We start from the raw sequence: 286895 nt of genomic DNA, 5'->3' as shown, positions 1-286895 counted from the left end.
CAGAGCAGAGAGTCACTGCTGCTGGATCATCAGAGCCTTGCAGTAATGTGATATAAGCATAACCGCCAACATCCTCGAAGACAGGTTACCCCCTTTATACAGCTTCCTACCAGCAGTCCCAGAGACCCCAGAGACCATTCATTCTCTGTGTAGATGTAGGAAATATGTCGTATCCGGGAGTCGATCTCGAAGATCTCTTTTATTCCCCCTGTGCTCTCATATTGCCGTTTTCATATATTTGTTCCATACCTCTGTTATAACCCACTTTACCCTTTGTCATTTTTAACATGTCAAGTGTGACCTTTTTAATGTTTTTTTCAATGTTTTTTATTCTGTTTTCGTCACATATGTGTTAGAAATTATTTGTTTTTTCTTCATATATATATATATATATTTTTTTTTCTTCTTCTTTCATTGCAAAAGAAGAGAATGCAAAATAGACCTTTACCTCCTTTGCTTTAACCCAATGTTTGAAACAAAAAGTAATATGAGTGGAATTGAAATAAATGTCCATCTGGTCTTGTCAGATAGTATAATTTTATATTCAGGACCTGAATGTAGATTTTAAGCATTTCCTTTTGAGCAGAACTACTGTTTCTCATCATCATTAGAGTTAAACTAACCTGCCTCATGAACCCAGCTCACGTTTCCCATTAGTGACAGAACAATCCAACGCTTGGTGTGTTCTGCTTCACAGCGACAGGAGGATCCGACATCGATGGAGTGACCACGCAGCGAATGCTAGGCCACCACAAGTCACTGATCGCTGTAGCTTTCTGATTAAGACCAAAACCTTGAAATGTTTATGGGATTATATTAGATTCATGTTGGTTCAGCATTGCTGTTGGTAATTTGGGAATGGTGTTGTATCCTGTTAGATTGGAGGTCAACTAAACTCTGAATGCAGAATGAACCAAAAAGCCCTGAAGTGTGATCAGTTGGTATCCTAGCAGATCAGCAGATCAGGTTTTTTTTTTTTTCCTCATGAACCAGTAACATGCATCCTAAGTTTTCAGCTTTCACAAGAGTTATGTCTTATATTCCAGATTTTGTTCCAATGATATGAATTCTCGATTTAGGGAAGAAAAAAAAACTGAAAAAAAGTTTCAGCAAATTGCTAAATATAAACAGAGTGAGCCAAAACTACTAACTGAAAAACTAAAGTTTTTCTTACTCCTCCACCAGGCTGACAGAAGCATGTGCGCTCTGTCCTTTGTTCTGTGTGGTTTTCACATCAGCTGCGTGTTGATATGATGTTTGATTCTGCTCCTGAAAACTTCTGAAGCCCCAAAACATGAGTGCCGACTGCCAAAATGTTGATGGTTGATATAAGCTACCAAACTCTCAGTACGCCGTGTACACGCTGTTTAACTAACAGACAGAGTAGCTCATTAGCTGAGCGCCGTTCGGAGGCAGATGACAGGCTTTGGGACAGATCGGACCTCGACCATGTGTGCTCGATGTTACTGAAGTGTCTGGTTGTGTCATTTTCAAAATTTCTCTGCACTTGTTACCAGGACAACCTGCTCCATCAGCGTGCCCTTTAAGTAAATAGTGGGGAGGATGTGTGAAAGTAGGAGAGGATCTCGTCTATCACATCTCCAGGGAACCCTCCGAGAGGGAGGGAGCAGATGTTGAGGAGGAGCCCTTCTATTCTCGGCCTCTTTCTGGAGGTGTGTTTGGTCATTAGCAAATGTTCCATGTGAGTGGAGAAACAGCGCAGGATCAACATTTTCATATGGCAGCTCTGCTCTAGAAAACGCCGGGCCGGAGCTTTCTGCCAAGGCTGTGGGACTTCTGAGTGTCTGTTTTCGCCTGTGATCAAACACGCATGACAGCTCGCCCTCGAAGCCGAGACAATATGTGAGTAAGGAGTGCTGCCAGGGGCGTGTGACGGCTGCGTCCAGAGGAAACACTTGCTGAGGGTGATGCTGTTTTCATACAGCTACAAAAGATGTGTGCTTACTCAATGAATACTTAATGCAGGTGAGAAAAACAACCAGGTTGTTGCTTTGTTTTATCCTTTTTTTTTTTTCCTCTCAATGTCATAACAGTCCCTCAACACCATCTATGACCCATGTTTCCTCTCCTGGCATGCATAATATGACAGAGACGTGCTAAGAAATTCCCCCGTCTAAGACAATTCATCTTCAGCCGTACATCTGTTCACATCTTGCCTTGAAAGGAGTGGAATAAACAATTGACACTTAATTGCTCAAAGGGAAACATCACAAAAGGCTCATTTTGCCGCAACCATTCTGCATTTGCATCTTATTACTCAAACATGCACGCACATCATCACAACACATTGCCGGTTTTGATTAACACAAATGTTGTTCAGACCCTTTTTGCAAATATTTTCAGAGGCGAGGCAGTGCAGCAGCTGTATTTCTGACAAAGCTGTAAACAAGGTACAGCGGCTTTAAATCTCACATAATGGAGACAGACAGGAATAACAACCTTCCCCCCCCCTCCCCCCCGAGGCATTTTTCCCTGAAGCAACTTTCCCTGAGGTGAACAGATTTGCCAGCGAGCGCTCGAATGTGGACGTAGTGACCGGCAGCGAGACCGCAGTTTACGGAGAGACGGATATGCAGAGCGGAGGGTTCCGCAGCGAAATGGGAAAAATGCTGCGAGCACACAGTCAGTGTACCAGAACATTGTTTCATTTAGCTGAAAAACACCTTGGGTAATATACACAGCTTCCTTTTGGCTGCATGCACTCGAAGATCAATTTTTAATAAAAACTAGTGGGAGCGGGTATTTTTCACACGTCAGACGCACATCTAAAGAAAGCAGCAAAATCGGACTGTGCTTCCTGTTGCAATCATTTAAAAACATAACTGCATAGGCTTGCTTCAAATTTGACATCCTGGAAAAATAAGACAAATAGATTAAATACAAACACCTTTCTTGGCATAAACGTGCATCCCCTGTAATTTAATGCAGACTGCAATTATGTATGACTAATGGTGGATAGGAAGCCTCAGTATTCACTGTTGATATTTTGTAACAGCCTTGATTTAAAATGCTCATTGAAACAATATTGTGATTAAAAAAAAACCCCCATTAGCATAAAGGTAATAATGCAAAAGCTTGCTTATATGCATGGAGTGCTGAACGTCCTGTTTTGTGTTATGCAAGGCTTTATGTTCCTTTTTTTTTTTTTTTTTTCAATTATTTTTAACCACAGTCCTATCACAGCGCTGCTTCTAAGTACAGGATGGAAAAACGCAGGTCTACAATTATGCTCTATTCCCCGCAGAGGCTAAGTTTTGTGTCTGTCCATCGTCTCTTTGACCATGAAAAAAAAAAGTATTAATTAAAAGCACCTTTCAGGCTTAAGTGGGTGGATATAAGGTCCAAGAGTTTTAATACAGCTTTTAAAGGCAATTGGACTGCAAATACACCACAGAAAATGTAAAATAAAAAAAAGGAATGGTTGCCATGGCGAAACAAAATGATAAAACATTATCCGCCTGTGGACAATGAAACGCATTCAAGGGCTCTTTAATTGAAGTGATGTTTGTGTTTTGTTGCAGTACACTTGTGAATCCTTCTGCGAAATCACATGAAAAGATCCTCCTTAATTGGAGATGGCAGAGAGACCGGAGAATGTATTCAGAGATGTTCTATCGTGTTCCATATTCCTCTTTTAATGATGGCCTGACAAGGACATTCATTTGTCATAGTGAAAGTGCTTAATCATGCAGTCTGAGGCAAACCGGACTGCACCGTTTCTTGAACCTTCCAGTATGTTGCTCTTCATTTTGTTACTGGTAAACCAGCATGTCTGGGGTCCGTATTAACACGAGACGGAATCTATCGATCCTTCCATCTTCCCAAATAACCAGATGAGAGGTTTCCTTTGTGGAAGGCGGCTCTTCAGCTTCACTCTCCATATGTTCTTAAACACTTCAAAACAAATATTGATTTGCTGCATGACTTTGATTGCGCTGGTGCTGAAAATGCTGTAGTGGGATTAAAGGTTTGCAGTATAATAGTAAATCTAAAATTTCCATAAGATGAAAAACAAAACAATACAGAATGTTGATAGTTTTGTATTAAGGCTATGATTGGATCGTGTGTTGAATGTGACAAACATGATGAAAAGTAGTACTTATGTAACGTGCATGAGAGTTTTAGGACAACAAACACTCCACATCCAGCGATGTTTTCCTCTATTTTTACCGAAAAGTGCTTTCTGAAAGGACTCTGTGTACCAAAGTGTATTTTGTTCAGGGACATGGTACAATTTCATCTTTTGTATTGTCATTCTGTGCTTGGAGAGCATGATCTCAACATACCTATGTTTGTTAAAACAAATGAAAAAAGTGTGATGACTGGGTTTCAACATTGTATTAACACTGTTAAAAAAGGGGATTATGCAGATTTCAGCATGAAGGTGTGAATAATTACAATCTGCATTCATTGTAGAGGCAAAAAAAAAAATAAGATCAAAAGAATATCAGCGTTAAGCGTCCGGTCAACATGAAGTCTTTTACTCCTTAATATTTATTAAAGTCCTCCCCATCGATCAGTGTGCTCTTCTCAAGCGATCCTGATGCAGATGATTTAGGATAACATCCTGTTCGAGAAGGCAGAGCAACTATCCAAAGTGCAGACTCAGATATAAAGTGATATTTAATGATGAAAGATCTCAGAAAGCAGAAATCTTCCAAAGGGCTGTGTACACAGCGAGAAAGATACAAACTCCTCAACAGGAGTCAAACCTGAACATAACAGCACTAAACTGTGAGAGTTTAATATGAGTAGCACAGAAGCAAAACAGACAAACCTGGACAAGAACAGACGCGAGACTTGGGGGACTTTCACCTCTGCAGAGTTTGGGTCGACTGAATATGGCACCGCAGGAGAGGTGTGAGCACAGAATTGGCACTCTGAACATCCTCGGTTGGTCTTGGGATGGCTCCAGTCACAGGTGTGATTGTAGTGTGAAAGCTACCTTGCCATTTTTACCATACTCGAAGGTTGACTCGAATTGGCTTCTATACTCGGCCTGTTGGAGGAACACGTCGCATAGGATCACACTGTCGAGGGACACCATGCAGCCTCTCTTTTTCTTGATAAATTCATAAACTATATAGATTATCAAAATCATAGCAAAGTCATAATTACAGGTATGGTGTAGTGAACGGCTGAAAAAGGTTTAGAGTTGGTGGTTCATTATGTAATTGGTCTGCAGCAGCCATGCCTGTTCTAGTTATGGTTGTTTACGTAACACTGGCCTCAGTCGTGTCAATTAATGCCTTGATTTAGTATATTTAGGGTCGTGGGAAAAATCACACTGCACAGGTTCAAGTGTAGCTTCCTTATTTCTCCTCCTCTCCTGCACTACATATCGAAATTCTCCAAGTACAAGTCTAGAGGCCAACTCAAAGCCAGTGGCACAGGTGTGCATCAAATGAGGCATTTACCAAGGTGATGTCCTGTCACCCTGCTGTTCTGGCCTGAACCCCCTCAGCCAGATCATTACCAAGAGCAGCTTTGGATACCGGTTCAAGAGTGGAACAACTGTCAGCCACCTCCTCTACATGGATGACATCAAACTGTATGCCAAGAATGAGCGTGGCATCGACTCCCTGATCCACCTCACCAGGATATACAGCAATGACATTGGGATGTCATTCGGACTGGATAAGTGTGGAAGAATGGTATCTAGAAGAGGGAAGGTGATCACAACTGAAGGAGTTGAATTACCTGAAGGGAATATAACAGATGTGCAGGACAGCAACAAGTACCTGGGGATCCCACAGGTAAATGGTAACCATGAGGAGGCAGCTCGAATGTCAGCCACAGCCAAATACCTGCAGAGAGTAAGACAGGTCCTGAAGAGCCAGAGACAGTACAGACCATCACAGCAGGGTGTAAGATGCTGGCAGGCAAGGCATACATGGAACGACAAAACCAGGTAGCGGGCATCGTGTACAGGGACATATGTACTGAGTATGGACTGGAGGTCCCAGGGTCAAGATGGGAGACACCTCCAAAGGTGGTCGAGAACAGTAGAGCCAAGATCCATGAGTCGACTTCCAGATCCAGACTGACAAGCAGGTGATGGCCAATCAACCTGACATAGTGGTGGTGGATGAACAGCAGAAGACAGCTGTGGTGATGGATGGTCCTTGGATGACGTCCAAATCCTGAACGTCATTAAGACGTCAAAAAAAGGTCCAATAATGGCGTCTGAATCTTGGATCCATTCTGTACGTTCTGCGGACGTCTAGATGTGGTCTTTGACTGACCGACCCAATAATGACCTGATCTGCACGTCTCCCTGACGTCAGATGTTTGGTGGATATTTACAACACTCAGAGGAGTCGTATGAGTGGCATTGATAATTTAGTCACAAACATTTAGAAATTGAACCAAAACCTCCCATCCACTGCCCACCTAAACTGATCAAACATCAACTCATAATGTCTTTTAAACACTGTCTATTTTCTAAGATGCAATCTCCCTTTAATTATGTGATTAATGTCTCAAATTAATGTCTCAAAAAATATATATCTAAAATACTTTCTATAAGAGTAGTAATTCACTCCATTTTAATGATGTCAAACTGTTTCTCACAGAGGAAAGGCTCAATGCGGACACGTCACATTCACTTCCAGAGTGTTTACGAGACAAAAAGTGCCATGAAATCTCATCATGAGGTTCGTATTTGTGATATGGGATGCGTCTTTGAAAAGTGCACTAATCGGATCAACGACTGGCCACACAAAGTCCAATTTAAATTTATGGGTGGTTGGAAACACAGCGGGAATCTGTTGTTTTCACAATGCACTCTGACTTTAATCTTTCACAGCGCCGTAAAAACAATGCAAGTTATCACGCAAGTCAGGGTTGGCCAGACAGCGACTCAAGTTTCAGCTCCTCAAAATGGAACAATTTGTTTTTGTCTGTTTTGAATTTGTCCATTTCTGACGGATGCCAGTAGTAATTTGTGCCGGCATGGCATGCGGCTGATGGCATAATCCGGCTGTAAAACGACATGACATGCCGATAATAGGAGGAGTTCCTTACAATAATTCAAGAAAATTCAACATCATCAAGGAAGTCATGGATTCCTCAAGGCTACTACAGGCAGTTCCTCACCTTCAGGCAACAAAGTGCATTGTGAGTCCTTTATTTGTCCCCTCAGGTGTTTGGCTTAGGCCAGCACTTGTCACTCAACTTGATGGGCTGTTGAGACGACATTCAGCCCGAGGCCCCAGTAACATAAAGCCACCACAGGCACTGAAGCCACAGACAGAGAAAGTTCATCTGAAGAAAAAAACAAAAAACAAAAAACAAAGAAATAAGACAACTTTGAGCCAATACGCCCACGTGATGGACAAGCAGAACAAATCTGCCCAGCTGAAAGCATCCTGAAATCTCTTAAAAAGTTAGGCGAAAATGATCATATTTACAATTACAAGCACATTAGGAATTTATTTCAGCTATTGTGAGAAGTTCAAAAAAATCTGAATCACCACTGCTTGTTGACAGTAAAGCCATTACACAGTAGGTACTGTGGATGTAGAATATGTGACAGTCAGACTGATTTATTCGCTGTGAGTCAAGTTCAGTTTCTATTTTCACAGTAAAAAGTTCTCAAAATGAAATAATAAATTCTTTCAGAGTGAACTCCCACTTCTTTATGTAAAACAATGTGTAAATGTGGGATTTATTGTTTTTTGCTCAAAGATTAACCTTCATTTAATTCAATATATCTTCTGCTAAGGAAACTACAGGATGTTCCAGTACATGCAGAGTTTTATCTTATTTTATTATTAGACAGTTTTGTTCTTTTCCTTGCTCACTGCCTGCTACAGTGTGGTCACAGCTCTTGCTCTTGTAGTTCCCGTCACCAGATAACCTGCAAAGGCCCCCCGATCTATTTCCATGCGCATGCAAACAAGGGACGTCTTCAGCTGGGTTACCCTGAGCAGCGTTCCCTCTAACCTCTCCGGGTTCGTCGGCGGCAGACAGCGCTCACATTTATGCATTTGGGTGAAACAAATCAGGTTTTCAGTCCAGATCTGGTTTGATGAGCTGATTTGAATCCGTCACCTGTGAGCACACTGTGGACGCTGCCTGTTTTGAAGTGTAGTTCCGATTATTATGTGCGATTGCTGACTCCAGACTGCCCGTAGGTGTGACTGTGAGCGGTGGTCTGTCTCTCTGTATCTGTCCTGCGACATTGCACTGGAGGTCTGTTCAAAGTGTACCCTGCACCGGTCCGCCGGTCAGCTGGTCTCAGCTCCAGCTCCAGAAGATGGATTCATGTTGAAATGAAAAACCTTCCTCTAATTCATATTAATAAGAGATGACTGTTCAGAATTGGCTGCTTCCTTTTAGCAAACTGTTGCACCGCAGCCAGGATTCCAACCTGGTTCCCCGAACTCAAAACTTCACCTGATATTCCACCAGGGGGGAAACGTATGTACTGCAACAGCTTCATTAAATACGCTCCTTCACTAGTTTGTGATGCATTTCATTTATTTTTGATCAACTTTTTTTATTTGCTTTTTTAATGAGCTAATATTACATTGAAATGTTTGTGTGTGTTTGTCAGTTGTTCATTGTCTTTGTTATGTTGCAAATTGTATATTAATTCATAAAAAAAAAATAATGTTGCAAAAAATGTTTTTTCATATTTAACTCTAAAATATTTAACCATTTAATATGTATTACTCTTTCATATTGTAATATATCTGTGCAGTATTGAGCTGCTGTTAACTGAATTTTCCCCATGTGAGATGAAAAATCTCATCTTAACTTCAATTCTACAACTTAAAATTTCACTAACAACTGATGTCAAATCACAGGAATCTGTTGTAAAAAGATCACAATTGCCACTGAGAAAGCTAAAGTTATATTATACAATCATTCAGTATATTTACTCATTTGATTGCGAGGTGTTATTTTAATTATCCAACACAATTAAATGAAATCTGGTACTGAATATACAAAGCATAACATTGAGGATGAAGACAAATGCATGGGTTGGATTTTTTTTTTCTTCAGTGAGTCACAATCTGACCAAAAACAGTCAGATGAGAAATCCTTCCATTTATTTTCCCTTCCAAATCAGAAAGAATAAAAGGATACTTTCAATACTGCAAAGCTGAGAGGCACATCCATGCTGTCAGAGTGAGATGCACGGCTCCAGACTGACTCTGTGCTTACAGAATAATTTATAGAAAGCAAGTTATTTCTCACTGCTGCACACATGCAGTCGGTTGAAAACAGCCACTCATTTGTGTTTGACAAAGCTGCAGTCAATACTGTCGATAGGCAAGTAGCTGGATCTGCCGCGGCGAGGTGGGTTATGGTCTGCTCTGCAACTTCTCTCCTCCTAATTGAATGGAACAGAATACAGTGCAATACAATACATGTACTTTATTAATTGCATGAGGAAATTCTTGAACTAATTCATCGAGTTTCAGTGTGAATTGCAGTCACTGCGTTTCTTTGTGTTACACACATATTAATGTGAGGAATCAGAGCACGGAGAAAATCTGCAAGCTGTGCAATACACTGATGGTCTGCTAAGTGGGTACAACTACAGTACAGGACTTACAGTCACTAAAACATGTGTTTGGTTGCTGAATAAAGTTAATAGAGTGAATTAAAAGGTAATTTTGACTCTCATGAAAACCCAGACATTTGGTCCGGTCATTATTGCTTAAGTCTGGGGTAATTGGTCATAATGCAGCAGGTGCAGAGAGAATGTCGGCGCTGATCTGTGCCTCTCGGTGTCACATCTCATGACTTATCTCCAGACCAGGGGTGTCAAACCCGTTTTAGGTCACAGGCCTCAAACAGCCCAGTTTGCACTCAAATGGTCTCCCCTTCTGTTAGCGGCCAACGAGTCCAGCTGTATTTTACAAATAACTATACATTTAGAAGGACATAGTTTTTACAAATGCTAAACAAAACATTTTTAATTTCTTTTAAGGTTATATTTATGAAGACATTTAAGAGATATTTAATGACGCGTTACTGTGTCAAACACACTGAAATGTCCAAATACAGTACATGCCCCCCCTTATCAATTGCCTATGAATTTTGTTGCATCGGAAACCAGATGACGTGAATTTTTGGTAGATTTCATGAATTTTCTGCACCTGGACCACAGCGCTTCTTTGCACTCTGGAGCGAGATTTCTGCAGCCTTCAACATGCAGGTTTTCCAGATTCATCCTCTCACAATGACCTTTACGCTCAGGAGGGTGTCTTCAGGTTTTGGATCTCAGTGTTGTGCTAGGTATGATACTCTCAGAAAGTTCTTATCTAATAGATTAGAAAAAGCAGTTGTTCTTTTGGAATAATGTAAGTTAATGTATTTGTTAATATTTGAACTTTTCAGGCCTACTGCATATTTAACAGTCCCTGCTTTAAACTTTACAAGCACTGAAGGACACTTTCTTTTCCTTGACTTTAAACTCTTTAGCCAAATTCAGAAGATACACAAACAAGCTAAACAGTCACAAACTTGCGGCAACACTTTGTATATATTTGTATATGATGAATAACTTCACTCTTGATGTATTGACTCTCTGCATCAGGTCATATTGACTCAGCAGCGCTCCTGTCTTTTGGCGTCTGTCCATGTGCAGCAGCTTTACCTGCAGCCGTCTAAACTCTGTTCCTTCAAATATGCACTGTGTGTGTAGTGTGCAGTGTGCAGTGTGTAGTTTGTGCAGCTGCAGTCATCTGTCAGTCTGCACCGCTGAGTCCTCTCAGCTATGACCTGGGTGGTTTCACCTAAAATCAATACTGCAGTTGTCACATGTATCTCAGCAGTGATTGATGAAACTTATAGCTCCTTACATCATCTTCTTCACAAAACTGTCCAGGCAACCAGTTCTTCATATATGCTTGATTTTTCTCATAATATATATAGAGATGTTCTTAACACATCTTCGATCCAGTTATCCCAACAGCAGGGTGTGTGAAGTTATAGGAATGTGTTACTTTGGCAATTTCAATGGACTTCAGCGTTTCAGACAAGCTCGTTCTACCTCCGAACAGAGGTTGGAAAACACAGGAGAGATTTCTGCAGAGCTCCGGGGCATAGTTGTAGCTGGCTGCGGGGTTATTATCTGTCACTGAGCTCTGTTGTAAACAAGGCTTGGGAAGTCTGCTCTGTTCTTCAGAAGCTCCAGCTTTTATACTCTGACAAACTTAGTTTTAGCCCAAGCTGAGCGAAGACAAAGTGGCATCATGTGAGCAAGAAAAGGTTTTTTTTTTTTTCTCCCTTTTTCTATAAAAGCTCTGTGTCATCGGCTCAGATTCCCACCTGCATCCTCCTATAGCCGATTCAATTACAGTGCCTAAAACAGGAACACAGAATGCACAGTGTGAACTTGATTCATGAAGTGAAGAGAACCCACACAGTAATTTTCTCTACTTTCAGGGGGCTTTTGATGGCAGTCTATATAAATAACTGCCTTTCTCAGGTGCATTCTGACAGTATATCTCATGATTTACATTTACGTTATATTCCTCTATCTGTTTGGGCCGGGGTGAGATTTCAGGGAATCAGGGACCGGAGAGACTTACATTAATTTCATTTTTTAAACAAGTTAAAAAAAAAAAAAAATGAAATATGCTATAATGAATAATCCTTTAGAAAAGCAGGTAAAACCTCTGCAGGCCTTTATATATCACAACCTTCACAGTTCCCTTGTTTATCGGGTTAGTCATCCACAGTCATGTCAGGTGTATCATAGAGAGGTAAGCCAAGTCAGGTCCCCCGGGCCCCCAGGACAAGTCCCATGTTGCTTTTGGGATCATTTCCCTGTGATGTTTGCATGTTCTCCCTGGTGTGTTCCAGAGCACTCCCACAGTCTGAGGTGTGAGTGTGTGTGCTGGTCTGTCTCTGTGTGTGCCCTGGTGACTTGTCCAGGATGTACGCTCACTTCATCTACGGTCAGCTGCGGTTGAGTCCTGGTCTCTCCAACCATCACGTGGATTCAGAGGTGTAGAAGATGAATGTAAGAATAAATTGTAACAGAACATTGCATCTTTATTGTGAAAATTGTGAAAGCTCAACATCAAACTGAGAATACTTACAGATGACAGTATCAAATAATAGTTATTAGATGAAATCGATCATCTTCACACAGGGAGCTGAAATATTGGGTTCAATCCTCCTATTCCTGGCCAAATCAGGGTAGCATTTTCAATCTTTCCCCACCACTGCTGCTTTGACACTGCTCGGTTCTGATCGTTCCTCATCCTCAGCTGAGCATATGCACATTTAGGTGAAAGTGCAGGTGTTGAGGAATCTATGATTGCAGAGTGAAAACACGGCACCCGCCCGGTTCAGCCTGGGAGCCCTTCAGCTCCACTCAACCAGGATGCTTCATCAGCTCAACTGTCATCTGGCACGATCCCGTGTACGAAAACCGTCAAAGTCATTAATGTCATGTGGAGGTTCTGATGTCAAGCGTGAGACATTAAGGTCACATGATAGTCGTATGTGGCTTGGCACAAAAATATGAATTAAAGAGTGCATTAGAGTGAAAATGCCGTGGAAGAATTGCCGCAGTGACAGTTTAATAGCTTTGGCGTTGTAACCGACTCGAAACATAAATGATTTTCTGTTTCCAATCTCTTCGCTAAAATTGTTTCTTCAATCATAAAGACGCATAACTTAAAACAAAGATTAATATGTAGCTGCTAAAAATCAAAATCAAATACCTTAACAGCTCAGTGCTGGAGTAGTAATTGTTAAATATTTGGTATTTATGGGTGTAGGTTTTAGGGCGTCAGATCACACACAGATTATACAAATGTATAAATATCAAAAACTGCTGCCATATTGCACAAAGTCAAGAATTCATTGGATAACAAAGTATTGTTCATTTAATTTGAAGCACTGATTGTTTCATATCTTATCTACTGTGTAAAAGTTTGGTGAAATGTCTCTAAATCAAACATCCAGTGAGTGTTCATTTTATAGAAAAAAATCTAAGTATAGGAAACTTGTTCTGAATTGTTTAATTTTGTCTTTTCTTTTGTCAATGAATGAAATGAACAAATGCAAATTAAAATAGATAGATAGATAGATAGATAGATAGATAGATAGATTTGTTTGTGTGCATTCACAATGAGCCTTTTAGAGCAAACCCTTATTTGCATCATCAGATGCACAAACAGCTCTGCGAGCACATACAAGCGCATGTATAAATGCATGCATGCACCCCGCAACGTCCCATCTCGCAACATCAAAAAGCCACTGATTGGCTTTCCATTCAGATGCCCTTTTATAATTGCAGCAAAATGCTGTAATGTGAGTCCACTAGAAATTCAGTCACAAGCACATGCGTAGCTGATGCACACATACAGACACATGGCATGTGCATGCTCAATGAGATGGATAGAGAAATATTTTTCACATCTATTGCTGTTACTTTTAAGCTGTTAAACTGGGAAGTCTTTAATAAACAAATGTCAGTTTTTCAAATGAAAAATAATGAAGAGGTCAGGAGATCTTAATGGACAAAGTTGGGATGACATAAATATAAAAATAAGCATTAATGTAAAAGTTCTAATAAAGTCAGTCTGCTGCACGACATTTGACTCAAAACCTCATCGGTCTAAAGGTACAATCAGCTGTGAACTTTGCCTTTAAAATCAGTATCAGTTAATCATGCATGCAGTGCAGCTTCTCTTCAGTAATTGTGGTGATTTTTTTTATAATGCACCAACAGCAAAGGAAGCTGTGCAATAGCCTTTTTACAGGGGCATGCAGTTTAATACAACGGAGTCATCAAGCAGACAGATGTGAAATGACAGTTGCAGAAGGTCCTGGCCAGATGTGTTGGATCTGACAACGTGACCGTGAAGAGCAGGCCCGGCGCACAACCCTTGAACCTCACATGATTGATGTTTTCCATCAACAAGCTGCAGGTGACGCTCTGTCGATCCGGGATGTGCCTCCTACCGGCGCACACAAGCAGCTTGTATGACGGAAATAATTGTTAAAAGATGGAAAAGAAAGGTGTTGACAGAGGATGTGTTGAAAGGTGCTGCAAAATGGGACGCGTATAAATAAAAATGACTTCACTTCTATTTACAGCAATACATTCAGCGTCTACCTTTTCTCTTTCTATGCACGGCTTCCCGGATTCCTTTGAAATTCACTGTGGCCTACTTCAAAGACACACAGACCCGTAGCTAAAATCCAGTACTTGATTCAGAACCATACAAAAACTTCAGTAGAGTTTGCTCAATCACCCATTCATCCACTCGCTGACTCCGTGAGGCTCTTATGGGCATATGTGGAGCGTTCCCACCCAGCGGCTAATCTCGAACTCCCTGTGCTAGATTTCTTGCTTGAATGCACTGTAATGACATTTAATATCATTTTGTGAGTGGCCTACTCATATTCCTCATAATTCCTCCCACTCACAAATGTGCATTACATTATGCTGTATATGGAAGAAACATTGTGAAGATTACAGAGTAAATTGTAAATTGACGTGAATCTTTCAGAAATTGCCCGTCATGGTTTTTTCTGTACAGTGTTCTGCTGCTCGGCTGGTTATCATTAATTTTCATGTGGCGTGTGCTTTAAATATGAATTCCCCCACAAAGTGTTTAATCAACAGTGCATGTGATTCTGGAGGCCCGGAAGGTGTTAAATGAATCATGGATTGCAGCTGGTCCTCTCGTACAAGGGCCTGCAAGGTCATTTCTGGCTGAAAGGGCAGAGGGCTAATAAACTACTCTCCCAAATTACTTTCTCTAACAGTAAGAGTAATGCCCACATACTATCAATGGAAACCATTTCTATAGCCCAGGGATCTGATATTTAATTCCCCTTTTAATTAAGATCTACTGTGATTCTGTTCAAACTTCACATACAGACAGTGAAAAAGGTCCTTTGATTCTGAAAACCAAAAGAAAACCCTGCACTCGATGCAGTGGAAATGATGCAATTTCCCGTCACATTATATGTAATCTCTTCTGCTTAGAGTGCGTATGATCAACAAATAATTCATAATTTCTTTGGTTCTTGCAATACAGCTACATCTATGTCTCTTAAATCACTGTTTCCCAGCCCTGGTCCTCAGGCAGCCCTATCCAACGTGTTTTAGATGTTTTCCTCTTACAACACACCTGATTCAAAGTATCTGCTCGTCGTCAAGCTGTGCAGAATGTGTTGGAAGAGCGAAACATCTGAAACATGTTGGAAGTGGAGAAGCCTGAGGACCAGGGCTGCGAAACACTGTCTTAAATATAGATACAAAACTAAGATCGTATATTTCCAGGACTTCTGAGGTAAATACGTGATGCTCGGTGTAGAAAGTTGAGCTCATAAAAATGGTATTTGCAAAAGTTGCCTCCTTTATTTCATTTAGTAGAATGCATCTTGTCAGCAAAGCAGATGTAACGCTGTGAATCATTCCGATGCTTCGACTGGCGCATTCTCACAAAGACTATACTAAAAGTCTCCTGGGTGGCAACTTCAGAGGAATGCAACAATGAGGGAAAAAAAACAAAACAAAACAAATCATCTGAATCACTGAATTCAGGTGTGCTTGGCAGAATGCGTTTTTGTTATATAGCTAAGGTAAAATAATCTGTGTCTGAAGTGAGCAGAAAGCGCGCTCCCCGCACTCTGAAAGCCCTTTCGATGTGGTACGCGGCATCCCGCAGATTGTTTAAGACCTCTGCCCAGGCCTCCGGGAATTGTCCCTGTGCTCCTGACAGCCAGTTCGTACTTCAAAACATTGCATTTTTATCCCTTCAGACTGTTCTTTGCTGCTATAAAAGGAACAAATGTTATACAGAATAACTGTTTCTGTAATTTTGACATCATCATATGAGCACTGATAAATATTTCTGATCTACTCTCCTTTTTTTTCTGCCTTTGTGGATCTAAATCTGTAATGTCACGGTGGGCTGAACAACCAACTGACCTGTCTGTGGTGACAACAAGCCACTTTTAGATTATGTCCCCGCTGGCGATAAAAATAATTCAAGAGAGGCAGGGATCCATAGGCCAGCAGAGGAAAGTCTCCTTTCCCGAACAGAAAATCGCACCATGATCATCTCATTGGACTCATGTTTCAAGCTCGCAGTGTTCTGGCCTTAAAGTTATAGTCTCAGTCGTAATCACTTGGAAGAAATGCCCAAATGTACAGCTGGCCGAACACTCTCCATCACCGGATTAACGTGAGAGCATCGGACTGAATGTTTTATATAGAGAAGCTAATAAGACCGAATCACCCTGTTTTTGTGCAGGTATGAGAGGAAAAACAACTGATAGGAGGTCATGATTGCACTGAATGGAAATATAGTGCAATATACCGAAAACAACATTGCAGTGAGATGTGAGATGAACTGCAGTTTTTAGCATGTGGGTTTAGAGTTTAGTGTTAAAGCCACGGTACAAAAACTTGATCACGAAGCAGAATAAATCTCCGTGCACCTTTAAAGCTGGCCTGGTTTGCTCTCACAGCTATCAATAGGATGAGCCCAAATTTCCATATCAGACTCTACTGTATTAATTAACATCAGCAGAAGTGCACACTTCACGGTGACACAGACAGCATCTCTGCCTCTGTTACTGCGAGCCTCCAACCCCACTTTCTTTTATTATTTTTCTCCGCACACTTGACACTCCAGGGGAGATAAGGGTAAACAAGCCTTTTAGGGTTCAGCTTCTAAATTAAACATCTCACTATTGATGGAACATTTTGCGGCAACCCTTTTTGGGGGGGAATCTCACTGAAGCTTTCGACTGTGTACAAGGAACACAGCAAAACTGCCTGGGTCTGTAGCTTTGGTATATAAAGCCTGAAAAACAAATTTGATACTAATAAATTTCTTTCAGGGAAAATGAAAAAAAAAAAAAGAAAAAGAATGAGATAGAAGTTGCAATTGATTGTGTCTTTTCAAAGGTGAATCTCCCTGTGCTGGGTACCCATCATCTCGAAAGGCATGTTTGTTGGGTGACTCAAAATAGCCCATCGGTTCGAGCGTTTGTGTGTTGATGGTGGTTTCTCTCTGTTAAATGTCTGCTGGGATCAGAGCCAGCTTCCACCAACTCTATCTTGGACAAGGTGGATAAAAAAAATAAAAAAAAAAAGTTGAATAAATGGGGAGATAAAAGTCTCCTGCATCACTGTGAAAGTTCCAATCTCACACAGGCAAACAACTCAAAATCATGACTTTTTAAGGCACAGTCATAGTTAACTGTAAGTCACTGAGGAAAGCAGATGCTTGCTCATCCCGGCCAAACAAGCACCCTTTGGTGGAGATAAATTTTCCCAACTTGTTACAGTCTGTACTGTTGGAAAGATGGTTGGCTGCTCATTTCTCCGTCTCTCCACCATCTGTTGGTTCTGCAGACACATCTACCAGGTTATCACTCTCTTTGGGCCCCGAGTGTTTGTGCTGTTTCAGTGACTCCAGGGTTTGACGGGACAGCTTGTTTGGTTTGTTTGGTTTTTTTTTTTTCCTTTGGTTTGCAGGGTGTGAAGCTATACCCAGTTCCGATGAGTAAGGAGATGCATGTTATGTGGCATTCATAGCAAGCTGTGGCTTGTTTGCAGAGATTAGTGTCAACACACGCAACCTCGGTAAAACACACACATTTCCGAGCAGCAGATGAAGTGAGCCTACTCAGTGTGTGAGCACCCAAATGGCACCTTGCATTGAAAACACGCCTGGTTCTGCCAGTAAGTGGTGTCAAATGCTTCATAAACTGGGAAAAGTTAACGTTTCCCAAAAGGCACATCAGCGCGGCTTCACAGGCCGACAGAAAAGTCTTTTCCCGGGATCTTAACATTCTGAAGACAGACACAGCGGATTTTGAAGCAAGGGGAAAACTCTCATCTCACATCCATCCGGCACCAGAGGTGTTATTAGGTGGAATGAAGAGTAAGCTGAAACAAAGTTGTCGGTCACAGAGCATCCACGCTCCCTATTGTCAAGTGTCTTTATGTACATTCAGGTCAGATGTTCAGATTAAACACACTCCCACACAAATCCCGAAGCTCAGCCGACACCTTGCTGTGTGTGCTGCCGCATCTTTTAAGGATCAGACTGAAACATTCCCTGCGCTCCTCAGATGAAAAGAAGCACATGTTCCATAATCAACTCATCAGCAGGAATTTCACAAACATTGCAATAGAATAAAAGAAGCTGGAGGCAGCGTGCTGTTTCAAAATTCACGTCTCCCCTCCTTCCAGCTCGTCTCCATAGGGAGTGGAAGTGTGACAACACACTGTTTGCTGTTTCTCCCCACCTTAATGCCCACACAAGCTTCCTGTGGCACTCTTGGGAGATTCATCGGGCTGTTTTAAATCTGCCAGACTTTATTTTACTTTAATTGTCCTGTCCCTAAAGCACTGGGAACGTACCCTTTCTTCTCCCAGATGCACTCTCAGTTGGTTTTATACTTTCCCCTCATTGTGTAGGCCGCTGTGGCTCCCACTGCAGAGGATGATTAAAGAAAACACTCTTTGGTACAGTTTAAAACTGCTTCTGACACAGCAACTTTCAGACAGAGGAGTCAAAAGTCAGCAGTTTATGGCATTAAAGCTTATTGATGTGGCATATTATGGATTGAAAAATGTGTGTACTATAATATATGATATATATCAACCCCTGGTGGGTTCAGATCAAAAAGTTACATTAGCAGTTACATCAACATAAAATAATTAGCTACTTGTAAAAGTATATAAAGTGAATAGATCACAATGACCAAATGTAGGGGGGAGGGGTTATGAAATGAAGAAAAAGCCCAGTTTTCTTTGTTTTCAGTGTGGGAGCCGCAGTAATACCTTGGCTGTAACATTGTACACGTCAGTGGGCATTGTGGTTTTAGTTGGGTCTGGCAGGGTCCTCGTGATTCACATTATTCTGTGGACTTAAGGGGAATCACAAGTTCTTTTACAGGCTAAGCAGTGTTGTGTCTTGTGCTGTGTGCGAGAGGCAAAAAAAGGTGTACATCTGTAGAGAGGGAACAGTTAATGGGTGAAATGCTATCGTAGCCATCTCGTGTTGTTATAGCAACCTGTGGCTGCAGAGCTCACTCGTTGAATTCCGGTGCAACTCGGCCGTGAGTGGCCGACGCCGTCAGACGTGTGTGTTAACGTGCATAAGCAGAAGCTTTTAAGATATGTTAATATATGGGCTGTTATGGACGTATTAGTACGCATTATTCCATGGACCTGAGGGGAATAGCTTGTGCGTTCGTGGCTAAGGAGTCTGTTATTTCATATCTGGATATGAACTTTTGGTTATAAAGGGGTGATAATTTGTTATTTAATTGAATTTTTTTTATCCATATTAAACAGCTTGGGCAAAGTGTGCTCTTTTTTAGCAAGAAAAACATTTTTATTCTGCTATGCATGATATTTTGGCCTGTTCCATTAATTTAGTCTTTAATATAGGTTGATACTTTCAATTTCACATGCACCTTCATCAGTCTTTTAGGACACCTATTCTGGACAAAGGCAAATGGACTGATCACCGACAGCTGCTATAAAAGTGAGCCTAATGTTTGTTAGTGCTTTAAGCGCAGACTAAGGTCAGCTAAAGCTGAAGTTAACAGCTACTCCAGGGTTGAGACACAGAGCCGCAGCAGCTCTCCAGTTGTCTTCATCTGGGCAAATGTAAGAAATAACAAGCTCATAGAAACTTCAGTGATCATAACTGCATTATCGATTCCATAATAGTAGTTATTAGTGTGCCAGAAGTTGTGGTGCTGCTTCATAATATTCCCAGCACTGGTCCTGAGTGCATGATGGGTGCCTGTAAAATGCCACTTGTCTCCTTCAGCCTCCAGACTCAGCACACAAGTTAAAGCTTAGCCATCTGTTTCCACCCATGACCTTTCTTTTTAATTGCCTAAATTAGAGGGGAATGAGAAAGACTGGCTGGATGCTCGCCCCTGTCCAATTCTAATATTGAGGAAACAAATGTTATTTACAGTGACAAATAGTGCAGGGGAGCAATGTCTGTGTCAGCTGCTTTCCACCTGGCCATGTTGAACACCTGCCCAGAGTCAGCTCGGTTCACTGCGGATGGCTGAGGTGAGTTTTCTATCCGCAGCAACCATTTCCCGAAGGCAGCATGAGGAGGCCTGCATGATTCACTGACTGCTTTATTATAACAATATTTCCTGCTTACTGATAGTAACTTGCCGCGATATTGAACATGACGAAGCTGCCAAGTCGAAGGGGAAAAACTGAGTTAGTGTTGATGAATCAATGCTGATAGATTAATCAAAGGCATAATCATGAATGCGCATGCTTACAGAGCATGATTTGATCTTGTTAAAGTGTTGCCCGATATCCAATTTGTTGTATGAATGTTGTATTTCTCGCAGAATAATGCATAGATGGTCTGAAAGCGATATGTTAGAGTCTACTTTTATTCATGGTGTGCGCTCTGTGAGCAGCTAATCAGGTGGATTTGTTTTCGATGTGAGATTATTCTCCAGCACTCCATGTGACTTTTGTGCTTGAAAAAGTATTAAAGATAATGCCCTCATAGAGGCAATTCCTTGTGTATCTCTTAGTGTAATTAGCGCGCTTGTCAGGGTGTTAACACACAAACAGACAGGAAGCTATTAATACGTATATACTATTCATCTGATTACGTTGCCACTGTACACAGGAGATTAGAGCACTGTGATCACTCTTTTTAACCAGAAATGTATTTTTCAATGGGTCTCAGCAAAGCTAAGCCTTTTTTTATAAAATGCAGCAATCAGATATCCTGAGAAAGGTTATTATTAGCTTTTTCTTAATGCAACATGTTGCAAATTTAACATTAAAAATGTGACTTACTCATTGTTCTCTTTGTATTCATTTAGTGTCTGATCGGATTCATCCAATCTGTCTGTGAAAAACAACGTGGTGGTAAAAAGGTTTACAGATATTGAAGCCAAGTTGGTTTGCAGGTGGAAACAATTATTAATAGTAACCGTCTTCATGCTCAAGGTCTTGAAGCCATATTTGGTTCAAATTGTGATGTATTTTTAACACGTTTGAAGAAAGAGGGATCCGGGGAAATGCCAGAAGCCATTGTTCCTCAGATAACCAGACAAGCACAAAGCTGAGACCGACTCTGTAACAAAGCAGAACATCTCCTGTGTGTCTTCCTGTTGTTCTCTGTTCAGTGGAAACAAGCTGAGGGAGACTTATGACAGGCTGCCATGGCGATCCATAAAAAATTAAGGCTTGTAAAGTAACACTGGCACCTTCGAGTAAGCTTTGCTAAAAAAAATAAAAAAATAAAAAATAAAACACTGCAGAGACAAGTTGGGGGGTAGAAAGAGCCGGAGCGGAAATTCCAACCTCATTATTTATAGTGGACAAAATGTATCGGCCTCGCTGGAGGTCAGACTATTGTTGTGGCTGTGGTCGGGGACTTAGTTAGCGGATGTGTGTGGCCAGTGGGCAGAGGTTTCAGGGTCATGCACGGACATGCCTCAAGGAAGGTGTGTAATGAAGCTTTAGACACAGCTGGTGCTTGCCAGGGCAGGCCTCAAGTTAGGACTGCGAATGAAAGGTCAGTTTCAGACCAAAATTGTTCCAGACTAAATGAGCGCTTTGTGGCATTGGGGAGGAGGCGCATGCAGGCACTAATGGTGACTACACTGTAGGTTAACCTTGGCTTGGGGTGGCTCACGGGATGAACTAAAGACTAAGATGACAAATGACTTTGAAAGAGTGCTTCTGACCACCAAGGCCCTTTGTCAGTGTATCCCTGCGTGGCACCAGTGAGAGATGCAGGGGAATGCACGGCAAAGCAGATCTCATCAAGTAATGTATAGCAGCAATACAATGAACGATGAAGGGTAGCCCAGGGGTAATCGATAATTTGAGCCACCAATCTGTTCCAGGTGCTTTATGATGTGACTGAGGTAATTATCACCAGATCGATAAAAGAGTTTGTTGTACAGACGAACGGGGGAGGGAGGGGTAATTGGTTTCTGCTGCTGAACTGATTTTATGTATGTATTTTCCCTTCCCGGGGAAAGGGGTCAAAATTTACTCTCTCCACAAGTAGGAAAAGTCTGTTCGTCCCGTGCCGTCCCGCTCCCTCTAGGTCCCGGCCCAATATTCCGGGACGTCAGTGAGTTTATTTGCATTTGGATGCATCATTAAACGGTCACAAAGGGAGCTTCGGTGAGTCTCGGGGCGAAGAAGTACGCAAAGAGGCTGGAAGTAAAAAGGGAGCGAGAAAGAAAGGCACTAAGGAGAAAGGGTGACCAAATTCAGGGAAGAGTTCATTCTTGAGGGTAACAAACATGAGCCTGACTCTTTTGACTTGCAAGAAAACTGCACAAAAAAACTTATAATCAAAGCACTTTAACCAACCTTTGGCTCTTTTGATTTTTTAAACAACTGAACAGAGACAAGCTAAAGAAAAGGACCTATTTCTAGACCCGTTTTTGTTGAATGTCCTAAAGGTGAAAAACAACATGTGGCCATCCAGCTTGCAGGCCCCCCTGAGCTGTTTATCCCCACACCATTCTTCTCTTTGTGAGCCGGCCGGTATTAGTGTGCAGCCTGATGCTTGCAATCCAGGTAACAACATGAATTTGTAGCCGTGTTGAAAAAAAGACGAAACTCCCCATGGGGCCAACGCAGCAGGCTCTACAGAAAGCACTTCTGACAGAAAGTCATCTGGATGATACCGCTAATGATGAGGATGCATATGCAAACGAAGCTAAAGCTCACACACTTCCAGGTCTGGCTTCACCACCTCTGACTCCAGAAGAAGAAGTAGAAGAAGAGGGGAAAAAAAATACACCTTTCTATTTAGCTGCTAAATGTTTCAATATGTTTACCAGCAAGCAATTACATGGCCGCACAGGTAGGGTGCAGCGAATCATATTTTGAAACAGTTCCCCGCTGTGGTTGGAAATTAAGTCATCGAGAGCAACTAGAGTGAGTCAAAGCAATAAAAGTGCAGAACATGAATCAAAATAGTGAGCGAGAAGACAGAAAAACATACGCTCGAGCTAAAAGGGGTGTTAGAAATCCTGGATTCCAAGGGTAGAAGATTTTGTCCAACTAATTCTGTACATGTCCGAGATTGTTTTTTTTTTTTTCATCATGCTTTCACCATGGACTTATTGAGGGGTTTTTCGTGCGTAATTCAAGTGCTGCTTCAACTTTGTTGTGCATTAACCGACAGACGAATTGTAAGTCAATTCGTATGCATTAAAACTTTCATTCATAAAGAACGCAACACTTTTCCAAAATACTTTTTTCAGCAGAAAAAGCAATTTACCCTTTCATTTGAAAAGCTATGGATTAATGGATATGTGTTTTTTTCCCCCGAAGTTGGCACACAGCGTTTTAGTTTGAACACCGACTGGATAGTCTAATTTCTGATTTCCTGCCCATCTGGGCTTTTTTTTGTTCAGTTTGATGGGATTTCTAACAAAAACAGACTAGCGAGCGCACTTGACAACAGATGTGCCCGTGGGACACCTTTGACGTGTGCTGTGGTTCGTCAGAGCATTGTGAGGAGTGTCTGTGATAATTCCAGTCGCTCCATCAGAGGGTTTAGTCACTTCAAGCAGCCTCTTCCACAAAACACATTGTTGTATAATCCACTGTTGAGTTTTTAGGGAAAAAAAAAAGAACTTTGAGCTTGAACATTTATCATTTCAGTTGACAGCTCGGTGAAAAGCATTCAGAAGAAGTGCTTGGGATCGTTGCTATAAGCTATGAATGATATAACTAAACAAATTAAACTGGCAATTTATCTTCAAATTTGAAAGTAATTCAAATTATGAAGCCCAAAAGAAAATCACTGAGACTTTTCAGTCTTCACCAGTCGTTGTGAAAACTGTAAGAGTGCCCTCATATAGTCAAATCAATTAAAATCAGAAGAGAGGCTCCGGATTAGGTGCCATCGATTTGAACTTCCTTTCGGGGCGCAACGAGCGAACAAAGTCTTCTGTAAACCTATGACTTCAAGGATCTGCTGTTCTCAGCTAGTGGTGTGTTGATATGCGAAGATCTAAAGAGCTTTTTAAGACCTTCATCAAAAGGTTGTGGATGTCTATGACTCTGACGAGGGATTTGAAATAATCTTCAAATGAAATAATAAATCTTCTAATCTGAGTCACATCTTCTACAAGGGGAGTAGCTTCCGAATGAGTCAAAGAGCAGCGCATTTGATGTGAAGACATGTTTCTAAGAACTTCAAATCCATCAGAGTTAATTCTGTAAATGTTATGATGTCAAGATACATGTGTAAACAATCAGCAGAAAGCCGACACAAATAAACTTAGCAGATGATTTTATCTTAAGTGATCTTAATCACATAACTCATTAAAGTGTAACACGTTGTCTCCAGAATTTAAAATAATGGAATGGAAGCTGGGTTTGAGCTCGACATCCAGCCAACTGAAGGAAAGTATGTCAGGAAAAAGCCTGTCCTGATTCAAAAATAATACATCCATCTATATTCTGTACTGCTTATCCCATTCAGGGTCGCAGGGCGGTGGAACCAATCACAGCTTACAGTGGGCGAGGGCCGGGCACACCCTGGACAGGTCGCCAGTCCATCACAGGGCAAATACACACAGGAGGAAAAAAAAAAAAAAACACACACTCACACAACTTTTGGAAGAACACCCTCCACACAAAACCAGCTGTGAAGCATGGCCATGGAAATGTGCTGGATGAGGGTCGATTTGCCGACCGACAGACCAGCTTGCAGTCATTGATCCGACTATAAATTCTGCATCATGTGAAAAAGGATTTGAAGACAATGCTTGAACATCTGTTTGAATGTTAAACTCCAAGTGGACTTTTCAGAGATAATGATTCATGTAACGCCTGAAGATCCACAGAAAAACAAAAGTTATAGAATGAAGGAATAAAGGCCCCCATATGACTCTTTTTGAAATGTTGGGGAAGAATCAGAAATTGATGGTAAATGCAAGAAAAGACTTAAAAATATGACAAATGAACAAATATTATGTGAAAAAGCAGTCAAATAGTTATGTGAAGCTGCTACTATAAGCAATGGATGGACAATAAAATTGTTATTTCTTTCACATTTTAAATATGTCAACTGTTTCAGTGGAATGTAATTTTGTTTTTAATGAATCAATTATTAAAAAAAAACAATGTTTTTTCTTTTTGCTGTTAAAAGGAACAATAAGATATTTAAAGCTGCAAACTGCAAGCATGTGAGTTGAAAGCAATGCCCTGGCACAGAACTTGCTACTGTCAAATAGGTGAAACTACATCTGCAGGTAAGGAGGAAAGCCGGCGAGGAGCCATGATGAGCTAAAATAGGTGTGACTTCGAGGTGAGGAATGTTGGTAATAGAGGTCTCCGCAGGTTGACTGGTGACCTGGAGTGGGTGAAAATGTCTCAGGTTTTCATGTCAAACTACCTCTAAAAGTGGGTCTCCATCTGGTAAAAGTCTATTGAAAATGCTATGCATTCCTATCTGGGACTGGCCCTTGTGTGCTTTCAGGAGAGAGGACTGCTACTCCAGTTCCAGGGCCAGAGTGTCCTGCATGCTTTACTGACTTTTCTGTTACTTACACAGGAACTGAGTCAACCTGAATCTGCAAAAGTAAACTAGGATGTATTTTCAGACGTCCCATGATCTTCAAAGGGACCAAACAAGACATGGTGGACGTAAAGAAGAACCGATATTATTTTAGCCTGTCATAACTGAAATGCACAATGGAAGAATTCTTGCCACCGTTTTCAGCTGTTGGTAAATTCTTTACTGGTAAAAAAAATCCCACAAGAATAACCCAGCATGAACTGTGTTGCATTTGATCTTTGGTGCATGGCATACATCCCAACAGGAGCTTTGTTTGCATAATTTGGTCCAGTTTTAAAAATACTCACACCATGTGAACCAGAAAAGTGCATGCAGGGAAGCTACTTCCTGGAACCAGAGCTGGACAGCAAACACTAATTTTCCTGACACCCCTCTCATTTCAAATGTACCTTTTGCTGTATTCTGTTTGTTTATTCCCCGGCGCTGTTATCAAACCTAACCTCATCTCCGACTTGACTTTTTGACCTGTGCTTTGAAAGCCTTGTATATTGTGAGGTTTGCCGTTCTCCAGTGTTGGCACACATATTGTGTTTCAGCTTATTAAACGCAGGCAGACTTGCAGAGTGTCCTCACTGTGTTCCCTCCGAGTCGCTTCACACACATTCTGCCTCATTCAGCACTCGGGAGACTCCGGTATTACAGCCTTGGTGGCACAAGGCAGCTGATGTAGAACAGACAACCTTTATATCCAGACATCAAAGGGTACAGTGAGTGGTAAAGGGAAAACTTTTGGAAAGTCCTAGACTTAATTCTTGCCCCCAAGCTTTTTCTCATGTTTTACATGAACTCAAATAATCCTTCCAGTCGAGTGCACCGGTTACTTAAAGAGTGGAGCCTCCCTCGTTTGCCATAATTGTAGATTTATTTGTCGGTGCTTCTGTGCTTTATGACCTTTGCATAAAACTGTTTACCACTGCAGTATCTTTTAGCTACATCTGTTTATATGGACACGGTTGTATGCAAGGTGATGGACGCTGTAATTCAACACTGTGACACAAATTTGCAGCAGTCACAATAAAGGTGTGGCGTGACACTTTAAAGTGATGCTACTGCAGTTTGACAAGCAAATACTGAAATGTCCTTCTCTTTCTGTGCTTCCTACAATGTAAATTATTATATAATGGAATTATATAATTTCTTACTAATCAGCTCATTTTCATTTTATTAGCCATATTTACCTTCACGGTGTCAAACACAGTCACAAAAAAACCTATAATTTGTTTGTTGTTTCTGAATTCGTATTGGTTTGCTCTGCTTCATGAGCATTTGCACTCCTTGTAATTCGTTGTAAATGTGATTGATGCTTGCAAAAACACTCCAAGACTGTGCTGCAATCAATTACGTTTGATTTATTGTCTTTGCCGTTTTCACGACGCATTGTGTAGCCATCGCAACAACAAAAACTTTCTGTGCAGCCGCGCTCTCGGAGCCGTAATCATTCTTTCTCCAGCCCCTTTTGTATGTTGTAGAATCAACGCTTGCAAGCTGTGCTCGTCATATTTCATTGCTCTAATTCACAATGAAGGTCATGCTTATGAATTGACTGAGGAAAGACCCGTTTTTGTCCAAACTTAATTAAAATCTTTCTGGACGAGCCTTTTTTTTTCCTTCTTTTTTTCTTCCTCCTTGATTCAATAATCAACAGAAGTAAATCATCTACAGTCTATTGCATCACGCCAGCAGGCTGGAACAAATGCAGAGAAAAAAAATAAATAGACCTTCTCTGGCACGCCTGGAGTTGCTGGCAGGAGCTGCGAGGTTACTCCGCGAAGCAGTCGGCGGCACCTTTATACCACACGGCTACAATTGCCACAGCACAAGTCTATTCGCCGCGCCGTGCTATGATTTATGGAGTGCTCATCAGCTGCTTTATCACCGATAGATGTTATTTGATCCTGCCACGGAGATGTGTTTGTGGTGCCGGACCGGCTTCACTAATTACGAATGGTGATTTAATGTAACGGCGTGACCATTCCCTTCCCTGTGCAGTCCCCGTCCCGGCACTGTTTGTCCTTGTAAATTAGGTGTGCACCGCTGATTAATAGTTAACAGCCACTGGTCCAGGAGAAGCATCATCAGCAAAGCATTTAATTAAATGCTTGTCTCATTTACTCACCAAACTAATGTAGCTTCAAGACAAGACAGCTTTATTCAAACACCAAATGTCACACCTTGAGATTCTACGCTGGTTTTAAGCTCAAGCATCGTACTAAAAACCTTCATGGATTCAAATCTTAAATAGAATTCGAAAAATACAACACAACTCTCATTCACTGTAGGAAAAACTCATAAACCACATACACATGGATGACAAACCCATCGCACAATTTTTGCTGGATATTTTTAGCACCTGTATATTTCCTGAATCAAAGAAAAAAAAAAAATCCCTCAAATTAATTGCTTCTATCAGCCGCTTCAATTCCTGAGCTCCACTGCGAAAGACAAAGTGCCAAGCCAAACGTGGTGCCCTGTGCCATCAATCATTGCTCTGTATTAACTACCCCACCTCCCATCGCAAAGAAAACAATTAAAGTTAAACTTGTTGATTTGTTATGGTAGGCCATAAATCACGCGGGTATGTGAAGCCCACCGTCTCCTGGGGCCCCTTTTCATGTTCCCCGATCAGTGAGTCGAGGCTAGAAAGCGCCGCTTTGAACTAGTCTGATGGTGTAAGCCTTATTTATTTATTTCCTTGTTTGTTTTGAATAAATGATAGTTGCCTCAGTCACCTTAAAATATGCTGAGTTAAAGCTCCTTACGTGATCCCATAAGCGCGGCACATGTACATATAGATAACCTACTTACATTATTTGGAAAGAAAAGAAGAAACGGTTTTCGGAGCGAGCCAGATACCGAAGTCGAGGAGATTACGGCGTCTGAGCGGCGTTTTGTTTCTTGTGACTTGAGCACAGCGACAGCAGGAAAGTGTTGTCTGTTTGTCGCCGCCGGATGTCATTTCGAAACGCACAGTGACACTTTGTTTTGAAGAGTTGAGTCTGCCGCAACTAATGAGCTGTTCTCGTTCATAATGTCACTGCTCCTCAGGGCTGGCTATTGTTATCGATACCGGGAGTATCCGGGACTCAGCTGTTACCTTTCGTCTTCACTCAGTTGTTTGGTTGTAGGTTCAATCCTGCATCTCCCTCTGTCCCAATGGCAAAGTGACCTTGAGCAAGACACTGAATCCCAAAGGGAAAGCACTTTGGATGTTGCTGAAGCAGTACAACAGACTTAGCTTTTCAAGCCAAATCCATTCAGAACGTTTCCAAACGCATCAAAGAGGTGTTTCCTCACCTGGCACCCCGTGACTTCTATTTGTGGATTTCATCATAAGATAATTTCCCACATGTTTCATCAACACATCCAAGCCTTTCATGTAACATTTCATTTTGTGCTTGTGTGGGCTCAGCACCCGAGTCAGTGGCGGAGGGAATGTCATTTCCTGCTGATCATTCTCATGTAAACAGAGCCTCGTGCACTGGCAAAGATCTTATTGGAAAACTCCTTTTTACCTGTGATTGTGTCATTCTTAGTTCATCATTAACAAAAATGGATGTAAAATAAAAATGTGAGGAGTCAAATCAGCGTGTGTTATACAGGATCGTATCTCTTGCACAGTGGTGCTTCCCCTTTAGATGTGAAAAGAAAACCGTTCTCATTTAAAGTTCGAGTAAATCAAAGCTACCAGATGTAATCCAGCAGGAGTAAAATTTGTACATTTAATGCCACACGACATTAAAAGATCTTGCTGTTGACTGTTGGAATTCAAAACTCATGCAAAGCATTATCCCATTCCTCGAAGTCAAAGGCTTTTTTTTCCTGAAGTGGGAGTCAGGTGGGTAGTTGCTTATATTTAGGGCTGCATCTGTCTTACTGGTACACTACTGATTTGCGCTACAATCTCTGTTTGATATTGTGTTTAATACATTTGCATCACATTCAGCACTCAGGATTTGTGTTCTGTTCAAGTAAATACTAATGAAATTACACTGTTTCCTATTTTAGAATGATTTCTTGAAAATATGAGGTGACTGACCCCCACCACCACCTCCGTTGTCTCCTTATTCTCCTTTTTCTTTCCTTTTCTTTTATTTTTTTTTTTTCATACATCACCCTGTGATACTACGCAACTTTTTCATCACTCTTGGCCACTTTTCAGTACGCTATCCTGGCTGCGTTGCTGCCTTCATCTGCCAGGATAAAAGAAGTGGGAAATGTGATAATGTCTGGACTTCAAATGTCTGACTTGGAGTGAGTCACCAATCCCAAGGCTTTGTTTTGAATGTGTTTACTCCTTGGCCACTACTACTCATTGCATTATGAGATGCAGGCTACTGCCTCTTATTATATGCATTATTGAAACAGAAAATCAGAGGGATGCCTTTGCATGCAGGATAACTGGCAGACTCCCATCTGAAATCCACTGACATTTGAGAATCTCTCAGATACCGCTGAAATTCTCTGTGTTTGACGTTGGAGCAGAGAGACGTGGAAGAAGAGCCATTTTGATAATGAGATACAGCACAAAGGTTTTCCACGGCTGCTCAGCTCCGACTTGCACAGGAGACCTTGTTATTGTCCGGGCCAGGCCACGGGTCAGACCGTCTCAGACAGCCTGAATTTTTTATGGAAGGTAATTTGTCTGAATAATACCGGCTGCACCGCTCATGAGCGCTAACATGTGTTTCATTATCTTAAAATGCATCAAAGCCCTCCGACGGACGTCTACCTTGTTAAACTGCACAACAAATTGAGTTGAGAAGGAAACTTACAAAGGTTTCCAGTCTCTGTGCGAATTACCATACTTTTAAAATCAAGCCAAAAGGCTACTGGGTTAGCTCTCGTGTCAAAGACAGTTTATGGAGTCTCTTATGGAATTCCTTTTATCTGATAATTGAATAAAAGCATTATTGCTCACAACCATTTTTGTTTGCAAAGCTAATCTGCTGGTTAGTGCTCCGTGGCTGGAAAAGCAAATTAAGTTGTTGACACTGGATATTCATTACAACCAGCCATTTAAAAAACGTCACTTGTGTGGATTATAATTGTTTTGCTGCTGTCTATTAATCGGAAGCTCCCCATTTGAAATAAATTAGATTCTGTGTAACAAATCTCTTTGTGGTGGGAGAAAACAAGATAGGAAAGTCATATCCATTAAACAGTCATTCATTCGGCTGTTCCACCTAATTGAGAAAGCAGCACTGTTTTCTGTTTGCACAACTTTACAGTTGGGGCAATAAATGCAGAACGAGTGCTGTTATTACCAGAGGAGCCCATTGTTCAATAATAAATGCTGTGACTGGGCAGATTGTATAGGAAAGTTCACCGAAAGAGCCAGAAGCTGCGAAGATGACCAACGGTCCCGGGTCACGACTCCGAAATCACCTGGGAGCTGGAAAATCTACGTATCGGAAATCCTTATGGACATGTCAGCTCATTCATGAGAATATCTTTTAAATCAGGAGCATTTTCTGCCAGTTCAGCCTGAAGCTTTTACGTTGAGGTGTTTGCCGGTACACAGCCAACTATCACGGTGTGAACACACACACTGAATCGCCGGTTGCCAGCGAAGTCACTTTGGCTGGACCCGGCTTTGATTTCTGGCATGTTTTCAAAGCTCCGTCTCGGTCTGGCTGGCTGGCTGGGGCAGTTTTAGCTAATGAGGTAACCACGAGAAGTGCTAAAGCCTACCTGCTGGTTTCAGAGCGCAGATCTCAAACTAAAAGGCAGGACGGCTAAGAGGCTCCCTGAAAGGCATTTCTTTCAATTAGGCTTTGAAGAAGTCCCGACTCTGGTCCACTCAGCCGCTCAGTTCATCTCGCTGAGTGCAATGTGAGCTAATATCATGAATAAGCACAGGTTTGTTCTTTTGAAGATGACAAAACAAGCGTGACTCGGCTTTTGTTTTAGCACCTACTCAGTGTTCTGCATGATTAGCAGCTATTAGCATCGGCGTGCCAGCGTCGCTTCACATCGAGCAGTCGTACATCAACTGGAGTGCTTTGTTGTCTTCAGATTGTACAGACAAGCAACTTCAGAAACTTTATAGTGCTCCACGACCAATTTACTTGAGAAAATTTGTTGATTTGGAGCCATAAAAGTTTAGATTTGTGGTGAAACATCGGCACAATCTTTATGTACTTTTGCCTCATTGATCCGCTGTGCTGCGGGGGTCTGCAGAGAATGTGTGGACGATCTGGAGCTGCTCAGCACTTCACAATAATAAGGACTGACTGTGAGAATCTGTGCGAGCACTTCTGTTGGTTCTGGGAGTCTGTTTGAGCCGGGCGCTTTCAAACAATGTTACCCAGAAGGCTTTTTTGTCTCTGTGCAAGCTACAAATGACACCATACTATAGCTGTTTCAATTTTAGTAAAGGAGGGAGAGAGAGAGAGAGCAAGAGAGAGAGAGAGAAAGAAAGAGAGAGAGAGAGGGGATGGGGAGCCTGGTCACCATTTTATATGGGAGCAGAGAATACAGCCTCTTTGCACAGAGACGAGGTCAACTGAAAGAGGGTCATTTCACAGCGAGGGCAGGGAGCGCACGAAACAGGCGTGATGAACTTGAAGCCTTCGGTTTTACTTTCATGATTGTAGGAATGTTACACAAAAATGTGGGACTGATTTGCTCTGTAGAGGAGAAATATATCTGCTCCCTACCCTCTTTCTTTATGTCTGTGATGTATTTTTCCCCATTTTCATTGCTATTCCACCAGATTCATCACCGTTGGGAGGATGGCACGCTGCCATCGCTCCTCAAACATGGCCGACAGATCATTCTAAATCACCTCCCGCTTTGAGGACCGCTGGCTGCTGGATTGTTTTAATCATAGATAATTGATTTTACTTTAACGAAACATATGAGGGGAGAGATCCTCTCTCTAATAGATGAAGCTGGTAATGTTAAATGACAAGACGACCGGTTAAATGATGTGATACGGTTTATCTGAACATTCAGATGCATTTTCATCCGTGGAATTTGTAGTTCTGATGTAGTTCCCTTTATTTTTTAAAGAAGGAGCAAAAAAATGAAAGAGTAAATCACAATCAGTTTAATGTTATTTAATAAAGAATCAATTATGACGATAAATGCAGTTCAAAGCACTTGAGAGAAAAGCTGACACGGTGACAACAACACAAAAAAGTCAAATAAATACAAGGTAAACATTTCTGAAATCACACTAAGAATGTTGATTAAAAATAAAATATTTTTTCAAAAAAGTGAACAATGAGAACAAACATTTCAGATTTCATTAAATTATAAATATCAAAAACACACAAAGCTAATAGATTGTTAAGAGGAGTAATTAAAACATGAATAAATATAACTAATGAGCTATTCATTGACCACAGTCTGGACTAAATATTACCTGAGGGAAGGACATCTGTAAATAAAGACCATTACGTTCCATTTACACGTGATAAAGCATTTTAAAAAGCTTTATATTGACAAGATTCAAATTCGTGATTCACTAAAAACTCTCTCTTGGATGAATATTTCCTTGGATTTTGGTGAAAAGATTTTCTAATAGTTAATTCATGAAGTGTTGAAGTTATATGCACCAGAACCTCAACTCAAAGTTTGGGACAACTATTTAACCGCAAAGAACGCAGAAGTTAGCAAATATGGACGCTCTTAGATTAATGCCATGCTGAAGCTTTCTCGTGTACATAAAGTGTGTCAGCATGTTAAAAATCAAAGAAGGTCTGAAACTCTTGAAAGCTGAATGTCTCAAATTTCATTCTTATTATCCTGCATTTTCTGTGTTCTTATGAAAGAAACGCTTCAAAATCCCCAAGGGGGTTATTTAACAAATGGCCACCTAGGAGAAAGGGTCCGCTACGCTTTCATATTTCCCGAACTGTCATTCATTTAATGGGGGTTTCTGCTGACCTCATCCACCTCTGTAATTTGTACTCCGACTTAAATTGCATATAATTGCAGCAAATGCTACCGCCGAGAAAAAGCTGCATTTTGGTAAATGCAATGTTTGCTCCCTGGCTTTTTGTTGTACTGTAACCTCCTACACATGGAGCCGGACTTGGCATAGGCAGCTCGGAGCAGAAGGGCTCTGCTACAAGTGTACAGAAGAGATCTCATCGCACCTCTCAGCCGTCCTGTCTGCGTGTTTTTCCAGTTTGTGCTGCATTGAGAATACATATGAATGCACTGCAAGAGTCTGAGATCGCCAATTACTTCCTGAAACAGAACAATGATTCCACGTTATTTCAAGAATTGCTCACCTGTTTTAAGTGCACAATGGAGCAAATAGTGTTTTCAGAAGCAGATGTGAGGCTGATTGATTCCGGCTGATTGAATATGCTCTCATCCAAGGTTATGTAAACATATGTTTGCTTCTAAAGAAACATCCTGGCAATGCGCTTTAAATCGAAAACTGTACTTGAAACTGAAAGCTGCAGTGAATCGAAATTATGTCTCATGAAGAAAAGTTGTATAAATGAAAGTGCTCTGTGACTCAACACGCGCAGAAGTCTCTCTGATCCGGCGTCTGGATGTGGAGGCTGTTTTAAATGCACTTTGTGATCGACTCATTTGAGCAGAAGCTCTCATGCTCATCGCGGCTCACAATGAAGCGCAGTGATAACCTGTCTCAATGATGTCTCACTGCTTTTGTCTAAGCTGCTCGCCATGTGGGTACAGGCCTGTGTATTGGCAAGCAATCCATGCTTTGACTAAATAATCCCCCGCTCCGTAGCGGACATTATCCACCTCTGATGCTTTCACCAGTTGAGCCGTATTCTGGGACTGGTCCGTGTTAACCACCGTGCAGGATTGTTCCCTCTTAATTTTCTGGGTCTGCTTTCTTTGAAAAATTGAGCATTTCATGTGGTCAATATTTTTTTTATATAAATTAGCCAATTAAAAATGAAAGTTCCTTCGTCTGTTCTATTTATTTATTTATTTATTTTTTGTTAATTTGTAAATAGATTTATGATGGATCGAGTGACCACATCCAAATTTGTTGAATCTCATTAATTATAATTACAGGCCCACGGTGACTTTGCCTAAATTATTGGAGGAGTACAGTCTACAAATTACTTATGCCGTCTTGTTCTTAATTGCATGAACTATTGTATACATTATAAATTATCCTCATTACTAGAGCCCAAACTGCTGATATCACAGATCTGTCTCTGATGAAACTCTGAGTGAAATTAAATCAAAAGGGGTATTTGTATAATCATCCAGCCCCTCTGCAGTCTCACTAGTGAAATATAACAACTTCTTCAAGGGTTTGTATCATCAATTGTTGAAGAAATAATCACGAACTTGTACCACAAGGAAAATTTTAACCTACTTGTGTTGCCCAACATCCAAGTAAATGAGATAACGAAGCAAAATATTAATGGAGCATATTCAAATCTGCTACAAAGTAAAATGTGATACAAAAGACTTAATTTCAGCTGGTCTTATGTGAGATTTTAGTCGGAGCTGACTGATTGTTCATGAACACAAAACTACTTCTGTAGCAGAAATCATTTGACAAATCATTTTTTACCCGTAGATTAGTTTTCAAAGAAAAAAAAAAGAAGACTTCTGTTTGCAACCTTGAGGTTTTACCAGGATTCAAGTGGCTACAGAAATGATGAACAAGGCGTCACCAATACGGGCTATCACTCTTTTTAGCAGCTGTTTGTTTATTTCAGCCCATTGAGATATAAAATTTAACACAATGTTGCAATAATATCTGCTTTTCCCATCAAGATTTTGAAACTTAACCGGCACGAACGCGTCTATTAGTCGTGATATTTTCAACATGCCACTCAAGTTGAAGCAGCATGTTCCAGCGGGTTTGTGCGTCCGTGTGGTTAGCTAGCTCTCTGGAGAGCCGCTGAGAGCTAGTTAACCACAGCGAATATGCTAAAGTGATAATTTTTCATTTATGGAGGGCAGTGTAAGAGCTGTGTTCATTTATTTAATGTGTGCAGGCCCCTATGAGTGGTTAGAATACATTTACCTGCAACTCCATCTCATTAGGCAGACAGGCACCACTTAGGGTACATTTGCACAGTAAGCCTGGCGCTCAAATCAGCGCATGTACCCAATTTTTTCATTTGGCTGTCACGGGATGCCAATGCATGGAAGTAAACGCGGAGCTCATGTTTCATGTTGCTGTTGCTGTGCAGTGGAATTAGCGAGCAGAAAATGACATATATTGAGAGAAACGGTGTTAGTGTAGTTTATTGTGAAGCCTTGCCAGTTACTTTCTGTGTGATGTGTGGATGCAGAGATGGAGCCAGCAGTGGAGGGATTATGACAGGCTTGGCTTCAGAGAAACAGATTTTATTCACAATTTCAGGATCTACTCCACCAGCCCATGAGGGACAAAAGACAAAATAAAAACACACCAAAAAGTCTGTCTGTGTCTACTTTTATCAGCAGTTGGAGTGATGTGAAACTGAAGTATATATGCTGTAATAAACCTCAAGAATGCCATCAGATCGTGCATGTTGGTGCGTTCATGCTGCTGGGAAACTCAGAAAGTTTCTTAAAAACCAGTTCCAAGTTGGGAACACTCACATGACAGCAAAGAATGGCCACCAAATACGCCTCCACAGTATCTGCGGGGAAATGAGAAACACTGCTGTCATCACCCATACAAGCCAACACATGGGAGGAATGCCGCTTGGAAGGTCGACATTATTAATACACTCCTCAGTTTCTCTTTAGTGGAAGCCATGCTAACGCTGCCTGGTTATGTTTACTTAACAATATGGCCAGGTTATTTGAGAGTGCATCATTAAGAAGGACTGTATTTTATGTTGATCCGAAAACAGCCAAATGTTTCGTGATTTCAGCTTTGCTGCAGGTCTGCAAACATTCCCCTCACTTCCCGGTTACTCATGAATACACCGTTATTTTTAGTGATCATGACAGATCTTCTCAGTACAACAGTGGCATATTTAAGAGATTTATCTGGTGACCATCAAGAAAGACGTTTCTCTGTTCTTGGATGCCTTGAAGCCTTAAGCCATGAAATTGATATAATATAACTCGGTCATCAAGAAATGTCTGCTTCATGCAACCTCTGTCCTTGGTCTGCCCCCTCAGTGGTAATTTTTTTTCCCTTCAAGGTCATGGCAATCAGCCATCAAGTATCCATCAGTCATACCCTGACACAGTGATGCATATGAGGGCTAATCAGTAATTACCATCTCTTGACGCGGCTTTCTTTTTTATCATAATCTGTGAGAGAGGAGAAATCAATAATGTTTCAATAAAAGAAATTGGGCGCTATAGGTATAGCTGACTGTACAGTTCCTCAAAGGAAAGTCACATTTAACTGTGAAATGGCTTTTTGTACCCACAGGCAGTGGGATTGGATATGATTTGCCCAATCTGTCCCAGTGTTTTTGCAGATGTTGACTCCATTACAACTCCTGGCATGAATGAATAGACTTGGCACTGTGACATTTTTAGAGAAATATCTGTCCACTTGAAAATACACTTTTCCGAACACAGCTTCAAACAAGATTAGATGTCTGAGCAGTTGTTTGTGAATTTTCAAATTGTACAAAAAAAAGAAATATTCCTGGGCTTTTCTCGTCCCCTCCAGTGGGAGGAGTGGATTCATTCACATACAACAGCAAATTTCATGGGTTTGACCATTTAGCACAAGCATATTGTGATAGGCTGATGTTTTCCAGGGATTCGTGACATTGAGTGTCCAGGAAATCTTCGACTGATGAGCGTACGTCGAAGCAATCATTGTTTGCTGTGAATAAAAAATACAAATGTCCTGTGTCGTCTGACTCCCATTATCATTTTTCCATGTAACGGCAACCTGATAATGCTTTTCTATAAATAGCCCCACTAATTACACTCTGATGCGATATGGAAGTGCAGCAAATGAAAATTGGATGCAACAGAAAGAAGGTCAGTATACTCATGTGTCATTACTAATGTCTATACATTTTATTTCATATGAATGGAGGAGGAAGAGGGGAGGATGCAGAAGGACGCCTCGGTATCGATTGGAAGCCCTGAACAAAAAAGTGGCAGACAGACAACAGTGCGTGAGGAATGGGGGGGAAGTGGGAGTAAAGGAGAGAAAATCGGTGTCTGCCAAAAGTGAAAGAGCAGAGCAAGAGGAGGGAGAACTTATGCGTTCGCATGCCTGAGAGAGAGAGAGAGAGAGAGAGAGAGAGAGAGAGAGAGCGCAAAGGAGAGTGGCAGTGATGAGAGAGCACATTAGTACAAGAAAGCGAGGAAGAGAGAGGAAGACTGAGGAGTGATAGAGTCACAGAACAAAAGGAAGACAGAAAATGAGGAGGGAGAGCTGCGAAAAAGTGAGAATGGAGGAAAAGGGAGCGTTACGTGACGGGGAAAGTGCTGGAGTGCCCCCCACAGGCTTGCTGACATACCACCAACGGAGCCCACGCTGATCCATGTATCATTGTAATGCACCGCCTGTGTCAATTGAAACATTACACAATGATCACCTGAATGGTTGCAGTCATTTCCTAATAAGATAAGTGCAGTGAATGAAATGAATGCAATTTATTTTTCTGACAGATTTGTTTTCACATTATATAAACTATTTAAAGTTCTTCACCTTCACAGGGAAACTGGGCTAATGCAGGCTACAGCTGACGGCATGCTGCCGCAAAACAGCAAAACAGTTTTCTGGCAGACACCCGGGCTCACCTTGCTGCTGAATTCACGTGGAAAAAGGAAACTCCGCACCCCCAAGGTCAATCAGCACATCACATTGTGCTTGTGTTACCATGAGAACAAGAGGCCTTGCAGTCTCATTTATATTCACAGTCACACAGATGTACATTTGCAATAGCAATTAAATGCCATTTTGGCTTTGCAGGCAAAAAAAAAAAAAAAAAAAAAAAACCCCAGCAGTAACATGATTCCAAAACCATTGCATTTCATCTGCATCAAATTGACAAATTGAGATTTCATTTTAAGTCTGATTTTCATAGATTTTTCATGCAACCTTCTGAAAAAAAAAAAAAAGCACATTCGAGCTGTTGTGATAATATGCAAGTTTTATTATTGCTGTTCATTTCCACCGAAAAGTGTCGTCAAACTCAAATTGAAAGTGGGTGTTGAAATGCCAAGAGCACATTTTAAATAATTTTATGAGTGAACACGAGTTGAATCAAGCTAAAAGCAAAGGAGGCTCTCTTTTGAGTATGCAGGCAGTAAGTGCCCACCATCTCTGTCCCTTGTCTGTGAAGTTCTCACAGCACAGTGGGGAGTGTTGGGAAAAAAAAAAAAAGTGGATTGTAGGGTCTGAACTTGAGGGTTCAGTCAGAGGCAGCAACAGAAACACACGCCTTAGTAGTTGGTGCAATCATGAGACCCTCTGCTAAAAAAGGATTAAAGAAAAGCTATGTATTTGTATGTGTGTGTGTGTGTGTGTGTGTATGTGTGTGTGTAAAACGCAGTGGGCTGTGGTTTGAAGGGTCAGGTGTTTCATGACTAAACATGCTGAGGCTCTCTATAAATAGTGCCGAGCAAATGCTCATAATGGCCTTGGAGAGCAGGGGGAGCGTGACTGACATTTAGCATGTCCATATATAACAGAAAACTCCCAGACCTGCCCGTAAGTTGGCCTGTAGGTAGTGAGGCACAGTATTTATTGATCTGCAATTGCCTCATGAAAGCATTTCTCAGCAAATAACAAGCACGGTTTAAATGGCCGTGCATATATTCATTTTTTTTTTTTTTTTCCTGGTGACCCCACTCGCCCGGGAGAGGAGGAAAAGGAAGGCTTTTGACGAGACAATCAGCCAGAAATTAGTCATGCATATTTAGGACATCTCGAGCGTTGATCTCATGCCGAGTTGGTGGTGACAGTGTCACAAGACCCCGTTTACCGAAAGACAATTTAGACTAAATGAGATCATTATTTCTGGAATTCATTCATTCATTCAGACAGCAACATGAACAATGGTAAACAACAGGGAACACTCAAGACGCATCCCTCCTCTGTGTTATATATCTGCAGTGCTCAGCTTACTTTTTTCTAAAAATGTTGGCAGTACTTGTCTCAACTGCCTTGTTGCCAGTTCCTCTGGTGACCTCCCGACCTACAGAGGGTATCTGACAAATCAGGCCTAATCACCAATTTCCTGCTTGTGATCGTAGGTTTGCTGACCTTACAGCCGCATAATGAACGAGGGCATCAATCAGAACCAGACCGCCGCTCATAAGTGGCTTGAGCAATGTGTCATCGTAGCAGGAGAAATGTGCTCATTACCATGAGAATCCAAGCCTCCATTTTAAAGTAAGGATGCAGTAATAGCATGAGTAACTGACGCCTCACATTTGCGTGGATTACTTAAGTAATGTAATTATTTCCGAAAGAAATAACCAGCCTCTAACTAATGATAACAGCTGCATGACCAGCAGCAGTCTCCAGGCTTGTTGTTCCAGTGAGAAAAAGGTATTTTGCTACCAGAAAGCGTTCATATATTTTTAATTTTCCCTTCCAATCTGATTGATTTGAATAATACTTGTACTGCTATGCATAAATGTGTGCAATGCTATTGAAAGAAAGTTGGGTTGCCCCAAATTTGTTTCTGCTATGATTGTGGTTTTCAGACAGTCTCCTTCAGAAGTATTGGAGCAGCAAGGCCAATTTATTTGTTTTCACTGCACACTGAAACATTCGGGACTGATATGAATATAGCGAGAGAGTCAAGAATTCCAGCTTCTATTTTCTGGTATTTACTTCTTGATGTGAGTTTAAAGGAAACCGCCCTGCTTCTTATAGCCCACCCAATGTTAATGGAGGCAAAAATCCTGGAACATGTGAGTGACGGATGTTTGTTGTTTCCCCGCTCTGTCCCGTTCGGCTTATTATTCATACAATAAATAGATCTGGATGTCTTGTTTTCGTTTTTGTCTTGGGTTTCATATGTGAGGACTGTGTTTGCCAAAAAGGATAAGCCAACATAAAGACGAGAGAGCTGTCTGTTTGTGAAAAGGAATCAGCCATTTTGAAGCCGACTGGAGAGAGAAAATTAATCAGAGGCATTGCAGAAACATTGAGCGTAGCCAAATCGACAATTTCCTGGAGAAAAAAAAGAAAGAAAGAAAGAAACTGCTTTAGAGAGACACGTGTTGGAAAGGCCAGCCAAGCAAAACAACAGCTGATCCCAGAAACATTAAGAAAAAAAGCAGCATTCACTAATATTATTCAAAAACTCAAAAGTTCACATCTCAAGGTTTTTTATTTCATAGTTTCAGGGAAAGCAGAAACTTATAGTCCATATCCGACAGTGCAAATTACACAGGAATAAGAATAGACTGACTGTCTTTTATGAACTGATGAAAACTAAATCAGCCAAAACGATGAAAAGGCCAAAGTTTGGAGGAAGCGGGGATTTCTTCGTGATCAAGGACTGGCAAGCCGATCTGTGAAAGAAGGTGGAGGAAGCCTCATGGCGTAGGCCTGCATGGCTGCTGCTGTGAAAGGCCCACAGACTGATCGTGATGATGTAACCCACAGCAGAATCAGGAAGGAGTTCAGAGAAACATTTTGTTTGCCAGTTCACACAGGAATGCATCCAAAGTAATGGAGAGGAGCGTCATCGCACAGCGAGACAATGATCCAGAACACACTGCCAGCTCGACAAAGGACTTCATCAGGAGGGCAAAGTGGAAGGCCGTCAACCGGGTCGGGTCAATCATCGGATCTTAACGTAACCGAGTAGCACATCCTGAAAGGAAAAAGAGAATCCTCTCAGAGATTAATAAAAATCCCAAGAGGCTGAAGGAGTCAAGCAAATGAAGATGTCAACAAGACGGCCATATTGCTGAGTTAAAGGCTTGACTTGATGCGTATCGGTCTGCAGCTCGATGTTTAGTTTCATGCATAAAACCAATCTTGATCCACTTTTTTTTTTCAGGGATGAGGTCACTGTTATATTTTCTGCTCTCAAAATCCTTTTTTCATTATGATGAAGAAAAGGCAGTTCAGGAAATACAAACGACATGACAGGGTCACTGTTAAATTTGATGTCTTAGAATTTTCAATATTTTATAAACATCTTACTTTGTCTCACGCTGAGCACACTCAAAACAAATGAAACGACATTTTTGCAGCAGGACAAGCAAAAAGCTGTGTGCTCAGCATTGTCCCCTACAGCGAGACAGAGGTACTGACTGCCTCACGTCCCGATTTTTACAATCAGTATATCCGATAAGCAGGAAATTCATTGTCACAGTAATGTGTTTCCTGCTGATCTGATGTATTACTCTTACAATGGACGGTTGTGATTCCTCATGAAATTGTTTACAGGCATTATAAAAGTGATGAAAAAGTAGTATGACATTGCATAATCTGAGGTGAGGCCCAGTGCTACCTGCCTCGAAGAGTGACATTCATTGTGATGTGATCCTGAAACACCAGTTCCAGCTATATATCGTCTGAGGAAAAGACAATCTTATGTCCTTGTTTCAGATTTACAGTACTTGCGGATCACCCCAACATAAATTAAACTCTGACCAAAGCTTTGCAGACAGAGGAAAGGCCTCAACCCATTTTACTACATAAACCCTCTTTCTGTGACCACTTCATCAGTATTTGTTCCTCCCTGATATCAAGTGTAAGTAGGTTTCTCTTCAGCTGCCTGCTTTTTACAGGGGTCGCCACAGTAACACAGTGTAACTCGCAGCAGAGAATTGGTTTGGTTTCTCACCGCATGCCCTTCCTGTCACAGCCGTGATTTCAACCAGGGTTCCCCGCGCTCAAGGTCAGGACTGAACGTGAAGCGCCAGCAGGTAATTTGTTTTAATTTACTTGAAGACTTTCCCGATGCGTTTTATTCACCTCCAAGCAGGGTGGTCTGATGCAACATGTGCGATGTTCTGTGTTGTTTGTCACCAGGAAATGAAAATCTCTTTTCATCTACCCGGCTTTGATCGTTTGATCGGACACCTGCCAGCATACAGTAGAAACAAATGAACTGACCTGCCCCCTTTCAATGCATTTAGAGGAGACTGTCGTTTAAAATGCATCTGCAGGTTTTGCAAATATTTCAAGGAGAAATATAAGTTCCTGAGCCTTTTTTTTTCCCCAACAACTTCAAACATGCTGCCAAAAAACATGTGCAAATAGTGCAATTTTCACACTGATACTTGTCAGTGAGGATCAAGCGTCACGCACTGGGTCAACAATGTTGTTTTTTTTTTTTTTTTTTATGGCGCTCACATTTTGTTAGCCAAACATGATTGATAAGTGCGTAAACATCATTATATGTAAAGCTTCAATACATTAAAAGGTCCAATCAATCATCAGTAATAAAAAGCAGGGAGATAAATCAAGTTTGGAAGTAGATGCTGCGTCCAACCAAACGATTCACTCTGCAGAAATAGCGCATCCATGCACGGTGCGTTCTTTGCCCCGGCAAGGACTCGGCAACAATAGCCCACCTGTACTCTGCAGCTCCAGCTCAATGTAATCAAATGCTGTGTGCTTAGAAAATGCAGACATGTTAAAATCTGAAAGGATGACATTAAGGATGAGAGATGAACAGGATGACAGAGGGTTGTGTGAGACAATAAAATCAAGGCCATCCAAGAACCAAGATGGATTGATGAGTCCATTGAGTGGAGATGGCAGGCAGCCAGCTAGCTCAGAGGTCAGTGCAGAAGGATATCTCTTGGAAGAAATGATGCATTTAAGAGGGCCAAGGCTGCCAGGGTGGGCTCACTGGCGGATAGAGGGAGAAGCAGATATGAAGTGAGCGATGGATGGGGAGGCGGGGAGAGGAGGCTGGTATGTAGATGAAGTGGAGACGTGAGAAATATTTGAAATGAGAAAGTGAATGATGGAAAGTGAAAGAGAGATCGATTAAAGAGGATACATGTGAGCGGACAATTGGAAGGAGAATGTGAAAGAGGGAGTGGAGGAGAGTGTCGGGGGAGGGCGAGAGGTGGAAGATGAAAGCCAACAGGTGGAGAAAATATCGTGTGAGGAGCAAAGCTAATTCGAATTGAAGCCCCAAGCATTAATGATCAATTTGTCACATTATCCATGGCAAAGAATGAAAACAATAGGAAGTCACCCAGTTCATGAGCAGAGAGCGCCGGGGAGACACCTCCTCTCTACAGAGAGACGACGTTTAGCATCGCAGGGGGAGCCAGAAACATTACACCCAGGGAGACTGGTTTTATTAATCAAACTGACTATTCCATGAATCAGGCTCTCACACAAACAAGGAAAAATAATGGCTTTGAGTCTTAGCCACCAAAAATGAAAAATATCACCCATCTGCCCATTGTGATTTGCTGCGACGGATCCGGCTAAGTGTCTGCTAACACTCTGGCTGGCTAATTGAGTTAGGTTTATAACGGGGTGGACCACAATGGAATTTATGCAACCCATCTGCCACATAAATAAACAATGCCAATGGAGATGAAGTGAGCCAGTCAGAAGTTAACAGTCTGACTTTTCTAAAGGTCTGAGCTCTGTTCTCTGTTTGGCATGCCGTCTCAAGACCCTGCCTTCATTCCCTCCACTCTCAGTTGCGTTCAGATTTCCCCCCTGACATCCCCCCTTAGCCTGAGGGCTTCGGAAATCCTTAGTGGAATGAGAGCAGCACTAGGCCTAGAGGTTGTCTGCCTTCATCATCCCTCTCCTCACATTTTTGACATGGAGATAAATGCTGCACAAGTTATTAGTCGACTCCGGCTGATTGATATCCTCAATGGAGTCTCCGCAACACAACGCTTTGGTTTCTGTCACAATTCAAGGTTACAAGACTAATAAACACTGAAACTTTGAGAGGAAATAAGGTAAAAGGTTTACATGGATGCGTGATGATTATGGTTTATCATGCATGTTAAAGTGAAACGCGTGATCTTGAAGGGCAGGAGAGACAATGCCCATTTGATGGCGAACAAGAGATCAGGATGTTGCGTGAATGAGTTCACTGGAAGGGTTTCAACAAAACTTCAAATCAGAGGTAGACATAAAGAGCTTAACTCGACTTTTAACTTGCCATGATAATGTTTGATGTGTCAGCTCATTGCATTTCTCTCTATTTAGAAATGCAGTCAAAGAATGAAATAAATCCCCTTAAGATGTCCCCAAGGGAAGTTCTTCAGATTTTTTTTTTCTCCTCCATCTGTCAAAATCATACTCTCACTCCAACACACAGCCTGCGGAGTGTATAAAACGAGAAGGTTGTCGTAAATGTATATTAAGCTTTTTAGAAGCACAGTTGACAACTACCAAGGGCTAAATCGCTCACTTGAAGCAGAACCTGTTCTCGAGCAGGACGTAATATCCTCATAATCCAGGTCATGTATAGAAAGCTTTCTAACCCACAAGAGCATCATGAATACATGCATGTGCACAGTGCATGCACATATTGGAAAAAAGATGAAAGGAGTTTCCTCTCAGGCACATACAGTAACTATACAGACTAAACTGTCATGGACACTTTAGGATTCATGAACACAGAGGAGCCCGTTTTCCATTCATTGCAAAGGATTATGGGAAATGGAAAACAATCCTATAAAAATGAGCAGGAAATATTATTCATCATTTTTAAGCAAAGATACCCAAACACTCTGATTCTTCTTCCCTCGTTGCTATTAAATGAACAGTTACTAAACACTTTGTTAACTCAGCATAGCAGAGCGATGTAATGGTTCGTGGTCATGCCTCACAGCGACACGGTTCCTGGTTTGAACCTTTTGGCTGAAATGTGGAAAAAAGCATGATTCCTGTCACAATCCTGAAACATGCATGTCAGTTTAATGAGGACTTTGAACTGTCCGTGATGGCGAGTTAGCCCTGTGATGGACTGCAAGGGACTGGCGCCCTGCCCAGGATGCACCTGCGCTTTTGCCAGATGCCGATGCTGATCTGTCTTAGCATTTTAGGACACTTCTGGAGACATAAACTTTGTCTTTGGGACGCTTTACTGACAGTCACTAAAGACACCTCAAAACAGCTTAAATATTGAAGCAATGTAAATCAGTAAAGATCAAAATACTCGAAAAAAATACTTAATTTTCAAAGAACAGCTAAATTGTGCAATTTCAAATATATACACAGACAACAAAGGTTATAGACTCATGACCAATGAACAATCAGCCCTATTCTAAGGTTCATGGAATTTCAGTGATATTTTTAGCTGTGAAGAACCTGCACCCTCCAGTAATATTTACTAGAAAGCGCTTTTGTTTTTTGGTGCTGACCATTTGTTTCTCTGCCGTGCTCAGATGTTTGCTGAAAGTCAGCAATGTCATTTCCTATGACTTGCCAGGCAGGCGTCATGAGGAACTTCAGGCAGGTCGTGTTCAGGTTGTGGCTTCAACCTCTCCCCACTGGACACTCTTTCAAGTATCCAGGAAGCAGTGGGAAGCCCCCCTTCACTGCCACTGCAACCATGTGGGAAGATAGTGGGCTTTTTGATTTCTGTTTCTTTGACCACTGTGGACTCTTCAGCCAGTTTTTTTAATGTTTTCTTTTGTTTTTTCCATGACAGCTAAGTCCCATCCCGGTTCAGCTGAAAGATCCGTTTCCATCATCTTGTGATACATTTGAGCAGAGGGCTTTAACCTATACCTTGCTCAAAAAAGTGTCAAATTCCAACTCAGCCCACATTCTTCTCATTGTCCCGTGGAGGTGTGATTCCCTCAAGGCAGCTTGGCCTGCTGCCCCATCCAGCGGCTTGCGCCTGCTTCTCCCTGTTGCACATCCATCCCTTGATGAACTCTGCCAAAAAGTGTCAGCCTTTATTGATAAGCTGGAGCTGTTCTCTTTCCGAGTTCCTGTGATAGAGACAAGGTTCATTGTTTAGTATATTGAGGCATTATAAATATGTAGTCGTTTGTCAGGCCTGTCAGGTCGTACAGTACCTGTGAGCCTGTCGACGTGCAGCCGGGTATCGCGCCGGAGTGTGTAATACACACGCCGGTTCATTAGAGGATGGTGTGCCTCTGTCATGTTTCTGTCGTGTTTTTGAAGGTGCAAAACCAGCGGGGACTCGAGGAGTGACAGCGTCTGCATGGGAGGTGGCTGAATGGATCAGACACTTTCCATTGAGTCGGCCATCGTTCAATCCCACATGGGACCTCGGCTCAATATTAAAGCTCACATACAGTATTAAAGAGCACCGTGACATGAAAATGTATATTTCTTTTTGATTGAAACATCCTTTTTTTTTAAAAAAAAAAATGCAATCTTGTATTTCAGATGCCTGAACTTAAACAAATAGACAGTCTTGTAAAACACCAACCATGTGTTTATTGTTGTCACAATAACATAGTTTTCACACTTAGGCGAAGCAAAACAGGACACTGACAGTACATCACAGCTTGTGAAAACCCGCTACGCTCCTGCGGCACTTCTCACAGTTTGGCATCGGCACACTCATCTTCAGCTGGATGTGGCAAGGGCACGTTTTGTTTGATGCCATCGTTCTTTTGCTTCTTTTTTTTTTTTTTTACAAATCTGTGACAAAGGGTCCATTGTGATTCAAGACGTGGTCGAAGGCACAAACATTGTGTTATTCTCTGGAGGACGCGCACAAATATTGCCTCGGGTCTTCATAGGTTGGAGTAGCGTTCTCAAGCCCATGCTCAGCTCACATGTCACACTCACAAGCACATATGCAATGCCGTACTCATAAAAAAAAAATAATCCACTACACATGAAATAATGTTTTCAATACCTCCATTCATTATTCAATAAGAGAGCCAATCAAAAGTATCACATAAACTCACTCCAACACATAAAAGAAACATTTGTAATCAAGTGAAAAGTCACAGTAATTTTCAAGTCACAAGGTTAACAGAAAGAGAACCACAACCTGTGTGTTTATAATGAAAATGACCTTTCAGTTATAACATGTTTTTAATTTAATCTAAACTCTTAAATTCAAACTTGTAATGTAATTATATTAATTGAACAACATGATTACTTTTGACACAGTGGGGTGAAACTCTTTCTCAGCAGTAATTAGATACTAGTATAATATTGAACTTATTTGTGTTTTCTAATTTCACAATAAGGTTAACAACCAGTGCCTAATAAATTCCTCATAACAAGATTAATTTTCCCACATACATGCTGGCAGTTAGCAGCTCATTACTTGGAATTACCTCACCTGAAATAACAGTTTATCAGACTGGGGCTATCGGCTGTGACATTTATTTTGCAGCTAACTGTGTTTACTTCATTGGCGTTGATGACAGATTGTAGCCGGGGGCGCACCCGGTGTGAAAGAGGCCCACTGGTGACACCAGTCCGCTGTCGTAGCGCTCTCTTGGGATCTGTCCTTATTGGTAGACGCGCATTACATGTTCCCCTATGAACTACTGGCCTCCTCAGATCTTCTTGCGGTATTCCAAAACTACTCTTCTCTTATCTCCCTGCTTTGCCGGGATAATATTTGATTTTGATGCACTGCCTGCTCCTACCCTCTGTAAAAGTTCCCAGCCTGAGTGTCTGTAATAGTACACCCTGAGTGTGTTTCCACTCATAAAGCTCTTAGCATGTCTTAAAAAGCTGTCGCTTTTGATGTGGATGTCCTTTTCTCTCTTGTGTTTTTTGAAGAGCAGAGGAGACCGACTTCATTGCGCATACATTACACATAAGACAGACACCCTGGCTCCGGACTCAAGCAATCAGCTGTTTGCTTGGTTTCTAAATCCAGCTCAGGGCGAGCACTGTCGAAACAGTCTTTGTCCCTTTGGATCATGCATACCATTACCACAGTCTTCAATGCTGGGAGGGCTGATTGCCTGGCAACACTCACATTTGCTCTCGCAGGAGGAAAAACTGCATCTTAGAATTATTTAAATGACATTCATTGAGAGATGCCATTGATGATGACTGTTTCAGTGCATCGACTTTATTAGATACCAGCACATGAATGGGTCCTCATTCCCTTCATTTAATCACTTTAAGCTGGACTGTCAGGGTTTTCCAGGGTATTACTAACCTTTTCACAGTCTCTGCTATACTGGATGAAACCGCTCGCTGAATAACCCCACTATTCAGAGAGGGGGAAAAAAAGATTGCAACATTATTTGGCCTTCTACTCACTCCCCTGGAGTTGGCGAAGAGCGGAATTAAATTCTGGGAGTTTGCATAGGGAACGATAAAAGCATGCATGGCGTTGACACAGGAGCCACATGAATGTCTTAAGGATGTGTTCTTCCTTACGAAACACAATTTAACTCACACCTTGTGTTTGCCCTTCAGCATAACCACATGCCAAATAACTTCAAAGAATTTAATTACAAAACGAAATATTTTAGGAAAGACGGGATAATTTGAAAAGATGAATGCATTAAAGTAGCCCTTTCAGATAAATAAAACCACGAAGCAGCTTGCTGCCCATTTCCCACCATTTATTTGGTGTTGAAATGCACTTGTCAGGTTTCAAGGATTGTGAGGTGAGTTTGTGCAGTCAGGGACGTGCTGTACTCAGGCTGGTATAAGTGATGTGTTTCACTCGGGGATCAACTATCTTATCATTTTAACACTTTAAAGTACCATCGGTCTTCTCAGACCTCAGTTCATCAGCTCAATACCATTATCCGTGGAGCTAAATCGCAACAGTGCCAATTTTATTTATTCAATCATCAGTGAATAATCTTCTTTTACATGTAGTATTCTGTTACACATTTTCCCATCCCAGTACAACCACTGTTGAATTACTCATGCATCACGGAAAAGCTCTAACTAATGTGTTAATTTATGATATGTGCTTTCTGTGCTAAACACTCACGTTTCCTGCCGCAGAATCTGTTTATTGTCGGATCTCAAAATAAATATCTCCTTTGAAATGCAAATCATGGTATGCACAGAAGATTAAAAAGGGGGAAAAATGTGTTTCTAGCTACTTTCCTTCATCTGAGAGGCATGTGGTGTGTATTCTGAGCTTAAACACGAGTTTGTGAAGATGCTGTCAGATCATTTGCTATGATGTCAGGCTGCCTGCTCCTGGGATATGCCATTTGAAACAGTATTGCATGTGTTTTTTTTTTCTTTTAAGCATCCTCTGACCCCTTCTTCATGGAAAAAAAAACAGCATTTGCATCATTATTGCAAGCATGCATGATGAATAAATTATGTGTGGTGATTCAGTAAATGAATGCAAAATAAGTTTGTGTTTATGAAAAATGAGTCCACTGTCCAGAGTGAGGGATCGCTGCGTCGATTGCCTCGGATTATTGGGCCTTTTGATTTTCCAGTTGAGCTTTCAGCTGGTAACTCTTTGCACAATGACACTTAAGAAGCAATTCATCTTTGGCGCAAGCAGTTTCTGATGCTTTTTTGAGAAGACGTCCGCCAAGTGTTAATCAGATCAGTTCCTGATCAATCGCCGGAGGAGCGTAATAAAACTTGTGTGTATGTGGCGAAGAGGTTCAGCCACCAGCTAACACACTTTGTATCTCCCTGCAGATTGATCTCTGTGGCGTTCCGAGCCAGAATCAACTAAATATGTAAAAGGCGGGCTATCTGCACAAGCACAGGAAATTATGAATGGATATTTAATGAACTGGTTGGAATTCAATATATCACTGGAGCATGTGCGCATATGTGGGATGAAGAATTGGATATAGAGGGCAAATCTTGCTGGTCAGAGATAAATGTGATCAGAGTCTTAAATTAGACTGCGGAGTCTATATTGTAAGTTCCTGCGAGGGTATTTTACGCAGAAGCAAAAGAATTTACATCTAATGTTTGATCAAGGGTTACCACAAAGGGAGAAATTAATGTGGTGGAACTATGTGATTGTGTGCAGATACAGAGATAGGACTGTCCAAGTGTTGTGGGACACCGGATCCGTTCCACGCATACGCTTCGAGGTTTTTATGAGTCTCAAAGCGTAAAAGAAATGACTGATTTAAACCCCAGGTTTGCATGAATTTCACATATAGGCTAAATTTAGATATCCCCACTCCTACCCAGAGGCAAAAGAGTTGAGATTCTCTTGAAAATGTCAGCGGAGAGGACTCGGAGGACTGCTAACAACAGTGACAGCTCACAATGAATGGGTGGCTGACACTGTGCACAGAATTCCAGCAGCTCACACTGCCATGGCATAAAACGAAATAAAGATTGAAAAAAAAGACCCAGAAAAAAAAACATAAACAATGATTCATCACCATAAATCTCCATGCTACTTGGTGCTCCAATTTTTGCCTTTCAGTGATGTGACATATTTGTGCCACAGGGTTTCGGTCTGTTTGTACGCAGGATTAATTTGCTTCTGTTTTTAAACAATATTTACTTGTCTCAGATCACAATTATAACTTTGTTTCTTTGTATTTGTACAACTGCAATTTAAGATGTAATCCTGGCTGGATGACAGGAGGTTAAAACTAAAAACGTGTTAAAAAAAAAAAAGATTAAACACTCCGAAGGTTAAAAAAGAAAGATGAATGGCTCCATTTCGTGTATACATAATGTACATTCCACTTTGAGCAGAACATGAAACACAGCAGTCCGGCTCTAAGTAACGGTAGACCTGATTGCCTGATCAGACAACTTTATGAAAATCAATGCTTTAACTCCCCAAAGATGCGGCTCTTTGTTATGAGCACGACAGTACACGGGCTGCGTTCCGTCACTGGCAAAGGTCCGATAGAAGACTGAAATATCAAAGACGGAGCAGGGCGTTTTGTGAATTCCTCCTCCACACTCAAGTGCTTTCCCTTGTTGCTGAATAGAAATGCTTTTGATCTAAAACTTGACGCCGCTGTGTTCTCAGTTGACAATGAATATTACATGGAAACAGCCTTGAGATGCAATTCGGCTTCCTGTCCTCTACAATGATGTAGCGTTTGTCAACAAGAGTGGAGACCACGAGGAGGACTGGGGGAAAAAAAGAAAAGAAAAAGGAGTTTGAGTCTCTGCAGTATTTCACAAGATTAGTACTGCAAATAGCTTAACTATCCTCTGTGACAGCTGCTGTCACCTAATTGAATTCTGTAATTCATCATTCATTCTTGTTTACCGCCAGCACAACAGGTGACAGGCTGATGAGACATCTCCCAAGAATTAAATGATGAATGAAACCTACTGTTAATATCAGTGTGCGCAGTGAGCTCCCCCGCCTCGCTGACGGCGGGATGTCTGCACATTCAGTTACATCAAAGTCAAACTGGAAGTAACAGGTGAAATCGCAGCGATCTTTTGAACTAGGTGAATACTTTATCAGTCGTGAGGCACTCTTTTCTCTTCCCACACCGCAGCTAAAAGGAGAAAGAGGGAAAGAGACAATCACGAAATGGAATTTCAAGATTCTCAGGGGTCCCCGAGCCCATGTCGTGTATTGCACAGGATAAATTTTAGTTTGCCACAGTGAGCAGTTGTTCTCGCATATTGCACTAAGGGGAGATTATGACAATTCATTTCCGACAGGCTTTGACATGGCTCCTCGGTAAGTGTATCACTGAAAAATGTATGCGCCTGGACCCCAGCCAAATTCAGCTCCACTTCCTAAAAGGGAGTCAAAACATCATTTCATTATGGTGCTGTAGTTAAGGATTACCTCTGAGTTATAGTTAACTATTAAACATCATTTCATAATGGGGGGGTGGAGGGTGGGGGAAGCACGATAGAGAAAACTACATAACAGTCGGGCGGCTTCATTTCTCTTTCTGCCGTCTGCTCCAGTAGTTGCTGCACTACTGATATAAACTGGTGGAAACAATGAATGAAGTGACACTTGTGCGATGCTGTAATGGTTTTTATTGGCGCTTATTCAAATGCCTGTGACAGATGACTTCACTGTGCTGTTATTAGATTTAGAAGAAATAACGCTGTGCTGCCAACACGTTGAAATGTTCATGTTGTCATGACAAGAGCTTCTGAAAAATAACCTATGCTTCTTCGAATGCACATTTGACTGTAATCCTTATGGTAATAAAAGCATGGTGTGGGCGTATCCACATTAGCCATGGCAAGACGTGCAGCGTACAAAAGGGATTCAATTTCCACCTTAAATGTGAAAATTATTGTCATTTTCAATGTGCTTCCTGTTTATTGGGAATAATGATTTACTAATAATGGCACTGCTAATTCTGAGACATTTTTGAGTTGCTGTACTTTAAATATTGTGGTTAACCGTTAACACGGGCCTGCTTTGACTGTTGTGATTTTATACACAATGTCAACTGAATCCCTGGTGCTGTTGAAAAGTAATACTTTGACATGTACTGATTAGATTATTAGATGACTACTTGAGCATTTTTTTTTCACTCACAATAGATGTACTTGATTGCAGTGTAACAGTACTTGAGCACTTTCTCCATCCCTGCTTTTATTTTCCTCTGAAGCCCTAAAGGTACAGTTATAACATCTTGAACACATCTGCAGATGCAGTGGCACCTGATTACTTTCATCAGCTCTTCATTAGTTATGCCTTAATCACAGATCATAGCAACTGATGCACCTGGGAGAGAAATGGTCTTAATATGGCTGCTGGCAGAGATGAGCTCTCCAGCTGTTTGCTGCCCTCCAAAGCTGTCAGCCCTCATTTGAGCCAATTGCCCTGTGGAACTCAATAATCAAACCTGTAATAACCTCACACAACCTGAAATGCACTTGTGAGCAGGGCCAGCCATAGCACATCCCATTTCTCCCTCTGATTCGCTTCGTGTCTTGCTTCGGCTTGATAAAAAAAAAAAAAAATGTTGCACATCCCTGCATAGAACAACACTGCTGTTCCTCTGCTAAATGTGGACACCTGAGAGAACAGAACAAGTCAAGGTTGAGCTGGGGATGAGGCGGATTCCCACTCCAGGCAGCGACTGTGTTATGTTAATTACGTTGAATATGCATTTGAAGAAAAAAGAGAAACGTGTGCGGCTGTGCGCTGTGAGTTAACTATGTGAACATAAATGCTTTGCAGCCACCAGCAGCACTCATACAAGACAGCATTTTGACGTTCGCCTGTTTTACACATTTGCAATGGCTGGAGGAGCATACAGTATACAAGCCTCTCTTTGGTGTCATGCAACTTCGACTGCATTGGAATCAGCCCCCGACCTGGACACACAGGCTGCTGGGGGTCCGAGCCATGGCATGGCCTTGCAGAATGACTCATTTCCATCCTGATTCAACCATCATGTGCACATATTCTAATGTGCACTGTATTTCTGCATTTTGTGCTTCATTTTATTTTAATACATTTATTCAATCAATAGAGCAGATTAGTTTGAATTAGATGGTGTTAGAGTAATCTGTGCATCCGCCACCCTTGAACTTTCTCGCTTTGGCGTACAATGAACACATTATGTTACACTAAATTTAACATGAACTTCAATCTTCAGCACTTGCATTATTTATTGAATTGCAACTGCAATAAGACTCCGGTAGCTTCCTAAAATGCTTATTTGTATGCCCCGACTGAGAATGTAACTTTTTGTAAGTCATGCATTTAAAAGATTTGATTAACTTTAGAATTGTTTCCAGTTTAATTTCACCATCAGCCTCCAAACAGATGCTTGTGTGTGTGTGTGTGTGTGTGTGTGTGTGTGTGTGTGTGTGTGTGTGTGTGTGTGTGTGTGTGTGTGTGTGTGTGTGTGTGTGTGTGTGTTCGTTCATTTGAGAAATAAATTTGGCTGATTTCTCTTCCTAATTTGTGTGTTGTGACTTGAATAGGAATTTATTACTCCACTGAAATCAGTGTAGAAGTTAAATGCTGTGCAGGGAGCGTTTCTGTAATTAAGTGCAACAGTGCTATAGGGGGGACGCGACTTGGAGCATCTCAAAGATCTCATTATTATGCTTGACCTCTATATTATTCGATGTGACTGTAGTCAATATGAGTTGAAGACATTTTGTGCTGGAACTCTTGTAACTTGATTACATGAAACATTATTTTGCAGCGCATGCAATAGAAACAGCCGTCACCACCATCAGGCAGGTAGCGTAACATACAACACTAAGCAAAAAGCACAGAAATAATCAATCACTGGACACCGCCTGCAAGTCTCAAGATGTGACTTTAAAGAAGTCACTGATTCAGCAGCCTGATCTCTGCAGGCAGGTTGTTGAGGAGTGCTCTGGCAGCAAAAGCTTGGGGTCACGCATCAGAAACTAAGAGTACACACAGGCTCCGAAGGGGTCAGCAGTTCTGAAATATATGGCAGGATGTGTTAGAAATGATCAGGAAATTTCACAATGAACTCTAAAACTCATTTTGAACCCATAATAGGAACACAGAAATAGATTTTTTTGTGTCATTGTTGGTCGAGAGAAGAATCATTTATTCCAAAGGAAGTCACAGTATTCCAGTTTGGAGAGAAATACATTATGTTAACCTGATGTGGTCCTTCTGTCCTGGAGTGGGCTTCACCTGATGGGGGGGCACCACAAAGCTTTTTCCCAGCTTGATGGGGGAGGGTTCCTGTTTTTTTATGATTCTACTACATAAAAATATCATTTTTTTAATCACATATTTTTGACAGAAACACTCATTATCAATGAGCTTCAGTGCAAAACCAAAAATGCTCAATGGCGAATTCTTCTGGCTCTTTATTCCACATGATAACTCCCACCTGTCATTTCTGGCAGTTCTCCAATTAACTGTGTTGGATGGTACTGAGAAGCTCACGTTACAGACGTGATACAGTAGTGAATCTGATGGATCTGATTGGATGGTGGTAGTGCGTCCCAGGGGAGACTTCTTCCTTTGAATTTCTTCACATATCTTGCTATGCGAGCCATTTTCAATGAAATATCTATCCATCTATCTATCTGTCTGTCTTAAACAGCCTAAGAGCAGAAGGACCAGAAGAGAAGGTTAATATGCTTCAAGTTCTGTGAAGGTTCAGTCTCATCATCCAACATTTTTAAAACCCCTTGATTTAGAGGAAAGGTTTGCCTTGTCCCTTAGCTTTCCTAATAAAAACAGCTAAAAGCTTAAACTTTTCTGGACAGCTTCCCTTCCCTGCTTTGCCTAACAAGGTAGGTATTCCATTTCACCTGGGAGCTTTCAGATACATTTTAGTCTTCGTGGTGTGATGAGGAGCCAGAACTACCAGGGGAAGGTAACTCAGTGGAGAGTCTGTCAGTGTGCTGAGGATCAAAGCCATTTGCAAAGAGCACACACACATCAAACACCGCCATGCAATGTGTTACCTAGCAACCCGGACCAGGTGTTGCAGAGAGTAGGAAATATTAAAGTCCACATTCTTCCTGTTTTCTGAAAATACAATTTTAAAGGAAATCGATAAAGCCGTGAATGTGTACTGCATGCAAGAGGACTGGAGAGTTTGTTTTTTTTTCCCCCACCCGCACTGTGGCAGACAACAGGGCGAAGGAGAAGATAAGAGTGTAATATCAAAACCTGCTGCGGGAGGGGAGAAAATATGAAGCAGTGACGCATATCCTCTGATGGATCACACTAATAACGTCCATATCCTGTCCACATAAGGAAATGTACACCATCAAATTGTTAGACACACACACACACACACACGAGCACACACATGCAATCACACCACCCAAAAAAAAAAAAAAAAAGAGTGTGACAGTGAAGCCAGAAAGGCCCAATTCCAGTGAGTGGCCATGTCAGAATGGAGTTAGGCAATTATGTGTGATGCTGCAGCAGAGCTCTGAAAGGAAGCGGTGCTTTGAGCGCCGAGGTGACGCTCCCAGGTCCTCGTGGCTCTTTATCATGATTACAACACAGCTGTCATATTATGAAAAAATTAAGTGTCGCTGTGATCGTACGTTTTCTTACCGGGCTGGATGCCTGCTGTTCCTGGCAACGACTGTGTCAAACCGCCGCCAGTGTGTGAGGTTCCCACAGTTCCCACAGCACAAGTCAACCATAATGAAATGAAGATGCCCTTTGATGTGTGCAGGTGAGGGCGAAACATCAATTTAAGTTTCTAATTATGACAGTGCCTCAGTTTTCCCCATTAGCTTTATTTACCTATATATGGCGTCGGTCATTGCGGGGAGCTAATGTGGGAGACATCCGGCACGGTATGTGTGTGTTGCCCCCACAGGAACACTTGAGAGAGTGCGGAGAATGATGTGGCACCACAGCCGTCCCAGCTTGTCTGCCTTAGCCAGCAGAAACAGGTGTAAGCTGTGAAAGTGCTTGATGAATGTTCTCTTTAGTGCCGGTGACTGACTGCCCTTATTCAAACAGCAGACAGCTCCTCTGGCTAAGTACTCTGGGCGCAGATACTGTACATGGCTCACACAGGCATATAGCACAACCAGGGAGATCCGCGCACGCACACACACACACAGGTACGTGAACATGCACGCAAAAAGACAAAGACATACATAGCGTGCTTCCTGATCACGCAGTGTGAAGTTTACTCCAGGCTGATAACAACACACTTAGCGAGAACATGACGACTGATTGATTTGATTTTGTTTGCTGATGATAAGAGATATGAGCACCCCACCTGTAGCCTCCCCCCTGGGTGGTGTGTATGCGTGTGCATGTGTGTGAGATGCATCCATCCTGATAATTATTACACCGCAAGGATGAATAGGCTGCGCTAAGACACAGCCGCGCACATGACAACTTAATCAAGCCACGCAAGGACAAAAATAGGATTAAAGAGGGGAAGAGAAAAGTGAGAGACGCCTCTCTATTCATGATCTATGAATAGAGCTTGAAACAAAGGGACAGCAGTGGAGAGCCGGCCTGCACGATGAGGACAGACTGTTTCCCTCCGGGCTGAAGTGATGAGTGACAGAAGCGCAGGGTCGCGATCTAACTTCCTCCTGACAAAGGAAATGAAGAGTTGCATTTAAACAAAGAGCTCACTGTGCAAACATAGCTTTCATCCTATTGAGTCTGACTACAAGACGCATGAAAGGAATTAAATCACACCAACAGTTGCATGCATACACACACACACACACACACACACACGCACGCACGCTGGAGGCAACAAGATGGCACAGCTTCACTTTAGAGTGCACGTCCTTTATTATTTTTGCGTTATTGCTTTTTTCTTTTCTTGACTGGCCTCTGACTCCATCTGCTCTGAACTCTTATTGTGCTTCCTTTTGATCTCCGGTATGCTCCACGCAATTATTTCTCATTTCAAAGCCGAAAGCAAACAGACTCTACAGTTACAGTAGGAGCGCTTTCCAAATGGAGAGCTTATCTACAGCCATTGATTACCTCCAGGCTACCTGCAGAGATATTGACAAAATGATCAACATGATGCGAATGGGAGATGATGAGAGGTTCTTAATAGTTGTCATTGGCGTCCGGGTCTGGGGAGTTGTGCGTCTGATGGCCTCTTGTAACCTTTCAGTTGACATCCTGCCACATGTCCCAAAGAAACCAATTACTCCCTTGTCTGAAGCTTTTCCTCAGCTCAATATGCCAACTTCAATCCAAGCATGCTTTGGTCAAGGGATGCAGATATTCAATATTTAACTATTTAGTTCTGTTCTTTTTTGGCCCCTTTCAACAGTTTGTGGCTCATATATAAACTATTCATTGTGCTGAAAATGATCAAGTCCTTTCAAGTACTACATAAAAATAAGGTTTGTCCAGTGCAATCATGTGAGAATAATGTGCTTTTATATTCACAGTATTGCAGCATCGACAAGCTAACACAGGAACACAGCCAGTTCACTTGGCCCAGCAGGACAGCAGTCCACCTAGAGTATCATCCTGTGTACCTTGAATATGTTCTCACGCTATGTGCATCCATGCAGCATATTGAATAATGGGTTAGCGAGAGGGCAGCGGCACAACAGAGCTGCATTAATCTCCGTTACATCAAATGTTTTCTTGATATCATGGAGCAACTGCTCTGTAGGGTGAAATGAAAACTACAATGGCCGTCGAATTTGCGGCAAATGAAGAGTTGGATATCACAGAGAGAAAACTGTACACACACCAAGTTTTGTTGCCTTCAAAAGCTTCTCGAGGGCTGCGGCACTAAAGCCTTTGAGAAAAAGGATCTTCTTGATCTGCCTTCGCACAGCTGAGCTTTTCACAGGGGAAATCTCTGTGTGCATATTTAGTTTTAGGAAGATGTAGAACCTATTAGCAGCAAGCCGTCTGGCAGGACGCTCTCAGTGGGTGTGGGGGGTGATTACGATTGAGTCCAATTCTAAATTTAAAAGAGTTCATTTTAAAAGGAGGCGGTCCAACAGATGTGGCTGAACCGTGCACGTCACTACAGGCTGGAATCACCGGGTCAAAGCTGAGAAAATTTGGGTCGATGCAACAGCAGTGTGAAGGTTTTGAGAATTGAGCATCACGTCAGTCTGGTTTTCATACATATTGAGCCCTCATCCATCAGCGTAAACATTTCTTTTTTTTAACTCAGGGTCAGGGGTCACTGATTGGGGAAGGATTCATTAGGCCAGACACCACAGAATAAGTCACAGGAGTTTGCTTTATGAGACGCACTGGGGAGAGGGGAGGTGCAGCAAGCAGCCAAGAAAGTCATGCTGTCAAGAGAAAAATCCAAAGAGTTCAAAAATCTAAAGCACGGAGAAAAAGCCTGGAGCACAAGGAACTCAGAAATCACAGGAACACAACCAACAGAGGGAAACCAGCAAACAAGAGACACACATGAAAAAGCTCAATATATACCAAAGTCAACAGGTGAAGACAATCACACACTCACGCACAGGTGAAAGAAATCGGGGCAGAGAAAATAGCAATCAGACATGAGGAGGGGAAGCCAAGGAGTCTGAAACAAAAGACTGACTCAGAATCTCAAAATAACACGAGAGACTAAATGTGAACCGTGGCACTCAGCTTTTCTTGATGTCTGACGATAGAATGATGAACTGGAAGGAGATTCATATGGTCAAGAGTTCTTAAATGTCTTGCAAAACATGCAAATTCATAACTCAAGTCTTTAGAATTTTAACTAGCAATGTTGTGTAATTGGTGAAAGCAGACTCCAGACAAAATTCATGTAACATTTGTGCAGCAGAAAGTTTCAGCTCAGTGTCATTCAACTTGTGACTATTTTCATTTAAGACTAATTTAAAACAATAAATAAAGCTGCCAAAATCTCACATTGACCACGATGCACACTATACAGGAAACTGTACGGAGAACTGACAACGCTAGTTGGTTGATTTTCAGACTCATGTAGGAGTGAAAATAAATCCTAGACTATCCTCCAGTAAAAATATACTCTGTTTGAATCTGCATGGTGCGATAAAACCCGTGTTCAGTCCTTAGACCTCTTGTGTCTATTGTAAACTTGACAGGAACAGAGAAAGAAGTAATGGAGAGTGAAAAGAGTTGAGTTGAGGCCAGAGGTGATCAGATTAATTACAGTTATGATATTTACGCTTAAATTATAATTTCACCTTTTAGCCCAAACCACGAAAACTGAGTTTATGTTTTCCGGTAGTAACGACAAGTTGACATGCACACAGCGGCTGTCTTCATGATATCATTACATTTGTTGAGTCCTGTAATTACTCACTCATTTATACCTCTCACCTCTGCAGTATCTGGAAGAAATATTCAAATAAAATAAACCATAATTAAAGGCTATTAAACAAGTCTCTGACTGACATTCATAAACTTAATTCACATCTCTCTGCCTCCTTTCTCCGGAACACATCATCTACTAGTAAATAACTCAGAGGAATACATTTCTAATGTACTTCACAGTGAAAAATACTATGAAATAATTTACATTTGTAACATTCCGTTATAATTATGCAAGTACTGAACTGTGTGTTTAGGGTTTTATGCATTAAAAATCTTTTTCATGGCGCTTGGGCTGAGAAACCAGCACAGTAACCCCAAAGTACTAGTTTCACATGTGAGCAGATGTATGCTTCATCAAACTTTAATCACTCCCAAGCGGTGTCCTCCTCTAATCGAACACACTCCAGCATCTCGCTGAGGAAGTGGATGAAGCAGAAATGTGATGTTTGACCCCATTGCAGAGAAATATCATTATATATTGCAGGCAATTTAAATGATGCGACATGATCACGACTGTCCCCCATGACTCCTTTGTCATAAGCTACAACAAACTGTGTTTTTCCATGATAAGCTCTTACCTGCAACAGAAACATTGCAATTTAATGCACAAACGCACAAGGGAAATCAAAGTGACTGTATTTTTTTGCTCCAAGAGTTTGTGTGACTCACTGTAAAGGTAAGAAAATGGCCAAATCATAGTTAACGGATAAATGACAAAGAAAGTTATAAAGTTAACTTTCCTTTGCGATACTTTATACTTAGCTTTTTTCCCCTTTTTTTTAAAAGGGTAAAATCAAATTATGTTTTTTGTGTTTTTTTTTTCCCCCTGATAGTTTTATAATTTGAAGCACTGGACATTGTTTATCATTTCCTCTTGTCATGTATTTCCCCTAACAAAATTACATTAGGCACCCATCCATCTTTTATACCACTCTATCTAATTCAGGGTCGAAGAGCGGCTGGAACCGATCCGAGCCCACAAAAAAATAAATCCTGGACAGGTCAGCGGTCCATCACACGGCAAACAGGGGGCCGTCACACACACTCGCGTTCACATCTGTGGGTAATTGAAACTCACCAATTAGCCTCAAATGCATTTTTTTGCTGGGAGTGCAAGACCAAAAGAGATATAACACAAATTCACAAGGCGAGGCAAACACAGTTCGTGTAATTATATGCTCAATGGACGCTGCAAGAGAATAACATCCTGGTAGGGAGAAAAAGTCTGTGAGAAATAGCCGAAATAAGTTGTGAAAACCTGAATAGCTCAACCACATGGATGACTATTTGCAGTCTGGAGTGGGGAGGTGAACTCCACCTGCTGCTGGAGGACCGGGCTGCTTCTGAGTGCTGTCCGGTGACAGAGGGCAGCAACACCCACTGCTTCTGAGGAGAGCTAGAACGAGATGTGCTTTCAGGACAAAGCCACTGGAACCAATAACACCAGGAAAAGCCGCTTGGTTAGTCACTAGTCAGTTCTTTGAAAAAGAGTCCCTAGAATAGCCACACTCAGTAAAAATAGCCACAGAGCACCTGATTTACTAAAACCCCCGTGTGAAGATAAACTGAATGCATCTGGATTGTGCTAAGTATAATACCATGAGTGAAGAGGAGCATTCAAATGCCGTTTGACATGCATTAAGTGTCACTTCTACTTCTCTTTTCTTAAGGAGTCCGTAGCACTGATGGGTTTGGATGACTTTTATTACACCAAAGATAAACCACCGTCGAACTAAAAGACAACATAAATTACAATGAGTAAATAAACAAGATACACACAGAATATGACAGAAATCTTAATAACTTGATGATGGAAACATAATAACAACATACCTCGCTGATTGACCATAAACTTAAAAGTAGAAATGAAGTCTCTCACAAAAAAAAATATACTTTTATCAAATGAGCCGGCCTTGTGCACGATGCTCGGCGTATGGGCGTGCATCTTCAAAAAACACACCGACGGAACACAGCCTGGAAACAAAGGTTCCTACCAGACCTGATTTTCAAAATAAATCAAACAGATAGCAAACAAAAATTATGGCAGTAAAACTCCCACCAAATCACAAACATATTGTGATTTCACTTTAAAATATACAAACAATTATAAGAGCATTTCAACACCTTTAACATTTACTCTGCTTCTAGCAGTAACACTGTTTTGTGGACTGGTCTTTCGAGATACACTCTTTTCACAGTCCCTTTTCCATCCTTATCCAAGGTTGAGTCACTGAGCAACAGCTTCACCTTTCTGACTCTTCCATCCATGCTTGGATGTACTTCTGTTACTCGTGCCAGTTTCCACTTGTTTCTTGGAACATTGTCCTCTTGGAGAATAACAATGTCATTCACCTTTGTGTTCCTTTTATTCTTTTGCCAGATTTGTCTCTGTTGAAGATTCAGGAGATATTCTTTCCTCCACCTTGTCCAGAATTCATTTGCCAAAAACTGAACTTTCCGCCACCTCTTTCTCAGATACAGGTCTTGGCTCACGAACTCGCCAGGAGGGGGCAGTATGATGCTGGATTTCATCATGAGAATATGATTAGGTGTCAGAGGTTCAATACTGGGATCATTTAGGTTTTCCACTGTTAATGGCCTGCTATTTACAATAGCCATGACTTCATAAAGAAATGTTCGGAGGGAGGCACTATCAAGTCTCCGAGAGTTCTGATCTAGAATACCAGTTAAAACACTTCTAATGGTCCTAATTTGCCTCTCCCAAACACCTCCCATGTGGCTTGAAGAGGGGGTGTTCAGAACAAACTCACATCCATATTGTTTCAACTGCTCCTTGTCACAATCTTTCAGTGCATTCAAAAACTCTCCACTAGCACCTACAAAATTAGTGCCTTGATCGCACCTGATCTGTCTGACATGTCCACGAATAGAAATAAAACAGCGTAATGCATTGATAAAAGCATCACTAGTAAGGTCATCTAACATTTCAATATGTATTGCCCTTGAACACATACACGTGAAAAGAAGACCATACTTTTTCAGTTCTTTTCTACCCTCTTTCACATAAAAAGGTCCAAAACAGTCAATACCACAGTAGGTGAAAGGGGGTGTTGTTTCCATTCGATCCTCTGGTAAATCTGACATCCGTTGATCTTGAATACTTCTCCGGTACTTTCTGCAGGTTGTACACTTGTAGATGTGGGAAGCAACTGCGCTGCTGCATCCTGTGATCCATAATCCATTGGAGCGCAGCTCGTTGACAGTTATTCCTCTTCCTTGATGATGCACCTTTTCATGGAAGTGTTTAATAAGTAAGGATGACACATGACTTGATTTGGAGATGATTGCAGGATGTTTGATGTGTGGGTGAAGACTTGATCTTGCCAAACGTCCTCCCACCCTGAGAACTCCTTGCTCATCAACAAATGGACTTAAGTTGTAAAGTTGTGTCTCTTGTCTTTGAGTAGAATATCTTTCCTTTGAGTTAATTCTTTGATTTCCTTGCTGAACATGTTCTCTTGCTCGAGTTTTATTATGAACAGTTCTGCTTCTTGTCTGTCATTAACACTTGTATTTTCACCTTTTGTTTGTGTGACTCCTTTAAAATCCTTCACAAATTTTTTGAGACGAGCAACAGCTTTAACAGCTCTTCTCCAGTCTGAGAATTTGGTGAGTCGATCGAGTATTGTTCTTTTTCCTTGTACTTTGGTGTTGAGCACATGCACCGTTTTCAACTCGGGGTCATCAGACAGAACTTCTGTAACCTGGTCACTTTCAATGGGTAGTTCACTTTGCCACAAGAACTCTGGACCTTTAAACCAGTTGGAGTTAAGTAGCTGTGAAACGTTTAACCCTCTTGATGCATGGTCTGCAGGATTGCTTTCAGATGGTACATGATGCCATTGTTGTGGGTCTGTGAGTGACTTTATTCTTTGAATCCTGTTTGCCACAAATACGTGGAATCTCCTTGCTTCATTATTCACGTATCCTAACACAACTTTGGAGTCTGTCCAGTAGTGTTCATGCAGATCACTTATTTCAAGTTCATTTCTTAACATCACACTTGTTCTTGCTGCGACTACTGCAGCTGTTAACTCGAGTCTAGGGACAGTAGTAACCTTAACTGGGGCTACACGTGCCTTTCCCATGACTAAGGCACACTGAACCTTTCCTTCCGAAGTGACTGTTCTTAAATAACTACACTGTCCATAGCCTGTGACACTAGCGTCTGAAAAGTGGTGTAGTTCCTGCTGAATGATGTCTGTGTTTGTCGGTAAGATGCATCTTGGGATTCTAACTCTTGACAAGTTTTGGAGATCTTGGAGCCAGGATTCCCATTGAGTGCGGAGTTGATCAGAGAGTGGCTCGTCCCATCCAACTTTCTCCTGACATAGCTGTTGCAGGATTTGTTTCCCTCGTAAGATGAATGGTGCAATGAAACCTAGTGGATCGTAGACTGATGCTACTGTGCACAGGATTCCTCTTCTTGTCATTGGGTACTCTTTCACTGTTATTTTGAACTGAAACTCATCAGAAGAAATGCACCACTGTACACCGAGAGCCTTTTCCATCAGTGGTTGTCCAAGTGCCAAATCAAAGTCCTTGACGCTTTCAACACACTCTTCTCTTGGCAGTGACTTGATCACATTTTCACTGTTTGAGATGAACTTATGTAGTCGTAGTTTTCCTGTACTACATAGTTCTCTTGCTTCCTTGACTAGACTTATCGCTTCTGCTTCTGACATGACACTTACAAGTCCATCATCTACGTAAAAGTTCTTCTGAATGAACTTGATTGTGCTTGGAGCAAACTTGTCCTCACCTTGTGTGGCCAGATGTTTTAAACCAAAGTTGGCACAGCCAGGGGAAGAGGCAGCACCAAACAGATGAACCTTCATGCGGAAGACTGAGGGCGGAGCGCTGACATCACCATGCTCCCACCATAAGAAACGTAAATAGTCCTGGTCTTGAGGTGATACATGGAACTGGTGGAACATGCGTTCCACGTCGCACATTACAGCCACTGGGCCTTTCCTAAACCTACAGAGCACTCCCACCAAGGTGTTTGTGAGATCAGGCCCTGTAAGTAGGTGCTCATTCAGTGAGGTGTCTTGATATTGTGCAGAACAGTCAAAGACTACACGTATTTTGCCAGGCTTTTGAGGATGGTATACTCCGTGGTGGGGAATATACCAGGCAGGGGAATTACAGAGTTCTTTCTCTGGTACCTTCTCTGCATCTCCATGTGCAATAATGTCCTCCATGAACTTTACATAGTCCGCACAGTACTCTTGATCTCTTTTGAATCTGCGTTCGAGACTGCTCAGACGTTGCATCGCACTTGACATGTTATTAGGAAGACTTGGTCTTTCACCTTTGAAAGGCAGTGGCATTTCATAGTGTCCATCCTGCTTTTGTTTGATTCCTTTTTCTAGCTTGGTAAGGAAGCGGAGGTCTTCTTGTGAAATGCTTGTGTCTTCCACTGCTCTCTCTGTGAAGTCTGATTCAAGAGCTTTGATTACATCTGGGGAAGTTACTTCTTTTATTTGGGTCTTGTAGATGTAATGAACTTCATTCTTTAGTTTTGTGATTGGCTTAGTCACTGGGATTACTTGTCTTACAATGATGCGGTGACTTACTCCAATGACATCACTGACTGTTTCACGTGAATCACAGCAGCTTATTATGCTCCAGTCTAAATCTGTTTTCTGGGCATATGGTTGGTTTTCTTCGCCACATATAACTTCTCTGGGCATTAAAGCTTGTGGGCAATTGTACCCTAACAGAAGTCCTATTTCACAGTCCAGTGGTGGAGCAATATCTTGAGCGAGATGGTTTAAATGTGGCCATGCTCTTGCAGTATCTGGAGTAGGAATGTGACTACGATTAGCAGGTATGAAGTCACGTGTGTAAACAACTGGTACAGTGAGTTTTTTCTTGGAAAACAGTCCTCTTATTTGCAGGGCTTGAAGCTTTGTGCATGGTACAGTTGTTTTCTTAGACGACATTGTAGATAGTTCGAGCTTAACTTGTGTTTTGGTTGTGTTTAAGTTGTCTGCCACTTCAGTGAGAATGAATGACGAATCACTCTGTGTGTCCAGCAGAGCGTAGACAAGTACTTCCTTATTTGGTTCACTTTGAGTAGATATATAAACAGGTACTATTGCAGATGTTTGTGTATTATTATTATCATGAGTCACTCTATTGGATGTGCTCACATTCACTGTGTCTTGTGACTGTGTTACTGGTTGCTTGGTTTCTTTCTGTTCACGTACTTGTTCTGTAGGTAGTTCTTTCTTTGTTTCTTGTCTTTGTCTTTCTTCATGCAAGCATGTGGGATGGCGTTTTGAGCATGTGTTGCATATCATCCGGTTGCTGCAGTTCTTGGAGATGTGACCACTATTTAGACAGCCAAAACATAGTTTCTCGCTTTGAATAAACTTAACCCTTTCAGTGACTGGTTTCTCAGCAAACTTATGACACTTGTGCAAGCTGTGTCCTACCCTTTTACAAAACACACAAGAGCCTGCACGGTTTTCAGTAGAGTTCGTTGTGAAGATCTTTGCTGAATCTTGTTTCTTCTGAATGGTTGTAAACTGAGGTTTTGCCCTGGGTTTGTCAGAATCACCTTGTCTCATAGCTTGATATGATGTAATGGGATTACATGCAATACTTGCCTCCATTGACAGGAATGTTACAAAATGACTAAAAGGAGGGAATTGCTTGTGCTCCAGCTGGTACTCTGTAGCTTTCCTGTTCCATCTGTTACTCAACCAGTCTGGGAGTTTAGCAGCAAGTCTTTGGTTCTCAATCCCATCATTAAGGACATTCAGGCTTTCATTGTTAACCATTGCCGATTGACAGCTTCGTAAAAAGTCTACAAACTTTCTGAACTCTGCACTGTCCTTTCCTGTAATTTTTGGCCAGGAGTGTAACCTGTCTCTAAAGGCCTTCGCAATGACAAAAGGCTCACCATAGCGTTCATTGAGCATTGTCCATGCTGACTCATAGGAATCTTCAGAGCCAATCAGAAAGTAGCCCTCTAAGGCTTCTCGAACAGAGCCACCTACATACTTCTGTAGAAAGAATATCTTCTCTGCAGTGGGAATGTTCTTTCTCTCAATTAGAGTCTGGAAAGATGCTCTCCAATGTTTAAACTTAAGTGGATCCCCACTAAACACTGAGGGCTCTGGAATAGGCAGTCTGTTAGCTGACATCGCTTCTGCCAAAGCTTTCACAAGCTCAGCTGTACTCTCAGAAGGGATGCTTGACTCTTTTGGAAGTTGTAAGGGGTGATTAGCAATGTTCTTGAGCTCTGGTATCTGTACATTTTCAGGATTTGGAGTAACATATTCTTGCTTCAGTGGGAAGTAGTCTTCATCATATACTTGTAGTTTTGCTTTAGCTGCATTGAGTCTTTTCAGATTTTCAAGTCTTTCAATTTCTCTTCTCAGATCCTCAACTGACTTTCTTCTTGCAGCACTTTCCTCTTGTTGTTTCTTTAGCAGAGCTGCTTTGTCTTGTTGCCTTTTCAACTTACGCTCCATTTCCTCTTTCTCCTCTAGAAGGCGTTGTGACTTTGCAGCTGCTTCTTGTTCAGCAGTTATACGTTTTTCTTCTTCTTCGAGCATTTGCACTCTTTCTTTATGTTTCTCCTGTTCAGTCATTATCTGAAGTACTGCCCTTGTCGCTTCATACTCCGCAGCAGCTTCTTGTCTTTTGGCAGAGGAGACATTTGAAACACTAACCGAGCTAGAGGATGTAAATATAGAGCTAGCATCAGGCCATACAATCTGATCTGGATTCTCTCCTTCAATGTGAGATTTTGCATTCTGCGCAATTAAGTTAGTCACTGATGTGCACTTGTCTAACTTGGAACGCATGTCATGAGGTGGACCATCTATTGCTCTGTATTCATCATAAACGCCATTCAGCTCAGTTACTTCTCTTTGTACAGTCTTCACATGTCCTTCAATAATGTCCACTGGATCTCCTTTGATCACAGATTTCTTGGCAACTTTAATTAACGCTTTCCATCTGTCATAAATGCCATCAAAGTGTCGATGCAGCCCTTGTAACTTGTCTTTGTGAAACTCTTTCCCTTTTTCTGAGAGCATGCGAAACCTTTCACTTTTACGCACCTCGACTTGCACTGTTTGCTCTAAACAGGCTTCATCCACTTGCCGTGCCTCTTCAGCCTCATCTGCTCCGGCTGCTTCATCTCCTGTTTCATTGCTTACTGACATTGTTTCCTTTTTTATTTATTTTTTGAAACCCTTTGTACTTTTTGAAAGTCTTTTTTACTTTTTAGCTTGACTTGAGAAAATACTTGTGAGCTTGGTTGCATCCATTCCCTTCTTGTGACTTTGTTCTGCTGTTGTTTTCAAGCTTCACACAGTTCCTTATTGTTTTTCCCTCCTTGTGTCACCTTTCCAAACATATACTTTAATGTCTGACCTTTGGACGTCTTAATGAGGAAGCAACGGCTGAACGTGTGTCCATCAACTTTGCAGCAGCTTACTTGTTGCTATGACGCGATTTCGCCACCAGGCGGCCGGGAAGGTGCAGGTCCGAGTTCGACTGTCACTTCTACTTCTCTTTTCTTAAGGAGTCCGTAGCACTGATGGGTTTGGATGACTTTTATTACACCAAAGATAAACCACCGTCGAACTAAAAGACAACATAAATTACAATGAGTAAATAAACAAGATACACACAGAATATGACAGAAATCTTAATAACTTGATGATGGAAACATAATAACAACATACCTCGCTGATTGACCATAAACTTAAAAGTAGAAATGAAGTCTCTCACAAAAAAAAATATACTTTTATCAAATGAGCCGGCCTTGTGCACGATGCTCGGCGTATGGGCGTGCATCTTCAAAAAACACACCGACGGAACACAGCCTGGAAACAAAGGTTCCTACCAGACCTGATTTTCAAAATAAATCAAACAGATAGCAAACAAAAATTATGGCAGTAAAATTAAGAGCTATTCACATAAAGACAATCTGCTGAAAATGGTATCATTTACTCTGTTTACCACGGACTGATTGAATGACACGTTGAGCATCCACAAGCACTAAATGAAACGTGATACTATGGCGCTGCATAGAGTGAAACACAATATAGGAGATTATCTGTCACGAACTCAAAGCTGTGGGAAAAAAACAAGAACGGCAGAAGTGATTCAGAAAAGACTGGAATACCTGAGAGGTGACACAACACAGAGTATCTTAAAATAAAATCTGCAAATAAAAGTCATGGGGAGTTCCTTTTCAAACAAATGAAGGGATCCATACCTTCCTAAAGCCTTTGACAAAGAATTATTGAATTTTCGCCTGGTAAGTTATCTCACTTTAAGTATTCACCATCAATTAAACAATACAGCGTCCATGGAAGAGCAGCACAGAGAAGCTGCTTCTTTGAAGCATCATCTTCATCCTACAGGGTCGTGGAGGGGTGACCGTCAACCACACGAGGCTTTATAGAAGCTTGTTGACACAGCAGGACAAGGACCCTAAACACTGGAAGGAAAGCTAAAACAGAATGGCAATAGAGATGCTGTGCATTGACCTGAGAGAGCCATTCACAGCAAACATCCCCAGAATGTGGCTGAGCTGAAGCGGTTCTATAAGAAATGATGCTTCAACGTTCCTCCTGAACAATGGGCAGGTCTGATCAGCAGCGGCTGAAAGAGCTCCGCCGGGCTATTGAAGGATGAGGAGTTTCAAGCAGTTATCAAATCCAGGGTTCGTTTCATTTCTCCAGCAGCGCCGTGACGGTACAAAGCCAGCGGTCATTAAATACATGACACATAATTGTTTGTGTGTTGTTACATGAAATAAACTGCCTTTCAACAGATCCCATTTTGTTCAGACAGATTCTATTATCGCACAGAAAACACTTGAAAGGGTTCACATGTGTTTTTTTTTTTGTTTTTTTTAATAGGGCTGTGCACGTTTATCATGATCCTACATAAAGTCTGCCAAATTGCAAACCCGTGCAAATAACCATTAAAAAACAGTATGAGTGGCAGTGTTACAGTTTGAGGTGCAGCGCAGAAGATATCCCGTAACAACCGTAACAATCCGCGGTCACTGCGAGCCAGCTGACGAGATGAGTCTCACTGCAGAGACAGCAGCATCGCTGCTGCAGGCCGAGCCACCGTCACAAGAACAACACAAGCTTTCTCAGACGTAGTAAATCACCCTGCACGTTATTTAATTAGCAGAACCTCCTCCTGGTGTTCAGCAAAATCTAGCAGACACACCCAATATAACAAACTAATGAAGGTAAATGCACTAAACAGACTGTGTGTTATTTTGCATCTGTTAGACAATCAGCTCCCGCGTGCGTGCGCGCAATATCACATTTTTCACACGCGCAAGCCCACAGCCGATCAGGTCCGCGGACGGAGTCCAATAAAGTACTGTGTAAAAGAAAGTGAAGACTGTTACTGCACCGGCGAAACTATGAAATGATAGAGAATAATAGAAAAAAACATGACAGTCACCAGGTAGCTGCGCTGTGGATCACAGTGATAAAATCAACAAGAGTGGCACCATAAGCTTTTCTCATAAAGTCTATCTGCTGACAGGACAGAGGTGCTCCTTCTTGTGCAGTGTTTTATTACAGGAGGAGCTGCTTACAGCCCACACAGCTTCGTGCAGGGGATGGGGTGGCGTTGTCCGAGATGGATGACAGCTCGACTGCCGTCCTCCTCTCACCCACGCCTGCTATGAAGTCCAGAGGACTCACTGGATGCAACAAATTAAAGCGTCTGAGGCCTAAAAGGTCAGGCAATTTATGAGGGAATAAAAATAAATGTTTGTTTTAATCATTGCACAACCTCAAAATTATTAACAGAGCAACATAAAACAAAATACTTGTTCACAATGTGAACTGTGAACATTTCACACTGCTGAAAGTCAGCCAGTTTAGTTGACATAATCACCTTTTTATATTATTGTATTTTTAATTTTTACTTGAAACATGGTGTTTAACCAATATTTACAAATGCACTCATGTAAGAGTAGTTAAGATGTGATGAATACGCTGCCTTTTTCCGGCTCACAGAAATCTTGTAATTCAGAGAGGTCAACTGGTGTTTAAAAAGTCCCTGTCTTATTTTGTTACAGCATCTGTCTGCCTCTCCTGCACCAACAGCAAAGGCCAATTTACCAACAGGTTAAAATCCATTTTTCAAATTCAGACACAAACAAGCAGAGAGTTTAAACTGCTTCCTAAATGTTTCATGGACAAAGAACATTTGGATTATTAAGCTGTTTCCTTTAGAAAAACAAAACAAAGGTCCTTCTCTGGAAAGAACTGAAGCCTGGTTCCAACAAATTTGAGTGCAGAAAAATTGGATAATATGAAGAGGGGCCATATGCAACCGCGGCGCAGTCAACAAGCTTCCTGTGGCTACTTGATCTAGATGACAGTGTAATCTCTTATGATGGTGGGTAATTGTCTATGTCTCCTAATTGCAAGTATGTGAGTGCTTGGGGCACAAAGACAGACAAATGACATGCATGTGCCTCCCTGAACTCTGAAGAAAGCCCTGCTTCCATCCACTCAGGCTACACTAAGGAAAATAAGCCAAATGGCCACTTGTGGCCATGTAGCTGCATCATACAATGTCAACAATCACGTCTGCATTATGCAAAAAGTGGGTAAACAACAGACTGAGGGACACAAATTGGCCCAACACCAGCTGTCTAATTAGCTTTGTGTTCCTCTTGAAAAGCAAACAAACAGTAAAAAGCGGGACGATCTGAAAGCCGGCCAGGAACCAGTTCGAAGTGTTCTGCTCCCCCCGAATGAGGCGGGGCGTTCCCATTCCACTCGCACGGAGCAAGAGGGAGGTTTCTGATAAGACGCGCAGATTAGATCACACGTTACGTCCCCAGAAGGCCCTTGTCCGATGATTTTGGAACCACTGTAAACACTCATAAGAGGCCTGGGTGAAATTTACATTTTAATGAAGCCTTAGCTGATTGCTGTTATGTAGAGTTTCTCACAATCGCCTGGTTAAAGCTCACACCAAGCACAGAAAACATCAAATTTGCATGCACACATTAAACCAGGAGCTGAGCGACTCCACATGTTCTGGCACAGGCCTGCAGTTAACAACATGCCCTAATACTTGCGCACGCTTCCACGGAGAGGTAAATGTAGAAACAAGCTGTTCGGTAAACATATGGACAGAACGGAGAAGACGCACGGGTGTATTACGATTTGTGAATAAAGCAGATGAAGGGGGGCTGGAGGCTTATTCATAAGGACCCACCTGACTCTTTCAAAGTGAAATCCTCCATCGAGCACGGCTCTGATGATGCTCTCTCTTTTTTTGTCTATGGATCCCAACAGACGTGAACAAAAAAGCCTTTTGATGTGAAATTCATTAAGAAGTCAGACATCATCCTGAGCGTGAGATAAATTATGTGCAGCCTGTGTTTTTCTACACTTAATCTTGTGACGCTCACTCTCGGTGTGTTGGCAGCTCTGCTTCCCTTGGATTTTTAGGAAACATTTGTTCTTTGTATTTTGTTTGGGATACGGGTGAAGTCGCTTTAATTACTGTGAGAGGGAGATAGATTTCATCCCCATGTGAAGGAAATAATTCAGAAGAAGTGAAAATGTCTTGTGCAAAAAGAACATTCTCACCAGCAGATTGGGTGAGACTGGCAAAAAAAAAAAAAAAAAAAAAAAAAAAAAAAGGAGAGAGAGAGAAAAAAAAACTCCTAAAAAGTACAAATTGTCCAAAACAGGGGTGTTTTTTGTAATTTAATTTAGAACATGAGGATATACAGCTCAGAAAAATTAGGGGAGCAGGGAATAGGGTTGTCTTTTTTTTGTGTGTGTTGCCACATCAAAATGACAGGCACAGCGATGAGTCGCAGGAGCGCCGTGACAAGTGGGACCGGGACGAGTGTTACTGACGAATTCTGCCCGGCGAAAGACGGCATGTATCATGTCAGAATCGTCAGGCCTCGTCACTTCACTGTCATTAAGCAACAGCCTGCGTGGGAGTGAGGACGAATCCACATTTCTGCGTCGTTATCAGGCACACTGCAGTCGGAGGCGTGAGTAATGATTAGTCACGTACAGTGGTGGCTGCTATTCACCAGCCATTACTAAAAAAGACACCGGCGCTGCCAACTCCAAATTCCTGCCATGTATGACATTTCTGGTGAGTGACATTAGGAGAATGGCAAAAAAAAAGCTCGTTCTCGCTGGGAAAAACAAATTCCAGCTTGTGCTGTGAAACAGAGACCTGGCAGTCTCCAACACTGCTTTTAAAAGTGATCAGCTCCTCCCTTGTAAATAGCCGGGGCTCCTGGCGCATCCAGAAAAAGAGACATCTTATCTACAGAGCCCCTCTTATCGCTCAGCCCCAGTGGAAACTATTGCCAGGTTGCAGGTTGTCATGTGACACACAGCTCGGTGACGAGCCACAGCTCAGCAGAGTTTGCCACACCGCTGGCAGCTCCCATGTGATAATACACAGCGACATTACTGCGGGGTCTCAGATATATCGCCGAGGGGAAAATACGAACCCGGTGATGATTTATATCTGCCTTATTAAAGAGCTGACCTTGACCACAGGGAAAACTGGATTAGTCTGATTTTTTAACAAAGACCCGGGATGATGTTATTCTGTTGAAATGAAGAGGCTCTCTTTACTTCCATGCTCTCCCGTCCTCCCTCTCCTCACTTTCTCTGTCTTGTGTTTACTCGCATCTACTGTTCATTGTCCTGTTAAACAAAAGGAAGGGCTGATGCAACAGTCCGTGGCCAGGCGTCTCTTCTTGGCACAATATAAACACAGCAGACACTGACTCGGCACTCGCTGTGGGGTAACACTGCCTGAGCAAACAACACACTTCACAGCGCCATCATGCTACCTCAGTCGTAGACAAAGCCCGATGAAAGGATCCTGGAGATGATTGAAGGGTTGAGTGTCCTCCAGGCTGCATATTGGCAGGTAGAAAACCATTTTTTTCTCTGACAAAAAAATACAGAAGTATGTAATTTTTTACTTTCTGGAGGCTAGCTTGAGAAGACTTTTGATCCAGGATTGTAATCACTGTGGATGGGCCAACGTTTCGCTACTCTTACAAGCACTCTGCAAACACAATTAAACTTGGATAAAAGAAGTGTTTGGCTCTTTTACCTGAGCAATTTGTGGCGCCCCGAGCTCACAAAGAGCTCTCGAGCTCACGGAAACTCCCAGGCAAAAATTACAAGCTGTAACCTTGGTGATCGTGACCCGGGTTCAGTTAAAATCCATCGTGAACAATGGTAATTGTAGAATGAGAATTGATAGTCTCAGAGGATGGGGGCCAGTTCTTGAATAAATGAATCGAAAGGTATTTACATCTGCGAACTGACTGAGGGACATTGAATTGACCTTACATTATGGGGTCACTCCTCTCCTTTCTCTTTTCCCAGACGTAACATTAGCGCTGCTTTTCTTTCACCCTCTTAATCTCCTCCACGCCTCCCCTTTCCTTTTTTCATTTGCTCCTCCGCTGTCTATACAGCTCGCTTCTCTTTTCTTTTTTTCTTCCCCCCCCCCCTTACCGTTAGACGTTATCTCAAAGACCACATCACCATGGCAACAATTAGTCACATCGTCATCGCCCACACTCGTATTTGATGGCTGTTTTTATTTTTGAGGGTTTGTCGATGCACCCCTACCTCACTGGCAGATCACCAAGTAACCTGTTCTGGTGGGGAAGGAACAATGTTGCCATCTGTTGGATCCGTGTGTTTGCACACAGTGAATGACACTGAAACGCACAAGGCTTTCTGGAGATGACTCATGACGGGCAATCACAAGCCAATTATGACCGAGAGTTGTCGGGCCCGACTGTATTTTACAAGTTTCACACACGTACTCCAGTGACTCAGACGGTGTGCCACACAGCATTTCTGTCCTGTATAGAAGAGCTGTCTCCCAGTTTTTGGTATAAAATCCAGTCATGTATGCATACGCGGCGGTGTGACTCAAGCCCGATACGGTTAAACATTGAAGGCTTGGTTATTTAAGCATGCAGAATATAGGACTGGGACTCATATTTATTCATCAGTTCCTGCCATATTGTATATCTCTAAATGAAACGAGCGCTCTCCTACAGCACGGTACCAACTAATATGAGACATAATATATTGGCTGAGATTTTGGCGGAGTGTTACCCTTGGAATCTTGGATCTGTTTCTGCTCCTTGGAGGCGCTAATTAAGTTTTTCTCTTTTTTTTAATTCTTTTTTCATTCCTCAGTATTACCATTAAGTGATGTAATACTTCATAGTCACAAATAATTTTACACGTGGGACAGATCATTGCCCTTATTATTTATTTTACTCGCTCATAATCCGTGCCAGGATTAAAAATGTTGAGGTGTTTACCTACACGCTCATGATTTCTGCATCAGATGGCACAGAGCAAGTACTGAGGAGTCACAGTGCTACCCGGAGGTAAATGGAGCTCTGCTGTGGATGCTTCTGTGCAGGGCCCCCTGCTAAGACACAGGCCCGACATTAGTTATTATTCTGCAGCACTGTTTTGCCAGGGATATAATTCACCGTCTTTATAGTCAGATTTACAATGGGGCTTGTCCGCCGGAGATAAATGCCCATGTCGCGCTGACCAGTCACTGGCACACAACTGTGTTTGCTTTCAGGTATTCATCAAGGGGAGGCAGCAGCAGCTCTCCAGCGTCTGGACTGCAAGGCTCTGCTCTGGCTCCGCAGACACTGGGATTTAAAAGAAGACAATTGGTTCACAGATGCTCGGTGATCTTCTGCAAAATGAGTTTACACCGTCTTCATCGGCTCTGCCCAGTGGATTTTAACAAAGTGGTCATCTGCTTTGCTCCATGCTGGCAAAAAAAAAAAAAAAAATGCAGTTTCTAAATGGATTCAGTAAAAAGGTGTAACAGAAGGAACTACTCCTGCAAAGTGTATGAACTTTTACCCTTCTCTGAAGCACGCTCAGCTATTTCTTCTGGTTTACATTTGGAATCAGCCGGAGCTCCTTAAAAAATAAAAAGGTTGTAGAATGCTTTCCATTTCATTTGCTGTCAAGTACGCTGCATTTCTAAAGTTTCCCCTCCAAAGTGCTGCTATATTTGGCTGCATATTGTAGCACCCCGCCGTGAGGTAAATGATCCCCCCAAAAAACCTTGGCTTGAAAAATTTTCTGCATTTTATGGTTTGCAAATTAATGCGAGCACCTCGTTTCCTTTCATTATTTATTCATTGGGAGCAAATGTTTTTCTCTGTTTCTGCGCAGAGGCTTTTTTCCTCTTCAGAGGACAAAGTTACTGTAACCCAGGTGTTATTTTGCAAAATAAAGGAAGTCCTTAAGAAAGCCCTTTTTTCATGTTTGTACTCCTTATACCCTCCCTTCAAAGAGCAGATTGAAAACATTATCTTGGCACGTAGGGATAAAAATAGGTTCTGACTTGTTTTTCAATTATTGTTGAGTTTTCAGTGTGAGGCAAGAAAAGAAAAAAAAAAACCCTTTCCCTCTTTTCCAACCAGATTTGCATAAAGTTTTATGGAGATTACCAGAACAAAAATGCTTTGACTGCTGATCCTTTGCCAGTCGGTGTTATTCGGGGACCAGCCTCAGATATCTTCAAATATCTTGACGGTCGCTACATATTTAACCGCAAAGAGAGCCACATGAAGACAACTTTCAGTTCAGTCTGATTTAAGTGCAAATAATCATTACCATGCCTGTTTTGCGGAAAACACTGAACCGATGCTGATCTTTAGGAGTATGTTTTTAAAACTGCGTTGGAAACGTTGTTTATGTGCTCTTAATGAGCACTTGGGTGAATTTACATTCTTTGGAACGGTTGCTTTCTCCAATTATCTACAGCAGCTCATCACACCAGTCACTGGACCTTACACAGCTCCATTTAATTAAACTGAATCAAGATCCTAACATGGAAAGACTTCATTCATTTTTAAAGCCTTTCCCCGAACATTTATATGTCTGTTGTACTAGACGTCCCCAAGACTGCATTGATCCTCCCGGGTACATTAACCTATCAGTGTAGTAGGTACTGTGCATTATGATTAAGCACATGGAAAACATCCGCGTTCCGCACTCAGAGGTCAGAGAGAGGCAGCTACAGTAAACCACAGAGCGCTGCATGGAGAAAAATCCCGGCATTAATATTGATGAGCCGGAGATCAAGCTATGCCATATCTATCATGGAGTAAAGATGCCGTGATTAAGTGTGGCCAGCAGTGTCGTGGGGGCTATTAAGCACATGGCACATCTGGGCTCTGGAAGTGGGTCTGAGGTATTGATAAGGACACACTGTTATATGAAGGAGGCGAGTGGGCAAGGAAATAGCCAGGCGCCGAGATGCGGCGTAATTAAAGTGCAGGGCCCTGCTCGTGGCGCTGGCGGGCTCCTTGCCACATTTCCCATTGACTTTCAACTGGACGAGGAAGGTCACCAACAAGGTGTTTAGAGCAATCTCCGCAAATTGTTGGACTGAGGCTTGATAATCTCCAAGGCTTTAATGGATCTCAGATCTGTTTACCAAGTGAGTGCACCTTACAAAGTCATTTGGCAATTGTTTTACCCTCTAACACAATAATAGAACTGGAATTGGCTTTTTGATCAATGACATCAGTGGTTAAGTTGATATATTCAATAAGCGCAACAACCTTGAGCCTCATAGAATTACTGTGTGTGCCCGTGCGCCTATGACTGTGTGTAAATTAGTGCGCACTGTATTACTGAACTGTACACAATTATTCCTAATTGTACATATGAGATGTCTCTTTTAATCCCCTCCTTTAATATCTCATTAAATAGCATTTTTTCGGAATTACTCTTCATTTAATAAACCTATGCAAGAAATAAGTGAGTAAACAATTACATAGATATGCAACAGAGTGTGGAACATGTAGAGCTAGATCAGTGCTGCACATTTATCTCAAACTCCCCTGACAACTCTTGATTACACAGCAGAAAACTAAAATTAAAAAAATGTAATTAAAAAAAACTATACTGGTAAAGATGCAGCCGATTCAAATACTGAGGGAGAGGTGGGGAATATAAAGAGAGTTCTGTGCAGTCCTGTCATGTGTGAGAATAATTGAATTTTTTTTTTTTTTACCAAAGCTGGGTAAAGAAAGCAGCAAGTTGGTGGAGGAAAAGAGACCCGGGTCTCTCAGCCTGAGAGCTGATCTGAGCGCTGTAATGTTTCCTCTGGTCTACTCTCAGGCGTTAATGGTTGAATGGATAGGATTGGACATGCCTAAAGACTCAACAGCCTCCAGTTTTGCTCCCAGCCAATCTCAACAGCCTGCATCTTAAGCTCAGATAAGCACCGTGGTCACTGCCCCCCTGATAATTTGAACAACTCCCAAGTGTACGACCCTTCTCTCATTTGTAGCTCATTTGTCAGATAGTTATGTGGTTTGCTGAGATGCAGATGAACCGAAAAAGAGCAGAAGACATGGCGACAGTGGAACTACCGCACAGTCGGCTTGAAACTATTTCACATGTGCAGCAATACATTGATACACACATTATTTCAGAGGCCAAATGAGTACAACTTAAAGACAGTTATTGCCAATAATATTGCATTAGTTCAGTCTGACACGAGCGAACAAAGGATGAATGAGCAATATGGTTTCATAAGTCTTTAACAAGAGCTACTTATGACTTGTTACGCCGCATTGCAGCTCAAATGCACTTGTGAAATATCCACCCTTTGGAGCTTTTTAAGACAGGATTCTTTTTTCTTTTTTTTTTTCCTGCCATTGCTTTGTCATCTTAATTTCAGTGCAGCAATATCCATAATTCAGAGTGAATTTTCCTGGCCTCCTTGTCTTTCCCATGTGGGGGAAAAAAAAAAAAAAAAGTTTTAAGATGGATTCCCCCTAAGTTTCATGAAAAAGTGTCAGATTCTCAGGCGAACAATGAGAACACTATTACAAGACTTGGCACAGAAAAGCCTCAAAGGCCTTGGCACAAAAGCCTGTACAAATTGAGAAGATAGAAGTGCAAACTCATTAGCTTACCAGGTTTCCAATCACAGCATTTTTTTATATGCTGGATGTCTCAGTCTGCAGAGCTCTCATCTGATGAGAGCCACTTTGCATGACTTCAAAGGATACAGCTCTGCCTCAGAACTTTAGGCTGGTGTTTCAGTATGGATATATTCTTGTCAGAAGGTACAATGCAAGGTACATTTCAACTCTGAAAGCTGATGTTTTTCTTTGCAGATTTGTGCCAAAACAGCTGTAGTTCACCATGCCAAAACCGCACTCCAGCTCCCATTATGGGGAAGCACAGATGCTGCATTGTGATATACGACACATGTTCATATGTCTTTGTGGGGTGTTTTTTTTTTTTTCTTTTGCCACAGTGTGTCAAACTTACTTTGCCATGCTGTCTTGAAGCACTTTTGGAAGAGTGTCTCCATCTGCATCTGTCTGATATTTCCCAAATGGCATCCAGTACAGAGCAGAAACAATGCTTGATGTTGTGTTTACTGCACAGAGGCAATTGGAATCTCAGACAAATCAGCCAGTTTGATCTCGCTGCGGCGTGCACTTTAGTGTGTGGAGAATTTGAAAAGGCCAAATCAGAAATAGCAAGGTGCTTCAGCCTTGCTTTATACTTGAATTCACAATACGCATAACATCACATGCCAGCACTGAACACAACAAAGCAACGGTGAAGGATACAAAAGCTCTTGTAAAAAATGCTCTTTGTGATGCAAATGAAGCCCTTGTAGACACTTTTGACTTATCCCGTCTGAGCACATTTGATATTTGCTCTGGTCCTTGTTTGCTTTCTAGACCTGATGTATCCCGTCTTTAATCTGCAGTTTGAATACTGTGATTGCACTCAATCCCGGCTTCATTTACGTAAGTGACTGGATTCACTGCAGCGATATGCACATACATCCATGCAGCCCGACCATCAACATGCTCCACTTTTAATCGTCCCCGTGGGCACACCATATGGGCGATTTTGAAAGATATACTGCTGTCATTCGTGATTCTGTCACTTTTTTTTTTTTTTTTAAAGATGTGCCGCCTTGCATGATGATGGTGTAGGTAAGATATTGCCCTATTATCCCATTAAGGTCCGTACCTCAGAATCTGCAGCGTTCGTTCTCAGACAGCTTGTCTCCTGCACCATTTTCATCCTGCTCTGAGGGACGCTCCTCCATGAAGCTGCACTACCATCTGCTGGGCAGGAAGTAGGCTGAGTCAGACGCAGCAAATGCTCCCTCTCTCTCCCTCCCTCCCTCTCTCTCTCTCTCTAACAGATTGATTTCTCTGTCTGTCACTGATGACATTGTACGACTACTGTGTTTAAATGAGTGGTGGTCTGATAAGAGACTAGAAATGAATCAAATCGCCCTGGACTTAAAATCTTACAATTCATTGACAAAAATATATTGAAGTGCCGTAGCTATTACAAAAGCTCCATTGATATGGCTCGAAACCGACAATGACCTGTGACGGCTCCCATTCATGATCAGGCTGTTGTCTGGCAGGATCCGAGCGGGGAGAGTTTGACTCCGTGTGCAGTGGAGACAGTCAATAGCCACAGCTGTTTGACTCTTCTAAAAGGCAGCATAGCACATTATGTAATGCAATTATGCATCAAAATTAATAGCAGGCAATTGTGCAGGCAACCGGCCAGCTGTGATGGGTTTATATAACTGCCAAAAACTGACAAATAGAAAGAATGTTGTCAACCTTTTCCTGTAAGGAGCAGATTCGCAGAGACGGACACACGAGGCACAGAGGAACCATAAGTCTTCCCTGCGTCCGTGTGGTCAGCCGTGGGACAGTTTAACAAATTGCTATGACATAATATAATGTAATATTGCTTCCAGTATGTCACATTGTTAATCTGTATAGCTTGGCGTACGTTCAGGTGCCGTATATGGAGCTCAATCATTGGCGAAAGTGCTCTCACACAGATTCATTGAATTAAACCTGCATACATAAAGAAGATGGAGAATAGCTCCGAGCACTTTGTATGTACAATTTGCATAATGCCTTTAATTTTAGTACATACCCAACGGATGGTTCAATCAGCAGACTATAGCCAGTGTGTGTAATGTACACAATGGAGAGAGGATCTCTAAAACAAATATATTAACAACAAATGTTACATTAATTAACACAAATTATCAAAAGCTTGTTGGTATTCTTGAGAGATTTGGAAAAGTCATGGTCCTATCGCCAAACATAGAGATTTCACATAAACTCAGTTGAATACAGATCCTCTCCAACGGGAAACGCCGTGCACAGTTAGGGTGTGATCAAAACAAGCTAAAGAGGCTGTTCCTCTGCCTTCCACATTCAGGGCAGGGGCTGTTTTTAATTCATACTGGGTGTTGAGGCAGAACTTGCTGGTCTTACACATGCAGAGACACAGAAGACAGTTCAAGGTGACAACGGAGGCATCCCGACACATCCAGCGACAGCTGCGCTCTCCGGCTCGCTGGAGTGTCATTCACAAGTAAATATTTCACTCTGTGCAGCCGCGGATATACATAACCTGAATCGATTCGTGTATGTCCTGAGTTGATATGTTCCCTGGTTGGTGCTCTGAATAATAATCACACCCCAGATGAAGATGAGCAGTCTCTGCTGCCACCTACAGGCGTTTCTATGCTGCTCTGCTTTGATATGGTAAACTCATCATTCTTGAAAAACATCTGTGTGTGTGTGTGTGTGTGTGTGTGTGTGTGTGTGTGTTATTTTTGTTTTACCCAAAAACCAACCACAAACACCCTGCTCCCCCCCCCCCCCCCCCCCCCCCCCCCCTAACTCTTCAGCAGTGAATATTCTCAATCATTCTTTCCTGCTGGAAAGAAGGAGTCAATCTCAGCTCTGAAGAGTCTCATGGGCACAGTTTTATTCTAACTCGGCTCCAGATGCAGTCTGTATGCACATGCCACGAGGAAATGACTTGCAATCTGAACTGCTGTAAATTCTGCGCTGTACGGTGGTCCGGGCCTCTGCCAAGATTTTATAACTGAGATTGATTGAAATTATATCACACTCGCTGTGACTGACTGACTCCACTCAATGGATCTGTAAAAGGAAAAGCATCATGCAGGAGCTGGAGTCGTAAAGGAGCCATGATAGATAAAGTCGGGTTCACCGGGGTCTGTAAGGACCTCTGCCGGCCGAGGCCAAGAAATCTCACTGCGCTGGCAATTTTGGAAGAGAACATTTTATTTCACTATTTATTTCCCAGAACATAACGCATGGTGAGTCACCTTTATTTTTGTCCTGCTGGCCCTTCAGAGCCTTCAACATCTACCCCAGGTATGCCCCGTCACTTACTGACATGAACCATCGAGCACACGCTTGTGCAAACACAATGTTCTGCTGTGGATCAGTGAGCATGTCTTCTGCAACATTTAGAGGTTAAGGAGGAGATATCATTCAATTTCCATGACTCCGAATTCAAATAAACTGCGTCTGTGGACGGGAGTTGTTTTCTTTAGCGCGCTGTGCAATTTAATGCAGTGTAGTAAAAGGGTATTTGTTAAATGGATTGGAAAACCGATTCCTCAGAGGCGAAACACTGGACCCTTATTAGCAACAAACAGCCAGCCCTTCTAATTCAGAAAAAAAAGGTAACCCCACTGAGAGGAGGCTTTACACGGCGCTGCTCATTAAAGTGCTGTTAACTGGAAGAGCTTTCAAAACTTTTTCACCGAGGGGAGCCAATCAGGGCCAAATCCAACTGTGATGTGTTTACAGGGATAAGCCGGAGCGAGGCTGGATTACTGACCGGTCAGCTCAGACCAATGCCCAGTGGGCCCGGGGTTTCAGAAGCACATGTCATTTTTGTCTGCTTAATTTGGCTTGATTACAAATTTCTGTAAAGTTTTCTGATCCTCATTTTGATTCAAAACTTAAGATTTAAGAAGGGACTTTGTAATGGAAATGTTATGTATTTGATGCATGTGATGGTTATCAACTTTAAGTAGACTTCCTTAGCAGACGGCCCCCTGGACTCCTGACACCAAGCAAACCCAGATGGGGGTTCTTTCCTCTTTTGTCCTGTTGCATGTTGAGCAGATGTGTCTCCCCCTGACCGGGCGTAATCTCCAAATGGTATCTGTGGTCTCTGTGCTGTTCTTCTCTGATGCATCGGCAGCCACAGGGGGTTTGAAGTGGGTTGGGTGGTTGGAGTTTGTTCCTTTGTCACTTCATATGTTAAATATGTGTCCCTTCTTGACTGAAGGCAGCCTCGAAGACATGTTAATGGCATTAACATGTCTGCACCTGGCCGCAGGGGTTCAGGGCGGCAGGACAGGGTACAGACACAAGTCTGTGTCTCAGAACTTCAGAGCTCACACTGACTGAGCAGTCGTGACTTCTCTCCTGTTGCAACTGGAATTAAAGGAATCAATAAAGAACTCATCATTGGTGCATTTATTAATAGAATTTCCACAACAGACTTCTTTTAGTAGTCGCAAACTTGGAAGCTGCAGGTCTCTGAGCTACTCGGGGTTTTCTTTTGTCACAGGCTCAGTGTGAACGTAGCGCCACGTTTTACCCTGTAGATTACCTTTTAAATGTAAATGCTTTTTTTTAATGTCAAGACAGTTAATCCAAATATGAAATCTGTCTGTTGTCCATGCTTGTAAATTTCCTGCAAAATGTAAATGTTCATTCAAAGTAAAAGCAAACTAAATGAGTTGTAGATTCTAGCACATAAGAATAACCCACAAATTTCCAGATTATTATTCATGAATATTAATATAGAAACCTAAAGATTTTAGAGTTGTAAACCAACTTCGTTAGACTGAAAAAGCTTCATTTTTTTTAAATCACACGTTTGAGGGTAGTGTTGGTAGAAAATTAATTATCCAGATTAACATCTGGAAATGAAACCAAAGTTGCTGCCAAAACTGTTGAAAGTATATAAGCTTCCTATAGTACCTTAAAATGTACCGTAATGCATTTTTCTAAAGGTAACAGCATAGGTTTCCTGTTTCACAGATCAAAAGATTTTGCTGATTTTATTGCTGTTCAGACCTCCTGCATCAAACTTAAACCAAGACACAAATTACTTGAAACATTTTTGGTGTGTTTTGGTAAAAAGTGGCATCATCTGTTACTTTAGTAACAAAGTCAGCAGAACCAGTGCTGTACATAGTAAAGGTTTTATGTTATTAAAATGTTTAATTTTTTTATGTTTATTCTCACCTTAATTTAATCAGATCAGTCCCGTTGAGACACAAGGACCTTTTTCAAAAGAAGCCTGGAATATATATCATGATTTTTTTTTTCTCCCTTGACTTCATTTTTGTGCATTTCTAAAAAAATTCCTATCTTCTTTTCTGGAGAGAAATAAATAACATACTCTTGTGTATTACATGTCAGAATTTGGCAGACCATAAATTAAAAGGTTCTGATACAAACTGAGCTTCCTCTTAGGCTTTTGAAACGATCGACTGTTTTTCCCACTCAGGCATGAGTAAAGATTGATCTCTTCCTTCTGTAGTTCATGTTCCTCCATCTCATCTCACCCTCACCCCTGTGTTCACTGCTGTTCGAGATGTTCTCTTTCACTTCATCCATTTCCAACATCCTCTGGCCAATAAATCCACTATTCCTGCCTGGGGGTGCTGCTCACAGCTCAACCTCTAGGTGGCGTCTTCACACTCATTTTATTTTACAGAGCATTTAATAACACCAACTTCCTTCTTCCTCCCTCTTGAAGACTTAAAAAAGAGAATCCACATTGCTCCTGTCTGTGTGGAGTTTGCACATTCTTAGCGTGCTTGTGTTTTCCTCCCAGTCCTAAAATATGCAGGTCATTTATTCAGACCTGTAGAGTTCATGATGCATCAGTCAGAGCAGCGGCCTCCAGCCAGATTTAGATTTGCTGCTTCAGGGCAGAAACGTTCTAAAACAAAGTTTTTTTCTTATTGAAATGATAAAACGAACTGAAGACAATACAAAAATCTTTATTTCGACAAAAAGAGGTTTTGCCACCCCAGGTTCTGCAGTAGAGGTTCAGACCACTCCCCACACATTCTCCAAATATTCATCCCTGCTTTTCAAAAGGCAATTCACTGTTCTGAGCTTACAATACTGTTTTTCCACTCAGAACTGAGTGTCTTTTATATTTTTGTATATTACAAAACATATAAAACTATGATTGCTTTGAAAGAGAATTATTGTAGTCAACGTGCATTTGACAACAAAAAGAATATATATATAAAAAATAAAAAAGAACTGAGTGTCTTATTGTCCCTCCTGAGAACAAAGAACGAGGTAAAACGTTTCTGAAAAGCAGTGTGTGGTTTGACTGATTCCTGTAAGTTCGTCCTTCTGTGTTCAAATCCCTGAGGTCATGGCTCTCTTCCTCGGTCTTCCTCCATCTTCCTCGAGGTTTTCCGGAGCCCTCACCACTGCTCTGGCTGCTGCACTTCTTTTGCTTCGGTCCTCTTTCTCCTTGTGAGTTATGGGTTGAAATCAGAGTCACTGTCATATTTAGCTCTTTTCGGAAGGCCTCTGTTTCTTCACCTCTTCCTCTTCATCCTCTTCTGCTGATTCAAAGGATAAATCACCATCATCCTCACTTTCCTCGTCACTGGAGGTGGATTTCTTCGGCCTCCTTCTCTTTGACCTTGCCGTGTTTGAAAGGTTCTTTTCTTCTGCGGTTTTCTTCGGCCTTCCTACGGGCCGACCTGAACGCCTCCATTTCAGGCCGTTTTTTGCTTTCTTTTTCGGCTCCTCTTCAACACCGTCAAACTCGACGTCTGGGCCCGTCTCGTCTTGAGCACCGCCGTTGGACGCGTGGCACTGCTGGACGTGACTCTTCAAGCTGACGTTGTGATTGAAGGCCCTGTCACAGTGCGAGCAGGCGTACGGCCGCTCCCCTGTGTGCAGGCGCATGTGGGATTTCAGGTGGGATGACTGCTTGAAGCTACGATCGCAAACTGAACACTTGTGTGGTTTCAGCCCCGTGTGCACGAAGGAGTGTCTCTCTAGATCCCCCCAACTTGTGAAAACCATCCCACAAACTCCACATTTGTGCTCCCTGAGGCCTCGGTGAGTCAGCAGATGACTGCGTCGTTGTTTATATGAGGTGAATGTCTGCGCGCAGTCGCTGCAGCTGTAGGGATCGTTTTTCATTTTGTGGGCGTCCTCGTGCTTCTGTTTGTCCACTCTGGTTTTGAAAGGGAGGTAGCAGTACTTGCAGAGATGCTGGTAGGTTTCTTGGTGGATCCGGGAGTGGATTTTCAAGGACAGCTCCGTCACGCATCTCTTGCCACAGACATTGCAGGCAAAGGGCCTCTCTTTGTGCGCACAGACATGATGCTTTCTTTTGTTGAAGAACTTTCCACACTCTGCACAGAGCTCACGGACGACACCGCCCCCCAACTTGTTCTCGTCAGTGGATTCCTCAGCTTCCTCGTTCTCGGACTCCAGCTCGAGCTCCTCGGCCAGCAAGACCTCCCCCGTTAGATTCCACTCCTCGTCTTTACTCGATTCATCTTCTTCTTCCGCTTCCTCCACATTTTCCGAGGCGTCACTCTCTTCATCGCTGAAAACGACAATCTCAGAAACAACTGCACTGTTGAACGATGGCGCCGCGGCCTGTGAAAGACACGACAAAAGAAAAAAAACAAACCTGAATCACTTTTCTGCAACTCCAAGCTCATTCAGCTTCGTCTCTTTCACGCCTCACACCATGAATAACTCGTGATGAACAGCCATAGACAACGTATCTGATCAACAATCAAAGTTTTCACCTGATCCAACCACAGAGGTAACTCAACTACACTTCTGAAGCCAAGAACAGGAAATTACTAAATAAAGGGAAAATCCATACAAGAAACAAAACAGAAAGACCGATGAAACTGGAATAATTGAACTATTGAACACAACATCCTCTGTGTTTATATGTATATGTCAGACCCAATGCATCATTTAAGTTGCAATTAAATTTGTGTCCAATCACAGATCAATAAAGCCTTTTCTAAAGCTCATTTCACACCGCACGACTTTCAGATCCAATGTGGAAACAAAGCGGAGCCGAGCAATTCACAAATTCATGCGTTCACATTGTGGAGCTTTTTTTTCCATCAATACATGATGTATTTTGAACTAGTAGGGCTGCCATAGTGCACACAGACACAAGGCATTGTGGGTATTGTCGCTGATGGTCAGTCAGCAGACAGCTGATTCCTCATCTAAGTTTGATTAATAAATAGTGAAAACAAGTACCCGAGTCAAAACCAGCATGTTTGGAAGAAGTGAAGACAGAATACTTGATAGTGATGTGTAGAACATGTTCTGACTGCAGTCTGTGTGCTGACCATTTGGATCAGGGACTCCAGGCTGTGTTCTAGTTGTAAAAGTATAGTTCTTAGCAGTCTTGCTCCACTTTCTTGAGTGTTCAGAAAATAGACTGGCTGCGTGTCCGCTGTGACGGCAGTGCAACATTCATTCATGTCAGAGGGCTGCAAAATGGGTCTCGGTTTGTGCTGGTATGTTTGGAGTTTATATTTGCCCCTGTGCATGCTCCAAGTCCCCCCATAATTCAAATACATGCAAGTTTGGAATTTCACGACCCTGAATATAATAACAGAAACTGGCTGCCCATGAGCAAAAGATTAAAACTCGTCTCTATCCAGTGAGGCCCACAAGTGAATTTCCAAAATTCACTTGATAAAAAAAATTGGGAAAGTTTATTTTAGCCATGTTTGAATCAGAAATCAATAATTACTCTCAAGTAAATAAACAACATAAAGTAAGTAAAGTATAAAAAGGCGATATGATGAATCAATAAAACCTTTTTTCAAACAGTTATTAGCTGTGATCTGAACAACGATCAAGTTTCCTGTCTGGGCACTAACTCGTCATTCATTGAGAGTAACTGTGATTCTGCTTCTCTGGCTTCCTGTTCAGGATTTTTTTTTTTTTTTTTTTTTTTTTTTTTTTGATTTATATGATTGGCTCCAGCCTTGTTTGATCTTTAGTTGGATGAAGCTTTCTATAAGATTTCTATAAAGACAGGCGCAGTGAGTTACCTGTGGACTCTCTGATGTCTCCTCTACAGCGTCTCCATCCTCTGCTGCTGGGATATGGGCACCGGCCATGTTTTTCCACTGGTTGGTGTAGTCGCACTTCAGACACCGTTGGTTCAAGATGAGGAACGCGTCATAGGTGACCTTCTCCATCTGTAACTTGCTCTGACAGGAGGGGCAATTGCGTCCAAGCAGCTGGAAGAGGCACTTCTCATTCACCACAAACTTTCCCTTCATTTGCAGAAGTACAGCACTGAAACAAGAGAAAGCATTCAAATAGAACCTCATGTTAAATAATAAACTTTAGTTTACATTCAATATAAATGACTAACTTATTAAAGTAACTCATCACTCAGGCCTGTCGTATTATTGTTCGCGTTAACAAGTTTGTGTTGTACCTGGACTCTCCTAGACCGGGGACATCACAATACATCTTAACAGTCAGACCTGGTTCTCCTCTTTCTGTAAACTTCATGATAAAATCTGTGTGTTACTTACATTTTCTGGTTCACGCCTGTTGTCAGCTCTTTCTGTTGTGTCTGAGCAAGAGCGGAGGACGAAGCATCTGAAACATCAGTTCAACATGACACTTCAGACATCGACCAGCACAGACTTTGAGCAGCAACACACACAATACTTCCCGATACACATATATAGATATAGACCTGTTAGAATTGTTAGAATCCTAAAAGAATCCTAAAAAGCTTTTCGTTTCCAGAGTATGTAAACTGTCTTGCCTGGTGAGAGATCCTCTGATGCTCCAGAGCAGGGAATGCTGTTTTCATGTAGTTCTGAGTCATTAAATAAAGTCTCATCAAAATCTGAGTTTTCACTGAGCTCCTACAGAACGAAGGAAAGAGAAAGTTTAACACCAACAGGTGGCATCCTAATAATAATAATAATAATAAAAAAAAGAGATTTACATCCTCAATCGGGATGGCACTTCTCTTCAGGTTCTGACGCTTTGGTTCCTGGCCCTTGTTCATTGGCTTCGTGTGAATGAAGTCCTCAGGAGCGAAGTGAGCACTGCAGACTCGGTGACTGGCCCGCTTCAAATCCTCTATTTCAGTATTCGGATCCATTTTCAGTGCAACGAGCCACACTTTTAGTAATCCCGGATATTCCAGAGGAAGCCTGTGGAAGCTAAACTTTGAAGAACTTCTCTATTTATTCGGACAGAGTGGGAATACGCACCGCCGGACCATGTTTGCAGCCGAGTGTGAAACAGCATGGATGAAATCAACAGCACCTTTGTGTCGCATGGCAATGACGTCATCGACAGTAAACAAGAAGAAAAACAGACGCTAGGGGGCGTCACAACACAATAGAAGAAATAACATACAGTAACAGAAAAGATAAGTAAAAAAAAAGCTGAAGGCGGGAGCATACATATCAAATGAGTAAATTTCTGGAGATCTGACTACTGATGATCTGAGCATTTTTCCAGGCCTTAAGCGTCTTCAGGGAGCTAGAATATAATTTGAAATCATTCCGAAAATATAAGAAAGCGGGGGTACTTCCTCTACATTTGCAGCAATGAATATGATATTTAGCTAGAAGAAGAATGATGCTTACAATACTAGATGATGAAGAGTCCAAGCTGTCCATGTACAACAGAACATTTGATACAGTAAATGAAGGGATATCAAGTTTCAGGTTAATCCAATTACAAATGTCCTTCCAAAAGTCTCTTGAATAGTGACACAATCAAAAAACAAATGGCATATGGTTTCAATCTCCTGGTCACAAAAGGCACATGGGTCAACATTAAATTTAAACCTTCTTTCAAGAAGTTGTCCAACAGGATAGATACTATTTATCATTTTCAAGTGAGTCTCCTTCACTTTTGGAGAGATTGGCCATCTAATAAATTTGGAGTGAGCTTTAATTCGTAATGTCGTGATCAGTGAACACAGCTGAACTGTTGTCCATGCCTGAGGAAACACTGGACAGTTTTGACCTGGTTGATGCGAGGACTCTTGGTCGAGTTTTCTCCCAAGTAAAATCTACAACCTGCCTTTTAGATCCCATCCCCACACCACTTTTTAAATCACTTCATGGATTCCTTGAGGAACAGATTTTAAATATCATGAACTGCTCTCTTCAGACGAGTGTCTTCCCCACTGCCTTTAAAACGGCGGTGGTGAAGCCCCTTCTGAAGAAGAGCAATTTAAACCACAATGTTCTTAATAACTACAGACCAGTATCCAACTTACCATTTTTAAGTCAAGTTTTAGAAAGACTGGTTTTTAACCAAGTCAATGACTTTTTAATGATCAATAACATTTTAGAAAGACATCAGTCTGGTTTTAGAGTGAACCACAGTACTGAGACGGCCCTTTTAAAGATTTTAAATGATATCAGGTGGAATTTAGATTATAAAAAACTCACAGTGTTGGTTCTACTGGACCTGAGTGGCGCCTTCGACACAGTAGACCACCACATTTTAATAAATAGATTGAGCCACCTGGTGGGCCTCTCTGGTACTGTTCTTAACTGGTAAAGTTCTTATCTCACAGATTGATATTTTGATGTCAGTATGGATACTTGTTCCTCAGGAACCCATGAAATTAGGTGTGGGGGTCCCTAAGGTTCAATTTTAGGTCCCATACTTTTTAATCTCTACATGCTTCCACTTGGGGACGACATCAGGAGACTCGGCATCAGCTTCCATTGTTATGCTGACTATACTCAGCTGTACATCGCCATGTCTCCTGAGGACTCAGGGCCAATAGAAACCCTTTTTGACTGTATTTCAGATATCAATCAATCAATTTATTTTTGTATAGCCCAGTATCAAAACAACAGTTGCCACAGAGGGCTTCAAGATGTCACATTGATTGGTAAAAATTTCAAAGATTGATAATGACTTTGATAATAACAATGAATCACAGTGTAGTGTCTATATAAACAGTCCACAGACAGAACAGAGTGAGAACGCTGACATCAGACCAACAAACATAGTGGCATGAACGGTCCACAATAGCTCGTCAATGACTGAACTAAGTAATGTTATAATGTTAAAACAACAGATATCAAGACATGGATGGCAGTGAATTTCCTACAGCTCAACCAGGACAAGACTGAGGTTTTAGTTATCGGTCCCAAAGGTCAGAGAGAGAAAATTTTACCAAAATTATCAGATTTTAAACCAGCACTATCAGTTAAGAACCTGGGCGTGATTTTTGACTCTGAGCTAAATTTTATTCCACCCATTAAAAACATAACTAAGATTGGATTTTATCATCTTAAGAATATAGCCAAGAGTCCGCCCGTTTCTCTCTCAGGCCAGTACAGAGGTGCTAATGCATGCTTTTATCTCCTGTAGATTAGATTATTGTAATGCCTTGCTCTCTGGTCTTCCCAAAAAGAACATTTCAAACCTACAACTATTACAAAACTCAGCCGCACGAGTGCTGACCAGGGACCAGGGGGCGGGCCCACAAGACACCGGATTTACAGTCGCTGCATTGGCTCCCTGTCCGCTTCAGGATCGATTTTAAAGTTGTCTTATTAGTTTTTAAATGTCTTAATGGCCTTGCGCCTTCTTATTTAGCTGATCTGTTTTTACCCTATCGACCCTCGCGGGCCCTGAGGTCCTCTGGCAGTGTGTTCCAAAAGCCAGAACCAAGACGCATGGCGAGGCGGCTTTTAGCCACTACGGCCCCGCCTGTGGAACAGTCACAACAAAGTAATTTTACTTTTACTGTACTTTTTTGAGCAAAATTTTACTTGAGTAGATTTTCAGGAGCGTCCCAACCCCGCGATACAAGAGCATCCCATGGTCTCCACGGCTCTCTGTCACTGTCAGCTGTCACTAACATCTGTGCTAAATGTGAAGAGGTCCTGGCCTGTCTTTGGCTGAATCTGGCTTTAAAAATCGTATAGCCCTGCTGCTGATAAAAAACAAACAAAAAAAAAAAAAAAACAAAAAAAAAAACAGCCGACTTTCCCACTTTGAAGATATTTGGAAGCTTCTGTGCTCTTGTAGTTCCTCATGGCTGAACCATCCACATCGAGCGATAGCACAAAGTAATTAAAAATATCACCATACATGACTGCAGACCACTTCCGCATGTCATGGTCCCACTCTATTAAAAGCCTCGGATGAAGCAGAGTTGCTCCATTACAGCTTTTAAGACAGATTTTAGTTTCTCCACCCTCAATTTTCTCGTTTGTTTACACCGCAGTTGTCGCTAACCGGAAGTGCAAACACAAAGCGGAAGTCCCGCCCCTAGAGAAATGGGCGGGCCTGAATAAGGTGCCCGAAAGAAAAAGGTCCATAAAGTCCACAAAACGTGCCTATTTTCCTTCATACTGCTCTTCCGCTGTAATCCAAGTGTCCTGAGCGGGTAACGTCCATAATTAATTCAAAACGAGGTCATTTAGTACATTTTTAGTACATTTTTCGAGCGTAAACAGTGCGATATCGTACTTCCGCAGTGCACGTCTGCGCGCGCACCCTGAACTATGGAAGCCGCGGCAGACCAAGCCAGATGAAAGGCAGGTTTTGGAGTTTATACAAGCAATAATAAAATTGGCAAAAGTGTGCGTGTTTCTGATCATATATCAGTGTTTACTGCCGAGCTGTTAGCCATTAGGTGTGCCTTGGAAGGGATTGAAAGGAACAATTCAGAAGCGTCTTATATATATTCAGATTCTCTGTCTGCCTTACAGGCAATCTCTGCTGGTCCAGTTGGGGCTCGGGTAGATGTCATTTTGGAAATCTTGAGCTGCCTTCAGAGAATAGAGTCCATGAACTGTAGTGTCATATTTTGCTGGATCCCATCTCATTCAGGGATAGAGGGAAATGAAGCAGCTGACTCTCTTGCTAAGCAGTCACTTCTATGTATGGAAATTGAGTACGACCTCTGTTTGGGGAAGATGGAGTGTTCTAGTATAATCAAAAGTGCTGTGCAGAAACAGTGGCAAAGGGAGTGGGAAACAGAGACCAGGGGAAGGCATTATTTCAAGTGTCAACCCACAGTGCGGGAGTCTGGGCTTGCTTCATTTTCCTCTAGAATTAATCAAGTAAAAATAACCAAATTAAGACTGGGGCATTGTGGTCTTGCAGCCTGTTTAAAAGTACTGGGAAAGCACCCGGATGGGAAATGTCAATGTGGGAAATTAGAGACTGTTGCACATGTGATTTTATCTTGTGATCGGTACTCTGCAGAAAGAGCAGCTTTGTATAAAGACCTTTCAAAGCTTAAAATGACTGTATTTTCAATCAACTCAATCTTTGCCTTTGGAATAAACTCGCGAGACATAGAAAAGGCTATTGTAAGATTCCTTCTTTCCACCAACCTTTACCCGAGAATATAAAGACTTGCGAGTAATTCTCTGAACAGCGGAGGGCAGCATTACACTGTGTATGTGTACAGCCTGCCGGAAAGGAAAAGAAGAAGAAGAAGAAGACCAAGCCAGACGCTTGCGCGCTTTCAGGGACTACTGTGCAATTTAGCAAGCGTAGAAGAAGTTGCTCTGTTTACACTCTGCTGTGAGCCTGACGAGGAGGAGGTTAGCGTTTCACAAGTTATAAAAACTTGATAAATCATTAGTCAAATTAAAAACATGGTTCGAGTGTGTGCCTATCCAAGCTGTTTCAATCAAATGAAGCGTCGGTGCCTGAGGAGATCCCGTTATGTGACTTTCCACAAGTTACCTGTCCAGGACCCTGTAAGGCTAAAACTGTGGCTAGGAGCTCTTGGCAAGGATGTCGGTACCGCCAACGTGGATTCGCTCAGGGTCTGCAGTGAACACTTTTCAAAGGATGATTTCAAAATGTGTAAAGGAAGACCTTTATTAAAGACAACAGCTGTGCCGACAGTGTTACAGGTAAGAACAGAGACGTACTTTATCGATCATTTATTTAGCCTACATGTTATAAATAACTTTTTTTGAAAACGTGATCATGTTAAAAGATATTTAATGTCAAAAATACATTGATTGTGACAGTAGTCCGTGAATTTTTACATAATTTTGCCCTGTTATCCCAGTCATTTCACTTTAATTGTGTTGTTATCTTCAGTATTTTTTCTTCAAAGCTGTACCACAATCTAACTACTTACTAACACCCCCTCCACAGTTCATAGTGACATCATTTTAATTTCATTTGACATTCATAAATGCATCAGTTAACCAATTAATTCTCAGGAATTTAGTGAGACAGGGTGAGTGAGCTGTACTGCAGCTGCTCATGTCAGTGATTGTTTGCAAGTTGTCAGAGTTTAAATAAGAAAAAACATCCAGGTGATAATAACAACACTACTTTTTTAGGACATTTCACACCATCCTGTTGCTGCATTGACTGACATAGACAACACAGAGCCTTCATACGATGATGCACCGTGCATTCCAGTGATAAGCAGCTGGCCTTGCACCTACCAATAGTAGCTGTGGCCTGACTTCAGGCGCAAGGCGCCACTCTGCCTGTGGAGGAACCCACAGTCCACGCAGCTTTTTACATCAGGGCATTTTACCTCCAGCAGCCCAAACGGTGGTGCCTCAGCTGGATCATAAATGACACCATCGGGAGAGCATCCAAGCCAGGGAGCATCAGGATGGATGACAAATCCTGATGCCCAGTAGCTGACATTTTTAATTCGAGCTTATTGCTGAATAGCTACCGGCTCCAGTGCAAGCCCCCTCTTCATTAAGGCAGTCTGCACCTCACCTTTGCGAATGCGCTCTGCAAGGTTCTCTGCAGAGCTGTGACCCTGGACATGGCAAACCTCACGGAACCTGGAGGAAGTGAGCCTGATCTTCCTCAGGCTGTGCCACTCTGCGCTGCCACTCTATTCCCTTGTGGCTACCTCAATAGATGTTGCCATGTCCAAGGTGATGTTGAGTGACATTACATTTAGGTGTTGTTGTTGAGTGCACACAAAGGAACAGGTGCTTGGGTGGAGGGGGTGCATCTGGGTGGTGGATGATTACCATTGACCTATTTACTCATTGGCTGACATGTCAAGTTCCTGTTTAGCTCTGTGATGTGATGTTCTCATCTGTTTGTGTGGACTGTCTTTCTTTCCCTTCTTCCAGCTCAGTCCTGGTGCCATCCTATCACTGAACATTAAATCTGAGGAAGAGGAACCGTGGAGCCCCGAACATGTGGTGAGTCTGCTGTGACCCTCCTCCATCCAAATGAAAATTACAGTCTGGTCAAGACGACACGGTTGTAGAAACCAGTGTTGGAGACCAAAACGTTCTGAAACTGGGAGCTTTATATGTTTATTTGCACTCTGAAAAGTGGCATTTTTGAATGGGTTCAAATGAGATCCGGGCTCTTTTTGAAACCAACATCTTTGCCCTCTGCTGGAATTTACCCAGAATTATAGCTTTTCTGCACTTCCACTTTATCTTCCTGTTTTAGCAGCGGAGACTGGCGCTTGCTCCATCCTGTCTGTAAACGCAGCACTGACCACTGAATCAGAGGCCCGTGAGATTCAGAAGGATTTTACCATATCTGTTCTCATCTGTTTGTGCGGACTGTCTTTCTTTCCCTTCTTCCAGTTCAGTTCTGGTGCCATCATATCATTAAAGATTAAATCTGAGGAAGAGGAACCTACGAGGAGCCCCAAACATGTGAGTCTGCTGCAACCCTCCTCCATCCTGTTCGTGAATGCACCACTGCATCAGATGCCTGGCAAATTCAGGAAAACCCACATGTGCAACTAACTCTATTCATCATTTCACCCCATCTCGTGATTTAAATCCTGTTTTCTAATGTAGTTTTAAATGCAGTTGAAGTGATCCCACTTAAGAACCAATGGTTTGAGGTAGACCAACAAAAACTTGTTCTTAATTGGATCACATTTTCTATGTTATTCTTAGATTGGAAAAGCTTCATTCACCTAAAAATGGACTGACTTTGAAAGCACTTTAAGATGGCATTGACATGCTGTCATCTGTTGGTGTTAAACTTTCTCTTTCCTTCGTTCTGTAGGAGCTCAGTGAAACCTCAGATGTTCATGAGACTTTATTTAATGGCTCAGAACTACATGAAAACAGCATTCCCTGCTCTGGAGCATCAGAGGATCTCTCACCAGGCAAGACAGTTTACATACTCTGGAAACGAAAAGCTTTTTAGAACTCTAAGTGGTCTACATGTGTATCGGGAAGTATTGTGTGTGTTGCTGCTCAAAGTCTGTGCTGGTCGATGTCTGAAGTGTCATGTTGAACTGATGTTTCAGATGCTTCGTCCTCCGCTCTTGCTCAGACACAACAGAAAGAGCTGACAACAGACGTGAACCAGAAAATGTAAGTAACACACAGTTTGTATCATGAAGTTTACAGAAAGAGGAGAACCAGGTCTGACTGTTAAGATGTATTGTGATGTCCCCGGTCTCGGAAAGCCCAGATACAACACAAACTGGTTGACAAATCTGTTTAAAGGTGCCTTAATGTCTACATTATAGAATGGGGGACCTTCAGCTGAACTTAATGAGTGAATCAATCATCAGACTCACACACGGAGCTCACAGTTCAGCTAATGTATTACGACAATACAGATAAGCGAACAATAATACGACAGGCCTGAGTGATGAGTTACTTTTCTAAGTTAGTCATTTATATTGAATGTAAACTAAAGTTTATTATTTAAAATGAGGTTCTATTTGAATGCTTTCTCTTGTTTCAGTGCTGTACTTCTGCAAATGAAGGGAAAGTTTGTGGTGAATGAGAAGTGCCTCTTCCAGCTGCTTGGACGCAATTGCCCCTCCTGTCAGAGCAAGTTACAGATGGAGAAGGTCACCTATGAAGCGTTCCTCATCTTGAACCAACGGTGTCTGAAGTGCGACTACACCAACCAGTGGAAAAACATGGCCGGTGCCCATATCCCAGCAGCAGAGGATGGAGACGCTGTAGAGGAGACATCAGAGAGTCAACAGGTAACTCACTGCGCCTGTCTTTATAGAAATCTTATAGAAAGCTTCATCCAACTAATGATCAAACAAGGCTGGAGCCAATCACATAAATCAAAAAAAAAAAAAAAATCCTGAACAGGAAGCCAGAGAAGCAGAATCACAGTTACTCTCAATGAATGACGAGTTAGTGCCCAGACAGGAAACTTGATCGTTGTTCAGATCACAGCTAATAACTGTGTTTGAAAAATGATTTTATTGATTCATCATATTGCCTTTTTATACTTTATTTACTTTCAGTTGTTTCATTGCTTCAGAGTAATTATTGATTTCTGATTCAAACAAATAAACTAAAATAAACTTTCCCAATTTTTTTTATCAAGTGAATTTTGGAAATTCACTTGTGGGCCTCACTGGATAGAGACAAGTTTTAATCTTTTGCTCATGGGCAGCCAGTTTCCGTTATTATATTCAGGGTCGTCAAATTCCAAACTTGCATGTATTTGAATTATGGGGGGACTTGGAGCATGCACAGGGGCAAATATAAACATGAATAAACATGAATTTGTGAATTGCTCGGCTCCGCTTTGTTTCCACATTGAATCTGAAAGTCTTGCGGTGTGAAATGAGCTTTAGAAAAGGCTTCATTGATCTGTGATTGGACACAAATTTTATTGCAACTTAAATGATGCATTGGTCTGATATATACACATATAAACACAGAGGATGTTGTGTTCAATAGTTCAATGATTCCAGTTTCATCGGTTTTTCTGTTTTGTTTCTTGTATGGATTTTCCCTTTATTTAGTAATTTCCTGTTCTTGGCTTCAGAAGTGTAGTTGAGTTACCTCTGTGGTTGGATCAGGTGAAAACTTTGATTGTTGATCAGATACGTTGTCTATGGCTGTTCATTACGAGTTATTCATGGTGTGAGGCGTGAAAGAGGCGAAGCTGAATGAGCTTGGAGTTGCAGAAAAGTGATTCAGGTTTGTTTTTTTCCTTTTGTCGTGTCTTTCACAGGCCGCGGCGCCATCGTTCAACAGTGCAGTTGTTTCTGAGATTGTCGTTTTCAGCGATGAAGAGAGTGACGCCTCGGAAAATGTGGAGGAAGCGGAAGAAGAAGATGAATCGAGTAAAGACGAGGAGTGGAATCTAACGGGGGAGGTCTTGCTGGCCGAGGAGCTCGAGCTGGAGTCCGAGAATGAGGAAGCTGAGGAGGAATCCACTGACGAGAACAAGTTGGGGGGCGGTGTCGTCCGTGAGCTCTGTGCAGAGTGTGGAAAGTTCTTCGACAAAAGAAAGCATCATGTCTGTGCGCACAAAGGGAGGCCCTTTGCCTGCAATGTCTGTGGCAAGAGATGCGTGTCGGAGCTGTCCTTGAAAATCCACTCCCGGATCCACCAAGAAAACTACCAGCATCTCTGCAAGTACTGCTATCTCCCTTTCAAAACCAGAGTGGACAAACAGAAGCACGAGGACGCCCACAAAATGAAAAACGATCCCTACAGCTGCTCCGACTGCCCGCAGACATTCACCTCATATAAACAACGACGCAGTCATCTGCTGACTCACCGAGGCCTCAGGGAGCGCAAATGTGGAGTTTGTGGGATGGTTTTCACAAGTTGGGAGCATCTGGGGAGGCACTCCTTCGTGCACACGGGGCTGAAACCACACAAGTGTTCAGTTTGCGACCGTAGCTTCAAGCAGTCATCCCACCTGAAATCCCACATGCGCCTGCACACAGGGGAGCGGCCGTACGCCTGCTCGCACTGTGACAGGGCCTTCAATCACAACGTCAGCTTGAAGAGTCACGTCCAGCAGTGCCACGCGTCCAACGGCGGTGCTCAAGACGAGACGGGCCCAGACGTCGAGTTTGACGGTGTTGAAGAGGAGCCGAAAAAGAAAGCAAAAAATGACCTGAAAAGGAGGAGTTCGGGTCGGCCCGTAGGAAGGCCGAAGAAAACCGCAGAAGAAAAGAACCTTTCAAACACGGCAAGGCCAAAGAGAAGGAGGCCGAAGAAATCCACCTCCAGTGACGAGGAAAGTGAGGATGATGGTGATTTATCCTTTGAATCAGCAGAAGAGGATGAAGAGGAAGAGGTGAAGAAGCACAGAGGCCTTCCGAAAAGAGCCAAATATGACAGTGACTCTGATTTCAACCCATAACTCACAAGGAGAAAGAGGACCGAAGCAAAAGAAGTGCAGCAGCCAGAGCAGTGGTGAGGGCTCCGGGAAACCTCGAGGAAGATGGAGGAAGACCGAGGAAGAGAGCCATGACCTCAGGGATTTGAACACAGAAGGACTAACTTACAGGAATCAATCAAACCACACACTGCTTTTCAGAAACGTTTTACCTCGTTCTTTGTTCTCAGGAGGGACAATAAGACACTCAGTTCTTTTTTTTTTATATCTTCTTTTTGTTGCCAAATGCACGTTGAATAGAAGGCAATCATAGTTTTGTATGTTAAAATAAGACACTCAGTTCTGAGTGGGAAAACAGTATTGTAAGCTCAGAAGAGTGAATTGCCTGTTGAAAAGCGGGGATGAATATTTGGAGAATGTGTGTGGAGTGGTCTGAACCTCTACTGCAGAACCACGGGTAGCAAAACCTCTTTTTGTAGAAATAAAGATTTTTGTATTGTATTGCATGCTCTCAAACCTTTCTTCCTTGCTTCCTGGACCGGTGGGTACAGCTTGGCGCGTGCATCGTGGTCTTCTTTAATGAAATCCTTCTTGAAGTGGATGTGCTTTGTTGAGACTGGAGCAAAAAAATGAAGAAAGGAGTTATCAAGAATGCTCAAAACTTTCAAGTATCTGCACAAGTTCTTTTAATTCAGTGGGAGGTTGATCAGACAGGGAGAGAACCTGAATGCTGGCAATCGAAAAAATACAGGGCGCCCCGGGCCTCAGCTATGAAGATCTAACAGCGTCAGAATCTCCAGCAGAAATGGCGCCGATCTCTCCTTTGCTCGGGAAGTTAAACCTTCGTGTTTGCATGATTGATGGTTACATTTTGATAAAACTGACCATCACTGGTTGTTTTTCTCGGAGACCAACAAACAGCAATTGTTTCATGAAGGTCACATGTATTCTGAAGAGAATAATCAGGCCAAAGAAGTCCAGTTTCTCCTGAGGAAAAAATAGTCAGCTGAAAGGGAGCAGGGAGTGTAAGCTACTGACTTTATGATAACACTGGCGATGGATGAAAAAATATCGCCGAAATGAGCGATTTAGCAGAGATTATGTCTCTGACGCTCCCCTGCCGTGACCCCCACTAAGTGCGGCTGAATCGGTTGGATCTAAATAACTTCTGAAGGACTCCGAGTTGCACAATGTTTGTCTGAGTGAGTATATGAGCATGCACACACCTATAAATAAGGTCCAGGTGTCAAAAAACCGGAGTTGCCCTTTAACTACTTGGAGCTGAATTCAGAAGAAAAGCAGGTGATCAGACATTTCTACAAATGCAATTATTTCACCGTTTGTTTTACTGCCTGTCACACCTGTGTGCCTTCTGTCCTCCGTCTGCTCCGGTCTTCATGATGCACTGATTTACATGAGTCTAATATACATTATATAGTTCAACACATCATTATCACGATTCAGTTCTCTCTTCAGCAAATACATCAATGTGTGACACCATTAAGGAAAGACAGATATTAATCATAAATACATGTCTAACAAATAAAGTTAGTTCAAGGAAAATATATTAAACTTCAACAGAACCTTCAAGAATAAAAGCTAAAATAAGTGGAAACATCAGGAAAGTTTAAAAAATGACATGTTTTTAAACGTTCTACAGTTCTTTCTTTTATTTACCAGGAACAACAACAATATGCACAGGTCAGTGATAAGGTGGTGATGTGACTCCAGTCTTCAGTGTTTCCTGGGAGAACAGATCCTACAGATGCTGCTTCAGGAAAAAGCTCCTGGATGGAGTCAGGAGCTCCGGTCTGGTTCCGGCAGGATTCTGCTGGACCGTCCTCAGTGTTGAGGATGAGCTGATGAACATCATCTCAGTGATCCACTTCCAGACAGGAGCCGGTGGAGGATCCTGGAGCTTCGCTCTCCTGGTCTTCGGGCATTTCTCCATCCTGGTGGAGTCGTTGATGGAGCCACGTCAGAATTCTTCCTCCTGCAGAACCACAGAAACATCTGTTACCTAAACAGAGAGTCTTTCCCTCCATCATACTGCAGAATGTTTGTGATGCCAAAGGGAGGTTTACCGAGGTCTATATTGACAACCTGGGATGTGATGAGGCCCTGGTCCTGCTCAGATCCCCCATGAACCAGCTGGTCCTGTCTCCACCAGCTGGGTTTCTGCTGGGTGGAGGTGCAGACTCAGACCTGCAGCACCCAGTTACCTTTATGACACTGACAACCTGTTGGAAGGAAGAAAGCTTCAATATCCAGAAACACAAACATGTCCACAGTGAATTCTTACTATAAGATCACAATATATCAATCACAGAGAGGATCTCTGGTGTCATTCAAAGCAAAGAAACAGGTCTGATACCTTGGATTAGGCCTTCAGATTATGCCTCTTTTATTTGTAGCTCATTTGGCGTCACATCCAACCCTGAAGAGGTCCCAAAGTCTCTGAGGAGGACAAAAAAAAAAAAAAAAAAAAAAAGAATCACACACTGCCAACTCAATATATTATTCATACGTGCATTAATTCAAGCACTAAAAAACAAACCTCATTCCATCCACATCTGACTGCAGATCACCTCTGGGTCGGGTTCTGGTTCCTCAGTAGTCCCTTGATTGAAATAGTTCATGGTTTCAGTCTGAATGCACAACATTCACCAGTATAACCAGTAGAAGACCTTTACACCACTGAGACTGAACTTTACGGACAATATTAACATTCGCCTCTCCTTTTATACACTCAACAAAAATATAAACACAACACTTTTGTTTTTGCTCCCATTTTTCATGAGATGGACTCAAAGATCTAAAATTCATTCCAGATAAACAATACTACCATTTCTTTCAAATGTTGTTCACAAATCTGTCTAAATGTTTGATAGTGAGCACTTCTGCTTTGCTGAGATAATCCGTCCCACCTCACCAGGTATGCCACATCAAGATGATGATCTGACACCATGATTAGTGCACAGGTGTGTCTTATACTGCCCTCAATAAAAGGCCACTCTGAAATCTGCAGTTTTGTCTCACAGCAAAATGCCACAGATGTTGCAAGCATTGAGGGAGCGTGCAGTTGGCATGCTGACAGCAGGAATGTCAACCAGATCTGTTGCTCGTGCATTGAATGTTCATTTCTCCACCATAAGCCGTCTCCAAAGGCGGTTCAGAGAATATGGCAGCACATCCAACCGGCCTCACAACCGCAGACCACTGTAACCACACCAGCCCAGGACCTCCACATCCAGCAAGGTTCACCTCCAAGATGGTCTGAGACCAGCCACTCAGACAGCTGCTGAAACAATGGGTTTGTACTACCAAAGAATTTCTGCACAAACTGTCAGAAACCGTCTCAGGGAAGCTCGACTGCATGCTCGTCATCCTCATCAGGGTCTTAACCTGAATCCAGATCGTCGGCGTAACAGACTTGAGAGGGCAAATGCTCACTTTCGATGGCGTCTGGCACGTTGGAGAGGCGTTCTCTTCACAGGCGAATCTCGGTTTACGTTGTTCAGGGCAGATGGCAGACAGCGTGTGTGGCGTCGTGTGGGTGAGCGCGTTGCTGCTGTCAATGTTGTGGATCGAGTGGCCCATGGTGGTCAGCTCAGACCAATGCCCAGTGGGCGCGGGGTTTCAGAAGCACATGTCATTTTTGTCTGCTTAATTTGGCTTGATTACAAATTTCTGTAAAGTTCTCTGATCCTCATTTTGATTCAAAACTTAGATTTAAGAAGGGACTTCTTTTAGTAGTTGCAAACTTGGAAGCTGCAGGTCTCTGAGCTACTCGGGGTTTTCTTTTGTCACAGGCTCAGTGTGAACGTAGCGCCACGTTTTACCCTGTAGTTCACCTTTTAAATGTCACGACAGTTAATCCAAATACAAAATCTGTCTTTCGTCCATGCTTGTAAATTTCCTGTAAAATGTAAATATTCAAAGAAAAAGCTAACTAACGAGTTGTAGATTCCAGCACATAAGAATATGCCATAAATTTCTATATTACGTATTATTCATGAATATTAATATAGAAACCAAAAGATTTTAATGTCATAAACCAGCCACCTGACTAAAGGCAGCTTCATTAGACTGAAACAGCTTAGTTTTTAAATCACAGTTTTGATTGTAGTGTTGGTAGAAAATTAATTATCCTGATTAATATCTGGAAATGAAACCAAAGTTGCTGCCAAAACAGTTAAAAGTATATAAACTTGCTATAGTACCTTTAAATGTACCGTAACGCATTTTTCTAAAGGTAACAGCATAGGTTTCCTGTTTCACAGATCAAAAGATTTTGCTGATTTTATTGCTGTTCAGACCTCCTGCATCAAACTTAAACCAAGATACAAATTACTTGAAACATTTTTGGTGTGTTTTGAAAAAAAAATGGCATCGTCACCAGAACCAGTTCTGTACATAGTAAAGGTTGTATATTATTAAAATATATTTTATTTCAGCCTTAATCAGGTCAGTCCTGTTGCGACACAATGATCTCTCTTTCAAGGGAAGCCTGGAATATTAAAGGTTACACAGTTTTCAAATGTTGCAGGAGTGGAACCTTTTTAAAGGCAGAATTGAGGTAAGAATGTATTGTTGGGGTTTCCTCTCCATGCCTTCACTGTCCCACTCAGGCATTGGGCCACTTTCACCAAGAACGCTGCACTATCTGGTCCTTTATTGTCTTAAACAAGTTTCTTCCCCTTGAGCAGTTTTTTACCTTGACTTCATTTTTAAATTTTTTTTATCTTCTTTTCAGGAGAGAAATAAATAACATACTCTACTCTTAACACTCATTTTATTTTACAGAGCATTTAATAACCCCAATTTTCTTCTTCCTCCCTCTAGAAGACTTAAAAAAGAGAAACCACATTGCTCCTGTCTTTGTGGAGTTTGCACATTCTTAGTGTGCTTGTGTTTTCCTCCCAGTCCTAAAATATGCAGGTCATTTATTCAGACTTTTCAGAGTTCATGACGCATCAGTCAGAGCAGCGGCCTCCAACCAGATTTAGATTTGTTGCTTCAGGGCAGAAATGTTCTTCATAAAACAAAGATTTTTCTTATTGAAATGATGAAATGAACTGAAGACAATACAAAAATTTTTATTTCGACAAAAAGAGGTTTTGCCACCCGAGGTTCTGCAGTAGAGGTTCAGACCACTCCCCACGCATTCTCCAAATATTCATCCCCGCTTTTCAAAAGGCAATTCACTCTTCTGAGCTTACAATACTGTTTTCCCACTCAGAACTGAGTGTCTTACTTTATCTTTGTAAAATACAAAACATATAAAACTACGATTGCTTTGTAAAAGACAAGTATTCTCGTCAACGTGCATTTGACAACAAAAAGAATAAAAAAAAAAAAAAAAAAAGAACTTAGTGTCTTATTGTCCCTCCTGAGAACAAGGAACAAAGTAAAACGTTTCTGAAAAGCAGTGTGTGGTTTGACTGATTCCTGTAAGTTAGTCCTTCTGTGTTCAAATCCCTGAGGTCATGGCTCTCTTCCTCGGTCTTCCTCCATCTTCCTCGAGGTTTTCCGGAGCCCTCACCACTGCTCTGGCTGCTGCACTTCTTTTGCTTCGGTCCTCTTTCTCCTTGTGAGTTATGGGTTGAAATCAGAGTCACTGTCATATTTAGCTCTTTTCGGAAGGCCTCTGTGCTTCTTCACCTCTTCCTCTTCATCCTCTTCTGCTGATTCAAAGGATAAATCACCATCATCCTCACTTTCCTCGTCACTGGAGGTGGATTTCTTCGGCCTCCTTCTCTTTGGCCTTGCCGTGTTTGAAAGGTTCTTTTCTTCTGCGGTTTTCTTCGGCCTTCCTACGGGCCGACCCGAACTCCTCCTTTTCAGGTCATTTTTGCTTTCTTTTTCGGCTCCTCTTCAACACCGTCAAACTCGACGTCTGGGCCCGTCTCGTCTTGAGCACCGCCGTTGGACGCGTGGCACTGCTGGACGTGACTCTTCAAGCTGACGTTGTGATTGAAGGCCCTGTCACAGTGCGAGCAGGCGTACGGCCGCTCCCCTGTGTGCAGGCGCATGTGGGATTTCAGGTGGGATGACTGCTTGAAGCTACGGTCGCAAACTGAACACTTGTGTGGTTTCAGCCCCGTGTGCACGAAGGAGTGCCTCCCCAGATGCTCCCAACTTGTGAAAACCATCCCACAAACTCCACATTTACGCTCTCTGAGGCCTCGGTGAGTCAACAGATGACTGCGTCGTTGTTTATATGAGGTGAATGTCTGCGGGCAGTCGCTGCAGCTGTAGGGATCGTTTTTCATTTTGTGGGCGTCCTCGTGCTTCTGTTTGTCCACTCTGGTTTTGAAAGGGAGGTAGCAGTACTTGCAGAGATGCTCGTAGTTTTCTTGGTGGATCCGGGAGTGGATTTTCAAGGACAGCTCCGACACGCATCTCTTGCCACAGACATTGCAGGCAAAGGGCCTCCCTTTGTGCGCACAGACATGATGCTTTCTTTTGTCGAAGAACTTTCCACACTCTGCACAGAGCTCACGGACGACACCGCCCCCCAACTTGTTCTCGTCAGTGGATTCCTCCTCAGCTTCCTCGTTCTCGGACTCCAGCTCGAGCTCCTCGGCCAGCAAGACCTCCCCCGTTAGATTCCACTCCTCGTCTATACTCGATCCATCTTCTTCTTCCGCTTCCTCCACATTTTCCGAGGCGTCACTCTCTTCATCGCTGAAAACGACAATCTCAGAAACAACTGCACTGTTGAACGATGGCGCCGCGGCCTGTGAAAGACACGACAAAAGAAAAAAAACAAACCTGAATCACATTTCTGCAACTCAAGGCTCATTCAGCTTCCTCTCTTTCACGCCTCACACCATGAATAACTCGTGATGAACAGCCATAGACAATGTATCTGATCAACAATCAAAGTTTTCACCTGATCCAACTATAAAGGTAACACAGCTTCACTTCTGAAGCCAAGAACAGGAAATTACTAAATAAAGGGAAAATCCATACAAGAAACAAAACAGAAAAACCGATGAAACTGGAATAATTGGACTATTGAACACAACACCCTCTGTGTTTATATGTATATGTCAGATTGTTGGAAATATTATGTTTGATTATCATTGTTAAATGTTGTCTTGAACTGCACAGGAAACTGAAATTTGACTAAGCAGGATCGGTGACTTGCCAGCATTCTCCAAAACGCTGACTGGCACGTCTTATCTATGCTGACTGAGTGCGTCCTGTTGCCACTGATGCATCTGTTGCATCGCTTCTGTTCAAGCAGGATGCTGAAACCAATGTTATCCCAAGAAACACTTGTAAGCCCCACCCTGTGGTTCTCAATAAAAGCTGAGCGAAAACTTAGCTCAGGCAGAGTGAAATGAAGTGAGCTCTTGAGCGAACGGATTCTCCTCTCCTTGCAAGTATATTCGATTCTGCTTGGTTTATTCTGTTTGTGTCCTAATTTTCTTTAAGGAAAAGAACCTGACACAGACCCAATGCATCATTTAAGTTGCAATAAAATTTGTGTCCAATCACAGATCAATAAAGCCTTTTCTAAAGCTCATTTCACACCGCATGACTTTCAGATCCAATGTGGAAACAAAGCGGAGCCGAGCAATTCACAAATTCATGCGTTCAACATTGTGGAGGTTTTTTTTTCCATCAATACATGATGTATTTTGAACTAGTAGGGCTGCCATAGTGCACACAGACACAAGGCATTGTGGGTATTGCAGCTGATGGTCAGTCAGCAGACAGCTGATTCCTCATCTAAGTTTGATTAATAAATAGTGAAAACAAGTACCCGAGTCAAAACCAGCATGTTTGGAAGAAGTGAAGACAGAACACTTGATAGTGATGTGTAGAACATGTTCTGACTGCAGTCTGTGTGCTGACCATTTGGATCAGGGACTCCAGGCTGTGTTCTAGTTGTAAAAGTATATTTCTTGGGAGTCTTTCTCCACTTCCTTCAGTGTTCAGAAAATAGACGCTCCGTTAATAACGGACACTGGCTGCTGATGAGCTAAAGCTCGTCTATCCAGTGAGGCCCACAGCTGAATTTCCAAAATTCACACGGAAAAAAAAAAATTGGGAATCAGAAATCAATACTTACTCTGAAGTAAATAAACAACAGAAAGTAAGTAAAGTATAAAAAGGCGATATGATGAATCAATAAAATCATTTTTCAAACAGTTATTAGCTGTGATCTTCCCGTTAGACCGTCGTGAGACAGGTTAGTTTTACCCTACTGATGATGTGTTGTTGCAATAGTAATCCTGCTCAGTACTTAAAGGATTCTGAATTAATAAGGGGCAGATATTATAAGCTTTTGCTTCTTTCTGTACCTTTTCATTCATATCTGTGCTGAAGTATGCAGATGCAAGTATGTTGCATTCACTTTTTGTTGTATTTAAATGAATGAAATAAATAAATCTAATCAAATCAAATATCAAGATCTGAACAACGATCAAGTTTCCTGTCTGGGCACTAACTCGTCGCTCATTGAGAGTAACTGTGATTCTGCTTCTCTGGCTTCCTGTTCAGGAATTTTTTTGTTTTTTTTATGTGATCGGCTCCAGCCTTGTTTGATCATTAGTCGGATGAAGCTTTCTATAAGATTTCTATAAAGACAGGCGCAGTGAGTTACCTGTGGACTCTCTGATGTCTCCTCTACAGCGTCTCCATCCTCTGCTGCTGGGATATGGGCACCGGCCATATTTTTCCACTGGTTGGTGTAGTCGCACTTCAGACACCGTTGGTTCAAGATGAGGAACGCTTCATAGGTGACCTTCTCCATCTGTAACTTGCTCTGACAGGAGGGGCAATTGCGTCCAAGCAGCTGGAAGAGGCACTTCTCATTCACCACAAACTTTCCCTTCGTTTGCAGAAATACAGCACTGAAACAAGAGAAAGCATTCAAATAGAACCTCATGTTAAATGTTAAACTTTAGTTTACATTAAATATAAATGACTAATATGACAGGCCTGAGTGATGAGTTCCTTTTCTAAGTTCATGTTCGCTTATCTGTATTGTAGTAATACATTAGCTGAGCTGTGAGCTCCGTGTGTGAGTCTGATGATTGATTCAGTCATTAGGTTCAGCTGAAGGTCCCCCATTCTATAATCTAGACATTAGGCTGCAGTACTGGATTCTTTTTTTTCCTGTTTTAGAGTAAATTTGGCTTTACCATCAGAGTATGATGTAATAGTAGTCATTTAGTCCGAAAAGTTTTATCAGTGAGCTCTCTCAGCTTTATAAATAAGCATTTTATCCTGGTGAAACCCGGAAGACGAAGTCACTTTGTCGTTGCCCGGACCGGGTCCTGATCCGCCAATCAAAATTCGAGGTGCGGAGGGACGGGCTGAGCACAGGCAAAGCCCCCAGCCCCCAGCTTCATCTACAGAGAGAGTGCACGCGCGAGCCGCCGGTGAACCACAGCGCTGCAGCAAAGAAACATTCCGATCGCAAAATTATTCGCCGAATGTCATCATAGTGACCGTCTTCTGAACAGGAAGCGGCTGCGTGCATGTACGTGGGCGCAATCTCGTGCACGCACACGGAGGAGGTGCCGGAGAGGGAGGGACTGGACTGTGTGAGAGTGGCACAAAGAAGGGAGCGTGGTTTACAGTTCCAATCCAGAGAATCAGGTAGTGCAGCTTTAGGGCATCTTTAAACAGATTTGTCCACCAAATCGAGTTACATCTGGACTCTCCTAGACCGGGGACATCACAATACATCTTAAGGCCTCAGTATACTTCCCCGTCGCCGCTACGTCGTTCATACGACGTAGACGTCGTAGCCCTACGACGGGCTACGTCGGGCTACGTCGGGGCTTGACGTGCGCCTCCCGAAAATTGTGACTTCGCGTCGTTTCGACGCGTGGTGACGTGAACGTCGAGGGCTGTGATTGGTCCGCTTTCGCGTTGTTTATAGAATAAAGTAGAACTCACCCGAAACGCTTTTCTGATCCGAAAAGTGCTTCGGGAGAAATTGAGATCCAAAATTCAGCGGCGCACATCCCTGTACTGTTAGCAGTGTTAGCACTGTTAGCAGACGGGGCTACGTGTATAGCCGCTCCTCAAACGGCTTTAATCGTCCAAAAGCTCATTAGTTTCACCAATATTTCATCACGGTCTGCTCAGCCTCTCCTCCACCACAGCCCGGTGTCACCAGATATGTCATATATGCAGATATATGTTCGGTAAATGCACGAGTGTCTAGATACGTACGTCCAGAAATCTATGTCTATAGATCTATGTCTAGGTAAAGCCGGAGCTACGGAAACCGCATTGTTGTTGTGACTGCCAGCGGCTTGGCAGAGGAGGGCGTTCCCTTGACGCAGGAGCAAGATATGTTCAGTAGCGGCGTAGGGTTGTCGGCGTAGGAACGCCGTGGCGGCGACGGGGAAGTATACTGAGGCCTTTAACAGTCACACCTGGTTCTCCTCTTTCTGTAAACTTCATGATACTGCAAACTAACAAGCACAATGGCAGCAGAATCCCACAGGAAACTTCACAAACTGTGTGTTACTTACATTTTCTGGTTCACGTCTGTTGTCAGCTCTTTCTGTTGTGTCTGAACAAGAGCGGAGGACGAAGCATCTGAAACATCAGTTCAACACGACACTTCAGACATCGACCAGCACAGACTTTGAGCAGCAACACACACAATACTTCCCGATACACATGTAGAGCAGTTAGAGTTCTAAAAAGCTTTTCGTTTCCAGAGTATGTAAACTGTCTTGCCTGGTGAGAGATCCTCTGATGCTCCAGAGCAGGGAATGCTATTTTCATGTAGTTCTGAGCCATTAAATAAAGTCTCATCAACATCTGAGGTTTCACTGAGCTCCTACAGAACGAAGGAAAGAGAAAGTTTAACACCAACAGATGACAGCATGTCAATGTCATCTTAAAGTGCTTTCAAAGTCAGTCCATTTGTAGGTGAATCAAGCTTTTCCAATCTTAGAATAACATAGAAAATGTGATCCAATTAAGAACAAGTTTTTGTTGGTCTACCTCAAATCTGTGGTTCTTAAGGCGGATCACTTCAACTGCAGTTACAACTACATTAGAAAACAGGATTTATATCACGAGATGGGGTGAAATGATGAATAAAGTTAGTTGCACAGGCATCTGATGCAGTGGTGCATTCACGAACAGGATGGAGGAGGGTCGCAGCAGACTCACATGTTTGGGGCTCCTCGTAGGTTCCTCTGTAGGTTCCTCTTCCTCAGATTTAATCTTTAATGATATGATGGCACCAGGACTGAACTGGAAGAAGGGAAAGAAAGACAGTCCGCACAAACAGATGAGAACAGGTATGGTAAAATCCTTCTGAATCTCACGGGCCTCTGATTCAGTGGTCAGTGCTGCGTTCACAGACAGGATGGAGCAAGCGTCAATCTCCGCTGCTAAAACAGGAAGATAAAGTGGAAGTGCAGAAAAGCTATAATTCCTGGGAAATTCCAGCAGAGGGCAAAGATGTTGGTTTCAAAAAGAGCCCGGATCTCATTTGAACCCATTCAAAAATGCCACTTTTCAGAGTGCAAATAAACATATAAAGCTCCCAGTTTCAGAACGTTTTGGTCTCCAACACTGGTTTCTACAACCGTGTCGTCTTGACCAGACTGTAATTTTCATTTGGATGGAAGAGGGTCACAGCAGACTCACCACATGTTCGGGGCTCCATGGTTCCTCTTCCTCAGATTTAATGTTCAGTGATAGGATGGCACCAGGACTGAGCTGGAAGAAGGGAAAGAAAGACAGTCCACACAAACAGATGAGAACATCACATCACAGAGCTAAACAGGAACTTGACATGTCAGCCAATGAGTAAATAGGTCAATGGTAATCATCCACAACCCAGATGCACCCCCTCCACCCAAGCACCTGTTCCTTTGTGTGCACTCAACAACAACACCTAAATGTAATGTCACTCAACATCACCTTGGACATGGCAAGATCTATTGAGGTAGCCACAAGGGAATAGAGTGGCAGCGCAGAGTGGCACAGCCTGAGGAAGATCAGGCTCACTTCCTCCAGGTTCCGTGAGGTTTGCCATGTCCAGGGTCACAGCTCTGCAGAGAACCTTGCAGAGCGCATTCGCAAAGGTGAGGTGCAGACTGCCTTAATGAAGAGGGGGCTTGCACTGGAGCCGGTAGCTATTCAGCAATAAGCTCGAATTAAAAATGTCAGCTACTGGGCATCAGGATTTGTCATCCATCCTGATGCTCCCTGGCTTGGATGCTCTCCCGATGGTGTCATTTATGATCCAGCTAAGGCACCACCGTTTGGGCTGGTGGAGGTAAAATGCCCTGATGTAAAAAGCTGCGTGGACTGTGGGTTCCTCCACAGCCACAGTGGCGCCTTGCGCCTGAAGTCAGGCCACAGCTACTATTGGTAGGTGCAAGGCCAGCTGCTTATCACTGGAATGCACGGTGCATCATCGTATGAAGGCTCTGTGTTGTCTATGTCAGTCAATGCAGCAACAGGATGGTGTGAAATGTCCTAAAAAAGTAGTGTTGTTATTATCACCTGGATGTTTTTTCTTATTTAAACTCTGACAACTTGCAGACAATCACTGACATGAGCAGCTGCAGTACAGCTCACTCACCCTGTCTCACTAAATTCCTGAGAATTAATTGGTTAATTGATACATTTATGAATGTCAAATGAAATTAAAATGATGTCACTATGAACTGTGGAGGGGGTGTTAGTAAGTAGTTAGATTGTGGTACAGCTTTGAAGAAAAAATACTGAAGATAACACAATTAAAGTGAAATGACTGGGATAACAGGGCAAAATTATGTAAAAATTCACGGACTACTGTCACAATCAATGTATTTTTGACATTAAATATCTTTTAACATGATCACGTTTTCAAAAAAAGTTATTTATAACCCGTTCAAAAATGCCACTTTTCAGAGTGCAAATAAACATATAAAGCTCCCAGTTTCAGAACGTTTTGGTCTCCAACACTGGTTTCTACAACCGTGTCGTCTTGACCAGACTCTGATTTTCATTTGGATGGAGGAGGGTCACAGCAGACTCACATGTTCGGGGCTCCACGGTTCCTCTTCCTCAGATTTAATGTTCTGTGGTAGGATGACACCAGGACTGAGCTGGAAGAAGGGAAAGAAAGACAGTCCACACAAACAGATGAGAACACGTATGGTAAAATTGTTCTGAATCTCACGGGCCTCTGACGCAGTGGTCAGTGCTGCGTTCACAGACAGGATGGAGCGACCGCCAATCTCCGCTGGTAAAACAGGAAGATAGTGGTGTGTATTGCCTGCCATTTGGCGATACGATTCATATCACAATTCATGGGTCACGATCCGATATCATCCCGATATCAGTGTTTATGACGATTGTTGCAATATTTAAGGAACAATTAATTTGTAAACTCGTGCTACTTCATGAGAAAACTTGCATGAAACACATTTTATTTATCCCAAATGCAACGGCAGCACTCAAGCAGGCTATTTTTTTTCATTTCAACAGTAAATAAAAATAAAGACTAAATATACCTTCATTAATGTAACATGTTTTGAGAAAATAAAGCGCAATCATTGTCAAACCTTGAATTGAATTGAAAGTCCTTTATTTGGCCCACAGGGGGAAATTGCAATGTTAAGCAGCACAGAGAAAAGAAATATAAATAGAAAAGAAATCCAAATATGAGAATTTACAAAGCCCAACCATACATAGAAAAATTAACTATAAATTTAGGATAGATATAATCAAAAAAACAAATATAGACAGAATATAGATATGAAATAGATATAATTTACAGACAGATATAGTTAAACAGATATACACTATCAGATATAAATCAAATATAATTTAAATATACATTTGAGACAGACACGTATGTAAACTATAATATTAATAACAGAAATGAGTTGCATATAATTTAAATATACATGTTTATATACTATCAATGGGATGGACGAGGGTCGCAGCAGACTCACCACATGTCCACGGCTGTTCGCAGGTTCCTGTTCTTCAGATTTGATGTACAGTGACGGAACGGCATCAGTACTGAGCTGCACTGCGCCAGACTCCGGGTTCGTCTTTACAAAACAGTCGTTCGTAAAGTGTTCACTGCAGATGGTGATATCAGTCCAGGAGTCTTTAAGCTGCTGTCGGTTGACTTTCAGTACAAACTGGATCCACTCCTTTCTCCTTTCTGAGTCCTCCGGTAACTTCAGCCGCTGCGCACTCCGACGATACGAGTCACAACCGATCACCGAGCACCCCTCCTGTGCACTCAGGGCCTCCTCTGGCTCACTCTCCTCTTTTCCTCTGTCCACTATGGGATTGATATGTTTAAGCTGGTCTGCCGTTTCAATCTGTACACACAAAGACACACACATACACACAAACCAGGTCACATTGTCCCTTTTCTGTCCAACACATTGCAGTCATCCATGTCGTCACGAAATCTGAAGAAACATGCTTTGGAATTGGTGATTTTTGCTTTACTCACGAGACTGTGTACTGCTAGACAGCCAGCTTTAAGTACTGATGACACCAAAGAGCCCAAATGAAGTATGACTATGAGAAATGACCTTCAGTTTTGTTTTGTTTTTTTTGTTTGTTTTTCTTATTCTTTTTTTTTGCCCTGTGGTTTGCTCAAACAAATTCTGCTAAATAACCCAATATTTTTCAGATCTTGCAGCAATAATCGAGCATTCTTTCCTGGCTGCCCACTAAACTAGGATATGGAAGGTTGAATGGTTTACATGCCATGGTCAGTTATGTTACAATCTAAGCCAACAGTAAAATAGAGTTTTAATACAGCGCTACAGTGAACTCCTACTTCTGGACTGGGAGTCAAACCATGAGTTGGGAGAGTCAGTCCTTGTGAACACTTATGACATGATACCATACATATCATCAACTCCCAGCTTATCAGTAATGTAAGGTTATGCAGTAAAGATACACTTAACGATAAGAACTTACATCTCCCACGCTTGTCTTTGGGTCACGAAGCGTTGGTACTGCGTCCTTCTTTATTCGGAGTCTTTGTGCTGAGCCGGAGCTGTATTGGCCAATGTTTGAGAAACACTCGTGCGTGAAATGCCGTGCACACACATAAAAGCGTTTCGGAATTCTGTTTGGTACATGACCACCAAAGATATAATCCAGCCACTTTTTTCGAACAGGCTCAGAAGTGGGAAGCAAAAATAAACTTTCGCCACGGTGCGTGCAGTCAAGAACACCACAATTTGCGTGTCTCCTCTTCGCCATGTTTGTTTTCCAAGAAGTGGCTTTCCAGGGTGGGGCTCAATTTGCCAGGGCGGGGCACACCTGTTCATGCAGGGTGGGGGCACAGTGAAGGAGTTAATAAGAGGAGTTAAATCCGCTTATTTCAGGATAAGCTGACCCAACTCAAACTCAACCGTTTGAGCAGGCAATTTCACAAAATGTGCTGTAGCAAGACAGGGAGGAAACAGTTTTCAAATTTCAACCTCATAATAAGGCTGCTGCAGCACATACTACTATAAGAAACTCATCACAAAGTGAAAAATGCATAAAAAGGGACCTTTAAAATGTTTTAAATGAAACATTCAATGACAGATTATTTTCTGTTGATTAAACTGGTTTTCAACCATTTTCTGAGTAATGAATAACAATAATTAATTTGAAATATTAATAATCTTGTGGTTTTTCATGGTTTGTCTGTAAAATACCAGTGAAAACGATCACAATGAGGTATTGTATCACAACAAACATCAATTTTCCTGTCATGTTTTTTCAGCATGCATAGCAGCAATACACTTCCTTCACAGATGTCTTGTTGCTCCCAACCTCTGACTTCATGGATTTCCTGAATTATCTACCATAAACAGGTAAAACAGGCATTCGATTATTCTCCCCACTGGATAAACATTCAGTGCTGATGCTGAATGATTCATTTACAAAGCCTCATGGTGGATTATAAATCTTTACTGCAGACTTCTTTACATTTTTTTTAAATATTTTTTTATATTTTTCCAGTTTGTGCTCCTTGTCCAGAGCCTGTGCTCTCCTACTGCAGCTATTTGGAAGACTGGGTTTATTTCTGGCTCGTGGAAAGACGGAGGGGACCGCAGTGGCCAACAAACCCTTCTTCTGTTCTACACTAAACCCCAGCTGTTGCTTCAAGTCGGGGACAAAATCAAAACACGTGGGCTCAAAGTGATCCGCACCATCCCTCGTCCTCCGGACCCGTTTCACTCATCTGTCACGAAGCTCCGGGTTTTCCGAGAACGTGAATAAACTTACTCCGTCCTTGCGTGTGTTGGAGCAAAATCCTGACACGCATGGGTCCGACATTTTGAGAAAAAGCGGGGTCGAGTTGATCGGGGGCCGACATGGCTTGGGACCGGCGAGGTCAGGGCCAACTTGGATTGGGGCCGTGGCAACTAGTTACCAATCTGCAGCTAGTGGGAAGCGGGAAGTATGAAGAATGACTCCCGGTGTCACGTCACATCCGGTCTAGTTCTGCAGTCCAATGACGAGAGGGACCACTTTCACAAAAATCCAAAATTTCGATAGAACAAATGAGGCAGAATTATGTGGAAAACACTATTGTATTTAATTATCAGAAATATATCCAGGACTATCATCTGTTCTTTTTAAAGAGATACTTCAACATTTTGGCAAATTGGCCCATTTAGCGCAATTCCTTAGTCATTTCAAACAGCATGCTTACTTTTTTTGTGAGGGCGAGCTATTGTTTATTCAGAGTTGAGTCTAGGAGGTTGTATTGATGCCATTACCTCCCTTTCCTTTGCGTTCTGGGAGGTATATTTTTGTCATGAAGAAAAGGGACAGGTTGACACATGCACTGTACGCACTGATAAGAGTTGAGTCCACTGAGAATCGCATGTGCATACTAACTTCCACACTAAGTGCTCAAGCTGTAAAGACTGACACGCTACTTCTTGAGGTGGATGGGCAAATCCACACCTTTACTTGAGTTTACCAACTTTTGGGTAAACCATGTCAGCTCATGTCAATCCAGAGTTTATTTTTCTGTGTCCGTGAATGTGCGGGTGTGGAAACGATCGCGCCCGCCAATGCGGAAGTGAATTAAGCCCGCCCGCCACTGACGGTGTAGGCTAACGAAACAAGCGCCCCTCGCCGCCAGCCGCCACTGCTCCTTACTATCCTACTTTACACTAAAACGATAAGTCATCCCAGGCACTTCATCAACTATGTTCTGCGTAAGCACGTACTCATTATAAAGAGCAAACGCCGTTGTAATTTTAGTATCATTCATCTTGCTTGTATGATAACGCTACTCCACGTGAGGCTACAGCAGAGATGGATGAAAAAAGTACGCCAATAACTTACCACGTCCGCTCTTTGTGTGATGCCGACAGATGGTATGGCAGAGCCTGTCAAGCGTTTATTGCCGTAGTCCTCAGGTAAAAAATGGTCGGAGCACACTACCATTTTCCGAACCATTTTGATCGGCGTGTTAGGATCGATTCCCAGTACAATCAGCCATCGTCTCATCCTGTCCTTGTCATATGTTGGGATACGGTGAAACATCACGCTGCTCCATTTCTTCGGCTTGTTATTGCAGCATTTCACATTACATGTATAAACCATGGCTGTGTAAAATGATGGACATCGCTCGTAAACCTTTTGTACAACACTTTCTGCTCCGTCCAGCCGTGTGGGTGAAAGCACAGCAACAACACTACGCCACTGGCTGAGCTGCGCAGCGTGTCACTCCGCTCAGAACTGTACTCGGAAAAAGTAGTTCCCCGTATTTGCTTCAATGTCGTAACGCTACAACGCTACATTTGTTGGTGTTCCACAGCGTAGTGAATGTGCGGATTATAACGTGTCCACCAGAGTGTTTTGGGGTTGTTGGATTGTGTATTTGATGAGTTTGACGAGGGGAAGCAGAAATACCGTTCAAATCCATTGTGTCCGTCCCGAAAACCTTCTGGGACTCACCTCTGAATAAACAACAGCTCGCCCTCACAAAAAAAAGTAAGTATGCTGTTCGAAATGACTAAGGAATTGCACTAAATGGGCCAATTTGCCAAAACGTCGAAGTATTAAGGAGCGCATCATGTTTTCCGAGCCTGCCAAAGTCGGTTATTTCAGCAACAGTGTCACTATGGAGCACTTTTGAATCACAAAATATTATAAATTAATTCTATATACTGTGTTTTCAACACGGAAGTCCAAGCAACTCTTAGCAGTCTCCCCAGAGGTAACAGGACATTTATCTGGCTTATGCACACTGGCAGTTCACAACATCCCGAGCCATCTATGCAAATGTAAACACTTTACCTTACTGGGACGTGCGATAGTCCTTTTGCTAAAAGAGTCACTTCGGTCTGACCACGAGGGTATTATTTTTCATATAAAACATACTAGTGTGGCGCTCATAGCCTACTTGCATTTCTACAGCACTCATTCTGACAGAAGAAATGTGTATTCAACATTACAGTGTGCTTATAGTGTACACTGACCGTGGCAGTGTAACCTCAATGCTGCAAAACAATTACTTCACCTTACCTGTGGCTGTGCGGTCTCCCATGGAGTGCTCTTGAGAGTTGGAATAGCACTGTCTTTTAGCGACAGTCTCCTTATTAGCCCACTGTCAAATAAGCTTTTATTCAGAAAGCTGTCCTCGGTAAAATGCCTCGCACAAACGTAGCATCTCTTTTTGGGAAGAGGGTGGTCTCCAATGATGAAATCCAACCATTTCTGATGAAGCAACTCGTCCTTTGGAAGCGTAAAAAGAGGGCACTCTTCTTTGCATCCAAAGATACACTTCCTCGTCGGAGACATTTTGTAAATCTGTCGCGTCAGCAGATTGTGAAGTAGCAATGTGTGCGATGAGCTCCGACGTCCAGTCTGCACCGGTGTAAAGCATTTATGGCAGGCTATTAGCGACACAAATCGTCAGTTATTTACGCCTCAGTAAAGAGGAAACGCCACAAAACGGCGTTTATTAAATTGAAACGCCGTAATGAATGGCGTTCATTTCCGGAAGTGACGTACAAAGCGTCTTCTTCTGTGTTGTTTAACGGCGGTGGACACCATTTCAACAGGCGCATAAAGAGTGGGATCAGAGAACAATCTGAAGAAGACGTTGTTTTAGCATCAAAAATAAATAAAAATGTGTGTGAGTGAATTCGTACATTGGCAGTGCCAAACAAACTCACACGAATCCTTTTGGAAGTGACCTGTCTTCCAGGATCTTTGAGAGACAGCTGCTGGGATCTTTTAGTAAAGTCTGTTGCTTTCATTCACTGGTTGACTAAGTTAGATTCGAATTTACTGGTTGGAAGAAACTCATCAACATACACTTCAGATAGCGCATATAACGCCCCTTTTTATTTTATTTATTTTTGATTAAAAGAAAAACATATACAAACTATACTTAGTGCACGCGTATCTAGACACATACATCTAGATATATCTATATCTATACGTCTAGGCCGTAGTGTGACGTATGCGGGAGCTACGGAAGCCGCAGTGTTGTTTTGTGTGTGTGTGTGTGTGTGTGTGTTTTTTCGACTACCGATGCTAACGCTTGTTTCTGATACCTGCTCTTGGAATAAACATCCTCACGCTGCCAAACGCCTCTGGACTTCTTTCAAGCATATTACAGAGATAAATGTTTTGGTTGTTTTGTTGACCTCTGAACTGAAAGCTGCTGTTTACGGCTGCCGCGCTGCCCCAACTCTCACAAGTTGCAGTATCGTAAATGCATTACCCCCACTGTGTCAGCTGTGCCTGCTGCAACCCTTGGGATGGCATTCTTCATCAGACGCATTCGCTGCCTTTTCTGCTCGTCCTTCTGCGTCCTCGGTTTGTCAGGGAAAAAGTCTTCGGCAGCAAAGTGAACGCTGCAAACCCGATGGTCGGCACGCCTCAATGCTTCCACGGGACTATCTGGATCTAACTTCAGGACAACGAGCCAGAGTCTCAGCAAGTCCTGGTCGTGAAACGGTAGCCTATGGAAAGTCACCGTTGCCCAACTTGCCATTTTGTTGGTGCAATTGGGAAAAACGCATACTCGAACCATGATTTTCTCTTCAGCAAAAGCACCGTGTGTAGCCTCAGGTTGCCCCGGAAACAGTGAGCCGTGCTGCGCACGGTTACGTCACACGCCTAGACACTTAGATATAGACATCTAGATGTAGGTGTCTAGATACGCGTGCACTTCTTAACTGCGCCAAGTAGTAAATTCAAATCGAACATATATCTGCATATATGACAATCTCGAATTTGGGGCTCACACTGAGTGATGAGTTATGGAATGAAATCTTGGATAGGGTACATCATTCCTCAATCTGTGCCAGACTCTCTGTTATACAATGTAAAATTACACAGAGTGCACATCTTACAAAAGTTACACTCTCTAAAATGTTTCCCAATATTGACCCAACCTGCTCTCATCAAGCAGATGCATCCCTCATTTACATGTTTTGGGAGTGTTCCAAATTACTCCCTTACTGGACGAATATCTTTGACACAATAAGCAAGGTTTACAAGAAGCCAAACTCTATTATTGCATAATTTGGGGTGACCTCACAGATTCCTTCACTATCCTCAGGAGAAAAATCCTTCATAGCTTTTGTCAGTTTACTTGCAAGACGGCTAATTCTCTTGAAGTGGAAGTCTGCCACCCCTCCAACTAATGCTCACTGGATCAAAGATGTTCTGTATTTCAGTAAAGTAGAAAAGATTAGATGGTCTCTCAACAAGTCTCAACAGAAATTCTCAAAAACACGGGGTCCCTTTATGGAATATGTTAACTCTCTGGATATCTTTGAAACAGAGTGACACTGGTTTGGTTGTACATTTTATTTATTTATTTTTTATTTTACCTCCATCAACTACCTCACTGGCAGCATCAAAAATGAATATTCTCTGTTGAAAACCTCATTGTTGTTTTTTTTTAATTTTGTAATTTTGATCACTGCACTTTTTTGTTGTTTTTGTTCTTTTTTTTTCTTTTGGGGGGTGGGAAGGGGATGCTCATGTTTGTAATGTAAACTCTCAAAATCCGAGGTGAGCTGTATGATTAATCATATTTGTCTGTCAATTTTCTTACACGTCTGCAGTATGTTTATGTTAAACTGTAAAAAAAGATTAAAAAACCATTGGAAAAAAAATTAAATATTGGTGAAACTAATGAGTTTTTGGACGATTAAAGCCGTTGTAGGAGCGGCGTTACTGATGCCCCGTCTGCTAGACGCATACGGATGTGCGCCGCTTGATTTTGGATCTAAATTTCTACTGAAGCACTGTTCAGATCAGAAAAGCCTTCTGGGTGAGTATATTGTTGTACTTTTATAAACAACGTGAAAACTGTTGCCTTTTGTCATCCGTCTGCTCCGGTCTTCATGATGCACTGATTTACATGAGTCTAATATACATTATATAATTCAACATCATTATCACTATTCAGTTCTCTCTTCAGTAAATACATCAATGTGTTACACTATTAAGCAAAGACAGATATTAATCATAAACACATGTCTAACAAATAAAGTTAGGAGTTCAAGGAAAATGTATTAAACAAACTTCAAAAGAACCTTCAAGAATAAAAGCTGAAATAAGTGGAAACATCAGGAAAGTTTAAAAAATGACATGTTTTTAAATGTTCTACAGTTCTTTTATTTACCAGGAACAACAACAACAATATGCACAGGTCAGTGATAAGGTGGTGATGTGACTCCAGTCTTCAGCGAGATTTTCTTCTATTTATTGTAACCCATTCCTTTCAAAACTGAAAAATAATTTCCACTCCTGCTGCAGATATAAAATTTTATAGCAATACAGGTCTACATGTAACTGTTAACATCTCAGAATGAGCTACACTCATTAGGCTTTGAATGTGACATGTAAAGTTCACTTTCAAACTCTTCAGAAGGTATTACATAATGACTCGGAGCTAAATCTGACAAGTCAGTGCGATGTAACAGTTGTTCTGTGAGGCTACTGTTTGAATTGAACACGTTAAACCTTCGATGAGTCAGAAGGAAAAAAAAGAAGAAGAGATGTTGGATGTCTATTATTGAAGCCTAGGTACTGGTAGAAATTGTAAAAAGTACCATTTGTGACACAGGGGGAGTGACTTAAAATTCTGTCTGCCTTTGCATTTTAGCAACTGTGATGCTGTGTTTCTCAGGTTTTCTGAGACCTAAAGGGGTTTCATGAAAGGCAACTGAGTTTCAGGATGCAAAACACAGTTCCCCTTGAAGACAGAGATGTGCCTTCTGCTTGAGGAGTCCACAGTCCCACAGCCCGCTGTGAGAGAGACTCTGTGGTGTCCAGTGACTTTGATGCCTGAACTCAGACCATCTGTAACAGATGTGACTGCAGCTTCTCAGCAGTATTTGCAAAAATGATGTTTTACTGGTTGTGAGCACAGTTTACTTTTCTTTTTTCACAGCTGGTAAAATAAGTGAAGAAGACATTACCTCAGGCTTACATAGAACTTTTTCATTCATCCACTTCTTGGAGAACAGAGAAAATCATGCACTCTTGTCCTCTCCAGCTCTTCTTGGAAGACTAAACTGCTCCCTGTCCAACCAGGAGTTATAATCTCTAAAACGGTTTTTGGGCCAACCTCTCCAACTGGGAATCCCTGCTTGACTTGTAATATGATGCATCCAGAGAACTCTGCAGCTCAGTCTACTGTTCTTGACAGCAGTCTTGTGCAGCGACCGCAGTGCTGAGGCCAGCCATCCAATCTGTGGTTAGTCTCACTGTCAGTCATCCCATCATAACATCTGAGATACCTAAACTCCTCATCCTGAGGGAGGTCAAATTTTCAAACTCTGTTGATCCTTGACAAGCTGCAACTGGCTGAAAAAGAATGTCTGAGGTTCCACAGCCAGGACAGAATCTTCCTAAGGGTCAACGATCACTACAATTCTATAATATGATTAAACTGTTTATCTAAATGTAAATGATCAACAAACAAAGCTTCAGATAGTGCAATAAACTATATTCTCTACTCAATATTCTATTTGCCTAATATTTCACTTCTATTTTCCAAAAACAACAAAACCTATGGCATAGAGAAGATGAGGAATCAAATTTAATCAAAATTGAAACCCTACAACTGCAAGACAAACACTCTACCACGGTGTGTATTATTCATCTGGCAGATCGTGCTGAACATCACTGGCCTCAATCTAATATATGGAAAATAAATAATATGTAACTACATATTGAAAAAGTTGAAGGGATACATCACACTTCAATAATATATAAAAACTGAATTTACTATTAAAAAAAACTCAGAATGTAACCGTGTACAGAGAGACAGTCATTTGCTTTGGAAAGTAAACCTAATAAATAGTGTTACCAACTGTTTTTGTGGTCCCAAAATAAGTTTCAGGGCAGATGATTTGTTGTTGCTTGTAGTATCTACATGTATTCCTGTACTAAGTGACATGCAACAAGTGAAAAGAGATAGGGGCAGTACATTGTAAACACGCTTTGTGTAAATACAAAAAGCATCAATTATTAGGCTATACTACACATAAACCTATCACTCATTATATGGACCCCAGACGCAGCAACACAGTGATGTAACGAAGAGCCATCTGCGTGTTTACAGCTGAATCAGCAGTAAACTCAAAAGCATTTCATATTATGAGTAACGTGTTTTACTTACCAGAGCCTCGGACTTTACTCCTTGTGGCTGGGGAAGGCCAACAGATGGGACGGCTGTATCTTTGAGAAAATGTCTTTTAGAACCAGTCCTGTGCTCCGTTTTTTCAATATAATCCTCCTTCACAAAATGGTCTGAGCAAATAAGCAGGTCTTCCACGCGATGGTACGGTGTGTCGGGGTCCAGGTAGAGAGCTACCATCCAATTCCTTAGGCGCTGCGGGTTGCGGGCTGGAAAACGATGAAAACTCACTGTCGTCCCGCGAGGTTTGCATCCAATATTAAAGCATGATGGGATAATGCACCTCCGAGGCATGATGTTTTTCCTTCACCAATAAAGTCACTGGTTTACAAAACTCACCGGCCGCACTTCGCCTTCTTCCGGCTTCTTCTTCTTCTTTTCCGGCAGACTGGGCACAACTCGGTGCATTGCTGCCACACCCAGGTGATTCGCGCTATTACAGCTTCACCTTCTGAGGCCCGTGAGGCCACAAAATCATGCTTTTTGAGTTTGTGCCATATCTGTCTCTCTCTCTAATGATCTTAACCCGTTCGGCCCGACGAATCCTGTACCGGGTCCACTTCAACATGTGTAAAAAGTGAATACAATGCTGTGAGGATGATTTCTTTTAATTGTGTCTCAAATAAGAAGCCATAATCTCATAAACTGAACGCTTCAACTGCATTTTGACGACCGAGGGTTATTTTTTTATAACAACTTTACCTCACCTGCACCTCCCGACACAAAACGCAACTTCTCCTCCATCACAACATGTTGGATATGGAATGAAACTAGAAAAAATACACTTCAACATGACACCAGGCAGAATATTGTCTGAGCCGACCACCTGCGACAAAACAAACAAAAAATCCATCTTCACATTTCACAGCCAACTTTCAGATTGCATGTTTCTCACACACTTCTTTACCAAAATCTAAAAGCAATCCACACCAAACACAATATATATTTCATAAATATTTTATTTCTTTACCGTTTTATGGTCATATATCACCTATCCACACTGTCCTCGGATCAAAATTAGGGGAATAATCACTGTCCAGCTACGTAGCGATCGGCGCGGACTTTTCCTCTTCTTTCGCGGTCGGCAGCTTGTCGATGTTGAAAAAGGAGGCACCGTATGCCACTGCTACAAGTTCAGCTTTTTTTCCAACATGGAGATACCCCTGTCTCTCAAAAACTTCACCAAACGTTCTCTCTTCCAGAATTCATCATACGACGCCATCTTGCCCCATTGTTTACGTGCCTTAACCTTTCACCCTACCCACAATCACCTGCGCACACGGAACAGTTTCAGCAAAGGATGCAAAATGATTAGATGCTACTATAACGAAAGGCCACAAGAGGGCAGGCATGGCTCAGAAGTACTGGCAGCGCAGCGAGGAAAGGGATTTGAAAATGTATGCACTGGACCTATAGCCTTGAAACAAATGTCAGAATACAATTACAGTTCCAATCAACGTTTTATCGTTGCGTTGCATGACTATTTCAACAGCACTGTTGCCATTTTTTTTTCGCGTTGTATTGCAGCAGGCCTGTGTCTTATCAGCACCATGGACAGAGACATGTTTCAGCACCCTGGACAGCGCACGTCCAGCGCTGAGAGGAGGGAGACGCTTTCTGCCTCAGCCCACAATCCGAATGAACAGAAGGAAATAAAATAGAGGACTCCTACAAATCCCAAAAAGCATCTTCTCCCTTTTATAGGTCATCGTATCGTCGAAGCTGACCCGCGAAGGTCACGTCAATGACACGATGAAACCACAGCCGTGCGCTCTGGTTCTCACCCAAACAGAGAGAGACAGGGCAGGAGAAGGGGGATAGATGAAGCAATGTGGGATTTCCTCAGACTACAGAGGGGGAGAGTCGAGGGAAGAAGGAGGATTTCGCAATCACGCTGCCCCTACAACGAGGATTGCGTCACTTACAAACGTCAGACGGGGCAAAGAGGAGGGGGCGGATGAGGGGGCGGTGTTGAAAGCTTATTCCTCGACGCTGTCTATCACTACAAGTCGTGGTTAAGGGAACTAGTGATACAAAGTGGCGATATATCAAATTCACTGTGCAGTTTCAAAGTGAATAATTAAAGTTGAACAGCTCGTCGATGGTCGTCACGAGCCGATGGAACGTAAGAAATTCTACTCGAGGGAAATCGTGATTCCACCCGACGTCATCCTCTGTTGTGATTGGCTGAAGCGCCTCCTGCGGTTTGAGGCCGTCCACTCGAAATTAAATAATAATATGGTTCCACTAAATCATTTTAAAAGGGAAATTGAATATAAGCTTGTTTTATTATTATTATTATTATTTAGAAATAATTACTTGAGTGACATTTGAACATTAACCATTAAAAAAAGTAAGATAGTACCCCAGTTCATTCAGCTGCATGGGATTACTATCCACCCCTGTAGATTAGACTGAATGGTATTATCCTCATATCATGCTCCTGTTTGCTCAACCCATATATTTGCATATTATTTATATATTAAATTGGCTACATGATAGGATTTATAATGGCCTCCACCCTGAAGAAGATAATGAATTTTAAGGCTGTTATCATTTAAACAATGGACTATGAGGGATATTAAAAATTAAAGTTGTAACAAACTACACAAAACAAAACACTGCTTTGGTGAAAGTAAAGAAAAGAACAATAGTAATAGTAGTAGTAATAATACACTTATTTAGTATTTGACATTTTTAACAATATACCTAAACAGACACAATGAAAATTGTAAAACGCGAAGAGAAAAAGAGAGTAATTGATAACTTCAACTGGCCTATAGTCTTGTATTGGCTATCAGTCTGGCCTCACAGTCAAAACACCCCTCGGGTTAGATGGAGTTTGCATGCTCTCCCTGTGTGTAGGCGGGTTTTCTGTTTGTACTCAACATGCATTAAACTCAAATTGTGCTGTGGGTCTCTTTGTATTTGCCCTGCGATGAACTGGTGATATTTCTAAGGTGCCCTCTGTCAGGGTCTACCTGTAGACAGCCTGGTTCCCTCACTTCACACTCCTCACTTGGATAAAGCAGAAGAAAATATGAGAATATTTTAAAAAAATACTGACAGTCCCTGACACATATCAAGTTGAATAATTTCATCACTTTACTTAAGCAAAAAAAAAAACCATAATATATTCAGCATTATTTAATTGAATAAATTATAATTAATTTAAATTAAATGTGATAATGAAGAAAAAAAAAACCCTGACAGCAGAGCAGGAAACAATGTGCTTCAACAGGTGAAAGCTTGGTTAAATTTCTATAGCTCTCAGTATTCTTTGGCACATACATGCATTAATGTTGTATTTTCAGTCATGAGCATGCACAGTTACTGCAACAGAGCAGAGAAGACCCACAGGTTAACCAAAGTTCTTAAACCAAACAGATGATGTTTGACATTTGAGCTGATCAATAGCTGAGAGAGCCAGTGATGGAGGAGAGAGGGGAGGGGGAAGAGGAGGAGGCGGAGGGGCTGGGGAGGAGGAGCGGGAGGGGGGACGTGATAGTTCTCAGCCGCACTGTGAAGGGGGCCGTCCCTGTTGGTGGAGATCAGCCCGAGGAAGGCCCACCTAGTGATCATTTGAAGATATCTCCCGTTTAGTCGATAGTTTGACTTGACTGCGATCGAATCATAAGGGGACCAATCGAAGGCTATCTGTAAATAGGTAAGAGCGAATTTTCCGTGTTGCACTCCATCATTATTGTCATCTTTTTCGGCACATAGAGGTCACCACCATTAGAGAGAGCACCGTGGATGGAAGCGTCGTCTTTCATTACGATAACTTTAAGCTTGCAAGCAATATTCGCAACGGCATCTGTTAAATACTCACACTCTTTTTTTTTTCTTTTTCCCTTTTTCCCCTTGTAATTTATGAATCTCTGTGTGCGTCGGGTAAAGCAAAGTCTGTCTGGGGTGGGTGTTAACGTGGGGAAACGGTCGGCATCGTGCAATCGGTGCATATTCTGGATGTTGCAGACTTGACCTGCAGCATCCATGATGATCGGTGTGCGATACCAGAAATCCATCCGTGTTGCAACCATGTAGCTTTGTCTGCTTCTTCACGAGGGGCTTTTGCGTGTTGAGCAGACCCATAATTCGACGCTCACACCGTGCACGGTGCAGAAATCCTACTGTACATCGTGCCTCCCTTCCCCCAGCGACGTAACGTAGCCGCTGAAATATATGCCACCTTCTCGTGTGATGCTCGCTGGCCAGTCCCTCTAAATAGGCCCTGGCGCAGTCCTGGCATCTCCCTGCCACCGAGAGTAGCATTACAAACCAGCAATTATTGATGAGCGCCTCCACAATTAACCATTTCATTGAAATGTCCTTTTTTTTTTTCTTGGCCTGTGAATATTTCATGCACTGACGAGGACGTGAAAAGGAGGGCTGAACGCATGAGTGAGCAGAGCGTTTTTACTACAGCCTGATGGCTGGACCGCAGCTGTCACGATCCACCACGGGAGGCGGTGCTGCCTTGGTTTCCCCTAATGTGTGCTCTTGATGTCCATAAAAGTGCATGAGAAAAGATTTTTGAATAAATCCCATCATGAGTTGTTAGATGCAATTGTGCGTATTGGGCAAGGGAAGTGAGCAGTGATGGCCACTGACAGGCAGCACTGTGTCTGTCCATCTCTCCACAGTAGCTCGGCCAAGATGGATGTGTTTATGAAGGGTTTGTCTAAAGCAAAAGAAGGGATGGCGGTGGCCGCAGAGAAGACCAAGGAAGGAGTTGCAGTGGCGGCTGAAAAGACCAAGGAAGGAGTCATGTTTGTAGGTAAGACGATCACAAATCTCCGTGCTGCATTTGCATGTGTTATCTTGCACGGGTCCTTTGTGCCTGGCAGTTTTCCTGTTACTAGCAGAAGCAGATGAGCAGGGAGTGTAGTAGAATTACACCACAGGCCTTCACTATGTGAGGCGGGCCTGTCCCTGGGAACTTTAGGCAGAAGGATGCTTTTTCCCAGCAGTTTTTCCTTTTAAAAATATAAGATTTTAAAGATAAATGCATGGTAAATCTATTTGCCATTTCATGAAGATACATATTTTTAGAACTAAATTTGTTTTAAGAGTAATAATGTAATTTGTGAGCTTTCTTGTGTTCAGTGGACATCCATCACTTCAAAAAGGATCAATTTAAACCAGTGAACTTTCATTTACAAGTTTGCTTTCCTAACCTCTGGTCATGACTGCCATGTGATTGAAACAAATCCAAATTTGTGCAAACCGTAAGCAAAACATTTACAGCAGCAAGATTTACCAGATATATAAAAATCATCAAACTGGGACAATTCGTTTTGCAGTATGCTTTTGATAAATATGGACCGCAGCTTCCATTAAAAATCATTCATCTTGTGAAAACCATTAAGAAGCCTTTTTATACACGTGACTAACACTCCTTTTGCAATCTTTTTCACAAATGTATTATAGTTCAAGGGCGGGATTGTGTGATGTAAGTTAGAATACATATCAGCCAGACTGTCAGCTAATCAATGTCTTTGCTAAGCCTGCCTGATTCACCACATACAGACTTTACCCATCATCTGAAAATCAGTGTAACGTGGTTGATTACACAGTGAGGTGTAGGAGCTGTTGGAGGGACCGCGCTGGCTTGAGCAGAGATCCGAGTGTCCTTGTGGCCTCTCAGCAGCAGACTTGACTGGGCCACAGGCAGGAGATGGGAACAAGGGGTGGGGGTGGGGCAGCAGGACAGTAGGAGCAGCTCCTGCCACATGTCCGTGTAATGGACAGCAGCAGATTGTAAAACAGTGTCAGCCCTCCGTCTCCCCCTGGAGATAAACAGGCTAAAAGCTTCAGCTTTACTCCTCCTCACTAGGATATAAATCTGAAAATGTCACCATATTTCTTTGATTTCAGTCATAAAACACAGGTAGCATTGAGACGAATGGACATGAGCTGTTGAGCTGCTGGCGGCAGGTACAGCGCGCACTGGGAAAATCTGTCCGTACAGTGACTTCCATGTCTGTCAAATTCTTCTTTTGTTGCTGTTCAACTTCTCTTGTACTGCCAGTGTCATGCATAATTCAAATATGTGTGTAGCTGGGCAATAATCAAGCATTATAAATTAATAGTGTGAAATCATAATTCAGAAATTAATAATTAAGCATATTTAAATAAATCATATCTTTCACCAGTTTTTGACAAAATGATATTGTTCTTACTATAGAAGCATTCATTTGAGTTGTGTTTCTTTGGCTTTAATATTTCTCAGCCTGCATCTCACGCTTTGCTTATCGATGAAAGTTATGCATCTACAAAATTAAAAATACTGAGGGTAGCTTCCTAAGAGTCCATACTGACATCTTCAGCTTGCTTGTTTCATTTAACCAGCACTCAAAAACACAAAGATTAACAGTGTACAGTTACATAATGAAAGAGCAGGAAGTCGTTGTGTTGGAGCAGATAGAAATAGGCGTCATTTAGCATTTCTCCTTAACTCACTTATTCTTCCTCTTCTTGTTTTAGCTACGATGGCTTGTATTTGTAAAGATTTTGGTCACAGTCTCAGTGTGATTATGGGATCCAGGACAGGGCTGTCAGTAAACTTCTGGAGTCACTTGCCCGGCTGTTGTCAGCGCACCAGGAAACCTGGTGGTTCTTCCACTGTCTCCAGCTTGTGCAGCACCGGGTTCTCCAGCAGAACCTGTCAGTGTTTTCATAAAACCTCATTACCCGACACGTTTAGTGCGGCGTCTCTGTCACTCATTGACTCTGCCCAGCATGTCAGACTGCCGGCACGATATGTGCACGCTCGTTTTCCAATCACGCCTGTGTGACAGTAGGAAGGCAAAATCATTTCCGAGGCAACTCCTCGCTGCTGCTTGTTGAGCGCGGTGTTGCCCTAGAAAGCCGCGTATGATGTGCTGGAAGGCGTCTCTTGGAGGAGGGGTAACAACAATCTGATAGGTCTGTGGCCCACCTTTTGACAGCTGCTGCAGACCACCCACCCAGCTGAGAACGGCGAGGAGAGACAGGCACGAGAAAACTACGCTGCGAGAGATGCTTTTTAAAGCCACTATGAACAGGCTGATTCACTGATCATCTGTTTACTACTGTAACACAACGTAGTGTTTATACATGGTTACTATGAATCCAACACTCCAATCCATTCCTCCACCCTGGTTTAAATCAGCCATGAGGTGTAATATTATCTTGCACTGAGAAATCACTGACAATGTGGCTGTTGGTTGTTCTGGAGTACCATGAAACACTTAATAATGAGCCCAAAAATATCGTATTGCTCACATATGGATCCCATTTCTATCAGTTTGTCATGTGAGGCGTTGTGAAGAGGAGGAAGGTCATTTGAATAAGAACAGAACAGGACTGGATCAGAAGTGTTGCTCTTTAAAGAATTCCAAAGACTCAGACTGCACTGGCCTTTTATAGATTTTCTTGAGAACGGATGGAATTAGAGACTCAGCCTGCATTTCAAGAAGGTGTCCACGGTCTACAGATACACACACACACACACTGAGAGAAAGTTTTTTTTTTAATTGTTCATCCGTCTTTGCTGACCTTTTTCCTTTTCTCCCTCAAACTTAGGTAACAAGGCCAAAGACAGCGTCGGCACAGGTGAGTTTTTTTCCCCGTGCTGATCTTGACATGGGTGTTTTTCCTGTAAGAAGCTTCTGTACTGAGACAAGACATTACTGCTGCCCGCAAAATGGCAAATTCATTATGGCAATAGTGAAACGTGTGGGCCATGTGTGAGTGGCCATTAAGTACAATAATCTAGCAGGAAATAGGCTACGACCACAAACATGCTTTTAATCTGTCTGAGGATTCCGTTGAGATAGTGTGTGTGTGTGTGTGTGTGTGTGTGTGTGTGTGTGTGTGTGTGTGTGTGTGTGTGTGTGTGTGTGTGTGTGTGTGTGTGTGTGTGTGTGTGTGTGTGTGTGTGCGTGTGTGTGTGTGTGTTTGTGTGTTCTGCAGTGGCTGAGAAGACCACTGGCGCCATGGGGAACATCGTCGCTGCCACTGGCCTGGTGAAGAAGGACGAGTTCCCATCTGACATGAACGTATGTACCGGGCATCATTACAGTCAGCAACACGTCCTCGTCTTCAGCCTGTTCCTGTTAGCAGACAGAACAAGACTCTGCTGTGGTGTGCTGACACGTAGACACACACACACACACACACACACACACAGACACAAGTCAGCTGGGCATTAACTGAGAAGTGATTTTCATGGGGACTTGGTTTGTTGTGAGCAAACCTCAGATTCAGTAATGAGAAACATTCTATAATATATACTGTGTGATGAGTATTTAACTGCTTTTAATTATTGAACGTAGGGCCTTCACACCAAAGGGTTTTTCCTTCTATTACTCCGGATCTTAGCGCTCAACTGGGCTTAACATGCTTTACAACATCCTATATGGTTCTTCCTTTTTCTTGCAGTAAATACTCTGTATGAGATCTGTAACTGTGTCAAAGATTGACCTGTGCATTTGAAGATTTCTAATTAGACTATTTTCAGCTCTCTCAGCGGATGTGATTTGGCAGTGCAGAAGGCGGTAGCAGTTCACCAAGCCATGGCCTCTTCCCACATGAAAGGATGGAGGGAAAGGTTACATGAACTAAATGTGTCTCAAACAGCAGTTGACAGCTGTGGTTTTTACTAGCATATAGTTGGAGGTACTCACACCCAACAGTTTCAAAAAAGATAAATGAGCAGCCTGGCCCATTTTAGTGTAGTGTGAAATCTCAACATTGGTTGTAGCTCCTATATTAAACTGAATACCAGGAGGGAGTTTTTGATAATAGATTAACGTGCAACACGCAACCTGAAAATGTTTGCATTGTTTTTGATTGTGTCTGTTTTTTAACTTTTGAAAAGAAAGTGTAAACCTGCTCTAGCTTCAAAAATGATGCTGCTAATCTGACGAGAGGCGTTTCCTCATCCGGCGACCTATAGCTTTTATTTGTGGAAGATATTTTGACTGCGTGGCAGATCATCTGCTAGACGCTGCTAGATTTTTTTTTTCCAAATTAAATTTTATTTGCTGCAACGCCCCAATATGTTTGACACTACTGCGTCCAACTCCACAATTTTTTTTTTTTTTTTATCATTCCCAGCAGATCTCTCCTGTGTAATCGGAGTTGAATACATGCCAAATCCTCCTTTTAATATTCCTCTCTGTGCTTAATGTCACTTGGGGTGTTATTCAAAGTAAATCAGTCACCAAAATGCACATAAAGTGAAACTGAAATCGATTTTTGCATGGTTGATGCAGGTAAAATATATGTATATACACACACACCCACATATATACATATATATATATATATATATATATATATATATATATATATATATACACACATATATATGTGTGTGTGTGTGTGTGTGTGTGTGTGTGTGTGTGTGTGTGTGTGTGTGTGTGTGTGTATATATATATATATATATATATACATATACATACCATACATACATATATATGTATTAGTGCTGTCAGTTTTAATCGCATTGATCGCAATTAATCGTGATTAATTTATGGAGAACTGTCAACAATTAACTTTTTTAAAGTTGAGATTAATTGCAATGAAGAACCTAATCCTCATAAATCAGTCCCAATGTCAGGAAAAAACACTATTATCCTCTAGTTCTTTTCTTTGACCCAATTGGCAGACCTCAATGGATTAATCGCGATTAAAATTGACAGCACGAATATATATATATATATATATATATATATATATATATATATATATATATATATATATAGAGAGAGAGAGAGAGAGAGAGAATATTACAGCAAATTTCATGTATCAAAGTATTAAATGACAGGGGTTTCCCCCTCAGACAATAAAATGAGGATAAAAATTATCCCAAAAAAACTGTCATCCATGCATAGATGTACTTACATTAAATCAATATGCTGACAAAACAGTAAACCTTTTAATGAGATGTACATATCTGAGATGGACCTGCACTTTTATTTCTCCTTTTCTTCATGATTGAGCCTAAATATGTTTGCTCACACGCCTGAGGACATGTGGGAAATCAAAAAGACGCTCCCGTTCCAAGTCCGAGGCTCGCTTACACTTGGCAACACGCTCTGATTTGTGTTCATTAAAGCCTGGACAGGATCATCGCTGTCGCGCAGCCAGACTTACTCAGCGGGGGTAAATCTGATGAATCCCAATGCCACTCCAAATCGGAGTTACTACTCTCAGGGGGCCTGCCATCTATTTTACTCATACGTACGCTGTCTGCACAGGCATATTTACTGTATAAGATTACATTTCTCTCAGTGGAGGAGACACAAATAAAGTGGAATATTCTTGTTGAGGTCTGCCGGTAGGAAGCATGTCGGTTTGTTGACTGAAAGTATGCACAGATATGCTAAAAAGAATTCATTTTAAACATAAAAAAATGCGTTATCACTGTTGTTCTGGAAGAAAAGCAGACATTTCCATAAAGTGGACCCAGTCTGACCGCACACTGACCTGCCTGATTAACTATTCAGTTGCCACAGTATCTCTGTGGGACCATCACCTCTCTAAAGCACATAAAAATTTCACAGAATTCCTCCCTCTATTCTGTGATGTTTTTTTTACATGTAACAAGCAAACATAAGTGTATCTGTGTTTAAATATCGGACTGACACACATCTGTTTGCCTTTCTCCGGCGTGTGTGTGCTGGCTTTAATGACCCGGTCCCGCACCGTCAGCGTGTTGACACTCTGTCTATCTCTGTCAGGCCGTCAGGGGAACAGTGAGGTTCTCATCCCGTCCTAAGCCTTCATCCCTCAGAGCTGGACCCTCTCCGCTGATTCGATAATCTAGTAAATCTGACAGCCTGCTCTAATAGGCTTCTCCAAGACGCTATCTGAGTGATAAAACTTCTCATCTCAACACCCTGACAACAGACTGTTAAACTGTTGACACTGTTATCAAACGGGCACAGCTACATGTTGATGCCAGTTCCACTTTACCGAGCCGTATATCCAGTCTGACTGAAGCGTGCAGACATTTCGCAGCCGTGGTTCCCAAAATAATTTAATTGGAGCCAAAATGCCTGAAAGGGTGCAAACCCCCTCTGCAATATCTCATTTGTCGAAAACTTTTCAATGCAGCAACACTGGTGGACACACCCACTCCTCCAAACATACAGAAGCATCCATCATCAGTCCGTCCTCTGTAACGATCATCTGTCTCAGGGATGCGGAGGGCTGGAGCCACAAAAGCCCGACCATTCGAAAAGCAGTGCCCAGCTTCTCAGTGCCTTATTGTGGTTTTCTTTGACTTGTACTAATCTAGTTTTTGGAGCAGGCAAAGCCTTGCCTCCCCCTTGTGGTCATTTGTTTTCCCCACTGAAGTCTTTCACTCCATTTTGGGAACTGCATCTTTTCTTAAATTTCCCCTCAAATTTATGTTTCAGTCTTCAAACCAGACAGTTTTACAAACCGGAATACTATAACTATAGAAATGAATGTTTTTCATTTGTGCTACAGAGTCTGAACTGTGGTTTATCTTGTGCATGACTAAATGTAAAACTGCAACCAATCAGACATACAACTTAATCGTTCCCTTTCACTACAATAACAAAAACACTCTTCTTCATGGCCACTTTTTTTTTTTTCTCAGCCGGTGATCTGATTAGGTGTGTCTCGCATTATGCGGCTCCTAAAGCCACGCTAATCGTGTTGCTGGGCTTACAGCAATAACACTCGCTTGATACAGCACACTGGATTACAGTCTATTCTTTTCTGACCTAATTGACTTCATTAGAGCTGTGTTTAAAAATAAACGTGTGGTGACCCACTGGCTTTGTTTTCAGGGCTCTTAAGCAGCAGGTGAAGCAAAAGAAGGAGAAACTGAACTGTTGAGACATGGTGTCACTCAGTTTTGTGACGACGTGGCGTCAGGTTGTCGTCTGGGGTTTCTTTTGGCCGGAGGAGTCCTGGCTGGACAGAGCTGACAGGAAGTTGCTGTAATGAGCAACACTTGTGTGATGAAGTTAATCCCTTTGCATAGTATCCTTCTGTTGCGCTCTGAGGAAAAACAAGAAGGGATCAATGAGCCATGTGATCGTTGTTGCACCATGCAGTGGTTTTCATCCATTGTCGCAAACACATTGTAGTTTATTTGTAAGTGAATCACGCATTAAAGAAAAAAAAAATCCCACTTCTAGGTCACCAAATTGTCATCAATCCTCAGCGTAAAATACTCCTCTTAAATGTAATATTTATTCCTGCTGTAGCGATGTTTGCTGTACGCCTCAATGATCACAGCTGTTTGAGGAAGATATTGATCCCTTTTAGAACGTGAAAGCAGCTTTTCATTAAGAGAGGGAGCGGCGGTGTGCGTTGGGCTCGGCGCCACTCTGGGTACGGCTGAGAGAACTGCTGACGGATGAGTCTACCATTGACTTTAGGCTCGTCTCGCCCCAGTTTCTTTCCTCCTTACATTTGAGTCGTATTGTTCGGCGTCTGATTGATGAGACATCCACGTCTCGCGCCGTTCGAACGGCCGCACCGGTAGCTGCGCTCGGCTTTGTTTGCACAGCTGCATTTGGAACAGATGCTCACATCACAGTACCAACGCTCACACGCTGTTGTTCAACATCTTGACGTTCGGGTATTAGCCTGTTAGCATTTGACACTTTGCATGAAGAACATCTGGTGAGAATCATGTTTTTAGAGAATAAAATAGGATATTCTCCTGGATAGTGCAAGTCAGACTGTGCGCCATGCCATAACTTCTCCTGCATACCAACTCATTTCACCCTTGAAGGCCTGGAGTGACGATGTGTAATTCTGTTTTTTAAGGCAGTTTTGTTGTAATTGCTTACAGATGATGGCCACGGTTAAATATCATGTCAAAGACCACAAACAGAATGATACATGCATGCAATGTTTCCTTAAATCTCGCTCTCTCTCTCTGCAGCCTGAGGAGTACGGGCAGGAGGCCATGGAGGGCCAGGGAGAGGCGATGCTTGAGCCAGAAGGGGAGACATATGACGAGTCCCAGCAGGTAATCAGACTGCACGTCACAAAGCGCACGCATGTCTGCGCTCAGGAAAAAAACGTCACAGCTCATAGTGTTTTAACTCCACTATGATCTGCACTATGGGTTTGTTGTAAAGCTCTTTTCGAGAGTTATGTAAGAGCCTGTTAAAAAAAAAAAAAAAGAAAAGAAACTTCACAGCGAGGGTGATGAGGCCATTCACTTACGATAGCTGGAAGCTCATCAGTATTCACGAGCTTGGCATGACTGCACGTTTGAATGGCACTCCACACTTTCCCACCTCCTCTGACCGCCACAACAGCAAAGGCTGAGGTGAGGGGTTTTTTTTTTCCCTCCGTGGGAATTGAAACAGAGCGCTCAACCCGCCAACTGCCACCAGACATGCAGCGCACCGTGAATACAGCACCACCTACCTACACCGAGTGCCGAGTGTGTGTTGATGGGGGAAGGATGGGAGTCTGACACACAGTTATTTTTGGAATTTTACTGTCGGATGGAGAAAAAGTGCTGAATTGATTGCTTTAAAAACTGATTTTTAATATATATATAAAGCAGCATATATATGTATTTTGTTGACAAAACAGTGATTTAAAATCCTGAATAGCTCATGTTTTTTCATCAAAACCTGAATTGTCTCAATTAAGATGACACTTGCGATTTTGCCAAATTTTGTTTAACGTCTGACTAATTCGATGCATTAATTTGGATTTTCTTTTTTTTCTTTTTTTTATCCTTGCATGCGTTTCCATATCTGGATCATTTAATTAGCCAGATGGAGTAGTGGAACTGAGACATTCCTTGAGACCCAGATTAAAAGTGAATTTCTCAGCGTCATCCTCGTCCTCCTCCATCTCTTTTTCCCACTCCTCCGCATCTCTCTCCCCTCCCCCATCTTCTCCTCCTCCAGCAACGTGCGAGCTCAGTCTGAATGGGTGTGGTGATGACGTCCTGTGCCTCCGTGCATTGTGGGTAATGTCAGGGTCTCCCTGCATTGCTGTAAATATGGAGTCTGTGTGCTGCGGAGAGAAGCGAGCTCTCTCCGGGAGGAGCTGGGTAGAGGAATCCATTTGGTCCGCGGTCACTCTCCGTGGTGCTGAATGCATTAGATGACTTCAGACTGTCGAAGGCCGTGTTGTTTTTTTCATGACCATGTGTGCAGTGGAGGCGTGTGCAGGGTTACAAGAAGCCTGAGTGAGTGTGCTCACGACTCGTCCTTGAAGCTGGCACAGGCTCGTGCTGCCCTCTGTAGGCTGGAGAGCCCAAACATCCAGAGCTCAGCCGGAGTGACGTTATTACCTCCTGTACAGCACTATCAAGCGCCGCCTAAGCTCCATGTCATGTATTCTTAAACGGATTAAAGCACAACTTAAGTTTTAATTAAAGAATTTAACCCTATGCTGCTAAATTGACCCCGCTTGTCTCTTAAAGCCTGTTTTTTTTTTCTTTTCTTTTCCCAGGAGAGCCAGGACTACGAGCCAGAAGCATAAAAGCATCAGTCTGAACCACCATCCAACCAGCAGCACAATAATATTTCTAATAACAAAAAGGACAAATGCTGATACGATTACAATTATATCCCTGTTGCAAAAAACAACAAACTAGACAAGCATTCCCACTGAAAAATGTTCTTCCTTCAAGACAAATCTTTTATTATTATATATTGTAAATGTCATGTTATTAATGTAGTGTGTTGGGTGTAGGTATTTATTGAGATGTAGGATTTGCCCTCCCAGTCTCATTTCCTTGATTCCCTCCCAATGAAATGAGACCAGAGCCAGGGCTTGTGACTTTGTACCTGTGTGTATGTGTATTTAGAGATGTGCAATAGATGTTTATCATCTTCCAATGAGACATTGGGAGTGGAAAAAATAAATATGACCGGCTGCAAGCAGATATGATTACAATAATATCCTCTTAAGTGTCGACAATGCCTGTTTGTGGGTTTTTACCTTTTTCTTTTTTCTTTTTTCTTTTTTCTTTTTGCATTTCTTTGGGAAATTAATTTGAACGTTTTTGAAGTAAGAGTTTTTTACATTGTATCTTTATAGTTGCTTGTGAAATCATTCCAGTAAACTATCTGTTAGAAACAGACAGTGTATACATGTTTGTGTGTGCGTGTGTTTGTGTGTACTGAAGATTTTAACGAGTTAAAGTCAATATATTATGTCTTGGAATCATAATGGTTGTCATATCAATATGTGCTTTAAATTGCAGGACTTGTCAGTAAACAGGTTTATGTGTTAAGCCAGACATACAAATCCTCTGTAAATAAAAACTACAAAAAATAAACCATTTGTTATTGTTGCTCGATAATGTTCAAACTCACTATTGTGTACTGATAATTTAGTAATTTTGTCTTTTTTGGACATGCTGATTTAAACCAGCGTCTCTGATTCTTTGTGTTTGTCGTTTTTGCTCACTCTTGTCTGGGAGGCTTGACTGTCGGATGAGTAAAATGTGCTGAGCGGGCTCTGGGCCTTGGCAGGATGCTGCCATACTTGGGATGCCAGTCTGATCGGTTCCTTTGGGCGGGTTTTGTTCAAGTTAATCCGTCTGGAAAGTGCCGGCTCGGTGGTGTCGGGCTCTGACGGCGGGTATTAAACAGCCGGCCCGGCTGCTGTGGGTTCAGACGGATGTGTGGCGGCTGAGGGGACAAACGCAGGAGCCATGGCCTCGTTCAAGAAGTCCTTTGAGAGCCTGAAGGGTTCGAGCCACTCGGCTGCAAAGGGAGTGACAGACAGTGCAGGTATGGGACAAGCAGTGCCAGTAAATGATCTGGGTAATCTCACACTTGTTTTTAAAATAACATACTTTTTCTCTCAGATGTCATTGATAGTATTTCATAAATTCATAAAAAAAGAAATCAAAACTACAGCAGTTCTTCCATCTCAGGGGTCAGTCTTGGTGAGACCCTGTTATGTGTTTCCAGTGCAGGCAGCTCAGGAGGCTGTGCAGCAGGTGGCAGACTCCTCCAAAGAAACGGCCAACACAGGTGAAGTGCACAGCCGCTTTCATCTCTGAAGCATCCTCTTGTCATTCTGCAGTATTATGTGAAGCAGACAGAGGTGCCAACATCAGCTGCCAGCATCTCAACTCTTTACAGAATTTGCAGTTGGAAAAATACGATCTTGAAATTGAAAACTGTCAATTGTTGAGATTTTGTTTGAGTTTAATTTTTGCTTTTTTAAACTTATCGATCATGGAATAACTGTTCGATTACTTCCCTTCCTGTCCTGTATAACTGAGCCAAACACCTGGCACAATCACAGAAGTGGTTGAGTTTTTGGTTCTTTGTTGAAGAAATAATAACAGTTTACAGCTTGTTTTCTCCCTGACTGAAAAATGTCATGTTGTTGTAGATTTTATTTATTTTTTCTCTCGTTTGCTTGATTTTTGACTTGAAGCTGCTCAAGAAGCCAGCAGGCAGACACAGGCAGCCATAGGAAAAGCTGCGGACAAAGCCTCGGACACCATCAAGGAGTTTGGACAGAAAATGGAGACCAAATGATCTGCAAAGAACGGATGAATTTAGTGGAGCCAGCTTGTCTGATCACCCATAGGTTCTAAGACCAGGAATCATGTTTAAATAGAAATTAGTTTTCATTTGAATATGAACAGATACATAGTATAAATACTGTATATATCTCTACTCAGCTAACATTCCCAGAGAAGTCTTTTTAAAATGTTCTTTTTGCCTTATTGTAGATTTATAACATGTCTTTATTTGGAAAATAAACAGATACCAACTTCTCTGTCAGGTTCATGAAATGTGATATCTTGCCACATGCAGCAGAGACAACACTGTGTGTGGCGCTGGAAACACTGTGTGTGTGTGTGATGCATCCTGTTTTCTGCGCTGTGGAGAGCACTCATCAATGAATCACCACGGTGGTTATTACCAACACATTGCTGAGAAGATGGCCTTTGGCAGACCGATGGCTCCTGATGGGAGTGTGATCAGAGGCGTCTACCTTGGTCCTCAGCGGCGTAGCGCACACACTCACCTCCCTCCATCACACACTATGCGGTTGCCGGGCAACAGAACTCTGCGGCGGCCTGCGATTGGTGGAGGCCTCCGAGTTAATGGTGAGAATACTTCTGCCAGTACACAGTGTTCTGGTGAGGGCTGCGTCTCACCGCTACAGTAGGAGATTTCCATAAACCAAAGAAATATAAACATGCTTGGACCCACACGATTACTCGAGGCGAGCGGCGTTACAGAGCTCTGGAGAAATGTGTGTCGCAGCGCGAAGTGGTTGGAGGGAGGAAGAGGGCATGAAAGACTTGGTTTTTTTTTTAAGTGTTTGTTTGTGTGGGAGGCAGCGCTCTGCTTCCTCCAGGCTCCTTCAGCTGAAGCCCTCTGTTGCCTTTCGTGTACGATTTCAGCAGAGCACTCACTGTTACAAATATTTCTCAGATTTCCTCCAAAAGCACCGAGTTGGCTTTACTTTTGTGGGGGGGATGCACTAATTATCTGCCCATGTTTATCTGTTTTACTAAACAGAGCTGTGGCTGTCGATCTTCTCCCTTTCGGTCTTTATAATTACTCTGAACCATTGGCTCTGGTAATGGTAAACGTGGGAGGGGAACAGGACCCCTCTGACTCTCCTCCAGCATTTCATTTGATGAACCGTATAGGTTTTACTATTTGATGATAAAAACAGAAAGCAACTGCGCAATATGCATAAAAGAATGATTTCATAAGGATCAAGTTTCCTGCAGCCTTCATAGTGATGAATGTGAGGAAATAACATTTACCTCATGGAATTTTTCTGATGTTGACAGTGGCCAAGCAAATGTGACCTCCACTGATCCACATATTGCTGTCTTACTCCAAAACAGTGATCATTTATAAATCTGAGAAATCCATCTTCTGCATGCTTCACCCTCCCTCCTGCCACCCTCACACTTTTCACTTGTGTTGCCTGAAAACTGTTTTTTACTTTTATCTTTTATCCTCCAACAAAGCCAGTTCGCTGCTGTATCTTTGTGCACACAGCATCCGTTTGTGCGGCGATGATAACCTGCGGCTAATTGCTATGATTTGCTGATGATTAGAGGGGAGAACGGAGAATTTGTCGTTACATTACCACTCACTGCCAGAATCCGACCGTGGTTTCCAGGGAAACTGGAAATGTGAAGCGTTTCAATAGACACTGCCACAGCCACAGCCTAAAGAGCGAGGACTGCCGAAGATAGATTCTTCTAGAGACAAACCTGTAGCCTCTGCTATCACTATCAAGCCGGAGGAGAGATGATCGGGAAGATGCTGGTTTCGATCATCGGTGAGATCTGTGATGTTTGACCCAAATCTGAGGGAGAGTTGTGAGGAAGCTTCACTCTGACTTGGACTGTTGAGGTATGTCACTGGCTTGCAATCTTTTCTTTTCTTTTGTTTTCTTTCCTTCTTTCTCTTTTGTTTTAACATCTACCATATTTGGGGGTGATGTTAGGATGTGAACGGTGCTCTGGATACCAGGGCATGCTCTCAGTGTTATGCAAAACGAGGCGAAAGGACAGAACAAGCACATGGGAAGCTGCTGTATATTTAGAGCAGAACGATTTGACACAGGATCTGTGAAAAAGTGTCTATAAAAAGTCTACTTGAACTATCTTTTATGTCTTTACAAATGTGATTCAGTGCTCAGTGAAAGCACTTTTGTCAGTTTACAGTATCCGGACACTAAAAGCTGACACACAAACAATTTCCATCGAGTAGTAGCAGTGATGTAACTTGGTTACATGTGAGCATTTGGACACTTAACATTGATGGAGTATTTTTATCACAACAACAAAATGTGTTTTCTTTTTCTCCGTTCCTGGTCTGGCTTGTTTCCGATTACAAATTGCACAAACGGTGTGTCTTGTGTTGTTGCTCTGCAGGTAATTCTTTGCACTTGAATGCGAGACAGAATGGGGAGTCTGAAGGATGAGACGAGGGGTCTCCGAGAGGACCACCAGCCCTGTGAGAAGACAGACGGCGGAGTGTCCACAGGAGGCTCAGACATCACCGATCAGCTGAACACAGGTCATGAATCAGCAACTCAAGGGGACTTTCCGCCAAACGCACATGTGAACGCTGGCGCCACCGAGGAGAGAGACAAAAACCCAACATCCAAAGATCAAGTGCTCTCAGGAGGGGATGGCGGCAACGCCGACCAGTCAGACAGTAAACAAGACAAAGACTGCATGCTGGCTGACGGAGGTGACGAGATAATAACAGCTTTGAATGCAACAGGTGCTGCTGAATTACCGAGAGACGCAGGCGAAGGTGCTGACCTCCAAAAGGATGAAAACATGAGTCATACCAGAGAAAGTAATGCCGATCCTGATAACGTCTTGGTGCCTGTGCCATCGACTCCAGACCCCTCCGACCCGCGCTCGCCTGCCCCCGTCGGGCAGCAACACATGCGCACACAAGTGAGCCTGGAGGTGGTCCAGTGCTGCTCCGTGGCCACCAGCCCCATGACTCCTCCAGAGGGGGGGCATTCCTTCTTCTTCCCCAGTTCGTTTGGGAAATTCGCCACTGTGGAGGGAGTCACTAAGGACGCGGAGCTGCAGGTGGGCCAGAAAGTGGAGTTCTGCTCTGTTGCCACATCTCCCATGCCCATGACCCCAAAGATCCCAACTGCCACGGCTTTCCCCGAGCTCATCGGGACAGAGACAGCTCTGAAGGACAAGAAAGATGGAAAAACTGAGGAGAAGCAGGAGAGCGTCAAACAGGAGAGCGCTGCTTCAACGAAAAAAGAAGCTGAATCAGAAATAACTGGAGATTTGAAATTTAGCACATCAAAGGAGCTCAGTGAAGTCTGCAGCTCGAATGTTTCTCCAGACACAACCAACAGTACAGCTTCTGGATTAACAGGTTCACAGGGAACTGTGGGGGATAATAATCAACAGTGCAAGCAGCCACGGATGGGAAGCATGGATCAAGACATAACCATCTTGGTGACACACTATGTCAACGATGAGGAGGGAGAGGAGGATAAGGAAGAATCATCTTTGTACTTCAAGGAGCCAGACATGGCAAAACTGGATGAAAGTGAGGAAGAAGGACAAATCTGCACTGATGGAAAGAAACAGGACGGCAAGGAAACGATCTCCACAGAAACAAACGATGGCGAACAGGACACGTCAAGCACAAGTCATCAGGAAAATAAAACTGAAGAGTCCTCTGATCCTGAAGATCAACAATCAACAACATGCGGAGACGCCGATGATTCAGAGACGAAAGAAAACAAAAGTGAAGAGCAGTCAGAGGTAACGAAACCCCTCGTTCCCGAATCACCAGCCCCCTTCGGCTGCCACAACATCCGCACACAGGTGAGCCTGGAGGTGGTGCAGTGCCAGTCTGCAGCCACCAGCCCCATGACCCCCCCTGAGGGAGACCAGGCCTTCTGCTTCCCCAGCTCTCTGGGAAAATGCACGTCTGTGGGCACAGAGACGAAAGACGCCGAGATGCAGGTGGGCCAGCGGGTGGAGTTTCGTTCTGTGGCCACGGCGCCCATGACCCCAAGAACTCCCACCACCATGACTTTCCCCGAAGTCCGGAAGGAGAAAAGCATAGAGGAGAAAATAGTGGAGGAAGAGGAAGAAGAAGAAGAAGCAGAGGAGCAGGACGAGGAGAAGAGAGATGAAGTCACTGAGGAGCAGGAGAAAATCGCCGAGGAAGAGAAGTTGGAGGCAGCTGGAGAAGGGGAAGAAGAGGAGACGGCGAGCGGCCAGGAGAAAGGCGAGGAGAAGTGCGAAGAGCCGGTGCAGGAGGTGAGCTGGGACGAGAAAGGGATGACGTGGGAGGTGTACGGGGCTGTGGTGGAGGTGGCGGTGCTGGGCTCGGCCATCCAGAAGCACCTGGAGAAGCAGGTGAAGAAGCAAAAGATGCAGGCCTCGCTGCCGCCCCCTCCCCCGCTCAACCCCTCCGCCACGCCCCTCGCCGCAGAGCCCACCCCGAGGGGGGCCGGCTCGGGTAAGGGCCGGGCGGGGAAGAGGGCAGAGAAGGAGGGGAAGGTGGGCCGGCGCAGGAGAAACCCCTTCCGGCAGCTGATGGAGAACATGCAGCAGCCACACTGCTGCTCCAGAGCTCACACCACCGAGTGAGCGGAGAGGAGCCGGCTGCAGGGGAATCTGTGCTGGGGTGTCGCCCGCCGTCCTCGATGGACGACAATGTTCACTCGTTCCTTGAGGCACGACATTGTGTTGACAATGTGAGGAATAAATCTCCTCACACAAGACAAGAAAGCACAAAAAGTCTTTAATACTCAAAGTGTTAATCACTGATAAACAGCCATACAATTCTTATTAGATTTGCTGTGTTTGTTTCCTTTTCTGCTTTATCTTTTTTTTCCACTGAGTTGCTGTGACGTCTCTCTAACGTACTAAGTGACTCCATGTTTGAAAAATGAAAGTGGTGGATGAATGTGACCATTGTTCCTGAATGTTTTTCATGCAGGCCATTCACAGTCGTCCACTGAGTCATTTTGCTATTGATGCTTTTTTTTTTCTTTCCTTTCCTTTTTTTTGTACACCTCAGACAATATGAAGCCATGGCAACCAGTCATCTCACTCCAGGTTGCTAACAAGCTCTGCATCAGACAGATGATAGCTGAGATAGTTGATCTGCGACCCGCTGTGGCCTGTCGCTGCGATGTGGGCGGTCACTTTTTGCCTCAGTGAGTAGAATGTATGAACTTTTTGAAATTATCTAAATGTTGCTTTGATCAGGTTTAAAGAGAAGTACCAGCCATTGATGCAGGCTTTTATATGTCTTATATTCTGCTTTTAGATCCAGCACAGTGTTTTGACTTGTTTGTATTGTGAAGAGTATAAAAATGTACCGACGACGCGCACAATCATCTTTTGCGAAAAAGAACCCACTCCTGATATCAGGGTATTTTTAGTCATTACTACTTATTGTATTTTTATGCCACGATGAGTGGCACAATTGTAAATTATGTGATGGTAGTTATATCAGAAGCATTTTCATTCAGATGTTATTGAAGTGTCAGTGATGTTGGTGTCCATGCATTGAATTCCATATTTCAGATGATCACATGAAATTTGCATTCGAAGAAATTTACTTTATTCACAGATTGCACTTGTGATACATTCATTCCGTTGTCAGTAAACAGATGTCCTGCTTGTTCGAACATTCAAAAGCCCTCTGCATGATGTTTTCTTTCAGCAAGCATTGACAAATAAAAAGGCACACAAATTTGGCTGGCATGAAGTCGTAACTAGGAAAATCCATTCTCACACTTGACATTATGCAATATTCTCATCTTTTCCTTTTTTATTTTCATTCACTGAAGTGAGGAAATGATCATTCTCTGCTAGTGTATCTTTTAATACAATTGATTTCATGGAAAACAAAGCTGATTTTAAAGTGTGGGTCAACACAGTATTAAAAATAAACTGATTCCCATGCAGCAAACAATTATTTGTGCTTCAGCTACTTTTTCATTTTACATCGTGTGGATTCTAACAGTCTATACACAAGAGTGTTCGGATTTAGCAAAATATATTACTTGTTTTCTTGACAGGAGTTTTGATTACATTTTTTATTTTATTCACATATAGGTCCCTCTTGAAAATGAGACCCTGGGTCTCAATGGGGCCCAGCTGTATAAATAATGGTTCAATTAGAAGCGTCCACCCAGAAGGCAAGCAGCCAAAAGAGATGAAAACTGATCTTTTTGAAACTGTTGTCCCTTCGACAATTCTCTTGACTTTTAGACGAGCAAAATAAATCCAGATCTATGGTCCAAATGTGACAGTATCAGTATACTTTATTCATGGAGAGAAATCTCCAATATTTGGCTTTGTCTGTGTTGTTTTCTTTTTTTTCTTTCTTGAAATAAATGTTTTGATGAAGTCACTTACCACTTTAATAAATGTGAATCTTGTCTTCTGTATGATCCAAGACTAATGGTCACAACAAAAGGCTACATAAAGAGAAGATGTTCTTTAATCCAACAGCGTTGATTAGCTTTGATTTGGTATGCATCTCTCTCTCCCATCATTGTTTTCATCACAGGTCTGACGTGTTAAATATCGGGTTGGTGATACCCTTGAGGGAAGTGTCAGGGTTTTTCCTCTGGCCCCGCTGTGCCAGCGCTTGTCCGAGGGGCTCAGTGTACTTTGGGGGGTTGTAATCGTCCTCTTCCGCTTCCTCGATCATCAGCTGATGGAGGTAGAGGAGGCAAGTTTTAATACGATTTTATTTGAATGTTCATCGGTACAAGTGAAGACAGGGATTACCTCGTTGATTTTTGTGCCCTTTTCAGGAAAGGTCATGTCATCGTCCAGGGAGTTCAGGCTTGGATGGTGAAAGGAAAAGAAAATTAGATTAAATTCACGTTTCAGGAAAAACCTGAGCTGCGTCCTGCTGTTAGTCACTTTTACCTGACTTTATCCACGTCTAGACTCTCATCGTCCAGGTCGAGGGCGATGGATGACTCGATGTTGAGGTTGAGAACCGGGTTCGCGCTGTAAAAAAAATAATGACACGCAAACATTATCACGAGGTTTGATTTTAAGATGTGGTCCGTCCATTGATCAGCTGTGCAGGGCTGCCGTCTCACCCCTCCTGGGTGTACTTGTTGGTCCCAGGCACCATGGCACCGCTTTTCAGGTTGTCAGAATTCATCATGGAGGCGGATTTCATGGCATTCGCAGCCTTCAGCTTCCTCCTGTAACTGTAATGCAGAACGAACTGCTTAGTATAGGTGCTGTGGCCTTCAAAATGGGGCTCGGCAATATGCAGGGACTGCCCAGTGTCCAGTTTTGTCCTTACTTCCTGCGAGTGCAGAGCAGTGATGTGGTGAGGACAATAAGAATAATGATGAGGCCTCCAACGATCCCCAGCAGGATGTACTGCACAGGGTTCGCCTCAGCCTCAGGACCGGGAGACTGTCCCTGAAGCAGGAGTAAGAAATAAACCCTCAGTATTGCAAAGTCAGAAACAGATATTACAAGTTCCAATATTTAAATGCAGTTAATTTCTTGATTTCTGCCTTTTCTCTCTGTACAGACAGTCACACAGTGGTGCAAGATTGATTTGATTAGTTTACCTATGAGTAGAAATAAAATGAATTGATCGCAACAGGATGTGACACTTTCACAAAATAAAAATAACATTTTTCTGACTCACAATGTATCTGAGGCCGAGGGTGGACAGGCGAGGATAATGGTTCGGATCAGAGAGCATCCTTTCCACTTCGTCAGCGGTGAGGGCCGTCCCATTGGGGAAGACAAAATAAGCCACGACGACTGTGTTGCCTAAAACCCTGAGAGGGGAAAACAAAAATCACATGAAAGATAATCCGCCTGATTCAACACTTGCAGGTGTTTTCAAACCAAAATCATTTGTGTTCAAATGTTGAGAATCCCAGTTTGTCTTCAACTTAAATTTGTTTACATGAACACTGGCGCCATCTAGTGAGAAAATTAATCCCTGAACAAAAATAAACAGCCAGGGTCCATTATAAAAATGGTAAATGTGGAGAAAAAACTGAGAGCAGCAGCTGCTTTTAGCCAAAGGAAAACATTTAAATATTACTTTCTATCTAGACTTGAATGCTCAGCCCACAGGCCAGATTAGGCACTCTCGCGAGCAGGTTTTGGCCCACAGAATGCATGTTTGAAAACCTAGTTTAGGAGTTAACATCAGCTTGTAGTTTTTTTTTTGCATTTACAGACCGAGTTCAAAGGCTTTAGGTCGGAGGAATTACAGTGAGTGTGTGATGTGACAAGAGATTCACCTGGTTGCTTCGTTAGTGCCGCCCCTTGTCGCAACAATTTCAACGGAAGTCCCGGTGGCATCCACGAGCGCCCTGGAAAAATGCCAGATTGAGTTAAAAAAAACAACATAATTCTAATATATGTATATATTTAGATATTTTCCAAAGAAAAGGATAACTGGAATCTTTGAATCCACAACTACAGACTGTAACATCACAGGAGGGAGAAAAGCACCTTCGAATCTCATTCAGCTTTTGGTCAAACTCCTCCCCAGTAGATGTGAATTCCAGTTCCACACGGTAAGATTCATCAACTGTGAAAATCTGCAACATAAAAACAAGACAAGCTTTGACAAAGGCTGAAACTGTAATCTGATCATTAATGCAAAAGCAGAGATTTTAGACACTCACGCCCAGTGTGGTGGCGGAGGAGAGGCCTCCGGTATCAGTTGCAGTTACGTTTACCAAATACTTTCCTTTCAGGGTCAAATCAAGCCCTTCAGTATTCCTGTGCAAAATTGAAAAGATTATATATCAGAACAACAGGTCAGTGGGTGTGTGTAATCCCCCACAAGACTTCAAGCAAAATCCCAAAGATGTACATCGATAGAACCAGATGAAACTAACAAAAAGCACTCACTGGATGATCCCGACGTAAGTGTCTTGTTGCTGGGTGGTCACGACCTCAAACACCAACCTCATGGTCGTCACCTGATCGTTTAGGTCTTCAAACTGGACGCCTGTCACTGTGAACTCCATCTGCCTGTTCACTCCTGAGTCGAGATCCACCGCCTGAAGGGGAGAAGATCCAAACATCACAGATCGCCGTGATGAGCTCAAACACTCGGCATTTGTTTTCCGCTAATACTCACGGTGACTCTAGCGACGGATGTCCCTTTATTGGCCCCTTCTGACACCACAACTAAAGAGCAAAAGAGAAGTTTGACATTAGACAGAGTTTGCCATATGATTTCTTACTACCACCGGTTAATTTCATCTGTTCAGCTGCTCCTTTTTTACAGATTATCATAGCAAGGTAATGCAATTCACAACTACTGAAATTGAAAGTGTCTTTCTGAGTTACTTCTAATTCCATTTCGACATCTTGACGATGCTCACATCGCTGTTTTGTTGTCGTACGGTTGTATCACAGTAGCTTAGCTGTCAGCACTGTGCTATCTATGACAGTTATTAAAGTGTATCAGTCATCACTGGAGTCCAGTGTTTATAAGTATACTGGTCTCCGTCACGGGGTTTGCCCTTTGACAGTCGTACCAAACTCCTTATAACACCTGCTGTTTAAAACACGTTGACTGAGCACCTGATGATGGCAATTCAGATAAACTACAACGTGAAAACAGACTTCATAAAGGTGAGCTGGCATTCATTTAGTTCCACGAATAAATGACAGGTACACTGTTGGAAATTTTTGGGAATGATGATGCTGACAGTTGGACATCTTTATGTCACTGTATTTAGTCGATGACATATTTTTCTATTCAAAAAAGGGGTTGGAAAACAAAAGCTTTGACTTATACTGCATCTAACAGTCAGCACGGGGATTCGAATTCCCAGTCAATTTTACTGATTATGTGATCATTTTTACACTGTGTGAAAAGTAGTGGTATTACGCTCATGCATAATCCCCAAAATGACCTCTCACTGGATACACTTGATAATAGTTTAGTCTGGTGTTATATCCAAAATTATTCTCTAAACCAAAAGTGCAGAAAACTAAACTGAAGCAATGAGTGAACTTGTGTTTACAAATCCATAGATTACAAGGGGGAGCCCTTTTAATTTTAAATGAGTACTGAAAACGCACTCACCAAACACAGCGTCTGACAAAATGAACTGAGGAGCATTGTCATTGACGTCCTCAATGTTGATCACCATTTCTCCTGTAAAGTGATTTAAAGACAGATGCGGTGAACAAACTTGTTAAGTGTTTGAACGGTTTTCTTTGCTGTGCTTTTCTCATTCGTGAGCAGTGCAGCGCTGACCTGGCGTCACACTGTTGTTCTCCCCTTTCTCTGTGTACTCGTCCACCACCTGAGCAGTCACCACCGCCTGATCACACTGCTCGTAATCGATCGTCTGGCCTGGCCGGACTCTGACCTCGCCGGTTGGATCGATGTCGAACCAGCTGCAGGTCGTCATGGAGCTGTTGCACCTGCATCGGACTGATTCCAACTCAAAGACCAGCGAGTGGTTCCCGTCTCTGTCGCGTGCTGCGAAACTGCCGACAGAGGTGGCGGTGGCGGTGTTCTCCTTCACTGGGACGGGGCTCGATGGCAGAAACTCGGGCCTCTCGTCATTCACATCCACCACATCCACCTCCACTGTCACTTGTGCTTTCCGCTGGTCCAAATCTGCCGCCTCGATCAACAGCGTGAACCGTTTCTGTTCATTTTCGTAGTCCAGCTCAACGGTGGGGTCAACCGTGATGTTTCCGATGTAAACTCCGTTCTTCTCAGAGGTTCGAATCATGAAGCTTGCTGACCCCCCGTCAACGATGCTGAACGACACACGGTTGAAGACGGTGGATTGGTCCATGTCCTGAGCGAACACTAAACCCACAAATGCTCCTGAAAGAATGAAAACAGCTAATTATATTTCTTCGACTCTTTGGGGTAACAACCGCTAAAAGCTTTAAGAGGTAAAGTACTTGCCTTTGTCTCCTTCTCTAACGGTGAAATTGTAAGAGTGGTCTTCAAATCGTGGTGAGTTGTCGTTGACATCCTGCGATGCACCGTGAGAAATAATGTTATCACTGTCATGTGTTCGTGCAAAAGCAGGTCAGCACAGAGATTGCACACGACCTACCTCCACAATGATGGTCACTATGACAGAGGTGGATCTTTGGGGAACACCACGGTCAGTAGCTGTCACGTTGAGCTCAATCCTCCCTTCTAGGCTTGAATCCAGGGCTTCACGATCGAGTTCACCGCTGTTCCTCAATTCTCCGGTGCTGGCATTGATGGTAAAGTTTTCACTGTATGCGCTTGGGACGATAGCGTACACGATTTCGCTGTTTGGTGTGCCGGGCTCATCTGAATCCATCGCCTGTCAAAAGAGGATACATCCATCAGTCACTCTCGCGATGCAATAAATGCAACGATTTTTCTTCTCCCATCTCTCTTCTGCTTTTTAGACTTTGTATAAAATCTAATACAGATTAATTCCAGACGATTTGAATGGCCTGAACTATTTTCATAGGTAGGCTTCTATATGTTCTATGTTCATTACAAAGCGAGTAAGACACCTTGTGAAATTTCAGACCAACTCCTGCTGATGAAAATACTTCCCGCTCCATTACTGTGTTGCCACACTTACCTCTATCCTAACATTAACTTGCTCCCCCTCTCTTACAAACTCCGTGTAAGACTCTCTGTTCATGACCGGAGACTGGTCGTTGATGTCAGTCACAGTGATCTCCAGAACTGCGGTGCCGATCTGATTGGCCGTGTCTCTCGCCTCCAGGGTCATCGAGTGCGTAGATCTGATCTCCCGATCCAAAAGAGCCTTACTTTTCACATAGATTCTGCCCGTATGAGGCTCGACATCAAAAATGGAGAGTCTGAAACAGAGATAGAGACTATTCAGGCTGTGGTTTTGCACAACGGGAGCGAGAAGTATGAGTGACTCGGGCTGATGTGGAAGATCCCTGTGATCGGGCTGCACATACATGGTAGCTGGGAGCAGTCTGTAGGTGATCTTCCCCGCATCCATTGTATCAGGGTCAGTTGCCTGGAGGAACACAAAAAAAGCTCTTTTTGATTGCCTTTAAACGCTTTGATATATTGAATTGTTGGAATAAGAGTCCAGAGCGTTGATGGCTTACAGTAAGCGTGGTCACCGTTGTACCATCTTCAGAATGCTCAGGCACATCAAACGTATATGTGTCGTTTGGAAAACTGGGACTATTATCATTGGCATCCAGTATGTTTATAGTCACTGTAGCAGTAGAGCGGAAGCTGGTATTTTCTCCATCTGTAGCAATCACCTGTTCCATGACGCGCACACACACACACACATAGAACACATTATACAGGTAAAACACAGAAAAAGGTGAATGGTGTATCTGTTGTCATAGACTTGTTATCATAGTTGGGCTCAGTTTCTGTACCTGCAGAACCGTTTGTTGCATTATTTCATAATCCAGGTTTTGGGAGTTCCTGATGATGAGCTGAACAACGTTTTCTGACAGCTGGCTCTCTTGAGGTTCCACAGAGAACGAGTCCTTGTGTTCTCCCTCCAGAGTTAGCTTAGTGTTGACCCACTGTGACACCCCCACAGGAAAAGATTTAAGCTTGACTGCCAGTACTACTCAGAGCTGGCCGCTCATTGCAAAATCATGGCCAAAAAAACGAACGAAGAATTGTCCCATTCCGCTCACCTGATCACGATCGATGACTGTCATGTTGATGGGAACAGACCCCAACTGGTGTTCAACCACCTGTCCAGTGAACTCAGTTGCCTCCACACATCCCCCACCTCCACACTTGTAAAACTTTGGCGTTTCGTCATTCACGTCGACGATGTTTATGGTTACAATCACTGTAGTGCTGGCCTGGACTCCATGGATGTTTGGGTTTGATTCAGTAGCCTGCAGAATAAAGTAAGAAGTGAAAATGTCACAAATGTATTCATGTGACTTGAGAGAACTCTGCAAAGGAGTCAAAAAGTGAAGAGCAATGAGTGGCAATGAATTTTTTTAAGCAATAAAACAGGAGAAAGCAAATATTGCAAACAGCCTCAAGCTCATCCGATCAGATAGATGAATTAATTAATTAATTAATTAGAACGAACGAACTGTACCTTGACTGTCAGTGTTACAACATCAAGAATGTCAAATTCTTGTTGTAATTCTCTGTCAAATTCTTTCTGTACAGAAATGACTCCATCAGATTCCGAAATATTAAACAGACCATCTTCAGTGGAATCTGTCAACAAAATACAACAGATTTAATTTTTTTTTCTCTCTTTTTAACAGAAATCAACGTCCTTTGTAACTTTAAGTGGTTGTAACCCACCTTCAATGCTATAGATTATAGGATCATTGACTCCAGTGTCCTGGTCCACGGCTGTCACTTTGAATACAAACGTGTTCTGGTGAAAGAACAAAAGGTTGAAGACACTTTTCCTTTTTTGGAAAAAAAAAAAAAACAAAAAAAAAACACCTGAGTAACTCCAACAGTTGGTAGATCAGCTGACTTCTCATCACAAATGACACAGGATCCTCTACCCTGAATTTATACTGCTCTAACAGTGAGATCTTATTGGGTAAAGCCTTGCGGAATAAATTCAGACCATCAGCACACACCTGGGGTGAATTCTCCTCAATTCTAGCCGTGTAGGGAAGGCCGACAAACACTGGGTCAAGGTCTGGGACATCCAAAACCGTGATGATGGAAAAGACCGCATTTGAGTTGAACACTGTTTCGTTAAAAAAACAACTGCCTCCATTATCCTGTTATGACACACAGACAGCCCAGGTTTAACATGAAGTGAAAAAACAACAGCATTTGAAAAACAGCAGTTCTTTGTTTGATAATTATATAAGTGTGGATGTGTTTTGGGAATGAAAATACATTTTAACTCGTATGCTTACAGTGGCATTGATCTTCAGCCGAAAGAAAGTGTTCTGGGTGTGATTCAGAGACTTAATCAGTCTGACTTCACCAGTTGTGGGACTGATACTGAAGAAACTCGAATTAACACTTGGAATCACCTAGAGCGAAATAAAAGACAATTTGCAGTCTATGGAACATCAAAATATAATGTTATGGAATTGACAAAAGAAAACTTACGTCATCAATGTTGTATCTAACAACACCAGCGTCTCCAGTGTCACCATCAGCGGCATATACCCGAAACAGCGATGTACCAACCGCTGTATTCTGATCCCCCCCCCCAAAAAAAAAGAGGAAAAGGGAGTGGAAAAAAAAGAGAAATGTATCAATTATTTCAGCATGAACAACAAAATAAGAATGAAATAAGAATGTTCTCAGTCACTTGTTCAGGTAACTGATCATACTCAATACGTGACACATTTCTTTCTAAGGCAGTATGGGTTAAACACATTACATCTGATAAGTCCTACATTGCATACCTTTGAAATAGACGTTATAATCAATACATAAAATTATAGTATCATAAAAGTGTAGTAAAATACTTTTTTTCCTAATAAGAAGCATTTTTAAGCTCTAATTACACAACAGTTGTGTGATTTGGTCAGTTTTATTATCTGTATTAGATCAATATTAATACATTTTCTTATGTATTTCATATCAACCTATATATTTTTTCTAAATCTGTATTGTGAATTGTTGAATAATAATAAATTTGTCACAACTTTGAGAACTTCATGAAGTGCCCAAGAAAATGTTACTGAATATCCATATATTAAAAAATGAATTAAACCAGAACAAAATGAATCTTATTTATTCTGAAAATAATGGATTTATTGATGCATAACTTACCTCTGGAAATGAAAAGTCATATGATGACGAATTAAATATCGGCCGGTTGTCATTGGCATCATCTAAAATTATGAACAACCGTTCTGAAGTCTGAAAGACATGATGCACTCTATGAATAAAATGATTAAACTGATATGAATTAGAGTAAGAAACTTTGATGCCACTTACAGGATTTGTGCCATCAGAGACAATAGCATCTAATTCCAGTAAATTATTGCTCTGGAAAAGACAAAGTGATAAAATGAAATGTTTGGTTCTATATCATTGAAGGTTCCACAACAGATGGCTCACGACTTTAAACACGCTTTACCTCTCGATCCAGAATCGTTTTTACGGACACAACCCCAGTGTCAGCATCCACTTCGAAGAAGTTAGCATTGATCCCATTAATGTCAAAAGTTAGTGGGTCATTGTCCACATCAGTGGCCTTAATAGTAAATGCTGGACGATCTACCCACAAAAACAAAACAAACAAAAAACAACAACAACAACAACAAAATGAAGCATGTTAGAATTTGCGCCATCACAAAATCACAGAGGTGAAAGAGAAAATAGTTTTTCAAACTTTTCACTCACCTTTTGGTGTGTCTTCACACACTGTGTAGATAACTTGTGTAATATCAGGAGCTCTGTTTGCTGTGAAAAAAGTCAAATATGTGAATGTTAAGTGGTGATGTTTTCCCACCACAAAATGAAACACTGTAGCATGAACTGAACACCCACCACGAGTCAAGCTGATGAGGCACAACAGGAGCACACTTGTTGTGATCCTCTCCATGTCTGCACGGGAAATGACAGACGAGCTCATTAGGTCTAAAGTTCATTTAGTTTCTCTCAGTTCACTATCAAATTTACTGAACATCGTTGACATGCGCGATAAATGCAGATGCTAAGAGTCATAGAATCACAAGCAGCCCAGGCAGTGATTTCTCAGTTGAAATTTTATAATGGCGTGCAGTTTCAGCCACACCCTATAGGCATAGGACACATCGAGATATTTTTTTTTACTGTCAAGCAGCTCTTTTGAGACTTCCTCTTTATAAACGTCATAAATTGCGAGAAGCGACTGTGTTTATGTTTACCACTTATATTAAGTTTTCCATAAGTTTCCCACCATAAGTAACATGTTATGTCAGAAATATAAAAAGATTTCCTTGACATTTTTTTCAAAAATACCTAGGTTTCATTGTACATCTTCATCTCTGCCATCACAGAGAACATATGTAGCAAATCAAAAAGTAAAAGCAGGAGTCTATATAAAAAACCAACAACACAACAAAACTGTTTGAATCTTATTCATGAGATCTCAAATACACCAAGTAATTGTGTGACTCTTTTCATGAACAATTATAGCTTCTCTAACCCACTTACCATGTTTTTCTATTCTCTCCACCTATTTATAACTTGGCTTAAGAACTTCAGAAAAATAAAACAATAATTCATCATTCCAAATCTTTACGGAACAATCATCATCATGATTCCTTGAGATCAATATGGGCTATAATGAAATTTTACAGTTGCACAACTTGAATAAAATTGTATTAGTAATACAAATCTTTTTAAAATCAACAAGTTTCATGTTCACTGCTTGTAGCCCACAAGAACAGCTTTTGCTTTCTTCATGATATACAGTACTACCAGGCTACTAAACACAATACACTGAAACATTTAAAAAGGTAGATTTGAAATGGAGAAAAAGGAGAAGTAAAACTTACCAGATGACTTTCACAAAGCACTTCTCCCTCCTGAGACCTTTGCCTCCTGCTTCTCCTGTGACTATCGTCCTGCTGCTATAAACTTCAATGATTAACAAACAAGGAACGTCCAGCCTGTTTTACAGCACTCAAACCTCTCCCTATGATTTTTTTTTTTCCTTTTTGGTTCAGTAAAAGGTGATCAAAGATTTCAGAAAGTGAAGAAAAAAACTATTTTTTTCTCTCACATACATATTTGAGTGTTGATGAGAACCAACATCTATCAAGTAAACACTTCCCATCACTGACTGGTCAGCCCAGCCGCCATGAACACAGCATCATGCCATCGGAGCAGTGTCCACGGCTGACCCAGACGAACATCTGAGCCGTCCCTTTCACGGTGGGTGATCCTGTTGTCATGGTGACAAAGCCTAACGTGACCAGGGGTCTTTCTGAAACGTGCTTCATCCGAGCCAATCACCAGTCTCGCATCTCTCTTCATGAATCCCAGATCCAATCCTTAATGAGGACCTTCTTCATCAACCCCCCCTCCACTTTGTTTTTCTGGCCTGCTGTCCCAATTGAAAGGCTTCAGACAAACACACATTGTGCTCCCTCGCACCCACCAGCTTCATTCATAATCACAACTTTGTTTCAGACAAAGCAGAGTGGAGCGGCACACCTCTTTAATGGTGACACTGAAAATGTCTGTCGAGAGAATCTCTAAATTGGGGTAAATCTGGAAATACCGTACATCTGAATACTCTCACATGTAAATATGTGGCATATTTCAAGATGTTTGTCTTTTGAAGGGAATCCATTGCGGTGATACAAAAGAAGACTTTTTAATGTAATGTATGTACTTTAACACACTAGTATGGGTCCTAAATCAAACTGCTGTGTCTTTACCTGTGTGTGCTTCACTCTCTTCTTTACTTCTTAAGGAGTTGCAGATGAGTTATTTTACAAAAAGCTCCATTTTACATTCTCTTTTTCACTTGAACCTGTCCAAAAGTAATTTCTCTATGTGGGACAATAAGTTATATCATTGTAGTGTGTTTTCGTTGGAAAACGTCAGAGAAAAACCAAAATACCAATTAAATCTGGGAACAATATTATCATAGCAGGAATAAAAAAGAAAGAGAGATAACTGAAACCCCTTTTACCTCATATTATTTTTGTGTTGGATTAAAATTGTTCCTATGCTCAATTAAAAAAAATTGACTTTAAAACTTATGGATTAAGAGGAACAAATATTATTCCCATCAGTTGTCAACTCAATGTGATGTTTGACATCCATAAAACATAAGATTATCAGGTGACCTAATTATTAGGAACTGAATTTCCATCTGAAATTTCACTGCTCATAATGGAGTTGAATGCCTTAAAAGTGCCATCATGTTTGATAGTTTCACAATCTTATTCTAATATTACCTTTATTATTATTCAAAACCAACTTAAACATGTGGCATAAGAACCGGAAATATATCAGTTCCATACTTACATAAAATCTATTATCCTGGATAATTACGTCAAGGAAAATGTTCTGCAATCCTGTTATCCCATCAGACTTTGGTTTACGACATATCGCTGGGAACAAAACTGTCCACCTCACCCAACAGTAGGCATTATGAAAGGGTGGAGGCATAATAAAAATGTTAGCAAGCAAGTCCAGTCAACACAAGCCTCAGTTGTAAACTATGTAAAAAGAGAAAATAAAAACTACATTGTAAAAGCGAGTTATTTTTATGAGATCATGAGTCAGGCGTCTTTGTTCATACTTCCTCTTTCCACAGTCTGATGTCCAACTCAGACTGTATTTGAGATCAACTTTTCGTCTGACAAAAAAATATGTACTTCTGGTGCGTCTGACCATAAAGCCTGAATAGGGCTTAGCTTAATATTTGATAGGTTGCAGTCAGTAAAGCCTCGTGCTGCCAAAACCTTGCCTAACAGGCACCATGGACAACTCAATGGCAACTCAAGTGAGGCAGAGGGGGGAGGATGGATAACAAATATCCAAGAGGAAAATCACTCAAGTGTAAATGGAAACTTAAAATTACAGTCAATAAAAGTACTGGATAAACAAGGAATCAGTTAAAAATTGTATTAAAAGTATTAATTTAATGTTTCAGAGGATGAGAACTTGAACCACGTCACGATGGCAAGAAAGTATGCTTTCATTGAAAGCCAGGTTAATTTTGTCATTACAATTTTTTTTTTTTAAGAATCCATTTGTAATAATAAAGTAGAATTCTTATTGTGATAGTACTGTGGTGGTAAATTTCTTTTTAATACAAGCATCATTACTATGATCACCCAAATCTTTCTGTTTTATGATGTGAAGAATTCCTGGTGGGAAAAGGCTAAAGGTTCCCCTGCTGCAGCTTGCTGGCGCCCCCCAGGGGCCCAATGCTTTGTCTTCCACTGCAGTAGGTGTAAATTTCCCATAATCCAACATAGAAATTAATTCTGTCAACAGCAAAGGCTGTAGGTACTGCCCCTTCAGTCATAATCTGGATGCAGGAACACCATGTCAAACTATTTTGCGCCATATTTCACTGTGCATTTCAGCGGATTAATTAACGATAGCGCAGTCGTCTGTTTCCATTAAGTCTTTTTTCATTGAAAAATTCCCAGGGTACAAATGATCGTACTTGGTATAAGCGAGGCTGGAACTTTTGGGGCAGACAGACACGCTTTTCTCAGTCCATTACGGTAAAGATGGCTGCTCGCCGTGCGCTCTCTGCTCGGGAAATACGCAGAAATGGGGGTGTAAAGGCCTCAGTATACTTCCCCGTCGCCGCTACGTCGTTCCTACGACGTGAACGTCGTAGCCCTACGACGGGCTACGTCGGGCTACGTCGGGGCTTGACGTGCGCCTCCCGAAAATTGTGACTTCGCGTCGTTTCGACGCGTGGTGACGTGAACGTCGAGGGCTGTGATTGGTCCGCTTTCGCGTTGTTTATAGAATAAAGTAGAACTCACCCGGAAAACTTTTCTGGCCCGAACAGTGCTTCGGGAGAAATATAGATCCAAAATTGAGCGGCGCACATCCCTATACTGTTAGCAGTGTTAGCACTGTTAGCAGACGGGGCTACGTGTATAGCCGCTCCTCAAACGGCTTTAATCGTCCAAAAGCTCATTAGTTTCACCAATATTTCATCACGGTCCGCTCAGCCTCTCCTCCACGACAGCCCGGTGTCGCCAGATATGTCATATATGCAGATATATGTTCGGTAAATGCACGCGTGTCTAGATACGTACGTCTAGAAATCTATTTCTATAGATCTATGTCTAGGTAAAGCCGGAGCTACGGAAGCCGCATTGTTGTTGTGACTGCCAGCGGCTTGGCAGAGGAGGGCGTTCCCTTGACGCAGGAGCAAGATATGTTCAGTGGCGGCGTAGGGTTGTCGGCGTAGGAACGCCGTGGCGGCGACGGGGGAGTATACTGAGGCCTTAACGGGGAGCTGCAGACAGCCAAACAACTGCGGGGCTCGATCTCCACTTCCAAACCCGAACAGGCGGCTTCATCTGTAATAGTCTCGGGTGTTACGAAGCCATACACCGGCACGGAGCCTGAACAGACCGGGCCGATAATGTGAGACTCCGACGTTCAGCACCTTCTTTTTCCGCAGCAGTGGTGAAATCCACGGAATGTTCCACACGGGAACAGCTGACCGTAGGATGCCGCACTTAGCCTAACGAGATGTGAACATTACAAGGGAAATATCGGTGATCAGATGGTTGCACATTAACAATCAGGTAACCACTCTCCTCCTCTCGCCGTCGCTCCGCTCCGGGTTGAATTTTGAGGACGTGCGGCGCGTTTTAAGCATCAGCCGCTCAGACGGGGCTTGTTGTGGCTGCTGTCATCCTGCTCAGCCTCCAGCCCCTCCTTGTTTCACTGCCACCGAGTGCGATGTTGTAATGTTTACATTTTAGTGCTATGTTGCAAACAGCTGCTCCTCTCCTTAGTCAGCGATCGAGTCGCTGCACGAATGAGACGCACGCAGAAGATCAGCTCTGCACGGATACTTGCAGCGAAGCATCCAAAAAAACATACGGAATTATTTATTAACGCTTCCTGGATAAATGGGCCCGGTGGGCAGCTTCTGAGAGAAAACAAACCATGATCATCTACAAGTGCGCTGTCTCATAGTATTGGTTTTCTGGATGCGTTCAACGGTGTGCAAAACTAAAGCCAGGGAGAAAAAAAGAAGTGTTATAAGAGCGGACTAGCGGTGCTCCTGGTTTGATCATGCAAGTGCAATATTACATAACCGGAGTCTACAGTAGGACACAGTGGCCTCCAGTGAGGATCACAACAGACTGTTTGCAACAAATGACTTCCCGACCTCAAGGAGTTGGTGCTTCGAGAGAACATTTTAAATTGTGATGCTCAGCTGGTGATTGCTGGCTTTTGTGGAAAACGTGTGAGCTCCAGAAATGTAGTTATTTTCTATATGCTGACTAACAGTTATAGACTAAAGCAACATCAAAAGCCCAATAAACTATCAAACATATCCAAAAACATGGCTCGTATTCATTTTGCAGTTGTAGACTATTTCTGGATTATTAGGCATTAACAACTCAGTATAGTAACAACTCAATATTTTATATTGTGGTGTTTCATTTAACTTAACTAGCAGATCAAATACACTGAATGGACCAGTTTGCATGAAAAAGCAGCTTACTACAATGTGTCTGTAGCCTGTTCTTGAAACAATATGCAGAAATTGGGGTAAAACCCACAAATCAAAAGTAATGCAAGTAGAGACAATATAAAACAGTGTAATTTAAAGTGATGGGCAGTAGAAAGAGCCTCAGACTCTTAACGAATCTGATCAAGCAGTCCAAGGTTGCTTTAAAAAGTCTGAGTCATGTTATCATTACGTTGAGTTTCCAGGCATATATGAGGAGTTACAGTCAAATTTATGAAGTCTGTGTCTGTTGGAGGAATTATTTTCCCACCGTCTTATACTTCCAGAGGATGTTAAAGAGATTTAAAAAAATCACCACAGTGGTTCAGTGTGCATAGATTGACGTTGGACTGTTATTAAGCTACTGATTGTTTCGTTAATATCCTAATAATGGATACTGATTGATGGATATCAACTCACAGTGGAGTAATGTTGTGTTTAAGGTACTCTGCTGTGCTTCGCAGGGCATATATGGGGGGAGGGGGAGTGGGCTTCATGTTTATAAGCTCTATGTAACAACAGGAACTGCTTGTTTTGATACAGTGAAGCAAGGACCGCCTGTTCGGATACATTGTCTGTAGCCAGAGTGGCATGGTTTGCTACTCTGTAGTCACGGCTGCTTGTTTTGCTACCTTGTAGCCAGAGTCGCTTGTTTTGATACACTGTAGCCAGGGCTGTCTGGACGTCTGCCGTCTGCGTTTGCTGCGCGCTCATTGGCCGTTTGACGAGAGGGGGCGTGGCTTCGTCATAACAATGCATTTCAAGGAACACACACGCGCCAAGGACTGTTTTCCGACGCTCCGGAGCTAACGTCGCCTCTCACGCGCCGCGAGCGGGTTCTGCTAACTCCGTTAGACGCCGCCGGTGACCGAGGTGAAGGTTTCTGACGGGTTCATGGCGGACCGCCGGGCTCCCTATGCTGCGGCTGAGAACGTGTGCTAGCTGGCTAACGTTAGCAACAGCTACCGCCAAGTCCGTCGGGGGGGGGACATTGTCAAAATTGTGTCGGGAGAGGCTGCAGTGCGGAGGTTTACCCGTGAAGAGCGCTTCGTGGCGGACGGCGGCGGACGGTCGGAGTGGGTTACGTGCACGGGGAACTTGATGGGAAGCGACATTTCGGAGGCTGAAACACCTGCCACCCCCCCTCCTCTTCTCACCGAGGAAGCAAACTAGCTAAGAAAGTAAGCTGCGGGTTGTTCTGTAGCCTCACTCATACACCTTTATACACACACGCCCCATTAAAAGCTCCATATGCAGCGATAACCGTGCATCTTTCTTTACCGTGTGGTCGCGCGCTGCCGAGCAGCAGCTCCCCGCTGCTGTTGGTACATTGGACAAAGCGTTAGCCTAGCCTGGCTAAAGTTAGCTGCTCTCCTTCAACAGGGGACATCGGTTTTTAACGGAGGCTGCCTCAGCCTTGCCGCTTCTCGTTTCGAGGAAGTATTGTTGCAGTGTTTTTCTGTCCACTCGCTCGAGATGGTTTAATAAAGCCGTAGCTTCAGAGAGAAAACGGCGGCGAGAGGTTCCGCTCTCCTACCACATCTTTTGTTGTTGCTTTGTCTTAGGAGCACATGGCTTTCCATGTTTTTGTTCGGCCAGGCTACAGCGACCCCTATTTATCACGTCCTCCAACGTATAGCGCTTTAATTACCCTGCTGCACAGTCTTATAATGGTTTATCACTGCCGTGGTTAAACACGCGTCAGTAAACTATTAGCAATTCCAGAAACTACACATTATTGCGATGTGACATGTGCAGCATATCGGAGACATGTTTGGATTACTTTGGAAGTACACGAAGTGTTCGATACATCATTATTTTGTTTCTAAACGTCGTCGAAGACAACTTAAGTTTATATGCCTTTACTATGTAATGTGAGTAATAATTTAAAAAAATGTGAGTCGTAATTTTAAAAAAAAATAAAGCATTGTTATTGTTTTGAAGTAGTTGAGGCAAACTGGTTTTACGAATTGTTTACCTTTAAATCAACCATGTTAAAGTTTATTTCATTAAAACAAAACAGAAGTCAACTGCATTGCTTTGGGATCACCTGTGAACAGAACAGCTTAACCATTTACTTGTTTGTCTCATTTGAAAAGCCTCAGTATAAAGTAATAATTCATAGCGCGGTTAATTGTAAAAGATCATTCAAAGTTTTAATTTTATGTAAAATAACATAATAGTTTTGTAATGCAGTCTCATTTTACAGTTAAATCAATGTGTGGTGTATTCGATTTTAAAATCCAGTCTGGCAACATTGATGGCATTGGAGAAATTCAAATTGATGTGCTGTTTCTATTGTTATTTGCATCGTTTCACTTAATGTTCTTGTCCTAAAGTAAAAGATTGTTAATTTGATCATCTGTGTTTTGCCTGCAGGGTAAAGACAATCAGAGGCCATATATAAGTGCCTCCACTGTACGGTTTCCTTTACCGGGGTGTGACTCGTCTGCACGACGTCACCAATGCGACCATGGGAAATAGCAGTAAATAGGCTGCCACCAACAGCCCCCTTAAACCCGAGGAGGTTCCTTGGAGAGCCCTGCAACGCCCCAGTGCATCTCAGGAGAAGGTAAAATGTGTGCCCTGTCTTTTAAAAAAAATTCTGGGTTATATTTTGTCACATTTAGGTTGATCTGCATGTAAAGTGACGTAAAACTGCATACTATCTCTCAGTTGTTAATTTATTAATACAGTGTGAAGGATTTGGAGTGCAATTAAGGTCTGACCTTACAGTTAGAGTGATAATAAACCTCATTTCTATAAAGTCCCATTCTGTTTGTTCTGAGTTATGCTTCAGCCTGTGATGATTCTTTTACAGCCCACCGGTGAGACGGCAGTGGGGGAGACGAGACAGACCTGTGCTCCACACTTCCCCGGTCCAGGATGAGAACTTCCATCATCTGCTTTTCTCCCAACATCACCAACAGGTTCCTTTAGATGAGTCCAGACAGTACAGCCACACCAGCACACCACCACGCATGCTTCACCCTGCTGCACACCTGCCCCAGCAGAGCCCCATCATGGTGGATCTACATGAACAGGTAAGGAAATGTCTCATGGTTGAAGGGTTTATGCTATTGATCGCACATAAGTACATGCTTTCCACATAACATGCAAATATAAAATTATACAGGGTGTTGTGTAGAAGTGTGTCATATATGAATGCAGTGGAATTACCCCATCTCCCCCTCCCTCTTCTTTTCCTCAAAGATGCACCAGGGATCAGTTCCAATATCATACACTGTTACGACGGTGACGACCCATGGATTTCCCATCCACACCGGGCAGCCCCTTCCAGGGTGCAACGCTCAGCAGCTCCCAGCATGCTCGGTAATGTTCAGCGGACAGCTCTCTCTGCTCTGCTGCCTTCCTCCTCCTGTGAGTTTGAAAAGGAAGAGCCCAAATGTCAGTGGCATCCATGTAGCACACCATACCAGCCATGCAATCTGTCACTGTTCATTTCTAGCAACCAAGCTTAGCTGAATTTGTAACTTAGTCTTTATCTTAGTTTAGACGTTTTCAATAAAGCAAATACAGCGTGGTAAAGGCCCATTTATGCTCAATTTACACACAGAAGCCTCCAGTCTAAACTGGATGACCAGGAGAGATAATATCATAAACATGCACATATTCAGTTTTTCTTCTGAGAGATCAGCCATTTCTGTTGTATTCCAAGTTCCGTCCTCATTTGTTTTAGCAGGTCACACATCACTCTGCCCCATTGGTGGTATTAGTGTAGGCTACACATCCAAAAGCTCCCTGGATTTGTACTAAATTCCACATATAATGCTCTTTTTATGTTGAGATTTGAACATAAATGGGCCTTTTTTGATTAATCAAGCCAGTGTTGTGGTAGCATTGTCCGTGTTGTGATGTTATTCAATGCATCGCTTATGTTCACTACATGCTTAAAACATGCTTTCATTGTTCAGATGCTGGTTTTCTTTACCGGGTTGGTTTAAATTCCACATAAACATAAACTGTGTTTTTTTTTTTGTTTTCTCTCCACAGCTCATACAGGCATGCACCATGCAGCATATACCGGTGTCTTATCAAACCTTTCCACCCCTGATCTCCAGTGAACATTTTGTACTGCACCCGACCCCATCTGTGCCCCCCCACCAGCCGCCGCACCTTACTCCTTTGAGCCAGTTTGTCCCTTTACAGCCTCAGCACCCACGCATGGTGAGTATTCCACAGCAGGGATGGGTTTTAAAATGTAAACACACAACATATGGAAGCATGGGACAACTGTCTGCCCACTCTGTCGTTTTTGGTCTGACCAGTAACCCGCCTCTCTTTCCTGTTAGCCTCTACAGAGGGTAGAGAATGAAGTCGACCTAAGAGGGGACCAGCACCCATTAGGTACCTTCTCCTACCCTCCCTCTCATCACCCACCAGCGCTGCCTCCTTCTCTGCCCCTACAATATCTTCCTCAAGAACCTCTGCATCAGGAGCTTCCCTTTGGAGTGGTAAGAGAGGCTCTCGCACGATTTTAGATCTCTGTTTTCCGAGGATCGTACTCAGACATTTTATTAGCACAACCTGCTTCATACGCCAGACGGTGATGTTGAGCTGAAATGTTAGTTGTATAAAATCTTTGATCTTAAGCATCTCTATGGTTGATTATTTTAGTTGCACAATGTAGAGTAATAAATATAGCATTAATTAAACTTTAATGAAATCATCTCAAATTTGGGTCTTCGGTACCAGATGAGTGTGGAATTGACTAGTTTACTGTACAAAGCTTAGCAGTGTCATAACCGGAGAATGCCAGACTGCATATTAATTACTTAACATGCTCATTACACAACTTCCAAGTTTGTTTTTTAGTGTAGTAAGGTGCATTCATAATGTTTTCAGCCTGATTTCACTGTAAAATGAAAGAATTGAAAAATCTCCATCACTTCAATGCCTGGTTTTCCTTTCTTTGCAGCCATATCCCCACATGCTGCCCCGGCGAGTGAGCGGACAGAGATACCGGTTGCAGCAGCCTCTCCCTCCTCCACCCCCACCTCCATCCTACTACCCAGGCTTCCTCCCTTACTTCCTGTGAGTACCTGCATTCGAAAGCCCCCTGTGCATGACGCATTTCAGACTTCAGGTGGATATCTTTCTCTACAAAATAACTTATCTTTGTGGGTGTTGTAGTCCCGACAACCCTCCAGGCCAGTTCAAGTCAATCTCATCTTTATTTACCAAAAAATGAGCTGCCGGTGTTTGCAGGAACGTGTTGCATACCGTCACTGTGAAGTTGCTGCAACGAGGGAAATGTTTGCTCAGCAGATTGACGTCTTTCTTTCTTTGTGTCTCGTCTTGTGCTCAGGTCAATGCTTCCTGTGCCTCCTACAGCAGTGGGTCCAGCCATCAGTCTAGACCTGGATGTGGATGACGTGGAGATGGAGAACTATGAAGTTAGTGCATTTGGGCACATAATTCACAGTTACAGAGACTTCCCTTTTTTTTAAAACAAGCACAACTGGAGTTTTGTGACCTTGTCGTGTATTTCACTCAAAACATTCAGCTGTGTGAAACTGATGATTGGGCTCATTTTTTTTCCTCAACAAACTGTGTTGTGATTTTAAAGAATACATGTAGATATTCTTTACTCAAACGTCAACGTTTCCTCCTCTCTGTGTCTCTTCAGGCATTACTGAATCTGGCAGAAAGGTTGGGCGAAGCGAAACCACGTGGACTCACAAAAGCAGATATAGAGCAACTTCCGTCCTACAGATTCAACTCAGAGAATCATCTATCTGAACAAACGCTGTAAGTCTGCTTCCCACTTTTCATACAATGGTTAGACGATCAAAAAGCTGAACGAGCAGTGTTGTAGATCACACAGCCCTCGCATGTTTTCTGTTTATTTTTAAAATGACCTATCTATAAAAAAAAAGAGTCTGTTTTTAGCCTCGACCTACAGATTACTGTGTTCATTATGCTAATGGGATGTCGTAGGAACCATTTCTTTATGAATGTGTAAAAATCACATAATTTCTGTGCAGATGATCAACGTCCCCGTCATGTGTTCTTCTCTCCTCAGGTGTGTTGTGTGCTTTAGTGACTTTGAGTGTAGGCAGCTACTTCGGGTATTACCTTGTAACCACGAATTCCATGCAAAGTGTGTGGATAAATGGTTAAAGGTAAGTCAGTCAGTCTACAAAGCTCTTCTTTTAATGCCATTGTTGTTTGACTTTTTGTTTCCCTGTGTCACGTTTCCTGCTTTTGTTCTGAGCGTTGTTTCTCACTTGACTTTTCAGACCAATCGCACTTGTCCTATCTGCCGAGCTGACGCCTCGGACGTACACCGGGAGGTGGAGTGAGAACTGTCTCTGAGTGCTGAACTGGAAAGCTGCACACAACCAGAGTGTTGTCCCAAAGCTGGGGACCCCTGCCACCAAACCTGCGTCCTCCAGTAAATATAGCTTACGAACCCACTACTCCCGCCCCTCCCTGAATAATAAGCAATCCAGGATTGTCTCTGGAGCCTGTTGTACCTCTGCTGTGCTTCATTGTCCGAGTCTCATGAAACCCACTGCCTACTGCAGCCTATAGCCAGAGTTCTGGGATCGCCAGCCAGTTCTTTCTCTGCCCCCTTGTTGCAGATTCCAAAGATTTTCTCCCTACAATGCATTATTTGCTGCTTTTGTTTACAGGGTTTCATTTTTTTAATCTAGTGGATTTGGTTGCGGTGTTCATGAAATATGGGAGTCCTGCATTGGACGAGATGGGTCGGGAGCCTGGAGGATGATAGGCTGGACACCTTGTGCAATTAGCAGAAAAATAATAGGAGTACTTCAACATGGGTATCTGTGCTTGGAGGCGACACCTAACCATCATAGATGCATGTTTGTGTAGGTGTTGGGCAAAGTGACTTGTTAATAATGTATGTTCTGCAATAATGTATCGATCCTTTTTAACAGTTTTACCCCTTGTTTTAGACTTTGCCAATGCTATTGTGAAAGTGTGACTTGCTGTGGTGAAACGCAGATTCTGCTAAAGCCTGAGGTTATGGACTGTAAGCGGTGGCGTCGCCCACCCCGGATAATCGACCCCCGGAACACAGATCTGAACAAAAAGCAGTCATGGATTAATGGACTGCGTCTTTTTGAGGTCATCTGGCATAACTGCACAAGTGCTACATCCACCCTCCACGTCAGCATTGTTCCTCCGGCAAGTGTGTGCGTGTGCATATTGTGTGTATGTTTGTCCTGTTCACAGAGCCAATGCATTGTGTAACCACTGGATACAGGGCAGCATGCTAGGATTTGCATGAACTCTTGATTCAGACTAGCAATATTTAAATCAAGCATTGCCACCAAAATGATCAAATTTTAAAAGAAACAGAAGCATACTAAAAGAACTGCTTGCTTATTTAGAGAGCGCCATGAGGGGAGACTAGCATGTGGTTCCACCCTGACTGTGTTTGAGTATGGGAGTCCTCATCCAAAGGCTATGCTGACGCCATAGAGCTTTGGAGGCCTGTGCAGAAAGCAATATGTGCAGTGAGTGGTGAGTTTGAAATGAACATTTTCTTCCCCTTTTAGGAAGACTGGGCTTTTTATTTCTTTGTTTATGAGCCAAATCCAATATACAGATATAGCCTACTGTTGAAGATTTCAGATCTGCCTTTTTAATGACCTTGACAAGCACAAACCTATGACTAATCCTGAAAATACTTTGTCATTTCCACTTGTTTTAAAAGTATGCTTTTTTTTTTAAGGTTTATTTATTGGTTTTATCCTCTAGAGAAAATACGCTGAAGGAAACAGTTGGTGCACTAACAACGTTTGCGTAAGGTATGTGTTATAATCTGGTTACTCGGTCAGGTCATTGTCTTAGGCCATGGTAATGGTGTTGTAAAAGAGAACCTGTATGTATAGCTTCAGTGTGAATGCTTTTCGATAAACGTTTGAAGACAGAAGAATGTTGAAAACACTCGTAGAAGTCACTGGTGACACTCCGCGTCACGCCAGCTGTCTGTTTCTCCACGGTGTCAAGAACAGGCTTTACATGACAGAGCTGGAGTGTTCGGTAGAGCAGAAACACTGTTAGACTTCTAGTACCCCGCTTGTGTTAACACAGAAAAACAACAAAAAAGTGAAAAAAAAAGAAGAAAAAAAACAGGATATATTTGGGGTGGGGGGAAAAGAGATGTTTTTGTTTTTCTCCTTTGATTTTAGATTAACTCTTAACTGCCCCAGTAAGCACTAACAGGCAGTTGTAACCTTTGCTTTTATATGTGAAGGGATCTTGCCTTTTTCTTTAGATTCTTAAGTGAATGTGAGTCTTTGACGTGTGCCACCTTCAAGAGAAAAAAAGAAGCCATTTAATGAGTTAAACCCACAGCTTTGAGAATTAACCTATGTGTACATATCTATTCGCTGGCATATATTGTAAGTTTAAAAAAAAAAAAATCACTCAGGGCCTCTCAGTATATGAAAATAAAGGAGAACAGTCCATTTTGAATGGAAGGATGCCATGTAAAAGGGTATATCTGAATTTAGTTTGGTCGTTTTCCTTAGACCATAAATAATTTAATGTAATCAATTATAATATGTTTTGTCTGAAATAGTAGATATTACATCATTTAAAGACAGGCATGCAAGAAAAAAAAGATCAGTTAATATGTTGATATTATTCACTGAAAAGAGGCAATGTACACTGCAACTCATTACAAGTGTATTATTCAAACCTGTTTGACTTTTGTTCTTGTACTCGGACCATATGCTCAGACATAGCGGTTGTGATCCCTTTTTTTCAAAAACGTGCCACAACGCACACTATCCTACCTAATTCACTCCCAAATCTACTTCAGAGGTGTTTGCATGACTTTAAAAAAAATAAAATAAAATAATGATAATAACAAATAAAACAAGTGTGTTAGTGGAGGATATCTGAAAAATTTCGACGGGGACCTATTTAACGGTGCACAATATGCATGCTTGTCGACCAGATCCCAACTGATTTTTAGCTCTAGTTGGCTTTGGGTTCTGGGGGTTTGGATCTTAACGCTCAGCTGATAACTGCCATGCATTGTACTGCACACATTTGTAATAGAACTGAATGACTACAAGATTTTATTGCGCTAACTTCATTTTATAGAGAAAAAAAAAAGGAAAAGAAAAAAAAAAAACACTGGTCTTGAATCCAGAAATTCTTACATACATTGTGTTACTGTTATTGCCCTAACGACTGAAAAATTACATGCTCTGAAACTACTGTAGTTTATCAAAAAGCCATAGTGAAAAGGTGCTAGATGTTCTGCTTTTAGGTATGAAAACTCACTTGCGTGAATGCAATAGTTTGTCATGGATCCCATGTATTCTTCAAGCATGTTATACCAGTACCCCTGAACAATGTCAGTGAAGATCAATATAGTTTAAGGGAATTAAAAGAAAAAAAAAAAAGAATAAAGTGTTGTCATACTTATTTCAGTGTAGTACTGTATCTGCCTATCAGGCTCTTGCTCTCAGTGTATCAATATCTTAAAATGTATTGTTCACATATAGATACCTTAATTCATGTTAATGTTAGCACTATTCTGTTGGAGTAAATATTTAATTGACAATATCCAGCTACCCTATGAAATAAAAGAGAACCTCCCATTAAGGCCTAGGTAATGAGGTAACTTTTAATGACAACTGAGAATAGAGTCTTGTAGTCTTTCTGTTAAGAGTTATTGAATAATCTCACAGCTTGTGTGGTGCAAAAAAAAAAGTGTTCCAATAAGCAGCTAAAATTTATTTAGGATTTGTGATTGATTGCTCCGTAGATGCCATTTATTGTTTACCAATGATTGATTTTTATTATTTTTTCTTTCTTTGCTGTGGTGGGATAGTGGTTTACTGTTCTTACTCTCCTTGGCCTCTAGGGGTCCTTGCCTGAACACCAGACTACCCACCCACCAACAGAGCCAGGGGCATGTGTTCTGTGTTAGGCAGATATTTTGCTTTGGTACTTGCACATTTACAGTTACCTCATTTTTTCCATGTTTGTATTGGGGAGGGCCGGGTGGGGGGAGAAAACAACTAATATATATTATATATAGGAAAATGGTTCTTATTAATGTTATAATTTTTCATTCCATTGGAATCATATTGTTTGTAGCATTTAACATAACTAGTTAGTGTATTATATATACATCTGTATACTGTTTGAAATTTTTAAGATTTGTACTTTTTTTAAATGAAAGTTGCTAGTTATGCTTTACCAAGTAGTGCAATCATATTTTTTTTTAATTGTTGTGGCTGATTTGAGAGGGTTGTTCACTAATAAATGTATGATGTATACCAATATCACACGTGTCTCACCTGACTGCTGCCTGAGGAAAAGGTTTAAATGCAGCAAATTAAGTGTTCGACGATGAGCAGTTATTTAGGATGCACACACACACGCAGGATTCATGTTGAGATTGTAGCCGTTTTGTGAAAATATAGACCATTAAATCATGAATGCTCACCAAATCCACTCATCTTCCATATATGCTTCATCTGACAGCTGGAGTTCATCACAGGGCAAACGGATAAAAGATCAATAACCGAAACAAGCATGGCTTCCAGCTGATGCACACAGCCGGGCCTGCACAAAGGGAAAACACGCAAACTGAACAACTCCCAGAGTATTCTTGATCACTGCCACAAATCCTTAGAAACCATTCAGAACAGCAGTTTTCTGGTGAATCATATTACCACAAGCTCTGTATATTCTCAATAAACCCAGGTTTTTAAAATGTTTTTAATTTATAGTTGGAAAATTACATCTTTACATGAGCCCATTTGGATGTTACAGGCAGAACAGGCATCTATGAGTAACCACAGGCACACTATGGGCAGACTCTGACTATACTAGATCACACCACAGGTAAAAGCTGTGGTGTCTTGTTAAATATTGGTATTTTTTTTTTTATATAGATTTTTTTTTCACCTTTATGAGCTTTGAGGCAGTCTGCTTTACATAGTAACCAACCTGCATTTGGTCATTTTATGACACAGATGAGTCACAAACAAAATAAGGTCAATTTGAGGATTTTTAAATATCTAACTTATGTACACGTCATGGCTCATTTAAAACAGGGTTCCCATAATTCCTTAGTGTCCAAATTCATCAGGCCACTCCTCGAAGTTACACATGTGGTCTCCACCTCACACAGACGTACAACCGCAGCAGCACCAAACTGTTTTCAGATGGATTCTGCTGAGATTGTTCACTGCGATGGGAGTGCTTGAGAAAAAAAAAATGCACGATGAATTAGGACAAAAAGATCAAGTCTGACAGAATTTGGAAATAAAAAAAAAAAGTTTTGACACCATCATTAAATGCATTTGTTTCCATATTGGTGTTAATGAAACCTTCCTCCTTATTTCCCCAGACAGGAGTTACTTCAGGGATGTGGTTCTGGATCTGCACAAAGCTATGCTACTCAGTATTTTTAGTAGATGAATCATTTGCTGCTGCAACAGTAATCGGTGAGAAAGGACAAGAATTAAACTGGTACCAAGTACATACTATTAAAAACAGACCTTGTCCACGGAACATGTGAAGATGAGTTCGAGGAAAGACTTCAAGAAACATTTATTTGATAAATTTCAAGACTTTCCAGGCTATTGGGAACCCTGTAAACACAACCAAACAAGGACTGGATGCAGGGTGGTTTAATCTTTCTGGGTTAGGATTTTATCTCAATGATCCCTTATGCATAACAGCCATTTAACAAAATAAGAATATGAAACAAAAAAACAAGGAAGGGCGAGAAGGTGGCCGCCGCGGGAAAATGTGTTTCCACGTAGAAGAGGTATGTCATCCATTAATCGTCCGTAAGATCCTGTACAAAAAGGACCTCGGAGCGGCTGAGTCCTGTCTCTTTCAGTGTGGGAGGGTTGGGCTGCTCTTCGGTCGGAAGGCAGGGCAAGACTCGGCGAGGGAAGTTTGTAACTATCTGAAACTTCTCCGGAGTTTCTTTCAAGGAGAAAAGGAAGTCGTATATTACCTGTGAAAGCAACAGAACTCGTCAGTCAAATGAGCAGAAATAACTTGCCATGTTGTAAATTAACGCCTGAAAAGTAGGATTATGTTCATGAACAGACTGAATCTGAAATCAATAAGTCAGTGCTCACACAAGCACTGTGATGTTAAACTAGCGGATTCTTTATATTTATAGCCGATCACCATTGCTGGTTGAAAATAAATTTCTTTACTATGCGTGACTCAGCCGAGTGCTGTGAACACTACGTACCGTCAGAGACTGACTGAACAGGAATCGTCTCTCGACTCGTGTGTCGTTGGGCAGCTTGAACACTATTTTAACACTTTCTGGATCATCTGCCGGCGGCTCAGGCGGAAGACACTCCGACTTCCGCTCCTTCTCCTCCTCGAGTGTCTGAGTGAGGACAAAAAGAGGCAAAAGAGGAGAGTTTTGTTCATGTTAAGTGACGACTCTCCCTTTGAAAAAACATCCTGAGGTGGCACACGCTGCTGTGGACTCACTTGTCGCCGCCGCTCCTCAGCGAGGGCGCTCTGTCGGACCTTCTCCTCCTCTTGTCGCCGCTGCTCCTGCTCCTCCCTCTTCTTGCGCTCCTTCTCCTGGTCGGCGCGAAGCGAGGCCAGGTAGGCCTCGTCCTGCTGCTGCCTCAGCACTTGGGTCTGGTTCCTCTCCTCACTGAAACAGAAGGACCGGTCTTCACCTGCATCCTGATAATCCAGTGCACTGTCCTACCGCCGCATCGACCGTGGACTGGTTTACTGTCTGTCAGCTGACATCTCAAGTGTCGCATCAAGCAGTGACAACTGGCACGCTCACAAAGGCACACGATAAACGCTCGAAAAAGATCTGCCAGCTTCACTTCAACATAGAGACCAACGTACTTCCTCTTTTAGCACAATATGAGCATGTTGTTACACTAAATGGCAAAGATGAGAAATAAACTGCAAGACCACGGAAACTCCAGACCAGAACCAGGAAATCCCGTTAAATGTTATGCACAGCTACACAGGTTACAGTGTGATTTCAGGAAATGAGTTTAAATTTAGTGTTAAGATCTTTTTGGCTTTGATGAAGGGGACTAAATGTAAAAAATGAGTTTCCTCCATCCGCCAGAGAAGTGAAAGTTCCAGTTTCTGTACCGTTCAAGGCGCTCAGACATCAGATATGTTTGGTTGGCATCCATGATGAAGGTGAGCTGATTGATGAAGTCCTCTGGCTGAATGAGCCCCTCGAGCCTGCCCACCACAGTCATTTTACGGTCCTTCAGCATGATCATGGCCAGGAATGGGTAGGTGTTCTCTCGCAGTGCCTGGGACACTGAAACACACCACAACATTGAGCAACTGTGTGACGCAGCCAAACCTCATGGAGCCACAAAGCAAAAATCCAATCATAACGCAACACTCGAAAGCAGAAAACTGATGAAGTTCATGTTAAATGAAGTGATTAGAAGCAGTGCAGTGATCAACAACACCACATCATACTCTAAGAGGGTGTTTCCAATATCACACAGCTGAAGTGCATAGAAAAAAGTCAGATCAAAGTATTAAAATAATCTGATTAAACCAGGTCAGATTTTTTTTTTTTGTTTTAGTAAGCATCGACTGACCATTTTGCTGCCTTCAGTGTTTGGCTAGCAACAGTTGCTGAGGATCAAGTACAAATCCATTTGAATTTCACTCTTAAGAAGCGTTTTGCACATTTTTTAAAATCCCATTAATCATGTAACAGGGTGGTCTAAAAACCTGAGATTGTGAGAAAATGTTATCGCTTTTTTAAATAACCAAACTATACAAGTACAACAGAAGACACTTTTGTTCTTTAATTAGATCAAAGTTCCTCAAGCTCTAACCATGAGGAGTTTTTTTTCCCCAATCTGCAGCGACAGCAAGTGTCTGAATATGTTTGCAAAACATATTTCCAATGAAAGGAGCAAAAGGTGAACAAGAGGTGACTGGACGCAGTGGTGGGTCGAGACAGTGACCTTGCATACCTCTGTAGCCCTCAGGCTTGCTGGTCGAACATGCCCAGAAGAGCATCCGCGTGTTGAGGAAGGTGATGACCTCTTCCGTACATAGTGTGGAGCTGAAGAAATGAAAGATCACTAGAATTACTTTGCTTTAAGTGCAAGTTTCTTTTCAGTGTACATGGAATCATAACCGACTCAAACGGCATTCCTACTTTATGAAGTCATGCTGTTTCTGACATATTCCAACAAACAGGTGATTTCGATCGTATTTACCGGCAAAACTCGTCGGTGTCTTGATGATCATCCCCATGAAGGTACACTAATAGGAAGCGAAGCTCCCGTTTGGCATCGTTGAGTGCCTGAATGCATCACAGCAAACAAGGAAAAAATTGCATTTTGTCAAATGTATGATCGTCGGTGAAGAGAACAGTGTCAGCCTCTGTAAAGACCGAACAACTCACCTGGCTGTATGTTCCCTGGTAAAATACGGGGTGTGACCGGCCATACTTCTCTTCAAAATTATGAATGAAAGACACAACATCTCCAACAGGGTCTGTCACGCGACCACGAGGATCCGGCCTGATGAACCGCAGGGCAAACCTAATAACCAGAAATAAAAGCATTAGGGTGATCTATTACTCTACTTTTGCAGCAACAAACAGCTTCAGCTGGTGTATTACAGTTACCTGAATATGTCCAGCAGTGTGTAATATGTAAATCTGAAAGGTAGCATTATCAAGTAGTAACTCCATCCTAGTAATCCCTAAAAAAAGAACATCAGTCTGTTAAACACCCGTCACAGACAGAAAGGATGCAACATTTTAAATCATTTTTCAAAAACTGCAAAATAAAAACACCGGAAATCTACTCAGAAATGATCTTTATCAATGGATCAACACAAAACCCTACAAGACATACCCGGGGCTGCGGCCTTGACACGATGTAACTATATACTCTATGGTCTGCTGTGTTGACTTGAAGCGGTCTGGATGGTGGAGGGTTAAACACGCTGGGCACTCCTTCCTGTTCATTGAGTCTGTCTTGTACTGCAGCCTGAAACACGCACATTAAAGAATTGTCATACCATGTTCACGATCCTCCTTCAAAACACGAACAAGTTAGTTTATGAACTCTACAGTGCAATCAAAGCATGAGTGTAGTTTTGTAATTTGTGGATAAATTAATATTCAGGATGTCAGAAAAGGGTCAAAAGAAAGATAAGACCAGAGTCTTTTAAAGTTTGATAACCACCATAAACTAAATATATTTTGCACCATGGTACCTGAAATCAGACAGTCTGTGATTACAAAGCAGAAATCACATCATCCCTGCTCAGTACGGTTTATCATTGGATCTATTTATACAGTTTATTGAAAACACCATGACAAATCCCATTATGCTGATTTACCTCAATGTTCCAGTTATGCTGCTCTAATGTTCGGCGACATTGGTCCATTGACTCCAAACCGGTTAGGTCCTGAAAAAAAAAAAGAGAAACAAAGTCAGGCTGAAGATCTCCAGTTGTTCGGTGACGGGAAAGGTCATTCTGAACGTTTTTGTTCGGGTAGCTCGTTGCTACTGTGAACAAGCACAGTGGGAATGAGTCAAGCTGAACGCAAGTCAGTTGGACGCGGCCTAAAATAATGTCAATATAGAAAAGGAACAACTGGCCTGGCCCAGCAGGGGCGGTAATAAACGTTAGCTTAGGCGATTCGAAGAAAAACACAACACTCTTTCAAGGTGGGGCACTTTTAATAAAACTAGAATGAATGTCAACCTTTAGCTGACTCGCTCAACGAGGCAGTAACAGTTTCCAGCCTGGTAAACTTCACTAACTAACCCGGCTGCTAGTGTTAACTCAGCCAGGTAGCGTCAGTGGAAACCTAACGCTAGCCAAGTTAACGATGAGTCACACAACACGCCAAATACGCAGCGCCGGTGGTGCCCGTTACCGGAGCCCGGCTGTGCCCACGAATACGAGAACCGTGTGGTAGCCGCGAAGCTGTTTAAGTACGCCTGTGTCTGTGCAAAAAGTACACCGACGTGTTAGCTAGATTAGCTCGTGGAGCTAACCGCTAACGTTAGCCGTGGCTCAAGTTGACGGTGATGTTGAGGGACTGTGTAAAAAGCGCTAAAACACGCGCCACTCCGCGCGGAGACAGCGACCCGCCGCCGATGGGGACGCGGAGAGACGTGAGTGTTCAAACGGCACCGTGTTAGGTGTGAAATAAGGACTGTCTACCTGGAATTGGAGGAGTTTTTCGGTCTGCGCCTGGGATAATTCTGGCTCCTCTGGCGCCGCCATCTTACCTCGCCAATCATCCAGCAAGGCGTAACGACGTCAACCGTCTTTTCCTGAAGCTGCGGCCGCGGAGGCGCGCTGAGCGGGGTGCTGCCCCCTGGCGCCCGGGAGGGAACTGCACCACTACTACGGTATTAGGATGGGGATTAGATTAAAATTTTGTGCATGTACAAGTACAAAGAAAAAAAAGTAATTTTGGCATCCATTCCAGAAGTGCGATGTACAGATTTACATATGACGTGAGACTAAATACACAGTTCCTCACAGGGCAACACACAGAGAGATAGATAACCACACACACTCACATTCACACCTCTGAGTAATTTAGGTCACATTAACCCCACATGCATGTTTTTGCACAGTGGGAGGAAACCGGAGTTCTCACATCAGGGAGAACTTGCAAGCTCCATTTAAACTAATGACCTCGCTGTGAGGAAAGAGCAGCTATTTTAGCCAGTTTGAATATTTTTTAAAACTTTTTGCAGTGGTTTAAACAATTGTATCTTTATGCCATGTTTACTATGTTAGCAGTTTTAGCTGCTATGAATCTTGATATTTTAAGACAGTTCCCGCTCTCCTAGTGACTTTAGGTATTTCACTTTTTGAAACTGCGTTCAGATATCTGAACTTTTTTAGTCCTTTCTAGCCAAGAAATTCAATTTTTTTAAAATTAGTTTAGTATGCAAAGAAAATAGAAACTAGACAGAATCTTGATTTAGGCATAATTTTCTGAAATCCTTTGCGAGCCACCACAGGGGGACTTAGGGCCACATGTGGCTCTGGCAGGGTGCACCAGTTGGTGCTGAAACTGTACAGTGCATATACCACCTGAGAAAATGTTTGTCTCCAAATTCCAACATCAACATACTACATCAAAGGCTTAACAGATTCAATAGGGTTCAGAAAAGAGACACATTTACTCTCAAAATTAGGATTATTTATTGTTCATCTTAACAGTCACTCAGTCTGGATACAGAATTTTGTTCTCATTTTAATTTAACAATGGATATTTCACAAATATAGCACTTGTACCACCACAGGGAGTTTCTGGTGCTACCAGTGGTCTGAGGTACCAAATCAGTGGGCCAGGAATTTAACCTTACCTGGCAAGCAGGAGGCTGTACAGTGGAGTCCTGGTGAGCACGCTAGTTCAGTTCCAGTGGGGGCCTCTCCGTTTGGAGATTGGACATCCCTTGCATTTCTTTTCAAGTGTTCTTGTTTCCAAAGTTATCCGACAGACACTTCACACTGTACTGGACTGACATCTTGTGACTGTCATTTGATCTCAGTGAAGCCATCATCGTGATCAAAAAACAACTACGATACTGTGTGTCATTATCCTGGCACGGATAAGCATCAGAAGATGGCACTGTGGCCACAAAAATGACAGCAACTGTACTCAAGTAGCAAGAAAAAATGAGAAGAAGACCAAATCAGATGTCACCTGAACTTGAGGCTACAAGTCACAATATAGTAAAGCCCTAAAAGATGGACAGAATGATGCCTGTTGTACTGAATCTTGATTTCTGGTAAAAAAAAAATATGCTGCAGGGGAGAAACATCATGAGAAAGATACTTTTCTAACACATTCAGTATCAACTGACTGTCCTTCAAATTCATAATACCATGTTGCAAGTATGCTTGTACATTGTACATACATGGCTGGAATGATTCTGATCTGCACAACTGGGCACAACTCAGAGAACTTTAGGAGTCTATCACATTTTATAGGACAAATCATGTCGTCAGTGGTAGGACTCGATTCTTAACAAACTAGTCATTTCATCAAAACTGATCTATCTCAATCCATCACGTGTTGAAGACAAATTAAAGGCTTGTAAATCTGACCAAATGTAAACCTTACAAAAACATTTATAATTCAATAAAATCTTATAAGCACAAGAGCACTGCTTTTTATTTATTTACTATCGATCTCAACAAGCATGAACAATAATGTCTTTACAGTCCAAATTTTAACCACCAATTATTACTCAGAATGAGAAGAAACATGAACTTTGAGAGAGTGGGGGTAAAAAAAGGTACAAGATCTTTGAAGGTAGAGTATGGTCATCTCTCTGCACTTTACAAACCCCCGACTCATTCCTCATGCTGTCTGATTTGCGAGTTTTGTTCTGAATAATCAGCCGATTTACTGAAAATAAAAATAGCTTAACATCTTTCTTAGAGGCAGCACTGTAGTGCAGCAATAATCTATTATTCCAAAAGTCACTGTCTGATTGGGGTCTGTCTACATGGAATATGAATGTATTCTCTGTGGCTTGCTTGTTCCGTGAATTGATGTTGGGTGTAAATTGCTTTCAGTGCCTCCTGGGACAAGCTTTGTTCAAGCATCTACAAACCTAACTTGCAGAACTGGAAGTTTTCTTCAGACAAAAATTGATGTCAAGCGAAATCTAACATTTAAGAACATTTACTCTGTCATTTATGCACAAAAATCCACACCATATTCTGCATTTCAAGAATGAAAATTCATTTATTTGGCCATTTTGTGTGTTACTACTTAACAAAATAATGAGAGGTCAGTGGCTGCAAAGGTTAATATTAAAACACATTGACTGTAACTGATTTGTTAGTGTAATAGTGTACAATATCCCACACCTGCACCATTTTCTTTGCCCTTGTTTTTTTTTTTATCTTTCTCTGAGCTATTTTTTGCCTTCTACCATAATGATGTGGTACCCAAATTTTGTCTTGACAGGTGGGTCTGTGTACACAGGTTTATCCATGGAACTAATAGGCAGGGCAAACGCTGCGTCCTGGAACGGTCCAACCATCGATCCTCGTGTCATCCACCCCAGATCACCCTGAGACAAACACAACAGACATCACTGCAAAAGTGCTCTTGATGAAAACAGACAAAAACACAGCAAACATGTTCAACAAAGGTGAAATACAAAGTCACACTCTGAGCAAAAAACATTTTTTGTTACAGCTTCAGCTTGAATATGTAGGTCAAAGGCCATGATGTGATACCAAATCTAGTTTGCATGTTAATAAATGTAACAACTCAGATTTATTCTGCAATGTTTTAGTGGGTTAGCTAAATGGGTAAACACAGTTGCTAAATAAAATAGCTTTGTTGAATGTTGTAGCATTAAAAAAAAGTAATATTCATCAATATCAGATTAAGTCTTAGCTGAAACCTCAATCATCTCATGTGAGCTTATTAAAGATTATTCTGCACCAGTGGTTTCAAAAAACCTTTCTGCCTTGTTTATTTCTTTTGTAATGGCAACACATATCTGTACTCTGAAAAAAAAAATAACCACCTAAAGAAGACATCATCAGTGCATTACTTACTCCTTGTCTGGCTTTGTCTTCACTGTACTGTGAAGCTACTTCACTGAATCGAACTCCTGCTTTAAGTTTCTCCATTGCTTCCATACACTTGCCATGTTTTTCACAGAGGATGTGTCGAACCTGGGAAAAGACACCAGACACTGAATAACAGTTTCAAGAGTAGACAATGAATGACATCCAACTTGAAAATGGTGTGCTTGGTTACTACTGCACAGCTCCCAAACTCTTTATTTACTCTGACTCAGCACTGAGACTTACCCACCCATACAACATATTCTCCCAATGACTGCTGCACTTAGAACAAGCTGCTTCAAGTACTTCCTGATATCTGTCTTCCTTAATTTGATGAAATCACACATCGTCTTTATGACTGCCCTCAAAACAAACAGGCAACATGTTGAATGTATCGTGATGTACACAATGATTTACAGTTCATTTTAAGCATTTCTCATCATGGCTGGCACTGCTGATTATTAATCTATCATCTCCCAGCTCAACATACATACAGAACACTCCATAAGTGGTTATTGTAACATTGTTTTGCTGCTGCAGCTGTGATGAAACTCTTCACGTTACCTTGACTGAGGTGCCTCCTTTGGGGCCCTTTTCTTTCTTCTCAGCCTCTGCGCCTCCTGAAGCGGCTCCTGTAAAGCAAGGTTTCACATCGAGTCAACAACATAACCAGAAAAATGGACAACTCTGCTGTAAAACGTAATATAAGACAACTCATGTATCAGTACAAGGAAGTGTGCACTGCACTTATATCCAAATCACAACGTGATTTTAAAGTAATACGCCGTCATATGGAATTAAACTAAATGTTGTATATCACTGACCTTTACCGCCCTTGCCACCTTTCCCCTTTGGTGGCATTTTGATCGGAATTAAGGCAAATAATAAACGAGCACAGAGTAATAACTACTAGCATGCGCTAACGCTATGTTGTGGTGCGCATGCGCAGAAGCGGGTGCTCTTCTTCGGTTGTTATTGTCACGCCGCAGCCACTAAAGGCCTGTTGCGCCACTTAGTGGCACAATGAGTGTTTCACAGCCGAAACTCAGATCAAAACTGAGAGACCCACCGCAGGAAATGGAAAGGCTCAAACTGAACCGTGAATTTACAACATTGAAAATATATAAATATACCATTAAAGGTCGTTTGAAAAAAAATCTAATATCAAACTGTAAAATCTGTCCTTAACCTGCTTGCTGTGGCTTAAGTTTACAGTGATGTTGAAGGAGCTGGAAAATTACTTTAAAAAATACTAATAAAACACAAGGCCCCCAAATGGATGGATGGATGGATGGATGGATGGATGGATGGATGGATGGATAAAGAAACTTGAGAAATCCATCCACCCATCCCTCTTCTATAGCTAGTCCTCGGGTGAGAGCAGAACACACCAGGTCGATGTATGACATTCCTATTATATTTCCCATGTATTTATTTATTGAATCAATTATTCTTTATTTATTCTTATATTTAAAGTTGACTGTAAGCTCTACAGAAACACTATCACCATGATATGCATATTCCTCTACATTCCAATATTATCAATAGTAAATTAAATTGGCCTATGAAGAGGAAAAGAAACATTATGGAAGAAATTGCAAGATTCGAGAACGTTACGTCACAGCAACTAGTGAATTATTTATTAGCAAGGTTATGAAGAAAAAACACTTTCTATTAAAATATTTTATTGGTATTTAAACTGTTACCTCTCCTGCTATCTTGAAACTTAAAACCTAGATTTTTGGAGGGTGCTTTTGTTGTTGTTTTAAGTGTAAACTATTGCCTGTTATCCGTTTTCTGAGAATGCAATTTTAAAAAAACGCACACGTCATTTCCGCTTCTTTTTGCCAATATTTACCTGAATGTATCCAGTTTCACGGCGTCACATGTAACCATAGCAACCACAGCGAACGCGAGCAGTCTGGTATAGAAGTGGCACACTGGTTTGAAACAAAGTCGATCCTTGCCCCCGGCTGCGGACCAGACATGGAGAAGTATGAGCGGGTTCTGCGTTTGGGCCGCGGAGGAGCCGCGGAGGTTTTCCTGATGAGACACACGGAGCGGAAAAGCCTGTGCGCAGTGAAGAGGATCAAAGTGGAAAACACGGGAGCAGCGGGAAGGGCGCACAGGTCGATCCTCCAAGAGGCCGAGATCATCCGCAGGCTGCAGCACCCACACGTTGTTAAATGCAGCGACGCCTTTGTAAACGACGGTTTCCTGTTCATAGTGATGGATTACTGCGACGGAGGGACACTGGATGACAGAGTCAAAGAGAGGAAACCCCGGCAGTTTTTCACCGAGGACACTGTCATGAGGTGGTTCGTGCAGGTGACTGTGGCTGTGGATTATATTCATACTGCCAAAATCCTCCACAGAGACATCAAAACCTCTAATGTGCTGCTGACAAAGCGAGGCGTGGTGAAGTTAGGGGACTTTGGCATATCCAAAGTAATGAGTAACACTGCTGACATGGCGTCCACATGTGTTGGGACGCCCAGCTATCTCAGCCCTGAGCTGTGCCAGGATGTCCCATACAGCTGTAAGTCTGACATCTGGGCTCTGGGCTGCCTCCTCTACGAGCTCTGCAGCCTCAGGCCTCCCTTTGCAGCCTCCAATCTCTTAAGTTTGTTCTTTAAGATCACCAAGGGAGAGTTTGAACCTGTGGAGAACATCTACTCAGAGAGCACGTCCTCGCTGATCCAGAGGATGCTCTGCCTCCGTCCAGAAAATAGACCGAGCGCTTCCTGTTTGCTCAGCTGTTCTTTTTTGCAAGTCCATCTACAGGACATCCTAGAAAAAGACACAGATTCCACTCCTGTGACTGATTCTGACATAGAAGAAAATAAGACAGACATTGATAAAACCCTGGAGCCTGATGTTGACCGTCAGCTGGAGGACAGTTCCAGCAGCACAGAGTCTGAGACTGCCGTAAACACTGACGAACTGAACCACTGGCGTTATCCTGAGGACTTTGATGACGACGGAAGGTCGTCTCCTCACAGTGAACTCTCAGGGTCAACGACGAGGAGCAACTCCGCTGAGTCTTTAGGTAAATAATGCAAATAATTCCATCACTGGTGAGACCAGTGACCACTGTGACGAGCGAAAGGATGCATCTTGAACCTTTACACATGACTACATCCATGTGAGGTAAATTCATATCTGTTCATTTTGAACAGGCCGCTGGAGCCTGTTTTGAAGACCTGAAAGCCATCAAATGTGTTCAGTGACAATGCATATTGTTAATGTCAGCTGGTGCCAATAAATTTATTGTCCAATTGATTTATGTGTGGTAAACATATTCCATTTTTGAAAAAAAATATTTTTACAGTCTCATGACACTTGATACTTATACAATGGACATCACAGACAACAGAGAACCATAGTATTCTATGCAAATTCTCAGTGCATTTAAATACATGCTCAATAGTATTTTTAAAAACTAGACCAAAAAGCAGACTGACAAGCATCAAAATTGAACAAATCCTAGAATAAAATACAGAAATTGTATATGCGCTGAAATTTAAGAAGCCACAGTCATTCATGTAAACATGTTTGTGTTTGTTGTTCTTATGTGGAAATAATCCAAATACCTTGAGTGGTGAATTAATACTATCTGAATTAAACAAAATGTTTGAAATTTGTCACTGTGAGTTCTCAGAAATATGCTACAACCAAGAGATTATCTCAGTTTATCAAAAGATAGGCGAGGATTTATGAGGAAACTAAGAGAAAATTAGACATGCAGTTTTGATTTCTTAACCAATAAAAAGTGATTAGCAAAATGCTGTTTCCAGTCGTTTTCTTGGTGTATCTACAGTGGGATTTCAACATCTGATCCTGCTTCATCAGAGGATTCTTTCTTTTTTTCTGTTGTTGTTCAGAGGCTCCGAACATCTCCGTGCAGGAGGATTATCCAGACGATTTTGAGGAAGATGAGGAACGAGAGGATCCTGAAGACGAGGCAGACCGGATCGCCGCTGCTGCTCCTCCGCAGCCACACGACGACGCTCTGGTGGAGGAGTTCCAGCTCTGCGACGCCGGAGGATTGACCGTCACACTCAAAGCTTTGAAGGAAAAAGGCTGAAAGCATTGTCAGACTGCGGACCACGATGCTAACCAAGGGAACATGGCGAGGTCCAAGTGGTCTTCTGTTTTTTTCTAAATTCCTTATTTATGAAACAAGAGACTCTGAAGGGCTGGAAAAACAGTCCTGTTCAGGCCGGCACATTAATGTGTTAATTCAGTGTCATGAATATTATTAATGAGTGCATGAGGTTCAACATGTATGGAGCACAAAGCACTGGATTTGTTTGTTTTTTCTACAGAATATAAATCCCTTAAAACAATTACTTTACTTTAAATGACCTTGTTTTCCAGAGGCCTGCACTCTTATGGTTCAAACAAGCATTCTTGCCTTCCTGCACCTTAACCTTCAAAACAAAGATGAAATAAATCAGCATCATAATATACAGGATAGCATTGCTTCAGTTTTTGTTGCATTTATACAATTGAAACTGTACATTTTGTAACTGATTCCGTTTTAACTCTGTCAACATTGCTTCTCTGTTGATTCCTACCCAAACTCTGACCACACTGGTAAATCAGCATCGCAGCGTGCCCGGCTTGGAGCTGGGAAATTCAACTATTGCAGCTGTGAAACTGATGTTGGTGCCTCTACGTTAATAATTAGCAACTGTGAAACTCCTGTGGTAACCGAGAGAAGGAAATGACATGACAGACTGTGAGGAACTTATTATTGTTAGGTATTCGCTGGCCTTGTCCTGCTGAATGAAGGTAAAGTCCAGTTAATTCAATCACTGAACACAAACGGGAGATATTTTACTTTCAAGTATTTTGAATTAAACCCAAATAAAACAATTTCTTCCACATTTTATAAGTTGCAAATTCATTAACAAGGGTTTAACTTTCAGGCCACATAGTGCTGCAGCGCTCCAGGCTGATCTGAGTCAACACTTCAGTAAACACCTGGATGTTTGACAATTGAGGTTTAGGAGAAAGAAATGTCCATTAAATGTAGTTCGCTTTGTTCTACTTTCAGATGCCTCCTTCAGAGGTCCTCACAGTGGATCATGTGCCCCCATTTCTATCCCATGATTCCTCAATCTCCTCAAACCGTCACACCATTCCCACGTCCTCCTTCACTACAAACATAAATCATCTGCAGAGTTTTCCTTCCTCTTGCTTGGCAGCCCCATCTCTCACATCCATCGTCTAATATTTCTATTATTCTACTATTATTCTTGAATCCCGTCCTTCTTGGTCTCTCCCAGAGAAATCTTCCATCTCCAGCTAAGTTTCCGGTCTTTTACGTCGTGCCTCTGACTCCAAGTCAGACGTCACAGCAGGTCTCGCTCCCGTCTTGTTAACCCTCCTTCTGTTACACATCAGATCCGACTCTCTCTCCTCCCACCTCCTTCGGAAAGCATTCCTCACACATGTAGCGGACTCCAGGTGCTTAAACTCATCCACCTTGGCCGTATCGGCTCTGTCTCTTCCTCTGCCACGTGTTCCTCTGTCATGCACACACGTATCTTGTTTTGTCTCTGGAGATTTTCATTCCTTTTCTTTCAAGTCTAGTCTTTCACTTCTCCAATTTTTTTTTTTTTTTCCAATACGTCTGCTCTCTAATCTCTACACAGGTTACTGTATCACAGGAAATCATCACGGTCTGCGGAGCCTTCTTCATGATCTTATCTGTCATGCTGTCTGTTAACATTATTATCAAGGACACTTCAACATTCACCCAGCTTGGTTTGATGTTACATTTCTCCATTGAAAATTTCAGTCATGTAGAGTTGTACATTATTCCCAGTTCCCCCTTCAATATATAATTTGAAGATATGGGATTTAAGGTGGATGAGAATAAAAGCAGAAAGCGGTAATAACCATGAGATGATCATTTGTAAAAGCAATAAAACAACAGCCTTACATGTACTTGAAGAACCCTGCAGAGATTTAAGGTATGTATTATTTCAAATTTTTGCCTTCACCTTCAGTTCCCTCCTGATCTTCGATCCATTAATTTCCTGTTCTATACAAGAATTTATTCATTTCTATGTTGGATTCATTGCGATTTTCCATTTCCCGGAGTCATAAGGTGGCTTCCCATTGAATAGCAGTTCACTTGAAGTTTCAACTGAAGAAAGCAAGTCAGGTCTTTCTAATACTCTGTCGAGCTAATACAAGACAAGACCAGCCGAGTTAAGTATAAAACATTCACAGTTACTGCCTTTTTTTTTTTTCCTAATAAAGCTAACATCTTTTTGGTGAACTTCCTTTCAGTGTTCAAAGCAGCAAGTTGTTGTGGGAAATGTGGAGTCAAGATGCCTGACTCGGCCATTGTTGACGAAAAAACTAATTCTGTTGTCAAAAAGGGAAACAAAAGTCCACAAAAAGACACTTCAGTGTCAAAACGCACACACACACATACACACACACACACACACACACACAAGGGAACAGAGACAACCCGAACAAGCAGAACACACCAGAAAAGCCCATTATATACCAAAGCCACCAGGTGACGACAATCATCCACTGAGGCACAGGTGAAAGGCGTCGGGACAGGAAACGACAATCGAACACGAGGAGGAAGCCTTGGAGCACGAAGCCAGAGACAGTTAGAATTTCACATAAAGCACCAGAGACAAACTGGAACCATGACAGGCATGACTCAGCTCTGAAGTCTTTATCAAGATCATTTATCTTAAACTTCAGAGGTAACTGTTCACAACACCGACCGCACTGAGAAGAATCATTTTATTTTAGTGATAGCAAGAGTTCATTGCTTTTGTTTCTGCCATGGAGCTGATATTATGAGAATTCATCATTTAACTTGTTACATTTTCAACACTGATGGCAACGAGTGAAGTTTTAAATGTGCCATGTTCGAGGGGAAACGCCGTCTCAGCGGAAATGCATGTATTCTTACTTTATCAGTACACGATCTCCAGTGAGTTGACCAAGGTTTTTCCTGCTTGTAGTCAGCAGTCTCACGTTCACCCACTTGACACTTACTGAGCCCGACCTCAGACGGCGCTCTCACACAAACCGATGCACGTTTGTTTCCATGAGGCAGTACTGTATGTGTGATGTCGATGTGACGGTGATTTCCTCTGCGGTCCTCCACCACACCGGGGACAAGTTCTTGACCTAATGAGGGAGTCACCAGTGTGTTAATAGGAACAAATAAACCATCCTCAAATCAAACAGAGCCTTTCATTTCAAGCCTTAGCATGACCCCAGCATCACTGTTCAGGGAAGTCAACTTTTCATTATTTTGATTACATGTCATATGAAATGAAATGGAAGGAAATTGGTTAAAATTATACAATTCAAACGCAAAGAAATGGAAAACATTTTCAATTCAATCGTGAAGTCTTCATTATAGGTTAAAATTTAGGCTCCAAACGGCAGGAATGACCTGATAGAAGAGATCAAAGTGCATAATAAGTCATTTTTAACTAAACACAGCTCTACAGTTGCTGAATCATGGTCACATTACACTCACCTCCTCAGCTCCACTTTCATGTGATCGACTGAAAATGAAACGTTATTGGCTACAGATATTTTGAAATTAAAAACAAACTGCTTTAGATCAGAGTCAGAGAGTCTCAAATATGAATTACACGAACCTAAAGACACAGGAAGTTACAGGAAGTTACACATAGATGTGGGGAGTTGTGTGAATGAAACCCATGCTACAAATGATCTCAATATAAATGAAGGTGTTCTCAAGTGTCTGATGAAAAATATGAAATGCTGAATAAATGTTACTTATAAAGGACCTTCACAGGTTGACATTACAAACTGTTGCCAAAAAAGATATACGAAAAAACACAATACAGCATAAAACACTAAGTCGGTGGAAAATGCCAGCGAGATTCCCACGTCTGATCACAATGAGCTTTAAACCGATCGTGCTGGAGAGCAAATTTTGACCTTAAAGCATGGAAAGAAGAATACAGTGTCAGTAGGTCAGAGTTGCATTAGAAACCCTGAGCATGAAGGGCTCTAAAAGTTAAGATTTGAATTCTAACATTCTAAAATTTGCCGGCAACCGCTAATGAAGTGAAACCTCGATGTAGCGTCAGTCCAACTTCATTAAGCTCTACCAAACTCAACATACCGAAACTAATGAACTCATGCACTAATTTCAAATAGGAAGTGGCTGTGGAACTTGAATGCCATTTTCCCATTGTGCTGAAAGATTCCCCCTCCCTTGCAGAGAATTGGTCTGATGTTCCCCGCAGTCTTCCTCACACCAACACCTTCACACTCATCTCCTTCCCCATCCACTGATGGTGTAAAGACAAACACGCACCACTAACTTCCATGATGACAGCTGCGAAACAGCTCATCCACACTGTGCAATGAGTCACACAAAGTCTCAGCTTAGCCAAAATATGCAAATCAATGAGAGATGCATTTGGTGGGGTGTGAATTTTTTTGGATTTACTTTTAGTATGCTACGTGTCATTTTAAATTCCTGCTGTCCCCACAGAGAAACTCGAGAGAGTGAAGCGATTTGTAATTCAAAAAAATCACAAACACTAAGACTATGTACAACACTTTGTCATTAAATGACAGTTAAAGCTAAATACTTGCCTTCCTCCACTCATGTATTTTAACCTTATTTTAGCAGACATTTACCTTTAAATATTTTTATTAACAAAAACTAATGTTACTAATAATTAATCAGAATAAAAACCATTTTTCAAGAAGGTATTTTCTTAACTTCGCTGCTTTCCAATCATTCATATATCCATATTGGACTTTATCTGATGATATATTCAACTATTAACTGTTAAAGTCAGCCGATCTGAGCTGTGTTGACATATTACATGAAAATATATCCACAGCCTTTTGCAACCATGAAAACAGGAAATCCTGAAATTGCTATTCAAATTTGGTTTTACTTTAGAAAATGTTTGGAAACAGAAAACAGTTTAAGGTTGCATCAGATGAAGCAGTCGCTTGACAACAAAATAATAACAATATTGACACAGTTACAGTAGGCCAAGTGCTGGATATTCGAAGGGCTCGCACTAGCAGCCGCAGAACACACATTTATCTATCTCAATTTTACTTGCATTCTTTATGCAGCCTTTACTTATTGTGATGTCAACGCAAAAGATGAATCAGTCTTTTCCAGATCCTGACTCATTTCATGATGTTGCTTTACAAGGTTCCATATTGCGTTGACTACCTGACCCCATGTGTGCATCACTTTGACGGAATACAGGTTATTAGGGACCGAGCCCGGAGGGCATGGTGGCCGCAGGCCACCATGCCCGGAGGGCAAGGTCTCTATTGTTCTTCGTTCGTTTGTCGTTCTCCTCCTCCTCCTCCTCCTCCTCTATTATTATACTAACGCCCAAATAAACGCGAATTTGACCCCCTAAACATGCACGAAAACTCACCAAATTTGGCACGCAAATCATGACCGGCGAAAAATTTTATAAAATGGAAAAATTGGCCCCATCTGCTCTCTAGCGCCACCTAGATCCCAAAAAACGTCTAAAACAGTCGCTACGGCCCGCAGGAATGTCGGAGAGAGATCAAACCAACACTCATGCGTTCGTCTCATCAAGATCTACATTTCACGCGCTCACACCCCTGACCTAAATCCAACAGGAAGTCCGCTATTTCCCTTTCAAAGTAAAATTTTGATCAAAATCACTCCTCACGAAAAAATTATCTCCTCCGAGACCGTTTGTCGCACACACATAAGAGTCACGCGACGTGAAAGAGGACAAATTTCTCTACAAAAGTTGTGAACAACTTTGTCAAAAGTCTAACGGTGTGGATTTTATTAGCGTTCAAAGTTGGAAGTCTGAAATCCTGCCTTGCTCCGGCCCTCATCCGTTATAATGGGGAAAAAAGGAAAAAAGTCGCCTTTTTTCAGCACCTCAAACAAGTGGCGACTGCGGCTAAACCGTGACTGCTATCAACAAACCGAGCTCACGTAAAGTTCCAGCAGGTTCTCCTGAACAAGATGATGTAACATAAGTGGGGAAATATGATGATATATGCATGTTGACACAGGTAAGAATTGGGGTGCGCTCTGCATTTTTTTTGCTCTCAGTTATAATGGAGCCGGATGGGGAAAAATCTCGCGCTTCTCACAAACTGAGGCCTCTGAGGTCCAAACGAAAAGTCTGACTGCTCTGAAAGCCTCACCAACTGAAAGACAACAAATTTTCCTATCAAACGTGATATTTTTTGTTCAGTTATGCCAAACAGCAAAGGAACAAGGAGCAGTTGTTTCCCCAAAAAAGACTTTTATTTTCTCCTCTCTCCACTCTAACTCACATTACCATATATGGGCATGCAGTGCAGTTACACAGCTGACAGCAGCTGTCAATCAAACTCTGACACTCAATGACATCATTCAGTGACTCTGGAAAGCAGATGGCAAAAGCTAACTACTCCTTGTTAGTGGATGGGAGGTGCTAACTACTCCATGTTAGTGGATGGGACATGCAAACTACTCCATGTTAGTGGATGGGAAATGCTAACTACTCCATGTTAGTGGATGGAAGATGCTAACAACTCCATGTTAGTGGATGTGAGATGCTAACTACTCCATGTTAGTGGATGGGAGATGCTAACTACTCCATTTTAGTGGATGGGAGATGCTAACTACTCCATGTTAGTGGATGGGAGATGCTAGCTACTCCATGTTAGTGGATGGGAGATGCTAACTACTCCATGTTAGTGGATGGGAGACGCTAACTACTCCATGTTAGTGGATGGGAGATGCTAACAACTCCATGCTAGTGGATGGGAGACGCTGACTACTCCATGCTAGTGGATGGGAGATGCTAACTACTCCATGTTAGTGGACGGGAGATGCTAACAGCTCCATGTTAGTGGATGAAAGATGCTAACAGCTACATGTTAGTGGGTGGACGTCTCAGTCGCTGGCCGGCGGGGAGGCTCGGTCCCGACCAATGCCGCTTGCGGCTTTAATTTTAGTTACATTCGGTCATTTAGCCTCTCTGGTTCTTACATTTGTTGTAATGAAATGCCATTTTAGTGCGATCATAGCCAGTTAGATACTATGTATTGTGAAAATGCAAACATCACCAGGTTTGCAAGGAAAAAAGAGGAAAAGCAACCAGTGTGCCAATCATGGTTTTTCCCGGTAAACTGTAACTAGGCTGACACCATCACTGTCCATCTTCATAAATATGTCACTTTTCACAAGAATACACACTTAGTCAGAAAGAGCTGAAACACACAGCGGTATGTGTCCGAGTTCCTGAATTTATTGATAAGGTCTCCAGTTTTTTGACACCTGCCTGATACTCTTGTGGTCTTACATGACCCACTTTTACATGAACCGGTTTTGATTTTTGGAATTAAGCATGAGATATTGTGAAGTCTGTGAATACCATCTGTTGATACAAAGGACAATTTACCATCATGCTCCATGTTTATTGTTTTTTTTTTTTTTTTTTTTTGGTCTTCACAGTGAAAACACCTCCAGTTTGACTTTGGTTTGCACACTGTCAGTGCACACACGTGGAATGTCAACAGTTATTTTAGATTTCCTTCCACAGTTTGACGACCTACTCTAATCCAGAAAGAAGTAAAGTTTAACGTAGTTGAAAAATAAAGGTCATTCCTACAGCTGCTGGAGGTGTGTAAAATACCTGCTGAATGCTGTAGACACACACTATGTGTGTGTTTTCTTTTCTTCCTTACAGGATATTGCATCATTAGTGAGATCAGACTGGGAATATTTAGTCCCTATTTTAAGAATATATAACCACCCACTAGTTGAACTGGTGGGTGACCAGCATTTCAGAAACTCGGAAGTTTCCCTCAGTCCCGCACCGCTTTGATCTGACCGTGACGTAATGAGAGACACATCCGGCGTCTGCTGACGTGGTACTTTGATACGCTGAGTTCACTGACGGGTCCTCAAATCATCAGATGAAGGTTTTATTGTTTTGTCTTGTTTTATTGTTTGCTTCATCCAAAAGGTTTGTCAAAAATCTTTTTTTGACAGCCCTTTAACCTCTCCAGAGATGTGGGAATAATCGGCGGCATTGGTTTGATGTTAACGACGTATGACTTAAGATGTAGAGATGGACGCAGTCAATGGATGAAAACGTAAACCCCAAATAGTTTGCATACATTTCCACAATACTCACAAAGACGTTTTGAAATCACGGAAAAAGTTGGAACCTGAAATTTTCAGGTTCAGAGGGCATTCAGAGGACTTTCCCTCGCAGATACGATCAGCTGCGGTCATAGTCAAGATCTCCCCCGACGCCCCCACACTACCCCGTCAGTTTCTCTGAGGAGGCGGGGGTGAAGGGGCAAGTGGCCACGGCCATGCTTTGTGGTGTCATCTTTGGCCATGCTGACAGAATGGACAAGAAAAACCACAACAGAAACTATGACATCAGCTGAAACTGGTCTGTTAAAAAAAAAAAAAAAAAAGCAGCGGTGCATTGTATTTGCTTTTCTTAGAAGCTGTTTGGTCAGTTAGGCATTATATCTATTCAGGTTATAGATGACAGAAGAGTGACCTTTGGACAAGGTTTGATGGAGAATTCAGTAAAAGGCAAGAAAGAAAAGAGAAAAAGAGAAAAGCAGATTACAAGATTTGACGGCATAGTTTCAGCACTGAGCACAACTAGATACATTCAGAGAAGTTCACTCTGGGCAAAAGGTGTAAACGCAGTGCTATCATCTCATCTGTGCATTTCACAGAACGCTGTGAAACAAGACTCTTCACTTTCACTGCGACACAGAAGATCAAATCACAGATTAACAGTTAGCGGCAAATGGTGCATTTTTATTCCCCCGCCCAAATTAATTTAAACAATTTCACATGTGGTTTTATCAACACGTGTGCATTTCCAGGACGTAGGTGTACAACTTCCTTCTCATGGCCACCTTCAGAGTATAAAAAGACTGAGCAGATACTGATCACATCACTGCTCACTCTTAAGACAACACAAATTGAGGAAGAGAAAGAAGACGCTGCGGTATGATGAAGTACGTGCTCGCTGTATTCCTGTTGCATCTCTGCCACGGCGCCCCCGTGGACTTCGACCGCAGCTGGGAGATGATTAGGGAGCTAAAAAATCTCCACGAATTAGTCAAGCTCAACAAAGTCAACTTCACATCTGTGAGTATGATGGGTTTGAATGATCTCACTTTGTAGCTGTGTACTATCCTCCGTATGTTATCATTAATATTGATTTTTTTTTTCTTTGTTCTTCCAGCCACAAAATGTCTCTGTCCCAGCAAGCAGCATGATGAACAATCCTGTAAGTATTACATCTTTTCAAAGTCTTGATCAAGGATGAGCATCTCTCGTTACTGTGAGAGGGGCGCAGACATGTTATCCTCACCACCAGGGGACCTCCTTTTGGTCATGTGCTTTGAATACAAAGATTTATGAGAATTATGACTTTTAAGATTCCAGTTGCAGCAACACATCATCAGTCGGGTGAAACCAACCTGTCTGACGACGGTCTAATCGCAGATCACGTTTATCTGTCGCAGTCCTCCTGCCTTGGTGTCTTCAATCGCACCCTGGAGAACCTGCTCGGCTCCATAGATGTGGACGAAGATGGAAAGAAGATCGTCACAAAGCTTCAAGCAAAACTGGAGGCTGATGGACAACACGCAGAGGTGAGTTGATGCGAATGAACTTGTGCTGAATGTAGAAGACAGAGTACGAGCAGCCTCCTTCAGGCCTGCTGGATCCATGCTCGTGTGACACACATTCTCAACCAATCAGTGTTTGCCTTCCAGAATGACGGAGCGTGCAAGATGAACCCCCTACCTCCCAAACAACTCAAAATGGCTTTCCAACCATACATAAAATTCCTCCAGAAACTCAACAGCAGACGATGAAGAGGAAGGCCAGTTTGCAGTTTTCTTCACTGGAGAACCGATGAACAGCAATGTCAAGGCAAAGTTTTCTCATTGATGAAATGACTTATTGCGAATGTAGTTAATATGCATTTTTGTGCATACCCATCCAATAATATATTTATTTGAATTATTTATTTATATTTATGCATCTTATTTATTTTTATTGGAGTCGTGTGTGTGTATGCTGACAGATGTTATTGGTGACTTTATAGGCCCAATGAAGGACACATAATATTCACAATGTGAAAAAACAGAATTTGTATGTACTTTCGCTGCTCTCCTCAAATAAATTGACTACTTTAATAATTTGATTTCTCTGGTTATTTTGGGAGAATTTTTTTTCTTATTATTATTTCAAAGGTCTTTTCATCCGACAGATCAACTCTAAAACGTGTACAAAATAACAAAAATTTTGCCTGTTAGTGTCAAGCTCCCTAATTCAAGCCCAGGCTCAGGGGAGTTTCCATGTTCTCCCTATGCATGATTTTTTTAATTTCCTTTCATGTACCCTGATTTCCTCTTACGGTGGACAAATATGCATTTGAAGTTAACCGGTGACTCCAGACTGCTTGAAGATGTGAACGTGACCGATGAAGTGTTATATTGATAGAAGGATGAGCATTTTCAGAATAATGGTCGCATTCACTGTGAAAATGCGGTTCTCGCCTTCTTTAATCTCAGAGCTGGACTGGACCGTCTGTTGGTTTTAGCATTACGAATCCATGTGTAATATTGCAGGTTCAGGCTTGATCCCCTTGTTGTTATTAGACGAGGTTTTGACTTCCTGACATACCTGAGATGATGTCTGATAGCTGTTCCACACGCGAATGTTATTTAAAAGCGCAACGGTAACAGACTCTAGAGGAACGACAGTCTGAAGAGACTCTGCCTCCTCTTTGACCCGAAGCGTGACGCATGTAGCTACAGAGAAAAACACCAAAAACACCAAAGCACACACTTCAGGGGATCGCTGCCCCTCCGCTCCCTTTTCTTATCTTTTTTGAAACAATTATCTATTCTACCAATCTGGGCAGCAGTGAGAGTTGACATGTTTGCATGCCAGAGCGGGAAAAACACACACAGACCTGCATGGATTATAGATATGCCTAGCTGTGTGTGCTCACACAAACATGCACGAGCCAGCTGGGGTTCGTGGCTCCTCAAACAGCCTGTTTGTCCGCCTGGAGCCGTCTTAGTCATTGCGTTTGTGCATTTTGCGTGCGGCTTGGTACCTGTCATACCACATCAGACCGCGGCCAATCAGGAGCTCTGCCACGGATTTCAACCAGCCAGACAGGAGACCCGATCAGAGACGGTGAAAGAAAAAAAACTGCAGATTTGTTGTGTCTTCCTTATCTGCTCTCACATCTTTTCAGGCACAGCACAGTGGCTTGTTTCTAGAAATTACAATTCGGAGGTTTCAGCCATTCAGCAACTGTCATGAGTGAGAAATCCCGACTGCCGTGCAAAAAGGAAGAGCGACACGCAACAGTGAAAGTCACACGAGTCAGAAGAGCAGCAGCTGCACCTCTGAACCGACGAGGCCTGCAGCGGCAGTGGAGGCAGGTGGAAACTTTGGCTGACGGTGCTTCTCGCCTCATCTAACTATCCCCTGACCTTTCAACTCTCACAACCCTGAGTGATGGCTGTTTCCTTCATGTCCTGGCAGAGAGGCAGCACTCACAGTCGAGTCTGAGTCACAGAAAGGAGAAAAAAATAAATAAAAAAAAACAGGAGCAACCAAAGGGATGAAGTTATTGTCGCCTACAGGAACTGATTAAAGAGTGAAGAACATATGGATTGACAGCAGCAACACACGTCATCGTGAGACGGGGAGGAAAGGACACACGTTTGGAGGACTTGAATGTGATGAGCAGAGTCACTGAAGACCAAAGAAATACAAATAAACAATGGGAATAGTACAAAGAGAAGTGCATGGTACATTATTCCCCTTGATATGTCTGAATCTTAAATCTTATTCTGTTCGGGATCAGCAGTGATTTACTCTTTAGCACTCACACAAAGATGAACCCTGGTTCAATTCCAGGACTGGGAGCCTCTCTGTAAACTCTATGAACATATCAGTTTGAAAAAAAGCCTGTTGAACTAAAATAAGCACAGTTAATTTGTCTTTTTCTTCTTGATATGATTTTAGTTCGGGGCAGTATAACACTTCTTACTCTCGTCTCACTCTGTCCCTGGTTCAACTCAGCGTGAGGGGATGCTGTAGATTGCATGTTATCCCTGTGGGTGCATCGGGTTTCTCAGGGTCCCGGTTTTATCCTTCCCATAGTTGAAACGCCGACCTGTCCAGGGTGGACCGCCCCCGCCCACAGCAGCTGGGATTGGCTCCGCGACCCTGACAAGGACCAAGCGGGTTAGATAATGGATGGATGGATGGATAGTTGAAACACATCAGAAGAACTGGTGTCTCTGGTGAGTGTGTGTGTGTGTGTGTGTGTGTGTGTGTGTGTGTGTGTGTGTGTGTGTGTGTGTGTGTGTGTGTGTGTGTGTGTGTGTTCTCGACTGGTGATCTGTCTAGTGTGTGACTTGCTTCTCACAGTACGGTGAACTGGAACTCGTTTCAGTGACCTTTGGCTACTCAAGGCGGGAGCTATGAAGGATGATTTATAAGAAACATGCATTTGTGGGATGAGCAGCAGACCTGAGTTAATGGGTGAACTCATGAAAACAATTTTTTTTTCATCTGAGCAGCACCATGTGTTTTTTTAAAATACATTTATTTTTATTAGAGACCATTTTAATACTTATTGATAATCTGCTTTAAAAAATATTATTATTATTGTATTGTATTGTATTGATTGGTAAAATTGTGTGGGAGAATATCATTTTAAGAAATCCCAGTGGCTGCTTAAAAACAGCTTTTTTTGTGTTTTGTTTGGTTTTTTTTACACACGAGTCGTTTGGAAAGAAAAATGGTGAAAGCTGTTTGTTTCCCTCCTGTCACAAACACTTACATCGCTGTGAGGTGACAGCTGGCATGTCACGATTGTTCCTGCATCCCATGATGCATGAATGCTGCATGAGAGACACCAGCTTGAGCAGAGAAAACAACAACAGAGGGGGACCAAGTCTGACGGCACGGATTTGTCCAAGCAGTATTTTTTTTTTTTTCCTTTTTTTTTGGGAGATAATAATAGCAATGGCCGCGGGTGGCATGAGTGAGTAAAAAATAGTTTCTGGGTTTTTTTTTTTTTTTTTTCGTGCACGAACCTCTTTCTTAAAAAAAAATCGGTTCCATTCATGTCCAACAGATGCAGTCATTCTCTTTTCCCACTGGGTGGCCTCAGCGGCTCACCGCACCTCACTGTTTGATTCTGTAATATGTAACTTAATTTAACTAAAACTCCATCATTAACCAGTCAAATTAAAGTGGAAGAGTGGAATTTAATACAAAAAAAAAATGCACCGTTTTTTTCACTTTTTTTTTGTACTTGCACTCGGTGCGTAATAGATTACTCCTGACAGGGCAGGAGTGAAACTCATGGATCATTCAGAGCTGTAACGTGCTCGATCGCCAAAGGGGTCCACGATCACACGCATTCATTTCCCGCTGCACTCTCTCTTGGATGGGACGGAGCGCCGCTGTGGAGCTGCTGCTGCTCTTTGGGTTTCTGGCTGCAGACGCGCGCTGTGGCTGCACGAGGACGCAGCGAGAGCGCGGACGGCAGCGTCACCTGAAGCTTGAGGAGGCTTATTATTTATTCAGAGCCATGTGGTGTGCGCAAAGGACATAGGGGACTGTTGTTTGGTCTGGGCTCTTTGGGTGGACTGCAGAGCGGATGTCCTTTGGATGGACTTTACGCAGTGATTTTACGCGTTGGATGAGGCTCCAGATGGCTGCATCTCTCCGGGTAAGAAGTGGAACTGATGAGAAACGTGCAAATAGGGGACACTGACTTCAGTGACACTCCTGATCAGATGCATGCAGGTTGAGAGTCTCTCATATTGATAACAATTTCAGTAAATCAGTAAATGGAAGAAAAAAAAAGGCGTTACATAAACAATACAGAGATTATTTATTTCAAATAATGTTGCATGCTTGTGATTTGAATTAAGAAATACACTACGCCTAGTGTTTTACTGATCCGTCTGTGTAATCCACAGGGCTGACAAGGGGCTCAGTGAGCAGACAGATGATTCCTGAAATGACAGTGGTTTGGGGCTCCCGCAAGAGAATCCTGCATTACACTGAGGAATTAAGTTACCACTACCTCTTCATCTCAGCTGCTCCGATGATGTCAAATCCAATTTACAAAGCCAGAGGGCAGATGTCTGACCCACAGTGCATTCGCCTCAAACATCTCATCTTTTCTCATCTATCAGGCGGTGCGGTGATGGAGATTTTTCACAAGGGCAGAGACCGGGAGCGTCCTCTCGTCTAATCCGGCGGATGAAATGTAGCGCCGCTCGTCTGCGTGACATACATGCGTGCTCCCCAACACACGCATGTCCAGGGATGGATCTCATGAACTTCACGACGGTCATCGACAGCGGGTTTCTGGACGACGCGCCATCGAGCCGGGTCCTCACCGGCTGCTTCCTCTCCCTGCTCATCCTCACCACCTTGCTGGGGAACACGCTCGTCTGTGCGGCCGTCACCAAGTTTCGACACCTGCGCTCCAAAGTCACAAACTTTTTTGTGATCTCACTGGCCGTGTCGGACCTGCTGGTGGCCGTCCTGGTGATGCCCTGGAAGGCGGTGACGGAGATCGCCGGATTTTGGCCGTTCGGCTCTTTCTGTGACACCTGGGTGGCTTTTGATATCATGTGCTCCACCGCGTCCATTCTGAACCTCTGCGTGATAAGCCTGGACCGCTACTGGGCCATCTCCAGCCCATTCCGCTACGAGAGGAAAATGACACCCAGAGTGGCCTACGTGATGATCAGTGTGGCCTGGACGCTGTCGGTCCTGATTTCTTTCATCCCGGTGCAGCTCAACTGGCATAAGGCCCAGGCTAAACCCTACACCCCTCTCGCTGGGTCCTCTGTCTCTGTGGGACCAAATGCTACATCCTACCACGGCCCCGAGAACTGCGATTCCAGTCTGAACAGGACCTACGCCATTTCCACCTCCCTCATAAGCTTTTACATCCCCGTGGCCATCATGGTGGCGACGTACACTCAAATATACCGCATCGCCCACAGACAGATCAGGAGGATTTCTGCCTTGGAGCGGGCGGCCGAAAGTGCCAAAAACAGACATGACAGCATGGGCGGGGGCTCGAGCATCGCCGAGTCTGAGAGTTCCTTCAAAATGACTTTCAAGCGGGAGACGAAGGTGCTGAAGACGCTGTCGGTAATAATGGGGGTGTTTGTGTGCTGCTGGCTCCCATTTTTCATCCTCAACTGCATGGTGCCCTTCTGCGAGCAGTCAGGCGGCGGGGCAGCGTTCCCCTGCATCAGCCCCACCACGTTTGATGTGTTCGTGTGGTTCGGCTGGGCCAATTCCTCCCTCAACCCCATCATCTATGCCTTCAATGCCGATTTCCGCAAGGCCTTCTCCATTCTGCTGGGCTGCCACAGACTGCATCCAGGAGGCCACAACATAGAGACGGCCAGTCTAAACAAGAAGTGACTCACGGTTCTCTCGTAGCACTGACTCATCCCTTAATTCCAAGAGTCCGAGAGTTCCTGTTGCAGCCGGTCTCACCGACGTCGAATGAGGATGCCGCTCTCTTTGGTGACTCTTGGTGGAGTGAACCCCTGTCTGTACCTGCGCTTGCGTTAGGTGAGAAGCCTGCCTTTGAACGAACCGCCACACTCAGCCTCACCATATCCAAATGGGCAAAGCTCCCATAAGAGCGGTGGGGATTTGGATTGAGATTAAGACTCTCCGTTGTTGTGCCAGGGATGTGGGAGTGCAGCGGTTGCCGACACACTCATGGGATGGATAATCCCACCCTAATGCCGTCACACTCTGCTATCTTCAATAGCATCAAACACACTGAGACACAAAAACACTGTCAAAACACGCTCCTTCAAACTCAACGTAACCGTAGTGCCCAGCATGCACACCACAACAAATTACAAGGCCGCACACAGCAACACCGTTACTCATTACATTAAAATTCTGGGCTCTGAAAGGACTCCTGCGGTTCAGTGTCAAACCAAATCATGCAGAATATGTGGTGGCTGCAGACAAAATACATTCACCGCTGAATTAATATCACAGCAAGAGAGAAACCGGATTTGATTCGCGGCATAAATGTTTAATCAGGAAACTGGGAGAAGGCGACGTTTGGAAAAATGTAATCTGTGATGTTTTGGAAATAGTAACATTGTGCTGACGTGGAAAAGAAAACAGCTTAAAGTGTGTTGCTGATTTGGGTTCAGAGTTGTGATCTATATGTCATCCAAATGTAAACAAACCAAATTTACTCATGAGACACCACGAAAAATGTGTTTTTTTTTTAGCTGAGTGTGTCATATTTACTGTTTGTGTCCTGTTTATTTCATACACAACAGCTGATTACTCAGCTTACTTGAAAAAAATGATAAATACTACAAACACAAATTTTGCCGGACTTGTTTTCAGAGTTCAAACAGAACTGTAAATCATTCTGTTATATTTGAATTGATTCCAATTTAAAGTGAATTGTTCAAAGTTTGGTCCTTGTCTTTCATGTGTTTGGCTTTCATTGTTTATAACACAACACAACACTGCTGAATAAATGGGTAACAGATTGAAAACTAGCAGTTACTTAAAGTCACATGTTTGACTATCGACTGATCTTTGTTAGCACAAGAAATGATATGACAGCCTCAGAATTCAAATTTGTGCTTGAATACAGTTATTTCTTTCAAATTTACCATATGTTCAAAGAAAAAGTAACTAGTTACTTGGAAAAGTAACTCCTGTTCTTTTTATAATCATCTCTCTGCATCGAGATGCGTGTGCATGTATGTTGATTTGACTCAGCATGAATCCGTAGGTCAGATGTTATTTAGGACATGTGCTATTTTGGCCAGTGTGAGTTCCACAATCATCGACTGCAGGCACCTCAAGAGGACAGGGGATTTAAAACAGTCATGCAGAACTGCTGTTCTCGAAAGGAACAGGAAAATGAAGACGAGAAGAAGCGGCATCAAAAAGGTCGATAAAAACTACCAGCATGGAGACAATTTATGTGAAGGTAAGATAACGGTGACTGTACTGGCTGGAAATAACACCTGCGGCACCCTTCAGCGGTTTTCATTTAGAACAGAAGTGATAAGCAATAAAATAAGAAAGAGACAGATGCAGTATCCCAAATATATCTCAATGTGTTCTTTACTATTTTAGAAGTTTGATGTTGCTTGGCAGAAAAAAGCAGTGCTGTACCAAAAATCACCAGATTGATCCTCTGTCATTTTCTCCCCACGTTATTCATGTTCGGATCATGGGGGCTGCAGGAGACAATGGACAAAGAGCAACATGTCTGTCACATGCAAGAAAACATGCGTACTCCATACGGAGAACAAATAGCCTGGATTCAAAATCAGCTCTCTGAGCTTCCTCGGTGAGCGCTCACGACGAGCACACCTTGCTGCACATGAACGGCAGCTGAGATGAAGCATTTATAATAATGCAATACACTAAATACCAGAGAATCTTACATAAAATCGTTCATCATGGAACCATCTCTTCTGAAAATGTTATATTTGGAAATTTATTTAAAAAAATATTGTTACCTCTCCTCAACCGTGGTGTGATTACTTATTTAAATGATTAGATGTATAGTAGCTTCATAAAAAGCAAAAATGCACTCCATCTATGAATTAATATATAAAACTCTAAAAATAAGACACAGCACCATTATCAACACTTTGAATTACTTTTGTCTGTGAGGATTTTTGACACAAACCAAGCATGTTTGTCAGAATTATCACTCTAGAATACAAAATGCAGGTGTTATTTAGGCATGACCATTACAGTACATCCAAGTTGTTTTGTAAGCTTTGCATCTGTATCACTCATAACAGCTTCCGTGATGTGGAAGTGTCTCACTGCACGGTTGACAAAATAAACATATCTGAAATCCATGACGTGGTGTGCTGGTGTGACCGGCTGTGCCACTTTGACCTCCACGCATCAAACCTCCTGGAGCCAAAATTTCACACCAGAGTCCAAAGGGTGAAGCCTGATGTGGCCAGCTGTGGTTCACAGCCAACAATGCACTGCAGTGTAAGTGTGGAGTTTGTGTCGGTCTGCTGATGAATCGCCATTAGCAAAGTGAAACACCCAGCATGCAGAACTGAAAAGCCTAGAATAATTTAAAGAACTCCTTCACCTCTTCTGTTTGGCTTTTTGTTTTCTTTCAATAAATTGTAGCTATTATTTTTCACTCTCCTAGAAGAAATACCTCACAGTTAAGCAGGTGCTCTGCTTCCCCCTGTTTTATTCTGTTAGTGAAACAAGGAGAAAAGTAAAGTGTGATTATGAATGAATGTTTCGGTGCTTCAGTAAATTGGTATATATTGAGGACACACCTTTCATGAAGCCTAATCTATTCTGATGCTCAAACTGGGAGCGAGGGGAAAATCAAGGCAGCTGAAGTGTGAAAGGGGAGCTGAGCAGCAACAAGGACATGATGGATTTTATACTGCTAGACCAAGTTAAACACCGCCATCTGCAGCCTGCAATATCTTTCAAGATAAATCAAAATCCAAGTTGGTTTTGGAACTTAATGTGGGTTCATTAAGGAATGTATATGTGTAGCTGTGCCTGGTCCCACAGGCACAAAGATCTACCTGAATGTGATTAACATGTAAAATAGCTGCTTTTTCTTGTTACGTGAAAATTCTAAAGTCAAGAGGAAGTCGTAAACAGTTCACATTATACAGTGTCAAAAGGCTGAACTTTTAATCAACTCAAGTTTATGCCTGTTAGATGTATGAATATTGGTAAACACGGTTAAATCCTACGCTCTCTCCATTTTTCTCTCTGACACGCGCATAAAGAGTTGTCCTTTAAAGTCCACTTTCTCTGGGCGCTGGACTGTCCTTGCCTCTGCGAAAACCTCCTCAAGCGTGCCACAGGAAGAGAACGGCAATTAATTTGACTGACATCATTCAGAGTGATGGCTGAGGTGGCGACAAGACAGTGTGTGTGTGTGTGTGTGTGTGTGTGTGTCCGTGTGTGTGTGTGTGTGTGTGTGTGTGTGTTTGCGGAGCAGTGCGACTATCACCTGCTTCAGACTGAAGTCCTCACAATGTGAGGCGCTCTCATTCATTTACCTTGTTGCTGTTGCTATTGTTGGGTATTTCCTTCCCCCTCGAGTCGGGCTTGTGAGATTCCCAAAGCGATGCTGTCGTCTCAGACTGGCACATCAGAAAAGGGATGCTGGATGTGGCAACTTCAGATGATGCTAATGACTGGCCCTGGGGAGATGATTTATTGAGACAGGCAGAGAGAAAAGAGAGGGGCAATGGAGACAGACAGAGTCTTATGTAAGAATCAAGTGCTGGCATCTTAAAAACAAAACAAAGACACAAAGGGTGATCCGCAAATATCCCATAATCCCCCTCCGGACAGCGACTCGCCAAAGTTAGACCGGTGGTCCATCCTGACAGCGCTCGCTGTTTGCTTATCGGCAGCCACACCTGGCCGAGTGAGGGTGGATTTCTAATGAAGATAATGATTTCACTGTCACCTCCTTCCTCCAGAGGAGAAGTTGGAGAATTAAAACGCAATCAAACAGTTTGCACTAATCTGTATTACTCTCCATTAAATATGTATTATTCACAACTGGCAGCGCTATCATAATTGCACTCGAGCCTAATGCATTTTTAATACCTCACACGACACCGAGATAAGTGTAATTGAGAGCGAGAGTGTTGGCAGGGCCAGGCAGAATGTGTCGAGGGCCAGGACCGGCGCTCACAACACTGATGTCAATGAAAACTAAAGACTGGCGACACACAAAATACAAAATACAGTCGGCACACATTCTCACTATTTTTGGAAAACAGATACCAAATAGTTAAAAAAAAAAAACACGCGCGCACACACACACACACACACACACGTGAACACACGTCAGATTTTCACAACAGGATTTTTAAAAATGAAATGCATGAGCCTCAGTCAGAGATCGCCCTGAAGATCTTTCGACCTTTCGTGTGCGTCCTTTGCAACCGGCGCCTCCATTCCTCTTTGTCATTTTACTCCTTCTCTCCATTCTTGGTTCTCATCACGCCCCTCTGCTCTCCTCCTCCGCCCTCGCCCTCGCTGTGTTTACTGTTTGTGCTGCAGGCCGCTGGCAGTGCAGCGTTGCCATTCATCACTCCAACCGGCTCCAGCGGAGAGGACAGGCCTTCGACCCCACCACTGGGAGCGGAGCGAGGGAACGACGGGAAAAGGCGGAGGGCTCTCTGATGGACACAGAGCAAAAATAATAGGAGCACCGGCAAAGCAATCACAGACTCCTTTAACCTTGGATTTCTTTTGAGGTGCTCAAGTAGGAGATAGACTTGGACACAGAGAGGGCACAGTAGAGGGCGCCAATTTCTGAACTACCCAGAAATCCAGTGTCAGATTTTGTGACCCATGACTCTGTTTTTCTGATATGCAACCATTCTGGTGAGCTATCGGGAAGAAAGGAATGAAAATCTACATATCATTGCAGTACAGAGGAAGCAGATCTGTAAATGGTTGCACCTGAATTTGTTATGTAGTTTAAATTATGTAAAAATTTATGAGATTTTCTTTTAAGAATTTTCAAGAGTTAATGAAGTAAATCAGTTGTAGAAGAAGCAGGGGTAGGGTTTCATGTTGCCTCTTAATTGTTGTCTGTTAAATATGTTTTCTGATGTAATTAGAGGATCATAATGACTCCATTGTATGCTCTAACAAGGCTGCACAGCTTTCTAATGGCCAATAATCTCACTTTGAACCAGAATATCCCTGTGCAGGTTGGGCTTGGTGGAACAATGATAGAAGATGGATGGATATAGGATGGAAGGATGGATGGATTTAGGATAGATGGTAGGAAGTATGAACGGATGGATGTTCTACCAGTCATTTCTATCATTGAGATTAGGGTTACTCCACCACCAGCATGGCTTTAATTTCTTCCACCGAGAAGCAACAAGCTTTCCTATTGTATGAAAACAACCCAAGTCTATTCTGCTACCAGTTCACATTACTCTGCAAGCTTAGATCTTTTACTAATTCTGTTACCCCAAGCAAATCTCATCATGTGCACATTTCTGTCTCTATCTAAGCATTAGAGAATATTATGTAATCACTCTCAATGTTATGCTGTGGACGAGCGTCCATTGGAAAGGAGCAAGAGGTGGTGATGAGGTGACCTTTGCCAAATTGGACCTGATCACATCCACCAGAGAGACGAGGACAGATTTGATGTATTGGCTGCCTAATTGCTCACGTCACCTTCAACTCTGGCCCATCACAAACTGTTGGTGAAACAGAGCAGAAAACACCACTGAAGCATGTAAAATGACTAATAAGGCAAGACACTGAACGCTGATCAGATTATACAATGAATAATATGCCGTGTGCAAATGAGGGTGGCGAATGAGGAGCTCTCAACGGGGGGGGGGGGGATGTCCATCTCCGCCGTGCTCCGCAGCTCTGCTGGGGAGAGGCGCTGTCAGGCAGAGACAGCTCTGAGTGGAGAACATGCTAATAATGATGCCGATATGAATGCTTGTGCTGGTAGGGCGCCTCATGGGTGAATTGCGATGATGCTAATGCTAATCAGCTAGCTTGTGGGGGAGAACAGATGTGTCTTATCTCTTTAAGAACACAACACGGGCAACAGGAACTGACAGAGACGGAGCACCAGCGAGATTACTGACAACTGCCCAGGAAAACTGCGACAGCTGCGTCTTCCACAAAGGCTTGGAACGCCAGCCACAGGGTGCCACAACACTCCGGACCATGTCAGTGTTTTTCTGAGACTGGTAGACCTTATATTTCTGTTTGCACTCATGGTTCCTCTTCTTAGAAAAAGCTGCCTAGTCATTTGCTATCATTGCATCTAAGTGACACAGAAAGCAAGTGACATGTGCTCCGTTGCCAAAGGCTGTCCGGAGAACACTACGCATCATTAGAGAGATGTCTCCCATAGTGGTGACGTACTACTGCACTTGCACGTAGTCCCATGTCCCAGTGGGACACCCACATGATGTGGTGATTCACGTAATTTCAAAAAAATTATTCTGGCCTCTTTCGCTGAAATAAAGTTACTGTAATCTTGCATTGCCAGGTTACCATGACAGACGCTTTAAAAACTTGCCGCTCTTCGTTCGTAGAAAAGAGTAAAATTAATTCTCTTTTCCAGTAAAGATTCCGCACGGGCTGTTTTCCTTTGTAAAACGTGATTTTTCTATGAACAAATCTATGGAAAATACAACGGCAATAATCTCCTTTTCTTTTCCTGTAAAGCACATTAACTGTCTGATGAGTCATTCCACTTGTGGGTGTTTACCGACTCTTCATCCTCTACAAATACATAATGCAGCTTAGATTCTCCTCAGCACCAACAGCTGCAGGCTTCAGATAACCCCAACTCATAAAGAAGTGCAACACAATGTGTTTGTGGGTTTTCTCTGGGTTTCTGAGTTTCCATGAAACAAGCATTTGGGGCTAACTGATTCTTAATGAGTCTGAGTTTCCCTACAGGAAAGTGTGTGTTACTGCCGGTTTCTATATATGGCTGGTGATGGACTGGTGACATGTCCAGCACATCTATTTCCATCATGTAACCCCAGATTAACAAAAACACAAATGGAAAGAAAAAGGTCAGCATGCTTAAACTGTAATCAAAAGGTTTGTGCCAGTTCTTTTTTCAAAGTGATGACTCGGCATAAAATGGAGAAAATTCTGAGTTTGTTTCAGTTTAAGAAGAAAGAGGGAGTTAAACAACCTCAAATAATGAGCTGAGATTCTCCCACAACAGGTGTTCTGCCAAGGTACTGATTCCTGAGTGCCTCTCTGGCTGTCCTCTGCAGGACTTTCTGCGATGCAGCAGAAACACCAACAAACCAAAAGCTTTGCCGCTCCTGCTGTAACGTGATTTTGTTCCAAACAACACGATCAGCTCTTTTGATGCATATATTTTGTTAGAAATGAAAAAATTAACTTGATCCACCATGTCATATGTTTTGTTTGTTTGAAAATATGCAAAAACTGTGTGAAAAAGAAGAAGCTGATTTTCTTCCATCCGTGAACGCGCAGAGGTCACCAATCCCAGACTCAAACCAAAGATACTCTATCTGTGAGGACAGAGAGCTAAACACAACAGTTCACATCATTAAAGAGAAAAGAAAAAAAAGAAAAAGCAGCAACAGCAACAAGACTGTTGTATTACAGAATGAAGCAAAATCTGAACATCCTAGCTTTTCAAAAGTACTCTCTCAGTGTATTCTGGGATTTTTGTTATATTCTTCAGGTAATTTCACCAGTATAGTGGGACGATGTGTTTGGAAATGATTGGAAATCTCATCAATGATATCTATTGCTAACAAATGTCAATCCAATCATAGCAGATGTGTTGAACTTGAGCAGTGTGAACGCACCCTCGCTAAGATCCAGTTTAAATCCCATATTCTAGAATTTTAATGTGTTTATCACTGACCTTTAAGTAAACTTGAACATGCCCAAAATCATTTCTTTAAAATCGGTTGCCTGAAGCAAAAAGTAAAGCTCTGTTTCATTACAGTGAATATTTGAAAAAAAAAAAAAAGAATCGATCAATGACTCCATTGTGTCTAGCATTCATGAAACAACAGAAAGGTTAAAGCACATGAGCAGCTGTGAGCTCCTGGAAGAATTAAAAAAATATGGCTGGCTCATTCCTTTCAGGTTCTGCTCTGTGCATCTGAAAAGGGGATTAACCGAACAAGAGGACGGTGCAGAGGACCACTCGGCAACAGACGGCCCACTCAGGCAATGGCACAGTGACAAGCTGAACAAACATCTCCGAAAGGAAAGAGAGAGAGAGAAGAGAAAGGGGGGAGGAGGAAGATAAGGACAGCCGGATGAGAAGAAAAACCACGGAGGAGTTCAAGCACAAAATAGGAGCAGGCTCTGCGATAAGAAAAAATGTTTCAAAGCAGTTGCTATCGGTCTGTAATCACAGAAAAACACAGGGGACTTTTCTTTCCTGGGTTCATTTGTTACCTTTTTGGGTGATTTCGCCACTTTTTAGGGCTCATTTACACCAAATATTCAGAGTGTGTGTGTTTCTGCAGAGTACAGCACTGACACAGTTCCAGTCATTTTGCTGCACTGTGCGAGAAAAATACAAGACGGGCAAAACTCGGGGATTGAAGTTCACAAGTTATTATGTTATTAGATTTATTAATTCAATAAAGAGCATGATGACAGGTTGTTACCGGAGGGTAGCAGGTGAAGGGTCAATAGTAGGTTTTGAGAAATTTTTTTCTGAAATTTCCATGATGCTTGCAACACAACTGCTTTTATTTTGAAGGAGTAGGGGATTACCTTTGCCCATCGATACCATGTGGAAAAAATACAGCGTGAATCAATATTATCAGACAGAACACAAAGAAAACAAACAGAGCAGCAGGTGATTTACTGATTTCTAATCACAGATATGCTCACGCTGAGCATAGGTTAATTAAACTGATGGTTTGAGTCTCAACAGGTTTTTTTTTTTTACCCCTGAGCTGAACAGAATAGAGATTTTCAAAAAAGCGGGTAAAAGTCTGCCATCCTTCAATCTTTAATACGAGCATCACTCGGGTTTCAAAGCTAAATAAAAATGATGAGGATAACTCCGACACTGGGGCTTAATGCCGTTGCCATTTAATGCATGATGGAGTATTTCTAATTTGATTTCACAGTTATTTCTTTTACCATCAGATTGGATTTTCAAAACACATTTTGTTCATTGTCATTTGGCAAGAATATGCATCTGTCAACACATTTGCTATTTCCATTTTTTTAAATAGAAAGGCAAGGAGACAAAATACTGAAACTAGTTCAGGAGACTGATGGTGCATTTCGAGAAGCTCCACGAGCTCAGAATGGACATTTGATTGACGGAGGCTTCCACTGCACCAGTAATTACACTGAAATGGAGGGAAAGACCAGGCCGAGGAGAGGAGTTAGCCTCTCTGCTGAGAGTCCAAGAATAGAAGCACCTCAAACATTAATTACTGTGAGATAATACTGCTGCTGTGTGCTTTATTTTTTTTTTTTTTATCTATTCGCAATTCCATAGGAGGGAAGAAGAGAGCAGGCAGTTTCGTCTATTTTGGGTCGACACTTGTCAAACGGGAGCGCAGCGGGAGCCTCGTTCGCCTTCTGGAAAGTTCAGATGGGACCACATATGTGCTCACAGGCACAGGGAGTCGCAGCTGGGAGACTGTGGGAATCAGGACTCTAGACGTCTCGTTTTTGTCAAAGTCAGGAAAGCAAAAAACGGTTTGATCGTTGCTTATTTGACCATCTCACTCCAGTGATGTGAGGAGTCATTTTTTTCTTGCACAGTTGGTGACATAGTTGAGAGAGTAAACACACCGGGCAGGTTGCACATCAACCTGCTTTTTATAACTTATTGCAGTATTTAAATAACAAGCAGAAATGTCGATCACACAAACAGCTTACTGTGCATCTAGCAATAAGACTAAATAGATTAAAAAAAAAAATCATCTATGAGCTAAGACCACAATTTCACCTCATCTCCTTCGTATTTCTGCAGATGACTGTCCATTTCACTGGCCAGGAGTTTTTAAAAGAATCATATCAATGCACAAATCTGTCCTTCTGACATAAAGGCATGGGTGACCTGGTCAAGGTCAGCATGAAACTGAAATTGAAATAAAAATACAATCAAATACTCTGCAGATAAACAAGGAACAACAGCCCTTCATCAGATTACGATCGACACCATAGAGGCAACTGATGGATAGGAGTCATCCTGTTAGTGAATTAATACAGCACATGGGTGCATTGTTGGTTAGTTAGTTAGCTAGCTTGTTTTAAATCTGCCGAAATCTTGTGGAAATTGAAAAATCCACCACTTGGTAGGCGAACAGAATTTTCATAAAGAAATGCTTTCTACTGGAACCAATATGGAAAAATCTGTAAGCAGGTATACTAAAATGCCATGATAATCAAAACCAGGCTCCATCCACAAATAAGATAAAAAATACATAAAGTAAAACAAGATTTACTTCTGGAATAACATTTGTTTTTCTGTAATATTTTCATGTTAAATGAAATAGAATTTCTGAGCTCTTCGATGTTGACACTGGGTCTTCCACTTGTGATTTAAAACTATCAGACACCTATCAACAGTAAACAGCCAGGCAAACTAAAACACTATGTTACAAGAACGAATATATAAAATTGCATTGATCCAAGGTGAACAGGTTAAACAACAGAAGAAATGACTCATGCTGAAAACCCAGAAATAAGATTGTGAGAAACGCACTGATTTCTAATGATCTCTGGATTAAAAGGTTTTATGTAAATACAATGCAGAAAAGGACACTTCCTTTGTTAATCTTTTTTAATTGTCCCAACTGGAGGTCTGCTCTAATGCATGGACCACCCACCGTTCATCAATAATTCAATGCGCGACCCAACAGGAGCCCGGGCCCGCTAAGTAAAGACTGACCACTGACACTGCAGCAGTGTGAAATCCTGTGAGTGTGTATATGCTTAATAAGGATGGAGAACGACAAGGAGCACAAACTATTTATAGGCCTTTATTTCTGTTTTACTGGGGGCCTTCTTTCAAGGAGACATCTGCCAGCCTTAACTAAACTCTTAACATCACAGATAAATCTTCATGTTGTTATGTCCGACAGTCCGAGGCTCATACATTTTTCAATTCACCCCTTTAAATCTTTTTAAAGGGCTTTCAATGTGCCATTTCATGCTATAGTATCTCCTCTGTATTATTTTGTATCCCCTTGTTATGAAACCATGTTAATATTGATGATGTTTTCTGTCCTCCGTTCATGTGCTTGAAGTCAAACGTACTTCCTCTCCTTCGTCTAATTTTTGCTGACTGTCTTTCATTCATTATTAAAAATAAAGTATTTTCTAAAGAGCCTTCGGTAGCAGGATTTAGAGGTCTGCATGTGCAGATTTCTGATGCAGGTCAGAGTCACAGACTGTGTGTTGACACGCCACACAAGACTAAAAACACAGTCAAACAGAACAACAGACCCTTTGAAACCTGGACAAACATTTGCATCTGTCCTTTTAGCACCATGGTGTCCAGTGTCTCCAAGCCTCTTCATTTAAATCTGGATGCTATGTGAGTTCATCCTCTATCGCATGTATTTATGCATATTACAAAGCGTTTTGACGATCATTTAAAATGCTCTCATGCTGCATTTTCATGTCGCCCGGAAAGGAGCGCCGCACGCACGCTGTTCTAGCTCTTAATGGCTTATGTAGACGTGAGGCTATTTTGAAATAAATAAATAAATAAATGAAACAAAGCTCTGAACTGTGTTTAAGGAATTTCTCTGTTGTGCATGATGTGCAACTTAAAGGGATCATCTTTTCTGTGTACTCCATTTAGGTTGTAATCAGCTCTCATGTCAGGGAATCTAACAATAATAGCAAAAAAACATCAACATAGAAATAATACCTTTGCAAGCTGGATAAAATCTAAATGAAATAACTGCACATAAGGCAAAAAGTATTTTTTTTGTGTTACAATAGAAGAAGTAAAAGCAAAATATGTATAAATAAATTATACTAAAAAAATCCATCGATATGTAGTAGCAACATGAATCAACATGATTCCTTTCTCTTTGCTCAAATGTATCCTTAAATCAGAGAGATCGGCTGTATCTGGACACACATATCATGTCAGCGCGCGTGTGATTATGTTACCAGAAAGACTTCAAACAAGTCGGTTTTCTTTAGTACAATGGAGGCCATGGGAGAGATTGATGAGTCATAGGATCTCAGGAGACAGGGCGAACACGCTGATCTGCGAGGAGACGCGTACAATAGTGAAGGCTACAGATGCTCTGAAAAGACTTGAACACGGGGGTGAAAACCCCCCACAGGGCAATGTATGGATGTCACAGCGAGACGCTAATCCAGTCGACATTGGCATGTCCTGTCGGGAGGAGTCCCCTCACACAAAACAAACATCTTAAAGTGCTTGTGAGATTAAGGTGGAATTGATTGAGAGAAGGGCGGGATGTGCTGTAAAAAGCACAATAAACAGAAACGACCATGCAACGCCACACTGGTCAGTAGTCTGGGAGGTCATGTGTCCATCTGTGTTGGACAAGACAAACACACTGTCATGTCAGGCAGTTCATCTGGAGGGGGCTAAAAAAGTTTCCCAACAATAACACTACAGGAAATACATTAAAAATGCTGCATCTGAGAGACACAAGATGAGATATAAAAAACACTAAAGGTATGAGAAAGGGGGAAAATATATGTTTTAACCTTTAAACATTAGAACAAGGGCAGGAAAAAAAAGCAGATCCCGGAGCGAGCCGTTCTCTGTGGCTTTCTGTCAGTGGTTTTGTTCAGTGTCCCAAATCTGCGCAGAAAATAGCAGTCATAACCCAAGAGGAGATTTCTGTCTGTAAACCTCACCGCCAGAGAGCTTTTAGGTGTGCCTTTATGTTTAAATAGGTCATGTTGTTGAGCTGACCTGCTTGAGGGAAATGTCTCCTGAAAACCAGCTCAAAAGAGACCAAACAAAAGACAGAAACTGCTAGAGGTGGGATTACTCGCAGGACAGGACACCGTCTGTCTGAGCGAGCGTGTGTGTGTGTGTGTGTGTGTGTGTGTGTGTTGTTTCATTTGTTTTTCAGTCTCGATTAAGCTCCCTCACAGAAGAATCTGTCACCCCGAGACTGTATCCAAGCCACAGTTCATGCACAGCACTTATGCCATTATTAATGAGTTCACAAATTGACTTATCGGCAAGGTGATAAAGGCTGACTGTGTGTCTTGTTAGAATGCGAATGCCTCGAGCCCGGCTCTACTCCTCCTGCACCGCGAACGATGAGAATTCAACAAAAAAACAAAAGGGAGCGGAGATAAAGACATTCACAGATGTAAAAAGCGAACATCCACAGTAAAGATGAAGGACGGAGCAGACAGAGGTTGTTCGGGGGAACACACCTGCTTTAGGGCTTTGAAGGCAAGATGAAAGCCGCCACTGTTTCTTATTACAGTGCTGAAAACAGCACAAATGTCAGGGGATGATGGGCATGAGGCACTGAAACTTAAGAGAAAACATGCACATGGCCATGACAACCAATTCATCAGTCAACATGAGAGGAAAAGTCAGGAAAGCCTCTGAAAATCACAGAAAGAGAAATACGATGTGGTGAACAAAGGCAGAGGGAGTGGGATCTTTATGAGTCACGATGATGGGTACAACAGAAGAATTCAATTTGAAAGTGTTGATTTTCACTGAAATGCATTGAAAAAAATAAATTAATATCTTTAGATACTAGTGAATGCACTTGCACTTGTAGAACATTTGTTTTGTAACAGAAAATAATTTTGTTGACATAAGTTTGTTTCATGACAAAACCTCTTGCTTCATATTGAGAACTCACTACAGTTTGATGTACTGAATTTTGTTTCACTGTTTAATTCTGATTTTAATGATCCACAACGCATCCTGAAACAGTTTTTGAAGTAGTTTTAGCATTTCTTATTGTAACAATTCTAATTTTTCAGGTTGTGATGACTTGTTGTGGTGAAGAAGAGCAGCTAGAATCAAATGTATTGAATTACTGTATTAATACAAAAAAAAATATGTTATATAACATACTAAATGCAATGTTGATCATAAAGGAATAATTATTCATAATAATAAATGAGAGATAAATGTGGTTTAATGTGCTGCTGGTTTCAGTCAGTTGTTTTCATTGTTAATTGAAATAATGTCAGTGTGCAGCCGTGTTTTTGAGCAATTCACAGGACAGTGCAAACATATTGGTCTTGGCTGCTTCTTCTGGGGTTTCCACAGTGAATCATGTGAATCACATGCTGACAGGACCTCAGCAGTGAGGATTTCGGGACGTAGCTCACACTTCTGGTTTACAAGCGTGCAGCCTCTCTGCTGCATCTCCTCTGCATAAAGCATCCTCCAGGAATCTCTACTGACACAATGCCTCACTCCACTGACCTACGGAGTGAGCGCAGTAGATGAATCCTCCCACCTCAGTCCTCCTGTGTTTGTCACATCTCACATTACAGCCTCCCCCGTGAATTGTGATCCTCAAAAGTGTGTTTTTCTGGTGTGCGATGAAGCGCGTACCGTAGCTCAGCTTTGCTCCTGCGTGCAGCTGGATGTGAAAATGTTGCTCTGAATCTCAGTTTGGTCTAACAGGCCGGGACAGGAGAGGACAGGGGCAGGGAGAAACCCCAAACTGGCTTTGTTTTTTTTTTTTTCTCAGATGCTGCATCTGAATGTTTTGTTTGTCCTTAAACAGATTTTAATAGAAGAAATGAATTGGTGAATGGTGTGCATGTTTAATGATATGCCCATCTGATGGAAGTAATTACACAACTGCCTATTACTGGGAATATGTTTATTTGTCTGAGTAACTGGCAGGACAGCTAATTATCCTCAATCAGATTAAATGTCATTGTCAATCCGAGCAGATCTGAGGCAGCAACACTGTTTTGTAGTGAGGTGCATCAAGGGAAATGAAGGCTGTTTTTCCTGCAACCGTGAACTATGGAAATCCCCGATCTCTCAAACTCGTGCCTTTAACCGGTGGCACAGAAGAACAACGCTTCAGAGTTTCATTTCTTATTCAGGCGCTTGCTCATGATGAATTAAACAGACATTATCTAAGAGCCTGTGTGCTGCAAGTAAGGATGCATGTAAATCTCTATCTAAGCTGATCTGTTGTTATCAAAAGAGCTCACAAATGTCCTTTAAATGTCAAGAACTAGCCTTTTAACATGAGAATAGTGAGAACTGTATGGCCAGGCTGATTTCAGGGGATGGCAATGAATGAGAAGCTGCGACACCTAGTGGGGATTTGACAGAACTGCAGGTACTTTTGCTGAGAACAAAGGTTAGATCCAACTTTTGGTGCATCCATCCAGGTGAAAGGCAGGGTACACATTGCACGGTTCATCAGAGTGCTAACAGTCTGCACTCTGAGCATCTAACAGAATGAGCATGTTGTCTGGTAGTGGAGGAAGAGAAAGTCCTGAGATACAGCTCACAAATGCACAGGGAGAACATGCAGATGTCACAAAGAAAGGCCAGAATTCAAACCAGTGTGTTGTTGTTCTTACTAAACACTACACCAACAAACCATGACATTAAGCACGATTCCTCCACACATGACTCTAAATCTAAACTCTCATAAGCCAGTTGTTTTTAAAACAGAAGGAAGGCCTCTCTCAGGTTTAGTTTAGGGGTCAGAAGGATGATTTCTTCCAGGATGATCCTTTTCCTTTTAAATTTTCAGAAGAAATCTCAAAGTTAAAACAGGCATTTGCCTGCATTTTAAACTGGAAGGGAAGCAATTATGCCTTTTACAGTCTTCTGAACAGCAAATGGTAAATGATATTGCACATGCTGTACAACAGTAAAGTGGTCCCAAATTCAAGCCTGGATTCTCCAGTTTCTTTCCAGGGAAAACATGCATTTGAGGTTAATGATGTGAATGTGAGCGTATGAAACTGTGTGTGTTCACTATGAGACACACTGGGGGCCAGTTCAGGGCGCACCCTGCCTCCACCCAGACTCCACTGTGATCATCTCCAGTGTCCCACCACCCGGAATTGGGTAAAAAGCTAAAACATGGACGAATCACATGAAAAACACAAAAATCCAAAAGAATTACAATTTCATACAAAGCATTTGCGATACAAGAGTTGTGGACTCATAATTTGTAACAAGCTATGTAATGGACACCTACACAATGTTATAAACTGAGTGATAAGATTACAAAAAAAAAGTTTCCAAATTTCTCGTTTTCAAGAAAATCTTTCAGTGCTTGTAATTCCCCGTTCGCATCTATATTCATTATTAATGCATTTAGTCAGCATGACGCATAGTCTTCCTCGGTCTTTGTCACATGTGAGCTAGGCTGTGACACCTTCCTTAACTCAGGTTTGGCTATGAAAACATCTGAAACTGGAAACTGTGGTTATTGGCCAATCAGAGCCATTAAAGACCTTATACTCCCAGCTTAATGGAGGGTTAAATTTCAAAATGGAAGGGAGCAAATGGACTGTGAAATATGTGCTAATGGTAACAAGCTTTTCTTAAGTTTACAGAGGGAAAGAGGAGGGGGGACGGAGAGACTATAATGCCCTGTTGTGTTATCGCTGAGTCTGCACATGTAATTTCACAGAGTCAGAGTTCTGGGGCAAGCACAATTAAACCGGCGGCTGCAGCGGGACGGCCTGCTGTAGTGCTCCGTTATGAACTCCACAAAGAGATACAGGGTTCATTTGAAGTATAAAATTCTAAATTAAAGCTCGCATCAAACAAATCAAACTTTTAACCCCGCCGTATCTAAAAGCAATATGAAAACACATGTTTACAATTACAACAGAAGGAGACATGCTGTTTGCACAAAACACTGAATTTCCAAAATGTAATGTCACATTTTTAGGCTTAATTTGCCAGAATAAATATTCATTAAAATCTACAACACCTCTTCACTTAGGCCACCCAGTTCCTTCATCCACACAAGCATATATAGCGGAGCCAAACTAATTCTCCTTAAGGCAGCAGGCAGTTTCATACCAGGCTTTGACACTGAGGGGGGATTCTCGAAAGCAGAATAACTACATGGTGTGACTAATATGTCATGGTTCATTTAAAAAAAAACAAAAAAAACCCTTTACTTTCAAACATTCCCATAAAAGAACACAAATTCAAACCAACCCAGTCATATAAAACCAGCTGGGTCCTTGTTCCTCTTTAAGCCGACCCGAGGTTCATTAAACATCATCAAAGAGCAACTGATTCCACAAATACTAAGGCAAAAATGTTTACTGATCTCAATTAGCAAGAAGAAACACGTTCTAAACTCAATAAAATGAGAGTGTTATCAAAAATTCATTAAGGAATAAATCCTGACTGAAGTAAGAAGAAAAGTGTTCAGTTTTATCTGTGATAAACCTAAATGATCCAAGATTAGTGATTAAAGTCCATGTGGAAGAGATGCTGTTTTTTTTTTTTTTTTTTGGGGGGGGGGTTAAAAAGATAAGACTGTTTTCAGTGATTTATCCATTCATCTTCTACAGTTCTCCAACTCAGGATGGCAGGACACCGCTAACAATCCAGCAATCTGACTGTGGGTAAAACATGCCTGTCTGTCGCAGGGCAAAGACACAGAAACAAGATAAAGTCAAACACAGTCAAAAAGAACAGCAAATTAGAGTCACCTCATTAATCTCAAATTTTTCGGGACTCTGGGAGTGAAACCATAGTGCCTGGAGAAACATTTCAACACCAAACAGGGACTGGGTTGTTTACAAAATCTCTGGTGGAGCTGAAAATGCAGTTAAACAGAGACATGATATCGTGGCAGTGAGGAGCACCGAGCGTAGAGAGATATGGAATAACACATAAGACGAGGCAGCTGTAGAGAGAAGGGCCAGATGGACCCATCAGAGAAACTTTGTGATCAACTCCCACAGAAATATCAATTAAAAACAATGGATACTACTAGAACTGCATTTTGAACCTCAGCAAAATGGAGACGAGTTTTTATTGTGTCCATCCAAAGCAGCAAAACATGGGTTAGCTAAAGGTTTTTTTTAATTAATATTACATACATGGAATAATAGTCTTTAACAGTGTAAATATATTGTGAGATTACAGATGTGAGGGCTCTCAATAACCGAGAGCAATAAAGATTCCTGCAAAGGAAAACTGCTCACACTGCCACTGAGCCGTGCATGTCGCCTGATCAAAGTACCATTTCTGACTTTTCTTTTTTACATAATGATGAAAATTCAACACATATTTAAGGATGACAAGTGAAATATGAACTCAATTCTTTAAAAAAGTGTTTTCTGGCACTGTGGATGATTTGTTTGAAAGAGTGAAAGTACAAAGGGACATGCTTCAATCTCTCAAAAGTTAAGGCATTCATGAACTCAAGCTTCAAGTCCCATTGTCGTCTGCTGCAGACAAGCCTTTCATGAAGTGCTTGATTTAATGATACACTTGTCTCATTCCTTTTCAAACATGTTTTGTTGGTGTCTGTTTCCTCTCAGGAGAGGTGGAGCAGTCTGCAGCCCACCTGTGAGGCGTACATGGCCAGATGTGCGGCGGGCAGAATGGGGGCGCAGCTGTACGAGCAGCCCAGTCCGTAGAGAGACGCTGAGCCAGGCTGCAGGTTGATGTTGAGGGGAAGTCCTGAGGAGGAGGAGAAGCCTGGGTAGAACACAGCTTTGGGCCCTGCGCCAGCTGCCATTTTCAGTTTTTCCACCTCGGCCTCCTGGAGCCTCTTGGCTTTGGCTCGTCGGTTTTGGAACCAGATCTTCACCTGGGTCTCGGACAGCGACAGAGAGGAGGAGAACTCGGCCCGCTCCGCGATGGACAGGTACTGCTTCTGGTGAAACTTCCTCTCCAGGGCCAGGAGCTGCACGGTGGTGAAAGGTGTGCGAGGCTTGCGGTTGGTTTTGTGCTTCCTCAGGGAGCAGACTGCTGGACTGAGCTGCCCTGGAAGACACGAGGAACATAAGACAAGGCCCTTTCATCTCTTTAACATCCTAATTACTGAATTAGAAATGACACTTTATTAGAGCCAAACTGCACTAAAAGGTCAGCATCAGTTAGTGTTTAAAACCTAAATTTCTCTGATTTCTGGAAGTCTTTGATTTTCTTGGACAGTCTCTTGAGTTAAGAAGTCATGAATATGAGAAGCACACACACCGAGACCTGACAGGAGGGAAATAAAAAGTCCTCAGCATTGGCCTCTGGAGACAGTGCTGCATTTAACTACATTTCAAAAGTTTTTTGGGGGGACGTTATCTTTGCAATAGCGTTATATACAAAATGCAGCTCATTTTTAAGAAATTAAAAAGGCACATTGTGACAAAATGCAGCCCATTTATGCACTAATTATAATTAAATGTGACCTTATCTTGTCTTAAATATAAACACGCTTGGTCATTTAATGCTAGTTGATAATAAAACACTGAGATGAACCAGTATTTAAGAGTGACATCACTCACGGGGTGGTGCAGACATCTCCACAGTTCTGGATATCCAAGACGAGCTGTCCTCTGCTTTAACAGAAAGGAAGTGTTGGGACCCTTCGTCCAGCTTGTTTTCTGCCTGCAGCTTCCCTGACCGGGACATCAGCGCCTCCACGCTGAAGGGCAGACGGGACGCCTGCGCCGCGCGCCTCTTCAGCCACGCCGCGCGCGCATCCTCACCTGAGGAAACGTCCTCCGAGTCTTCTGGAGCAGACATTCTCTCCTTCTTTAAAAATATATTTAAAAAAAAACTAATTCCTGTCTGCAGAACACATAACTTTAAGTCAGGAGGTTCGCACACGTCCGGTGTATCAGGAACTTTCTTAAAGGGAGTGACAGAGTTTGTACTCCGGTGGAAAACTTGTTCAGACCCTTTTTTTCTTGTTCAGGACTTTTCAGCCAATCAGAAGTCCTGATTCATAATGGACGGCTCGTGATTGGACGGTGGATTTTTACTACACCTCCTGCAGTGCAGCTGAATCTCTGCTTCAGGTTTCAATCAGCAAGAACTTCAAGAGCGCACAATGATTTATAAAACTGAACAGGAACTAAGTAGACCTGATTACTGCACTTCACTTATTTCGACTCATTTTTTGACAAACGTTTACTTCCACATCATTCCTGCATTTCACAATAACTCCTCTCAATTTCTTACCATTACAGCGTTGTAAAGTTCGTTTTATTGTTGGGTAAATGTAAATTAAACGCCGTCCTCACACATCACAGCCATTACAACACAAAGGGACATTTCAACCTTGAACTCTGTGCAAGTCTGTAATAAAGCTGTGAGTGTCATTTGTCACAGCACAGGTAAAACTGGTAATATTACCCAACCCAACTCAACACGTGAATGAAAAACAATAAAAAAGAATGATAAAAAAAAAAACTCTGAAGACAGAATTTGAACTTTGCTTCATTTTTTCTCGGTTTTTTTTTTTTATTTCTTTTAAGAAAAAATGTTTTTCTTTTTTTTTTTTTACAACAAATAAACAGACATATGATGCATTTTATTTTAATTTAAATTAATTTAAACAATAATTACAGTATCAGTCAAATTTCAAAGGATAACATGTTTCCTCTTGTAATGAAAACCCATGAATATCAAAAAGATGGCAACGTTTAACTTCATGAGTGTAGGAATAATTGAGAGAACAACTGAATTTCAATGCAATCTAATTGTTTAAGTTCCACTTTTAAAAATCAAAACAAATGATGATGTCCAACACTAATACTACCAATAATGGTATGGTGCACTGAGTCATGAAAACCAAATATGAATTCTAGCTGCTTCCTGATCGAAGTTAATTTCAGTGATTCTAAGACAATATTAAAACCATTACTTTCTTACAAGCAGAACACACTGAGACGTGAACACTTCAAAGTATTTTACACAGTCTATTAGATGACAACATAACCCTCAGAAAAAAATGACTTGATTTTTGTATGATGCACATCATGCACAAAAAAGACAAACATAAGGTAGAAGACATGACTTCATGCAGAAGAGATTTGTGGTCTTTTGAATGTGGTGAAAGCGAACAGATGAAAGTGATGATGGAGCACGTTCAGAGCATCATCACCTTCCCCAGGCTTCATCAGGTGCAAAGTTTAAAGCTGCAGGGTGGACCAACACGAATGGTCGTAGCAACGTCCTTTAAAGGACCACTGATGATCACAGTACAGTGTGTTATTTTTCAGTCTTCAGCGGTTTCTCATTTGAATGTGCTTTTACCTTTCTTTTTTTTAATAATACATTTGTATTTCTACTCCTTTGTGGAATGTTTATGGTTTGCGACCTCTTACAGTGACATTAGCTGAGAACAGACATAGTCCTGCTTGATATCTCATTTTAATAAGGATTTTGGGTGAAAGGGGAACCTGCTGCAAAACTCTATTAGTATCACGTGTGAATCAATCTCCCGTCTGCTAGCTGCTGTCGGTCACATCCAGCTCTTAGGCTGGTAAATTAGCCTGGCTGTGTCTGTGATCGTCTGCAGCATCTGGATGAAAAGCATCAATGTGGCACCTGTCTCAAGAGCTGTATGTCTTCTTAACAAAAGCTGACGGAGCTCCCAAATCAAGCCTCGACTCGCCGGACCTGAAACACCGAATGTGGCAGTAATCACTACGGCAGTCAATAAGAATCACGGCGCTTTTAAAACTGAGACATCACTGTGCAGCAAATCCACACTTAAATGTGAGAGCCGGTTGGGAGCTGGATTATGGTTTTGGGCAGGCTTTAAAATGACTGTCATTACATTGTTATTATTAACACCTTGTAATTAGGTCTGCAGAATCCGGTTCTTTTAAGCAGGATTTAACGGTAATGATGGAAAATTGCTACCTTCCTGAGGTGTGTGGCGCCCGCTGCGATTAGCACCAGTCTCTGCTCTGTCGGCGGAGACGGAGGTGTCTCGTGCCTGTTTGAAGCTCATAGCTGTAGGGTTCAAGAGTATTAGGAAACATTATGAGTGGTACAACTGTGGTGCGCGCTTTTCAAACATGGCCTCTAACCTCGAGGACTGAAGCGATGCAGCGTCTTTAGAACAGGCCAAGAAATGCACGGCTCTTACATGTGACATGAAACGACGGCGAACGCCGTGTTTAATATTAATGCGGGAGACATTTACTGCTTATTCAGCCAGGAAGAAACATGCACTGAAACTGATACAACATTAATGTGCTGATCTCATGGCATGTCTCCGCTATTCCAGTTTGCCTCTGCGGCCTGGTTTCTCTCCACGTCGCCTGCATCTCCCTCATATAGACGGACGTCCGCATGAAGGCCACCTGTGAGGTGACTGAGCCGTGCCGTCCAGAGCTCTCTAATCAGCCCTCGGTGAGAACGCGTGCTCCCTGTAATCACCGGCATTACAGCAGCATCAGGGTCTCAACTCCCCAGCGCCCCGGCATCATTAGCCTCCATATGAAGCAAAGTGCCCACACAGCATGAGCTCGCTCTCCTGCAATAAACACATGCAAATCAATGAGGCGCCTTAAATTTTTTAATGCGGATTCCCTCCCTGCAATTCTATGGCATGCACGTACGCAAGGGCGTGAGTATGCATACGGATACTAATGCTAATTCAAATGGTTTGAAGCACTTTGCTTGAAAACCCTACAAGACGTTCATAGATGGATAATGGTACAGTTACCATTAACTCCAAAGGCATATTTACAGACTTTCTGAAGAAACTCCACACTACACAAACTCCACACAGAAAGGTCTCCAACCACACTCAAAGCTTCTCACCACGAAGTATGTGAAGTAAGCCATCACGCAGCTCCTTATCTTCAGTTATCCTTACGTTATCTTGTGTTGTCTCATCTAATCTAAATCTTATCTGCTACTCTGGATGGTGTCATGACTTTTCTCAAGTGTTACCTTGAGAGTTCAGAGGTGTGGAGGGTCATATTTTGTATCACGCAGGTGCAATCAGTCAGTTGGTATATGGTTGACTTTGTAGAATGTAGTTCGCACATGGTGAGAGATTTCATGGACACCAAAGGGCCACTTGTTGATTCATCATTTCTGCATAATGACTCTTCATTCTTGTTTCATTTGCGTTAATGTTGTGAGGACCTGAGTCATGAGGAGTGTGCCAAACACAGAATCTTCTGCATATTCAGCAGGTTCGCTAACTGTTGGTCAGAACAGACACGACAGGGTAGAATTAAAGCAGTGAAAGGCCATTAGTTGTTAAGGCATACAAAAATCTCTTGATATAACGAGCAGAGATGGGTGTAGAAGGTCAACTGGTTCAGGGTGAGGACACACTACACCTGAGGCCTGTACTACAAAGCAGGATGTGGGATTAGTGATGTAACTTTATGGTTAGTTGACTCCCAGTTTTTGGTACAATGACAATCATTAACCTTTTATCAAGATACTTTGGTATGGTAAGTTACGCTGCACACGTGATCTGCACCAGTGAAGGTTTTGTTTGGGATTAGAGGTCCAATAGTTTTTCATTTCTAAAATGGAAAGAAATGAGCTGTTTGAGGGACACATTTGCCTTCATGACTTCAGAATACCTGTGTTTTAAAGCTGACATCCGCCAATCCCAACACTCTTTACGTACAAGAGTGGTGATGCTTGAGAGTACAATCTCAATCTGTGCTACAGTTTAACAACTGAATGCTCGGTGGTGGGTCACCCTTGGGTTTTTTTCCTGGTTAAATAAAGGTTCAATACATAAATAAATAAGGTGAATGGAATGTAAATAAAATACCTGTGATCACTGGTCAAAGCAGGAGAGGGGGGTCGTGGTCCGGTAAAAAGTCCATTCTGTTAGTTGAACAACTTCCTGCCAAGCGCACATTCACCTCCATCATGGAGTGAGGGAGGGGGAAGCTTCGACCTCTCTGTTCTTCCTTGAGCAGATGCCAGCACAGCGAAAGGAGACACATTAGTCTAGCACCAGCAGTTTGCACTTGCAAATGGATGCCACATATTGACTCATGGCAGCTGATGAAACTCTGCGAAAGTGTTTTGTTTCTTGCACATTTCAACACTATAAACTCTGCCTGGCAGTGATATCATTAAACACTCTTAAAGACTTCCTGACACCACTCAAAACAACTGCATATTTATTTTAATTATTGGAAAATGGAGATAAGTTAAGATTAATGAACTGTTAAAACTACATGCATACAAACCAAACATCCTAATTTTGCTGTCATCACTTGAAGCTGAAGGTCACTTCTATTGCCACCATGTCTCGTGTTTCTTGTGATATTGAATTAGTGAAGAACTGCATGCATGTTTTCACAATTCAATTCCATTCAGTTCACGTTTATTTATGTAGCGCCACAATCTTACAGTTCTACTGTCGAGGATCTTCTAAAGAGGCAGAGAGAGCCTAAGAGAGAAACAAGGGTACATAATAGTGAAACATAGTGAGTGAGAAAGGAAAGAAGCTCAGTTGAAGGTCCTCCACTGTAAGCTTTGCTAAATAGAATCATCTTAAGCAGAACCTTAACAGCAGAGACTGTGTCGGTCTTCCTAACTGAAACTGGGATCTGGTTCCACATGACAGGAGCCTAATAGCTGAAAGCTCTACCTCCTGTTCTACTTTTAGAGAACCTAGGAAACTCCAGCAGGCCAGCACTCTGAGAACGAAGAGTTCTCCTGGGGCAACTGCTGGTGGCCTGGTTGTTCAGAGCTTTATAGGTTAGAAGAGGGATTTTAAATTTGATTCTAGATTTAACAGGAAGTCCGTGAAGAAAAGCTACCGTAATATTGCCAGAATTCTTGCTGCAGCATTTTGAATAAACTGAAAACTTTCCAAGCAGTTATCCAGACACATTGATAAAAGTCAATTACAATAGTCTACTCTGGAGGTAATAAATGTAAGGAGTCCTGTGGACTTGCTTAATGTGGGAGCTGAAGAATAAGTCCTGGACAAAACTAACAGTAACAGTGTTACTGTAGGTTAGTTTAAATATGATTCACAATGGCCTTTGGCTATCAAATCCCATCTACATCACTTCTGAGAGCAGAGATAAAGAAACTGCCTCAAAGCGAGTACAAGCATCACAATGACAAGAAAGAGAGATACTGAGATCATTGTGATCTAGATCTTTGATCAATGACTGTTTATCGCTTCATTTTATGCCTTTGTATGAGATAGCCTCCATTAAAAATATCTGATATGTTTTCACTTACAAAGCTGTCAAAATAGAAATAGATTTTTTAAGATTTTTTTTTAAAAAAAACCTGACATGAAACTACTTGCAGACACTGCCAGGTTTGGTTTCCTACATGCAGCCTTTCAGTCAGGATGTGACACAGTAGGTGTTGAAACACGATGAATCGGACGTCATTGTCACACACAGATGCCAGCAAGGCCTTGTCGAGCTTCTTAACACGAGACAAAGAGGCAGTGCGTTTTATAGACGTGCACATAAGATGGTGACCTTATTCACACTGAGGACCAAACAATACTCAGCACGCTTTACCACTCTGCGTTATACTTTACAGCTCAGTGTGCTTTATTGACCTCACCAACAACAACAGGTCTCCCGTTTCTGCTGACAGCCTCATTTCCTGCACGATAGAACCAGTTTGTTTCTAAAGTGGACAACATCCTGGGGCGTCGGACCGAGTAAACAAGCCAGCAATCCACCAGGGAACAGCAGCGCAGTCTGCAGGTGAAGCTGCCTCAGTCTGCCAGTCTGCTCGCACACCGCAGCTCTGCTGGCCTAAAGCGACTGTTTCAACTGCTAATCAGCAGCCCAGCAGTCACTTTTCTCCAGTGATGGACAAACGGCCTCAACGAGCTGCCAGCTTACTCTCTTGAAACACTCAGGTCTGCTTAGCTGCAGAGCACAGCAGCAGTGAACTCTGGCTCACTGCTATAGGCATCAAACCCAAAAATAAATGTATCTATGGCATTTATTGTCCTCTCCATCAGTTATAAGCACATAAAACAGTAAAAGGAGCAGGTCGTGGAGCTTTCCATGGGAACTCTGATGAGGCAGTCAAGCTGTGGTTCTCAACACACAGTCAATGAGGCTCAAAACTCAAAACATGAAGAAAAAAAAACATGCAGTACAATTTGCATCAAATTGTCCGACTCAGTGGTTTAACAGTAATTTTACAGTTAGAGTAATGAAAGCCATATGCTGCTCTCAGGTTAACTTGCTAACGCAAATCCTATTAAAAGCCAAAGCTACAGGTTACTTTATGTTTGTATTCATTGCTAATCAATCATCAACAGATTCAGTGCAAATCCTTTATGCTACAACAATGACAGTAGTTACTGTGGAGAGTAATTTATCATTAAATATTAAATATTTTCTTTAGAACATTCAGCTTTTTTCCCAGGACATAGATCCTCATCAGTAACAGACTCACTATTTCTTCAAATTTCATACAGTAACAGGAGCGTTTGAGACTCATACAAAGTGGAACATTTGATGAATGCTTGATTTGATGCTCAAGAGACACCTTTGGTGTTTTTCCAAGATGAGAATTGGAGTGGAGACTGAAGTAACTGGAAGGAAGCACAATACTCAGCCGAGAGAACTGGAAATATGTAGCAGAGTAACACTGGGAGATATACTCAACTGGTTGTATGACTGAAAGTTGAACTACAGTGAGCTGAGACGCTGGAAAAACAATGGCGGCCTCTGGTGGAGGAATTTATATATACATACAGTATGTCAAATGTGCGCTCCTGTGAGTTTTACAGCTTTTAATATGGGAAATATAAACTGAGATTCGCTGTACTGAACTGCAGTCATAGGTAGCATCCAAGATGTCTGATTTCCATCCAGTCACTTTTCATTCATCCTATTCAGACTAAGAAAGCACCGCTGGCATGACTTACATGCAGTGTACCCTGAACAGGTCACAGTCCACATCAAGGAAGGTTACTATAATCACACACGGAAATACAGTTTAGGTCTCAGAAAGCAACTCGCATGCGAACTGACAGACCCCACACAGCCTGGACCCGAGACATGCTTGCAGTTAGGTGACCGTACTAACAGCTGGATGAGCAGCCAAACTTCTAATAATCATTATAAAACTAAAATTAAATAAAAACTTTGGCAACATGGTTTGACAAGTAACTTATTTAATGAATGACAAACTCCAATGAACAATCTGTAAAACAGTGAAATTTCTATGCGGCCTACTCTGAGAACAACCGAGCCTTGTTTTGTTGCAACAAGGGCCTGAACACATCACACTGAAGGAACTGTGTGTGTCAACAGAATCAGCCGTGGAGGAACAACAGCAGATGAGCAGCACAGGTAAACAGCCTGATGTCGCTGCCGGACCATTTCATCCGCACTCAGTTGGCCCTGGAGAGGAGAACCAGTCTCCGTCTGATCAGCTCATTCTCCTCCAGCATCCTGGAGATGGTCCTTAGAACCGCAAGCTTGGTCTATCGAGAATAGGGCACAAAGGAAAGGGCAAAAATGAAGGTGTAATATAAGAGCTTGGTCATCTCGCTTCATGGGTATAGAGTAGGAGTGTAACGGTATTTGTATTCGTCCCGTACCGTCACAGTACAGGAGTCATGGGTCGGTACACACAATCACATGACGAATACACGAGTGAGGGCAAATAAAAAAAAAAAACCGACAGGAACACACTGCACGGGGAAGCGTAGCGGAGGCGCCGCGAACTAATCGTCATTTAATTTATTTTATTTTGAAAATTCGATTTTGAATTTGAAATTCTCTTGCCTTTTCTGTTTCCGACTTCCCGTCTGGGCCGATCTGCTTGATCCAACATGACAAATGGCGCTCTCGGCTCGCGTAAAAAATAGAACGAAGCGGAGCGGATGCGCTGCAGAGAGCGAGCCGTGGCACGCGGGGCGCCCCCCTGCGCGTTGTGTGCGGGCAGTCAGATAGGTTAACATGGGAGGCGATCAGAAACTCCGTGCGCGGTGCTCCCGTTTCCAGTGCGTTCTCCCTGTTAGGTGACGGTAATGAACGTAAAAGCTGCCGGCGACCACCATTGCCACAGAAGAAGAAGAAGAACAACAAGCAGGTCCAAACATGAACAAACGAAGAAGAAAGTATAAGTGGAATGAGAGATGCAGCGTGAGGAGTTGGAAGACCCGCCAGTCTTGTATAAATCTTTCGCGTGGGAAAGCTTGGGAAAGATGCTCTGGTACATTTGTGAGCTTTTGTTACTTTTTCCCCACTGTACCGAAAAACGTACCAAACCGTGACCCTTACACCGAGGTATGTACCATACCGTGGCTTTTGTATACCGTTACACTCCTAGTATAGAGGTCCAGCGCTATTACAGTATTTGTAGCATTGCTTGTCTCATTACTGCTTCACTGCAGTTGGTACATTTTACAGTTGAATATCTGTAGCTGACTTCATAATGACTTTTCTAATAGCTTCGTACATAGAAATGTTGGTTGTTGCTTTATAAAACATCCCTCTGCCCCGATAATGAAGACAGAGACAGTCTACAGCAAAACGACTAACTGGAAGAAGGAGGTTCCGAGTGACAGTTTTCTGTTGACCAAAAGAATTGCTTTATGAAGGAGTCTTGGGAAATGGTTCAAGACATATTCTAGTTACTTCCTGAATCCTTTAACCTTCAACAGAGTTCAGTGAAGTCATTGTTCTGATGAGCTGTGTTGTGTTCACGAGCCAGGCAGGATCACAGTGTCTCTGGGTAAATGATCTCAAACTGAATGTGCTCAGCACCGCTCACAGTGGTAGCAGCTGCTACAGGCTGAATAAAATCCAAATATTTAGCCTGATGTGGCAGAGGGATTACATGCCTTTTTACCTGATACAGTCTACCGAACACCTTCTTTTTATTTTCCAGATGAAAGCACTGACAAACAACTGGGTACAAAATCCACGATCTACGTGAGTTCTGCTGTAAAGGGTGATGTTTGGTGGCTCTGAACCCAGAATAGTGGAAGAATGCCGGAGTTTTTTTTGTAATTAATATTTCTGGTGCGACCTCGCCAGCGGAGAAACTTTCAAAGAAAAAGTTTAAGACACGAGTGATTTTGAAATTAGACAATCATAGACTGGATTAACCGAAAGTTAGAACTGATATGACCTTGTGAAATCATATTCGATAGCAAATTTTACTGTGTATATTGCATTCTACTTGTTTTTTCAGTAAAATGTTCTATAAATAGAAATGCTTTACATGATCCTCATCACCTACCCTTTCCCTCTCATTTGTTGCGTTGACTGGAGATCCTTGAGAGAAAAAGAAAACGCTTTGATCAGCTGGTGCAGAGTCAGTGTTGGGATCTGAAAATAGAAACAACAAAACATTAAAACAAGGGTTTTCCAGGATGATTTAATATATAGATTAGTCCACCTTATAAGCTTTGAATATAGCAGGACAATGTTATCAATTTCAATTAAAAACTACTGAACTGAAAAAAGTAGTAGATTTTAAACATGGATGTTTTTTGAATGCTCCCTGGTCTGGTAGAATAATCTTTCATCTGTAATATTCACCAATGAGCCAGAACATTATGAACACCTCTTTAATATTGTGTGGATTCTAAGGAATACTTTAAAAGAGTAGCGCTATTTTGGAGATGCAAGATTATAAGTCATTCCCAATTTTTTTTTGCCTGCTAAAATGAATTGCAAACCCCTTGTTTGATTTGCAATCTGTCATTATGGTGAGGATGTCTGGAGCTTTTGAATGATGGGCGCAAATTGTGAGATTTCCTAATTGCACTGTGTGAATAATGGATCTTTAGGGTTAGGGGACATTCTACGTATAAAATTAACAAAATAATCAACAGATTGTGCAAGTATGAAGCTATGCGACTATGGATAGCATCCATTGCATATTAATTTGTATTGGTAAATCAATGGATCTTTACACAAATAAAGGACCCTTTGTGCAGAACAATCGTTGATCGCGTAAACTGCCCTAAAAGCTATTCCAAGGACAAACAGTAACAGTCCCCTACAAACACGAAAAAGCTGCTTCCAACCTATGGTAAATGGACTACACTTACACAGCGCTTTTAACATTGCTTGAGCAGACCAAAAGCCTTTACAGTGGATTATCACATTCACCCATTCACACACACATTCACACATCTTATCACATTTGATGGAAAAAATTCCACTAACTATCTAGTATATCCATCCTACAAAAAAGTGTCATTATAGAGAGAAAGTAAGTGCTATTGTGGCAGGTTTATACCATAGATCATAGTTTATACAGATGATTTAATGCTTCAACAAAATAACAAACGCATTTTGACATTTATTGAGTACTCCAGTATTTCAGATTAGCCTTTTTCTCCTTTCATGAGATGTCATATTGAGAGTTTTAATCAATTTAAACCAAAAAAATATAATATACACTTTTTCTGGACTACTGCAGCCCACTGCAGTGCTGGGATGCTAGAAGTTAGCTAACTGGTTCGCATAAGCTAACCTCAAGCTTGCAAACTAACTAGCTAATTAACCAAAGTTAAGAGCAAATTTACTTGGTTTTTCTCCTCCTGGCTCCCCTGACCCGTCGGTTTCAGTAGCTGGAGGTTTCAGAGAGACTTCTCCAGGAGGCTCGTCCTCTCCGGTGTCCTGGTCCAGGACCACCCGGCGGGTGAACTTCGCCAGTTTGACTTTGAGGATGGACCGCGGCCTGGTAACACCTCGCCGACTCCCCCGCGAGAGCTTACCCCTCAGGGACTGGCCGGAGACCCCGGGCCGGCTTAGGGACTGAGGGTCCAGGTGGGACTCATTGCTCTGGCTGAAGTCCGGTTGAGAGCCAAACCGCGGTACGTACTTCTTAAATGAGGGCATTTTAGTCTCTTCTCTAAACTAACGGCTAATTCTGTCACTGCTAATGATGCGTTCAGGAGTAACTGGGAACTGGCAATACTCCCACCCCCCACTTGGAAAAATACCACATCAGCATTTGCATATTAAAAAATCAAGGTTAAAATAACATCACAAATGTGTGATACATTTACAGAAATTATATTTGTTTATTACGGAGCCCCGGACATGACATGGTAAAAAAAAAATTAAATTGTGGCCACGAATTACTAATTCGTTCCCACGAATTAATAAATCGTGCGCACGAATTACTAATTCGTTCCCACGAATTACTAATTCGTTCCCTCGAAATAATTAAATCGTGCGCACGAATTACTAATTCGTTCCCTCGAAATAATTAAATCGTGCGCACGAATTACTAATTCGTTCCCTCGAAATAATTAAATCGTGCGCACGAATTACTAATTCGTTCCCACGAATTAGTTATATCATTCATATACTGAACAGTTCAGTGAAGTTGGCAGCATATTGACAGATACGGAATTTCAGTCTCAATAAGTCTTTAACAAAATATCAGTAACATACAAAGGGCGCCTGCATCCCATCGTTGTGAGGTGGACGATATGCTACAAGTTCATTTTTATTAAAAATATCTGTCTATCAAGCAGCAGAAACAATATTGATTTCAATCAGCACCCGGTAGTGCTGCGGGCTTCAGGGACCGTCTACAATTTACAAGACGCAGCAACAGTGAAGACAAATAGCTAAAAAAAACAAACAAAAAAAAAACAACTAAAACAACAACAACAACAAAAACGTAATACCACCACTGGGATTTACTACAGTGTCACCATAACCGCTACAACCTTCATTTGTCTCCAATCAAATTTATTGGATATGGTATTTGTCTTCACTGTTGCAGCGTCTTGTAAATTGTAGACGGTCCCTGAAGCCCGCAGCACTACCGGGTGCTGATTGAAATCAATATTGTTTCTGCTGCTTGATAGACAGATATTTTTAATAAAAATGAGCTTATAGCATATCGTCCACCTCACAACGATGGGATGCAGTGCCCTTTGTATGTTACTGACGTTTTGTTAAAGAGTTATTGAGAATGAAAGTCCGTATCTGTCAATATGCTGCCAACTTTACTGAACTGTTCAGTATATGAACGATTTAATTATTTCGAGGGAACGAATTAGTAATTCGTGCGCACGATTTAATTATTTCGAGGGAACGAATTAGTAATTCGTGCGCACGATTTAATTATTTCGAGGGAACGAATTAGTAATTCGTGCGCACGATTTATTAATTCGAGGGAACGAATTAGTAATTCGTGCGCACGATTTATTAATTCGAAGGAACGAATTAGTAATTCGTGGCCACAATTAAATTTTTTTTTTTACCATGTCATGTCCGGGGCTCCGTAGTTTATTAATCGTTGCCAGTTAAAAAAACCCAGCAACAACACAGAAACCAATGCAATCATTTGTTAGTCTTATTTTAACTGGAGGGTCAACCATCTCAACTAAGCCATAGTGGTGAAACCATAGTCCTTTTGATAAAGCCTATGAAGATATGCTAAATATTCCCGTGTTTTACTATGATTAATTCTGAGTCCTTTCTGAAAATTTCCACCTTCAGTGTTTTGTTTTATTTTTCCATTGAAGGTCAACCCGAAGTATTTCATTTTTGTTTTTGAAGAGACGGAAGTTCTACAAGCATTGACGGCAATTTAAAGGTGCTGTAGGCAGGATTCAGCATCTCCGCCATCTTGCTTAGGTTTACCTAAGCAAGATGGCGATTTGACCCATCGAAGATGGTGATTTGAAACCCAGCACAACCAATCCTGTCCTATTTTCTGTGACATCACACCCTAATGCTACGTTCACACCGAAAGCGTCGCGGGCGTCGTGAGCGTCGCTTTTCTATGCAAAGTCGATGGTGGACGAGCGTCGTGGAGCGGCGGGCGGCGGGGCGGCGCATCAGGACCGTCATGAGCGTCGCTTTTCCAGCGTTTCGAGCGTCGACGCCCACGACGCTCATCCCCGGCGTCAGGAGCGTCGTGAGCGTCGCTTTTTGAGAGTTGGGAAAACTGAACTTTCGACGCGCTGCCGCTGAGCGTCAACCAATCAGAGACGATCCCTCCGGTACTACGTCACTACGAGTGGTCCGAGCACCGATGCGGGCCGGCCAGTGTTGCTAACTTGATGACTTTCTCGCTAAATCTGGCGACTTTCCAAAGCCTCTTGGCGACGTTTTTTTGTCAAAAGCAACTAGCGACAAATCTAGCAACCTTCTCCGGTGCTCTGGAGACGTGACAGGACGTCTCGTTGCTGTCGTCCATGAGCAGCGGGTGCTGCGTGAGCCCCTCCCCCGTCCCAAAGCGCTCACAAGCGGTCAGTCTCAGCAGCGCTCCCCGCTGCAGTCAGAGCAGAGAGGAGCAGAGCAGCCAATAGCGACTTTTCCGACAACGACGCGGCCTAGCTTTATTTAACAAATAAAGCCGAGCCGCTCTCCTGATGCGATCCGCCATAGCTGGAAACAGAAATCAGCCTCCAGCGCGCCAATTAACTGACGTGCATCAAGAGCGTCGCGAGCGTCGCGAGCTTTGTGACCACCCGGTGTCAAGCGTCGTGTTTAAAGCGTCACAAGCGTCAGCTTCGAGGCGTCGCAAGCGTCGACGACGCCCGCGACGCTTTTGGTGTGAACGTAGCATTATGCTGCATTCACACCGGACGCGTCGCAAGCGTCGTGAGCGGCGCTTTTCTATGCAAAGTCTATGGTGGACGAGCGTCGTGGAGCGGCGGGCGGCGGGGCGGCGCATCAGGACCGTCATGAGCGTCGCTTTTCCAGCGTTTCGAGCATCGACGCCCACGACGCTCATCCCCGGCGTCAGGAGCGTCGTGAGCGTCGCTTTTTGAGAGTTGGGAAAACTGAACTTTCGACGCGCTGCCGCTGAGCGTCAACCAATCAGAGACGATCCCTCCGGTACTACGTCACTACGAGTGGTCCGAGCATAGATGCCGGCCGGCCAGTGTTGCTAACTTGATGACTTTCTCGCTAAATCTGGCGACTTTCCAAAGCCTCTTGGCGACGTTTTTTTGTCAAAAGCAACTAGCGACAAATCTAGCAACCTTCTCCGGTGCTCTGGAGACGTGACAGGACGTCTCGTTGCTGTCGTCCATGAGCAGCGGGTGCTGCGTGAGCCCCTCCCCCGTCCCAAAGCGCTCACAAGCGGTCAGTTTCAGCAGCGCTCCCCGCTGCAGTCAGAGCAGAGAGGAGCAGAGCAGCCAATAGCGACTTTTCCGACAACGACGCGGCCTAGCTTTATTTAACAAATAAAGCCAAGCCGCTCTCCTGATGCGATCCGCCATAGCTGGAAACAGAAATCAGCCTCCAGCGCGCCAATTAACTGACGTGCATCAAGAGCGTCGCGAGCGTCGCGAGCTTTGTGACCACCCGGTGTCAAGCGTCGTGTTTAAAGCGTCACAAGCGTCAGCTTCGAGGCGTCCCGAGCGTCGACGACGCCCGCGACGCGTCCGGTGTGAATGCCCCATTACTCAAGTTAAGCCCCTCTCACAAGAATGTGCAACGAACGCCCCTCGACCAATCACGGTTAGAGCCTCAGGGGCTCTTCTGATTGGTCAAAGATACCTGGAGCTGTCAAGATTCCTTTTCAGCTCAGAACACAGACAGATGGAAACGCTGCGCCCTCGCGGTAATGCAATTATGCTACACTCCTAAAGGATTATCAATGGATACTCTAACATTTAATCCAAAGAAAACACAGAAAAATTAGCATTGACTAGCAAAATCCTGCCGATAGCACCTTTAACAAGAGTTTTAATCAGGTGCAGAGCGTTTGTGACTTCATCCGTTTGTTTCTAGTATCAGAAAATGATTGATATATACAACTCTTATCTCATTTCGGGTGGCATCAGCTTTGGAACATCTTAAGGCCATGCTGATCTGAGTTTAAAAAACATCATGTTGGTCGACCAAAAGTCCCAACCACTCAAAGTTGCAGGCCTTCTCATGGCACATACAACGTCAGCAGCCAAGCCAGGGAAACACATCCAGGCCCTGCTGTACCGGTGAGCAACACGTTGTCCCATCTGACAAAGTGCAGAGTGTGTTGGAGGCTCATCTAATCATGGTTGTTTCTCTTCCATCGGGACACTAGAGGTATTGGTGGGGCTGCCCTAGTCTCCAGCAGGAGAAAAACCTACGTATCTTTGAATCACAGTCCTGTTGAAGCTCACTGAAGCTCACTTGACCTCGCAGTTCAGACGACTCTCCTCGACCGGCGAGATCAACTGAGTGGCTGAAATGAATGACATGCACATGTTTATAGACCTGTTGAAAAAGATGCTTCAGGTTGATGCTGCGGACCACTTGACTCCGAATCTGGTGGTCCAGCATGACTTTACAAGCATGCTGCACATTGTTTCTGTGCACCATCACAGTGAATAGTATGTCAATTCTGTCAGTTTTAAAGACTGTTTTTCAACATGAGGATATTCAAGGCTTCTCTTTAAATGTTTTAATTTGCTCTTCAGTCACAAGATGAACAAGACAAATGGGCAATATTGTTCTTTTTCATTGTGAAATCCTGCATTCAACAAATGGATATCAGCTGTCACCAGAGCTCTCCTCTCTGCAACACATCAGTTAAGATGAGGACAGGAAAGTCAGGAAAAATGCTAGACTTATGAGAAAAGATTCTCATCAGGCTAGTGCAGTGAAAACTGAGGTGAAAAGTCATCAGAGGTATGACAGTTTGCAGGTGCAGCCCAAGAAATTACAATACCATGTAAAAGATTCATTTTTAGGATTACTCAGTTCAAATACTGACACACCCACATGTCAATATGCTCACATTTTCAAACATAGACAATAAATATCAAGATTAAGATTTTTTTTAATATTTCTGAAAAGGAAGATTTTAGAGGTTGTTTTTTATGTTTTGTTTTTTTAGCTACACTATGAATTAAAGGTGCTGTAGGCAGGATTTTGCTAGTCAATGGTAATTTTTCTGTTTTCTTTGGATTAAATGTTAGAGTATCCAATGATAATCCTTTAGGAGTGTAGCATAACTGCACTACCGCGAGAGCGCAGCGTTTCCATCGGTCTCTGTTCTGAGCTGAAAAGGAATCTCGACAGCTCCAGGTATCTTTGACCAATCAGAAGAGCCCCTGAGGCTCTAACCGTGATTGGTCGAGGGGCATTCGTCACACGTTCTTGTGGGAGGGGCTTAACTTGCGTAAGGGCGTGATGTCAGAGAAAACAGGACAGGATTGGCTGTGCTGGGTTTCAAATCGCCATCTTGCTTAGGTAAACCTAAGAAAGATGGCGGAGATGCTGAATCCTGCCTACAGCGCCTTTAATTTGAATGGTACACTTAAATTCAGGAATTTAAAAACATTAGGCCAACTTTAATTTTTGTTGACTTAATCCTTATAAAATCACAATGATCTGATTCAAATCCATCTTCCTTCAGCAGCAGCAGCACCAGCAGCAGCAGAGCTGTTCATCAGAGCAAGGCTGGAAAATGAAACCAAACAAGAAAAAGGTCACAGATGAGCAGGAGACGGCTGATGACCAGAGGGATCTAAAAAGAAAGAAGCTGCATTTAACATCAGAGCCTTCCACTGCTGCTCAGAGCCAACCTGTAAATGCAGCTAAAAGAAAGCAGGAAGACTCTGACAGAGACGAGAAATCAGAAAAGAGGGACATGAGTCAGAGAAACTGACCCGACATTTGCAATTCTACTGAGTTCTGTGGTGGAAAGTTTTAGAACATTTTCTAAATAATAAACATGTACATCCACAGATAAACATGTTTCTTTTGTGATTGTTTTATGCTTTAATGTTACGTATTCGTAAGTCATTCTACATGATACCCAATTCTCACCAGTGGCCTCACCAGGAATTTTCACAGCTTGTCGGTCGTTTTCTATTGTCCATTTAAAGAGGATGGAGCTGAATTGTTTGAAGAGAAAATCAAAGCAATTTATTTTCATCGCCTTTGCACTGCAGTCTCATTTTATGATTTAGATGTTTATTGTCAGATGAAAATCTCTGTGATTGTTACTGTGATCACTGCTGTGGGATGAGAGTCACTTCTAAAGCTAAATAGAGTTCACAAAAACGTCACTATTTTCTGAATCAGTAGCATTAAAAAAGATATTGTAGGAAAAGCAGCGTAATGAAAACAATTCTTTTGTTGCTTCATCATCAAAACATTAAAATACCTGTCCTGTCTGTATTTCAAATAGCATGAGTTGAGTTTACGGTTGGGTTCGTGTTATACTGTGTACGCTGTGCAAGAAAAATATCTATAGGAATGATGTTATTGGACCAATAAAAGAATAACACAGGCTCGCCATGGTACCTGGGATCCAAATTGACCTTGAAATGACATAAAAACAACGCTAAAGTTCACTGGCAAAAAGCAACACAGCTGGTTTCCACTGCAGCTTCTTGCACAGACTGGCTGGTCAAGCTTTGGGCTCTGTGATATGTTAGTGTCTGCTAATCTGTAGACGGCAGAACACATTTTCTCTGTAACACGGACGGCTTGTAATCTCATTCCACAGACTGTATTGTGCCCTCTGGTGATTCTATTTTGTCCCAAATCAATATTAAACAGTACAGACAAGGGTAGACGTCCACCTGTGAGTAAAATAAATGATTTGTGAAAATGGAAAACAAATCACTTCAAGTAAAGAATCATTTTGTTTCCAACATGGCAGCACTGCCTCCATTCTCAGTCTGTCCTCTGGAGGTGAGGAGAGATATTTTTGGAGGATATGAATCTGGTGACTGAGGCCATTTGTCCTACATTATGTATGTACCACTGTTAACCAGGAGGAGGCGCTGTAACAGTTAATATGCCGTTTTCCCCCTTTCAGATATGAAAGTATTCAAATCAAAGAAGAAAATTAATGTGCTAATTTAACTCACTTTAGCCCAGCAAGCAGGCTTCAGCTGCATCAAGAAGCAGGAGTAACACATGTTCACATCATTATCAAAGTCATATATAAAGAGAGAATAAAAGATGTTCTTTTCACTTTGATTTACAGTTTGAGGTATATAGAACGAATGCTCCATCTGGTTATACAAGCCTCCAGTGAATTCCAGACTTTAATGCATGTTTAGTTGAGCATAAATCAAACAACTATAGTCACAGCCATTTATAATAAAACCATAATTCCATTTGTCACTCTGGACCAACGTTGCCTTTTTAGACAAGAAAGCTCTGCTGGGACAAAAGAGGAGGTTTAGGAAGCTAAATAACACCCAGTAAGGCCTGAAATAAGCCTCGGTCTATAAATACCTCTGACCTGATTCAACCCACCGCAAGTGCTAAAAAGTGTCGTCACGCACTACAATGACATGAGGCGGATAGTTCCCAAAATTACAAGACCATCAGCAAGCAACTCGGTCCACAAACATGGAAAAAACAAACAAACAGAAGGAGCAGAAATGACTTTGAAACCACCTGAGGCGGATTTTCTTCCTCACAGCTGTTTTATTCGTTCAACATCTCACATTACAAATACTTCAAATGTATGCATACAGTTACAAACAGTTGGCAGCAAATGAATATATGACATTAGATCTTTGTTTTACTTCAATACTACAAACCAACTATAAAAACCGACGTCTTTATTGTAGCGTAAATCAATCAGGATGAAAATATAAAAATTGGAACTTACATATAAATGTGAAATGACTTAATAAAAATCAAAAATGATATCAGGTAAAAAAAAAAAAAAGTTAATAAATATAACCTTCCCAGCATTCAATTAAAAACTATTGAAATTTTGCAATCAAGTAATACTAACAGACATAATCAATATTCTTTTCATGTGAAAATGTGGAGCACAATACAGCAATTAGAAAAACTAGACACGTCAACGAGTTTAACACATCACCCCAAAAAATATAACAGAAATCTGATCAAAATGATAGTTGTACATTTCAATTGAAAATATAGCAAATGCTAAATACATTATCGACCTAGTATATACAATGTTTTCAATCACAGTAGCATGGTAGTAGCAAAATAAGTAAATAAGCACAAAACTAATGTTTAAAAATAAATTCAGGTATAAATTATTTTCTTTTGCAGACATCAGCCTGAACAAGAGGAAACACAAAATATATATTCAATGACTGCATGATTTATATGGATTGAATGACTTACACTGCGGAGAACTGTTTTTCTGGAAAGAATAAGTATTGCACATAATGGCTCAAAGTTAACTTGCAACATTAAATCACATTCAGGTTATGTCCCAAAGCATGCCACATCACAAAGGGGGGTCAAGTGATCAAGTCTCCTCACGTATGTCCTACTGAGTGTCCTCTACATTACAAAAAACGCATCCAAAGTGTTGTCACTGTGTAGATTGCATAAACATCATGTCTGTGTAAGGAAGGCAGACTCCATCATGTAAAGAGAGGCTACAAGAGAGGCGATCTCAAAGAGATACAAAAGAAAAATAGAGTTGGAAAGGGAAAGAAAAGGAGATCTAGTGCATTACATTAGGTCCTGCATTAACACTAGCCATGTTATCGCTTACGCATGCCAAGAATAAGTAGAACTTACAGGCAGTCCCAGAAAGAGGATCTAAATATTCAGACGGCTGATATCCACTCCGGTGAGAGAAGGGAAGAGTTCACATTGACCAAAGCCCAAACATTTACCCTAAATGGTGATCTTTATCCACTACACCTAGGAGCAAAATATCAGATTATATTTTCAAGACTATCAAAATCAGTTTAGAAAGATCTTGCCATGCCTTAGGATCCTGTAATTATGTTTATCAGGAGAGGGGGAGAATCCATATATGACTGGCTAATGATAGCCTTTTTTCCCCATTTTTTTTTTAATCTACAGAGTCACACCAATGCACCAGACAATTTTCAAATTTACCAGCACTTAAATATATAAAAGCTAATTGAAAATTATATTAACATCATTCTTTTTTTTTTTTAAATTAAGTTTACCATAAATGCAGATCTCTTAGTAACAAAGGTACAAAATTATTTTTCACCAAGTGAAAAAAATGAGGTATTGCAAAAGGAGTTCTCCCATCTGTGAAAAATGTGCCTAAAATGACTATTGAAAAAAATATTTAGAAAAGTAGTGCATAATAAATGTATATATGTTCATGACAAAATAATCAGCTATAAAACACTGTACAAAAATCAGCAGGCCATGTATAAAATAATATCTTTATCTCTGTGACAGCAAATTCTAGCTACTACCATATCCAACCACAACACTTGTGATAGAAGCTCCAGTCATGGTAGAGCGTGCAGTGGTACACCATGAGGACAGCTCAGGGAGACTGGACTGTGCATTCCCATTAGTTTGTACTACATTAGCATGTTAGCTTCCAGTGCTAATATCCCTGACAATATAAAGTGAGTAAATACTACTGCCAATACCTGAGCCCTGAGGGCTGTGTCTTAAACAGCTGAAACCTACAAACCCAAAAATCCAGCCTTTCCTCCGTCGCGTGACAAGAAAAAACACAACATTATCCTGAAGACCCTCAGATTATCGTCTGGTTTTTTTTTTGATGATGCGTTTAGGCCAATCTTTGGTTTTGCCCTTTCTGGTTACAAAGCGGTGACTTCTAAACCGAGACCTAGAAACACGTGCCGACAATCTAAAACGCGTGTGCCAAACCGAGGGGAGATTTTGTTTTTTTTTGTGTGTGTGACGTGGCCAAGATGCTATACACTGAGCTGCTTGGAAAAAAAATTCACTCATCCATCCATCTGAAACTGAGTCCCTCCTCTGTTTAACCCAACCATTTGCACTCAACCTTTGGTAAATGGTACAGTTGTTCTCTAATCCTGCAAGCAAAAAAGTAAGAAAATGCACCCTTTTTAAACTCAACATCCATAGTTAGTATATTGATTTAGTTATGATGAACCTCACTTAAACTTTAGGTTACTCTCCACAACAAATGTAAGCAGCTTCGCCGGCTAACATGGAAAGAAAATACAGTCAAGTCAAAAAAAAAAAAGAAAACAGAAAAGAAAAAAAAAACATCTAAATCCAAATCTAATGCGTCCATATGCTCATGCACACTTAAAGTCAAAACATAAATGGGATTTCACTCTTTTTAGCATTTGCTTCTTTTAGAAGGTCCAATTTAAAAAAAATAAATTAATCTTTTGTTTGTTTTTTTTTTCAAACTTAAAAGAAAAGTGCATTTATATTTCATATCGTAGCCCACACCCCTTCCCTTACTACCCCCTTTCTCTCAGTCCCTCCCCCGAAATCCTGGCGCCACCTCCGGCCCCCTCGCCCTCTCTCGCCTCAGTTCCAGCGGAAGGAGATGTGTCGCGGCCGATCCCCCCCCTCCTTCACCAGCGGCTTGTGGAACTCGCGGCCCGCCCGGGAGTGGATGGCGGCCCAGCAGTACTCGCAGTAGTACTGCAGACAGGTCACGTTCGCGCAGAAGAAAGGAGCGAACTTCCCGCCGCAGCGAGTGCCCTGGCACTCGTCACACAGCTGGTCGTCCAGGACATATGGCTTCACTTCCACCTGAGAGGAGAGATTAAATGGATGACGGAGGAAGGCGGGGGGGAAAGTGACAAAATGGAGGCCGTGGAAACATCTGAATGTGCGCGCAGCGGCATGTTGGACAGGCTTAAATGAATATTTTATGAGAACCCACTCTTTATTTTTAGGATCAAAACACAAGAGCCGCTGGCGGCGGATCAACTCACCCGTTTATCAATCTCCCCGTGCTGCAGCTGAACAAACCGGGCACTGATGGCTGCAATGTAGCTTTGCTGATTGGAGAAGGCCACTCGCCCCGCCCCCTTGGGATACTTCAGTTCGGGGTCCGTGTCGATCCCGGCGTAACACACTCCTCCATACAGGCGATCCATAATCATGGCGAGTTCGACTGGAACACGAGGCAGCCGACGTTATGGTGGCGTTTAGGAAGGGTCGCACGGACGCGGTGAAGTCACCTCACACGTACCTGCGCGCAGGGGGCGAGGGACGCCTCCCACAAAGATGGTCTTCCTCGGGTCCAACGGCTGGGAGCCGTCCATCACAAAGTCACTGTCGTTCAGGTTCCAGGGACGAATCTGCACCTGTGAAAAACAACAACAACAAAACGTCTGAGTCACACTCCAGAGCGAAGTGAGCAAGAAATACAATGACGTGTGTAAAAATAACATGTGGACACCATTTTAGCTCTGTACGCCGTCACAATGAAATGAATTGATCAAGATGCTTTTCACATTCAGTTTGAAATTGAAAATATTAACTTGAGCATTTCTTTTTTTGGAGGACTTTTCATATTTACTCCCAAAATGTGAAAAACACTGTGTTCTTTCTCCTTGCCTTGCGTGCACGTCTACAAGGATGATTCAGGGTTACAGAGAAAGAATCAAAGCAGCAATTGTAGCGATAATCTGGACTGAAGGTGCCGAATGGAGAGAGTGACCGTGTGTGGCCACTTCCAACTCGTTAATGTTTATTTAAAACTAATATCTAACAGCTGATCATTTAAGAACATAATCACTTTTTATGATAAATTAAAGGCTTATTGGAACTGCTGCTATCAGAAGACCCAAGTATGTCTGTGGCTTTTCCACTCAGGTTGAGGTTTACACTCAGGACCGTTTGCATGGAGAGCAGATGCGCCATATTTCAGCTGGTTTCCATGTTTCGGCTCCAGCGGGTCACTCACAGGTTTGTCTTTAATGGTGGGGCTGGACACACACAGGTAAAGCTTGCCATCCTCCTGAATGCAGGCGTCAATCAGAGCCTGAACAGAGCTCTCATCTTGAAACAGCAGGAATGCATATCCTGGAAATGTTGGACAGTCACAACAATGAGGAAACTCAACTGCAGGAAAAACTGAAAAAGATAACCTCGACACGTCGGCGCGGTTATATTGTTGAGCTGGTTCGGCTCACCTTTTGGAGGAAAATAGGACTTGCTCTCTGCCTTATGGGGCCAGTCCACAAACAGATGACCAAAGCGACGGAAACTGGCAGTGATTTCATCTGAAACGAGAATCAGTGAAGATGTCAGTACTGGTTTAACACAGCAAACTAGCAACACAGAATTTGAAGAACAAAATTATGCACAAAAGAAAAAATCAAAAATAATTCTGGATATGTGTTGTAAGTTGGTGAAGTTTTCTACCTTCGTCTATGTCCGGAGGCAGCCCTCCAACAAACACTTTGCGGGAGTAGCGCTCCACACGCTCGCCGTTGAGGTGTGGGAAGCAGTGGGCCGACCCGAGCCCGGCCAGCCCCTGGTCACCGGACTCGTCTTCTCCGAAAGATCGCTCATCCTCCATGGGGAAAAGAGAGGAGTGGCCTGGAAAGGAAGATAATTACGATTACAAAACATTAACTCCTCCTGCTGATTTGAAGTTGAAAACGATCTTTATGATTTTGAAAGACAGTGGAAAGATTGATTCAAAGTAAACAAATTAAACTCCGTGTTGAGGATTGCAAAGGTAGCTGTGAATGATGAAGGGAATTATGACTACTAGATCTGGACAGGCAACCTGTAAGTACTGCTGATCCTCGTGGAAACAGTGTTCTCAAGCCCTCGCAACATTCAAGGCAGAATAATCAGTGATGCTGATGAGATCAAGCTGACAAACAGGCACGACGACACAATCACATCGGAAGATATTGATGCTTTCTAAGTCACAGAGAAATCAAGACATCAGGGTCAGGGTTTACCTCGTCTTCTGCCATAACTTCTTGCTGCATGTGAAACAACACAAAAACAGCTTCTTGAAAAAAAAGACACAAGACCAAGACATGGAAAACACTGCCTGGGCTTTTCATTAATTTCCTGTTTTACCAGCTGAAATGGCTGCAAATGTTTTTAAATAACATCGACTCTGAAAGGTCACGGGACAAAAGGCTCAAGACTTCAAAAACTAGAATAAACGTGGTGTAAAAATACATCGTCTGACAGGATTTTTTTTGTCATCTTATTTTGCTGTCAGCTCTTTAAAACAACAAAAAAAAACCTGCTGAACAACATTATTAGTTTCCTTTGTGATGAAGCTGCCTTTTCAGCCATTTAGCACAGGTGACCTGCATGGCAGCTGTACAGCCGGCGATGACACGACTGCAAAGTCATTTCATGATCTTTACTATTTGCTTTATGACTCAGTGAGGCTTTGTGCTGTATAAACATTTGTTTTCTTCTGTCATGAGCCCAACAGAAAAGCTTCCTATAAACATTTCGAAAAGAGGACACCCGACCTGAATCTCCATTTTAAGAAAAGACTTTTTATCTGTATGAGGGAAGGCAATAACTCCCAGCCCTGACCTCAGCTACAGTGCGGCATACTTGCGTGCAGATCATTTACATACCATTCATAGGTAGAGGCCCGTCTCCACCCTGGTGAGAGAAACTGTAGCGTCCTAAAAGACAAGAGCAAGAGAGGCCGGAGAGAGGATTATCTTCTCTCATATCTGAAAAGCTACCAAACGGCTTCGACACAAGTCGATATAAACCGACTGGTTATAACCTATTTACAGATTAGTGACTTTTAAATAAAGGTCATGAAAACATCCTCATGACAGGACGACTGTCAAGAGACGGCGGACGCGTCAAGTTGTTCAAATGAGCCTCCACAGCTGAACGCGCTGTAAAATGGCTCTGTGGCTAATTCAAACTGAGGTGTTTTATGGGAGCATTACAGTCGATGTCAAATAGTCTCTCATGCAAAAATTATCATGGAAAAATACAGAAATGTACCGTTAGTCTTAACCGTTGTTTATTCAAACATGTCACATTCATGATCTGACTGCAACATGAGTAAAAAAGGTCATTTAGATATGTTGGAGAGGAAAACAAAAACAGTACACAAAAAGCTCAGTCCACTCCTACATAACATTCATAAAACCACATTACAGCAAGAGTTTAAAATACACGAGGAGTCATACTGTTCATCTGCTCCAAAGAATGTCAGACAGGTTTTAGAGCATCATACAAAACTGAAATCATGTATGAGTAACTGATGTGGTGGAGCACAACGCTGCTGCCGAGTGTGTGTGTGTGTGTGTGTGTGTGTGTGTGTGGATGTGTGTGTGTGTGTGTTTGCTCTGTGATGGACTGCAGGCCTGTCAGCCAGGAGAGGCCCCGATCCCCCTGGATAAAGTGGGAATGAAGACGGATGGATGGACAGACCCAGTCTTTTTGGTATCATCATCAAGACTCAACATTCTTATATCTAAATTATTCTCAGCCCCACAAAGTCACCGCAAGTCAAAAAGGAAAAAATCTCAAAACGGACGTCTTTAAACTCGAGTCCTGGAGCCACAGAATCTCCATCACTGTGAAATAATTCTTAATTTCTGCTTGTTTCCATTTGCAAAGAATTTACCTACAACGGCAGCAGTGAGGCAAACCATCCCTACCTCGCGATCATTAGTGTGGGAACCAACCTTTTAAGGAATCCTGCTCAGCCCTCATAATGTCAATCAGGGAGTTCTCCAGAGAGTGCATGCTGAAACCATCAAAGGACCGTGTTCGCTCCTGCTGAAAGAGGGGAAGACAACAATTAGCCTCCTCACTTCCCACATCACCATTTCCAGCAGCAACAGCAAAGGGATCTCTGACACAGTTTTGCTATTATGCTAATAAACTAATAATAAAAAGCAGCAGACGTCATGTCTGCAGAAACTCTAAGCTGTAAACACAGAAAGAAGCTTAGGACATGCTGGGGAAAGAAAACACTGGCATTTCTGTGAAGTACATCTTTCAACTACAAATACCAGAATCCAAAAAAAAAAAAAAAAAGACATCACTCTTCAATATGACGACATTCAAATCAGTGCAAACTGTATTCCGACACAACACAATTTAAAGAAACAATAGACACAAGGAGAAAAAGTGTGAGAAAGCTACGACACATGACGCACGAGGCACATCAGTCGAAGATGCATCACTGTGTATATAAAAGGCTTGAGAGCATGAGAGGCTGCAGAGGAGCACAAGACTTCTAAAATCAGGACAAGAGGAAAACCATGTGATCAGACCAGTTGATAAGACAGCTCTCCTTTAACTAAATGTTCTAGATAAGGCCTGCGACGGAAACACGAACAATAAGTTTCAATTCAGCCGTTCGGTTGGCTTAGCTGTCACGTATCCCTTTTTCGCTCAATAGCTCATTTGTTGCATTTGATACAGCTAAGAACGCTTAACAGGATTAACATGATCTGCCTGCAGGAAATATATTGAAAAAGACACTCAAAAAAAGGAAACCTACTAGACCACAACGTAAGAATTTTGATATATTCGTTAACTAGATTCGCAGTTCTACGTGTTAAATAGCCCACCTGAAAAGGATAAACGCTGTCATTGCGGCTCATACTGTCCTCCACCCAGCCTTTGTGATTGATGCCAGAGTTATTTCGGGGAAACTTCTGCGAGGAAACCTAGTGAGCAAAATATTTGAATCAATGAATGTGAAGATCTCCAATAATTCAACGCTGCTTGAGGCGATGCATTACACGATAATGTACCTGGTTGTTAGCGAAGGACTTCTTGAGAGGGGAAATGGAGTTGAGGCCCGTCATCCCCCCACCTACACCCCTCCGGTACTCGCGAACACCCTGTGTGCCTCCCCATCCACCATACCCACCCGGGCTCCAGGACGTGGATGTGGGAGTGGAGGGGCTCTGGTAGCTTCCCCATGGGGAGGGGGGTTTGCTCTGGGTGGGAGCAAGGTGGGGCAGCTGGGTAAAGGGTCCGGTGCGATGGGGGTGAGGCGGGAAGGAGGGCTGGGGTGGATGGGGGCTAGCCGGGGAACGCCGATGCTGCTGAGGAACCCCCTGGCCGTGCGGGTGGTAGTGCTGGGGGTGAGGTGTCGGAGGGTGGTGCTGGGAGACCGGGCCGATCTGCGGGGAGAAACTGCCTCCCGCTCCAAAGCCAGGGCCGGCGTGGTGGGAGAAGTTCTGGAACAACAGGGGAGGGCCGTTGGCGTTGGAGCCGGCGGGACCGAAGAAGCCGCTAACATCTTCCCCGACCACCGGGGACTGGGTGGATGGAACGGCGGGGGACCAGTTGTTGAAGCTCGTCAGCGAGGATGAGGAGGAGGTGGATTGTGCGCAGCTCGTACCCATTCCCAGGCTGTCCTGGTAGTCAAAACCGCTGAGCACGGGGGACTCCATTCTTAACTTCTCTTTCCCGCCGCTGCTCTCCAAGGAACCCTTCTCCAGTGAGCCATCTTCGGGCAGCGCTCCCTCAAGATCTCCTAGGCCTCCTCCGGTCTCCTGCTGGCCCGGAGACAGGGTCTGGGGCTGGGCCTGGACCTGAGCCTTCTCCTGCATGTCCTGGATGTCCAAGGCCTTGGACTTGTCTGACTCCAGAATCTCATCTTGCATGTTACTGTGCTGGGCTACGGCAGGGAACAGCCAAGCACTGCCCCCATTGGTGGAGCAGGTGTTATTTACGAAGGAAGGGGGGCTGGGGGGGTTGGAGGGGTGGTGAGGGTGCTGGGGTTGAAGGTGAGGAGGGATCCTTACAGGGAAAGCAGATTTGTTACCACTGCCGTTCTTCACCAGAACTCCAAACCCGTAGTCCCCCATTTAGGACAAGCAGTAAATCTTCAATTCACTCTTGGCTTTCACCGTCTTGTTTGTTCTAAAACGAGGGTCGGGGGAGGTAAGAAGAGGAAGAGGGGGGGAAGAAAAAGCACGAGACTGTTACACCTCAAGCTGATAATAAATAAATAAAAACACAAGACTGGTAAAACGCAGCGGCTGAGCCTGGGCTGCACCCTGCCCGGTCTTGTGATGCAATCAATGAGATTAAATCATTGACTCGGCCCGGCTATGGGAGGCCTGGATGAAATATAACACTCCAGCCGGGCAGGCAGACCGAGGAAAACACCCAGCCTTACCGGAGCAGGCGGCTAGCAGCCCGGAGCTGCTGGAGCTGACGTCTCCAAAAAGGTCGTTACGCAGCTAGCAGCGAGCTAACAGCTGCTCCGCCGCCTTCCCATGTGCCCTTATTAATCACGCAGATCCACAAACAGCCTATTTTTAAAATAAAGTGCGTTGCGGCACAAACAGTGACGGCCCGGCCGCCGTGCCGGACCGCGGCGCGTGCACCTACCCGATTAATCTTCCCTTTCAGGCAATGACCTCCTGGTACGCGACCATTTAAATAGAGGAAAATGTTGATGACGTCTCCTGTCTGTTCTGGATCTGGGGTAGTTCCCTTCAGCCGCTCGGCTAGGATAATAGCGGCTAAAGGAGGCGATAAACCGACGCGAACGGCGACAAGGTTCGCCACAAATCCCACCGATGCACTCAGTGGACGGTCAAACGGCAGATTAGTCCCCCGGACATGACAAATTGGACACCGTGCGAGGGCTCTCTAAGCGACCTCGTCTGTTTCGTGTCCTGTACGTTCAATGTCACACAGCCTACCGATCCTTGTCATCATTTTTTTTTCACATCTCGAAATAACGCGACACCATCTCGACAAACTGCGCAAACGCCCACTCGAACGGGTTTCTCTAGATGATATGTCGGAGCATAGCTACCTTCAGTTCGGCGTCATGACCTTATCGTTTAGACGTTGCCATATTTTAGCGTTATTCCTTTTTCTGCATTTCCTAAGCAAGCCGGTGTAAATGGTCTCCTCTCTTCTACATGACAGCTGGGCCAGTCGGGACACACTTCCGTCTAGAAGCCCCGCCCTCCCCGCAGCCGCCAGCCAATAGAGGTTAGGATTTCCCTCTGACACCCCGCCTACTTTAGCTAAAATCGGACAACTGATTGGATACTGGTAGGAAGGATCCGCCCACAGCTCTGCTTCTCAATGAATGGCAGATACGCTCAAGACGTTCTCCTCCCAAATAAGGATGTCTTGAAATCAATGGGAGGAGTTGCTGCAGGGAAAACATTAACTATCCAAGCAAAAATCTGACCGAACAAGACAAAAAACAAACATATTTCTCAAAGAACACTTTTAGTGAATGGAATTTAAAACTTTAAAAAAAAAGTCGAGTTCAATGGTTCCACCCATCAATACTGAAATTCAGATGGATTAATTTGGCTCAGCAAATGTTTCCAGCTTCACAAACCAAAAGTTACATATTTACATGTCACATAAATTCTCAAATTCAAATGCATAAGACTTCCCCCTACTGCTATGCCAACATATCAATCACCAATATTTCACATAAAAAAAAATAAATAAATAATAAAATCAAGTTCCAAATCAAATACTAAACTCTTCTTCGTCGTTCAGCATGATGGTATGACCAACCAGACTTTTTTTGTCCATCTTTATGAAGATACATTAGAAGCAGAGTGAATTTTTTCACAATTGAAAAAGTAAGATTTCATCATGAAAAGTAAAAAAAAAAAAAGTAATAACTTACCTTTGTGCTGACTCTTTCCACTGTATGATTGTCCTATTTTATCATCCCCAACACTAAAAACATCTGCATGTGGACTGTCTTTTCTTTATTGTACTCTACTGTAAACACCAATACCAGTCACAGTGTTTTGTGCTGCTGTAGCTCCCCTGTGGGATTTTACTTTAAGGGCCAGCAGTAGAATTTTGCTGTGACATCAGCCAGCCCCAGCTAAGCTCTGACCAATTAGCTGCTGACTCTTGATTGGATCTGCATCTCATAGAAGAACAAACATTAGTGACTCTATCAATGGTGTATCCTTTGCTTTCTAGATATGGGCCCTTCTGTTTGAGTAGTCCTCACCAATTATCATGCATCTCTCTAATGTTAATAGTAGAGGTGAATATTTGAAATTTATACAGGCTAGGAACGTTTATTTGAGTTTCCCACCTATCTAAGTACTTATAGTCATTGTGAAAATGGTCTGTGATTGAAAAAATGAAAGGCCTGTGACCACAATGACAATGTATTCCGTTTGGTGTAAATGTATGATGAAGGTTCATCCATATCAGAACATTCATGTCTTTATATCTACAGTTATTTTTTGGTAAACCTTTGAAATACATCAAATGAATAGGAAACTGAAAACTGACAGAGAACAAATGAGGCAAACAGAGAGAGGGAGTGAGAGAGAGAGAGAGAGAGAGAGAGAGAGAGAGAGAGAGAGAGAGGGAGGGAGAGAGAGAGAGGTCTTAACATTTAATCTGGGTCAAATTCCAAAATGTTAAATTTTCCCATAGTTCAACAATATCACAAGCGATCCGCTTTACAGATGCAGGTTCTGGCTTTTGTTGGACTATAAAAACCTGGATGCAGGGCGAAGCAACAGCAATCTCATTAAAATAAGCTGCTGCTATTTTCAGGACGTCATCGAGATTGAAAGGTTTGATTAATTTCATTTTGTTCAGATCGGAGCCGTGCTCTGATCATAAAAATCCTGTCATGTCATCACGGAGTAGAGAACTGACATCTTCACACATGGCGCTGTCTCGCTCATCTGTCTTCTTCCTGATTATTCTATAGGTTATTCTTACATTATAAAGTCAGTGGGCATTCATGAGAGGAGAGAATATCCTTTTTGATAGAATTCCACTTATGGCCAGTAAGCCAAAGTTGGAGTGAAATTACCTGCTCGAGCAAATTTGCTGTTTAGCAGCCATTTTGTCTGTTAAAGTCTTAAGAAGGAAAACCTTCTGAGGTAAATTCAGGCAGACCGTGGTGTGGCTCCACTGTAGGCTGGAGATGATTATCTTCACAGACAACAGAGAAACTGAATCAAAATGTACTTACTGGTTTTAGAATTTACTCAAGAAACAAACTAAGATAAACTTTGGTTAACCCACCCGTCTTAAGAGCACTGTTTACTGTTTACTTGGTAGGTTTGTCTTGTTAACGCAGTGTTCCAGTCCCCCAAGGTATAGACCCACCCTTCCAGTCAATTCTGCAGAAGCAGCACACGTCGCCCCATGCCACTCCCATGTGCTGCAGGGCCTGTTGGGGTGGTTTAACAACACAACGATGCATCTGTAGCTTCTGGATTCTTGTTAAAAGTAACAGCTGGTCCAGGTGTTACTGGTTTAATAGCCTTTGCCAGTATCCAGAGAGTGTTTGAATGTGCTGCTGTCATACAAGCAGTTTGAGGCTGACGGGAACTCAAGCAACATGAGTTGTGTCAGCATTTTTTTCCTCTCTGAGACAAACGCATTGTATTCCCCAGCGAAAGAATGCTGCGCAGGAGAGGCTGCTCTCATTTTATGTTGCTAAGTACGTAGACACGATTATTGAATGTGCTGCACGTTCAAAAATACTTCACCCTTTTCATGGCGAATGTAGGACGGCTGTAGTTTTGACTCCCATCCGGAGACCAAAGGGGGTGCATGCATTCACCCCAAATGGTTCTTAAATGATTCATCCATGAAGCTTAGGCAGCCAGTCATTAATTCATTAGTTCACACTGGAACACTGCGGAGAAGCACAAAGTGCCCCGGGGCCAACTATCTCAGGTTTCTCTGCTCACAGGCACGCTTGCCTTGCCTCTCTGCTGCCGAGTCTCCTCATGGATCATGGGATACCCGTCGCCTCCATATTGATAGAGCTCGGTTGCTACACCAACCGTGAAAGCTGGGACATTTCTGGTCCACCCAGTATCCCAGTGTTCGTCTACAGGAGGTCATCCATCTCGTTCTCGCAGTGCTGTGTGTGAAAAAGCAGAGTGTGACACAGCAGTATTTGCAGAGATGCAGAGATCGTATTAGACCACACGGTGGCCTTGCCTATCAGCTCAAATTATGTCTGCACACTGGAAATGAGTCTGTCATACATGCCAAAAATAACTTTGACCATGAAGAAATCATGCTGTAATACAGCCATGGTCATAACTGTGAGTTTTTGTTGTGTATGGGCTTTTGGCATTCAGAATGCAGAGGAAGCAGCGTAGGACTTTTCTTGCATAAGCATGTCAGTGTTAATTGAGTCTTGTAGCCATGACGTATTATATTTTGTATAAAAGGGGGCTTATACTTATTTGAATAGCTTATCTACATATTAAGCAAAACATTAAAATGAAACATCAACATATGCACACACAATAAATGGATTCAAAGTAATTAATCTAATTTCAATTTCAAAATAAATTAGTAAGATAAGCAACAAAAAATCAAATCTGATTTTGTCGCTCGTTCTGTGCAGCTTCAGCTGTATTGAGTTAAACAAAGGAGAACACCTTCCTGATAGGAAAACATTAAGAAGAAGCACGTTGACCTTTCATAAAGTGTTTTGGAAAGGTTCATTGTGGTCAAGCAGGGCTACACAGATGGTGTCTCGCTTTGCTCTGTCGTCTCATATCAAGAAGGTCTTTGGGCTTGGAGGCCTTTGTTTGTAGTTTGCATGTTTTCCCATATGCTTGAATGGATTTTCTTTGGTTTTAATCCACAATAAAACATGTTTGATCCTAATAGGTGTGACAGTAGCATCCAATCTTGAGTTGAAATGCCAAATCTGTTTTCAGTTAGAATTTTATATCATAAGGTTTAAATATTCTGAGTTGCTTTAAAAATCACTGTGAAGTGTTGTCCAGGCCGTCCTTGAAAATTTTACATTTAGTCCCACTGAGACTTACCTGGTTGAATAAAGACTTTTCTAATAACATCATGTAGCGGCATTTAAAATGGAGTTCTCTCACCTTTCTACTCCAAAACAATCCAGAAACTCACCTCTATTCAAAATCACTTGCACCTGCTCTCGCCATCCGCTCTGACGTGAATAAGCAAAGACATGTCGCCATCTAGTGGTCATTCATCCTCACTGCAAATGCAGAAAGGCTCAATGGCACGAAGAGCCACAAACTGCAGGCGTGCTGACATTATAGAAGCTGCATGATATGTTACTACATGGCTGCAACAGCAACTCCCCCACATAAGGTGTGCGAATACCCCTCACTCCTCTGAACCTGACGTCAAGCGAGACTCGGAGTCCCCAAACAACAGATGAAAGTGTACCTTCCAAATTAGAGGACTGTCTAAATGTTTGGTGAGGCAATGTATACTGTTGGGACAGCTCATAAAAACTGACACCCTAAACCCACCCCCTGCATTGCACACAATCCAGAGCTGCTGACGTAAATGTTTGGACCTTTCAATAGGGAGGATATTTCCAGTCCTTGAAACTTTAAACACAGCCTGTATTTCACTGTCAGAGACGAGGCGTAAGTCAAACGAGAATACGGTGTCTTTTAACCTGTGTGTATACCTGAGACGTCTTCTCCACTAACCCGCTTGGAACACAGTCAATGCTTTAGCTCGGAGATTCTCCCCTTGGGGTTTCATGTCAGTGGTGTAGCAAAAAAAAAACTACATTGAAAGACACAAAATGTACAAAATACAGACAAAAATACTTTAATGATAGCAAGATACATCTGACTTCAGGAGTCCAAAGATACTGATAGGGTCTTAAAGCCCAATGTCTTACAAGTGACTTACAATCTTCTAAACAATGTCCCGTATCTTGAAACAGTGAAAGCAGAGTCTTTGTGCTTAACAGAGGGAACATGTAACATGGTGATGGAGCACTAATAATAAAAGGAAACATGGTTAGTTTTGTTTTCCTCTTAACACATACAGAAAAGCCATTCAAGCCATTACATTATTACAAAAAGCGATATCAAACCTAATGACAGAGAGCTTAAACAGATTGTCACTTTACACACATACAGTACATTCTCAATAGGATTAGCTTATATCTTGTGTCGGGATGTCACAGGACTCCCAACCTCCACAACAGAATAAAAATAGAAAAAAAAAAAGCCTGAAAGCCTCACTTAAAATAGTCTCTAAATGACTGGGGGGAAGAAACTTAAACTTACTGTAAGTATAGCGGGAGAAAACGTGAAAACCATTAACTGAGCCACAAAATCTCAGCAGGTTTGTATTTAGCTTTTTGCACCGAGCTCGAATGTGCATGTGGTGTGACGTGCTCACAGCTACACATCCACAGCTGAGGCATGTGACTGACCTGAAATGGTCAAGAGCCAGTCTGTGACCTAAAGAAGGAAGAGAAGAAGAGTGCCGGGAAAGGTAAAGAGTGAATCGTCACATTTAGGAAAGGTTTGGGGGGGGGGGGTGGGGGGGTGGGGGTGGGGTGGGGAGGGGGGGGCATGGAGTGCGGCTGTCCCGTGCTCGCTCCGCTCCTCTCGGCCTCCCTGCGTTGCTGGCTCTTGGCCGTGGCCCAGAGGAATTCTCTGGTGGCCTCGGTAAATATAACATTTAGAATAACAGCGCCAAAGCCCCCGTGTGTGGACTTAACCCAGTTCCTGGGTCCTCGCTGTGTTGCCTGCGGCTCAAACGGGTAGAATAACAACCCTTCATGTCTGACCTAGGTAAGGGCCCAGGGAGGAATAAGGTCTAATTTTGAGGAGCCAGAGATCTGGAGGGTTTCTGTCGAGCCTCTCTCCTGCCCACTGGGACACCAGAGAAGGGCAGCACGGCTCAACTTAATGAAAGGGCTCGATCTGGTCCGAAGGAACACGTGGGGAAGCAGGACTCGGTGCTGTCGTCCGTAAGGAAAACCAGGCTGCTCTAATGAAATAGCTTCTGATTCTCTGGTAATGTGGTCTTATTTCTCAAGCTGCAGCAGTCCAACAAAAACGGACAATCATTCCAAAGTGCAAAAAAAAAATCTAAGACTTGTGGCTCAACACCATCGCAAAATACGTCAACATCAAATCTCACGACACAGTGTCACCCATTCACTTAAATCACAGAGAAGCGGTCACCGTGGACAGAAACGAGTTTAGGCACCTTGAATTTTTTTTTTGTGTGTGTGTGTGTGTTTGTGTGTGATTTCTGTTACATCTGAAACAGATCATCCTGTCTTTGCTGCTCTTCACTGGTAGCTGACAGTTTTAATGGAAAACCAACTCAAAGAGAATGTGTGTTAACAAGAGCAACTTCTCCTGAAGCGAAACACGCAACATTAATCTGCAACGTCTCTGTGACACAGTTCCTAAAGCTCTATTAACAATGGATGAGAGTGAGCGATGTGATACTCTTACATTAAAATACGACACGTCAGAATATATCTAATACTTATGAAATGTCGGTAAAACTGCATCAGCTATGTTAGCTTATCACCGCCTGGACAGCAGTGTGTGATCACATCAAACATCAGTCTTGGCTCTCTTCTTTCTAGCTTTGCAAAAGATTCATCCGTTAACACACACGTGTGAAATAACTGTTCATATTCATAGTATTACATCTGCACCCTCTACAGAGTGGACTTTCACTTTAAGAATGCACAAGTTTGTTGGCTTTATGACCATCATGCACTAAAATTCATATGTGCCAGAACTGGACTTAAATCCTGTACAATTTGTATTTAATCATCAAGTATCTATAGTTATAATACATAATCCCACTCTGAAACAGCAAACGGTGTATGTTACATATCTACAGGCCGATGGGTGATGGGTGCAATACTGTCCAGAGAACAACAGACAGCACACCATATACTATGTCTTCTATAGTATATCAGTATTGCATATTGTAACTATATTTATACATGTTTATATAAATATAGATAAGTATATTTCTATGTACATTTTGATATTTCAACATTGCATAAAGAATAAAATAAATAATACAAATATAATCAAATCTTACAGTAAGTATGATTTGAAAAAAAAAATGCCATATTAGAGTCAAAATAGTCCTAACAGTTGAAATACCCATGCTAATAACAATTGTTATTCAATTTTCAAAAAAAAAAAAATTGTGGCCTACAGTCTGGCATAACAGTACAAGCTACACCACAATTACCCTGCAAGTTTACCATGTGGGACTGCTGGAATGACTGGAGAGGGCGGAATAAGGACAGGAAAAGGTCGGGGCTTGTTTTCTTCTCCTCAGTTCTGTCGGGGAGTTTGTGTACGATGTGGACAAGTGTATGCATGTGAGTGCTATTGTGTGGAGGTGTGCATAAGTCTGCAAGTGTGGCTTTTAAATGATATAAGGGGTCAAAGGTCAGTGGCGGCCTCCTGAGCTTTCACCTCCGGATGTCGCTGGCCTTGGTGTCTTCCTGCTCGGCCACCGCCGCCGCTGCTGCCGCCGCCGCCGCCGCCGCCGCTGCCTCCGGGCTGTGGCGCCGGGGCCCCTGGCTGCGATTGCGCGGGTGAGCGTTGAAGCCGGCCTTGGCAGCTTTGTCTTTCTCGCCTTGCCGGGGGAGACGGGGGTGCTCCGGCTCGGGGTGGGAGGGCGGCGGGGGGTGGCGGTGGTGTTCGACGGCGACGGCGGCGGCAGCGCTCGCGGGGGAAGGAGCGAGGGAGGAGCAGAGGCTCAGGCTGTCGCACAGAGCCCCCCAGTTCTGCTCGCACTGCAGCCGGACGCTCCGCGTCAGCGCCTCCTTCACTTCCTCTCCACAGCTCAGGAGGATATTCACCAGCTCCACATACGGGCTGAACCAAAAGAGGCATTTACTCAAACCACAAGAATAAATGGAACAATTCTGGTAAAATAAATGGAAAAGCAAGGAGAGGACAGAGAAAACATATATTCCAAAAAAAAAAAAGTGGTCCGGCCACAGCGACTCACCCCTTTGGGAACAGGTCTTGGAAATGGATCATCTCCACCATGACGGCCACGTTTTCCTTGGCGGCGGAGCACAGGTTGTGTTTCATGTAGCACTCTCTCTGCAGCTGGAACACCATCTCCTTAATGGACACACACTTTCTGCTGATGCAGCTGAACTTGTGCCGTAGACCATGTGCCATACATTTCAACGCATCCTTGATGAAGGACTTTCCCTGCGCACACACAGAGGGCAGATTCCCTTTAAATTCTCCCATGAACACATGAGTTAAGGAACAAGAAGATAGTCATTACCTACATGTGACAGCTTGGGTGTTATGGAAATACCATGCACCTGTTTTAGCTGTGGATCGATTGTCTAGATGTGATATATGATTGGATAATTTTACTCCCCTCACAGAGAATGGAGAGATTTTGTTTCACATAGCACACTTCTTATGGTGAAATCTACTGCATTAGTCTGGCAAAGATGGAAGTTCCTAGTATGTGACCCTATAGACATATTAACACCCCAGTCCAGCCTGGTTTGGCAGGGCTTCAACCTCCGCTATGTATGAAAGCAGAGCTAACTGGGCTTCTGGCCAGCTGGCTCGTGACCCTTGCTGTACAACCATCAGTCCACTGATAGGCGAGTTAACTTCCCAAGAAAGGGAAAGAAATCATTAGATAAGTGTGTAGAATCAGAAAAAAAAAAAAAATAAATTGTCATGTTACAAAAAATGCAGTGTTAAACAAGTGAAAATCATAAGAAATGTGCTCTCTGTTGCTGCGTTTATGCAAACAGACTAATTTAGTACCTGAGAGTCAAATTTGCCAGCGTTGTGCAGGAACGTCATGCAGATTTCCTGTAGCCCTCGTATCTCGCAGGAGTTATTCTCAAAGCACTCAAACACACCACAGCCGACATCCCCTGCACTCACCAGGCAGTGCTGGATCTCAGCTGGAAATAGAGAACAGGTTAGGGGAGGGACCTTATCATCTGTTCACAGCAGAGACGGCACACGGTCTGCTACAGACGGCTTGGCAGCGGAGACCGTCCGGCCGGAAGGCTCAACTCCACTTATCAGCTCCGACTGTTGCACTCATCGCAAAGCCGATGTCTTGTATAACTATTTCCAGAGACGCAGGCGACCGTTTCGTGCGTTCATGACCTAGAGTCCAGGAGAGAAAGAGGAGGCAGGAGGGTGGGGAGAAGTCTAATTTCCCAAAGCCGAGGGGTTCCTGCAGAGGAACACCTGGTGACAGATATTACTGTGTCATTCTGCACCACAATCCATCTGCACTGCCTCGTTTTGAGATGGGATGGTGCATTGCAGATATACGGCCAATAACTACTTGTGGAGGAAAGACAGATGCAGGCATTTTCAGCCACGGACTGGGAAACTGGACGGGCAGCAACAAGTGGACCGACTGTGACTGAAAATGTGACATTAGGAGAGCCGCATCAGATTTATGGGGTGTAAAACAGCAGCAATACAGGAGGAAAACCTGACTCTGTGTCACAAAGGGGGGAGATTCCAAATCGATGTTGAAAAGTATGACGAACATTAAAAGTCTCAAGAGTAATTTTAGGGCTGGCTCCTCAAGTAATATATGGTTGGGGGCAATTATCCATTTTTCCAAAAAAGGAGGGGTCTAACCCCCCCTCCCTTTAACCCCCTCTGATTTCTGCCTATGTGTGAACACATAATATCAGCTCCTGCTGGCCAGTCGGTAGAAGCGGACTTTACTTCTTGTTGCAGTCCTGATTTCAGTAGTGGCAGCAAAAAGCCACTGACTGGAGGGGGGAAAAAATACCGCTTTAAATGCTTTTTTTTATGAGCGCATGTGACCGCCGATGGAGACCCTGTCACAAAACCTGCTGCTTACCTTATATGACATCTTAGGGAGTCTTTTAATTCCAACTTAATAAGCCAAATTGCAGATTGGGCAGGGAGCCGACAGTCCATATACTGTACACTCTCAGCCTGGCAATGAACACCCCAACTGTTGACCGAAGTAAAACACAATTAGACGCACGACTTGTGTCGGAGCTGATAATTGATGGGCGTGAGAACTTTTTTTTTTTTTTTTTACTTTATTTCTCTATTGTTTCGGTCTGAATTGCGCACCATTTGCGTAAAGAAGGCGCATCAGTCTTGACCGCACTTATTAGAAATCACGCGTGTCAACAAAGAGCCTCTGTTTGAGGGGGGGCAGTAGTATGGGGGGGGGGGGGGGAGGACGGGGAAGAGCTGCTTACGGGGGTTTGTAGGCTCTGAGTTGAACTTTAGTGCGCAGGAAAAGTGAGCCGCTGTCAGCAGTGCTTGTTTTGGCATCGCGGGAATGTGCTTGGATCGTACGAGCTCGGCCGCAGCGTGCATTGAATTACACAGTGGCGTTACCAGGGTCTCTGCATCGGGGTTTGTCCCCATTTTTATATTTATTTATTTATTTATTTTTCAATCCGGAAGAAAGATCAATATTTTTTTCGACATGCTGACACATGTTCACATGGAGGACGGTTTAAACTCCACGTTTCAGGGGGAAAAGCGCCAATCTGAGAAGTGTTAGTGCTTTGTGTTATTCAGGCAAGACGCATTACGTTTTCTTTAAACCCGTATTTAGGATTATCCTTAGAATTTAACTCCTAACTTTCCCTCAGAAGTGGCCAGTCCAGCACACTTGCTGCTCCACTAACCTGAACGCAGCACCCCAACATTCAGCCCTCCGGTCATTTCAGCAGACAGCTGCACTCCACATGCAAAATTCAGCCTTTCCCCCCTCGGATAACCGCTCAAACAGTCGCATATATCAGGGACACACGCGCTCTCCGGCGCGCACACACACCTAGATGTGCAGCCGTATACATTACCTATTACCTTGTGCCTTTTCTATTAATAGTTTACTAACATATTGAATTTCTGTCTGAGAGTATTTACAGAATATCGTCTTTCGGAGTTAATCGAAAAGCGCCTCTCCTGTTGAAAAAAAATAAAAACGCCGGGGAGGCGCATTAAAAAGATAAAAAAAAACAGTGGATTTCACAAATCGCAGCGAATGAGCCCCCCCTTTGCATGGTTTCATTTGCAGCCACAGAAACACGTGTCCCGACAAACCCCACGTAGATTTGTGAGCAGCCGCACCAACATTCCCCCCCCCCCCCCCCCCCCCCCCCCCCCTCCCCCTTCTCCCCCCCCATCAGCTGCGCTTCTTACCAGTGTTCTGCAGGGACAGGCGTCCTTTCTGGCTCGCCGGCTTCTCCGGGGGACTGTCATGAATATCAATATTATCCGATCCCACTACTTGCTCCAGCACTGACAAAACCAGCAGCGCCACGGCCAGTTTGACCAGCATTGCGTCTCCGACGGTGCGCCTTCTATTCCTCCTGCAAAGATTCCCCGGCGGCGGCGTGAGCGCGTGCGGAGGTTCACCTTGGATCAGTGATCGGCGCAGCTGCGGGCTGCCGTCTTATAAGGCAGCTGTGGGACTGAATGCATGGGCTGGGAGAGATGCTGCCTATATTTCCCAGAGCCCCGGGTGTCAATTTGGATGAAGGAGTTAAGCAGGTGTTGTCGGTCGGGGCTTCGCAGCCAATCAGAGGCGCGGAAATCCACGTCCAAGGTTTTAGGGGAGTGTCCAGTGAAAGTCCCCCTTTTTGCCATAAAACTGCCCCTGTGAAACCAATATTCATGAGTAAGTTGACTGCGACAGCTCTGGGTGATCTTCTAAGGTTTATTTAACCCTCAATAAAAAAAAAAAAAAAACATATCATTCAATATATAGAGCTAAATACATTTAATAACACCCCACTTGGTCATACAATTTTTAAATATTGACAGAGAACCTTGATTTTTTTTTTTTACTTGTGGATGCAGTCAACCTAAAGTCTGCTTTCAACATAAAACTGTGACATTCCTTCAGGATGCATGCTGTGGAAGAAGCAGGATGATCAAGAAATCAGCTTGAGCAGGCTGTAGAAAGTTACAGTTCTCTGCTCACACACTAAAACACTGTTCACATCCACCAAGTCATCATTGCACGTTTGTAATTTTGTATTAGCTCCAGCAATCACATTGTCTGCTGCTGCTTAAACAGCTTGTGGATGGAGTTTGACTGTATTAAAGATTCATGTTGCAAAATGCTGCACCTTGAAATCATCTGATGATAATCAACAAAACAACACATGATCTATTGATGTGGTATAAAAACTAACATAACAATTTCCAAATGAGATTTCAAGTTGCTGTTTTAGAAACTATATTTCTATGAGGGATAAAACATGATACACATAATGTCCACATTAATCAATGACAATGAGGACCACTCACCACTGTGATCTAAGAATAGAGGACAGATATTGGCATGGCTGCAGCTTTGGTGACTTGAGAGGAATCTTTCTCAAGAGCAACACTTGGGGATGCCATGTGGAAGAAGTGCAGCAGTAACATAAAGCCTCTGTCTTCTCAGTGTTTCCAATGACCTAATGGGCTTTCCACTTGCAGGTAGACGCTTCTATAGGAGCAAGCAGTGCAATGCCACACACTCTTGCATCATGTGAGCAGGTTAGCCACGAAATGAGGATCAGGGTACAAGGTGAAGGCATGCACTGAGGTCCCAAGCCTGCAGGGGGCTCACCAATACTAATGGTTTCTTTCTTTTTCTTTGTAATTACAACATACCACTGGAGCAGCTCATTGTAATGAAACCATCGTGTCGCTATGTGAAGTCCACAGCAGCAGGTTCATCCTCACCTGCCTATCACTGGACTGCAGGATTAACGCAAAGAAACTCACCTATGACAAGCAAATCTCCCCATCATTAGACAGTAAATCTCTAAATTGTCAGATTGCATCACATTGTTGATGGCAATGCAGAAAAAGTGATTTGATGTTTTTGTGTAATGAGCCAGAGAGACTATGTTCAAAAACTACACAACACAAATACAGGATGACACAGCTCAGGCAAGGCTTTCACTCCTCATTTTAATTACTAAAGAAACAACACTGAAATAAAAGTCAAACCTGGAAGGAATTTAGTCAGGAAGTGTATCGTGAGACTTACACCCTTGATTCCACTTTGAAGGAATATTGAAGGTTTTCACAGTTTTTAAAAAAGCCCCAAATGTCACACGTGTGATGGACACTCCTAAAACTGCACTGTTCTTGTTCTGCATGATTCTCTTGAATGGCTCACTAACTGCACTGAAGAACCACTTGTTGAAAAGAACAATGCAACCAAGGAGAGCAGATCCATCTTCATGTTGTCAGTGGAATGAAGAACTTAGCCAAAAAAAAAAAAAAGCAAGAAGAACAAAAAATAAATCAATACACAACCCAATCTATTAAAAAGCTTAATTCCACTTAGTCTAAAGAGAGATGTCAGCAGCAGCTTTTGCATAACTATTGTGTGTTTCCCACAAGTTCAACTCTTGCCTCCATCGCTGCCCGTGAACTAACATGGTAATGATTATGTGTATGAAAGACAAACAGGCGTCTGATTGTAGCCATTGTATTTCATAGATCTGTGATTGTGAAATCTGTTTATCATAACATTTCTGTATTTTCATAAAATCCTTTTTATGGGAAATTCTGGCCCTAACTGCTGGAAAAAAAAAAGAAAAAAAAAAACTCTGCCTATATTTAGACCATCAATGAAATTAGCCTGGGGCAGGAGTTGGACTCTTGCTCTAACCTAACCAAAATGATGATCACTTGTAGCTCTAAATATAGATAATTATTGTCCTGAGACTGCAGGATCTATCGATTTAATTGGAGTTTTCAGTCAGCGGAATGAGTTTTGGAAGAGTCACCACGGCTGGGAAAATGGGGTATTTTGGCTTGGAGGTTATGGAGCTCAGAAAACCTCAACATTTCAATATCACCATTATATTCTGGTGCGCCTTTTCTCTGAGATTAAATTTGTGATGATCTTGCTGTATTGTGTTTACAGTCTCAGTCCAACACGAGGGTGTGACATTCATCCTTGAAAATAAAAGATTAAAGAAAAAGAAAAAGTTGCTCCAGCCTTTCTGTCAGACATAGGCTGAGAGGGGAAATCGCAATGCAGCAGTATTTTTCAAAGTCCACTGGGTTTCCATCGGGCGCGCGCAGGAGGGGGCAGCGCGCCGTGGCACGCGTCTGAAGATGGTCTTGGTGCGCTTCCAGCTGTGCCTATACCACAAACTGGAATCTCCTGCTCAATTCACGTCTGTTAAAACTGCCCACGCTGTCCACACACCCTCGATCTGGCCCAATCAGGCTGCTGCAGTGGACCACAGGCTTGTAATAGAGGGTGCGTCACCGCTGCCGCCCGATGCTGCGTTCACTCCCAGTGGGACAAAACACAACTGCTGGGGCTCTTCAAGACAGTGAGACCAACCAGGGGGGTTTACATTCGTGTTCAGACTAACCTAGGTGCTCTCCTATAACTGAGTGATTGTCAAACTGAACAAAAATCCCGTGATGGCGTGTAGATTTTAAACAAAATGTTGGTGCAATTGTCTTGTCAGACATTTCAGCCATGTGCATTGTAAATGGAAGCACTGCAGTCAGTAAATTACCTTACCCACCTAGAGTAATCTCACCATCATTCAGTCATTTAAAAAATGTATTCTAATGTTATAGACTCTTAATTTTAACTAAGATATAGTCAAAACTGCTTCTGTACATCCACATATTTCCTACACGTTTGGGCTGAAGTAACTGCACTTTGATCATTTGCCTCACAGCTGCATATGAAATGCCCTGATGGAAGCTGAAAACAGATCACTTTGGAGCATTAATTATATTTACCACCGTCTGTGAATGCAGCACAACTCACCAAGCGCTGGCACTGAGAAGAAGAACATTCAGTGGTTTGACCAAATGAATGAGCATCATCATTTATAGCGTTACTCACAAGATTTAAGATAATCTTTGATTTCATGTTTTCCAGAGCCGTCTGAAGTCAACAGTTGTACAGTTTGGGTGTGTTTACGTAACAACTTGTGTGAATATTACTGAAAGGTCTTTGCTCAGGCCCAATTCATCCTTCGAATCATCTCTAATGCACTTCATCTGATCTGATCTGAGCTATCAGTAAAGACAGTAAATCCTGGACAGGTCAGCAGTCCCTCATAGAAGAGACCCACTCAACTTCAAGAGACACTTATCAATCTTTTAGTTTGATGCTTGCTGAAGTCCATATTTCTAGTCATTTATGGACTCTTCATCAGCGTGCCGAAACAATGAGAGTTACTCAAGCAGCAATTTATATTTATCCTTCTCAACCTGGTTGCATCTGTGCTGCATTCACACTGGATAGCTATCACAGTGACTGTGACCGATATCTAAAGTGTGATCTTAAGTTCTCACAGGTTTTTTTTTTTCTAAATAATCTTTACTTTGTGAATGTAGTTGGTTTCAGAGGCACATGTTTACATTGCACAAAGACATTGTCTCCTTTTGGTGACACTGTCCAGAAAATAGACAAGTATGCTTTGACAGCCGTAACATTCATTCACTTTGACTGCTGTACTGTAAACATACAGAAAGCAGACATGTGTTCTGAGTTGGGACCCCTGGGGCCCTGGCAAGTGACCGACCAATGAAACCACAACAGAGAGGCCAGGCCGGGGTGTGTGAGCGAGTGTGTGTGCACTGGTGTGTGAATTGGGGTGGACGCTTCACTGGGAGGGAGGCTTCTGCAACAGCAATTAATGTGACTAGTTTACAGACTCCTTATAGTGCTTTATGGGAAGCATGTGGGTGTAATTTGGTTACAAGTTGAAGCTTTGTAGAAGAAGGCTGCCGGACAATAACTTTCGAGTGACCCCACAGAGGCTACATTCAAAATGGAGAGTATCCCATCACACACACACACACACAAACACCAAGAGAAAAAAATACCACTGCAGGTGACGCTTGGCATGAATCCATTAGCAGCATCAGTCTGCTAATCTACCTCAAACACATCTCCAAAAACCTTGAAGTTCTGCTACGAAACAACAAAACTCGAGGTAGGTATATGTATCGGTCAAATGCGTTTTGCTTTTCAAAGTGACCTACCAACTGCATGCTTCCCAGAACCTCCCCATCACCAGCTGGATTATGGGTTGTTACATGAGCTCCATTTCATGGACATGCCATCAGTCACGCTTGCCAAGTGTTTACTCTCTAAAATATGAGTCATTTGCATAACAGGGTCAGTTCAAAAGGTTGACCAGGTCTGAATTCTGCTTGATAAAGACTCAAAAACAAAATGTGAAGAATCTTGTGGGTGGGAAAAAAAAAGGATCGGGGCAGTAAATCCAAACAGAGTTTTAAGTCTCGCTGTGTAAACAGAACTCATAAAAGCCTCAGAGGAGAAGGAGCACAAGAAGGCTGCAGCTTTGGACTTTGGGCTGTGAGATGAAGAAGCTGTGAAATATCAAATACCAAGGTCTTCGAGGAACTTGAAGATGATATCTTAGTTTCTAAATTTGACCCCGTTTATGACTGTGTGCTGTCGTCTGTGTTCACAGAACTGTGTGTGTGTGTGTGTGTGTGTGTGTGTGCGTGCGTGCGTGCGTGCGTGCGTGCGTGCGTGCGTGCGTGCGTACGTGCGTACGTGCGTGCGTGCGTGCGTGCGTGCTAGCACTCTACCTTCATATGACAACTACATTATAACATTATGGGTACCTAATTCTAAATCTTAGTCACGTCTGTCTGTTTGGTGTGAGGCCAGTTCAAGGTCACAGGCAAACATAAGGTCAAAGGTAATGTGTTTAGAGCGAGTTTAGCGTTAATCATGTGAGTTTCACTCTCAATGCATAATAAGTATCGGCTCCATAACTTGGAATTGGCACGACATTTTTTTTAATGTTTTTGGGGCCACACAGTGGCACATTGGGTATTCCTGACCTCTCATAGAGAGAAGACAGTTAGTTTGAATGAGGGCCAGGCTTTACTGTGTGGAGTTTTCATGTTCTCTCTCATTCTCTCTGGATAGTTTCTTCCCACAGGCCAAAAACATGTAAGGTCAACTGATTACTCTGAATTCCCCATTGGTGCGAATGTCTTTCTAAAAACAACATGGATGGATCAATGGATGGATGGATGGATGGATGGATGGATGGATGAATGGATGAATGGATGAATGGATGGTAGTGGAGTCATTTTAATCTCCCCGCGTGGAAGATGAATTTTGATGAACGGATGGGTGCATACCAGAGGAAATATATGCCTTCCACCACCCTAACCCAGCACTTTGCACCTCGATATAAGGGAAAGGGTTAAAGGGTAAACTGATTTCCACTTATATCTTTAGCTTCACACCAATAATCATAGGCCTGTTCACCCATTCACACACATTCATACATGCTCTCACACAACAATGGGGCCGGCTGCCATGCAAGGCGCTCACTCCATCCATTCTTTTGCATTAGAACCTACAGTATACTCTCTCAGGTTGCGGTGCCACTAAAAATGCAATTCCATCACTCATAGACCAACCAACTGGTCAAACCACAACCTTTATTTGTAGAACTCGTACTAACAGCTACAGGAAAATATCTTGGGGCAACAGAAAACAATCTCCATGACAGAGTAATAAAACAAGTGCTGTTGGGTAAATGCCAGTGGATATTCATCAGTCTTGTAGATCTACTTTATCTGACATGGAGTCATGGAGGGCAGGAGCCAATCCCAGCAGACCTGAGGCAAAACTGAGGGTACGCCGAGGACAGGTCAATAAGAAGGAGAAAGGCATAATAACATATTCATTCTATTTAGAGACGTCAGTTTACTTATTAGATGTTTCTTTGGACTGTGGGAGCCAACGGAGTACACAGAGAAAACCCGTGCAAGCACAGGGGTGGCGTGCAACCTTCCCACAGAAAGACAACCAAGCTGAGGATTCAACCAGTGACAATAGACAAGGGTGCTTAGCACTACTCTAGTCATGAAAAAATATTCAGAACTTGTTGAAACCACAGGTATGTTACACAAAAAATGTTTAAATGTTTAATTTTGACTTAAAATAAAAGCATCAGTCTCTTGTATCCAGTTATTTATCCAGTACCCGTCAGAAAGTCACTCAGTTGTGTCAGCCTTGACACTGCAAAATCTTGAAACAGGCGCTTGAGATTGCTTGAGATCACTTAGTTTAGTTTTTTATTTGCTCGATACGCACGGACAAGATTGAAATAAATCAAATTGTTTGTGAACTGAACCCTGGCTCCACCAGAGGCCATCCAGCAAACACTGGTTTGGTTGTCTGCTACATCAGTGCCAGTGACTACAATGACCTGGGTTTCATCCTGAAATACTCCAACAGTTCTTTAGAAAAGGATGCTAAAGGTACTCTAGAATGCTCACACACCAGAGGGAGAACATGCAAACTCTGTTTGTTTGAAATGAGTATTTTCTTGAGGCAGCAGTGCCAGTCACTACACCACCATGTGGCCAGAGGAGCATCTTGATGACAAAAACAGAATAACAGCTCCTGAAACAGGCTGTTTAAGAGCAGCGTTCCCTCAGTGTTTTGAAACTGAGCGTTAGACTTCTCCTCCTGAGCGTCACAGTGTTTGGCCGCGGCGCCTGATGGTCTTTCCACCTCGAGGTTGTTCGAGATGGGTCGAGCACGGCAAGCAGACCGAACCTCAGCAACTTCTCAGCCTGCGCAGACAGCTGAGAGGAGCTCCCTCCAAGTGACGGACTGTCCATGAAGAGAGGGAACACATGTGCTCACTTTCCACAGGAACGGGAACAGGCCGGAGCGGAGCTGCAGAAAAAAGTATGAAACCAAGACACACACACACACACACACACGCACACACACTGGCTGGTTACAGTTTCAGGTACCAATAAGAAAAAAAAAATCTGTTTAAAAATGAGGGTGCTCTTTTGGGTTATATGTTTGAAAGAAACTGCTCATGAAGTTTCAGTGAAGCAAAGGCTGACGAGTGCTGCAGAATCAAAAAACGTGACTCTGACGACAAAGTATCTGCTCACTCCAGGGCTTTGGGGCTTTGAAAATAGCAACCTGCAACAATTTTACAACAAAGTATTTTTTTTTATGTATTTATTGTTTTTGCCAGTTAAATTGTTCTCTGGGAGGATTAAGCATATTATATTTATGAAAGGTTAGATTTTAGTGAAGCAGTTCAAGTGTGTGTTCTGCTTCAATGTTAAGGTTGATGGTCCAATCCTCTATATTGCCTTTTCTGCATCCAAATGATCCCCGGGCAAGATTCTGAGTGCACAAGCGCAAATGATTGTGCATTTCTGATGCTGTTTTACCTATTTTATATATATTTTACAGGCTGTTGGGGAGCTCTCAGCTGGGAGACAGCAACATGATAAAACCATGTGTACATTTAGTTTTACACAGCTCTGGTGCATCTTGAACATCAATCATCCAGCATGTTTTTGGAAAATTCAAAAGTTAAGTACATTGGATGAGACTGGATGAGAATCTTGTTTTGTTTTTCTTCGGTCTGGACCAGAAAACCACACCTACACAAGTGTGAGGAGGACAGCCTAAGTGTCTGGAAAATGAACAAAAGTTATTGTGTGAGGAGTGTGTCATTATGCTGTCTGGCATCATGTTTGCGTCCATCAGACGTGGACTACTTTAAAGTTTCATTTAAGAAAAAGCTATTTGTTTTAGGAGGGCAGTGCATTTCTGGCCTCATTCAACAGAGATTTATAACTCTAAGAAGTGTTGTTTTCTTGTGTCTGCACTCATTAATTTGTGTTTAGACCTGGAATGTAAGTTATGAAACAGGAAAAAAAACATGCAATCTGTTGCAGAGTGCTGCAAAGTTTGGTTTTTTTTTTGTGTGTGTGTGTGTCTCTAGCTTTAATGCTCTTTTTGGTGTGTTAACTCACCTGAGTCGTGAAAAGAGAGGTTTTACTGGCCTCGCTCAGCAGGCCAGCTCTGGGCTCCGACTCCAACCGGTGTGAACGCGCCACATCTCAGACCCTCACTTAACTCCCCTCAAACAATGTGCTATTATAGAGTTTGCTCTGTATGGGTTATATTGCTACAGTGCTGGCAGATTACAGAGTACCCCGTCTCATTACTGTCCATATAAGCCCGCAGGCCCGGCCAGGACAAAGGCGTTATTGAGTGATAAGGAGAAAGAGACGGGCCGTAGCTGCCCATGAGAGCCCTCACCTTGGCTGCTCCAGCCTGGACCAGGGCAGAGGTGATGTCATCATGGCTGGAGACTCGGGGGTCGACCCCTCTCATAGGTGGGCATGCTGGTACAAAGGAGAGCAGCTGGGACACAAAGACCCCATTTAATGAGAGTGAGACATGAGGCCAGAGTGGACTCCGTGGGTGGCACATAGTGTCATAGCCGCTGAAAAGGCTGCTGAGCAATTAATCATCTGATTCGAGAACTGGGCAACGTGCTTATTATGTAAGGTCAGTTGAGACGCCGCCATTGAAGCACAGGGAGTCTTTCTGGGTTACGCTCCTATTTGAGCACACTGCTCCCCTAAATTTTCCTTGATCCCATAATATTGGATCCAGGGATGCTATATTTATCATGATGACCAGGTCCAGCAATTGTGCAACTTAATATGACACACTTACCCCTCATTAGAGATGAAGGGTCCTTTGTGGCAGCCTGACAATCATTAAAACTTCTCCCCTGGCTTGGCTTGTTTACTCTCTGGTAATTACCAGGTGATTGTGTGGCCTGTGACCCATATTCAGAGTCAGGTCAGCCAAGACATGGGGGATAATTGACAATATTCAGAGAAGTGCACGTAGAGAAAGAGTGTTAGAGTGGATAGTCATTTGTTCCTGCCTCATTAGACTGTGTTAGAAGACAAGCTGGCTCACAGTATTCTTGCAGTGGAACAATACATCTCTCCATTGTAGGAACTAAATGCTGGCTCTGGTACCTAAATGTCTTTGAGAATGCATACGGCAACCTCATTTATTTATTTATTTATTTATTTACGCATCCCTTTATTCACCGGGTGGTAATGTGGAAGGTAAATAGATAAACTGTGTAACATAAGACTTCCAGCTGAGCTCACTGTGACCTCTCGCTGCTTCTGAAGCATTTTTCAGTCGAGTAGCTCTCCGTGTTTCTGACTGGAGCCGGGTGACAGCAACTTCTCTCAATATTCAAGTTGCTCACCGTTATGTCTTGTACATTGTAATGCAAGGATTAGACTGCTGGACACGCCAAAACCTCGGGCTTCCTGTGTGTTTTATAACAGCTACATGGGATGTTCCACAGAGAGCAGCCAACCAGCATGAGTTACTGACATCTTCCAAAACCTTCACTGAAGCAGTGACACATAAAGAAATGCAGAAATGTAACGGATTTTGAACAGTCCAACAGTGTGATCACACACGGAAAACTATTAAAATACAATTTTCAGAATAAATGCATTCACTGACTTTCAAATGTTGATACTTTTGAGATTAAGATAAATGAATACTGTTGCGTTTAATACAAACCAAGTAACTCTTCTCTGAGGGGTTAATGACTCTTGCTCCATTTATTTAATCTGAAAACATTTTTGACAAAATTAAACCCGGCAGTGATTCTTTTCAAATGTTGACTGTCGGAAACAAAGGCAGAAAAACTGAGGAGTGTGCGCTGGAATAAAAGGCTCAAGGTAAAACACTGTGAGCAGGATACATCTCCAAGTGAATCACAGATTTCTGCATGAAATCTCTGCATAGAGACAGTTGCAAAGTATTTCTACTTAGTTACTTTGCACCTCTGGAATTTCGCTACACAGCATGGAGCCGTTTTCCAGTGCATCCCTGTAATCAGTCCCCCGCTGCTCGGCGGTAATAACCTCACTTTGATGATTTCATTTAGTATTAATGATGAAAAAACATTTTATGCCTCTCCGCGTGATTATCCAGACAAAGGAATACTGGTGTAAACCTGATGGTGGTCCAACCCATGAAAAAAGTTGCATGCCTTCAGTATCACTAAGACTGGCAAACCAAACTAAATTTGGCAGTGTTCTGAAATTTCTGTCGCACTGCGAGAACTCGGTTGAAGTCCAGGGCTTTTTTAAAGGTGTCATTAAACAAGAAGGAAAAACCTTTGTAGTTTCTCAAAACAACTTGTAAACAACTTGATGAGCCTAAAACACGAGGCCCAGACGACTGAGCGTAAGAGCAAGCAGCGAGCCGCATGCATCGGCGTAAACATTTGGTTTGAGTGATTGCAGACCGGAGGAATTACACTGTTTTCAGGTACTTCTGCCAGTTCCAAGGCTCCCATTCCGATTCATTTAAAACACTGCAGGTCCACAGAGTGAATACAAGAGTAACCCTACCCTATACACTGTTAATCTACTGTCATTATTCATTATGACAGAGTGATAGTCAGCAAATTAAATGCAAGACTGTTCCTGAAAACAGAATCAAAACATTTAGTAAATTGTATATAAGGTCATATAACAGTAAAGTCTTGAAAGATTGTACATTTACATTGTAAATGTAAGGCAAAATATCACAATAATGAGTAATAACAGTAACAAGGCCGTTACTGTTTTACTATACTCCTGTTTAGTACCTCATTATTTAATGTTTTTGAGGAGACAGGGGCAGGAGTGTAATTCATCGCTGTGGGTTTTTATCTTGATGCTCAAAACAGTGAAAAAAAAAAATAGTAAAAGTTTGATGGAGGCAAAAAAACAGAAGCCAGCTTTAGATTGAAAGAGGCAATGCAATGCGTAGGATTTATACTGCAAAGCCAAGCATGCACAAAAAGGAATGCAAAAAAAAAATCTAGCAGCACAGACAGCCTCTGGCCTCTACTCGATCTTAAACCAAATAAAAAAATAAGGCATCAAAAAAACAATAACAGGTGAGTAATAGGAAACAGTGGGAAAAAGAGATGGGTGTAAAATTAAACACACGAACTTCCATGAGGTTAAAAACTCTTTAAAATGACCTTATTTGAGCCACGTTTTCACTAGGCTAATGTCTCTGCCGCTAAAATTTGAGAGGATCGAGTTTCTTGACCTAAACTGACACCAGCGAGCAGCAGCAACCTGTGAGACAGTTTGTCATCATCTTGGGGGAAGTTGCTGCATCATACCTACTTTTTTAAAAAAAAGTTCTGTCGTTACTATTATTAAGGCGATAAAAACAAACCCACGGTCGTTCAGTTTCTGACCATTGCTCAAAACTCTAAATATCTTAAATGTATTCCTTCACCTCAGAACGAGGAAAGAAATCGTGTTAGCCGCCCACATACTTTCAGGCTCCCGACCATAGCCTCATTTGAATAGTGAATCAGCTGCTAGAAATGGATCCCAGAGCCAACTCACTGCTGGTGCTCAGTGCCAAAACCTCAAAGTAACGCTATTTAATACCCATTTCACTAAATTGTCAACTGGAATATAGGCAGCGAGATTCTGAAGGAAAATAGCCAAACTTTTATTTGGGTCTTTGATTGGCCTGCGCTCCTCAGACGCGTCCTGGACCCTGCAGCACCGTGTCGGTGGGTAGTAATAGCCCCGGTAGGCAGCTCATTAGAAAAGTGTTGTGTGACATGACTTGATTGGAGAGCATTGTTTCTATCCTGGCACCTGTGTTTGTGGGAAAAAACACGAGAATAAACAAACAGCATTTGACTGTAATAACGATAATCTATGCAGACAATGTAATGCTACCTGCAAAAAAAAAAAAAAAAAGAAAAAAAAAAAGCAGTTCATAGTTTTCATTGTACTGCATGAATTTAGCTTTTCTTTTTTTCTTGTTTGGGAAAGAAAAACACTAAGCAAGGATAAATAAAGCACATAATATATCTGGAATAGCTGAGGTTAATTAGCGAGCTCGTGAATTAGCTGCTGGATGCAGATCAAACCAACATGTCACAGATGCCTGTGAACCTCGCTGCCATGAGGTTACAATTGCAGGATGTTTTGGGATATTTGTTGTTTACGACGTGTGTTCTACAGTTAGGGGTAATTGATTGCTGTGATGGTGTGTGTTGGAACACGTTGTATTTTTCCGTAGGGCCAGCGGCTGAGAAGGGCTGGAATGATACAGCAGATGAAAAGACTCCCAAGACTGTCTAACCTTGGAATTCACAGAATTCCAGTTCCTAATTATGACATCCGCGAAACAGAGGCTGAACAACTGCACCACCGTCACCCTTTACTCACACACACACACACATGCACACACACGCACAAAAACAAACATGTGCACCCATTCCAATTACCTTTGTAACAACATCCTTGCAGATGAGAGACAGAAAAAGGAATACGTTTCTGAATCTGAGATGCATTTTGATTTATTTTAGACAGTTTCTGTGCTTGAAATTCTCTCTGGGATAACGATGCATTTTTGGACCCACTTAATGTAGAGATATGGGGTGAAATCTATATGGATTATACATGTATTTTTTAGGGGGACACTAATTCAATACACAAAGTAAGGCCAAACAAAAGCAAGAATAACGATGGGCTTTTGCACATAAAGCTGGATATCCTTTTTTTTGTAAATGACAGCAGTGTCTATAATGTATTCAAGTTTATTGTTGATGCTGAGGAGACAACATCCAAATGCTGCTTGTCTAAGTTACTTAACCACAGAATGATATTTTGGGAATTGTTGAGGAGTCAGCCTGATGAGGGTCTCACCGTGTTCTGATTTCTGAGAATTTGCACATTTTCCAACTCCAGCCATGGATTTTATTCTGGTGATCATCTGTCTGTTATCCCTCTGATTGACTAAAACCTGTGCATGATGTACGTTATCTTTCTCACACTGGTAGCTGAGAATGACTCCAGCTTTCCTCTACCATAAGTATGATCAAGTGGATCTATAAAATGACCTTGCAAGTGAAACCACTTTCCCTTGGTGGGCTGTTTCTTGGGTGAAGACAGTTTAATGTTCACTTTCTTACGGTTTTGCCGCCACTGGATGGAAAGATAAAGCCTATTTAGTTATTATTTACCTCACCGGTGCCTTATTTAAAAACATATGTTTGTGAGCTCTTCAGATAAAATAACTGCTTTCTTTGGCAAAAAAAGATATTACGAGAGCAGAGATAGTGAATGAGCCGTAAAGGCTTCATCTGGAAACCAAAACATCAGTCGGAAGATACTGAAATGATCCCTACAGCTGAGTAAACCTGCAAATGAGGTTATGGTTAAAAACCATGAGAAAATGTCTGAGCAGCATTTTGTCTGTGTGTAAATTCTTGGCCAAAATGCTACAAATGAGAGGCAGTGATCAACAACTTAATAACCCCCTCAGAAAGAGTTTTACAATAGAATTTTCATGCCAATCATTTTGCAAGACATTAATGAACCACAAGCCCATAGAAACAAAATAAAAAAAAAACACTCAAATTTATTTTTACACCACAGCGTCTTTGTTCATTTGTCATTACAAAAATGTTTATAGTGGCCACTCGCAGAACAAACATTCACATTCCCTAAAAATATACTTTCTGGCATCGCAGTCCCACATTTTTCATTCACTTCAATCGGAGCAGGACCGGCGGTGTTGTAAAGCTGGCTCCATTTACAGCCTCTTCATTTTACATGCCAGAAATGCTTTTGGATACAAATTCTCGGGTGCAAGTTGTGGGAGGTATGAACTAAGCATGGGTGTTTCTGTTTGCTCTGTACATTTTGTTCCTCGGGGAAATTTCACTGATTAAGTGCTACTATTTTGACAATAAGTCAACTCACATAGGGCGAAGATGGATTTATGTGCTTGGCAGTTCTGTAAACAGCAATGCTGACCAGCACGTTTCCAACCTCACTCCAGCGCAGTATAAAAAATAAAAAAAAAAGGGTCAGATCACAGCGTATTTTAAGGCTTTTGTCTGGAGGAAATTTCTCATATATCATTTCTATAAAGAATGTTTGAAATGCGGGTATTCTTATAACTTTCTCTCCTAAATAAAACGTCTGTGCGGAATCGGTGCATGAATCCCCCGTGACAAAAATACACATCATTCTTAAATGCATATGTAGGTTTCTTTATTTTTAGCTCTGCAGGATTGGCCAGACCACTCAGTAACTCATCGTGGGAATAAGAGGGGCCTTTATTAAAGATGGCACACAGGGGTCCTTCATGAGGCCCACATGGACACTTTATAACATCTAACATAAGCATTTGTGAGTGCGGTTAGTTGTCTTTGCGGTTCCGTCACCGACACTGCTCGTCTCGCAGAATCCAGTCTTCTGGGGCTGGAATGCCGGCTCACTTTCTCTCTCTCTCTCTCCCATATGTTGCCCTAAAGAGAAGGAGAACGCAGAAGAAAGGGTAAACATAGCAGTGCTAGAATGAGAAAGAAAGGGGAAGCTGGACCAGAAGCACACAGAAGCACTTGGACAAACACCATGGAGTTCATATAAAAGTACTGCATCGGGCTTTTGGATGAAAATAAAGAAACTACAAGTTATTGTAAGCCAAAGCTATATTAGTCTACATTAGAGGTGTTGGCTGACTTTATTACTTGTTACACAAACCAGCTTTAAAGCGATTTATGTAGGTGTTTACTGATTTGGTAAACTTTGAGTGGAATCTCAGGGAAACAACTTGGGGATCGCTAATGAAGCGGCTGCCACAGCACGTCGGCTTCGATAAGGTTCACTTATAAGAGAACGGGACGTAAACAGCGGCCGTCGCGTCAAGCAGACATCCACCCTGGACTCCTCCCTCAGAGGCTTTTGTGGTACTTTAACAACATCTTGCTGCTTCCACCTTCGCTTCTGACAGACAACAGTCATAATTCGCATGGCCGCACAAGGTCCTTCTCTGGAAATCATCAGCATAGGTCATTTGAGGCATTTCAACAAACAACAAGATTTTTTTTTTTTTTTTCTCCCCTGGTGAGGACGAATCTCTGAATTTGGCCAAAGTTGTTCAGGTCAGGAATGTTGGATAACCTGCTACCAGTCAGCAGGCCATGCCTGCGAGTGTTTGGGTTTGTACGTGTGAACATTCCTGACATGGGCAAGCATCAGAGCTGAGTGCACAGAGGGGTGTCAGTGCAGAACTTGTAGATCAACTCAGTGAACCCTGGACTGCCGGTTCTTCCTTCATCATTACCTCGTGCTGAAAGATCACAGCAACAAGCACAAGCAGGCTGCCTCTAGTTGTTTTTTGCACGGGCAGAAAACACTTTTATCCACTCACAATCTCCTATCTATCCTTTAAAACCCTCACTTTTCCATTACTTGCTTGTGCGCACCTTCTACTAAGTCATGTCATAAATCTGTTCTCTGTGAGATTGATTAGTTTTTGCAGGGGGAAAAAAAAAAAAGCTAAACTATTTCTTATATGTGGGCCAGTGTCTCAAAAGCTCTTCAAGCAAGTTTTCAGGGTCCTAAGTTTTGTATGTTGTAACCCTGCTTCGAGGAGCACAGAAGAAGATGTAAATAAATCAGTCAGGCACTTGAATGTGTTTTAAAAAAAGCTTACTTTTTCTTCTAAATATAACAGGAATTTATGCATTGGTTTGACAAATCTCCGTTGACCCTGTTTGCATATTAAGAAACCAGAAATAGCATCTTGACCTGAACGTTTGAGAATTCTGGCGTAAACATTTGAAACTGTGCTGCTCTTGTGCAACAAGTTGAAATAAGCTGGAGGCAGAAGTATTTGTTGTAATTTTGATGTCCTGCTCCAAACTGGACCTCTCGCTTGGCTCTAGTCCACGTTTCAAGTGAGACCGCATTAGCAGAGCCGGCCATTTTTCACGTCGCGTCCAGAAAGCCTTCGCCTTCACGACACTGGGAGCGATGGCGGGCGCCACTCATCTTCATGGCTGCGGATTTCAGCCCCCGGTCTGATGATTGCGCCGCCTTGGCCACTCCGGGCTGGATAGTAATACCTGTGGGTTGGGGCGGTGGACGCAGGCAGATAATGAATCGACGCTGAGCGTTTATGGTGTGAGAAGCAGCTTGCGGTCAGAGCGCGGTCTCGGTGGAGTCTGTCACGGTAGGTTTGGTGAGACGGGCGGGCAATGGCTCCTCCGCCGCTTCTGTGGTCGGAGGCTTCTGCGGTCAGAGCCAGTCTCGGCTGAAATACCACATGATCCAAGCTAAGTTAAACCTATATGTCTGCGGGCGATTGCCTTTGGTTAATAGCTGGCCAGCCTATATGTGCTGTGGGTTGCGTCAAGCTGCTAACCCAAACCCAGGCGTGTGTTTGAGACCTAAGCGGGATAAAGTTGCTATGTGGGCTCTCTTTGCTGGTTGAATGTGCGACGTTGGTTTGGGTTAGAGGGAGCTGGTCTGAGGAGCTGAGGATGCAGCAGACATGCACAGTGGCGGGAAGTATGTGGTAATTATTGTGTTCAGCTCCGCCATCTGTCAACTCGCTCCTTCTAGATATTTACTGGACCCACATTCCTCCTGCTGGGTTGGTGGATGGGATGCGCTTTGTCGTGTGTGTGTGTGTGTGTGTGTGTGTATGTGTGAGCGCGTGGTAAATGTATGCATTCGATACACAAAGAGGAGCATATGATGTGTACACCAGATTCAAAGCCCGGGGTCATCTTCCATTATAATACCTCACGGTCCAATTCTTCTTCCCCCTTCCTTTCTCCCTTGCTTTTTTTTTTATTTTTCCTCACAGTTTATATCCCCTCTGCAGATTCACTTTGTCTTTTTTAGTTATTTACATTTTTCAGAGACGCAGTTATTCCTTGAATAAACAAATATAACTCAGTCTGTTTATGGGTTGTGTATATGTTAGATTTCAAACATTCTCTTTGCAGCGACGTGCAAAGCATTAGGTGCATTAGTTGGGCCTGTTTGCAGAGAGAGTGGAATGAAAGCTTCTCATCAGGAAAAACAAAGTCCCTTTGGCCTCTTTGGTTTGTATAGTTAACTGTAGCTTTTCCAAGAAAAACAAATAAGAAAACCTGCTTGCTTGAATTTGCTTTCAGTGTTGGTTTTAATGTGTACCTGTGTGTGAGCTGGCTTCGCCCTCTGCAGCTGCACGGAGACTATTTCTTGTGTCTTCTTGGAAATCTATGGAGGGCTTGCATGCACACGGACATTTGACTTTTATCTTTGCGCTCTAAAGCTGAGAGGAGTCAATTAAAAGTTTTTGTTTGAACTGATGCGACTCTGCAGTGATGAATAAATGAATACAGATGAATAAAGACTGGCGCTTCCTTCCTCTATCAGCGAGTCGCTCTTTTTTTTTCCTCGGCGCCTGATACATGAACAATGGGGCTGATCTCAATAGCTTTATGCCAAGGCCTGAATAGACAGCAAACAATTTGAAGGTATTTATGCACCAAGAGTTGGAGAAGTTTTGGAAATCGTTAGAATGCATCATAAATATAAGTATGCAAGCGAGAAACAGACAGATAATATAAGATCAATATGTAGAAAATCCCGTTGGGTTGGCTCTACCTGTCAAGAGACCACATGTAAACAAACATGCCACAGTTTCTCTGGCGTGATCTGAGTTCCTCACGGCTTCACGGAGCTCTACGTTCCATCAGCTCACCGGCTGAGACGTGCAGTGATGTGAGAAATATGTCTGAGCGCCGCTCCTGGCAGGCCACCAGCCAGGTTGGTCAGTAAACACGGTTCGAGTCCCTTGTAGCGTGTTTGATGTTGCTGGGTGTATATACAGCAGGCAGCATCCAAGCAGTGGTCTTGGCTGTCACAGTGGGACCCTCGAAGAGGTTTGTGTTGCTATAGGAAGGCTCCCAAGCCGCGGCATTAGCTCCGATTCCCCACAGCCACTCACGACAAACCAGCAGGCTTCAGATGTGGCTTTTTCACACACACAAGAGCAGAGTGGTTCAGACTAATATTTTATAGACCCGTAAAAACAGCACCATAAACAGAGGCTTCACTGAGTAACACATGGGGGTCTTGTCCTGTAAACCAACAACTCATCAAGGCAATGATTTTCTTGTATGTGAGCGCGGCCGTTAAAATTCAGTCATTATGACGCAGAGTGTTTAACCCTCATCTATAAAATTAGGTGTGTGGTTCTATATATGTGAACTCAGCAGTTTATACGGCCTGGCAGTGGCTGCTGCACATCCATACTGTTCACTGTGGACGGAGTCCCTTTTTTTAGCAGCGTGGGCGCGATGACTTTAATGACATTTCAGCTTTTTCTTGAGGGTCTGCGTTTCTCATGGCCATAAACTTTGTTGGCCGCATCCGCCACTGGCCTGACTTTCAAAATCACACTTCCCTAAATCAAAAAATTCCAGTAAAATATAGTTCCCTGAAATATTGTATGGTGAAGTGTTCTCGGAATACGGTATTCCTAGAAAACTTGGTGTTAAATGACAGGAATGCCTCCGCAACCAAAATGTGGGCCAAATGGTTTCTACGAAAGCTGGATTTGGAAAGAGATTGACATCAAGACATTTTGACTATGTCAATACAGTACTTCACGGTGGGAAACGGGATGATGGGGTGCACAAGAGGCATGTGAGGTGAAGGAGTGTCTTAAAAAAAAGGGGGGGCTTCTAATTCCGTGTGTTGAGATGCTTGATTCCACTGAGTGAGCAGTCTTCTTCTTTTTTTTTTTTTTTCATCTTTAATGGATTAGATAGTGTGCACTGAGGCCGGCATTGTTTTCAGAGTCACATGCACGCACACACAGTGCTGTGCAAAGCCAAGCCTGAGTGCCACCACACATGAATGGAGATAAATGCAGTGAGTGCCTGAGGTTTCCAACGTGGCTGTGTTATATGAGTAAATGATTAATCCGCATACTTGGACCCTGTCTCCTGTCTGCAGCGGCATACTCCAAGGCCACACAGCTGGTACCAATTTGCGTTCCCCCGCCACATCGTGATCCAACTGCATGTGTAGGAATCATGGCTTATCGCGGCAGTAATTCACTCCTTCCTCTCATGCCAAGGCTATTCTTGGCCTTTCTGCCTCTTTATTTTTAGTCAGGACTGCTTCACTGGGTCATTTAAATGGCCTTGATGTGGTGTGTTAACTCAAAGCAATGGACCCCGAGTCCCGAACTGTCATGAATTACCTTCGGGACGCACGCCTCGCCGCTGTCACAACGTTTCCAGCCAACACGAGAACGGCTTCGTGTTGCTCTTAAAAGCTGCAGCTGTTGCCACTCACCTGGATGTGGTGGAACCAAGAATGCATCTGCGCCGCTTAGTTCTTTTGTTTGACGTTCATTTACATGAAAGAGGATGCGTGTGTTTGATTTTGCTTGTCACTGCATCAGGTTTAAATGGTATCATGCACATAAAAAACCTGGGCCCCATTAAAGCCTTGGCAAACGCGAACCCAAATAATAACAGACAGGAGAGCCTCTGATAAAGCGCTCTTTGAGCACATCTTCTTTCAGGGCATATTAGACTCGTGTTGCATTCCCAGACTGCATCGGACCCTCAGGTGACCTCACGGGAGGACAGATGGCCTCCAGGCTCCTCATTCGATGACCTGATTCACCGGTCAGGAGGAAATGAACCCGTCTCCCTGTCCTCTGTGTCTTGGCTCATCCCGAGGTTCCTGGGTGGACCGGGAGCCGCAGGGAACATGGAGTGCATCCCAGATTAACATAATAGAATTAATTGATCAACTAAAGTTCAGTAAGGGGACAGCCCGTGAATTCTCTCATCCCCTCTCTGCTTGTTTCACTTTGATTCAAGATTACCTCACTCGTTTTATCGCTTCATACCTGAATCTGAGCACTCGCTTCGTATCAGATCTCTCCTTTGGTCAGCTCTCTTGTCTCTGTTTCGCTGGACGACGGGGTCTGATGGGCAAAAAGCTCCAGTTCTGCAGATGAACAGAGATAAAATCGAGAAAGAGTTAGATGACAAATTTGGTGGTTTTCTCTTTTCTGAAGGCTTGATCTAAATTGACATCTCAGATGCAGTCAGCTCAGCTGAGAGTCTTCGCGTTAGAGACTCGGCCCAGCATCACGATACTTAAATGACACTGAAGTATCATGGTATCAAGTTGCCTTACAATTTTTTCATTATAAGCAAAAAAAAAAGACTCCTCGATATGGATGCAGAATTTGATTATATAACTGAAAAGTTTTTCCCGACAACCAAAGACACACATTGAGATCTCAGAGGTTACTCAACACGCTTCATAATGACTAAAACAACCCCTCTTGCACAGTCAATGAGGGAAAAAACACAAGAATCTCTTGAATTAGCATTGATAGATATATTGCTGCTTCAATGCGGAAAATCAAAACACAACACCAAAATAGCATCTCTGTTTTCAAGTCTTACTCAACAGATATATAAATAAAACATTAAGGAAGGTAAGTGGGGATTTTTTTCTTCAGTTTCTCTGTAAAACAGCCCTTGTGTTTTGACATTTTGTGGGCAGATTATTACTGCAATGCTGCTCTGCAGTCTGCTCACTCGGTTCACGAGAAAAAAGGCAAAAAGCAGCTTTTGTAGATTATATCACACACAGCAAAGTACCACAGCATAGGCTGATAATCCCCTCAAACACAATGGAAACTGCACATTGTAATAAACCTGCACAATTTTAGAAATTTCGATAAAATTCAATTTCAATTTCAAAACTGAAGGCCGGCATTCTGAGAACGAAGTGATCTGCTGGGGTAATAATCTACTAACAGCTCTTTAAGACATGATGAAACCTGGTTGTTTAGAGCTTTATTTATTTATCAAAAAGAAGAACAAATTATTCTCGGTTTAACAGTGAGTTATTTGAACACCCTGATAACAGGGAATGACAATAGTGTAATCTAGAAGTAACAAGTGAATGGACGTCCTGGACAGGAAGTGAAAAATGGGCATGAAGGCTTGGTCAATCTATCTTAGCTGAGCATGAATATTAATTGATACATTTTTGTCCAGGTGCAGCACTTGGATTACCATCACAATTATGAGCTTGCCAGACATTTTTTTTTTTTTTTTTGGGGGGGGGGGTCTCGACACCTGCTTGCTACTTGTCGTTTTCTGAGAACTGTTATCTTGACTTGCTCCAGATGTGTTTTCCTTTTCAGAATAGCCCCAAAAGACAAAACTTTATCCACAAAAAATCTCCGTCTATAAATAGAATTTAGGCCGACAGCTGGTGTTCAAAGCACGGACATTAGAACCAAACATGAGAGACAAAAGTAATATAAGCAAACAAGTAAGGGTGGGCGATGCCGCAAAATTTGGTTTTAATCTGAACCAAGCTCCACCAGCGTAAGATCAGGAAAACCGATGCAGACACTGGGGGTTTTTATGCCTTTTCCCCAGCAGCAGCTGTGGACTGCGGACATTATGTTTTTGGGAGGTTCATCCATCCATGCTATTCTAATTAACACAGCGGCTCCGGAATGCTGAGAGGGAATTTCTTTAAATTTGGCAAGAACATTCACTCCCCCTCAAGAATGAAGTGCGTCGATTCTAGTGGTCAAAGGTCAAATTTATAGGGAACTTGTAAGTCTCAATAAAGTTTATGTGGATTCAGTATTTGAAAAAAGTCTTTTAGGGATTTTTTAGGAATTAGAATTAAAGTTTTGCATGCCGCTCTGAACTGGTAACCTGTACATGGTGTACCATGCCATTAAACCATTGCTAAGCTCCAGCTAATCCTGCCAGTGCAAGTTGAAGTCAATCCTTGGTGGTCAAAAGTCAAAAGCTTCTTTCATGTCAGTTCCGTCTGTTTTACTGACGTAGATGTCTCAGAAATAACACAGAGAGCTTCTTGTGAACACGATGAACCTGCAGCTGAATGAGTTGCCCATCTGTAAAAACTATTCTCAAAGCGAGTGAACGATGATCCAAGCCGGCATTAGACTTGTCTGACATTGTTTTTTGAAGAAAAAGAAAGAAAAAAAAAAGACTATGTTATCCGACTGAAAGTTATTAATGGAATATCTCATGGCCATGAAGCAATATGTCAAAATATGCAGTCAAAGTATGCGCTTAATACTTTTTTATTTGGATTTTTGAACGTACCATCTGCAAATCAATTTGCTGAGGAATTTCTGGATGGGCATGAACAACGACTGCGTCGAGAGCAGTTTCTCTCCCCCAGTCTGCAGGAACCAGACACTCAAGGTTAGCTTTAGGAAAAAGGTTTTTGGAAGCATGAAAACAGCATGAATAGAACTTTATAATCCAGAATGTGGCAAAGAAGTGGAAGCACTTACTTATCGAGGAGCAAGACTGCGAAAGCTTTGTCCCAAAGACTTAAAGAAGTGGCGGCCTACAGACTGCAGTCTTGCAGCACATCGATGCTACACACTGCCCTGTCCTGTACAACAGTGTTGCGGTTTAAGGAAGCCTCTTTTCATCTTGACGCAGCCTAGTGGCCCACAAGTGGCACGCCAACGATGCGTGCCGTTTTCCGATGCAATGCAATTTTTCAAGCAAGAAAAAAAATTTCCCCTGAGGACAGGAGTGTCACTTTCCCCGGTGCCAGCTGAGGGTTTAGCTGCAGCATGCCTGTAAAGCATCGATGCAAAATTAATTGCAAAACTGAAAAACTGTGGAAACGAACCATGCAGGGTGAATCAAACAGTTCAATATTTTACAGAGAACCATTGCATCTCCAATGAACGATGACTACTCTGTCTTCATTTGGTTGACTTTTATCATTCTTAAGGATTTCTATGTATTTGCATTCACCTATACCAATCAATGGATAGCCAGTCAAAAGGTTTGGCTCTCGAAGATCATGTTGATGTGCAAAAAAACAAAGACTAAAAGGCAGCACGTAACAAAAGTAAAGTGACTCTATGGCAACAAAAACATATTCCATTGGCCTTTCACTTCCAATATTCTTACTCACAGCATCTTTAAAGCTATTTTGTCTCGGTGCCAGGTAGCTCAGAACACCTTCAGAAGTCTTGCAGAGTCCATGCATGTTTCGGCAGCACACAAAGGACCGACAGCTCATTAGGCAGGAGTGCCCATGATGTTCTGGCTCATCTGTGTGTAAAAATGGTGAAAAGCCTTCTGTACTTGAGCTTGGGACAGATTCCCGTCGTCCTTAAAGCCAAGACCGTATTTAAAAACCTCAACTGACTACAGACTGTCAGAGAAAACTTTGCTCCTGCTGAATCTTTATGTCTTATGTCAAAACACTTCTATTTGAATGGTGTGGATTTGGTGCAGATTTTGCCGCCGTACACACACACACACGCATGCAAATGCACAGTTCACCATGATGGTGAATTGACGCTTTGACGATTCTCACACTGAGAGGGTGTTATAGGGTTGGTGGTGAAAATTAGGTTATACTTTGGCTCGTCACAACCCATTTGCTCTGAGACTGATGTTTGAGCTGACTCCAGAACTGTCATCAGGCCAGTTTTATGAGGTCTGACCAAGCAGAACTGCCACAGGGGGGCATTCAGCTGGCTGCCTCTCACACAGATGAGCCCATATATAATATCACCCATCCTTCATATGGCATCACTCATAAAGATACCAGGCAAAAATAGAGAAATACGCCAAAACAGATCAAGGTGAGAACTCATTTTCAAAGCACATCCTGAGAGCTTTGACAGATATTGCAAGAGAGAGAAGGGGAGATACACTGCTGGAGAAACTGCTGTGTGAGGGATGAACTGAGGTAACGGCTCATGCCCTCCTGCTTACTGGCTTATGTAGATCAGTGTTCCCTCATTAAAATATCTCCACGGGATGAAACTCGTCCTCAGCTTCGGGAGCAAGTACAATCTCTTTAAAGCTTCAAATTAGCTTAATAATGTGTGTGCGAGCGAGAGTGTTTTCACAGCTGCAGGGATACGTGTGCGAAAATGCGTCTGTATAGGAATGAGAGGAGCCGAGAGAGGGTTACTCAAGGTAGCTCCTGTTGCAGCAGATAAGCTGCCACTGGCTATTCAGGGATTTGCCAAGATACAAGTTTTATTATCACAGTTGCTGCTAATTACTTCTACAGGAAAAAAAAAAATATTGGAGGAGAATTGAATCTGAAAGCTTGGTGCAGCTGACATGCATGCCTATGAAGTGAGTTGTTAGATTTCACGCTCACCAATCATCGTGCCGACGTGTGAATGATGTATCTGCTTTTTCAAATAGTGAGACATAGATTTCCATCCAATCATCTGTCCGTCTTCTCGAGCCGCAAGTCACTGGAGCAGATCCCGGCTGACACTGGGCAAAAGGCAAAGCAGAGCCTGACCAGGACGGAGGGACGGAATACGACATGCACGCATTCGCCGGCCGTGAAGTCACCAGTTGATCCAACATGCATGTTTGACCGTTCGTTGCATCATAATATACATTTCTGCAGGTCATATAATCATAAATGTACATAACGGGGGGCTCTTTTCAGCTGAAGAAATGTAGAAATGTGTAAAACATTGAGTGTCAGGAAGAGCGGAGCCCGTTTGTTTCCAAAAGGAGTTTTATTTGATATATTTGTTATTCTAAACTCCAGATTTTGAGTCGAACTCTGCGTAAGCAGAGAAATTAGCCACCTGGAACACACATTTTGTTATATTTATTGGGGACGCCGCCCCGGCTGCATCCTGCATTAGCGGCTTATTGTTCTGCACGTTCCACTTTGTTTACGCGTGTACGGCTGTGGGCAGCTGTCCGTCCAGCCAGTATTTGTGCTGTTTTCTCCCAGCTGATTTGGGGAAGGTACAAACACCTTCTCCAGGGTGGCAATGTTTATCAGAGCAGTGGATTTATTAGTTGGAGTATCCACCTCTTCCTCTGACACTCAGGAAAAGAGCAAAGCTCCCAAACTTCACTAGCCCTTTAAAGACACCCCGGCTAAATGTTAGATGACATGATTATCCTCTTTAATCCAAATGTACTGTTAGAAAAAGATGAAAATTCGAGGCTGCATTACTTTTGTGCACTATAAAGTACGACGGCTCCTCTTTAGCTGAGCTCAGGCTGGAAACATTACTCGTCACTTTATTACCGGCTAACTTGGCAACATGAGCGTTACTTTGGACTCCGATATTCAGTCAGAAGGCAACAAGGCCGGTGATTCAACTTTACAATAACAGGGGCAGAAAACAGTGTGTGAAAAGACAAGTGCTGCCTGTGTTGTCTGTCTTAACTGGGACAATAAACTGAAATATCGATCAAGAGCAGAAAGGTGCACTTAAATTTATATTATAAGTGGTAAAGAATTAGGTCCCAACTGTATTTTTCCTACCTCTGAATTTTTTTAAAAATGTCGTTATTTACTTAAAATTTGTATGAAAATGATACGATAAATTGGAACTGAACTGTCCTCATCATGTATTTCTGCATTTTTCATGAAATAGAATTCAACATATATCTTATTACTACTAATTAACTATTCTTAGCAATGCACGTATTTAACTCTTCTCTGTGCAAAGTGGGTGTTATCACACAGCGGTTTCATAACCCTTTCTCTGCGTGTGTGTGTGCACATCGCCACGTGTTTGCACGAGCCTGATTGAAAATGTGGGCCACCACATTAGTCAGCAGATCATCCAGAAATAACCTAAAAACAACAGAAGCCAAATTAAAATCCAGTTTGGGTCTAAATCGCTGCACCTGTGTGTGAGAGGCTTGGCCCTCTCTGGGCATTGTCTGTGTGTGTGTGTGCGCGCTCGCGCGCGTATTTGACAGTTTTTACGTACTGCCAGCACTTGAGTTCTTCCAAGCATAACACTGGCACCGAGGTAAAATGGCCTTAGAGCGAGAAGCAGCATCCAAACAGAGAACGCTAAACTGGAGTAGCCGGTATGGAGTCTGAGCTCCGACCCTCACCTCTGCCCTACAAACACAACAATCCTGACCCGGCAGTGAAGTCTTCACACCATACACACACGCACACACACGCGCGTGTGCACGCGTCAGGGACCCTCTACATCAGCCGGAATGACACGAGATTCGTGCCGGCGTTGTGCATTTCAAGTTGAATCTTTCCAGAAAAATATCTGGTGTTCTCGCAAACGCTGCTAAATGTAAATCAGGGGAAGCGGGGGTCCCGAGCATTACTCAAACTGAGGCCCTGGAATCCCTCTTGTATATTATAATGGCATTTGTACATGTCTTCTGGTTACGCTGCAACCATTTAACTGTCTTGTGGAAAAAAAAAAGGAGCTCTGATAGATACTATTTGTCAAATCCAGTTTTTCCACCATTCATCACGGGGGTAGGGGAGGTAATTGTGGAGGGCACAGCATATGGAACATTCCACTGAGGGAGGAATGATGGGGGTAAAAGGATTCACCATCCCTCCCTCGCCGGACAGAGCCTCCGAACTGTCCATTGACCATTAAGGCATGTGTTCTGATGAGTGATTCAGTGTGTCTATATTGGGCAGGAACTCGAAACAGTGACATGAAAACGCAGTTGGCAGCAGCTTCACAAATCCCACATCAGGCCCGGGGAAACCATAATGACCACTTTCATTTTTCAGCCTTGTTTATTTCAGAGGCTGGGGTTACAATTAAGACCATTTGCCTTGCAATTACTGTGTTAAAAATAATAAAACAATTTCGGCCTACCTAAAATACCTGCATTTTGTGTAATGATTCAGGGCGTGCAAATTGAAATTGCAATGTTTGGACATCGTCAGGGAGCTGAGCAAAGTAGCCCGAGTGATAGAACTATGTTTATCTGGATGTTTGTCTGCTTCTGGATTGCCAGCGCTTTGTCAGACTGCAGCCAAACCCTGGTCACAATTTCTGCCTGACCTTCGCGGGATAATTTTAGCTGTGTGGATGTATAATGTCATGATTTACTGCAAGGATTAGTTTTTCAACAGCCACAGCGTAACTGAGGAACGTCTCCCGAAGGCCAGTAAGTAAATTCCGCTGTCAGTAACCCGTCCCCGCTCACATGCTCCCCACCGCACCACTTACCCTAATTTTCCCAATAAAGTCACACGGCTCAGCCCATCTCTGCCTTCGGGCCAGCATCTGGCCAGAGGAGACACACACACACACACACAAACACACACACGCACATCGTCCATATGCTATAATATAGCATATGATATAGCAGCTATATCAAACGTGTGACACCCCAGGGCTTCATGTTGGTGGCAGTGATCAGCATCCTTACAACAAATACCATGAAGCTTTAAATATCAACTTTATGAGTTAAAAAAAAAGATCATTTAACATGAATCAGATGAATTCATTTATTTTGTTTCATGTGTTTTGACTGAACATGTATTGTAAGTATAATGGA

The 286895-nt window shown here is 42.5% G+C and overlaps 14 protein-coding genes and 1 long non-coding RNA gene across 28 annotated transcripts; 6 read left to right on the top strand and 9 right to left on the bottom strand.

Moving 5' to 3' along the window:
- Window positions 1-84978: 84978 nt before the first annotated feature.
- Window positions 84979-89317, bottom strand: LOC115407595 (zinc finger and BTB domain-containing protein 24-like). The gene is made up of 5 exons (XM_030118007.1): window positions 88984-89317; window positions 88798-88900; window positions 88559-88625; window positions 88064-88313; window positions 84979-86627 (listed from the first exon to the last, which is right to left on the bottom strand). Exons 1-5 carry the CDS (start codon window positions 89140-89142, stop codon window positions 85518-85520), a joined length of 1689 nt encoding a protein of 562 aa, XP_029973867.1. The 5' UTR covers window positions 89143-89317; the 3' UTR covers window positions 84979-85517.
- A 4272-nt stretch (window positions 89318-93589) lies between these two features.
- On the top strand, window positions 93590-99302 carry LOC115395288 (zinc finger protein with KRAB and SCAN domains 7-like). The gene is made up of 7 exons (XM_030100761.1): window positions 93590-93898; window positions 95105-95176; window positions 95576-95647; window positions 96009-96111; window positions 96256-96322; window positions 96702-96951; window positions 97944-99302. The coding sequence occupies exons 1-7, from the start codon at window positions 93635-93637 to the stop codon at window positions 99087-99089; spliced, it is 1974 nt and encodes a 657-aa protein (XP_029956621.1). The 5' UTR covers window positions 93590-93634; the 3' UTR covers window positions 99090-99302.
- Window positions 99303-100863: 1561 nt separating this feature from the next.
- On the bottom strand, window positions 100864-101522 carry LOC115395459 (uncharacterized). The gene is made up of 3 exons (XR_003932275.1): window positions 101440-101522; window positions 101150-101305; window positions 100864-101058 (listed from the first exon to the last, which is right to left on the bottom strand). It is a non-coding gene; the product is annotated as an uncharacterized LOC115395459 (long non-coding RNA).
- Window positions 101523-104148: 2626 nt separating this feature from the next.
- LOC115395250 (serendipity locus protein delta-like) lies at window positions 104149-123054 on the bottom strand. Of its 7 annotated transcripts, none has more exons than XM_030100707.1 (10): window positions 117570-117689; window positions 114006-114353; window positions 113012-113392; window positions 112091-112159; window positions 110709-110780; window positions 110226-110309; window positions 109785-109887; window positions 109574-109640; window positions 107686-107935; window positions 104149-105808 (listed from the first exon to the last, which is right to left on the bottom strand). In XM_030100707.1, the coding sequence occupies exons 2-10, from the start codon at window positions 114291-114293 to the stop codon at window positions 104909-104911; spliced, it is 2214 nt and encodes a 737-aa protein (XP_029956567.1). In that variant the 5' UTR covers window positions 114294-114353; window positions 117570-117689; the 3' UTR covers window positions 104149-104908. The 7 variants fall into 7 exon arrangements, with proteins under 7 accessions (XP_029956567.1, XP_029956558.1, XP_029956577.1 ...); XM_030100698.1 differs by lacking the exon at window positions 117570-117689 and adding an exon at window positions 116385-116905; XM_030100717.1 differs by lacking the exons at window positions 110709-110780; window positions 117570-117689 and adding an exon at window positions 116385-116905 and having other exon boundaries at window positions 110226-110310; window positions 112089-112159.
- A 3158-nt stretch (window positions 123055-126212) lies between these two features.
- On the top strand, window positions 126213-138009 carry sncb (synuclein, beta). Its single transcript, XM_030100978.1, has 6 exons — window positions 126213-126382; window positions 127362-127495; window positions 130285-130314; window positions 130675-130760; window positions 135638-135724; window positions 137176-138009. Exons 2-6 carry the CDS (start codon window positions 127375-127377, stop codon window positions 137203-137205), a joined length of 354 nt encoding a protein of 117 aa, XP_029956838.1. The 5' UTR covers window positions 126213-126382; window positions 127362-127374; the 3' UTR covers window positions 137206-138009.
- Window positions 135774-143815, top strand: gprin1 (G protein regulated inducer of neurite outgrowth 1). The gene is made up of 2 exons (XM_030114057.1): window positions 135774-135778; window positions 143426-143815. The coding sequence occupies exon 2, from the start codon at window positions 143504-143506 to the stop codon at window positions 143813-143815; it is 312 nt and encodes a 103-aa protein (XP_029969917.1). The 5' UTR covers window positions 135774-135778; window positions 143426-143503.
- A 408-nt stretch (window positions 143816-144223) lies between these two features.
- cdhr2 (cadherin related family member 2) lies at window positions 144224-154781 on the bottom strand. Its single transcript, XM_030101013.1, has 30 exons — window positions 154665-154781; window positions 154518-154577; window positions 154252-154391; window positions 154110-154160; window positions 153942-154031; window positions 153270-153359; window positions 153071-153190; window positions 152783-152929; window positions 152493-152568; window positions 152278-152402; window positions 151856-152065; window positions 151586-151738; window positions 151301-151462; window positions 151145-151206; window positions 150793-151036; window positions 150283-150522; window positions 150129-150198; window positions 149460-150044; window positions 149286-149357; window positions 148329-148378; window positions 148097-148248; window positions 147868-147964; window positions 147692-147780; window positions 147478-147549; window positions 146868-147003; window positions 146511-146632; window positions 146299-146412; window positions 146120-146203; window positions 145976-146033; window positions 144224-145898 (listed from the first exon to the last, which is right to left on the bottom strand). Exons 1-30 carry the CDS (start codon window positions 154747-154749, stop codon window positions 145746-145748), a joined length of 3909 nt encoding a protein of 1302 aa, XP_029956873.1. The 5' UTR covers window positions 154750-154781; the 3' UTR covers window positions 144224-145745.
- Window positions 154782-159068: 4287 nt separating this feature from the next.
- rnf44 (ring finger protein 44) lies at window positions 159069-170061 on the top strand. Of its 4 annotated transcripts, none has more exons than XM_030100822.1 (11): window positions 159069-159236; window positions 162718-162910; window positions 163160-163382; window positions 163552-163719; window positions 164353-164526; window positions 164652-164813; window positions 165278-165393; window positions 165668-165755; window positions 165989-166110; window positions 166385-166484; window positions 166602-170061. In XM_030100822.1, exons 2-11 carry the CDS (start codon window positions 162804-162806, stop codon window positions 166662-166664), a joined length of 1323 nt encoding a protein of 440 aa, XP_029956682.1. In that variant the 5' UTR covers window positions 159069-159236; window positions 162718-162803; the 3' UTR covers window positions 166665-170061. The 4 variants fall into 4 exon arrangements, with proteins under 4 accessions (XP_029956682.1, XP_029956691.1, XP_029956665.1 ...); XM_030100831.1 differs by lacking the exon at window positions 159069-159236 and adding an exon at window positions 159243-159400 and having other exon boundaries at window positions 163552-163671; XM_030100805.1 differs by lacking the exon at window positions 159069-159236 and adding an exon at window positions 159243-159400.
- Window positions 170062-171060: 999 nt separating this feature from the next.
- faf2 (Fas associated factor family member 2) lies at window positions 171061-176617 on the bottom strand. Its single transcript, XM_030100793.1, has 11 exons — window positions 176536-176617; window positions 175702-175770; window positions 175212-175346; window positions 174980-175056; window positions 174755-174893; window positions 174567-174652; window positions 174318-174409; window positions 173464-173641; window positions 172828-172999; window positions 172577-172720; window positions 171061-172330 (listed from the first exon to the last, which is right to left on the bottom strand). Exons 1-11 carry the CDS (start codon window positions 176596-176598, stop codon window positions 172148-172150), a joined length of 1338 nt encoding a protein of 445 aa, XP_029956653.1. The 5' UTR covers window positions 176599-176617; the 3' UTR covers window positions 171061-172147.
- Window positions 173291-180890, bottom strand: pin4 (protein (peptidylprolyl cis/trans isomerase) NIMA-interacting, 4 (parvulin)). Of its 2 annotated transcripts, XM_030100964.1 has the most exons (5): window positions 180753-180890; window positions 180493-180560; window positions 179917-180036; window positions 179234-179420; window positions 173291-173325 (listed from the first exon to the last, which is right to left on the bottom strand). In XM_030100964.1, the coding sequence occupies exons 1-4, from the start codon at window positions 180787-180789 to the stop codon at window positions 179262-179264; spliced, it is 384 nt and encodes a 127-aa protein (XP_029956824.1). In that variant the 5' UTR covers window positions 180790-180890; the 3' UTR covers window positions 173291-173325; window positions 179234-179261. The 2 variants fall into 2 exon arrangements, with proteins under 2 accessions (XP_029956824.1, XP_029956816.1); XM_030100956.1 differs by lacking the exon at window positions 173291-173325 and having other exon boundaries at window positions 179066-179420.
- A 1018-nt stretch (window positions 180891-181908) lies between these two features.
- On the top strand, window positions 181909-184015 carry nek12 (NIMA-related kinase 12). The gene is made up of 2 exons (XM_030114050.1): window positions 181909-182977; window positions 183813-184015. Exons 1-2 carry the CDS (start codon window positions 181915-181917, stop codon window positions 184013-184015), a joined length of 1266 nt encoding a protein of 421 aa, XP_029969910.1. The 5' UTR covers window positions 181909-181914.
- Window positions 184016-197594: 13579 nt separating this feature from the next.
- On the top strand, window positions 197595-200508 carry drd1a (dopamine receptor D1a). The gene is made up of 2 exons (XM_030100857.1): window positions 197595-197732; window positions 197986-200508. Exon 2 carries the CDS (start codon window positions 198272-198274, stop codon window positions 199454-199456), a length of 1185 nt encoding a protein of 394 aa, XP_029956717.1. The 5' UTR covers window positions 197595-197732; window positions 197986-198271; the 3' UTR covers window positions 199457-200508.
- Window positions 200509-217622: 17114 nt separating this feature from the next.
- LOC115404629 (homeobox protein MSX-2-like) lies at window positions 217623-219266 on the bottom strand. Its single transcript, XM_030114038.1, has 2 exons — window positions 219026-219266; window positions 217623-218510 (listed from the first exon to the last, which is right to left on the bottom strand). Exons 1-2 carry the CDS (start codon window positions 219264-219266, stop codon window positions 218059-218061), a joined length of 693 nt encoding a protein of 230 aa, XP_029969898.1. The 3' UTR covers window positions 217623-218058.
- Window positions 219267-240017: 20751 nt separating this feature from the next.
- LOC115395226 (cytoplasmic polyadenylation element-binding protein 4-like) lies at window positions 240018-248012 on the bottom strand. 4 transcript variants are annotated; one of them, XM_030100663.1, is made up of 12 exons: window positions 247878-248012; window positions 245851-246970; window positions 245665-245763; window positions 244771-244864; window positions 243694-243744; window positions 243049-243072; window positions 242498-242674; window positions 242266-242355; window positions 242037-242155; window positions 241320-241434; window positions 241060-241241; window positions 240018-240874 (listed from the first exon to the last, which is right to left on the bottom strand). In XM_030100663.1, exons 2-12 carry the CDS (start codon window positions 246913-246915, stop codon window positions 240647-240649), a joined length of 2244 nt encoding a protein of 747 aa, XP_029956523.1. In that variant the 5' UTR covers window positions 246916-246970; window positions 247878-248012; the 3' UTR covers window positions 240018-240646. The 4 variants fall into 4 exon arrangements, with proteins under 4 accessions (XP_029956523.1, XP_029956531.1, XP_029956539.1 ...); XM_030100671.1 differs by having other exon boundaries at window positions 244771-244861; XM_030100679.1 differs by lacking the exon at window positions 243049-243072.
- Window positions 248013-254203: 6191 nt separating this feature from the next.
- stc2a (stanniocalcin 2a) lies at window positions 254204-259329 on the bottom strand. Its single transcript, XM_030100908.1, has 4 exons — window positions 259033-259329; window positions 256633-256775; window positions 255839-256050; window positions 254204-255702 (listed from the first exon to the last, which is right to left on the bottom strand). The coding sequence occupies exons 1-4, from the start codon at window positions 259169-259171 to the stop codon at window positions 255294-255296; spliced, it is 903 nt and encodes a 300-aa protein (XP_029956768.1). The 5' UTR covers window positions 259172-259329; the 3' UTR covers window positions 254204-255293.
- Window positions 259330-286895: the final 27566 nt, after the last annotated feature.

This window comes from Salarias fasciatus, chromosome 2 (assembly GCF_902148845.1).
Source record: "Salarias fasciatus chromosome 2, fSalaFa1.1, whole genome shotgun sequence".
In the NCBI taxonomy this organism is placed as follows: Eukaryota; Metazoa; Chordata; class Actinopteri; order Blenniiformes; family Blenniidae; genus Salarias; species Salarias fasciatus.
The sequence above is the reverse complement of the archived record's forward strand: the minus strand, read 5'-3'. Positions and strand labels throughout refer to the sequence as shown.

What these genes read in the sequence shown, in the direction of transcription:
- LOC115407595 (XM_030118007.1), bottom strand. Translation starts at nt 89,142, where the DNA reads ATGGATCCGAATACTGAAATAGAGGATTTGAAGCGGGCCAGTCACCGA. An exon ending in ATCAGAGGATCTCTCACCAG is followed by an intron (nt 88,626 to 88,797) that starts GCAAGACAGTTT and finishes CTGATGTTTCAG; the next exon opens with ATGCTTCGTCCTCCGCTCTT. An exon ending in ACAGGCGTGAACCAGAAAAT is followed by an intron (nt 88,314 to 88,558) that starts GTAAGTAACACA and finishes CTCTTGTTTCAG; the next exon opens with TGCTGTACTTCTGCAAATGA.
- LOC115395288 (XM_030100761.1), top strand. Translation starts at nt 93,635, where the DNA reads ATGGTTCGAGTGTGTGCCTATCCAAGCTGTTTCAATCAAATGAAGCGT. An exon ending in ATCAGAGGATCTCTCACCAG is followed by an intron (nt 96,112 to 96,255) that starts GCAAGACAGTTT and finishes CTGATGTTTCAG; the next exon opens with ATGCTTCGTCCTCCGCTCTT. An exon ending in AGACATCAGAGAGTCAACAG is followed by an intron (nt 96,952 to 97,943) that starts GTAACTCACTGC and finishes TGTCTTTCACAG; the next exon opens with GCCGCGGCGCCATCGTTCAA.
- LOC115395250 (XM_030100707.1), bottom strand. Translation starts at nt 114,293, where the DNA reads ATGGCGAAGAGGAGACACGCAAATTGTGGTGTTCTTGACTGCACGCAC. An exon ending in CAAAGACAAGCGTGGGAGAT is followed by an intron (nt 113,393 to 114,005) that starts GTAAGTTCTTAT and finishes TTGTGTGTACAG; the next exon opens with ATTGAAACGGCAGACCAGCT. An exon ending in ATCAGAGGATCTCTCACCAG is followed by an intron (nt 109,641 to 109,784) that starts GCAAGACAGTTT and finishes CTGATGTTTCAG; the next exon opens with ATGCTTCGTCCTCCGCTCTT.
- sncb (XM_030100978.1), top strand. Translation starts at nt 127,375, where the DNA reads ATGGATGTGTTTATGAAGGGTTTGTCTAAAGCAAAAGAAGGGATGGCG. An exon ending in GGAAGGAGTCATGTTTGTAG is followed by an intron (nt 127,496 to 130,284) that starts GTAAGACGATCA and finishes CCTCAAACTTAG; the next exon opens with GTAACAAGGCCAAAGACAGC. An exon ending in CATATGACGAGTCCCAGCAG is followed by an intron (nt 135,725 to 137,175) that starts GTAATCAGACTG and finishes TTCTTTTCCCAG; the next exon opens with GAGAGCCAGGACTACGAGCC.
- gprin1 (XM_030114057.1), top strand. Translation starts at nt 143,504, where the DNA reads ATGACGTGGGAGGTGTACGGGGCTGTGGTGGAGGTGGCGGTGCTGGGC.
- cdhr2 (XM_030101013.1), bottom strand. Translation starts at nt 154,749, where the DNA reads ATGAGCTCGTCTGTCATTTCCCGTGCAGACATGGAGAGGATCACAACA. An exon ending in TATAATCTATAGCATTGAAG is followed by an intron (nt 152,403 to 152,492) that starts GTGGGTTACAAC and finishes TTTTGTTGACAG; the next exon opens with ATTCCACTGAAGATGGTCTG. An exon ending in GGCACTAACGAAGCAACCAG is followed by an intron (nt 147,004 to 147,477) that starts GTGAATCTCTTG and finishes TTCCCCTCTCAG; the next exon opens with GGTTTTAGGCAACACAGTCG.
- rnf44 (XM_030100822.1), top strand. Translation starts at nt 162,804, where the DNA reads ATGCGACCATGGGAAATAGCAGTAAATAGGCTGCCACCAACAGCCCCC. An exon ending in GGCTTCCTCCCTTACTTCCT is followed by an intron (nt 165,394 to 165,667) that starts GTGAGTACCTGC and finishes TCTTGTGCTCAG; the next exon opens with GTCAATGCTTCCTGTGCCTC. An exon ending in CATCTATCTGAACAAACGCT is followed by an intron (nt 166,111 to 166,384) that starts GTAAGTCTGCTT and finishes TTCTCTCCTCAG; the next exon opens with GTGTGTTGTGTGCTTTAGTG.
- faf2 (XM_030100793.1), bottom strand. Translation starts at nt 176,598, where the DNA reads ATGGCGGCGCCAGAGGAGCCAGAATTATCCCAGGCGCAGACCGAAAAA. An exon ending in GACACCGACGAGTTTTGCCG is followed by an intron (nt 174,410 to 174,566) that starts GTAAATACGATC and finishes TCATTTCTTCAG; the next exon opens with CTCCACACTATGTACGGAAG. An exon ending in TGTTCAGTCAGTCTCTGACG is followed by an intron (nt 172,331 to 172,576) that starts GTACGTAGTGTT and finishes TTGCTTTCACAG; the next exon opens with GTAATATACGACTTCCTTTT.
- pin4 (XM_030100964.1), bottom strand. Translation starts at nt 180,789, where the DNA reads ATGCCACCAAAGGGGAAAGGTGGCAAGGGCGGTAAAG. An exon ending in AAGGAGGCACCTCAGTCAAG is followed by an intron (nt 180,037 to 180,492) that starts GTAACGTGAAGA and finishes GTCTTTTCCCAG; the next exon opens with GTTCGACACATCCTCTGTGA. An exon ending in AAGACAAAGCCAGACAAGGA is followed by an intron (nt 179,421 to 179,916) that starts GTAAGTAATGCA and finishes TGTTTGTCTCAG; the next exon opens with GGTGATCTGGGGTGGATGAC.
- nek12 (XM_030114050.1), top strand. Translation starts at nt 181,915, where the DNA reads ATGGAGAAGTATGAGCGGGTTCTGCGTTTGGGCCGCGGAGGAGCCGCG. An exon ending in CAACTCCGCTGAGTCTTTAG is followed by an intron (nt 182,978 to 183,812) that starts GTAAATAATGCA and finishes GTTGTTGTTCAG; the next exon opens with AGGCTCCGAACATCTCCGTG.
- drd1a (XM_030100857.1), top strand. Translation starts at nt 198,272, where the DNA reads ATGAAATGTAGCGCCGCTCGTCTGCGTGACATACATGCGTGCTCCCCA.
- LOC115404629 (XM_030114038.1), bottom strand. Translation starts at nt 219,266, where the DNA reads ATGTCTGCTCCAGAAGACTCGGAGGACGTTTCCTCAGGTGAGGATGCG. An exon ending in GGAGATGTCTGCACCACCCC is followed by an intron (nt 218,511 to 219,025) that starts GTGAGTGATGTC and finishes CGTGTCTTCCAG; the next exon opens with GGCAGCTCAGTCCAGCAGTC.
- LOC115395226 (XM_030100663.1), bottom strand. Translation starts at nt 246,915, where the DNA reads ATGGGGGACTACGGGTTTGGAGTTCTGGTGAAGAACGGCAGTGGTAAC. An exon ending in AGTCCTTCGCTAACAACCAG is followed by an intron (nt 245,764 to 245,850) that starts GTACATTATCGT and finishes TTTGCTCACTAG; the next exon opens with GTTTCCTCGCAGAAGTTTCC. An exon ending in ACGGGGAGATTGATAAACGG is followed by an intron (nt 240,875 to 241,059) that starts GTGAGTTGATCC and finishes CTCTCCTCTCAG; the next exon opens with GTGGAAGTGAAGCCATATGT.
- stc2a (XM_030100908.1), bottom strand. Translation starts at nt 259,171, where the DNA reads ATGCTGGTCAAACTGGCCGTGGCGCTGCTGGTTTTGTCAGTGCTGGAG. An exon ending in CCTGTCCCTGCAGAACACTG is followed by an intron (nt 256,776 to 259,032) that starts GTAAGAAGCGCA and finishes CTCTATTTCCAG; the next exon opens with CTGAGATCCAGCACTGCCTG. An exon ending in CAAGACCTGTTCCCAAAGGG is followed by an intron (nt 255,703 to 255,838) that starts GTGAGTCGCTGT and finishes CTTTTGGTTCAG; the next exon opens with CCCGTATGTGGAGCTGGTGA.